General features: G+C 38.7%; 2 protein-coding genes across 10 annotated transcripts; both read right to left on the reverse strand.

The window, feature by feature from the left end:
* Positions 1 to 19,154: 19,154 nt before the first annotated feature.
* Positions 19,155 to 212,258, reverse strand: mrtfb.L (myocardin related transcription factor B L homeolog). 8 transcript variants are annotated; one of them, XM_018236310.2, is made up of 18 exons: positions 212,001 to 212,258; positions 160,406 to 160,475; positions 135,931 to 135,991; positions 120,321 to 120,524; positions 55,621 to 55,686; positions 53,805 to 53,860; positions 53,482 to 53,557; positions 51,932 to 52,093; positions 49,428 to 49,600; positions 43,297 to 43,413; positions 39,521 to 39,792; positions 39,091 to 39,235; positions 36,952 to 37,950; positions 34,766 to 34,921; positions 33,937 to 34,095; positions 31,747 to 31,893; positions 30,879 to 30,939; positions 19,155 to 20,765 (listed from the first exon to the last, which is right to left on the reverse strand). In XM_018236310.2, the coding sequence occupies exons 4-18, from the start codon at positions 120,472 to 120,474 to the stop codon at positions 20,245 to 20,247; spliced, it is 3,264 nt and encodes a 1,087-aa protein (XP_018091799.1). In that variant the 5' UTR covers positions 120,475 to 120,524; positions 135,931 to 135,991; positions 160,406 to 160,475; positions 212,001 to 212,258; the 3' UTR covers positions 19,155 to 20,244. The 8 variants fall into 8 exon arrangements, with proteins under 8 accessions (XP_018091799.1, XP_018091801.1, XP_041432583.1 ...); XM_018236312.2 differs by having other exon boundaries at positions 39,548 to 39,792; positions 212,001 to 212,256; XM_041576649.1 differs by lacking the exon at positions 212,001 to 212,258 and adding an exon at positions 207,771 to 207,790.
* Positions 212,259 to 216,526: 4,268 nt separating this feature from the next.
* On the reverse strand, positions 216,527 to 241,244 carry ercc4.L (excision repair cross-complementation group 4 L homeolog). 2 transcript variants are annotated; one of them, NM_001093107.1, is given in 12 exon segments: positions 216,527 to 219,100; positions 221,330 to 221,442; positions 222,952 to 223,044; positions 223,318 to 223,903; positions 225,138 to 225,245; positions 225,549 to 225,668; positions 228,028 to 228,208; positions 228,331 to 228,538; positions 235,455 to 235,650; positions 236,853 to 237,033; positions 238,742 to 238,935; positions 241,194 to 241,244. In NM_001093107.1, coding segments are annotated over 11 exon segments (2,694 nt in total). In that variant the 5' UTR covers positions 238,916 to 238,935; positions 241,194 to 241,244; the 3' UTR covers positions 216,527 to 218,366.
* Between the last annotated feature and the right edge of the window lie 47,114 nt (positions 241,245 to 288,358).

Consider the following 288,358-nt stretch of genomic DNA (forward strand, 5'->3'; position numbering starts at 1 on the left):
TTGTATGGGGCCCCAAAGTTTCTGTTGTAGGCCCCGTTCACAACATTTCAAGCACCACTGTACATGTCATGGGAGTGGCGTAACGACCCAGGCCACCACCTTCCCTCCCTTTGTTAAAATTTTTGGAAAGGGCCTGGCCCGGACTGCAGCATTTTATTCCAACAATGCATCTGTGACCACACAATACTTGCAGTTCATCAATTTATGATCGCAAGAGAATTGACTTCATTTGCCACAGGGCTGTACAATAAAGGTGCAAAAAGAGTATTAAAATGTCATAGCAGCACTTGCCATTTGCCCCACTTCTGTGTTAACACTGTTGATACTGTGTATGCTGCCAGGAATATTTATCTTGTTGAGTTCGATCCATAGCGACTACAGAATGACACCAAATGATTTACTTTCTGCTGAAATACAATGGAGTTAATGTGTGCACGGATATAGCTTAGCAACCATATGTACCGAGCACTTAAACTGCCAGACTAAAGGACACAAGAAATATAAAACTGAATATTAAACTGAATAAACCTTGTCCGTGGATCAGTTTGTCTCACAGGAGCCAAATTTCCGAGGAACATGAGATTTTGTTTTCCCTGACTAAGAGATTTGAGGCGCAGAGCAGAGATGAAAGGTGAAACATGTGCCAGGTTATCTTTATGATCTATACATGTGACTAAGGAAATAATCACATCAACTAAAGAGTTTCTTAAATTACACACAGCTATGCGGTCATAAGCATGTCCAATGAAGATGATTGATATACAAGGACAAGGTACACTTCTCTCGCAACATTCAGGCTATAAATGTTTATATAGCAAGTCCTCTTTTTGTAATGGATCCCACAGCCTGGCAAAGACATCTTTTATTCGACCAGATATGAACTACCAGTGTTTTATGTACAGGAAATGGGCTAAGACTAAGAGCATCACTGATAATAATTTGGTTAGAATTGTTTAGAGAAATATTAATGCAACTGCTACAGGGTGTAACCCAGGGAATACCACTGTATATTTAATATTACAGTATATATTTAGTATTACAGTGGCACTAGCGGGTCCTCTTAGAGAGCAGCTTACTTCTTTGAAAAGCTTTAATTCGAGTACCTAATAGATTGCATCTCATTGATCTATCCCTTTATCCCTTAGAATTATGGTCCCATCACCCGCAGTCATTTTTGTTTTGTCAGATTCTGTATGTCAGATTCTGTATGTCAGATTCTCCTTGCCTTTAGAACAGGGGAGGTAAAGCAGTATATCTGTATTTTCCAACTTTATTAACAATGGACTCTGTTGTCCTGGTTGTTTCATACCTTCTCCAAGCTTCTAGGGAGAAGTCCATAAATGCTGGTGAAGCACAGTTGTTTTTCTGCCTCCCTTTATTGTTCCTAAGTTGCAGTAAAAGATTTCCCATAGGGCCACCTTTTTGTTGGGCTTTTCTGTAGCTAGCTGCCACTGACCAGTCTTAACTGTAACGTACACACAGGCTGATAAAAAGCTGCCGATTTGCCCCAAGTATCGGACCTTTGGAAGAGCCTGTCTGACCAATGTCTGACCAAAAACATCCAGGTATCTATTGGGCAGGCTCATTGATGTAATCCTCACCCAATGGGCTTTTGTAGGCCCTAAAGTATGATATAGCTCCATTATTGCATGCTCTGTCCTTCAATTTCTGTCTTCATTTTGGGGGTATGGTTTTCCTTTAAGGCCTGAGGTTCATACCCATAACCCCTCATTTTATTGTCAAGTAGGGATTCATGGGGAAGTTTCCAATAACTATATTAATGTGGTTATACCCCACAAATCCAGTTATACCCCACAAATCCATATGTCACAAATCCATTTGGACCTTCCCCTGCACAACTTTATTCCCCACTAGCAGTTGAGGCTCATGTTGAATCTCTTAGAGGTCACAGGTTCCCCAGCCCCATGCACAGAGTAGGGGTAAGAAGGAGGATGACATTTTGGTAAGGTTATTACTACCAACTGCTAGCAGCTGCAAGAGAGAATCTTATCATACACTGACTCATATGTACAACTCGTGATACAGGTATAGGACCTGCTTTGCAGAATGCTTGGGACCTGGTGTTTTCCAGATAAAGGATATTTATGTAATTTGGATCTTCATACCTTAAAGGGATCCTGTCATCGTAAAACATGTTTTTTTTCAAAACGCATCAGTTAATAGTGCTACTCCAGCAGAATTCTGCACTGAAATCCATTTATCAAAAGAGCAAACAGATTTTTATATATTCAATTTTGAAATCTGACATGGGGCTAGACATTTTTCAATTTCCCAGCTGCCCCTGGTCATGTGACTTGTGCCTGCACTTTAGGAGAGAAATGCTTTCTGGCAGGCTACTGTTTTTCCTTCTCAATGTAACTGAATGTGTCTCAGTGGGACATGGGATTTTACTATTGAGTGTTGTTCTTAGATCTACCAGACAGTGGAAAAAAAACAGCCCTGTTATCTTGTGTTAGGGAGCTGTTATCTGGTTACCATACCATTGTTCTTTTGTTTAGCTGCTGGGGGGGAAAAGGGAGGGGGTGATATCACTCCAACTTGCAGTACAGCAGTAAAGAATGATTAAAGTTTATCAGAGCACAAGTCACATGACTTGGGGCAGCTGGGAAATTGACAATATGTCTAGCCCCATGTCAGATTTCAAAACTGAATATAAAAAAATCTGTTTGCTCTTTTGAGAAATGGATTTCAGTGCATAATTCTGCTGGAGCAGCACTATTAACTGATTCATTTTGAAAAAAAATGTTTTTCCATGACAGTATCCCTTTAAGTCTACTAGAAAATCATGTCAACATTACATTAACCCAATAGGTTGGGTTTGCTTCCATATGGTTTAATAATATCTTCGTTTTGGATCAAGTACAAGGTACTGTTTTATTATTACAGAGAAAAAGCAAATAATTTTTAAAAAAAATTAGATTATTTGTATAAAATGGAGTCTATTAGAGATGGCCTTTCTGTCATTCGGAATTTGGACTGGATAATGGGTTTTCGGATAACAGATTCCATACCTGTATTTCTTTTTAACTTTCATTATTATCTGCCTGTAAAAGCAAAACAAATGGAGTTAAGAAGTAACCAATACAAGCAAATACCCTGACATTCCCAATTTCTAAACCAAGGGGTTTTTTTTATAAGAAAATATAATATAACATTACTTTTTATTAGATCTAATAAACATCAACTACTACTACTACTAGAGAAAGGTGGAGTGATCCCAGCCCAAAAATTGTGGATGTAATCATGGCACCTCATTAAATGTTTATTTGCCCATTCTTTTACAATTTCTCAGCATGGTTTATATTATGTTATAAAAATGCATGTGGCATAGAGGATGTTGCCTAAAATGAAGGGCTTTGGCCCTGTGGAGAATGATTCAGCCAATAGTTATAGCAATATCAATCAGCATCAGCAATATGGCAACTGCCATTTACATGCGTAAATACCAAAATTGTGGAAACATATTCTGTCATTTTCCACTTGAATAAAGGGATTCTGATCCAAACAGCATTGCAGGGGTTAACAGTTGAGGTTTTAGAAACTGGGAAAGAAGTAAAAGGATTACCAGAAGCAAAGTGGGTAATTGACTGGGATAATCTAAACCAGAAGTGAGGAAGAGACCCAGCAGGATAAAATGAAAAAGCGTGAGACTGTGTCCATTGTTCTATCTATGCTGAGTTCATACCTAGGATGTGGTTAGAGCTCTATTTTATTAGGGTTAGTAAATAGTAGCTTTTGTCATCACAAATCCCATGAACAATTGTCTCTCTTCTGATGCTATTAATCCCTTCTTCTATCCAAGACACTTCATCTTATTTGCTTTATCTCTGTCAGGAAGAAGCCTGTAAAAGTCTGCTTAGTAAATCTAGAACCCTCTTGAGGTCAACCTTGTTGTATGCCAAAAAATCTACAGCTGTCAAATGGATAAGCCCCCTGGCCCCAACATTCCCACAATGAACTAGTTTTATTTGTGGGAAACTCTCAATGACCAAACTGACCGATCTTGCAAGCGGATGCCCCCTAAAATGTGATCAGACCTGGAGGACATGGCTGGACACCTGAGGCACTCTCTTCTGAGTCCTTATCTACTGTTTCCTTGCATTTATAACCTACAGTAATTCTGTACTTTGAATATAGTTTTTATTTTTTTACACAAACACATATATGGAATAGGCAGGCTTTGGGAACTAAATAAAATAAAAGGCTTGTTATAGCATAGGCAAACCTTGGTTTCTAATTATCACATAGCAGTCTAGCTATCAGGCAAGGTCTGGGAACCAGATAATCACTGTGCCAGCTTTTCACACTGTTCAGGAGTAATTTTGGATCATTTCCCTGGTGAACTAGGTAATTGTAATGGTAGAGGCAGGGGGCAGACAATGGCAAGTTAGTTAAATAGATACTGACATAAGAAAATAACCTTTTTTATTTTCTATTATAACATTATCTCTTGAATGCTACTTATAATTTTGCCATAAAAGCGTTTGCCTGATGCTTTTACATTACCTTTTTTACCCCCAGGTTCCTCTATGAGGGGGCTGCCATATTTGTGCAGCAGTAGTCCGGTAGCATTAGAAACTCTGACTGACAGGTTAAGAAGGGACAGTCAGGCTAAGAAAACAGTCAGGCTTAGGAACTTCAAGTGACAATTACTTACAAAAGCAGAACTATCAGAGGAAATATAGGTAATATAGGTAAATATAGGTAACTTTTAATGTAGACTCATATTTTGAAAATAAAAAGTGTCAGTGTGCAAACAATGGAAGGCAAGAGGTCAGGGAACAATCTGTTAGACAGGGTATGCAGCAGACAATTGACAATCTGTTTAACAGGCAAGAGGTAAGGGCATGCAGCAGACAAATTGAAAATCTGTTAAGCAGGCAAGAGGTAAGGGCATGCGCCAGGGTAAGAATGCATACAGACACAACTTGGAGCCTGTCTCTTAGATTAATCCGTTGCACAGTGTTGGAAGGAGAAAAGCACCCCCTATTGTTCACTGATACAGCAACCTTGCACACGGATGCAGTTCAACACTGGGAAAACCCCTGTGATTTATTGTGTCAGACAGATACACAAAAACAACGTTTCAAGGGCATGCCTCTTCATCAAACCCTCATAGATATACACCCAATATGTATAATTAGAGCAATGCATGTTATTAACATTCAACCTGCTGTAGTTCAGCTACATCACAGCTATAATTTACTCAAAAATCCAAGAGGGACATTTGATCCCAGTCTTTTCCAGCGTCAAGAAACTCCAATAATTCATAGTCCATTGCACTCCAACGCATATCAAATAATTTATAACAGATACCATAAGAAGTAATTCACTGCCCACTCCCCACCCATTCCCTCCCAGTGCCGGAGCAGCCTGCATCCCCCTTTCCCAACCAAAGGTAAGATAATGGCTGGGGAGGGGGGTGTTCCATTTAACTGTAGACGAAGCAGACATCACAGTCTGGGCCCACCTGCGACCGTGGTGTCTGCTTCCTCTATAGTTACGCCACTAAAAATGACCCTACAAAGATTTAGGAAGGTAGTAAATTGTTTTCCCACTGCAGTATAAGGACCTGGAATTATTATTATTTCCAATAAAGCAACCTTCTTTTTTGTTGATTTTATTAATATTGTACAAGAAGTATGCCATGTTCATATACTAATAGGGATTTATGTATCAGGGCTGATTTATTTATTTTAGTGAATCTGATGGCTGTGTCAGCCCTATAAGCTCTACATTTAAATCACAGTGAACATGGAGAAAAGAACAAAATAAAAACAGAGAACTTTCTAAGTAGATGAGGCAGGATATTGTGTGGCCCTGACTGTCTTAAGGCTACAAGTCCATCGCCAGAGACCAAAATGCCTTCTAATAATGATCGTGCCATTCCCTGCCTCTCTTAAATGCTCATATGGCAGAGCATGCTTTTTTACCTGACATTATACCAGGGAATTGCTCATCTCTAAATTCATAATGCAGTACTATATGAATTATACACATTAGGTATTAATTACTGTTAAAGGGGAAGTAAAACCTCCTTGAAAATGTTTAATTTTAGCAATAATGCATCAGTTACACTTGCTTCAACTTAACTGTGGCCCCTAGCGCATACAGAACTGCAGAACCACACCACTATGTGTGATTGGGATTTCCATTCCCGACATGGATCTCAAATAGGAACATGCACGGTAGTCCAAGATCACAGTTTTGCTTACAGTTTGTTGATCAGCTTGATGGACATTGAGAGCAGAAGTGACACAGTTGGGGGCATATTTATCAAGGGTCGAATTTCGAATTGAAAAAACGTCGAAATTTGAATTTTTAAAGAGACAGTATGTATTAAATTTCGATATTCTAATTTTGGAATTTTTTTCAAATTCAAATTTGAATCGAATTTGAACTATTCCCTAGTCGAAGTGCACAAAAAATAGCTTGAAATTCGAATATTTTTCATTCGAAAAATTACCCTCGACCTTTGATAAATCTGCACCTTAAAGTTGGTGGCCAACACTGCTAAGCAGCTCTGTAGTTCTGGACATGCCATTGGGGCACAGATTAGTTGGTCAATGATGCAATTGGGGAGAGGATAGGGGACCTGTGCATTGATGCATAAACTAAATATTTGGCAGGGAAGCATTACCTCCCCTATAATTAAAGATTTCTAAACACATATATTTCCTGTCGGTGGCCTACCTACTGGTGTTCAGGAGGTGTATTCGGTTAGACAGAAACTGGTATCCTAACAACAGGCTCCTAATCCTCATTCATTTTCCAATAAACATACCTCCCAAGTGCACAGTCCCAAGTGCACAGCTTTCAGCTGCCTGCCCACAGTCCTGGATTACCTTCCCACAGTCCACGGTAAAAAGGTGAGGGCTATTAAGCAGAGTAGATGCAAAAAGAGGCGTAGCTGTGGCAACATAAGGGTTAGACAGGGTTAGAGAGTAGTTGGGGTTTAGAAGGAGAGTGGGGAGAATTTGTTTTGGAGGGAATAGGGGTAGGCAAAGGGCGTAACCCCGGGGACCCCTGTAGGGTTGCCACCTATTCTGGAAAAAAATACCGGCCTTCCTATATTCTTGCCGTTTTTTCCTATTAATAACATTGGCATCAAGCATCATTTTTACTGGCCAGGCCAGTAAAATACCAGCCAGGTGGCAAACCTAGACCCCAGTCCTGGCTGATATTTTACCGGCTAGACTGTGTAATACTGGCCAGGTGGCAACCCTAGCTCTACCTTTATTTATTTACTGAACAGGACATATTAATTTTTTAAAAAAGAGCTAATGAGATTTTTTTCAGGGTTACACAGAAACAAGGGCTTGTACCCTAACAACAGGCTCCTAATGCTCATTAATTTGCCAATAAACATACCTCCCAAGCTCTTTCAGCTGCCTGCCCACAGTCCTGGATTACCTGCCCACAGTCCATGGTAACGATCTTGTGAGAGATGACATCTCTCTAAGGGGCAAATTTACTTACCTTCGAAGTTGCGCCAGCGTTGGCTTTGCCGCACCTCGCCAGGCGTAGATTCGCCAGGGCTGAGAAAATTCACGAAGATCCGAAGTTGCGCAAAAGTTACCAATCGTTTGCGAAGTTGCGCTAGCGATGGCAAATTTGCACACGGCGTGCAGCTAAAGTACAATGGCCGTATATTCAGCAGCAAACACATTACACTACACAAGGCCAGGGAACCTTAATAAATGTATTCTAATGCCCTACACATGTGCCCACAGTATAGTTTAGGTGCCATATGTTATCAAATGTAGGGGGGAAGGAGGGTACCCAAAAAAAAATTCGATCTTTTTCAGCCTATCACCCTGTGAAAAGTAAAAGACGCCAGCGTTTTTTTTTTTGGACTTAGAAAAAAATTTAAACTTTTTTGGACCATCCCTATCTACTCTATTGCACTTCGCCTGGTCTGAGGTGGCGAAGTAAAGTCTGGCGCAAGAGGTAACGTTCACGAAAATTCGCAACTTAGTTACGTCCTTTCACCAGAGCCCAACTTTGCCTGGCGTAAGGGTGCGAAGTAGCGCTAGAGTAGGTCCACTTCACTAGCGAATTTACGCCAGCACCCGTTAGTAAATCAGCGAAGTGGCAAAATGACGTCACTCTGGCATATTTTCGCTAGCGTTAGCCACTTCGCCCTTTAGTAAATTTGCCCCTAAGTTTCTAAGTGCTTCTGCATTGGAGATTCTGTGTACGTCATCAAATATGTTTTCATAAATGGGTGTGATAACTGAGGGGGCGTGGGGGCTTGTTTTTTGGTACAACATGGATATCCAACTTTCTTTCACCAAAAATAAAAACTGGATACCGAGTTGACGTTTTGGCAGATATCTATATGTAAACATGGAAAATGAATTTACACCAGTTTAACACCACTTTTATTCCCAAAAAACGTGTGCACCCTATATTGTACCTCCACGCAGAGCACTAATATGTGGTCCGCACTATTTTGGGTAAAAACACGGTGTAAGCACCACCAGTTTTGAGGAAAGGATATATATATATATATATAGGATGCATTGATATGCTGTACTACATGTGCACATTCTATAAGATTAGAAAACACTCAAAAGATTGTTCTTGTTCTTTAATGGCAAAAATGAAAGTGTGGCTCCCCGAGTGAATATTAAACTATAATTTAAACATGAGATCCTACTGTTCATAATTTAAGATGTCAGAGAAGCATCTTGTTCAAATTACCAATTTCTTGGTTTCTGTATCAGCCAAGGAATATATCCCTCTGTGCGTGCTCTTATGTACTGTTAGCAGTTTCATGTTATGTACTGAAAGAATGTACAACATTTCTTTTATTTTAAAAAGTCTGCATTTCTAAATGGTAGGGCCGATGGCCATAGAGAAAAGGAGAATGCAAACCAGTCACATGCTCTCTACTGCCTGAATGATATTTTTTAAAGGCATATTGTCAATAAATAACAGCTCTGATGTAATGTAGAGCAGCAGCTCATTGTTTGATGGTCAAGCTAATATGGCAGCTGCTATCCTAAACTAACCGAGAGAGCTTCTAGAGCTGTTTACTCAGGTATGGTAAAGCAGTCTACAGAATAAATATAGTGTTCTAGCTTGTACTTTTGTGGCTAATCTGTTGGCAATAAAATGCCTCGGTAGCTTGCCTTCTCCTTTAAAGAGGTTGTTAACCATCAAATTAACTTTTAATATGATGTAGAGAGTGATATTCTGAGACAATTTTGCAATTGATTTTTATTTGTTATTATTTGTGGTTTTTGAATTATTTTGCTTTTGAATTTAGCAGCTCAGTAATCTGGTTGTTAGGGTCCAAATTATCCTAGCAACCATGCACTGAATTTAATAAGTGACTGGAATTTGAATAGGAGAGGCCCTGAATGGAAAGATGAGTAATTAAAAGTAGGAATAACAATACATTAGTGGCCTTTCAGAGCATTTTCATATAGGGTCAGTAACCCCCATTTGAAAGCTGGGAAGAGTTAGAAGAAAAAAGGCAAATAATTCAAAAACTCTACAAAATAAAAAATGAAGACCAACTGAAAAGTTGCGTGGCCATTGTTTAAGGTGAACCAATCCTTTAAAGGGATACTGTCATGGAAAAACATGTTTTTTCCATTTCTCAAAAGAGCAAACAGATTTTTTTATATTCAATTTTGAAATCTGACATGAGGCTAGACATTTTGTCAATTTCCCAGCTGCCCCAGTCATGTGACCTGTGCCTGCACTTTAGGATGGAACTACTTCTGGCAGGCTGTTATTTCTCCTACTTAATGTAACTGAATCAGTCTCAGTGGGACTTGGTTTTTACTATTGAGTGCTGTTCTTAGATCTACCAGGGTGCTGTTATCTTGTGCTAAGGAGCTGTTATCTGGTTACCTTCCCATTGTTCTGTTGTTAGGCTAAGGCCACACTAGGCGATAGCGCCGCGATTTGACTCGCGGCGACTTTTCGCCACGACTTTTAAGCCGCAATCGTTGGGGAAACTTTTGCGCTGGCGTCTATGGGGAATCGCGAAAAATCGCCAGCGTAAAAACACACGCAGCGATCTTTTCTCTACTGTCGCTCGAAATTGCCTCGCTAGGCGATTTCGAGCGACAATAGAAAAAAGATCGCCGCGTGTGTTTTTACGCTGGCGATTTTTCGCGATTCCCCATAGACGCCAGCGCAAAAGTTTCCCCAGCGATTGCGGCTTAAAAGTCGCGGCGAAAAGTCGCCGCGAGTCAAATCGCGGCGCTATCGCCTAGTGTGGCCTTAGCCTTAGGCTGCTGGGGGGGGGGAGGAAGGGGGTGATACCACTCCAACTTGCAGTACAGCAGTAAAGAGTGATTGAAGTTTATCAGAGCACAAGTCACATGACTGGAGGCAGCTGGGAAATTTACAATATGTCTAGCCCCATGTCAGATTTCAAAATTGAATATAACAAAATCAGTTTGCTCTTTCGAAAAATGGATTTCAGTGCAGAATTCTGCTGGAGCAGCACTATTAACTGATGTGTTTTGAAAAAAACATGTTTTCCCATGACAGTATCCCTGGCCTTTAACCACTTTCCCTCTATGTCTGGCCATGTCACATTTTTCCAGATAAAGGGCCAGACTATCTCCTTATTAATTTCTGAATGTCCCGACAGACTTCATTGGAGCTTTCATTTGATCAGACTAAATGTGGCCCAGTGGGCAGCACAGATCAAAGAGGGGAGCAGAAAGTAGAATCTACGGGACTGCAGCACCATACAATATACAATCTATAGCAGTCAGCTGATTAAAGGTGCAGTATATCTCACATAGTACAGCCTGCAGCATAGCAACACACTTTTCTACCGTGGGAAAGAATAAGAAATGGTGTGCTATGTGGCACCATGCTGAGCTGATGACCACTGATAGTGTTATATAACTTCTACATCTGCCCCAATCACTTTCATTCTGTCATTCTGAAGTCTTTGGAAGTTATAACTTTTCCCCTTTCAGAACCGGCTGCGAGTTCTATTTAAACAAATAATATTCATTACCAGGGAAATGAGAAGATGGCTTTCAAAGCTCCGAGGAAATGCTCGCTGCAAGCTCTAGCTCATATGCCATATTAAATCACACACTCCATTATGCCAAGTCGCCTTCCTACAGGACACACTGAAAGAAATGACTCCTAAATCTACTCAAACAAAAACACACTGTGCTATTTCCAGCAAAATCTGTTTTCTTCTCGCTTAAGCCAAAGAAAGGGCAATTTCATGACTCGTGAAAGAGGCCATCAATTTATTCTCAGTTCATAAGGAACGGCTGCCTCTTGGAACGGCAAAACCGCTAAAAGTGAGGCGTAACCAAAAAAAACGCTGGACCCCAAGGCCAAATGTGCAAATGAGCAGCTCCCTTCCCAGTAAGCCCCTGTTTGATTCCACCCCAGCCAATATAATCTGCCACGTTCCCACAGAATAAATAAAAACATTTCAACATTGTGACATGAAACATTCCACTTCCACAATTCTAGGAAACATTGAGAGGGTTACAGTGTTGCATTTCACTGCTTTATTCACTTTCAAGTGACTGACCAACCTACTGATGTCAAAATGCAGAAATATATATATTCTAATATTCATTAACAGTTATCCCCATGACCATGGCAAATGAGCCAACACCATCAACGTTCTCCCAGTTTATCAAGAACAGGAGACCCTCATTTAAAGGGAAAATATATGCCTCTTTTGACATAAGCGCAGTCAACTAGGACAGTCCTGATACCATTGATTGAAAGTAGGGATGCACTGAATCCACTATTTTGGATTTGGCAGAACCCCCGAATCCTTCGCGAAAGATTTGGCGAATCCTTCTGCCCGGCCGAACCAAATCCGAATTCTAATTTGGATATGCAAATTAGGAGTGGGAAGGGGAAAACATTTTTTACTTTCTTGTTTTGTGACAAAAAGTCAAACGATTCCCCTCCCAGCCCCTAATTTGCATATGCAAAGTAGGATTTGGATTCGGTTCGGCCGGGCAGAAGGATTCAGCCGAATCCAAATCCTGCTGAAAAAGGCTGAATCCTGGACCAAATCCTGGATACGGTGCATCCCTAATTGAAAGTTAACCAGTCTAGGGTTACCAGATACCTTGACAAATTAGGGGCATGTCTAGAAAGTCCAACTAGGAGGGCTGAACTGATTGCAGTTAAATTTAAATATATTTATTAGACATGTCCCTGAATTTCTAAGAGGTTTGTTAACTTTCCCATCTATTTAACCTCTTTGTTCTCATAGAAATAGGGAATGACCATGAAATAGGCCAAAAGTTTAGCAGCACAAGGGTCCACTGACACCTGGGCCCACCGGGAGTTTTCCTGGTATCCCGGTGGGCCAGTCCGACACTGTTTGCAAGGACCAGTGCCCCATCCCTTTGAGGCTCACAGTATAATGCAGATATGCCCAACCAGTGGCTCGTGATCAACATGTTGCCCACCAACTCCTTGTCTGTTGCTCCCAGTGGCCTCAAAGCAGGTGCTTATTTTTGAATTCCTAGTTTGGAGGCAAGTTTGGTTGCATAAAAAACTGCCAAACAGAGACTCCTGTAGGCTGCCAGTCCACATAGGGGCTACTAAATAGCAAACCACAGCACAATTTGGAACATTTTTCATGCTTGTGTTGTGTATGTGGCTCATCTGTTGGGGACCTCTAGTATAATGCAAGCCATCCCACACCTTGTTCCAATATGCAGTTCAAGACAGAGACTACGAAAGAATATCAGCAGGGGATTTGGTGAAACAAAAGGAATGAAGAGAAGAGATTGGAAGATGGGGTTACCCTCCACTTTAGAGGTTTAGAGTTGTGCTCCAGGTCTATGAAGCCACTTGTACATAAGAACAGTTCAGCCGCTTGGATGACCAGGCGAAATTTTTCTCAGTTAGTCCAGTTGTTTATCTGGATATCTCTCTACTAGATACTCTGCTTATCTATACTAGATGCTAGTGTATAGCATGACCTGGATGTATGTAAAACTTCACAGACTTGTACAGAATTAGATACTCCATCAATCACTGGGCCACTTGCTTGGAAAACCAACCTTCCTACATTACATGAAATATGTAGAGAAGGATAAAGACACCCAAAAGCTTAAAGGAGACATATATAATAAGTGAACCCCTTTCCCTCCCAACATTATTGGCAATGTTTAATAATATATGGTGCTGGTTTTACTTTGGGCTAAAAATTACTATCAGGTCCTATCAGGTCAGCTTAGCTGCTGATTGGTTCGTATCCTTCAGTGCAGTGAGCTTATTGCCGCCGGCTCCCCTGAACAGCCTGGGAAGGAGGCAGCAGGAAGTGGAAGTGATGGGCGGGACTATTAGGCTTATTGCTAAAATTTCCAATAAATCAGCCTGAAGCACTACTTTTTTAAGCACAACCCTTCTATATTTTAAAGAATATAATCCAATGCTACATTTTTATTTTTAAATGCATAACGTCTCCTTTAATGTTCTTAATGTAGCATGCAGCTTTCTCAGCACAAGCATTGAGATCTATTACCCACAATGCTTGGATCTTACTATAATATGGAGCACTATGCCTTTAAGGAGACGTAAAGAACTGTTGCCATGTAACTGATGCCATTGGCTAGAGTGGAACACATTCAGTTGCAAGTAGTTTGGGTATTCTTGCAGATGTAGAGGGCAGACCTTCTTACAGCAGGCATACCAAAAACAAATGGTCTGGTAGAGAAATACATATACCTTGTTTAGTTCCTGAATACAATTCCTAGTAAATGACACGCAAAATGACTCTAGTAATTACAATTTTCCTAACTCGAAGAAACAATTGAAAAAGGACTAATTCAAAATTAAATTGGTAATTTTTTTTATTCTGGAACACAAAAAAAAAAATGCAGAGAAAATGTATGCTTCTATTCAACAATTTATCAGTAGCTACAACATTGCCACTATGTACAAAATATCCAATGATAAATGTGCTACACATAAAAATACAGTATGCATTACATATATACAATGTGCAAAATATATGGCATTCCAACATCATGATATGGAATTGATTGCTGGGGTGCAAACTGTAAATACAAAGGCATCATACATGTCATAAACAAGGCAATACACCAATGGGCTCGCATCTTGCCCATTTTGCTCTCGTCCTCCTCAAACCACGGCGATAGGTTGCATGGCAATCCCATACATCCACGGAGGAGGAAACTAGTGCTCGATTGTTTAAAAGAAAACAAAAAAACACACACACACATATATATATATATATACGCGCCGCTGAACTTTAATAACTTTATAAAACGAGATGATAAAAGCACTAAACCGAGATATTTATATATATAACATGAAAGAACCACTGACATAGTCTCTTCTGCAAGCAATGAACAGGACTGGTGTACTGCTTTTGTCTCAAAGGCACTCGGTGTGCCACTTAGAATATAGGAAAATTATCAGCACTTTAAATAAACTTTTGTGGCGTCAAAACCCACCTCTTTGGAACTGGTTGAGAATAAATAAGCCTTTAAAAGGGCAATAAAACTAGCAACCTCTATCTCTGTTTACCTTATTGAGGTCTATCCTGCCTGCTGCGAACACATCCTACACATTTCACATTGATTGTCGTGTTACAGATGAGTAATAACCTTATCCATTTCTAGTTTCTTCTCCAAGTGCTGTGGCTGAAGTGGCACTGCCGAATACTGGGGATGTTCTGCTTCCAGATACAGCCTCAGCGCTTTCAATATGCTGCTAAATAGCGGACGTGCCTAGAATGATCAACAGAAACAGCACAACTAATGTGGAGCTTTAACACCCTGACACAAGCAAGAAAGCGATGAATCGTTACATCACAAGTCAATTCAAAGCTGCACACATTTACTTTTAGAAGCGGATAACAGAGCACCTTAATTGCAGAGACACACAGTCAAATTCGGAGTCTAAAGTAACGGGATAACCCGTGGTTGTTGTCTAGACGTCTTATCTCCCCGAAATGCCTTCGCACTGGCTAGAATGTAAATCGCCAGGGGCGGCACTCGCAGCACTTCATTTTCCGAAGTCACCCGAAGTTTTCTCTTTGGAAAACGAAGTGCTCAGAGTGCCATCCCACTGGTGATTTACATTATAGCCGGCGGGAAGGCAGTTTCGGGGAGATTAGTCGCCCAAAGAAGAGGAGATTTGTCGCCGAGCGACTATTCTCCTTGAATCTGACCATGTCTCTGTCCTAAGACTCTGTGACTATAATATATTAAAGTTTAACAACAGATAAACAGTCATATATTGTAACTGGCCATTAATCCGGTGCCAGGGAAATACAACCACATGATCTACAATTTACTGAAAGAGATTAGACGTCTAGACAACAACCGCAGGTCATCCTGTTACTTTAGACTCAACTTCAGAAATTGAAATAATAACACATATATGGGGGGATTATTCAACGTATCCTGACATATAATAAAGAGATTGATACAAAATGGGCTATAAATAACCTAGCAAATTCATCACAATTGAGGACAGTGTCATCAGAACACAATTTTTTATTTTTTTTTCTATTGTGACATTTTTTCCCCTTTAAAATAAATAAAGATTATATAATAAAAGCTGAGCACCTTTCCATTCCTTCTTTTAAAATGCAAAGTAGAACAACCTGAATATATGCAATAGTTATATTCTACAGGAGTGGGGCTCAATCATCGGGCTTCCTTGGGCCAGTGTTATTGACTTAGAATGCATTAAACGGGTATAGGATCCGTTATCTGGAAACCCATTATCCAGAAAGCTCAGAATTCCGAGAAGCCCGTCTCCCATAGACTCTATTTTATCCAAAATTGTTAAAAATTATTTCTTTTTTCTCTGTAATAATAAAACAGTACCTTGTACTTGATCCAAACTAAGATATAATTAATCCTTATTGGAGGCAATAGCCTATTAGATTTATTTATGTTTAAATGATTTTTTTTGGTAGATTTAAGGTATCAAATTATGGAAAGATTCATTATCTGGAAAACCCCAGGTCCCGAGCATTCTGGATAAGTCCCATACCCGTATGAAGACAAAATAAGCAGAACCTGCCATATTGACTATGGCATTCTATTTACATAATCTCTAGCTGTCATTTAAGAAAAATGTATTGTCAGCACACTTGTTATAACATATTGAAATCACGTCTCATTTAGTTAGACACTATGATTCAATATGTTGTAATGAGTATATAGTAGTGACAATGACGCCTTAACCCAAAAAAGTCATCAGAAAAGTGGAGTTTCATAAGCTGGGAATGGAGGAAAGTATGTTGGCAGACCTCAGCATGACAAAGCAATGGAAGTTTGGCCACTGAACAGAGGTCTATGGAGAATACCATTAAACAATGAGACTGCTCCTGCTCACGTATAGTTTTCTGTAAGGGGTGATGAACTAGAAGTCAACATTCAAACTAGCAGCTACCCTTTACTGGTCACAATTTGGAAAGCAAATGGTTGCTATGGACTACTAGACCCGATTTGTGACATTATATTACACCACAAGTTTCCGATGTGTTCAACAAGTAGCAGCTCCTAAATTTACAATGAACTGTCTCCCAACAACCTTATCAGGTGATATTTTCCTCCCTCTATTACAGAGTAGGTGAGGCTCCTTGATAAGAGAAGATTGCAGCACACAACACTATGGCTGCTCATGGAAATGAATGCCTGGGGGTGTTGAAGGACACACCTTAAGGGTAAGGCCACACGAGGAGATTCGGGGAGATTAGTCGCCTGGCGACTAATCGCCTCGTCTTTTGCGCGACTATCTCCCCGAACTGCCTCTGCGTTTTTCCCCATAGGCTGCAACGCAAAGTCGCCTGCGCTAATGCACACACGGCGATGCGTTTTCTATAATCGCCCGAAGTTGCCTCACTGAGGCAACTTTGGGCGACTTTTGAAAACGCATCGCCGCGTGTGCATTAGCACAGGCGACTTTGCGTTGCAGCCTATGGGGAAAAACGCAGAGGCAGTTCGGGGAGATAGTCGCGCAAAAGACGAGGCGATTAGTTGCCAGGCGACAAAATCTCCCCGAATCTCCTCGTGTGGACTAGCCCTAACTATGCAGCAAGGGCACTACTATTGATTTAATGTAGATCTTTTGCACAGGGCCTTCCTCACCTTTTGTAACTGTATTGGTTGTGATGTATGTACAGTAACTTCATATGTTCTATGTATGTATTTCATGTGATTTAGCTGTGTAAACACATTTACTTTGCAGCGCTGAGAAACATGTTGGCACTCTATAAATACATGTTTATAATAATAATCTAATATGGGATCTTGTTAAGCTCTGCGCCTTAACACTTAAGAGTGGAGAACGTAGTGGGCTGACTTTAGAAATGCTGCATCCAGGCACTCAATATGGGTATGAAAGGAGAATAAAAAAAAAGTTTCATGGGCATTAAAGTGAGGGGACTTCAATATTTATGCATTTGCTGCAATGCAAGTGGAACTAGGGACATCTGTAAATACAATGTATGGGTTCTGTAGAACTAAAAATATTTGTACCTGAAAAGGTACAATGAAGAAAGGATAAAAAGAGATCTATCAGTGCGTCCAGCTGTCTGAATGAGTTTGTTCCTCTCTGTGCCCCAACTGCTAACTCCATTGCTGCTGTATGTGGGGCCAGTCACTTCCCTCCATGAAGCAGTTTCTTCTTCTTCTTCTGTGGGATTTGATACATGCCTCGCGTTACACTGACAGATAAAGTCTATATATAAAATGCGGGTATGGGGGAACCATGTTAAAATAGTATATATCTAGGAATGCAGAGAGAAGGAACGTGTATAACATAGAAATAAATGAGAGGATTTCCCCCCTGTAAGAAATCCCAAATATTTACACAAAAGCTGCAGTTCTTGCCAAAGCAATAAAGGATTTCCCCATATACTTGCAGATTTGGATCGGAAGCCGTTTGCTTTGACTTTCTATGCTCAACAATTTCAACAACTACATTTAGTTATGATCACTAGGGGCGCTGTTGCAGTTGCTGTTTATCAAGCTATTCTGTAGGTTTCCAAGCAAAAGCTTCAATGACTCGGGCAGTACATGTACATTTACAAACATTCTCTACTGTTTAACATCAAATGAATGGAAATTAGTCACCATATACAAGTATAATGAATGTGCAGTTTGCTTTTAGATTTGAGACTGACTACGGAACAATGGCATGTATATAAAATAAGGTTTTCTATATTTAGAGAAGCAAAACATGGTTCCTAGGAAACATTTATTTAGTGCAGTGTTCACTATGAAGACATTACCAATCATGGTTACAGGCTAAATGCATTTAGTAAATTAGCACCACCCAGTTGTGTTCTTTACAATGCAAAGTCTCATGCAGGTGGAACACTGGGGGATCCTGATTGTAAATATTAGAAATCATGTCTTCATTTGTATAAAGGGTTATATTTATAAATAAAAGCATCTGATTCCAGGCCTATAAGTAGCTACTGTATCCAATGCCCAGTTGTAATGACCTAGGGGGGACGCCAATCTTAAGGTCTCATTGGCTCCTTGGTTCCAAACGGATTAATGACAACTTTATTGTTTCTCAACATAACTTTGATATATAAAAATCACTTGTGAACCAATCCTGCTGCAAAACACTTGGCCAGTCCGATGAACTGACTTGGCCAGACTAAGAAGGGCCAAGAAGAATAAAAGAAGCCTTACCATCCATGGCATTAGGATTTCAGAAAGAGAGACCCTCTTCTAATGTTATCTACATAAACTGACTAATTACATATTTTAGAGCAGCTTATTGCCTATAAGCTTCCCCTGTCAACCCACATAAGTCAGTTCATGTTCTGTCATTCAACGCTTGCAAAAATAAAAGGCTCATAGGACTTTATACTTTTATATAAGAAACTATGCCTCTCTATAATACATGCACGGGTATATGACTTGTATATTTACATTATTATTAGGATCTGTACATTTCTTTGATTCAGCTCCTTAAAGAGACAGTAGTGTTGAAGATGGGACAATATGGTTAAACACCCTTAGAAAACCAATTCTAAAAAACTAGCAGTAGAACAGACTTGTCTAACACCGTCTCCCTGCGCCGCATTCTCTTTCAGCTCTGAGCAAATAAAATAATAATAATAATAATGGCGGCTTGTAAAATGGTAAATACTACACATATTGGTGTTTTAAACAATTTTACTTGAAAAATGTTCCAACAAACATTAGCGCTATTTTGCGCTGAGATCATGACAAGTTTATCTACACGAGAGAGGAGACATAACAGAGGTGCATGCTTTTCATTCCATTTATCCTAAGGAATTATACAAATTTATCTCAGTATATAGTGATTCAGTATAAAATATATTCCTTGTGTGTGTCTTCATGACAAAGCTATGAGGATTATACATCGTATTTACAGCCTACATTAACCTCTCCTCATTTCTTTGAAACCACGGCTCGTTTAGAAGAAGTGGCTAATAAGAGCTTCCTCGTGTTTCCTCTGTAATACGCAGAAAAACAAAGACATTCATAAACTCTGTACAATTCAGTTTCCAATTTTACAGACTCCAGCTTCCTAGAGGAATAAAATAAAAATATATTTGTGCAACCAATATCTCCCCCCCCCAATTTTCCATTATAAACATGTTACAGAGAGAGAGAGAAGCCTGTTGTATTCAATAATATAACAGCTCAGTCTTCCACTGGATCTTACAGCTGTTGGTTAAACAAAGCAAAGCATCATCCTTTGATACGAGGGATCTAGAAATGGCCATACAGGTTAAAACACACACACACACACATATATATATATATATAGATATATATATATATACTAGTCAGAGTTCGATCCCAAGTGAAGTTGCACTGAACCAGCCAGTGGTCTCTGTCTCAGAATGAATGTACATTGGCTCAGCCTGCTCACAGTAACAGTCAAGTGCAGTTTTGTCAATAGAAACAAAATTTGACATTTTTTTTTCTTTTCTACACATTAAATGCAATTTTTATGCAATATATTTGTACTTGAGAGTACACGTCCCTTTGCCGTTTTTGTGTTTCATTCAATTTCCTACTTTTGTACAGATATGACCTACCATCAAGAACGAACGTCTTGCCTACAATGGTGACCTGTAGTGGTTTGATAAGGACAGGAGATCTGAGAGTAAACTCCAGCGGCTGCAGACTGCAGATCTCTCGGCTGTTTGGTGCAGACTATGCACACAAGCCTTTTACCAAAATGAAATGAAAGAGGCAACCCTCATGTGAAGCCCTATTCCCAATGCAAGTGTAAGTCACTGGAATCCAGGAAGTCAGTGGAAAACATACTCGGGAGAGTAGAGCTTAGAGGGTTTAGTGAAGATGCAGAATTGGGCATGGTAAGGTCCAGCCACTCCATGTTGTCAGTGAGATCAAGAGATAAGCAGCTGTTTGCTGTGAACGGAGTATCGGTGGTCTCCATGGGAGTAGATTCATGATCCAGCATGGCAGAGTTTTGGAGAAGATCATTGTTGAGGTCGTCTATGAGTGAAAACGTTTCTCTGTCATCACTGTTGCTTTCGAGGTGCGGAATGTTATTTCCTGAAGGTAAAGTTCCATCCAAGAAGGCTTCTAATTGGCTCTCTAAGCTAACCGACAAGCTGTTGGTTGACTCTAGAGACAGAGGTGGGGCTACATGGATTTGCGGAGGCGGTCTTGATACTACAGTGTTCACTGGCATAGTGGTCACATTGGCAGTAACAGGTCTCATCTTTGATATGGGCGACGGCTCTTCCTTAATTAGAGGGGAAATCTCTGCACAGGGGAGAGCAAGATACAAATATTTAGCCAATTGTAGGATAATAATTAAAGCACATGAATACAACTGACAATTATTATACTTGATTTACATAACATATCCTACAGCTTGTTACAGTAATTACACAGCATTCACATTGGTGTCTACCCAGTAGAGGATACAATCTATGGTGAATCTTTTCTGGAGCCAATTAACCTGCCTGTGTGTGGGAGGAAACCAGGGAAAACCCACAGGGAGAACAAGCAATCTCCTTGCATATAGTGCCCTGCATGGAATCAAAACTGTAAGGGCAAAGACACATGTGGAGATTCGGTAAGATTAGTCAACCGGCAACAAATCGCCTCTTCTTCGGGCAACTAATCTCCCCGAACTGCCTTCCCGCCGGCTAGACTCTAAATCGCCTCATTTTCCGAAGTCGTCTGAAGCAGCCTCAACTCCGAGTGTCACCCCGCCGAAGATTTAGATTCTAGTTAGGCAAGATTAGTCTCCCAAAGAAGAGGCGGTCTGTCACCTGGCAAATAAATCTCCCCGAATCTCCACGTGTGTCTCTGCCCTAAAACCAGCTTCATTTAATGGAAAGTTTTAGCCAAAATGCAAGGGAAAATTAAATAAAGATAATGTGAAAAAATGGAGCAGAAGTCTGTGAAACACTTTTTTCAGTTGTTATTTTCAGATAGTTCACCAAAAATAAAGACTTTTTCCAATTAATTTCTATTTTCTATGTGTGGCCGTTTTTCTAAAATTGAAACTTAAACCTTCATTTATCACCTTCTAGTGTCAGGAACATTGAAATTTTGAACTTCAATTTTGTAAAAATGGTCAAAAATAAAACATGGAAAGCAATTAGGGAAAACAGTCTTTATTTGTGCAGAACAATCTGAAAACAACTGAACGGAAAAAACTGTTGAAAGGCCAACAACCCCTTCAAAAAAATAAGGTGCAAACAAATGTACGAACATTTGCTCACTTTTTTGAGCAGTCACATTTTTTTGATAAATTTCCTGCATCTACCAAAATTCCAACTAGTAATATGTGGCAGATGGTCGGGGTTACCTGACCCACAGCGCACTTAATCTACCTTTGCATTCAATTGTGGGCTCTACATGGGCTGCGCGTGTTAAACCTACATAACTGCTGCACAGACACAGTGGGAGGCACGCCACATTATCGTTATGTTTCATGAACCGCAGAGTACCATTGAATGTGATGATTAAACAACGGTCTGTCATAGGGGATGCTGAGAAGCCCACCAACAGCGATAGTGAAGTGATATGCCAATTTATAAGCAAAGTACCTGATCCTATCACACCTTGTATGGCCAGCTTTAGTTTAGATGGTGCATTTAATAGGCACAACATATATGAACAAAAAATCTCACTAAAGTGCTAAAAAACTGGGACGCTCCTTAAAGGAATTGTTCAGTATAAAAATAAAAACTGGGTAAATAGATAGGCTGTGCAAAATAAAAAAATATTTTTAATATAGTTAGTTATGTCTTATGTGGCCCCCCCTTCAAGTTTCTGACTAACTCAGAGTTAGAGAGCTGAAAAGCAGTTGTATTCTGTTAGACATCCAGTCACTCCAGCCTTTATACATTACATTTATGGCTATAACTAACTATATTAGAAACACAGCCTATTTACCCAGTTTTTATGTTTACACTGAACTGTTCCTTTAACTGTGGAGTTTATATCATTATACACATACACACAACTATCAATTATACCACCAAGGAGAGCACAGTGTATAAGAGAGGGCAATGCTGGGCAACTCGGTCACACACACCAACTGCATATATGAGGTTTATCATGCCAAGCGTATGCCCTGCTTAAAATGAGAAGTTAATGACTAGCAAGTAGCGGCAATGATAATGCCCTTATGCTTTGTGCAGAACAGTAAACAGTAAGCCTTGGTAAACCTAAAATGGCTAAAGCAAAATAACTGCTGAGGAACAAAAGAGGAAACTTTTCTGTCTCGTGAATGTATTTTTGGTTTAGTTAACTTTTAGTAGGTTATAGAATGGCTAATTCTAAACAACTTTTCATGTGGACTTTATTTTTTCTTATATATAGTTTTTGAATGCTTTGCCTTCTTCTGACTCTTTCCAGCTTTTAAATGGGGGTCAGTGACCCCCATCTAAAAAAAACATTGCTCTGTAAAGCTACAAATATATTGTTATTGCTACGTCTTATTCTTATTTAAATCAGTGCAGGGTTGCTAGGGTGATTTTGACCCTAGCATCCAGATTGGTGAAACTCCAAACTGGAGAGCTGCTGAACAAAAAACTAAATAACTCAAAAACCGCACATAGTAAAAAATTAAAACCAATTGCAAATTGTCTCCTAATAGCAACCCCTTGATCTCTTTCTAATTCTCTAAGAAAACATTTATAATTCCCTCTACGGCTCATTTACTAGACTGCATGTGATAAACAAGACAATTGCACTTGATGAGGCCAAATGTGACGCAGAACTAGAAAGGCGAATGTCAGGCATCGGTTCCAGCGCTTCCGGAGATGTGCCAGTAATTTCTACACAGCTCACAGCTTGTTTGCTTTTCCTAAACAATTCCGATAGCATTCAGTTAAATCTTTAATAAGGTTCTAATGTGTTTAATTTGATCTGCTGCAAATGATAAACAAACACGTGTCTGGTTACGGTCGCTGGATGACACTGCTGGATTAGATGGAAATGTCTGGCTCAGATCCATTTATCTTCTCTGGATTCAGTTTTTTTTCCCCATAGTTTTACTTTAGAAGGCAGAAATGCACAGAACTTCGGATGTGGTTGAAACTCAAGCTAACTGCTAGCTATCAGATGTTTAAATCTCAGCACTCTCATTAACATCAGGATTCTTTGACAGCAAGATGAAACAGAGCTCTGGAATTGACCGCTTGCCATAAAAATAATCAGCCTACGCGCTCCCTGCTGAGACTTGTAATGGATTCTCAAGCTGCACTCCTTGCTCTGTCTCCCTTAGGTGCTAAATAAAAAGGGAAATTGCATCACTAGGCTTTTCTAACTCGTTCGGCGCTGAAAGGACTTGCCATGTCAGACGCTGCGAAGACAAAAGAGAGGCAACATTATACTTTGCTTCTGGGAAATCGCCCATATGTATCTTCAGTAGCCTTCACTTTAGGAAAAGAGAAAAGCATGACAGCGAAGCTTACTGTGCGCACAGAGCATTCCTTTGCTGTGAAATTTGTATTTATCCATAGATGTGGGATCAGCCATATGGAGCTGCACATAATGATATTGCTACTGAGTGCTGGTGTTTTATACATCATAAAAATGTAAGATAATGCATATAGCACTTTTTTTTTAAATTCAACAAAAAGTCCTTTGTAGTGAAGGTTATCAGCCAAATCCTCTTAACCCACAGACCAATAACTCAAACATTTCAAATTTATCATTGTCAAAAATGGCAGTTCCCTCTCAAATGAGTAAATGAAATGAAGCAGTAACACTCCAAAGTAAGGCCTTCTTTTATGTCACTAGCTCTCAAAGTAAAATAGAATACAGGCATGGGATCTGTTATCCGTAAGCCTGTTATCCAGAAAGTTCCGGATTACAGGAAGGCAGTAGACTTCATTTCAATGAAATAATTCAAATTTTTAAAAATGATTTTCCTTTTCTCTGTAATAATAAAACGGTACCTTCTACTTGATCCCAACTAAGATTTAATTAATCCCTATTGGAGGTAAAACAATCTACAAGGTTTAATTAAATTATGTTTTAGCAGACTTAAAGTATGGAGATCCAAATTACGACCAGGGGTCCCCAACTTTTTTTTTTTTTTTTTACCAGTGAGCAACATTCAAGCAAGCAAGCATAAAAAAATGTTCCTGGGTGGCACAATAAGTGCTGTGATCAGCATGTGGACCAGTTCTTTTTACACTTGGTTTTTATGCAACCAAAGCTTGCCTCCAAGCCAGGAATTCAAAAATGACCACCAAGGGATTGGTGAATAATATGTTGCTCACAAGCCACTGGTTGCAGATCACTGTTATAGAGCTAGTGGTGCAGTCAATAACTGTGACTTTCCAATGATGAGGGCTTAATTCATCTGTCCTTTCCAATTAGCCTGTGATCACCTCCATAGATTAAATAGTTGTAGCTAGATATATACAAATGGCTTGGGTTAATGGTCAGACAGACACATGAGTAGACATGGTGGCAAACTCACCAATATAGCCCCCGAGATGGTGTTTTGGATGCTGACCAGGCACTGGATCAGGCAGGAGATAGTTAATTGGACTGTGATCAGGAATCTAACTACCGTTGGTCAAGCGGGTGCACCGAGGCCTGGCTACTCTAGTGGAACTCCAGGAATTGGAACAAGACACAAAATAAAACTAATGGTCTCAAAGCAAGGAAGTCCAACTGCAGGTCAGCAGAAATTTCCCAGGACAGTTTCACATCTCACAACCTATTCAAGAGCTCCGCTTTCTTTAGGATAGTTCACTTATAACCTATCCCAAAAAAAGAAAATAATAATCGAGTTATATTGGGAACACTGTCCCAACTACCTAGATGTGCATTACAACAAAACAAACTTTGTGGTATGCAGAATATGTAGATGGTTAAATGTGACCATACACAGGGCAATCCTGTACTGTTTGGCCTCACAGCCTTCTGTGGCTCCACTTCCTCGTTTGCTCCATGAACTGCCCCCGACAAGGCACAACAGCACATGGAATTTTCAAGCCTGACAATTATGTATGGTACATATATATTGGGGATTCAACGTGGAACAGCACCATGTATTTTCTTTAGAATTAAAAATGCCTTTACATCACCAATTTAGATTATTACAGCAACGTTTCAGGCCTGACATGGCCCATTATGAAAATAACATGGTACATAGATATTGACCGGGATCATCTGTCCAGCATACATGCACTAAACATGAAACATATCGTACATGTATGGACAGCTTCAGGCTGTAGGGAGCTTGTGTTCAAATGGACAGGGAAGGCTGTTAAATATTAGAAACTGGCATGCTAGCTGAAACCAAAGTAGACTGCAAAGAGCATCGCATGTCATTCTGAGGAAGAAGCCATTTATAAGTGACCACATATATTGTGTGCTGCTTCCTACTAGCTTATGGGAATAAGTGCTTGTTCCTCCCTTTCTGAGAACTTTCCTGGAAGATGTCTGCTTCAGCACAGATGGAGATGTATCCAAAAATGAACAAGAGCAATGCTAAATAACTTTTCACAGCTTTTAAAAGACACAGCATATTCCAAATATTTTGGGACCTGTCAGTGGAAACATTTACTTGAATATAAAGCCATTCTGTGTATTACCGGAATACACGGCATGTCTGACAATGAGGAGGTCTGTAACATTTGGACTCTGACACACAGGGGAGCCGGATTGTCATAAACTTGGCCAAGTCCCTATGTCACCCTCTGCACAAGACACCAGTAATCAGACTGCAGTTCCAGGAACAAGAACAGCTTAAGTGTCATCCATAAATACACATTACAATGTACAGTATTATGTTTATAGGTGTAGTTTACAACTGCAGATTTATTTTTACTTCTTTCAACTAATTAGAAAATAGAACATAAAGTGCAAAAAAATTCAGTTTGGCAGTCTGTAATCCATCATCCAGAGAATGGTGTGCAGCCCTTATACGCTATTTTCTAGGGATAGACAGAGCTAGCAATGTCTAAAAAACAATGTTATCTAGATGTACATATGATTTCCATGCAAAATGTGAATATGATTTTTGGTCTGGAGAAAAATCAGACCAATGCAAAAAACTTACTTCCAACCCATCTGATGTCAGTTACATGAATGGGGCAGGAAGTGTGAAATGGAAATAAGGGCTGTGTTCTGCAAGTTCCCATTCTTTCAATATAATTATTTATATTTGCTTCAAATTACTATGGCTTTAACCGGTACTTTTCCATATTTGACATAAGCGTCACTGTCCAAAATCAACTGTCAACTGGGGAATCAAGTGTATCTAGTCTGATGGTGCAGAATATTGAAACTAGGTGAGAATATGGCCATGCAATGCAGCTGTAACCGCAGAACCTGCAATGGTACAGTTCCTGCAGTTAGAACCAGACTGCAAACCTGGAAGATGTATCTGACTGCAATACAGCTTAACAGGTCATAAACGGGTAGTCAAGCCTTGTTTTTCATACAACTGCATCGACTGCTCTCCAACTCAAATCTCTTGTGAGCCGAGTCCTTTAATTTAACTGTCAGGAGTTAACGTCCTGCAAGTCCTGGGAAGAAGCCAGTTCTGTATGATATATGCATTCCGCCTTTTCTGTTCTGAGGGAAAATATGTAGAAATACAAGCCCCATTATGCTATTTCTATATTAATTGTCTTACATTTTTGGCACAAGATGAATAATGTTTGGGGGTGGGGTAGGGGAAAGGCTGCAGCACGCCTTGTTTGCCCTCGAGGGTTAGCAGCTAAAATAAATATAGTAGTATGTTTTATCCTTAAATATTGTTCTTGTATCCTTTGGCTTTAACATGGCATTGGACTGGGGCATTGGGGGTCCACCCACCACCAGGGCCATCCCTCCTTCCAACATCACCCCCCGTATGTGCGCTCATGCATGCTACATCGCAAACTTTGAGAAGGCGGCAGTCAGGGGAGCGGACCTGGGCCTGTGAGGTTTTCTCCCAGTGTTCCACCAGCCCAGTCTGACCCTTCTTTAACATTCACTATTAGGGGTGTGTTTTGGAGAATTTAGGAAGCTGTGGGGCCGTACATTATCTTCCCTGCACAGTGGAATCAAATTTACTGGCAAAATGATGCTCTTTGCAATTAGTAAAGGCAACACTCTCGGGGGAATTCACAAAAATATTGCGACTTATTCACAGTCATTTCCCCTCAATTTTACAACTCTACCAATAATCTTTTAAAAAAGTTGTTAAAAAGTGGGCGTGATTATTTTTGTGTCATATGTATGACCTTTTTTTTTTCCAAAATGTCTCCGCCATAGGAAAATGTTGGGGAATCGTTTTTAGGACTTTTTTACAATTTGGCAATAGACACTTTAAGAACTGTGTACTTACTGACACTTTTGTGAATTCCCCCTATGACTCAGAGGAAACCTTTACAGATATCCGTGTGCATAAATTGTGCATGAGAAGAGTTAAGATGACCAATAGGATGACCGGGTTCGCACAAAAAAAAAAAAAAAGTGATGAGTTGCCTACTCAGTTCATGGTTTAATTTTCCTTCAGCTGTTGCTTATTTAAGTTTGGCTTCAGTTTTACTGTCAGAGGCCAAAATGCCTGTAACATTAGTCTGTCATCCTCCTATCAACAGTGTTTCTCCATGAGGATGATTGGTAAGAACGGAAGGTTAGTCTCCAGGCTTTCAATGTATATTTACTTCACCTCGCAGCAAGACAGGATCACAGCTCTGGAAAACTGGGATACGTTAGCTTTGAACTCTGGAAAATTCCACTATCGGCTCGTTTTAAACCTGAATTGGCCCCAAGGCAAGATCGAAATTGAAAACTAATGGTTATAAGACAGAACAAGGGAGAAATTAGGGTATTGGTTCTGTGGCTTCAGTGTCACTGATTCTAGAAAGTCTGCATGCAATGTTGCGTGTGATCTCTCAGTTCCATGCAGGAAGAAATAAATCATGCTTGCTAAAACATCACTGGTGAAAGAAACCTAAAAATCTGTCCTGACCAGAAACATTGCAGTGTTATATCTGGATGAGCAAAGGTTGTCACAGAAGAATCATAAGGATTAAAATAGGACCTTTAGTTTATGTTAAAATACCAGTAGTGTTATGGAGTCTCTATTTGCATATGATAAAGCTACAAAAAAAAACCAAAAAAACACTGGTTGCTGGGGGGTGTCACTGACTCCCATCAGCAAAACAAATATTGCTCTTTGAGGCTATTTTCCAGTCTTCCATTCAAACCACTTCCTGGTAGCTGCTGAAATACCAAACTGGAGAGCTGCTGAACAAAAAGCTAAATAATTCAAAAAAGGCAAAGATAAGACCATACTAGTATGCCTACATCATATTAAAATGTAATCTATAGGTAAACTGCCCCTTTAAAGGTTAGTTCTGACAGCTGCATTATTCCATCATGGAGTTTTACACTGAGATCACTCGGACCAAAGGTCTGTCCGTAATACGTGGAAAGGCAGGCTCTGCAAACATTTACTAATGTAACGTTAATGTATTAACATGAATTTTTGCTGCGAATAAAATGCACAAATAAACGTTTTAAGTAAGAAGCTGTGCATGTTTCTAATTCAAATGTGTCACATTATAGCTGAGTGAATGAAGGAAAAACACACTGGGAGGGGAACATATTGTAACCCATTCCCCGATGTGTGCTGTTGGAATGTATTACCTTTCTTACAAAATAATATACAGCTCTCTACTGCCTCTGTCTCCTAGTGTATAGCCAATGGTCCTTTCTATGACAAGTGTTGCAGCAAAGTGCCATGACCTGAAACTCTGCAGATGCTATGGCAGACCATACTCCATCTTTATGTCATGCCCATGTCTCCATTTCAGATGTTGATTTTTGGAATCTCCATGCTAGCATTGACAGTGGTGTGCTACATTTATCTGAAATGGTTACTCTAGACTAGTGCCAAGCATGCATCTCATGGACATCAACACAGCAATGAAATGGCTGCCACCTGCTTAGTAGCACAGCCATAGGTGTAAACATTTTGGTCTTAAAATACACCCCCTGTAGAAAGGGAATTAGTTAAGTCTCACGCGAGGTACATCTATCCTACAAATATAGCTTGATACAGGAGACGAATGGATTCTCACCGATGCCACCTATGTTTTGTTATTACTGAATGACTCAGCTGGGAATATGTATAGTCAGGGAGAAAGGCATAATGACTGGAGTATGGTTTAAGAGGTTAGAATAGTCTTGCCTTGGTAGGTGCATTTTCCATAACTAGGAATAACACAATCGATTTAAGACTCCTAAAGGAGTCAGTGTTGAGGACAATGGGAAAAGCTTGAATAGAAGAAAGCAAGCTCTCTCTCTCTCTCTCTCTCTCTCTCTCTCCTACAAACACAGACTCAGACTATTATGAATGCCTAATACACATGGCACAAACTAATATAGGGGAAATAAAGATTTACCTAGTTTACAAAATCAAAATATTATCTATTTAAGTGACTAGAAAGAAAAGAGGCTCTTTTATGACTTCAAGTGCTGGGCTCAATTAAGGGAACAAATCGCCAAATGTTTCACCCATAATGTGTATGGCCACCTTTAGTTGTGGTGACACACTGGAAATAACACAGGGTTTGCAACACAACATTTTGGGCCCAACAATTTTTGCTTGTGTCTATACCCCCACAGAACAGTTTCAAAACTGTAAAATTCATCTACATTCCCACATCAGCAAAAAATCCTTATTTGAATTCTACATTCCCACATCATATACAAAATGTACCCTATACTGTTTAGAATCTGGGGCACACAGAGATGCTAGAGGTGGATCAGGTTGCAATATGCCAGTTAAAGAGATACATTTAGATTACCCTTTTGGGCGGTGTTATTGATTGATGGTACTGATTGCTATTCTATAGTAGTTTTTGACCATATCTAGGGCTATTGCTTGAGACACTCCTATGTAAATCATCCAGATTGCCAGTCCAGGCCTGGTAGGTTGTCAAAGGCAGTAGGTTCAGTGTTCTGACATATAATGGACAATTTATTAATGTTTTTACCCAATGCATTGAGGGATGCAACTTTGCTGATTCATTAGTTGTCCCATAAAGGGGAATCAGGGAGTAAACCAATTGTTTTGCTATTTCACACTGCAATGGACTTAATACCTGGAGGTTTGTGTTCTGCCATTGAATGACCACGGCTGGTTTTCTTTTGAGAAATTTATGCGTATAGATAATCAGTCAGCCTTCGAACCAAAACGAGTCAAAGAATGGATTAAAAAGGCCCATTGTATTATAGCTTATAAACAAACAAATTTGACCTGCCCTTATTCATATTTATAACTTATATTCTACAAGTTTAGTCCTGCTTATAAAAGTCTAATAAACATAAGTATTCATTTAAACACTTTGCAATCACCTGGTACCGAATGGCAATAACCCCAATTTCACTTACCTCCGCTTTTAATGAGAATGTCAAACAGGTCATCCATCTGCTGGCTGTGTGCATTAGATACCTGCGAACAGACACTGCTTGATGAATATAAAGCAACCCATATAGCTCCATGCACCTGCTCTCCCTTTTCAAGGGGAACTTCAGAAATGCACTGTTTTTGGAAAACAATCACTGGAAAATCTTTAATACTATCCAACAAAGTATACTATAGAAAGCATAACATTTTTAAAAATAAATTAAGAAATTGCTCTCCGGTCTAACGTTTCTTTAAAAAGACATTCCATATAAAAAATAGTTTAACAGAAATAGCTATCTATCAAGCTGTCCAGGCAAAAGACATGATGCCACGCCCCTCACCTCCACCACGCAGAGTTGTAAAAGAAGGGGTAATAGTCTCTGGTCCAAGCTAATACTCAAGGTAGAGGTGTCTACTATTAACATAGCACAACGTAACACTGGGAAAACTACTCACAATAAAGTTTTAGTTTTGGTCAATGTGGAGTTCTAACTATATACGGCAGGGAAAATAAGTGTTGAACACATCAATGTTTTTCTCAGTAAATATATTTCTAATGGGGCTATTGGCATGAAATTTACACAGGCGTCTTGAAGCGGTCATTACCAACAACGGCTTTTTTTTTTATTTCTTTGTATTTGTGGATTACTTGGGCTGTTACTGACAACTGGTGTAAATTTCATGTCAATAGCCCCATTAGAAATATATTTACGGAGAAAAACGTAGTAGTGGCTTTGCAACAGTTTAAAATTGATATGGATTATGTGAAAGGGTCCTCAACCCTCCCTAATACTATAAAAAATAATGTTCAGTGATTGTATACCCATTGTATTCCCTTTAGCAAGAACCCACCTCTGGCTGTGATGCTGGATTGTTGCGAGCTTGCTTTATGGCTTCTTCATAGCGGGGAGGGTCCTTGGATTTAGTGGTGGTAGGACTGCTGAACATGGGATGCTGCTGCACAATGAACTGCTGGGGCTGGGGTGGGGTAGACGACTGCTGTAAAAAAGAATATATCTGTATATCAGTAATAGAAAAATAAATATCAATAGGCTAAATGCTGTAGGGTTTCTTTTATAGAAGCAATGTAGAAAAGAGAGCTTCTGTTTGGCTGCTTTGGAATAACCTACTTAATTGAACATGGGATTTATTTTTTTATTTCTTTTAATACCATTCATGTAAAAGACCTTCCGATGATGCAAATATTATGTGTTTCCTAACTTTCCTTATAAATCAAGTCAAGTCAAGTCTGCTGTTATACCAGAACAACCGATCAAAACACGCACTACTACAATGCTAGAAATGATAGTTGATAATGACAGTTGTTATATGTGACCATGCTTGCTTGCAGTGACTTCCATATTGGCTCCCTACCCTAGCCTCAATACTACTCCAAAGGCCTTTGCCTACTCTCTATATTTCCGAACACGAAGAGCTTTCTACACTAACCTTCTATGGGGTATTTAGCATGGATAACATTATTTAGTAATAAAATAGGAAAACAAAAACATTGCACAAATTAAACTGCCAATGACTTCATCCACAATAAGGGTGGTGGCACACTGGGAGATTAGTCGCTAAGCGTTAAATCTTCTCTACTGCGGGCGACTAATCTCCCCAAATGCCTTCCTGCCAGCAAGAATACGAATCGCCGGCGGGATGGCATACGCATCGCTTCATTATCCGAAGTCGACTGAAGTTTCCTAGTGAAGCAATTTTGGGCAAACCTTGGAAGACCAAAGCAATACCTATGCCATCCCGCTGCGATTCACATTCTTGCTGGAGGGAAGGCATTTGGGGAGATTAGTCGCCCGCACTAGAGAAAATATGTCGCCTAGCGACTAATCTCCCTGTGTGCAACCCTCAAGCACCTAAAACAAATATAAACAGTGCTGTAGCAGAAGGCACGACCTACAATGAGAAATGCCATTCTAAATCCAAAAACAGATCATGTAGCACAGAATGAATATGGGCACCCTGCTGATGTGATAGGAAAAGGAGTGCAGTAATATGCCTGGCAGCCAAATTCTCAAGAAGGTCAGTTTTTCCAGAGTAAAAATGCTAAGCCTAAAGATAAAAAAAAGTCCATGTTTTAACTGGACCACAAATGTCCATTCCCCATGGGCATTTTGTAATGTGTCTGTGGCAGGGGGTATTAGAAAGGAAAGCACAGCAAAAGCAGATTACATGTCCTTTAATACCTCTCTAATTACAGAGTACCTAGCAGCTAAATAACAGCATAGACTGCAAGTGCCTTGGACCATTAGGCTTCAGATACAACAAAAGCACGGTGGAGATAAACTTGATTATTTCAGAAACAATGCAGAATTTTTAATTGATTATATTTAGAAAGTTTCTTATTTCAGTATGATGAAGCTTATATTATATTTTAATTTTTGCGATAGTTCCCCTTTAAACCTTATCATGGGTTGTTATGTTCTGTTTTTGCAGGACAAATGCAAGAGGTCCTCTGCACTCAACCCATTATCAATATATTTAAGACTTCCTTCCTTGTTTTTGCAGGTATCACAAAATATGTAGCTTGTGTTCGATGCTAGCATGTTCCTTAAAGGGATACTGTCATGGGAAAAATGGGTGATATCACTCCAACTTGCAGTACAGCAGTAAAGAGTGATTGAAGTTTATCAGAGCACAAGTCACATGACCTGGGGCAGCTGGGAAATTGACAAAATGTCTAGCCCCATGTCAAAATTGAATATAAAAAAATCTGTTTGCTCTTTTGAGAAACGGATTTCAGTGCAGAATTCTGCTGGAGTAGCACTATTAACTGATGCGTTTCGAAAAAAACATGTTTTCCGATGACAGGATCCCTATAAGTACAAGGAATGCCACATAGAAGATTGTCTTTTAGGGCAGTGTCACATATGTTAGCTACAGGTTATTTCCCCTTGACATCAATGTATGTTGCTGCAGGAAATTCCTGAATGTGAACTGCCGTGAGCTTCCAAGTGACATTGAATATCAGGAGTAAACCATAATAACGGCACTCTGCTCATCATCACACAGATAGTATGCGCTAACCTCATGAAGAGATGTGGGACCATTCTGCACAGCAGTAACCTGGGCAGCTCTTTGTGGCTGGGCACTGGTTGATATGCTAGCACTGAAGGATTGTGGAACTGCAGTAACAAGATTCTGTGGGTAGGAAAACACGTTGCCTGATGTTGCAGTCGGACAAAGCTGTAATACATAAAGTCAGGATATTACTTGAAAAATAACACACAACGAATACTGCATTAATTGCAGACAAGGCCCCCTATGAGTGTAACTAATGCTGTATCTATGTTTTAAACCCTTTAGTAAAGCAAATAAAAATTCAATACATTATCGCCCTCTACTGGATACATGCTAATAACACTAAGAGTGATGCAGTGCATGTTAGCAACATTAAAGTGAAAGGCAAACGTGATTCTTAGACAGCTGTATTATTTTCTTTGGTTAAATCACTGTCAAATGTCATGAATTTCTGGATCTCTAAGAGGCGGTGTCTCACCCGAAAATGCAGATCTGGGAAACCATGCAAGTCAGCAGTTTCATTAGATTCCCATTCAAACAGGAATCATATTTGTTGATTTGGCACCACATCCGAGGGAGAAAATGTTAGGACATGGCAGTGATAGCACTGCATATGTGCAACTTTTTACATGCAGTGGGAAAATTATTTGTAATATTGCATGTTCACAGGCGGTTTTACATAAAAATGATGATGAGGGAAAAAATGGAGCAGACACAGGGCTACAATTAGGCACAAGAATAACAGGACAACGTTTGTACTGAACACATAGTGTAACCCCCATAACCTTAATAATCGTGTATAATTTCCCTCAATCATATTCTTGTTAAGACTAACCTTTCTGATTTGCTGGTTCTGATTCAGCAAGTGCGGTGTGAATTTGTCTTGTGCCAGAGGTGGTGGCTGTTGTGGTAGGGCTGGAACCAGAGTTGTAGTGGCAGCTGCTGTAGTGGAGAGCTGTGCTGGAGCTGGATTTACAGTATGCGGCTGTGCCTGATAATAAAGGGGAGAAATCATTTAACCATCCACCGCTGTGCAGTTGCAGAGACACAAGCAACATATGTCCCCTTGCATGCAGACTTGTAATTGTGATTATATACAACCTCGAAGGACCTCATATTTTGCAACAGGAGGTACTTTATTTATAATACACACATTTCAGTGAGTCATAATATCACTAAACTCAGATTATAACCGATGACATCACTAAGCACCGTTTATAAGGATATTATTTACAGCATATACATGGCTCTGGTGTATTCTATCCTTCTATATGATGCTTTGTGATTTCATCAGTTTTCATTTGTGTTCAGTGATGTACTTTGTGTCTCATGACTTAAGGAAACTTGTGTATTATAACAAATAATGTACCCCTTGTCATAAAATATAAGATATTAAAAGTCAGCTTGAGTTTCCTGATCTAAACTCGTCAAAGACTTATAATATATTTTTAAATTACAACAACAGGGGATACCAGAGAAACAACATTGACAGTGGCGTAGATTTCCCTGTGTCAATAGCCCAGAACACCATCAGTGAGTATTGGTTACTTAACAGGGATAATTGTTCCCCTCTAAAGTGATAAACCCCAAAGTGCCCACTGCTGATGAATGACCTGATGTAATTGCTAGAGGCAGAGCAGGGAGTTGCACACTTGGATCATTACTACCCCCTACCCTAGGCCATGCACAAAACAGATGTGATTTCCACTGCACTGCATTCTCCATCCTGCCACTCATTATTATTATACTCTTTAGTTTCTCACTTCACCTCCCCATTCCCAGAATAAATGCTGTATTAGTAATTACACAGTACAGTATCTATTTATAAACACATACATGAGTTGCTTACTTTTTAGCATGTGAATGCATTACATTCATTAATGATAATCAACAAGCTTCTTTATTTCAACAAATAACATGCAAGTACTGCAGTCTCGGACACTGTTTATGATGTGACGGAAATTGTTGCCCAATTAAATTGTGCGTGTCATACTATGAAATGGCCCTACACAGAGATCTTTTTTTTCCTCAGTCTTCAAAATAAATTTCAGGTGATCAAGGAAAGTGACAAATATATTGGTACTATTTGGATATACCAGTTATGTCCGTACATATGATGCTTTGTTATGCCGTCAGATATAATTTGTGCTCAGTGATGTACTTTGTGTGTATTACAACAAATAACACACCAACCAAAGGAAAGACGGCATTCCATGACCTGATCTCCTCAATGACTTATAATATCCTTTTATAATAATCTGCCCCATGAGCAGATAGCGAATAAGTGCCTATACTTGTACATTACAGCAATTTAATATTTGTTTATGGGAAACAATAGGAACTACAAGAAATAACAAAAAGCACCATGAATGATGCACCTGCCCACAGTGCATTGGTAGACAACATTTTCAAACTGGACAGGTTTTCTGACATCCAACTATCTGGATTGGAGGATGATCTGTCTAAACTGTCTCAGACCTCCCATACGTACCCTGGCCAGGCATTAAAGTCAGCCAAATATTATCCATTACCTCCAGTTGAACAGTGGCCTTCAAAAGCTAAATAGTTTTCAATGAAGCACCCTTCAGACTTGGAAGTACAGCAAGGTCCAGATAACAGATCCCATTCATGTGCAATTGTTACCATCAACAAAATTAAGCAAATACACATTTTTTGTCTTCAGTCTTCCATGATTAGTATAATCAGTAAAAAGATCAGTTCCATTTACTGAAATTACTAGGGAGCATTTGGAATTAGGCTGAATAAGGGAATGATTCAGTCAGACACTAGGATTTGGACAAATCTGAATCCTGCTAAAAAAGGTCTGGGATTTGGTGCATCCCTAGTAATGTCAATACATGTCACAGATATGGGTTTGAGTTTCAAACACAAGTTAAGACGCACAATAGGAAACCAAGAACCAGAGAAGCTCCATACATATATGAGCAGAGTTTCCAAATCACTGTAGAAAAGGGGTTTTCTGTCACATGCGCAGGCTTTTTCCTTATTTTAGTTACATACCTGAACCATAGACAACTGTACTCCATTGGCGGCTTTGATGGAGACTGGAAGTAGAAGCTGGGCTGTTTGTGTGGCTAGCAATGCCTGGGGCTGTGCCATCACTGCAGTCTGAGGAGGCCTCTGAGAAGTTACATAAAATTGTTGGATAACATTCTGATGCTCAGGTTTGGCTAAAGGTACCTCATGCTTAATAACAACCGCATTGTTGGCAATAATATTCTGGGAAATGGTAGCAGCAGCAGCTTGCCCTATTATTTGCCCACCTGACATAACAGGTTGCCTCAAGTTTTGACAGTCAGGTTCTGCAGTCTCTTCTTTTATCTGCAGGTTGAAATGCTTTGGTTCCATTTTTAGCAGGACATTAGAACATGGCTGCTGCTGTTGGCCACGTTTCTCAAACTCCAACTGCTTCTTCAGTACTTCCACCAACTTCTGCTCTTGCTCCAGCTTACGCTTTAGCTCCTCGATTTGCTGCTCTTTTTCCTGAAGTTTTCGGTCTTTCTCTACAGCATCCAATTCTATGACTGGGGAGTTTCCATTGGTTGCTCCCATGCTGTCCTCATTTACATTGACTTTCAAAGGCGACGTATTCATGAACTGGGATGGTGACATCATTGTCATAATTTCAGCAAAAGTGTCAGTTATGTTAGTGTCTTCTGAACTGAAATTGGACTGTTCTGAGGGTGCAGGAGACATGGGCAGTGGTGAATTAATGCCATCTACTGCCATTTGGTTGTTGCCAATTGAAACAACAGAAATGTCTGTAGAAACACTAGGTGTTGGGCTACTGGAGTTCATGAATGCGGATGTGGAAAAGGCGAGCGTAGGATCTTCTGTTGTACTGCAGGCAGCAGTAGTGATAGTCACCGTGTTGGCACTGCTTGGGGCAACACCATTGCTGTTAAACTCCTGGAATGGCTTCAATCGTTCAATGAGATCCATTTTTGTGCCAGACACAGGCAGGCCTCTTAACTTCAACTCCATTTTCAGTTCAGCAACCTAAAGAGCCAAAACACACACAGAGGTGAAAATTGAGCATAAAATGTAAGACAAGAGCCTTGAGATCATGTTATGGCTGTGCATTTAATTCAGGGAGATGCCCTCTTTATCACAGTAAATCAAATCACAGCCTGTCTAAATTTCTGCTTGAGAAAGCTTTAGTCGAGGGTCGATATGGCTCTTGGCACATACTAGCACCAGATGCTGCGTGCACAGCAACGGTCTCATGTTTTGTGCAAGGCACGTCACTGTACAACGTGACAAAGTGATGAGTACAGCAGGCTGGAGCAATTAACAGACAGTTTCTTTTGGCTGTGGGTCAAGACAAAAACAGTTTTGTGTTGGCCAACAAATCAATACGACTATGCAATGCAGTCCCACAACAGGCCTCACTCATATATCAACATTTATATTTGAAAATACTTAATAAAAATTCTTAATAATAGTTGAGAAACAGCAAAGACTGAAATACAATATCCACTATTAACTCATTGAGTTGTAAAGCAAATAAGTGCCAAAAGCAGATCCTAAAATAAAGTACATGTCCCTGAATGTAGACCTTAGATAAGTCTGCTTAGAGTATTGGACAAGTCTTTGGTTGTGGTAAGCCTAGGACAAAATGAAATAGGTGAGGGGACCTTTATAAAGTAAGACTGTCCAACTTAAGGCTCTCCAGCTTAAGAATACTGCACATTATGAACCTAATGGTATTTGCTCTACTGGACCTGCAGTCCACCATTCCTTGCTATTATCCCCAATGATACTTTATTATCAGTACATAGTCAGGGTAAATATGTAGCACATTTCTGAGCATCTTGAGCTTCAAATCACCCTGCCATAGACAATACGGAAACACATATGTAATAAAAGGCACTAATTTTGCCCAGGAGCAGTAACCTATAGCAACCAATATGATGTTTGCTTTTAAACAGATGACCAGTAAATTCTACCTGTTAATTGGTTGCTATGGGTTAATGCAACCAATCAGCAGGTAGCATTTACTGGTCATCTGTTTAAAAGCAAACATCTTATTGGTTGCTATAGGTTAATGCTCCTGGGCAAAATTAGTGCCCTAAAACAACGGGTCGCACTTTCCTGGAGATGGGTGGCTGCAGACAGCAGATAATGGAGCTCCCTTACCTTCATATCATCCAGGTTGGAAGGCAGTGGCCCTGTTTTTTTAGAAGGAATATTATTCTGTCTGTTGACACTGCACTGGACAGAAGGAGTGCTGGTACTCCCATTGCTGGTGGTCGTGTTTACGCTGTTTTGTTTTTTCAGGGACCTTTGTAAAAGAAGAAGGCAAGTATTGCTGTAATTCACGTATTGCTGTAATTCACTTGGAAGCATGTATACATTCAGAACATACACAGACAATAGCCCTGCATAAGGGAACTCCAACTGTTGTGGTGTTCTATGTTATGCACTTATCCCATGCTGGATGTGCCTTACAATTAGTGTAGATCTAAACAAAGGATCTTCAGTTTGAGGCTTTAAAACTACTCCTATATCAAAAGTTATATTTCAACATATAATATTCCTTAAAGCTTCCACCAACTGGAATACCCACATTCTTCCACTAGATGGCGCTACATACTTTAGTGGTGCTGGTAGGATTTTCTGGAAGTTGTAGTGTTGATGCTGTTGGCTCAGTATTTGCAGTTGAAGGAACAGCTGCTGTTGCTGCAGGAGACGGGCATAGTTGGAGTCCATCTCTTCTTCAATCTTCTCGCCCTTCTGGTCGGGTGGTATATACTGGTGGTATTTCAGCTTCTTTACCCGTGGCTTAGGATCCTTTGACTTCTTACTGCGGGGTTTCTCAGTGTGCTTGGGCTGGGTTTGCTGTTTGGAAGAGAAAATGTAATCAAGGGATATACAGTGTTAGAAATGATGATTCACACAAACATTTATTATAAACTTTCACTTGGCAGAGCACTAAAAAGTTCTACTCAACTAAAAGTCACTTTTTACATTTAATAGAAGCACTCACAATAGAATTTCACTCACAAGATATGCCACAACTTTTGTTTTTGTTTGGCTTTTGTTGCCAATTCTGTTAAGAAATGGCTATTGTGCTGTTATTATATGCCAAGGGGCACAGGAACCAGTCCGAGGATTCTCATAGAATGTCTCTATCGCCTTTGTTTATAATGATACAGGTATGGGAACCCTTATCCAGAAACCTCCAAATTACAGGAAGGCCATCTCCCATAGCCTGCATTATACCCATATAATTCTAATTAGTAAAAATAATTTCCTTTTTCTCAGTAATAATAAAACAGTACCTTGTACTTGATTCATACTAAGCTGCATAATTACATATTGAGTATAGTTATTGTCAAAAATTATTCTAAACTTAAAGGAAGGTTATATGGAAACCTATTATGGAAATATCCCTTATCCAGAAGCCCCAGGTCACAAGTATTAAGGATAATAGATCCAATGATTGATTTTTAACCCTTCAGTCCCCTGTGTGGCTATCTGTATTGTGAAACATTATTCTGTAGGTGGGATTAGATGCTTTTTCACACCACGTGTGAGCGCTGCATATGTTTTACCACCAGCGATTCACTTTAACACATGGGGGGGGGGGAAAGCATCCGGAGGAGATTAGTCGTCTCTGCAAAAGTGGATACTTGTTGCGGGCCTGGCATGTGGCAATGACAGTGACAATCGTCACCTGCGATTTGTTGCAGCAACAGAATGACAGAAAATACTCTTTCATAGACAATACTGAGAAATGTCTGCTGATACAGTCACATAGCAAATGTCTTTGCATATATATTTGTGCAATAATGCTATTTGAGTGTATTTGTCCATGGAAGGGTATTTTGTGCCATTTTGTAGCAGTGACCAATCACACATGACAAACAGCACTGTCTGTCATTGCCCTAACAGTGTTGAAAATAATAAAATTAGAACAAAGCTTCAATTGCTTTTGAGAAATGCTTTTGCAATGTGCTTCCTAACCAACCCGTTTAAGACAAATGGAGACAAACAAACTCCTGGCTCTGTGGCTATAAATGTATTAAAGCAGACAGAATTAGGGGCCTGCCAATTCCAGCTCGATACTGGCTCCACAGATTCCTGCTCCAGTTCAGCTCCACATTGCAAGTATTTTAACCAGCAGAAATAAGAAATGCTGAAGAACTCAAGTATAGCTCTGGAGTTCTGCCCAATTCTGATTTCAGCTCTGGTGCTATAGAACATAAAGAATAACAATAATACTCTAACTCTATAATAATACAACTACCACTACTCTCTAGGATGGCAACTCCAGCTTCAGAGGAAAGAACCCCCCCCCCCAAAAAAAAAAAAATCCTGATTATCTCCTGTCTGGTTCAAGGTCCAGGAAAGATTCTACATTTTGAACGAATCAACGTCTACTTGTACAAATACAAAAGTAATTCTGAGAGTGCATATTTCCTTTGACAAAGCTACTGTAACAATCTGCCATTCAATAAAATTAGGAATAAGAAAAGTAACTTCCTGTTCTTGTGGATTTCTGGCAGCTTCATTTCACAGATCGATTTAAAAATTTGCAGGAAAGGAGCTAACTATTCCTGTTCTTAGGACCAATGACATGAAATCTGTTCCTTTACTCATGGCGAATGCCAGTTCACTTCCCTGTGTGCTACAGAAGCTGTCTGGACTATATCTGGTATAAATACAGGGCCCCCATGCACTTCAGTCACATTGAGAGGTGCAAGGAGTGCACTGACATTTCTTGGTTGTTAGAGCCAGTGATCCCTGTCACACCAGTGATCAGACACACATGATACTCAAGGTTGTGTTTGTACAAAGCGTTTCTCTTGAATTTCATTCGAGCACCCTGTGGTTAAACCACTATCAGAATTACTATCATAGTGACTGCTGTAGAGCAGCTGCGTGGGATGTACTAAACGCATCTAAAACCTGCCAGTAGATTTTTCTCTACAAAATGACAAACATTTGCTGTTTATCTTCTCGGCACTATCCTGCCACATTCATTCTGCTGTGCACAAGCAGATTTTACAGAGAGTTCCATAGTTTCCTTATTGATTCAGAAACAAACAGTGACTTAGAAGCTACATTTTATATATCCAGCTAAAACAGGGCAGCCTCTTTAACGGAATAATGTCCCAAATCTGCCCTTTCTATTAGATTACCGTCGTTTTCTGCCATCTACAAAGGTTAAACTGAGCCACACTTGTGCAGTGCTGATTTCCTTTATATTAAGGTGGCCATACACGGGCCGATAAAAGCTGCCGACAGACCGTGTCGGCAGCTTATTGGCCCGTGTATGGGGCCCCCCGACGGGCTTCACCGATCGAGATCTGGCCGATCTCGATCGGATGGGATAGAAAATCCCATCGGATCGCGGCCGCATCTATTCGTTGATGCGGTCCCGCGATCCGACCGCCCGTTAAGGCATCCTTAGGATCCGATCGTTGGGCCCTAGGCCCCACGATCGGATCAGCCCGATATTGCCCACCTCAAGGTGACAAGGCGACATTGCCAAACGAGCGGATCTCTCAGTGTATGGGCACCTTTAGTTAGAATGCCTTTAATAAAAAGCCTTAGAAAAGTGAGAACACTATTGGGGGAATGTAATAAAAGTTGCAAAGAGCAAAACAATTTGCACAAACTATAGAATTCACAAACGGTCTTCCACTGTCGGAAGTGGCGCTAAACAGTTTCCGGGTTCGCAAAAGCTATATAAAATTCACGCAAAGCTAAATTTGTTCGCGCAAAGGCATAAATTCGTTTTGTCCTTTACTGACTTTTATTACATTCCCCCGTATAAGTCAAATAGTGCAGAAGAAAAACATATATTCTATAAGATCCCATGAAACAGAAACCTTATATATTCCCCTGTGCTGAGCTCAATCCTGCAGGACAAATTAAAATTGTAGGCCTAAGCCAAAGCAAACCTGAACTGCATGACTTTCCCATTACAGTAGAGATGCACCAAATCCAGGATTCGGTCTTTTTCAGCAGAATTCGGCCGAATCCTTGTGCCTGGACGAACGATTCCAAATCCTTAAAATCATGTGACTTTTCTACACAAAACAAGGAAGTAAAAGAAATTTCCTTCTATCCCCCCTTACTGATTTGCATATGCAAATTAGGGTTTCCAATTTGGTTTGGTAGTTGGACAAATCTTTCACAAAGGATTCGTCTGGTTCGGCCGAATCCAAAATAGTGGATATGGTGCATTAAGTTAAGTATATAGGATGAAATAAATGCAGTTCATGGCGTTAGGCTTGGCCTATGCAAGACTAGACAACTAAAACAGAATATGATGAACAGTGGAACAATACATATTCATCCATATACATATGAATAGAACATAATAATATTTACCTTAATGAGAGCTGGGCCAGGCTTGGAGACAATGCAGGACAGAGGGGATCGGGTAGTGAGGTCAGCAGTAGGCACAGGTTTAAAGAAATCCGGAAGAGGTGAACTTACAGTTTGGCACTAATAGGAAGAGATTGAATTACATGTATTTAAAGGCTAAATTTCATCTGCATCAGCTAAGGTCATGCAAGAATAATAATAGTAATAAGCATCTCACAATCACCAACTAATTGAAAGAAACAAAGATTTTTTTCTTATCGACCGCGAAAAAGGAATTAAGTTAAGATACATTTGATACTGGTTAGGCAATAGGGATTGCGCCATATGAAGACTATTAATGGTCAAACACAAGAAAGCAATTGCCCTTCAGGAGTCCAAGTAATTTATTTTTGCAGCATAGTAAATGTGGAAATAGCTGCAAGGGAGTTCATATTTGCCATCCTCCCCATCCAGAGAAATTAGATCTGGCAGAGTTTAAGTTTGATGGGCTACTTTACCCCCTCATGAACTATAAATCCCAGATGCTTAGATGCTCTGCTATTACCACTGCTCCGTTAAAGGAAAGGAATGTATATGCTGAAACATGTAATAAAGTTTACATTTTAGCATTTGCTGCACCTCTCAAAAACTGCTGCGTGTGTGTCACTTCAGTCCCCTTGGATTGTCTCAATCTGATGTAAACAGTGAGAAGCAGTTAAGATCTTGGGAGAGAGAAGCGTTGGGGATCCCAGTATCCAGGCCAGTTAATGTGAGATTTGAGGGCAATGCAGATTTGCTCTTCTTTGCTTTGATGCCCCAGATAATCTTGAAGCTATGGCCGAATTGTTGATAAAGCAATGTGTTCATACACCTATACTATTGCTATGTAGTTAAGGAGGGCCTTGACCAGCTACATGACAGTTTGAAAAGCTGGCAATGAGGCAATAACTGGCATGATATCAATGCTGAAATGCTGGGGAAATTGTACCTATGGGTGCACAGCATAGTAGGTCAGGGTATCGGTTATGTAGTCTTATCAGTTGCACTGGCTAGTACATACAATGCTAACATGGAGTTCAGCATCACCTAAGGGACTGACTACTGTTGCTATGGACTGATGCTGTGACATCACTCATCAGATACACTGTGTAGTCATTTTCATACTTTATCAGAACATTTAGACACCATCTCAATACTATCCATCCTTATGCTCTACACTTGTCATGGTGGTTGTTTGTCACACATGGAAAGATGTTGTTTTGTCAATGTGGCAGTTTACTGACCTGTGTAAGGGGCCAAAATGGAGACCTACTTGACTCCTATCTTGTCAGGGCTTTGCCAACTATCAGGCAGAGTTAAATACTTTGTATGTAGATGCATATACACAAAGTGACACACCAGTTGTCCTATTGTAATGAGTGCTCTAGGTGTGCAAAGTTGTATTAGACACTCCTTCACTGATGTATGTGCAGTGCTCAGTTTTGATCCAAATGCTGCCTCATCTGTGCAATATATGCATAAGTATCAATGAAAATCCATGAAAATGAGCCCAAGCATTGATGGGGTGATCCAAATAAAAAAACTATTGCTATTGCTCTAGCCAGGTACTCAGGTTACATTGTCCAAGTGTTTTACCTAAAAGAGCCAAGAGGGTTGTTCACCTTTACCTTTACTTTTAGTATGATATACAGATTGATATTCTAAAGCAATTTGTTTTAACTTTTTGGTTTTATTGTTTTTTTTAGTTATATACTTTTTATTTAGCAGCTCTCTAGTTTAAAATTTTATCATTCTGGTTGTTGGGTCCAAATGACCCTAGTAACCAGGCACTGACTCGAATAAGAGACTGGAGTATGAATAGGAGAGTCTTGAATAAAAAGATATTCAAAAAAAAAAAAAATACATTCGTAGCCTTACAGAGCATTTGTTTATTAGATGGGGTCAGTGATCCCCATTTGAAAGCTGGAAAGAGTCAGAAAAGAAGGCAAATAAATTAAGGCCAATTGAAAAGTTGCTTAGAAATAGCAAATCCAAAACATACCAAAAGTTCACTTAAAGGTGAAACACCCCTTTAATAAGTGCCCATGATCCTTCTGTACGGACAGCTATACATTGCAAGCAAGTGGCTTTTCAAGAAGATTTTTTTTTAAATTGCAAACACTTTTTTCAAGTTTTTTCAGTTGTTTTCAGATTGTTCCCCAGAAATAAAGACTTTTTTTCATTTACTTTCCATTATTTATTTTTTACTGTTTTTGCAAAATCTTAAAAGTCGAATGTTCGTGTCTCTGATGTTTGAGTCTGGCAGCTCAGTAATTCAGCTGCAGATTCTGAACTGTTACAGTTTTGCAGCATTTAGTTGATACATTTCTTTCTGGAGTATTAGCAACTATTGTATCAATTCTAACAGCTGCCTGTAATGAAACTCAGAGATTCTGCTCAGCAGAGACAAAGATAACAAAATGTATCAACTAAATGTATCAATTTAGAACAGTTTAAAGGGTCGGCGACCCCCCCTTCCAGAGCCGCTTTAGAAGGTGAAAAATTACACTTTACACCTCAATATTAAAAAAACGGTGACACATAGAAAATAGAATAAAATTGGAAAAAGTCGTTATTTTTGTTGTTGTATCTGAGAACAACTAGTTGTTTGAAGGTAAACAACCCCTTTAAGAGTAACCTCAACAAGTTAATCAATAGGGCAGCTCCTGCAACTATGGATATATGCAATGATGAAGAACAAATTGAGGGCACAGAGTAGGATATGTTTCATGTAATAAATTATATATACACATCTCTCTCTCATACACTTTTCATTTACATAAAGCAGCACATATTTACAACTGTTTTTTGTATTTTTCCCAGTTACTAATCCTTGCACGTCTCACTCCAGCACAGTGACTCATATAGTAGAATGCAGTTTTGCATGCTGATCTGATGTCGACACACACACATAGTGCAACACTTCAAACCATGAGGGGGCGAAGCACTGTCACAAATACAGGTAATTTGGCTCTCACTGAAAATGACATCTTTCATAACAGAGAAGTGTAGAAAGTCTCTCCTCAACAATCATTTAAAGGCACAGGCTGCTTTTAATTAGCATCTCACTGTGTGTACGTCCCGGCACCAATACCCACAGGAGTACATCGGCATCTGGTATCAAGCTGTCAGCGCAGTGTCTCGAGAAAGAAATTCTTTGGAAGCACCAGGGGGCACAACATTCTCCTGGCGAAATGGCTCCGGGCCACTTTTTCTCTTGCAGAAGGAAAGTAATATGTGCCAGAACTTCACAGCGCCAAGAGGAGGCATGCCAGGCACGTGTGCTGCGGTGAACAAAACTCTTAGGCTGCCCTTTTTAACAAATCACAGGGACAAAACCTGGCAGATTTTTTTTCTGCAGGCTATTTTGAGTCAGACAAAGCTGCTTAGAGCTGTCTGCTTGCCCTTCCCTCATATTAAATATCTGAAATATATTATCGTCCGTCAGCATACCAAAACATATTTATAGAGAAATCTGACAAACCTTTTCATTCACGTCTCTGGCTAACAGAAATCCATACTTGCTAAGGAAACCAAGTCCCCGCTGAGAGAAGCAGGGTGTGTGCTACAAAGCCACACAAAGATCTGACAAATCCATACAAACCCATGCCATGCCAAATATCAGGAGCATGCAGGCCTCTTAGGAATACTATGGGGCAGATCTATTAAGGGTCAAATTGAAAATTCGATTTTATTTTTATGGTCCAAACTGTCAATATCAACTAGGGAATTATCCAAACTCAATTCGAGTTTTTTTAAAAAGAATTCAAATTTTGAGATTTATCAAATTCTGGCCCTTTTTCAAGTACGGGTATACCGGTGTGTCTGCAGAGTTGTAGGTCGCGGTTCGGGTTGCGGGTCTCATCTAAAATTCTTATCTTATGTAATATTGTCTATATTTTAATCCTTTTAAAGTTTTACAAAACTTGTTTCTGTCCCACCCACTTTTGATGATGCCATTTCCGGTTTGCAGCACTATCACTTCTGTTTGATGGTGGTCGGCGGGTTGCGGATGAGGCAGTTGCGGTTCCGGGAGCCGATCAAAGTGAGTAAATATGCGGGTTGCGGTTCGGGGTTTTAGAAATTGGTTCCGCGCAGGACTCTAGGTCCAGTGACCAATTTGCAGCCTTCCTGACATTTGAGTTTTTTTCGGAGAAAAAACTCTAATCGAGTTTGGTCGAATATGATTGTCCATGGAGACACCTATGACTAACCGCCGGAGGGTGCGAAACGCGTAAGGTGGGCCATGTGGGGTCAGTATGTATCATAATACTTTTTAATAATGTGAATAATAAATATTTATTTTTACTGAAGATGAGCCTTGGGACATATATCTTTTGATATACATTTTTGTGAATTTTAAAACACCCACATGAATTCAAAAATCGACCTTTGATAAATGTGCCTCCCCGTGCCATTAGGGTAATGCCCTTAATTGCATCTAAAATTCTTATCTTATGTAATATTGTCTATATTTTAATCCTTTTAAAGTTTTACAAAACTTGTTTCTGTCCCACCCACTTTTGATGATGCCATTTCCGGTTTGCAGCACTATCACTTCTGTTTGATGGTGGTCGGCGGGTTGCGGATGAGGCAGTTGCGGTTCCGGGAGCCGATCAAAGTGAGTAAATATGCGGGTTGCGGTTCGGGGTTTTAGAAATTGGTTCCGCGCAGGACTCTAGGTCCAGTGACCAATTTGCAGCCTTCCTGACATTTGAGTTTTTTTCGGAGAAAAAACTCTAATCGAGTTTGGTCGAATATGATTGTCCATGGAGACACCTATGACTAACCGCCGGAGGGTGCGAAACGCGTAAGGTGGGCCATGTGGGGTCAGTATGTATCATAATACTTTTTAATAATGTGAATAATAAATATTTATTTTTACTGAAGATGAGCCTTGGGACATATATCTTTTGATATACATTTTTGTGAATTTTAAAACACCCACATGAATTCAAAAATCGACCTTTGATAAATGTGCCTCCCCGTGCCATTAGGGTAATGCCCTTAATTGCAGTTTTATAAGTAATAAAGAGTAGCAATAACACACAGCCTTTATCTGTGGGGTAAAAGAACCGTCAGGGAAAGCACTGGAATAAATGCAGCTATCCTACTGTGCATATGATGGTAATATAACACAATTAACAGCACTAAAAAAAAATGTTATATTAAAATTTTTTTTTATACAGACCAACAATGTGATGAATTAGTAAATTCTGTTACACTGATAAGTCAGTGTTAAAGATAAACATACTTCTATTTAATGTCATGTGCCCCTGGGACAGCTCTTAATTAGGCAGGCAGCACAGTTTATTCCATAGAATATTATCTCCTATGGATACACCAGGGGAAGGGAAGCTGGTAAAAAAACCAATGGCCTGATGAAGAACAGGCACTATGGCTGAAAAGTGGCACAAATGATGTCTTGATTGTGTAAACATAAAAAGAAGGTCAGTATTTCCAAAAGAAAAACCAGGTGAAACTGTTTATAAAGTTATGAATGGTAAGCGTCCTCCTTCAATCAATGCTGCTTGCAGGAACTCTTAGTGTATCCTTATAAGTATTGGTATTTGGATTTGTATACTTATTAATGCATCTGGAGATCTTCTGTCCCCTCTCTGCAATATCATAGACCTAAGCTACGCTGCTCTGGTACTTCATTTCTAGGAAAGGGAAACTGCAAATTAATGGTGTCCTTCAGATGGATTTAAAAAATATGAAGGAATAGTTAAGTGTTTGAAATGTAGAAGTGCGTCGGCAAACACTATTTGGTACTGAAATGCATCATAATGAAATCCAACTGTTGATCAATCCACTGCACTGTAGAGATGAAGTCTATAAGTAAGGGCTATCCATCATGAGGCCTGTGGGATTCTTTACAGGGATATTTATGACACAAATGCTTTATGCACACTTTTGTACAACTCAACACATTGTATTTTGAACAACTGGCTACATGGAAAATGTTGCACAGAAGAACTGTGATATATAATAGAAGATAGTGATCAGAGTTAGGGTTCCAAAGCACCTTAAGGACCAGAGACTGGTCACACCTATTATAATATATACTGAAATATATTGCAACTTATTTCTGATTCCGGGCGATGCAGGTTTACCTGGATAGTAGTGTTGGAGACAGGAGAAGAGGAGTCACTTGTTTTCATCTCACCAGGAGAAGCCGCTGACCCCTGAGACTCCTGACTGGCCGGCTGCTCAGGAGACAAAGCATCACTGCTATCCTCATCGAATGAGAGGGTGTCCAGGTTTTCAGGTAAGTTCGTTTGGCTGACTGCAGTAAAAGATAAAAGTAATGCAATTCATGAATACATACCAAGAAAAGTTTTTCTGAGAATATCCTTACTTTTCCCAACATTCCTCCCGGTATGTACGTGTAGGGGACTGGCAAATTAGTTCCCCAATTTTATTTAGCAGGCAGTCCCCTAGTGTTATAGATGCCTAACTGGGTCCTAAGATACAGTTAGGAGGGGGGACCTGTTCCTATTCCTGCTTAAAGCTATGCCCCTTGGTGTTCACAATAGTGACCAGTAGATGAAACTGTGCTAAAGTATACAACCATTGGTATCCATATGCTCAGGGTCCATCATGTGCTGGCTCTGGCCTGAGCAGGGAGGCAGAGCTTGAGTGGAACCTAGACAGGTCAGGTCTAGTAAGGATAGGTTACTAACCTTAAGAGGTCACTCTAGGAGTGACAGATAGACAGGCTGAGCAGTTTGAGGCTTCTCCCAGGATTGTAAAAGGGATTATAATCCAGAAGTAGGGACTAAATTTACAGATTTAGGGATGTGAGTTTCCCTCAGGTTTCACTTAGGGAAAAGGCTGAAAGCTGGGTGTACCCTGAGCTGCTGTTGTGTACATGTTCCCCTCCCTGTGGGGGACAGCTACTGACCAAAGGTGCTGTGAGTATATGCCTATCCACTGTCGATGTATGATCCTGCTTGCTCTGTATGTACACTCCATTGAGGATTGTTATTGCTCAATAAATATTTTCATTGGTTAAGTTATAAGAACCACTTGCGCCCAATTATTGCACCCTGAATCAAGTTACACTACACTCTGCCTCCACACCGTTTGCGAGGGCTTACTTCCTAAGATTTAAGGTCTCATCCAGAGCACAGTATTAGGAGTGGAGCTTATAGTTAGAGAACAATGCACTCAATTTACTATAGTACTACACACGAATACCCAATAATACCGTGTGTTATATTTTAACAGGACCTGTACACTCTCTGCTTCCTACTCCACTTTCTGGCAGATACATCAGAAAAAGCACTGTACAAAGTGTACTAACCTGTAACACTTGCACAACTGTAAATTGTCAAAGTTTTGTTCAGAAAAAAATTAATATTTGGTTGGTTCTGAATCTTGAAATAATGTAGCAGAAGCATCCGACTCCAGCAGATTTGCGCAATGCCATGCATGTTTTGTTTTTTTGTTCACATCTAGCAATCAGCTGACTTTTGCTAACTCCTTTCAATCAAAAAGGCCAAGAAAATACTGCATTTAATAGCAATTAAAAAGCTGTATCTTCTGATGATTCATGCACAAGTATGTCTATTTGCAACGAGGAAACCTAAAGCTACTGCCACATTCTGCAGTGGGTTGAACCAGAAGGTGCACCAGACTTGTGGCAAAAAAAAATCTTATAATATATAACAGCGATGGCACATGCAAGATAATACGTATCCTTGCTCTGAAAAGATTGCACCAGGTTTGCAAAAAACATGCATGTGCAATTGTGTTAGTTTTGGTGAACTGGGTGTCATTGTTGTGTACACTTCCCAGGGTGTCATTGCTCTCTACACAACTGCCCAACTGACTGCAATTACACAAAAAGTCCTGGGGGGAAAACACTGCAATGTGGAAACAAATATGGCAGTTTGCATCCAACAATTGCACTTGGTAAGTAAATGTCCCTTTTCAAAATAACTATGAAGATTCTCATTTATCCAGGTCATGGTATATCTAGTATAAGTAATTCTAAAGCAACTGGACTTGCTGAGTAATCATTGAACACGTTTCACTATTCATCTGAGCAGCTTCGATGTGTAGCGAAACGTCTTCAATGATTACTCAGCAAGTCCAGTTGCTCTAGAGCAGGGGTCCAGGGGCCTTTTTTTAACCGTGAGAAAATGTAAAAAGAGTTGGGGAGCAACACAAGCATGAAAAAATCCCTTGTGGTACCAAATAAGGACTGTAATTGGTTATTTGGTAGCCCCTATGTGAACATGCAGCTCTACTGGGCACTACACTTCATTTTTATGCAATTAAAACTTGCCTCCAATCCTGGAATTCAAAAATAAGAACCTGCTTTGAGGACACTGTGAGCAACACCCAAGGGGTTGGAGAGCAACATGGTGCTCACGAGCTTTACAAACCTGCAGCAAACTACACACATTCTGCTTCCAACATAACATCCTATATTCTCTATAATAGAAATGTCATAAAACAACTTGTCAAAGATGCTCTTTAAGCAAAGTATTTAGTGCATTGTGCATACACATGATGCAAACATTTTGTATGGGCAAAAGTTAGTAGATATAACTGTGCACAATGATGGCAATCAGTTGTACGATCTGCTTGGTCACACATTAGTACTTGCCTGTAATTGCCTCCTTAACACTCAGATCTACCGGCAAGATGTTCTTTTCCACCAGCTCTAACGGCCCAGGTCTCTGAGCAATTTTCTCGTTGAGATCATCAGCAAGTCTGGCCCTTTTCAGCTTCAGCTGAGTGGCCTGCAAAGAGGGCTCTGCCAGGGTTTCTACAGAAAAGACAGACTGGGCTCAGAACATACTTATGTACATTTAAAAAGCAATACATTTTACTGAGCTACACATTTTCATTCTAGGGGATTTGCAGTAGCATTGCGAGCAGCAGCAGCTCTCCAGTTTGCATCTTCATCAGCTATCTGGTTGCTAGGGTCCAATTTAACTTAGCAACTAGGCCACTGTATTTATGAGAGATGAATGAATAGAACAGGGCCTGAATGGAAAGGTAAGTAATAAAAAGGAGCAATATATTGTGTCCAAGAATAAATCCTGCACCCTGAGAATGTGTTTTGGTTGCATAAATGCACCACTTTAGCTGTTTGGCTTTCTTTTCTTGCCCCTTTTAATCACCAGTCTGAGCGCAAGCCCCATATCCCCATGCCTCCCATATATTTAGTCTGCAGTTACCATATCATGTAAGAAATTGTAGAAAGTCCAACTAGAAGAACTGCACATGTCCATGAAATGTAAAAGCAACCACTCTGCAAATTAGTGCAACCCTGCTAAGTGCATTCATAAGAACTGTCCCTGATTTGTCAAGTGACCTGGTAACCTTAAAGGGGTTGTTCGCCTTTAAATTGACTATTAGTATGATGAAGAGAGTGATATTCTGAGACAATTTGCAATTGGGTTTCATTTTTTATTATTTGTTATTATTCAGCATTTAGTAAAAAAAAAAAAATGTAATATATAAAGGCTGGAGTGAACAGATATCTAATAAAACAGCCAGACTCCAACTTGCTGCTTTTCAGCTCTATAACTCTGAGTTAGTCAGCGACTTGAAGGGGGGCCACGTGGTACATTTCTGTTCAGTGACTTTGTAATTGACCCTCAGCATTCAGCTCAGATTCAAAAGCAACAGATATGACCCATGTGGCCCCCCATCAAGTCTCTGATTGGTTATTGCCTGGTAGCCAGGGTAACCAGTCGGTGTAAACCAAGAGAGCTGAAAAGCAGGAAGTAGAGTTCTGACTGACATGTTATACAACAAATCACTCCAGCCTTTATACATTACATTTTTGGCTAACTAACTATATTAGAAACACTTTTTATTTTGCACAGCCTATCTATTTACCCAGTTTTTATTTTTACACTGAACAATTCCTTTAAAGGTGAAACACCCCTTTAATCTGGCCCAATGAAAAGTACTGAATTAGAAAACTCAGCTGACAAACACATAGCCAGTGTCATTCCATTAATAGCGCTGCATACTCGGTTCCATTTCTTCCCTTAGCCCCAGATGCTCTTGTCGCATTTCTGATGGCCTACAACTCCCATCATTATGGTGGCAGAGGATTATGGTACAGGCAGTTCAACAACAGATCTTGAGAGCTGCGAGGTTCTCATCTCTACTAGAAGATCTACAGATAATAAAACCCACCTTCTAAAATGTGCATCCTCACGAGCTCCGATCGGTTAGGACGGCTGCGAATCTTGTGTTTCAAGAAGTTTTCAGTCTGCATAGGACACAAAGGAATCCATGAAGCTTGTAATAGAGTATAAGAGAAAGCACGCTCAGTGCTGTGTATCTTTGCATTTAGCACACACAGATGCAGCACTGTCCACAAAAACCTTATTTCGTGACCACAGAAGATGTCTGGGGACATTTATTGGTTGTTACTGAGCAGCATTTCTAAGAAGTTATACATATTTTTAAGTTGTGAATAATATAATGCAGATATTGAATTAAAGTCCGTCTCATACCCTGGCACGTTCCAAGCTTTTAATCTGCTCATGAAATGCAGCCGGACTCTTTAATGCTGAAAGAAAGGAAAAAGAGAGTTAAATTTGACAGGAAACGGAAAAAAAAAAATCTTTAGCTTTCTGACAACAGTCTTATTCTTCTTTTTCTTATTCTAAACTTAGAAGGTTAAAATCAAGTTCCAAATATAGTACAGCTTCAGATACAGGTACTTCATATATTGGAGATGCTTTATAACAATATCCTGCATCAGAATAGGAACATCTTCACTTAGGAACACCAAAGCTTTATATTAACAAACACACGAAGGCCACAGAAATGACTGTGTATTTTTAATGTGTCTTTTGTCTTTCTTCCTTTTGGCCCCACTGACCTACTTTCTTTTTCCCCCACTTCCCCTTCTTGCTAAAACCGCTTTCCTTTCCTTGAAACGTTACAGCTCATCAATAAACTGCCTGGCCACCTGCAGGATTCCCACATCATCATGCCTAATCCCAGCTTCGTTTATATGGTGGCTCCTATACTTGCGAGTCCCACCATTACCAAAGGCTAAACAGACAGTTTGTAGCTGTGTCAATCGCAGGATTCAGCCTTAAAGGAAAACTATACCTATAACTATACTTTTTTAGTAGTATTTACCATTGGGTAATCATAAATAGAAAATTGCAATTTTAAGAAATAAGGGCCGCCCCCTGGGATCCTAGGAATCACAGTGCACATAAACAAACCACAAACCATACATGTTGTTAGGTCACATGAGCCAATTAACAGACAGGGTTTTTTGGGACTTTTTTTTTCAACTACTCTATTGCACTTCGCCTGGACTGAGGTGGCGAAGGCAAAGGCAAGTCTGACAATAGAGGTAACGGTCAGTAAAATCAAAAGCTTAGTGAATTTGCGTAGTAACGCACTTTCACCAGACCAAAAATTTGCATGGTGTTAAAGTGTGAAGTTGCGCCAGAGTCTATCTCCTTGGCGATATGACGCCAGCGAATTTACGCCAGCTACCGTTAGTAAATCGGCAAAGTGCCGAAATGATGTCACACTGGCGATTTTTTGCCAGCGTTAGCCACTTCACCCTTTAGTAAATTTCCCCCCTTGTTTCCTAAAGCCATAACTGGTCAGTATAATTTCTCTTTAATGAAATGCAGAGTAAAACAGCTTGACTAAAAGATAACCTGGCCTCTTCCATTTAGGAAGTATTCTAGAATGTATAGGGCAATGAATTTGTACAGATCAGTGCACATCTGCACTTCTCAGTGTTTGTCTTTTTTTTCTCATTTTTAAAGAAAGGCAATTTGGTTAAGCCAGCGGCACAAGAAAGTCACATTTTCCACATGGAACAATCATAATGCTCACCACCAATAACATTCTCAGGAGTTGTCTAGTCATAGAAGGTACAGTGAACTGTCTAGACATTTCAGAACAAAGGGCCTGTATTTAATTCATATGGACAAAGTTAATCCTTCTCAGTCAAGTGCAAAAACAACATCCCAATGGAATGTCCTGCTTTCTTATCTCTGCTAAAGAAATCAATTTCAATTGAAAATAACCAGTAAAGGTGCTCTTATCCTGAATGATTGTATATTTAATTAACTGTTCCCAATCCAACATATAATAAAAACTGAAAAAATACACATCTCATTAGCAAAGAATTCCTAATGTACAGGACACTGCTAATGGCTGGTCGGCATCTTTGGTCCAAGAGTATTTTTAATGTTTAAACTTTGAAATCAAATGTAACTATAGCATACAAAGTCAAAAGATGTGATGTGAATACCCAGATATATTGAGCGGCAGTAGAAAAGAAAGTCTTACGTGGCATGATGCCTTGATCTACAAGTTGCTCTCTTGTCCGCCTTTGCTGAAGACGCAGCTGGAGAACTGTAAGAAAGAAAAAGCCTTTGTCATTCCATGTGGTACCATTCAGGTCTGTAATTCAGTCTAACATTGTCAGGTCACCCAACAGGATGTTCTATGATCATGCTAACAGGGGGACATCCAAAACTCTTGTTCAATTCCTTTCTGAAATATCCACCAATTTCACCAAGAGCAATAAAGGCTAAAATGAGGGTATGGAGAAGACTACAAGAAACCATCTTTCACCAAGTGGGGGAGTATAAGGGAACGCAGAACTAAACAGCAGTGGGTTCTGGGTAGCCATCTGTGGTTAGCGCAAAATAAATAGTGGTCATCTGTATCTACTCTTGCAAGGCATTGTACTTATCTTTATATGTAGACAACAGAGATATGCTCCACAGCCAGTTACTAGAATCCTGCAGACAGTGTTATCTGGACTGTTGACTGGCAAGATCATATATGGATCATGCTTATAATGCTACAGGCCAATCAAATGTCTTGGATCCAACATTGTTAGAGGATACCTGCCTATCCAGACTTGTCTGCCTACTAGCAACAGGCAAGTGCTGTTGAGTAGTTACAGACAGATGGAATCAAAAGTGAGCATCTAAACTCACAGTCATTCTACCCACATAGCAAATTTGACCTCATTTGCTCTCCCTCCTGAGTCTGCAATCCAACCCTATACTAGTCTGAAACATTCAGTTGTCTTTGTATTACACAGAGATGTTGGTCAGAGAACAAAGTCAAGCAAATCCAGAGAATTATATTTTCTATAGCTGCAAAAAAAGGTCCAGCTTAAAGGAACAGTTCGGGCAGAGACACACCTGGAGATTTGGGGAGATTTAGTCACCCTGCGACAAATCGCCTCTTCTTCGGGTGACTAATCTCCCCGAACTGCCTTCCCGTCGGCTAGAATCTAAATCGCCAGCAGGATAGGACTCGGAATGCTTCGTTTTCCGAATTTGCCCCATGAGGAAACTTCAGGTGCCTTTGGAAAACGAAGCAGGGATTAGTCCCCCGAAGAAGAGGCGATTTGTTGCCGGGCGACTAAATCTCCCCGAATCTCCACGTGTGTCTCAGTGGGGATCGGTGGTTGATATATTATCTACAAATATTCTTATATTGTATGTAACAACCCTTCACTGAACAACCATATATTTCAAACTTCTTCAAAATGTGCTTATTTTATTGTTCATTAATGCTGTGAGTTTCTCTATCTCCATTCTCTACCAGAGTTTGTTCCGTATCTCCTGCATTGTTGGTGGGGTTCCTTTCCATTTTCTGGCACAGACAATGTGTGGTTAGACATATTTGTCTACATAGTTTATGTTCATTTGCTGTGGTTTGGTTTGTGTAATAAAAGTTGTTTTTCATATTTATGCGACTCGGGAACTGCCAAGAGCTTGTGTAAATGAAAACCCCCCATTTGTACACACACACTTCAGACAATAAATCTGAAAATTACAGGTTAGATGTTTGACAGATTAGATAATTGTTGATGTCATATTGATTTGCTATTAATATGTAAACAAGTGGCACCAGGAAGTGTTGAGTGCCAGGTAGTTTTGGTGAGGCAACAAAACGCAACTTGTGTTAAGTACATGTGAGTATATAGCCATCTGTTCTTGGCATGGTGCATGTGTTCTCCCACTCATGAACAGTTTCTCTTCATAAGCTTTCTGTAGTCTGTTCATTAGTCCAGTACTAGTATTAGCAACCAATACTTTTGCCCAAGAAAAAAATTAATTGCCTCCCAAGGGAATACAGTATACCCTGGTGTGAGAATACACGTGACAACTTTTCACATGGATATTTATTATAATACTGGATGTTACCCTGGGTTATGATGCTTTATGCCACCTCACAGCAAGCACCAAACTTGATTGAAATATGCGCTTTAGTGTGGGAACATGCAAGAAACACTCAAAAAACACATAAAAAAATGAAAACCATTTCCAAATTAGAGTATCACACTACATCAGTGACGGACTGGCCCACCGGGATACCAGGAAAACTCCCGGTGGGCCCAGGTGTCAGTGGGCCTCTTGCTGCTAAACATTTGGACAATTTCATGGTCATTCCCTATTTCTTTATGGGAACAAAGAGGCTAAATAATGGAAGAATAGAGTATAGTATGTAGAGAAAAGACACTAGGAGAATAAAGAGGTTGAGTGAGGAGAGGAGGAAGTTTGGAAAGTGGGCCCTCAGCCCAAGGTTTTCTGGTGAGCCCCTGGCATCCCAGTCCAACACTGCACTACATCAGGGGTTCCCAACCTTTTTCATCCGTGAGCAACATTCAGATGTACAAAGAGTTGGGGAGCAACACAAGCATGAAACAAGTTCCTGGGTGGTGCCAAATAAGGGCTGTGATTGGCTATTGATGGCCCCCTATGTGGACTGGCAGCCTACAGGAGGCTCTGTTTTGCAGTACATCTGTTTTTTTTGCAATCAAATCTTGCCTCCAAGCCAGGAATTTAAAAATAAGCACCTGATTTGAGGCCACTGAGAGCATGATTAGGGATCACTGCTCTACATCATACTAAAAGTTAACTCAGAGGTGAACAACCCTTTTAATGGGACACCGGAAGTTAGTTGTACACAAGTTTATGGAAACATTGACGTTGAGGAATTAAAAAATAATCAGTGCTATAGAGCTATAAACAGAGTCTATCTGAAAAGAAAATATACAGGCAAGAATCTACAATAGAGAAGAAATGTAAACATAGTAACTAAACAAAAATTGCCATTTAATAGATGACAGGCTGAAAGGTGTACTTGTTGCACTGGATGTCGCAGGAGTCACACAGATTGAGCACTCAGGCATTTGGGAATTAGGATTCACTAAAGCCTTTGTTTTTGGATGTGGCTAAACACCATAAATTATACAGGTATAGGACCTATTATCCAGAATGCTTGGAATCTGGGTTTTTATTCGGATAACAGATGTTTCTGAAATTTGTATATTTGTATATTCAAACAATTGTTTAAAAGCATATTTGCAGTTACAAGAGCGTTAAAGTTACATTACTTTTTAAATCTTGCAAAATGTGCAGTTATGTTATGGAATACAGTATGTACTATTTTGTGTCTAAGTACTACCAGACTTAGACACAGAGGGTACAGAGAAAGGCAACTAAGATGGTGAAAGGTATGGAAAATCTTAGCTATGAGGAAAGACTGGCCAAATTGGGGATGTTCACGCTGGAGAAGAGGGGGTTAAGTGGTGATATGATAACTATGTATAAATATATAGGGGGATCATATAATAATCTCTCTAATGCTTTATGTACCAGTAGGTCTTTCCAGCTGACACAAGGTCACCCATTCCGATTAGAAGAAAAGAGGTTCCGCCTAAATATTCGGTAGGGGTTTTTTAGAGTGAGAGCTGTGAAGATGTGGAATTCTATCCCTGAATCAGTTGTACAGGCTGATACATTAGATAGCTTTAAGAAGGGGTTGGATGGCTTTTTAGCAAGTGAAGGAATACAGGGCTATGGAAGCTCATAGTTGATCTAGGGACTGGTCTGATTGTCATTTTGGAGTCAGGAAGGAATTTTTCCCCCTCTGAGGCAAATTGGAGAGGCTTCAAATTGGGTTGTTTTTGTTTTTTTCCTGGATCAACTAGCAGTTAGGCAGGTTAAAAGTTAAAAGGTTGAACTTGATGGACGTGTGTCTTTTTTCAACCTAACTTACTATGTTACTATGTTAAGACTTCATAAGGCACAGTTTATTCTGGATACTTCCAGAAATTCCCTGGAACAACAGCCCGCTGCCTCCCACTGCTCTCTAGGGGAACACTGTGGACACCCCCATGTTTCCCACTGACAGTAAAAGGAACTGGCTGCCACTCCAAACATCCCTACGCATTCCCCTGAGAAAATCACACGGTGGGGGGGAAAACATAGATTTTCTTTTTTTGCAAACAACTAGTGAGACCAAATGAATAATGTGAACCCAGTCAGGCCAAATTGATTGTAAGTCTATAACAAGAATGAGACAGAAATCTGTATTTGAATTGTGGGTTTCAGCCATAAATGTATGTTGTTGGGCAGGCTTAGTGGTGCTCTCTCATACTGTCAATAAAAGACACTGAAGGAAATACATACTCATTTTAAAGGGGTGGTTCACCTTTGAGTTAACTGTTAGTATATTATATGTTATAGAATGATCAATTCTAGCCAACTTGCCAATTGATCTTTATTGTTTATTTTATATAGTTTTTGAATTATTTGCCTTCTTGTTTTGACTCTTTTCAGCTTTCAAATGGGGGTCACTGACCCCATCTAAAAACAAATGCTCTGTAATTCTACAAATGTATTATTATTGCTACTACTGTATTACTCATCTTTCTATTCAGTTCCTCTCCTATTCATATTCCAGTCTCTTATTCCAATCAATGCATGGTTGCTAGGGTAAATTGGGACCTAGCAAATAAGACTGCTGAAATACCAAACTGCAGAGCTGCTGAATAAAAAGCTAAATAACTAAAAAAACAGAAATAATTAGGTGAACAATACCTTTAATTAGACACTTTATACAGTTGTTAACCTCTACAGCAGAGAACGCTAATGAGACAAAACATTCTATTGAGCAAAACCAAAATATAACTGTGCTTAAAGGAAAGGTATAGATATGTACCTATGTGCATATGCAGTATCAACACACCTGAAAATGTAATTGCTACTAAAAACAGAATTTGTCTGACTGTTTTTATTTGCACTACTGCTTCTGACTCCTGAAACATTTATCATGAGCCAGCTGAAACTGGAGAACTAACTTCTGTTACATCATTTCAAGAGTGAGAACCAGAAAGGCATAAACAAATACTGATTTCATCTGTAATCACACTTACAAAGTTCTCTGACAACTTTTGGCTGGACATCCCTCTATGAAGCTACCCTTTCATCAATATATACCAAGGACATACTGGGTTATAAAGTAATGTACAATTCTGTTTAGACAGAGTAGAGAATATCCTTGAAAGACAGTTGATTCTATAAAGTAGAACACACCGCTGTCCTTTGCATGCATCGTGTTCAGAATTATAGTTATGTAGAGAGCAGAGAATGAATCACAGGGACACAGCGAGTTCAATGCTTCTCTGTCTGAATGACTCATGGTTGGTATTGTTTACACCACAGGAGCATGAAAAAGATCTAACAAAGTAGAGGAAAGAAGAAGAAAGACAGGAAAAGGCAGAACAGACAGTTCTCAATACTCAATAGAAGCATGTATGGTATTGGTTTATGAATATGCAACTAACTGTACGGCGTGATGTAACACAAAGTCACAACTGGAAATGGACTAATTAAAATGGAAACTTGATCAGTCTGTGATGTAATAATGTGACTATTAAACAGAACCCCTATAAATTCAGTCATGTATGCCAGGAACTGCACTCCTTGGGTCACATTGGCGACTTTTAACCAAATGGAACACAGGTGGCGACATATTGACATACTAGGGGTCATCAACACTGGGAAAATTTGCCCATGGGCAGTAACCCATGGCAACCAATCAGATTGCTGCATTCATTGTTCTACTAGCAGCTGGCTTTAGAAAGCTAATCACTGATTGGTTGCTATAGGTAACTGCCCATGGGCAAATGCCCAGTGTTAACAAATGAGCCCCACTGTATGTAACTCTCAATTATAGTACTTGATAGGCCAAGAAATGTATATCTTCTAAATGAATGTTAAGACCTAATCATTATAATTACTGCTAACCTCAGAGAAAATCAAGCCATTCGGTTTGTGCTATTTATTCGGGCACATGTCAAACCAACCATGCAGGCTGTTAAACCAACAAGCCAGAGTTTTCCGATCAAAATCCACACGTGGACCAAAGCCAAACTCGGTAGAAAAAAAAAGATCTGGATACTAGCGATGAGAGTATTTATTTCACCTGGCATGGTTTTGTGGCAAATTTCCGAATTTCCCCCCATGGTATGGCATCCGTTATCTGGAAACATGTTGTCCAGAAACTCCAAATTATGGAAAGGCCGTCTCCCATAGACTCCATTTTATCTAAATAATCCAAATTCTGAAAAATGATTTCCTTTTTCTCAGTAATAATAAAACAGTACCTTGTACCTGATCCAAACTAAGATATAATTTATCCTTATTGGAAGCAAAATCAGCGTTACTAGATATTAGGTATGAAGATCCAAATTACAGAGAGATCTGTTATCCAGAAAACCCCAGCATTCTGGATAACAGGTCCCATACCTGTTGTAGAAATCACTGCTAAAAAAACAGAAAAGCCTGTGATTGTGCAAGTTATCGGTACAAATGGCCAGGTTTTCCTCTGTGCCGTCAGTATTCCTTTTTTCTTGTTGACACGTTTTTATTGGTTCTCAGGCCTCATACCAGCTCAATTTATTAAATGCCTTACAGACGGTAACTCCAGAGATCTTGCGTCAACAGAAATAATTGAATTCTGTTATACAACCGTTTGTAAACCCTGGGCTATACAGGTGTTTATACCTCTTTATCCCACAGCTTGTTCATTTAGCGACAAGTGTAAATATCCCTGTAAAAGGCAGTGCTGGAGGTCTGGAATTAGTTGCAATGGATTTACATTACTGGCAAATGTTAGCAGGGCAGAGTTAAAGGACAACTAAACCCTAAAAACGAACATGGCTAAAAATGCCATATTTCACATACTAAACTTATTGCACCAGCCTAAAGTTTCAGCTTGTCAATAGCAGCAATGATCCAGGACTTCAAACTTGTCACAAGGGATCACCATCTTGGAAAGTGTCTGTAACACTCACATGCTCAGTGGGCTCTGAGCAGTTGTTGAGAAGCTAAGCTTAGGGGTCGTCACAAATTATCAAGCAGAAAATGAGGTTTGTCTGTAATATAAGCTGATGCTAAAGGGCTAATTATTAAATTATAATGCTAATTGCACTGGTTTCTGTGCTGCCATGTAGTAATTATCTGTATTAATTACTAATCAGCCTTATATTGTGGCATTTATATTCTATTTGTACTGTATATTGTGAGTAGGGTTGTACCTGTGAAAAATGTTACCGGCCGGTGGGGGGGGGCAGGAACAAAAGGGGGTGGTCTGTGATCAAATGGGGGTGGAGTCACGTAATGTGCCACAAAAGGGGTGGGGCAACACGTGCAATGGCCAGAAGGCTAAAAAAAAAAGGTAAGTCTGAGCAAATTGGGGGTAGCCCAAAGGCTTTTTTTAAGGTTATTACAAATTCCCGGCAATTTATAAATTTGTAATACCGGCCCCTCACTTGGCAGGTGTTTTAGCGGCTAGGTCTGTTTCATACCGGCCAGGTGGCAACCCTAATTGTGAATGGGTCCCTAAGCTCAGTAAGTGATAGCAGTACAGAGCATGTGCAGTAAATCAGCAAAAAAGAAAATGAGGAGCTACTGGGGCATCTTTGGAGGCACAGATATTTACTGCTAAAGGGCTGTGGTTGCCTTGGGCTGGTACAGAAGCACAAAACATAATATACATTTCTAGCTACTTCTTTAGTTAAGCTTTAGTTCTCCTTTAAAGTCAGCTTCAATAAATGGCATTTGTCATAGAAGTTAATGCTCAAGGATGGCAATCAATGTTATTGCAATGCAACTGTGATATTGAAAATCTAAATGACTGCAATTAATATATTGTATATATGTTGTACATTGCGAGTCAGCTCCTGAGTTCAGGTAACTGAAAGCAACCCCAAGCAAGTGCTGGGAATCGGTAAAATCGTAATTGGGGACATCTTGTATAATTATTCCATTTCCTTCATTGAGTTACCATATGTTCCAAAAACTGGTTTTGCGGCTGATACTACGCCACTGGAATGGCCGTGGTGCATACCTCTTATAAAAAATCAGTCCTGAAATAAAGTCATGGGAATAGCTATATACTGTATGTCGGCTAGATTTGTTTTTTTCCTTCTATTGATCCTGTTTTCTGTATCTACTAATGGCTTCCTTGAAGTGAGTCACAGAGAACTGACATCCTGATTAGCACAGACGCTGCCCCGGCCCCTTCCCTAATGAGATGAAAGCAAAGGTTGAAGAATGCTCCAAAGGGGAGGTAGGAAGGAAAAGTCCAGCCAGTACACGGAATACCTAGGACCCCTGCGCTCACTGTTTTTCCTTGCTGTCCTGGATTCCGTTCCTGGCAAAAGGGATTCAGTTATTATTATAGGAAGAGGAAATCAGAGTTTCTAAATAATCTGTGCCCCCAGATTGCTCTCTTTTTAGAATTTAACTTCCTGCAACCTCAGCCACGAGGATTTGGAAACAACAGGACAGCCACAGGTATCACACCCCTGCATTAAAAGACAGCTGTGAAACATTCAAGCAGGACAGATTGTCTGCAATCAACAGGATGGCCTGTTAAAATGACCCCCAAGCAAGCATACATTCCCAGTCTGAACCAAATCAGAGCATATATGGCAAACTTCAAACAGGGATCTTTCCTATTGTCTAGAGCAGGGGTCCCCAACCTTTCTCATCCGTGAGCAATATTAAGATGTAAAAAGAGTTGGGGAGCAACACAAGCATGAAACAAGTTCCTGGGTGGTGCCAAATAAGGGCTGTGATTGGCTATTGATGTCCCCTATGTGGGCTGGAAGCCTACAGGAGACTTTGTTTGACAGTACACGTGGTTTTTATGCAACCAAAACTTGCCTCTCAGCCAAGCATTTAAAAATAAGCACCTGATTTGAGGCCACTAAGAGAAACATCCAAGGGGTTGGGGAGCAACATGTTGCTCACAAGCTACTGATTGGGGATCACTGGACTAGAGTTTTAGTTTGTTAGCATGGCCTTCTCTCTGACAGAAGCATTTACAATATGTACCCAGATGTGACAAGAGTAAAGTTCACCATACACGGAACAATTACGATCTTTCCTGCGACCATCGGTCAATAGAACAATAGAATTCTACCTCTATCGGACGATTCAGCAGTCAATTTCCGGTCCCTTCAAAGGTGCCCGATCAAAATTTTCCATCTCGGCCGATAGATGAACCAACCGATATTCAAGTCTTTTGCGGATATCGGTCGGCTCATCTCTCAACATACATACACCAAATATCGCACCAATATCTGTGTGTGTATGGCCACTGTAAAGCTAGCCATAGACATGCAGATTTTCTTTGTTCAATGAAAGATTGTTCGTTTCATTGTAACGATCTACATGAAACCATTCAGATTAAATGAATTAGTAAAAATAACAAGTCAGATGATGCTCTGGCCGCTAAAAGGGTTGTTCACCTTTCATTTATTCTGAGACAATCTGCATTTGGGTTTCATTTTTTACTATTGTGGTTTTTGAGTTATTTAGCTTTTAATTCAGCAGTTTGCAATTTCAGTCCAATGGTCTAATCTATGGCGCAAATTACCCTAGCAACCATGCACTGATTTGAATAAGAGACTGGAATATGAATAAAAGGCCTGAATAGAAAGATGAGCAAATAGCAATAACAAAACATTTGCAGCCTTACAAAGCATATGTTTATCAGATGGGGTCATTGACCCCAATTTGAAAACTGGAAAGAGTCAGAAGAAGGCAAATCAATCAAAAACTATAAAAAAAAAATGAATATTGAAGGCCAATTGAAAAGTTGCTTAGAATTAGCCATTCTATAACATACTAAAAGTTAGCTGAAAGATGAAATACCCCTTTAATCGGCAGACAGCAATCATATGAAAATTATGTCTGACAATTATTAGTGACAGTCACCCATGAATATTGTCAGATATTCAGGGTAATACATGCAAAGATATCATATCTGACAGAAACTTTGTAACCTGTCCGAACAACTTAACAACCGTTCGCCATGGTACAAAAAATTTCAGGGCGATTTTTCTTACTCTATACACACAGTCCAGAATTCATACAAACCTTTGCTTGGTATGACTATATCTTTGCGTCTATGACCGGATTCAGTCTCAATAAAAACCATGGTGACCAATTTTGACACCCTCTTTGTTATAAACCTCAGCCAGCATTATCCATTAGGGTACAGGTATGGGATCCCACAAAGGCAAAGTAGTGCTACACAAACACTCTCACCCCTTTTTGTAGCATCAGGTGCCGTCTGTGACTCTGTCTGCCCAGGTCTAATCCATATGCAAGAAAATATTTCAGCAGCACTCTGATTTTGGTGAAAAAAGTGTACTTTTATTCGTGCCTCAAGCTAAGCGACGTTTCGAGCTTATCCAGCCCTTTATGCAGAAAGCTAAGGATTACGGAAAGGCTGTCTCCCATAGGCTATATTTTATCTAAATGTTTCAAATTTTTCAAAATGATTTCATTTTTCTCAGTAATAATAAAACAGTAGCTTGTACTTGATCCAAACTAAAGGTGGCCATAGACGCACAGATAATATCGTACGAAACGAATTTTCGTCCGATATTCGTTGCCTGTATGGTGGAAAAAGAGCCGACCGATAACGGCAGAAGACTTGGATATCGGTCGGCTCGTCGATCAGGCTGGATGGAAAATTTTGATCGGGTGCCTTTGAAGGGACCCAAACATCGGCCATTGTTAGTGCTGAATCGTCAGATACAGGTAGAATTCTATTGTTTTTCCCCATATATCTACCTGTATATCTGACGATTCAGCTCTACACGTGTGTATTGAAACGAACGATCTTTCTTGGAAAGATCTTTTCCAAGAAAGATCGTAATTGTTACGTCTATGGCCACCTTAAGATACAGTATAATTAATCCTTATTGGAAGCAGAACCAGCCTATTAGGTTTATTTAATGTTTACATGATTTTCAACTAGACTTAAGGTATGAAGATCCAAATTACAGAAAGATCCATTATCCGGAATACCCCAGATCCCGAGCATTCTGCATAACAGGTCCCATACTTGTACAATCAAACTGTATATTAAGTTGCTTTTAAACAGTAAACATTCCATGTATACGAAATAAACACAAGACAATACAAAGACAGATGATTTTGTGATTATACTTTCAGTTCACTTACAATTTCAGCAGTGATTTATCAGCAATCAACTTGGTATCTGCATAAAATGAACAACATCCCCAGCACTAACATTAAAAATAAATACTTGCATGGAAAACAGTTGCTAGGAAATGCCGGCAGGGCTGCATAATGCTAACAATAAGTATATGCATAAGGAAAGCATATGGTACCTCGATATGTGGGTGACAATACATAGCAGATTGGTTGCAGTGGCTCAGAAACATGATATATGCTTCAAAGTAGCCACATGTTGTTCTGTGTCAGTGTCACAGTCAGGAACAATGCTATCTAAACCCATTGGAGATACCTCAAATTCAACATTATGTTCAACATGACTTCCTGCTTGGAATGGAACCCCAGCCAGGCAAATGGTTTGTTGTGATTAAAGTACTCGTATCGCACATCCACCAACAATGACGGTATCCCAAAAACAGGATGTCAACATGAAGTCCTAATTGCATTCACTGAACAACAGCAGGGGTAGATTACATAGCAAAGAATAAAAATGGTACACTAAAAGATTGGAACAGGGATATTGAACTACAAGTCCCAGCATGCTCCACCAACCTAAAGGGTCAGGGGTCTTTGATTTTGCTTTGCCTCATGTACACGGCTGGGCATACGTAATGAACGTAATGAAACAGACGGTCTTACTTTGGCTTCTTTTCTGGTAACCCATAGACTTAGATGATGATCGTGCAGGGCTCACTTCTTGTGCCGACCCCCTGCACGTCGTATGGAATAGGTTACTGTGCAGAGAGAGACGGTTTTGTCTATGCATGATTTTCCTATTCATCTCCAGCTCTCAATGGCAAACTGCTCCCTGGGAAATAATTTAATGAACTCTATGGGAACTGGCCTTCCAATAATTTGGAGCTTTCTGGATAACTAGTTTGCTGATAAGGAATCCAATACCTGTGCAACATGAAATTCTACATTAACACATTTTTAATTCTGAAGATCAGGAGAGACTCCAGCAATTTCCCTACGGTGCCATTAGTGATCAATGACTAGCTTTGGCTGTCTTTAAAATTAAAGAAGATACTGCGGACAACATGGCATCCACAAACTTTGTAGAGTATGTCCCAAAACTGTGCAGCTGCCCCAAAGGGAATAAAGTAATTGAGATTTAAGCCTATTTACTATTAAATGGCTATTTACGATTTATATATTTAAGGCACCGAGTCTGAGTGACATCTTAAATATTACGAAGATTAAAGAAACGTTTTCAAGTCAATAATCTGTAAACTTTTGTAAAATGGCCCTGACTAAATTTTTTCAATTTAAATTAATTAAAAAAAAAAGTCTGAAGACCAGTGCTAGACCTTACAGCTAAGTATCATTAAACTATTGTGTTTCTGCAATTAGTATATTTCAGTGGGGAAATACCTGGGAAGGAACGACCTTTCAAACAGAAATCAGTATGAGGCAAAGAATAAAGAATAAAAAAAATTTGCTTACAGACGTCAGATGGAAACGTAAAAAATGTTTGCAGGGAGTGCCGCAATCCAATTACTTATTAATTTGGCTTGAAAGACCATATTTTTCGACGAGTTTCAGAGTGTCCATAATCCTTTTCTTAGTGCAGCGAATAACGTCTTCATTCATTATATTAATGGGTACAGCCAGGCTCCGTCTATTTATCTATGACGTGTCTTATACAAAACCAACGAGATTCAATATTAATGTTTTTTTACTTTAAAATCTGAATTTTTTTGTGGAAAAAAAAAAAACCTCGAATTTTTCAGCATTTATTATATCCCGAGGATGGAAAAAGTCGGAATCCGAAAATCCGACATCTCAGACCTGCTGAGGTTGCAAATAAGTCAATGGGAGCCATCCTGAAGATATCTTGATCTGCGCTGAGTTTGGTGCAATAATCCGAAGATTTTGTGGTTTTCCGGCAAAAATCCAAAAAAGTCTGAGTTTTTTTGTGGGAAATCCGAAAAATTAGTATGATGCGAGTTTTTCAATAATTTTTTGGGTTTTTTCCAGCACAAGAAATTTTCGGGAAAATATAATGATAAATAAGGGGGAAAAACCAGTGCGGATTTGGTCAGAGTAATTTTCAGAAAATAATGAGATAAATTGGAATGTTGATAAATGGGCATCCCCAACTAAAGGATCAAAGGTGTTTTCCACTGCCATTATTCATGCCCTGTGTGTAAGGGGATTCCTGTTCTTGCAACAGATTTTGGATCATCGTTGCCACAAGAAGGGCAGCAAATGCGCAAACACCCATCGGCAAGCACAGATATTTCAATGAATAATACAGTCACTGACTGAATGAATGAATGTGCAACCCCACTAAATCCAATCATTCAAATGACTGCTAAATGACTAGATCATGGCCAGTAATTTACAATCTAGCTTCCAGCACATGCAGCTGAACAGGGCAACAATCTGATGTTTGGCTGTTCGGTGTTAAACTGCCCATAGACACAGATATAGTCGTACGAATGGAAGTTTCGTACAATTTTTAGTACCATGGAGATCGGTCCTTTAGTCAAACAGGACAGGTAAAAAAATTTCTGTCAACTAATGATAATATCTCTTCATGTATTGAATATCTGACGATAGCAATGGGAGATTGTCAGTGCTATTTGTCGGACATAACTTTCGTACGATTGTGGTCACGGGTAAAACATTGTCTGATTTGTTCTTTTACTACTTCATTTAATCTGAATGGTTAGTAGTAGGTCAGGAGTGTCCGATCGTTCCTCGGTTAGAAAGGTAAAATCTGCATGTCTAAATTTAAATTAAATTCCTGAACCAATAAGTTTATTTTTTTTAGTTGTGATATTGGTGTGTTGGCAGCCATCTCCAGCCATTTTGCCTGGTCGTGTGCTTTCAGAAAGAGCCAACACTTTAGGATGGAACTGCTTTCTGGCAGGCTGTTATTTCTCCTACTCAATGTAACAATGTGTTGCAGTGGGACCTGGATTTTACTATTGAGTGCTGTACTTCTACCAGGCAGCTGTTATCTTGTGTTAGGGAGCTGCTATCTGGTTACCTTCCCATTGTTGTTAGACTGCTAGGGGTGGTAGAGGGGGTGATATCACTCCAACTTGCAGTGCAGCAGTAAAGAGTGACTGAAGTTTATCAGAGCGCAAGTCACATGACTGGGGGCTGCTGGGAAACTGACAATGTGTCTAGCCCCATGTTAGATTTCAACATTAAATATAAAAAAAATCTGTTTGCTCTTTTTAAAAAACGGATTTCAGTGCAGAAGTCTTCTGGAGCAGAACTATTAACTGATGCGTTTTGAAAAAGGCATGTTTTTCCATGACAATACCCCTTTTGCTTGTCATAATTAGTCACAAGCATCGGCACCCAAACTATCCTATACACATAGGAACTAGCAGAAGCCTGAACAGATTCTCTTTTTTTCAGGTCTTTGGAAAACTTCTATCATAAGGCTAGAGAAAAAAAATGTTTATTATAAGTCAAGAACTATGAGATTCATAACAATTAGATGAATGACTGTAGGATGGTCAAAGGTCTACAGCAGGTATTGCCCTACATGTCATAGCCCAGCCATAACAACCCAATAAACGTTTCCAGGAAAAAAATTGTTATTGCTAAAATATTTCCCATGGCAGAAATGTCTATGCAGGTGAGTAGACACGTCTATAGCAGAACTATTTCAAACTGCACAAAGAAGCCAAAGTTCCTGATGGTTGGAAAATGAGACTCATTTCAGGCTTCAGTCAGTTGCTATGTGGCTGCAACGAGTATAGAGTAGTGTGGCTACCAATGCTTGTGACTAATTGTGTTAGTCGAATAGTAGCAGTGACATCTATGCCTGCGGTTAATGTCTCTACAAGGCTCGCTTTTCTTAAAGGCCAGTGCAGACCAAATCTCACAAAGGGCCAAATGATAAAATGAACCAACTTTTTGTACACAAATAACTCCACCTTAACATATAGTATTGGCCTTACACATCCCTGTCCCCTTGTGTGTCTTGGAACTACAAATATTTCTTTACATCATTTCAATAGGATACGGCCCTGGCAATGTGGATAATTAGCCGGTTGTCTTAGGGTGGCTCACCTTTAAGTTAACTTTTAGTATGTTATAGAATGACCAATTCTAAACAACCTTTCAATTGGCCTTAATTGTTTCAGTTTTATAGCTTTTTCATTTTTTGCCTTCTTCGGACTCCTTCTAGCTTTCAAATGGGGGTTACTGACCTCATCTAAGAAAAATAAAAACAATGCTCTATAGTGCAAATAGTGACTATCTCAACTCAGGAGGGGGAAGGACTGTTTAAAGGGCATACCATTTACAACTGGTCTACATTTTTTATTGTCAAAGTTTTTTTTAATTAATTCATTTTTTTGTTCAGTTAGTAATCTCATTAGCTATCTGTTTGCTAGGGTCCAATTCGACCTAGCAACCAGGCAGTCATTTGAAAGAGAGATAGGAATATAAATGGAGGAGGGCCTAAATAGAAACATAAGTAATACAAAGTAACAATCACAATAAAACTGTCTAAAGCAACAGAGCAATTTTTTGGCTGTTGGAGTCAGTGCCCCCCATTTGGAAGCTGTAAAGAGTCAGAAGATGAAGGCAAATCATAAACTAGCTACAAGTGATGGGTAAATTTGTCCAGTTTCGCTTCACCACGAATTTCCGCAAAATTCACGAAATGGGCGAAAAATTCCCAAAACGCAGATTTGACGCCAGCGTCAAAATGGATGCCAGCATCAAAATGGATGCTGGTGCCCATTAAAGTCAATAGGCGTCCGTTGATCGCCGCCAGCGTCTGAATTGTGGCCGCCGTTGATTCAGTCACCGGCGTCGGAAAAACCTTGACGAATTTATTCGCCAGCGGCCAAACACGGAAATTCACCGCAAATTTGCGCCTGCCAAATAAATTCGCTCATCACTAGTGTAAGACCATTTGAAAAGTTGCTAAGAAGAGGCCATTCTATAACATACTAAATGTTAACCTGAAGGTGAACCACACTTTCAATAATAAAATTGAACGTACATTGAACAGGATGGCACCAGTACAAAAAAAAAAAAAGCAATGAAAATGTCCACTAAAATGCACTTTAATTGGGTTCTGACCCTTTTTTGTATCTTTATAAAGAAGCAAATGAAATTTCGCAGCACATCAGAGCATCTGCTGAGTGCAGAAATCATGCAGAGGAGTTAATTCTCTGTTTCTCTGTACAAAGTGCAGGTAATGATTTACTGGGAGACCTTGTGCACTGGATGAGCTCATTCATTTCCGTCAGCACAAGACTGAAGTGCCGATGATGTCACTGACGGCCATTGTTTATTCTCAAGGTTGGGAAATCATGCCATCTCGGCTCCTAGTGTGCATGTCTCCTGCATAGGATTATACCGCCTATAAATCACTGCAGTTGGCTCAAATAGCTGAGGCCAGTGGTACCTGTAAAATCATGAGTTTGCATATCAACCCTGATACATGAATTTGAAATAAGTAGCAAGAAATAGAGGAAGGAGCTATAGGAAGGAGGTGATGTTATATACTGTGTGCTCGCTGATTGGCTCTCACAGTATAGCCCCTTCTTGCAGCTATTCATTTGGAGTGATCTGTAGGCTGGCGCTACATCAGGAACACAATTTGGGTTTCCCTTAGATCAGCGTTCTGCAGACATCATGAGTTCTGCTTACTGTGTCTATAATCTGACCCCGCTCAGACCTGGGTGCCAAAGGATTCATGAACTTCACAGAAACAAAAGAGGAGCCTGAAAGTAACTGAATATCTAATTGCCATACAGGAAGTGCAAGTCACTGGAATGCTCTGGTGTATCCGAGAGATGCCGACTTGCCCACAGTCACATCTGCACCCACTGCTGTAACTTTCTATATCCATTAGGGATCATTATAGGAAATCTATAAAGGGTTCCGCTCAGTAACAGGGGGCATCTGGGTGTCTAACCCCTATCCACCCCTAGAACAGACAATATGGCGGTCTCCAATAAAATATGTGCAAGCACCATGCGCTAGCACTTCAGAAATACGTGATAATAATAATAATAATAATAAGGATGCAATCCTAAAGCAACAATGCTGTTCCTAGAGCAGCACCCTGGCAGTCTGCAAAGCTTCTCATTAGTCCCTAGAGGTCCAGATATCTCCAACAGTTCCACTAGGTATCAGCCTCCTGTAGATTGTCAGCTCTTGGGATCAGGTTTTCATTCACTGGGATTTCTTTGTAACTAGCTATGTAGGCACTACCGCATGGGGTGAGACAGTAATAATAATAATAATTGGGCTGCATTAAGCCTCCCTTCCCCGGGGGTGTCTCTGGAGTTAAAGCAGCAGAAGGGGGTGCTATAGGGCTGAACACACTGCAGAGTCGCGTGTGCCTTAGTCGCATGTCGGCATTACTGACCTTCCTTGAGACTTTTCTGGCTGCCGGGATCGAGGCATTCCTTCTCTTTCAATGAATCCAAATCTCCGGCAGTGGCAGGTAGAATGACCACAAAGCCCTGCTGCTGCTGCTGCTTGCTGCTATCAATCATGCTGAGAGACTCCTGGCAGTAGAATCCAGCAGGGAATGGAGATATGGTTGTTAGCCGGAGAGCGGGCATTTACAGTCGCGAGCAGCCGCACAGCGACATAATCCTGCTTTCTGCAAATCTGACTCGCTCCCGCATTCTCACACACAGCCAGCTCTGGAGACAGACGAGTAGGAAGCCACTCCCCCTTCTGTAGCACAACTCCGCCCCTCGGCAGTTTCCCTCAGCCGCTTTGCTACCGGCCTCAGAGTGAAAGGCTCAGTGAGGGACACTGCAGTAAACGTCAAGCTGCCCAGATCTGTTGTGGTTTTTTCTTAAGGGTCACATCCATGTGTTTGCAGGAATGTAGTTACTTTACCCTTATGAGATTCAATTGTAACCAGCCAAAACTATTTACTACCTGAAATTTGTTACCAGGTTCATTTTCAGGATAATGTCAGATAGCTAAAAGTGCTCTCAGTTGGATACAAACAAAATGGAATACTCACTCCCATGTGGCACATGCAAGTATAGGAGGCTAAAGGGCTTTTAATGGGCACAAAGGTCTCCTGAATTCATTCAAATAAATACCACAGGGACCTGATCCAAACCAGTGACTGTCTGCTATTTCATCTAACATAATGGTGAGAGAGAAGCGCAGAAATAAATGAGGCATTTCTTCAGTCACTTTATACCTTGGGTTCATGGCATTTCGTTTGGCTCACCTACTGCTTCTTTCATGCTCTCAAATTTCCAGCAGTTACCCCCTAGTATAAAATATAAGGATATTATAAGTTATCAAGGAGTTGCACGGTGACCATATAAAAATACAAGCAATTTATATAGTGAATAAAGTACCCCCTAGTGTAAAATATAAGGATATTATAAGTTATCAAGGAGTTACATGATAACAATATAAAAATACAAACAATTTATATAGTTAATAAAGTACCCCCTAGTGTAAAATATAAGGATATTATAAGTTATCGAGTAACCATATAAAAGCACGAGCAATTTATATAGTGAATAAAGTACCCCCTAGCATAAAATTTAAGGATATTATACGTTATCGAGGAGTTACATGATGACCATATAAAAATACAAATAATTTATATAGTGAATAAAGTACCCCTAGTATAAAATATAAGAATAGTATAAGTTATCCAGGAGGATAACATGATAACCATATAAAAACACGAGTGATGGGCGAATCTCTCCAGTTTCGTTTCGCAGAAAAATTAGCGAATTTCCCGCAAAATTCACAAATCAGCAAAAAACTCGCAAAATACCACAAAATCTGAAAGTTCATGAAGAATTTGTGAAATTCAAACGATTTCACAAAAAATTTGTGAAATTTGAAAGTTTTCACAAAAAAATAGAGCAATTTGAACGGTTTCAATCAAAAATCAAGCAATTGGAACGTTTTCACAAAACAATCGAGCAATTCAAACCATTTCACGAAAAAAATCGAGCATTTCGAGCGTTTTCACCAAAAAATCGTGAAAATCAGTTCAGAAGAATAAAAAAAAAAAATGAAACCCAATAATCCCAAAGTAAGATATTTTATTTCCCTTTTAACTAATATTTTTTTTTTTATTTAAAAAAGACTTATTAATAAAAAAGGCAATAATATATCTTACTTTGGGATTATTGGGCTTCATTTTATTTTTATTTTTTGTTGTTGACCCCATAGACACCAAAGGGGATTTGTGGCCCTTTAATTCCTGAAGTAACTAATACCCATAAGGTGTCACAACTTTTCTATGACTAGTTCACAGAAGAAGGAGGGATTTTAGTACTTAAAATGGCAGTGTTTTATTTTGGGACACTTTAATGGCTCAAACTATTGGAAGAAATATATTTTTTCATAAAAACTCCTGTAACTATAAGACAATATCTTAAGTATGGGTTGATATATAGTTATAGAAACATGCAGTGCTCAGGCATACACTTTCCCTTTAAAAAGGTAGGTGATATAAGTTAAATAAAGACATATGATTTATTTTAAGACAAATTGTGGGCCGTAAGCAGGCCAGACTGGCAATCTGTGGATTCTGGAAAATGCTAGAGGGGCTTCTATAAGATGCCATAGACATGGCATAGTCCTCTGGTTGGGGTCTGTTTGAGTCTCTGTGTACTTTGAATCCCAGTCTGAGCATGGCTATAAGTTTTCATTATACTTTCTGCTATATAGGCAGAATTTCTAGGGATATCCTTAACTCATTAGCAAAACTGCATGGTCCACCCCCAAGAAAAACAAACACAAGCAAGCCCTGCAAAAAACCTACTCTCTCCATAATGTATTTCTATGGGGTGGGGGTTACTGCATAAATCAGCAGAGTCACAGGGCAGTGCAACTGAGCAGCAGTTTTGCCCAGCAGATTGAAACGTTCAGCACTGGGGAGATGAATCATTTTACTATTAGCCTTAATTATTATTGGCTGAAAGACATTTCTACCTTTCTACCACTTCAGATAATACATAAAAATAATACAAGATTTCTCTTCTGTTCTGCTCAAATGGTCTGTGTCTGCGACTAAATTATACATCCCCCTACTCATTTCAAAATGCTGTATATTTATTGAGTTCTGATGTCTTCAGTTATAAACGGTGAGTTCTGAATTTCTGTCACATGACTCACTGAAATTTGTGTATTATAATGAATAAAGTACCCCCGTTGCAAAATATGAGGATATTAAAACTTATAATATCCTTATAATGTACAAGAGGGGGTACTTTATTCACTATATAATAGCATAGGCATGCATTGCGTTTGTTTTTATGTTGCACACCTATACAAAGGCATAATCCAACATAATATTCTATGCAGCACTGCAGTATGGATTTTAACAAGAACCCATTATTGAAGGGGTCGTTCACCTTAAAGCTAGCTTTTAGTTATAGATTGGCAAATTCTAAGCAATTTTCCAACTTGCCTTCATTTTTAATTATTTTATAGTTTTTGAATTATTTGCCTTTTTCCGATCTTTCCAGTTTTCAAATCTGGTCACCAATCCCAAAATGCTCTTTAATGCTACAAATGTTTTGTTATTGCTACAATTTATTACTCATCTTTCTATTCAGGCCTCTCCTATTCATTTTCCAGTCTCTTATTCAGATCAATGCATGGTTGCTAGGGTAATTTGGACCCTAGCAACCAAACTGCTGAAATTGCAAACTGGAGAGCTGCTGAACAAAAAGCTAAATAACATAAAAAAACACAAATAATAAAAAATGAAAACCAAGTGCAAAATGTCTCAGAATGTACATGTACCTTTAGGTGTGATCCTTTAATCTTTACATGTGCCACAGGCTGTGTGGTTAAGTAGAAAACTATTTATCAATGAGCAAAGGCATAACAACAGAATATAATCTTTACTGAATCCTTCACTGGACAAATAATATGTATTTGTGCACATCCACAGTTCTTAAAGGGATACTGTCATGGGAAAACATGTTTTTTTTCCAAAACACATCAGTAAATAGTGCTACTCCAGCAAACTTCTGCACTGAAATCCAATTCTCAAAAGAGCAAACTGATTTTTATTATATTCAATTTTGAAATCTGACACGGGGCTAGACATATTGTCAGTTTCCCAGCTGCCCCAGTCATGTGACTTGTGCCTACACTTTCTGGCAGGCTGTTATTTCTCCTACTTGTATGATGGAACTACTGATTCAATGTCACTGAATCAGTCTCAGTGGGACTTGGCTTTTACCAGGGAGCTGTTATCTTGCGTTAGGGAGCTGCTATCTGTTTACCTTCCCATTGTTCTTTTGTTTGGCTGCTGGGGGGGGGGGAAGGGAGGGGCGATATCACTCCAACTTGCAGTACAGCAGTACAGAGTGACTAAAGTTTATCAGAGCACAAGTCACATGACTGGAGGCAGCTGGGAAACTGACAATATGTCAGATATCAAAATTAAAATATAAAAAAAATCAGTTTGTTTGGATTTCAGTGCAGAATTCTGCTGGAGCAGCACTATTAACTGATGTGTTTTGAAAAAAAAAAACATGTTTTCCCATGACAGTATCCCTTTAAGCTACTGATTTCTATTTATGAATGTATGGGGGTATATGTATTCACATTGATTATACTCTCGTCCCATACTAATCGCAGGTGCAGCACAGTAACTCTTCTAATACAATTAGGAGATATTGTTACACTGTTTCTAGCCCTTAAACAGTTATATACGATACATACTGCACTATATAATTATGATTGCACAATGTAACATCATGGGATACAGTTAATCCATTTCTACTTATCTAATAAAATAACAGGAACACTATGTATGCTTTTTAGTCCTACAATACTGCTAAGCCACAGACACAATGATTTTTTAAGCTTTCCAATGTTTTGCCCCCCCCCCCCAGGCTGGATATTGTGCAACTAGAACACAGTCGTGGAAGCCGATCTGCAATCAACATTGTTACTGTGTATGGCCAGATATCCAGCAGTATTTACACTCAGGTTATACATTTAGAGCTGCAGTATTTGTGCTTATACAGTACCATTGAAGTTGCACAGTTTATGCTTTAGTAATACAGTGAAGGCCAATGGCTCACAAGTCTTTTTTTGCCATTCTGGAGAACCAAAGTGATTGAAATGCACCCAATCAAGGGAAACATTCTGCCTATGGGCCCCCATGCCTGCTGCTGTATAGTAGTTATACCACTTTAGCATTGGGATCATGCAATAAATGGGAAATTAATATATTATTATGATATTAAAATTAGGCTATTTACAGCCATGCAAAATTAAGGTTGCACTGTTGTTCACCTTTGAGTTCACCTTTGAGTTAACTTTTAGTATGATGTAGAGAGTGATATTCGGAGACATTTTGCAATTGTCTTTTTTTTTTTTTGGTTTTTGAGTTGTTTAGCTTTTTATTCAGCAGCATTCCAGTTTGCAGTTTCAGCAGTTTAGTTGCTAGGATCCAAATTACCCTAGCAACCATGCATTGATTTGAATAAGAGACTGCGTATGAATAGGAGAGGGCCTGAATAAAAAGAGGAGTAATACAAAGTAGCAATAGTAATACATTTGTAGCCTTACAGAGTATTTGTTTTTAGATCGGGGGTCAGTGACCCTCATTTGAAAGCTGGAAAGAGTTAGAAGAAAAAGGCAAATAATTAAAATTAGCCATTCTATAACATATTAAAAGTTAACTTAAAGCTGAACCAACCCTTTAATGCTCTAATAATCCTGTTACAGATACTAATGGAATATTTACAGTCACGGGACAGTCATGCAAAGGGATACCTAGTCAAATTAACTATGTAACTAGTACAGTTGCACTTTTATGCTAATATAATATTTATGCTCACGCAATACCGTAACAGCTCAGATATTTACACTCCTCTACTACAGTTAGTGACCTGGTTTTATAAATGAAGTTTATTGGGACATGGATCTCCTTTCTGTGGCTTCCCGAGTCCTTGTTGTACTACAACTCCCATAATACCTTTTAGCATCAGAGGAAGTAGTTTGCCTTAAAGGATGAGAGGAGTAGAGCTAATTTCCCATTGTTCTCCGAGACCCTAAAAAGCTATAAGTTGCTAGTCAAAGAGTAAAATCAGACGGTACTCACCATGCCCGGCAAGAGGAAAAAGAAGCAGATGCTAAGACCACATCTGAGGGTTTGTTTTGGCAGCACGAGCTTTTAAACTAGATATGGGAAGTCCATTACATCACATGGCTCGCCAAATTGGACAGACAGCCCCTATAAAGAATGTGTGTATTTATGCGTCTCAAATTGTGCTTAAAAACATTCATTTGAAATCCCATTTGGCTCCTTATTTAACTATTTCAGCACTGGATGCCATGACAAACCAATGCTTTATCTCTCTCTGGTATTTAAAGGGACAGACTCTGCGTGATTAAATGTAGCCACCCATGTCTACATGTGTCAGATCTAACAATAAAGTTCGGTTCTGTTCTTTTTAACTTCTACAAGACTTCTTGCATACTTTCTGCTTAACAGAGGCTGTTCCCAATAATCGTAAGAACAGCTTCAAATACCGATGTCTTCATTTTTTAAATGCTAATGTTGCAATATACTTTCTCATATAACTGCATAATTTAACTATATAGTTTCCTTCTAAGGCTGGAAACCTAAGCTCTGTGTTTTATCTGCTGTCCAACTATGGGGTATATTTATCAAAGAGTGAAGTTACAGATCACCACAGTCCGCTAGAGTGATATTCTGCCATTCTCCATTCATTTCTATGGGATTTTGAAAGGCGTATTTATCAAAGGATGAACTTTCCCTTTCTCCCATAGATAAATACTCTAAAATACTTTAAAAATCCCATAGAAATGAATGGAGAGTGGCAGAATTTCACTCTAGAGGGCTGTGGGGATCTCTAACTTCACTCTTTGATAAATATACCCCTATGTCTCCCAGCACCACAAAACAGTGGAGACTGCATATAATCAGCGATTGGAGACTCAGTGGCTGCTTCTGTGCCTTAATGGTAGAAACTTGTTTGCGTGATCACACCAAACAAATGTAATTTGGTGGGTTTAAGTGGCATATAGCCATCCCAGATCATGAATTAAGTCACATGCAATACTAATAGCCTAGTTCTGAAGGTAAAGACCTGCACTAGAGGACCTCACATATGTTATACGAAGAAGCTAAATTAAAAAGAGCAACATTCTCTACCTATTAATTGCCCAATACCTGATTTGCACTATGAGTACATGATCTGTTGCAGGAATCTACCAAGAGGCACAAAAAGCACAAAGAAGCCCTGTAATAAATGAAACCCAATACTGCAATTTACAAATCAGATGATGTAAGGATGTAAATTAAGGTCAGGCAGAATATATATGACTTCATATACCTGGTATGTACCTGGGTCACGATACCCACAGGCTTATTTTTAGCAGCACATGGGATGAGAGCAAAAGTGTAGGAATGTTTCATGCTCCTTAGGATATAAGAAAAGAGTTTCTGTTTTATCCATCCCTAGTCCAACTCACCCCCATGCTTTACATATTGAGGTGATTAAGTCCTTCCGGAGGATGCAGATTGTGCCCAGTGTTTAGATGTTGCTCTCATTGGAAACAGTTGAGCAGAAGCAGATGGGCATAGGAGCCCAGTATAACTGCACTAACTGGGCACAGCTGGAGACCTGTGGAATGAGCAGGCACCAACACTAACTCATTTACAGAACTGCAATTCCTTTTCAGCACAGATTACAATCTCCTGTTTGCCACCAGCAGAAGGTTTGTTTTCTAATCAAACTTTACGCCCTCTTACGCCCACGCTTTTTCCTTCTCTGGGAAAATCTTTTTTTTTTTTTAAGAAATAGGCATAGAGGAGGAAATCCACAAGACTAGATTTCACGTGCAATACAGCAAATAAGTGATATTATTAAGGTATCATATTCCCCTACGGTCCATGAGATCAAAGCAGCCATGTTTAACACAGGATTAACCAATGGCAATCTACCTGCAAACATTTGAATGACATGCAGGCAGTATTCCAGGAGATAGCCACATGCTGCCCCCTACCGCCATCAGTGCCCCTTTAAGAGTGAGCTTTTTTCCCCCATGATTTGTACTATGCATGTTGGTTCATATTTCATAAATAAGGCTGTAGTCCAAAGGATTCCAAATAATAGATTCTATACAGCATCAGACTGGAGGGTCCGAGGCCACTGGGCTTCCAACAAAAAGAGTCCCAAGGCCCCTCGCCCCAGCAGCAACGCACTCTGACAGCAGACCACCAATGCGTATCTGTTCTCTTGCTGTGGCCCTGATCGTGCTAGGGGAGGTCAATGGGCAGAGAGGGGTCTCAGGCAGGAGCAGGATTGGGTTGGTGGGGCCCAGGACGGCCAGTGTCCACTGGGATTTTTCAGGTGTCTCACTGGCCCAGTCCAACCATGATCGTATACTAGTGCTATTAATCAACATTATTACAGATAGTTCTCTGAGGGTTACACTGTTTGCTCATATATCAACAGTTTAGATTTTAGGGTCAAATCACATTTAAAATACAGAGAATACCTCTTCAGTCACCGTAATCCAAAGATATAAATTAGGGGAAACCTCTCTTTGCCACTTGTGGCACTACTCCCACCAAAACCAAGCTGCCAACATCATAATAGTAGAAACCAGTACAAGGAACATTTCTCTTGAGCATAAACATGAAATTGAACTGCTGTCTATGCCATCCGTATGCTGAGCTACATTACAAGGACAACTTCTCTGCAGATTCTGTTGTACAGTGTAGAAGGAAAAAACATTCACTGTACAGCAATGTACATTTACATCTTCGCATACGTCATGGTTCCTGTAAATCAAACTCTACTGTACAATATATTTCTCGACAACAGAGTTGAGCAACTTTTTCCATACAGAGGGCCAATTACAAATTAGCTACATAGTAGCCGATATGGAATAAAAAGGCACACATCACTTATGTTCACTTTTCTACCTAAACTCCTAGATTATAGAGAAGAAGGCAAACTATAACTTGGCCTAAGCATTCGGTCCAAATCCTACTGTGTAAGATTAGATTGGGCACCAATGCACTACTTTGCCCCACTTAGCACCCCAGCTTGTGAATGATTTTAAAATGATGGGCAAAGCCCTGATCAATATGATAATGTAACAAAAAATTGTATAATAGTGTATAATAATAATAAAATATACAGGCTATGTTATTACACATAATCACATTTCTGCATGTCATTAGTATCATAAGAAAGTATGCAGGCACTATACTATGTTAGCATTTTTTTCATATGCTAACAAATGACAAGCAAATAGTGAAACTGCATTTTTCCAGATGCTGCTAAACTGCAGCTCCCCAACAGCCTCAGCAAGAAGGATGTTGGTGTTGTGCAACAACAGCTGGAGAGTGCCAGAGAGTGGATCTGTAAAGCACAGCACTACCCTGATGCAAGTTTGTGCAGCTATGGTATGCAAAGCATGTGGTCTTATCAAAGCTGTCAGCAGGAGTTCCACTGCAGCTACAAAAGAACACACAGTCAATATAAACCAATACGAACACTTTGTGCACACTGTATATACACAACTTTTTTACAAAGGGTTGGAAACAACCTCATAAAACTAATATAGTGCAGTGTCCTCTGATAAATAGCCAGGCAAATGCCCTGCGCTTTATACTCTATATCAGCACACTGAATTTAACTATACAAAAAACAGAATTTTACAGTTGTAAACACAAACTAATATTACGTTTTTGGCATGCTGCGGGGCACAAGGGATTCTACCTCCACAAATAAATTCAGAGTATGAGCATTATTGGACCCTATGAAGTCATTAACAGTAGTGAGAGTGACAGTAGGAGGCAGTGGCAACAACATATCCGCATAGAAATCACAATGAGACTACACAGTCACTGGGATTACAAGCATTTTCTTGCGGTCAGAAGGAATATAAACAGAGAATCTTGCAGTGAAAGTCCCTTTTAATCAAAGATACCAATGTGCTAATATGAGCAAGAAACCAGCAGGGTATAAATTAAATTTATGCTGTCTCCAACTCCACCATTGTATAACACATTAATTACACTCAGTATTAACAGGCTTGCAAAGGAACCATTGCACTGTACAAGTACAGGAATGAGAGAAAGTATATTTTTCTTTAACAAGTCCTATGATTTCTTTATTATGCTACAGTTCAGAATGACATCAAAGTAGCACTGCTTGGATGTACGGTACCTAAGCCAGAATTAGCAGAACAAATTCCTCATTAGTATCTACAATCTCTACGTAAGATACAAGACATATATTTCACAAATCACTTTCTAAATATAAAAAAACATAAACTAGATCCTTACTGTATATATTCCAGATTTCCTATAGAGCAAAGCAATCTTCATTCCTCAACCACTCACTATTATTCACGGGGAAAAAACACCACTGTCTCCGAAATTACAAAAACTCCCTCATTCTGCCTGAGGGGGTGGAACGGTAAACAAAAAAAAACCAAGACCCACCCATTGCATGGTACATGTATGCCTCTGGGTATTGATTTTTAAACTTTTAAACCTTAAACTATAAGGAAGTTAAGGGGTAACTGGGAAACCATAGCAAAGCAGCAAAATAGAAGCACAAAACACAGATTTAAAATGTAATTTCAGTCACGTGAAAGAGGACCATATGGAGCATTTTGAGCATGGGATAATTAGCAAGCAAAATTACATTTAAAAATGTTATAAAACTGATATGGCCAAGGGTGCCCATCCAGTGGTAAACCTCTCTCCTCCATGTCCTAAAATCAGCACTGGGTGCCTTATATCAGGGTGACCAAACGTCCTTTTTGTCCCATCTACAGACTCATATGTGTTTGATGTGTGAATACAAATCTCTTCATGTGTCCAGGCTCAGTGTCAGATTCCATACAAACAACAACTGCCCAATGGACAATGAAAACTCTTAGTTGCTCAATAAATGAAAGAGAAATGAAGTTCCAAAAGCAGTGTTCTATTTGCAGGGAATTTGTTCCAAATCAAACTATAATCCAAGAAACTTCAGCAAAGCACTGCAACAAATCCAAAATTGAGGAAAATCTAATTTTCACATGACATATTTATTGCAGGGAACCAAGCCATAATATATTTTATTTCAAGCGTTTAGATGTTCTTCATATTTCCCGCTGGGATACTCAAAGGGACATTATATAGAGTGAATATGCTGGTTAATATTCTTCAGTAGACCCAAAGGCTGCTGGAAGAAGTATGAATTCCTGGTGCAGTAAAGGAACAGACAGGGCGGCCCATTTATTAAAGGTCTAAATTTTGTGCTATTATTAGCTATTATTTCTGAAACCACGATTAAAACCACGAATGCCATGAAAGTTATTAAAAGGTATTAAAAGATATTGTCAAAAAATATCAATGGAGAAAAGTGCATTTGAAAAATATATAATTACCAAAACCTCTAAAAGTATGAATGGCTAAAAGAATGTCCAATAGGACCAGCTGTCTATGGGACCTCGACTGCTTTAACTAGAAGTTTTTGTGGTGATATCTCAAATTTTTTTTTAGAAAACATTTTTTAAAAAAACTACTTCTAAGAGAACAAAGTACGATTTGTAGAAAAAAAAGGTAATATGAATGTTACGTGTCAATGTAGATATGTAGGCTCCTTCACAAAGTATGGCGAATGAGAAAGCCCTTAACATTTTTGATAATATTTATAAAGATACAAAGGGAATGTCCAGCCTCATAATTAGGGAGGCACCGAATCCAGGATTCGGCCTTTTTCAGCAGGATTCGGATTCGGCCGAATCCTTCTGCCCGGCCAAACCGAATCCTAATTTGCATATGCAAATTAGGGGCGGGGAGGGAAATCGAGTGACATTTTGTCACTAAACAAGGAAGTAAAAAATGTTTTCACCTTCCCACCCCTAATTTGCATATGCAAATTAGGGTTCGGATTCGGTTCGGTATTCGGCCGAATCTTTCACGAAGGATTCGGGTGTTCGGCCGAATCCAAAATAGTGGATTCGGTGCATCACTAATCATAATACATTCAATTGTAAAATTAGTTGGGGACTACCGGATCTGTACCTCTATTACCTAGCCAGTCAACTTCACTATGTTCAATGGTGGTTTGACCCAGACCCGTACAACCCAAACACGAATCTCCAAGCGCTGGCTGTGGGATCACTAGAAGGCCTCAGGCATCTTCCGTATAGAGCACCAGCAGATTATGAGAACCTACCAGCGGTTATGGCTACTCCAAGAAAGGCTTGGAATCTGGCACTCAAGCTTTATCCCCAACACTCTCCCGTTCTAACCCCAAACACACCCCTATGGGCGAATTCCCGCCTTACCCACTTCCAGAAGTTCCCTGATTTTCTATACTGGCCTCAAAAAAGAATTAGACGATTGCAAGATGTACTAGATGGAACTACATTTGGATCATATGAATTTTTCAAAGAGAAACTAGCTGAACCCAATTTATCTCAGTTTCGATATTTCCAACTTAGGCATGTATTCCAGGCACAATTTGGTAGTCTTGATATACAAATTTCCCAATCCCAATTTGAAACACTACTATGGTCTACAACACTAACTAAACCAACGTCCACATTGTATAAAACCCTGATACAAACAATCCCCTCACCTTTCAAAAAAGCATACTGTAAATGGCAAGCTTGCATCCCGAACATCACTGAGGAGGATTGGGATGAGGCAACAGACAAAAGCTACTATTACTTATACTCTGTACGAGACAGGTTAATTCAATTTAAATGGTTACACCAGGTCTACCTCACCCCCACACGACTCAGATCCATGGGGCGTAATCCGGAGGCAAAATGTCATAGATGCGGGACAGAGGGTGCAGACTTCCTACATATGGCCTGGAGCTGTCCCCCAGTGGCAGAATTCTGGTCTGAGGTTCTCAAACTCCTAGATGACAAACTCGATTTCCCAAGGATACTTACACCACAGGTGTGTATATTGGGAATTATAGATGACATCATACCTACCACTCATGCCAGAACTAGATATAGAACCCTTTTATATTATGCCAGGAAAATAATTTCAACGACGTGGATGGGCCCTAAACCCCCTACAGTGCAAACCTGGATCACACTGATAAATCAAAATCTGCCACTCATTAAGCTTACCTTGCTAGCTAGAGGCTCACAAAAGAAGTTTGATAAAATATGGAGTCCGTGGTGGGAGGCGGGGCTGGGAGGTTGTGGTTCTCTTACATAACTTACAGTTGGTGGGAAATATAACATACGTACTCAAGAAAACCGATTTCAATAACAATTTAACCCTAATTGTGAGTGGCTCGTTGAGTATATGCTTCTGATTTAGAGACATTAAAGTATTCAGCCAAAGTACTGAAATATAACATCAATACTATGTTAAATACTTGAATATCTGTCATGGAAATTATATCTAAATACTACTGCATTGATATGGCATGTTCTGTTTATGTTTGTTTTATGTTGTGAAAAACAATAAAAGTTTTATCTTTAAAAAAAAAAATTAGTTGGGGAGCCACACAAGCATAAAAATGTCCCTTGGGGTGCCAAATAAGGGTTGTGAATGGCTATTTTGTAGCCCTTTGTGGACTGGCAGCCTACAGGAGGCTCTACCAAGTGCTGACATGTTGCTAACACTATTAGTAGTATATTCACTTTGACATTACGAGCCTTCCATTCCCATGCAGTTATTGCGAATCAGAGGGACATGATAGTTTGATTTTTTTTTTATCATAAATGAATAAGCATATGCTTACAATATGACATGTGGGACAGAATTCTAGTTAACTGGGCCTTCACAAACTAAGAGTTGATAAAATAAATAGTTCACATTCATCTGGCAGCATTAAAGGACATTTACGTTTTATTAAGCCTTTTTAAGCGTATGCAAGGAGTAATGAGATTGAGTACACCATTATTAAGACATAGCATTTTCCACTGGAAAATAGGGATCAGAATATACAAAAGCAATAAAGAAGGATGCTTATATATGAGCAAGGGACTGGATTTTTCAGAGTTCTGAGATTAGTCAGAGTTCGAATTCCCACTTTCATCACACAATGTCACACACTGCACTCTCAATAACTTATATACAAGAAGAGAAATACACACCTGCCAAAGGAAGCAGCTAAAACAAGACTGTAACTAATGCACCACAATCTTCCAAAGCATCGTCAACTTTGCAGAAAGCCCAGACAACTTTCAGACATAGAAATCGATTCAGAAAGGGAATACACACAATATATTAACAGCATATTCATGAAAACAAACAAATACATTCTGTATCAAGAATGCCCACCTATGGCACAATAGTTGGCATCAAACAGCTGTGGTAACAAGATACCCGGTATCTAGTTCACACAAGCATCTTGCCAGACACACCCAGTATATGAATTCTTCTATATATTCTATTCCTTTGTTGGGGCATGAAGGTAGTGTGAAGAATTATAGAGACCTAAGAGGTAAGAGTATCAGGTATTGCACAAAAGATCCAAGTCAAGTAAGAGCCAAGTGAAAGAAAAATTAGAACAGTGAGATTCAGAAGAGATGTAAAGCTGCATAGTACACATCCTTCAAAAGCAAAACATTTATATGAGAAATGTGTATGAGCAAATAGTGGTATCCAATTAGATGTGTATATCATTAGTATTTTTGTAAGTGCCCTGAGAAGACCAAATGCCCTAATGGTTATCTAAAGAATCAAGCAGCCATTGTACATACATTTCATATAAATGATTCAGCTTCAATTGAGGGCTATTACGCATCAAGCAACAGCGAACATTTGAGATAACTGAGGCTTCTGTTGGTGAGATTGATCTTCACTTCAGCAATAGTGAAAAATAATTTCGACTGGCCATGTACAAGTAGAGGAGAATTCAAACAACTGCAAGAACATCCTAGAAAGTTCAGCTCTACACCAGAATGCAAGATGCTGAAAAAAAGTCCATAAGAACCCCAGAATTTCATCACCAGACCTACAGGTAGCTCTCACCACTACTAATGTCAAAGTGCAAAGTGTGCAAAGTGTCCACACATTAGAAAGAGGCTGCAGAAATTGCTGCCCCAAAAGAACATCAGGGCAAGATGAAAGGTGGCTCATGAGCAATTAACAAAAGACCAAGACTTCTGGAACAATGTGTTCTGGACAGACATGGCAAAATTATTTGGCCACAATATCATAATTTTTGGTAAAAAACCTAAGACAGCCTTTAACCACAAGAACATGTAATACATATTGGTGGGAATGCTATGGGTTGGGCGGCTTTGCTGCATCAGGGTCTAGAATCCACTATGATTCTACTAGAGGATAATGTAAGACCATCTGTAAAACAATACCACATATTGGAACCAAAGGTGTGCTCATATTTCCAGAGAAGGAAATATCTGTTTATTTATTTATTTATTTTTTGAAAATTATTGCAAGTCAATTTTCCCTTGTTTTTGTGTTATATTTAAGGCAAGCCTCCATACTGCCTGTGTTAATTGCAAATTATGTGTGTGTGTGGGAGGATGACTTTTCATTAAAAACATCTACATTGAAGTCATCACAATTATTTTCAATCTTTCAAGGGTCATTTATACTGAGTAATGGCCAGAGCTTGCAATTCAAACTCACAAGCAGGGTAACAACATTTATGGATACTTTAGCTAAACATGTTCCTGGCATTGCATTTTCTTCCAATATAAATCCATTTTTACTGGCAAACGCTCTTTTCTTCAAGTAACAGTATTTCTAATTCTGTCAGTCAATCAATATCTATATCCATAATTTGGTAACTGGCTACGTTCCTTTCCCCTGCAGCAGCAAAAAATAGGATTTCGATTCGACAGCAGAGGGATTACGAAATAGAATAAGTGGTGAAAACTAAACATCTATTTAAGAAAGCTTTTTTCATGCTACAGCATGCAACTTAATGAATTTCAGCATAAGGGCTCTGTTAAAAAGGAAAAAGAACAAAACGGCTATTCAGAAAAGCTATAAAGGAGGCAACGCGATGAATAGAGAAGATCAAATCTCTAATAAAACCAGAGGAAAAGAAAATAAGGTTCATAATGAGTTATTGAGCAAAGTTAAATTTAGTCAGAAATATGAGGCGGCCATTTAAATCAAAACAATCCTAAACTAACACTGGCATATCCTCAAGAATGATGTGGAAAATGTATGCTATGTTACAAGACAGCCCCCCAAAATGTTTTCAAGCATTTGAAGTAGCAAATGAAATCAATTCTAATTCCTAGCCTCAGGGGCCTTCACAGGCTAGCTAACAGGATTACCCTCAAGGACTGGTTAGTGGTTCAGTCCCTGGGGAGGGCCACAGAGGGTGACTTAATAGAAGCGCAGGTATGAGGGACTAAAGGGCAGGGTTAAGGCTGGAACAATGAATAGAATTTGATGCAGTGGGATTAAGTTATGGTTAGTGAAATGGAGTTCTCCTATCAACATCCTGCAGAGACTATTTTGTTTCCCAAGAGATACTGAGAAAATCCAGTTGAAAATGGTGAACTTTAATAGGTCAAACCAGGCTATGTTTAAATACTGGAGGGGATTAGTGAACACTTTAAAAAAGCTAAAACAAGTGATTTGGTTACTTTCCTATCCTATTTCCAGAAGCTTGAAGGGGCAGTATAACCCCTTGTTCAACAAGAGTTCAATAAAAAGGGCTTAACATATTTTTTTGCCTATTGTTTTAATCCTGGAAAGTCTATGTTTTTGTTATTTCTTGGGCAAAAAGAGTGCCACTGAAGCTACTCCATGTCTGGTCCTTGCAATGCAAAAAAATAGTTTTGTTAAAGAGAGAATTGCTTCAAAATCCTTGATGCAATAAGCAAACCAATCATCTTCCAGACCCAAAGTCGAAAAACACAAATGATCCTCCACTGGGAAATGGGTATAATGAATACTGAACATTGTGACATGGCATTGCAAAGACCCAATGATTATTATTGTTATCTAGATGCAGCAATAGAGAACCACAATATTTTTGCAGATGTGATAATCTGGTGATTGACATCTCTGTTTTTAAACAAATTCTACTTGACGCTCATCCTGAAGTTTAAAATTAGACTGGTGCCGTTCACCCAAACATTCGCATCAAAATAAGTCCTTTGTTGATATCCTCAAGAAAAAACGAGTCGGGAGCAAAATCTGGTCAAAGTGGATGACTTCATATGAAAGTTATGCTTCGTCTTCTTTTTGCGGCTTATTTGAGGAACTGAAAATAAACTGTTTAAACAGCAAGCAAAAGCCCAGGCAACTACTAAGGAACATCAGCAGATGCCTTGACATTTAGTAAGGAGATATTACAGAAGGGCTTAGAAGAAAATTGGCTGCGTTTTTAATCATTTATATTTAATGAAGCATAGCTTTTCATGTATTAAATACCAAACTAGCATTTGTAAGAAACTCGTAGAGGGGAATTTTCTGTGAGATACTAATGTCATAAATGCAGCAGAAGGTTTGTTGTGATTGTTTACAATTTCACTTGCAAAAAATCCTTTTTCTTCTGCTCTGATGTTTTTAGTTGTAAATCTAGTAACAGAAAGAAGAACAAACTCACACATTGACAATACACTGTGCCACAATGAAAATAGCCATGTAAGTGACATATAGCCGACAGGTTAATTGTTCCCTTAGGCTAATGGCAGATGAGGAGATTTCTTATTTGTGTTTAAATCTGCGCTACTGCGGACATCAAATCTCCCCGAAATGCTTTCCCACCGGCAATAAAGTAAATCACTGGTGGAAACCATATGCGACACTTACAAAGTCACCCGAAGTTTCCATGTGAGACACAAATCTATGCCATGGCCCTTAAAGGGACAGTTCACCTTTAAGTTAACTATGAGGACGTTATAGAATGGCCTATTCCGAGCAACTTTCAAATTGGTTTTCATTATTTATTGTTTATAGTTTCTGAATAATTTGCCTTCCTCTCCTGCCTCATCGCTGTAAAAATGGGGGGTCACTTATTTGTGGTTTTTGAGTTATTTAGCTTTTTATTCAGCAGCTCTCCTGTTTGCAATTTCAGCAATCTGGTTTCTAGGGTCCAAATTTTTCTAACAACCATGCATTGATTCGAACAAGAGACTGGAATATGAATAGGAGAGAGCCTGCATAGAAATATGAGTAATAAAAAGTAGCAATATAAATACATTTGTTACACCTTGCACGTCCTTCCGATCCGACGCGATGAGAGGAAGCGCAGGTGTCACGTCGGATGCACCAAATCTAATGTAAGTACAGGTATAGGATCCCTTATCCGGAAACCCGATATCCAGAAAGCTCCGAATTACGGAATGGCTGTCTCCCATAGACTTCATTTTATTCAAATAATCCAAATTTTTAAAAACAATTTCTTTTTTCTGTGTAATAATAAAACAGTAGCTTGCACTTGATCCCAACTAAGATATAATTAATCCTTACTGGAAGCAAAACCAGCCTATTGGGTTTATTTAATGTTTAAATGAATTTCTAGTAGATTTAAGGCATGAAGACCCAAATTACGGAAAGATCCATTCTCCGGAAAATCCCAGGTCCCGAGTAGTGATGGGCGGATTTGCGCCGTTTCGCCGCGAATTCGTGCCTGGCGAATAAATTCGCCCATCACTAGTCCCGAGCATTCTTGATAACAGGTCCCATACCTGTAATACAAATGTCGCTTCTACAAACGGATTGCATCCGACACCACTGTCGGATGCGAACAATGCACGTTGCGTCTTCATCCGACAGTCATGTTGGATGTAATCAGTTTGTAGATGCGACATTTGTATTACTTACATTAGATTCGGCACATCCAACGTGACGCCTGCGCTTCCTCTCATTGCATCGGTTTGGAAGGACATGCACCGTCTAGTTCCAGCCTTATAAAACATATGTTTTTTAGATGGGGTCAGTGACCCCCATTTGAAAGCCGGAAAGAGTCAGAAGTAGAAGGCAAATAATTTAAAATCTATAAAAAAGAAAAAAAAATGAAGGCCAATTGAAGTTGCTTAGAATAAGCCATTCTATAATATACTAAACGTGAACCACCCCTTTAAATGCCCCAATATTTTTAAACAGGAATTCTAGAATGGGCGTTGCCTAGTCAAAGTATGGTGTAAAAGTAGAGGGAATCTCTTGTGCATGAAGTTTTTGTCCATTCACTGCCCCAGTACAGTAGTAAAATGCCAGAGATGATCTGCTTTTAGTTAACAAGTCTTTACTGGTTTTTATTTTTAGCTCGTTTGAATGTATGTTCTATTTATATGGCAGTGACTCAGAAGCAGACTGCGCATCACTGCCAAACAAAGTCAGGCAAAACCACCAAATAAAATTTCATTTTCTGGAAGTGATCTCAAATGAAGTTATGGTCTGGGAAAGAAAAACTATGGCCACATGTATTTAAACATTTTACAAGTCCATCTCTTTCCAATAGACCAGTGTGTCTATTCTTTGAATACTGATACAAGCTTTTTCATTTCAAAGGGAAATCATTATGCCATTAAACTCTTATAAACATTTCAAGAATGTGCTACTACATATCTTGTATTTTTTTCCTTAATTAAAATAAGAACACATTTTCTAAAAGAAATTGAGACTGATTTGCACCAGCAGCTGTATGACAAATTAACAAAGGTTGAACTCAATGAATCTCATTTACCAACAGAAGGGAAAAACCAAAGGAGAGAAAAAGTTGCGGACCACCAAAAAAATAAACATATTAGTAACAACAACAGAAATCAATTATATAAACACAGGCCATGATATGATTTCCCCAAGATCATAAGTAGCAATTCCAGGTTTCCCTGTTACATGTATTAAGGGACAGTTGTGAATGATGAACAAAATTTGCTAAGCTCTACAAAACATGTTAGCTCTGTATAAACAAATAATAATAGCAATAATAAGTACTGCAAACGATTTACATGATTAATGGAAGAGCAACGTTTTCCACAACAGAATTCAAAGTCCACGTCCAAAAACAGATTTGTAGATAAAACATTATGGATTTGTGCCCAAATGTCAGTATCACTTTAACTTCGGACTTCATTTGAAATTACAGATGACACAATTATATACGTATATAGACACTACAAAGAATTTGTTCTTCTCTTTTTTAGTGGTTTGGCAGTCAAAATGAGACTGTAATTTTGAAAGCTCAACAATATGTTCCATTTGCTGAAATATGTCCTTTATTCAGTTTTTCTCATTTCTGCTTTGTAGCTGGGCCTGTGTGGGAGTATGGCAGCTCATGGCCACTAATACAAGTACTAATGGAGGTGTCACGTTGTGAAAGGCAGCACACATATGTGTCTGTGACGACTCTTGTAAGTAAATGGAATGCAGCCGTCTAACTAGTCATATTGAGGGGGCAGTAAGAACTTCATAACTGAAATTTTTAACCTTGGCATTTTTGCTGCAACACAATTTTGTTCGGGGGGGGGGGGAAAAAATAAATCACATTTTCATATGTGCTCTTAATTGTTCCAGACCTAAAGTCAAGTATAAGTAGCCAGGAAGCAAATCAACATTAATCACTAGCAGTTCACAGAACTTACAATCATTAACCTCTCAAAATAAATTGTGTACAACAGGAAGTCCCCCAAAAAAATTTAAAGGGATCCTGTCATCGCAAAACATGTTTTTATCAAAACAGTTAATAGTGCTACCCCAGCAGAATTCTGCACTCAAATCCATTTCTCAAAAGAGCAAACAGATTTTTTTATATTCAATTTTGAAATCTGACATGGGGATAGACATTTTGTCAATTTCCCAGCTGCCCCCAGTCATGTGACTTGTGCCTGCACTTTAGGAGAGAAATGCTTTCTGGTATGCTGCTGTTTTTCCTTCTCAATGTAACTGAATGTGTCTCAGTGAGACATGGGGTTTTACTATTGAGTGTTGTTCTTAGATCTACCAGGCAGCTGTTATCTTGTGTTAGGGAGCTGCTATCTGGTTACCTTCCCATTGTTCTTTTGTTTGGCTGCTGGGGGGGAGGGGGATGATATCACTCTAACTTGCAGTACAGCAGTAAAGAGTGATTGAAAGATTTACTTACATATCCAGTTGAGTCTTTAATATTCAACTTAATTTGATTTAAACTACCTGTTGCTCAAGTATTCATTTTGAGGGTATAGTTTTCCTTTAAACTCATCCATTTGTCAAAAGGCCTGAAGTTTGCCTGCAGTTCAGCAAAAATTTCTGCCACTATAACTCAGGACCCTCTGAAAGCAGCAGATGTTTCCTCCCACAAGCTCTCACAATAAACTTGTCTGGGAACAATCAGTTTTAAGGACTTAACACAGGCAAGCCATCAAGTGATGGGAATCCTCTCCCTAGCATGACCCTGCCTTGTGTTCCCAAGATGAAGTCAGGGCTGGAAGATTTTCCCAGCCAGCATGTTCCCTTTGCAAAACACAACAAGAAGAGAACATGGATCTGTAACTGTCCCAACAAAACTGACCTTAGTCGGTTAAGTAATTCATTACACAAGCTGATTTATTGAATGAAGCAGCATAAACATAATTATTGCTCTTAATTGTAGAATAAGGATGGCCAATGTGTTGCCTTACACTGGTTTTTAAACTCCATCTTCAATATCATCTAAATATAAAGCAATTTATATAACTAAATGTTTTTTTATGTAGACACTTAGGAGAAAGTGCTGCAAATTCATGTATTAGTTGTAACATTTATGGGGTTATTTATCAAAGGTCGAATGTTAAGAGTTTTTATACCTCGATTGAATTCACAACTCGAATGGTATCTAATTTAAGAAAAAATTCAATTCTGCGCGTTCGAGTTGCGAAACCCGAAAACTCAAATAAACTGAGATTTCGGCAAAAAGAAAACTCGAAATCTCTGGAATTGATCGAGTTTTCGGGCAAAACCCACTGAAAAAAACTTGAACATCATTGAAGGTTATTAACATCTTCAAATGATTAAAGGGACCTCTGCTACTGACTCCTACGTGACCTCGACAGGTTTTAGATGGTGTATTTTTGGATTCAAGCTATTTCCAGGGTTGGGGTATAATAAATCTCAAAAAATTCTATTTTTTTTAACAAAAAAAATTAAAATTTTAGATTTTTTTAAACCAAAAAATTGGGAGTTAATAAAACACAACTTGAACCTTAATAAATAACCTTGAAAAATTAATAACCTTAATAAATACCAGTTATGAGTACAAAGGTATAAAATAAGAATTTATGGCCCTTCTCATTAAACCATTAAACACAAATTGTGTTAAATAACACACTATCAACTCTTCAGTCTTCTGTCTGTGCTCTCCACCGATGCGGAATATCATATGAATGTAGAAATGTATTAAAATGCCCTTCTTCCACTTTGCCAATGGGTAAGTAGCAAGACTAGGCAACCTTTGGTTGAGGATTCAAGGACATAACCTACACTACTACATTTAGAAAATTCACTTCTTCTTTTCCTCTGAACTAAAACACTTTAGAGGGCTCTAGAGCACTAACTGTAGCTAATGCTTTTCCAAGAATTTATAGCCCAGTTTTGGGGGAGAACAATAAGCTGGAAATTATTCAAAGAAGAGCTGCCAGAGATGTGTATAGTCTAAAATGTTAATGAATCCTACATTTATACATATGCAGTATATCCTTACACTCACATGTACAGTATATCCTTACACACACATATATATATATATATATATATATATATATATATATATATATATATATATATATATATATATATATATATATATATATAAAAATCCCGTTTTAAGGGCACTAAGCTTGCCTGGGATATGTTGATTTTAAATACACATATTTTTGCATGATTTGAGTGCTGCTTCTATTTTTTTGTTTTGTTTGTACTGAGTGGAGACAAAATGGCATCTCCTACAGAGAGGTGCACCAGGACTGTATATTGTTGTGCTGATAAGCGTGCTGGGGCATTTCCAATATTTTATAGCTGTATATGTATATTTTTTTACAAAAAAACATAAGTGAAAAAAAATGACAGGAAAATATAGCAGAGAGGCTGGAATGTAATTATAAAGCTAGAATAGAGGAAATGTAACAAAACGGGCCTTAGAATATGTTTAACAACAGGTATTTGAATTGAATATTCTAGCACTACTACCGTATATGAAATCAAACCACATAATATTAGAAACCCTATTTGTGCATAATATGGTGGGTCGTCCTGTGCTGAATATCAAAGTATCAGTTCCACAACTGCTGCTTATCTTATATTTTGCTGTAGTACAAGCCTGAGCTTTTCAGCATATGCATTTTTGGCATAGATAGAAGCCATGTGTTATTTAAACATGAATGTAAGAGTTCTTACCTTGAAGGCACAAGAACATCATTAAAACCTCAACTTATTTTAGACATATTTTGCCATGTATCAAAATCCAGTTTAAATCCTACAGCATCTGGATTTCTTTTCCCTAAAATTGTTTGGTATGTAAATAGTAATAAAATGAAGGCATTGCAACACCATTGCACAAGCTGGAAGTATTAGGAAATCCAGAGTACTCTAAAAATAAAGGGCACTCGGGAACTCCTATAAATATTTCTATACCAATATAATATTTATTTATTTTTTTTTGGAAAGAAAAAGAAGTAGCAGCCTGGCATGCAGGTAACGTTTTAAACAAAAAGGTGCACATTTTACTGCTTTTATGACTTTCTGTTAAGAACATGTGAGGCACCATCACCCAAGGAAGTATAATATTTTGGAGTCCAAAGTCTTGGTGTGACAATACATATTGAAATATGCAGGCAGAGAAAAACCATAGTGTGCAACTTACTTAGAATGGATTAATAAGAGACTACATAAGTAAATCTCTCAAACTCCTCCTGCAGGCAAATTGTGGAGGGTCTTTAAAATAAGCATAAGGCTCCCAATTTGTCAGAAATCCAGGAGGATATGTTGCATGTATCGAATGTTACAGTTGTAACTGCTGGACCCCTATAATCAAAGGTCCCAACAATACATCACCCATCGAAGGGTAGAGAAATACATCTGGAAGCATATGACACATGTAAGTAATTATGGGGTCTGCAAATTAAAATGCCCCTCTGGAACAATATACATGTTAGTAAAACTATCCTGTGCTGTTTGCTGTTAACAAAAAAGGAAAAAGAAAGTACACTGAGGAATGTGGAGTCCATTATGAGACTGATACCCTAGTCTTAAAATGCTTCTTTGAACCCAAACATCCTTGAGCTATGAAAAGTGTTGGAAGTGAATAATAGATCCTCTGGGGGATGGGAGAATGGGATAAACTGTAACCCCAAAGAGAGCATAGGCAATACGGACTGAGAAAACTATCACTTTAAGAGTTGATTTAAAATATATATCTGCACTCAACCCATTATCAATACATTTAAGACATTGACCAGCTCCATGTTGTAGCTCCCACCCTTTCCAGCTATGGTCAGGTGATCCCACTGGTGTCTAATAAAAGGGCAGCCAAGTTTGGGAGTTTTACTTTGAAAGCAGCAAGTAAGTTGCAGGTAAAACTTAGTCGCTTTGTAAAATGTATAATGAAGCAATAGAATTCTTAATGAATCAGATGAAAATTAAGCATAGGACTGGCCAGATATGTGATGACTTTGACGTAGTTGGCCAGCTTAAATATATTGCAATATATGGACAAACAATCCCTGTTTTGTTTAAAGGGTAAGGCATTCTTTAGTAACTGTATGGACAAAATGTCTCTGTCTTAAATATATTGATAATGTATATATATATATATAAATGGATAGGCACCTTAGTACTCTGGAGCATCCCTTGAGTGCCTGTATATATTTAAAAATTTTTTAATAAGATTTAAATACCCCCACACGCCAACTGAGGAGAGTGGGGTGGGGGCGGTTACCCTTTATCAAATATTGGCACATGCACAGTCTGTACTGTGCATGTGCCGATTGTCATCGAGGTGGCAGTTCCGTGCCAGTGCCTGTTGCTAATGAAATACAACTTGCACTTTCACAGCTTAATTAAATATACAATGCATTTATTAACACTCTATTGCACAACTTGATTACTTTTTCCATTTTTTTTATATTGTGGCAAAAGGCGACACCTTTAGCAGGATATTAATGTATTGAAAGCAAGTAAGGTGCCTGGTGAATTACATGCTTGATGTTTTTCCCTGCCAAATAAAAGCTTTATAGTAAATTATTTTTTCTAAATGAGATATACTGGTATTCTGCCCAAACCCTGGCCATACTGCATGTTATGAATTTCATCTTTTTCTTTCATTTATAAACTGCATTGATTTTACAATGTGTTCTAATAAGAGTTTGTAGCATCTGGATATCATGAATTAGCTAATCGCTGTGAGCAAGATCATTTCCACATAAACTATAATCAAGGTTTGACAAAGCATGAGGCCTATGAGTCACAACAGTTAGTAAATTTCCTAGGAATGTACAATTAAGAAATGTTAGTGCCAGTGTTCGTTGTGCACACACAGACACACACAAAATAAATCCAATGCCCACAGCCCAAAGTATTTGATATTTACTTAGGTTTAATTGGACCAGTGCACAGTACTCGCTGTATAGACAGCAGTTACCCCATAATTGATTTTTGTTTTTCTATTTTGTGTTTGCATCACAAATTAAAAACAGATGCCTAGAATGATGTTCCTCCATGTTCTGTCATGCCTATAGAATGGAAAACCATTAAGGCCACTTATAAAACACGCCTACTAAAACTTAACTCAGTGCCCATAGGCCAAAATGCGTACTTTAATCTATCACCACAAAATAGAATCAGATGGGAAGATCTATGAGAGGCTGGGACTTTTTTCCACTGACAGTGTTTAATGTGGGTGGCTTGCTCTCAAGGCATAAATATGAGTCAAATGAGCGCTCCATTGAGATCTGACCTTAGACCCTTAGACCTATGTAAATGTTTATAGCACATTATAGCATGAAGAAAAGGTTCCATTTTTAGTACATTGCTAGCCACTTATATTTTTGGAAAGGCAAACACCCATAGTATAGGTTGCCCATGCCCCTGCAGACAAAGCAAACATTGAGGCATTTCCTTCCAACAAAATGCATAATTATCGATAATATGGCCCAGAAATTTAAGGGAGCCCAGTGGGCCTGAGGAGCGCTATTATGTACAGGTATGGAACCTATTATGCAAATACTCAGGACATCAGGATTTTCTAGATAAGAAATCTTTTTGTAGTTTGGTCTCAATAACTTAAAAAACTAAAAAAACAAAAAAAAATAAAAAATAAATACCCATTAGCACGTTTTGCCTCCAGGATTAATTCTATTTTGGTTGGGATTAAGTACAAGTTACTGTTTTATTAATACAAAGAAAAAGGAAAACATTTAAAACCTTTTGAATTCTTTTGATTAAAATGGATTCTGATGGAGATGGCCTTCCCGTAAATTTGTTGCTTTCTGTATAACGGGTTTCAGGATAGCAGATCCCATACCTGTATTGTGTTGTATAAATAAAGCTGGATTTTATGATGCTTTTCTTTCCTCCCACTGGATTTAAAGAAATCAAGGCAGCCATGCCAGGATACCAGCAGCTGAAGTGACTTGTCCAGGGTCAAAAGGAATCAAACAAGAAACGGAGAGCCAATACCTTTATGATGCAGCAAAGAGGATGATCCCAATTTTATTACATAGTGCACTAGACACTAGAATCAAAACACTACCTCTACCATGAGATCCTGCATCACAAGTCTTTCTCATGGACAGGGGAAGTAAAGGGACCTACAATATTATCTTGGTTCCTCAATATTTTCTTTCCTTCCTACTCAATAGAATTTGCAGGCTGCCCAATCTGCATATTCTACAGAAAACTTTAAGACTTAATCACAGTACAGTCACAGCTTGGTCTATCTGTAAAGTGTTACACTGATTTTTCTCACAGTGAAACAATCTTCCCAGGGGCGTAACTACAGAGGGAGCAGACCCTGCAGCTGCAGGGGGGCCCAAGAGGTATAGGGGCCCCATGAGTCCTTCATTTATATACAATTTCAATAAATATTGGTAAAACAGGACATTTTGGGGGCCTAAAAAATAATTTGCTATGGGGCCCAGTGATATGTAGTTACTCCACTGAATCTTCCCTATTTGCCAACTACTCATCTTTAAAAGTATAACACTGTTAACCTTAAGGTGGCCATAGACGCACAGATAATATTGTACGAAATGAATTTTCATTTGATATTTGGTGCTAGTATGGTGGGAAAAGAGTCGACCGATATCGGCAGAAGGCCGGTTGGCTCGTCAATTGAGCTGGATGGAAAATTTTGATCGGGTGCCTTTGAAGTCACCAGAACATCGGCCATTGTTAGTGCTGAATCGTCAGATACAGGTAGAATTCTATTGTTTCTTACCTGTATATCTGACGATTCAGCTCTACAAGTGTGTAATGAAACAAACGATCTTTCTTGGAAAGAGCCTTTCCAAAAAAGATCATAATTGTTATCTATGGCCAGTGTAAATTAAAGTTAACATTTCCACGATTCCATTAGTTTAGGCCACTTCTGCTCACAAACGCCCTCTTGCTGTCACTGGCTATGGAGGGGTGCTTTCAGCAAAAGTTGTTGAGCCAGAATTTTTAAGTGCTTGGAATAAAGGCCAAAAGTCAAACATTACAAGCACAAAGCACAAAACAAAGGCCAACAATGTGAATGCTATATATAGTACATACAACAGATTGTGCTGTGTGTGTAGCAGGTTATTGATGAACTAACCTAAGATTGGCAACTGAGAACTGCATGGGAGCCAGAAGGAAGTCTAAAATGTTTATTTACTGATGATATGGCCTACTATTATCCCAATTATATTGTTTTCTCTAATGCTTCATTGACTTCAGCCTACCATTTGGACTTCCCATGATGCCAGAGCCAATGTTTCTCTGCTCTATTAGCACAGAGATGACATGTACAACCCAATTTATTTCAATAAGGGTTCATAGATTTAAAAAAAAAATGGAAAAATGACCACTGAACAAGGCATGATATTAATATGAGTTTTACTTTGATGTTGCTTTCCTCATCACCTTGCAAGTCTTCTTTTCAGTGTTTATCTGTTTATACCAGGTCTGTCCAACCGTTTCCATATTATGGCCCAGTTATTTACTAAATTACATGATCGGGCTCGATTACAAAATGATCCTCTGAAGATGAAAGAGCTCAGCGGAACTCTTTAATAATAATTGCTTTATAAAATCTCTTGGAGGGCTACGTCCAGGCCAAGAACTGGATTGTTCACCTTTGAGTTAACTTTTACTATGATATAAAGAACAATATTCTGAGACAATTTGCTATTGGTTTTCATGTTTTATTATTTGTAGTTTTGAGTTTAGCTTTTTATTCAGTGGTTTTCCGATTTGTGGCCAGCAATTTGATTGCTACGGTCCAAATTACCCCAGTAACCATGCATTGATTTGAATAAGAGATTGACTAGGGGAGGTCCTGAATAGAAAAATAAATAATACAAAGAAGCAATAACAATAAAGGTGTAGCCTTACAGAGCATTTGTTTTAGATGGGGTCAGTGACCCCCATTTGAAAGCTGGAAAGAATCAGAAAAAAAGGGCAAATAGTTAAAAAACTATAAAAAATAATTAATGAAGATAAAATTAAAACTTGCTTAGAATTGGTTATTTTACAAGATACTAAAAGTTAACTTGAAGGTGAACAAACCCTTTAATGTGGATTTAGGTAAAGAATAAAGTATATACTGTAGCAGGGTATGAACATGCTAGCAGTAATATTGCTAAAACCCAAAATGTGGTCCTACTTTTCCCATTAAGTGTTTTTTTTTTTTCTCCCATACTCCGATATCATACAGGCAGGCTAATGGCGTCCGATGGATCAGACTACAGTGCATGTGCGTATTTTATGGATTGTAGACTGTAAGCTCTTCTGTAAATAAACTATATTTATAAATAATAACATTTGAGGACAAAATTGTAAAATTATGTCTTTAAATGCTATGATACATCTCTGTGCCTGGTCTAGTAACACCATTACGGACATTTACATTACCCAATTATTCAGACACAAATGATAGCAATAGTACGAGCTCTCCAAATGTTTAGTCTGTTATTTCCTCTTCCCAGTGCTGCAGGAGTTCTGAGGATGATTGTTGAAAGCGGTAACTAAGGTTTATGTTAGAAGGGAAATTCTGTGTCATAAAGACAAACAGGATTTTCATGACAATAAATTTACTGTTACATGAAAAACGGTATAAGCTCTGGTAACTGTATCCTTACGACACCACGTAAGGGTAACTTTGGTTGCTAAGATAAGTAAATCAGCAATGGGGTTCTTGTGTAGTTTCTGTCCCATGCGCAGAAAAAAACTATTTATTATAAACAGCACACTGCTCTCGTTTGACACTTTTTCTAATCATTTACCTTCAGCAAAATGATGCCCCACCCCAGCCAGCCAATCATATAATACAGAAACCCACTAATATACTGATGGATTCCTCTCTGCTAGTTTATTAGCTAGGTCTGAGGACTCGAGTGATTAGATCATATGCAGTTAGGCCACACATGGATGGACGAATTGCACTAATGAACTGTAGGGACCATACCTCCCAACTGGCCCGTTTTTTCACGGGACAGTCCTGATTTTGACAACTCAACCCGCACTCCAGGATTGTTACTGAAATGTCCCAACTTTATCTTTTATCTCCTGCACTGAACAGCCAGAAAAAGATACAAAGTTTCTATTGGCTTTTCAAAAGTTCGAGAAGGTTTGGGACCCCTGGCTAGAAGTCAATCCAGGGATAGCTCCCTAAGAATAGAAAGAAATTAATTTCACATAACATTAACTCCCATCAAAGTTCCTCCCATTGACTACTGGTGTATGTCCTGCTCTTTATTCCTGCTGTGTATAACTTACTAATGCCCGGCAAACATGTAAGCTTATTTATATGGTCATAGCAAAGCAAGTTTATGTGTATATGTTGTTGTGTTAAGAAAATGTTAAATAAAACCCTTTTTTTAAAAAAAAATGAACATGGTAATTAGGGGGTGTGGCCACAAAATGGGTGTGGTCAAATCTTTCTGTCTCTCTTTCTATTTCCAAAATGTTTGGGAGGTATGGTAGGGACCCATAGGGTTAATGTATCCCTATGGCTTTAAATCCCTGCACTTTATTATTCCCCAGTTGCTGGGCAGACGCCCATGTATCTAGTTTTGCTTATCAGATCAATATCATTGGCCCTTAGACTTATGATCGCTTCCTGCCACACTTTAATGGCGAGGCCCATTTATTAAAGGTCAAATTTCAGTAATATTAGAGCTTTTAAACTATATTTCTATAAAACCACAAATGTCATGAAAGTTATTAAAATATCCACTTAAAAACATGAATTGAAACAATATGCTTAACAATCCAAAAAAAATAAACAGCTTGAGTTTTTTGGGCAATTTCAAGCAAAAAAATCCGAAAAACTCAATGATTAAAAAAAAAAAAAAAGTCCCATAAGATCTGCGCAGCTCCCATTGACTTCTCGGGGACCTCAATTGCTTTCACTTGTAGAAATTTTGTATTTTTTTTGTGGTTTTTACACTTAATAAATCTTGAATTTTTAGAGTTTTAGAGACTAAAAAAAAAGAAAACATTTTTAGAGACATTCGTGGGGAAAAAAAGTAACCAGAATGTTAGTAAATAGTCCTCCTAGTGTTTGGTTAGGAGTGGTTCTTTCTCTTTGGCCTTTGATTGCTGACCCAGCTGGATGTGTTTCAGGGAGCCTGGTGTCAACAAGGCCCAAAAAAATGTTCAGCCCTAAACAGACAACCCCTTTAGTGAAGTCAGGGGCTCTTTGAACGAGTCTTTAGTCTGTTACAGGTTATTTCATGTAATAGCTCTTTCTCAAAAAGTGGGATAGATAGGGATAGCTAGAAAGAGCAGCATGTGCTCCAACAAAGATTAATAGCAGGGAGTAGCTCTCCCCTAGACTCTGCTTGCCTAAGTGAAGGGTCAGCAGTACTGATTAGGGAATCAGGCTTAGTGCATCTCCCTGATCCATTTCTGCTATTTTTGTTCAGGACCACATGATGCATTGATTACCTAGAGGGTAAACCTTAAACTTCCCTAAGTGGTCACATTGTACTGTCTGATCCTTCAACTATACTGAGATTGATCATTATGTGCTGCACTGCCTCATTGGATCCATGAGTATATTAACCTTGTGGATTTTGGACAATAAATCTCGTGATTGAGTTTTGCAAGGAACCATCTAGCATCCAATTATTTTATTTAAGACACAACAGCCTAAGTGAGTTGTAGCTCAACTTCCTCTCCCCTTCATACCTTCCACTTAGCAAAGGCCCGTTCTGGGCATTAGAGTCCAATAAAACTGATGCTCTATCCATTCTTAGCTAGCAAAGGCTTAACCTAGACAAGTTAGGGTTACAGAATATTTAGTGGTAACTTATTTTATGCCACCTTCCTCATTTTTACTCATAAATATACTCTTTGCAAAGCAAACATTTATGGGTTTCTAAAATTAGATTCCGGTTGTTGTGGTGGAACTGTACAGTAAATGGCAAGGCTAAAGCACACTATGCATTTATTGCTATGAGTATGCTGTGTTCTAGGTCCATACTGTTCACTACCAAATGTATTTCATACCTTCTTATCACTTAACCAAGACTATGGGTGATGTATTATCCATAGTGATGGGGGAATTTAATTCTTGAAATCGCAGAGAAAATTCGCAGGCAAATTTTCACCAGCGCCGGAGTTTCTTGATGCCGGCGACAATTTTGACGCAGTCGTCAATTTTAATGTTGGCGACAATTTGCGCGCATCAAATTGTCGCCAGTGTCAAAACTCGTGGTTTGCAAAATTTTCCCCGTTTTGGGAATTTCGCTGGAAATTCGCAAATTTGACGGCGAAGTGAAAAGGGACAAATTCGCCCATCCCTAATTATCCACTATTACTTTATATATTCTGGGATACCATACTCACAGCTCAGGTAGATGAACTAAACAGGGGAAGCAATAACGTTTAGCACACCTACCCAAGACTGAGGGTGATGTTCTACCCACTATATAGGTCATTTATACACAGCAAAGGCGAAAAAGTTCCAAAAAAGTTTTATACAAGGAATTGAATTGCTTCTGTTTGTCTATATTTTTCTCTGTTGCTATGTTATACTTCCATTGCCACAAGTTTTTGTATAATTCATCTTGGTTCTATTGCAGAGCACAGGGTTTTGCCCTCGACCCACAGGCTTGAAAATGTCCTTGGAAAGAATACAAAGTCCATATTATTTATTTAGGTAATAACTGTTAGATTCTTTTATTGTTTACATCAGAGATTTTAAAACCTGCAGACCTCCAGCTGCTGGCATTATTAATTTGGCTGCCAAGAGACTAGTATGATTAATATTGATGATTTCCACTGATTTTATTTTTATATAAGGGGGCACAACCTTCTTACATGGCCCTGGGGACCCTTTCCTCTAACTCCAGCCCTCCAAATCAGCCTCTCATATAGAGAAATTTGCCATGCCTAACAGAGTTTGAGAATGTAATGATATATCCATTTGTTTGCTGGTGTAAGTGCACTAATGGATAACTGGTACTTGATATGATTATCACAACATTTTTTTTAAACTGTCATTGGCTGATCTCTGTAGACTGATGGATACCACTAAAAGTCTAATGAGTCTCTCAGTCTACCCGGGGTCTGTTTTACCAAACCATATGATTATAGCAGTTTATTATGCTGACTTACTCGATCATATCACATATGCTCCCATAATTAAACAAAACCCTGCATTGTAACCTGAATAATCTGGAGGAAAGGGTTGTATTAATGAACAATTTACTTCAGCTGCAATGCAGAAATCATCCATTCCCAGAGGCTATTATCTCTACTGCTAGTGCTACTACAAGCACCATCTCTCCCTACTATCCCACAGCCACAGTTCCTTCCCAGAGAATATTATCCCACTGCGACTATAAGCACCATCACTCCCTACTATATCTGCTATGCCACAGTCACAGTCCTTTCCCAAAAACTATTATACCCACTGCAACTATAGGCACCATCTCTCCCTACTATACCTGCTATTCCACAGCCACAGTCCCTTCCCAGAGACTATTATCCCCACTGCTACTATAGGCAGCATCTCTCCCTACTATACCTGCTATCTCACAGTCACACTCCCTTCCCAGAAACTATTATCCCACTGCTACTATAGGCACCATCTCTCCCTACTATACCTTCTATCTCACAGTCACAGTCCTTTCCCAAAAACTGTTATACCCACTGCTACTATAGGCACCATCTCTCCCTACTATACCTGCTATCTCACAGTCCTTTCCGAAAAACTGTTATACCCACAGCTACTATAGGCACCATCTCTCCCTACTATACCGGCTATCCCACAGCCACAGTCCCTTCCCAGAGACTATTATCCCCACTGCTACTATAGGCACCATCTGTCCCTACTATACCTGCTATCTCACAGCCACAGTCCCTTCCCAGAAACTATTATCCAACTGCTACTATAGGCATCATCTCTCCCTACTATACCTGCTATTCCACAGCCACAGTCCCTTCCCAGAAACTATTATCCCATTTATACTAATAGGCACCATCTCTCCCTATTATACCGGTTATCTCACAGCCTCTGTCCCTTCCCAGTGGCTATTATCCCATCCCCACTGCCTATATTAGCAGTGGGAGTTATCGCCTCTGCTAATATAGGTAATGGGGATGACTCCCTACTATATCAGCTATCTTACAGACCTTTCTAGAGGTTATTATCACCACTGCCACAGAAGGCGCTTCATTGTTTACACAGTTGAATACATGTGATACATTATGCAGTGTTCCCCCCACTATTCAAAGCTACAATATGTATCTTGGAGCAGTCACACCTCTCTTGTAGTTCCCTAAATACAGTTCTGTATCCAGTTCTGTATCCACCCACAAGTATCTCAATTACTAGAGTACCACAGGTTTGAAACCCCTAAAATTAAAAAATATCTTAACAATTACTAACAGAATAATATGTAATTTGCATGTTTAGTGAAGACATATCTTTCTAAACTGCCGACTCAGAAGATGGGGCAAAAGGCTAATTTAAAATAATCTTATAACTGGCCTTATTAACCCCTGATGGAGGATGTCTCAAGCAATGCCAGCTAGTGATTGCCTACAAGGGCTTAATAATAATAATAATAATAATAATAGTTTATGCAATGGAAATCTTTTTTGTAATGTCCCCAAATAGCAATCACTGTATGGGGAGCCATAAAGGTTGCAGTCCCTGGAGAGAGCCGAGTCCTGGCTTCAGTGCATTTTCACATGCTTTCCTACAGCAAAAAATGTTTCTTCTCTACTCTGACTGATGCACAGAGAATGCAAAGACTGTGGGAACTGGCAGTACCAACCCCAAGTCATACATCATGGGAAATTATGACCACTTGATTCATTTTAGATAACAGGAAGATATGTGCTGAGGCTGTATGAATTCAACAGGCATTTTATTTTCTTTGCAGCATTGTTTATTTACAACAGTCCAAATAGCAGCTCACTCAGCTCAGTCCTGCTGTGTGATGATGCGGCCAGATACGAGAGCTCACAGTTGCTCTGAAATAAATATATACCCCAGCATGCTATGCACATATGTTCCACAAAGACTTACACTTTCTATATGTGAAGGGAACACAGTGATAAAACGACTGAAAAGTAGGGATGCACTGAATCCAAGATTCGTTTCGGGATTGAACCAGGATTTGGCCTTTTCAGCAGGATTTCAATTTGGCCAAATCCGTGTGCCTGGCTGAAATGAATCAGAATACTAATTTGCATATGCAAATTATGGCAGGAAGGGAAACCAGGCAACTTTCTGTCACAAAACAAGAAAGTAAAAAATATTTGTTCCACTTTTTTCCCTTCCCGACCCTAATTTGCATATACAAATTCTACATTTGAATTCTACAATTCTACAAATTCTATTTGTATACAAAATATACAAATAGGATTCAGATTCGGTTCAGTATTCAGTCAAAACTTTCAAGAAGCATTCAGCCAAATCCCAAATAGTTAGTGATGGGCAAATTTGTCCCAGCAAAATTCGCAAAATGGGCGCCTGCGTCAAAAAAAAACCCTTAAATTCGGCAAAACCTGGAAATTCACAGCGAATTTGCGCCTGGCGAATAATTTCGCCCATCACTACAAATAGTGGATTTGGTGCATCCCTACTGAAAAGTAACTTGCCTTTTGGTTATAGACCTATGGGTAAAGGAGAAATCTGGGCTGCCCACTGGAGACAATGCTGAAATATACCTTGGCTTTGGTGTCAGTGTGAATTGCCAGTGGTAAAACATATTACGTTTTGAAATGCTGTATTTTGCCTACTAAATATAAACATGAAGTTACTGCACCAGAAGTTCAATTAAACAAATGATTCATGATTTCAAAGTTGGCTGCAGGGGGCTGTCATCTTTAACATTGTTAAACAAAGCAAGACCAAGACTACGAACATGCTCAGTGGGGTCTGGGCTTCAGTTGGGAGGTTAAGCTTAGGGATTGCCATAAATTATCAAAACAGCACAAGTCTATCTGCCATAGAAGCAGATACAACAAGACTGATTAATAATCAGAATATACAGACTGCACTGGCTCTGCAGATACAAATCTGTACACAGTCGCTGGCTGTTCTACAGGGATACCAGGAAAGCTGCTCAAGTTCTGGGAAGTAAGGTGGGGGGGCTCCCCCTTGCTGTTTGATAGTTTCCCTGCAGAGCAGTAAGGGACCATCTGAAGTTTCCTATCTGCAGCAGTCAGAGCAAGTAAATGAAGGGAGAATGTCACTGCATACAGTCAGGTTTCTTATAAAAACAGTAATTTTTTTAATTAAAGTATATAGATTTCTTTTTCATTTAAAAAAGTAAAAATGGGATTTTATTTTTTTGCCTTTACATCCCTTTTAATTGCCTAATTGACAGAAAATGCAGTAGAAAGCAATGTTTGGCAATTACACAATATGTGAGTTTTAGCACCGGCGATTCACACTGACAGCACTAGGGATGTTCTGATAATGTATAGTTACAAATCAGAGATATCACATTCATGTATATTTTCAGTTCTGACACTGAATAGTCGGACAAGTACAGCAGTAGTATATCTACAGACAGGCAAAGTGTGGATATGGGTGCTGACAGATCCAATAGCTAGTGTTTTGACTTGCACAGACTGTTCTTTGGCAGCCTCCTCTCTCCCACTGGTCTCCACTTTAGTGCAAACAAACCCTTAACTATTACTCTCTTATTTGCCTTCAGCTATGTACAAATCACACATTTAGTAACCCATATTTTTCCAAATCAAAACCAATTAAATCAAAACATTTAAAAGATTTTAAAAAAAAATCACATGATAAAAAGAGTTGTTCACCTTTAAGTTTGTCTAGTATGTAATAGAATGGCCTATTCTAAACAACTTTTTATACTTTTGAAATGATGTGCCTTCTTCGGTCTCTTTTAAGCTTTCAAATGGGGGGGGGGGAGGGGTCACAGCCAATGGTAGCTAAACATCAATTGCTCTGTGAGGCTGCAATTTTATTGTTACTTTTTATTATTATTATTATTATTATTATTATTATTATTCTCTTTTTATCCAGGCCCTCTCCTTTTCAGATACCAGTCTCTCATTCAAACCACTACCTGGTTGCTAAGTTAAAATGGACTCTTATTATGTTTAATTACAAATAATAATTATTCTGCTAAAAATTCTCATGATCTGTATTAGCTTGCTGTAGCTATGGGAGGCAAACCAAAGATACAATTAATAGCAAAAGGTGCTATTGCCCTTTACCTTTACAGGTATAGGACCTGTTATCCAGAATGCATGGGACCTTGGGTTTTCTGGATAATGAGTCTTTCTGTAATTTGGATCAACTAAATCATTTAAACATCAAATAAACCCAATAAGATTGTTTTGCCTCCTGTAAGGATTAACTTACTTGGGATCAAGTACAAGGCACTGTTTTATTATTACAAAAAAAAAGGAAACAATCTTTAAAGATGTGAATTATTTGATTAAAATGGAGTCTATAAGTGATGGACTTCCTGTAATTCGGAACTTTCTGGATAAGTTTCAGAATAACGGAACCTATACCTGTACAACATTAAAGGGGTGGTTCACCTTTAGTATGTTATAGAATGGCCAATTTTAAGCAACTTTTAAATTGACCTTCAGTCTTTCTTGAACTATTTGCCTTCTTCTGCTGAGTATTTCCAGCTTTCAAATAGGGGGGTCACTGACCCCATCAAAAAAAAACAAATGCTCTGTAAGGCTACAAAATGTATTGCTATTGGTACTTTGTATTACTCATCTTTCTATTTATGCCCTCTCCTATTCATATTATAGTCTCTTATCAGTGCATGAACAACCCCTTAAAACAATAAAGATAGAAGAGGAAACCTAAGCTAGTGGCACATGGAGCAAATTCTTTGCTGACGCATATTAGCTTATGAAGAAATGATCAGATCCATCCCTACTGTCTTCCATTCACTTAAAGGAACAGTAACACCAAAAAAATTGTGTTTTAAAGGAATGCCAATATTATGTACTGGCACCCTGCACTAGTAAAACTGGTGTGTTTGATTTAAAAAAACAACTATAGTTTATATAAACAAGCTGCTGTGTAACCATGGGGGCAGCCATTCAAGCACAGGATACACAGATAACAGACACTTTCTGAGGAATCCCATTGTATACTTTAGAGCTTATCTGTTATCTGCTGTGTATCCTGTGCCTTTTCTGCTTTTTAAACTTTGAATGGCTGCCCCCATGGCTACACAGCAGCTTGTTTATATAAATTATAGTTGCGTTTCTAAAACAAACATCAGTTATTCCAGCACAACAGTACATTCTATTTTCATTACTTTAGGACACTTTCATTTTTTGGTGTTACTATTCCTTTATAATTGGAAATGCCAGGCAGCCCCATGTGCCTTCAGGCTAACGTGCATCTCATTCAAGTAAATGACAGGCTGCACATCCATGTGTGGGAACTCATAATTACCTTGAGAAAATCAATCAATGTATAATAATTTGGGCAAATGGTAATAGTAAGGTATTTGGGAGTAACCAGCAGTATTTTGGTAAAACTAATATGTTACAGTGCAACCCTTTTAAAATAAAAAAATAACAAAAGTGGTATAAAGGTGATACCTTTATTGGCTTACTAATATAATCATAGCAAGCTTTTAGAAGATTTTAGTTTCTTTTTCAATCTGATTACAATGAAGCTGTGGTGTTCTCTGGTATATATAACATTCAGCTCATAGGTCAAATGACCAACAAAAGGGAATATCAATCTATGTGTGAGGTGTCAAAGTCATTTACAAGGGGATCTGCAGACAATGTGGGTCAAAGAGACGGAGTATAAATTAGGGCTAAATTATTGGAGTGTAGAATCAAAAGAATTCCATATGATCTATTCCATATCCAGACATGCTGGTATTTCTGACCTGGTGCAGTCCTTTCTTAGTCCACATAATTAGCCATAATTAGTTAAACTAATAGAAACTCCCATATTGGGACTGTTGGCAGGCAGGTATACATATCATTACTGCATAGAAACCAGCAAGAGAAAGTAGTGCAGAACGGAGGAATTGCTTCTGTTAGTAAGCTGAGTAACAGAGTAGTATATTTGTATATAACGTGAATCCAGAATTAAGTTGAAAATTAAATGCATGTTTAGTAATTTAATAGTCTTATTTACGGTGTGAATTTTCAGACACGCTCAATGGCATTTTTATTAGCGCAAATAGAATTAGGTTCTCCGTTAGAAGTAATACTGCATACACATGGTCAGGCTACAGAATTTACAATCTTTTGCTCAATACATTTGCAGGTTTGTAAAACCCTGTATTAAATGTGCCCAAAAGATTTGCAATAATTTGCCCAAATTAACATTGTTTGTATTGCACTTTTTTCCCCTTACATTAAGGACTTTTATTATATCCCACTATCAATCTCAGGTGCCATCCATATGTTCTCCTCGGTGACATTTAAAGCAACTGCTTGTAATTAGCATGTTTATGAAAGTGATCATCCTGCTTATCTGATGGAAAACAACTCTAATTAGTACAAACAAACATTCTAAGGTTTATGGCACACGGGATGTATTCTCTGCCTTTGTTTTTCAGCCGTCAGAGAAGGAACAATCACTGGCAACATTGGCAGAGCCAGATATCCCTGCTACTTACTGCCGCATCATGTGAGCAATAGAGAATCAATAAGATTGAACAAAATATGGAAAAAGATGGGGAGGAGGGAAGGGGAAAGATGTGAGAAAAGAGAAAGCTTTCCCAGATTTATATATGATATAAATGACATTTTTCTCTGTTCCCTTCTGACCAACGGGTGTTTATTTCAAGATACCTAAAAGAAAGTTGGCTTTTGAGCAAAACATAAAATTTTATGGAAATGGCAACCATCTATGTTAAATGGAAACTAGATCAATCTTTCCTGCATTGGCTGGGATCTGGCTGCAGCTGCACGTGTGCAGAGTCAAGGAAGATTCCCTATCCCTGTGACATTCAATACAAATCTTGTACAACTATCTGAAGGCATCAACAAGTGTTAGAGAAGTGACCTGTCTCAAGCAAATCATTATTTGGAAATGAAGTAAAATATGTATAAAAAATTACATGAAACAAGTGCTATTCTGTAACGGGTGGTGTGTGTGGTCTTTACATAAAACATGCTAAGAGAAAACAGCAGTTCCATTTATAGACCCACACCGACCCGCCCTGCCGATGATGTCACTAAAGGGGCTTGCCATGTGCATGCCTATGAAACCTGAAGTTGGAAGTCTAAGGATGCGACCCGCAAACACTGGAGCGAGGATGGCCCAAACCCACGGGTATCGAGCAGGATCACACACCACTTGTACACAAGCGTTTAGCACAGGAACAAAATATAAATACTGGGTTAGATTTGTACAACATCTGATTTTATTCACCTTAAAGCTATAAATCCAAAAAACATTTTCAGTTTGTTTAATCAGAGAGGCATACACTTAAGCTGGCAAGGTTGCAGATCTTTCCCTCGTAGTATATACAATATCCCAATGTTACCTAACAGAATCCCCCTTGACAAAGGCTAGTGTGCCGAAATGTTGGGGTATTCTCATCCTTTGCCAAAGTGTATCCGTTCCTTTTGGTTTGTTTTTCTCCTTTTAGCTTTGAAACTGGTGGTATGTATATTCCTGTCAGCACTGCTATGTATAAATTGTTTGCTTTAAGATACCTGATGATACCTGATGTACATTTTATATCTATATAAAAAGAAATTAACTTTATACCACCTCCTGTCTGTATATTATTCAGAGTGTGCGAACCCACTGTATGTGACTCTACATCTCATTAGCAAATGTTTAGACTGTGAAACTTAAGACATTTGATTGTCGCTACAAGTAGCAGTGATCAAATGGATGGCTACAGACAACGTCTCATTGGCAGCAAAGGAAGTGCTATAAGTAGTAGGCCAAGATCTGCAGATATTGTGTAAAAGGTGCATAAGCAAATAATCTAACAATAATCACATATACAGGGCAGTCCTGCTGTCAGTTGGAAGCAAAGAGATCCAAAGGGGTTCTGATTGTGGATTCTCACATCAGAACAACTAGTGCACCATAGCCCTTATAAGTATTTATAGCAGCACCTGGACAATCTGTCAGCACTGAAGAACAATCAGCCAGCAGATACAGTAAGTCTCTGTTTTGTTATTACTTACCAAGATAAAAAACCGGCAGAAATGGCAGCACTGTCACGTTATGGTACACGATGTGCTAGAATGAAGGATTCATTCAGTGTGCCCAGAACATGAACCACTATTTTTAGATGCTGACTGATTTTGGTATTATTATAAAAAGTACACTTCATGAATATCATAAAAATAATTTTTTCTTGGACTTTAATAAGCACTGGAATGCTTCTTACTGAAAGGGCGACAAAGCTCAGAGAGACCAGAATTTGTTTCACCTTTAAATTAACTTTTAGTATGGTGTAGAGAGTGATATTCTGAGACAATTTGCAATTGGTTTTAATTTGTTGTTATTTGAAGATTTTGACTAATTTAGCTTTTTATTCTGCAGCTATCCAATTTGCAATTTTGGCCATCTGGTTGCTAGGGTCCTTGTTACCCTAGTAACCATGCATTAATTTGAATAAGAGACTGGGTTATAAAAAGGAGAGGCCTGAATAGAAAGATGAGTAATAAAAAGCAGCAATAAGAATACATTTGTTGTCTTACGGGGCATTTGTTTTTAAATGGAGTCAGTGACCTCCATTTGAAAGCTGGAAAGAATCAGAAGAAAAATAGCGAATAATGCAAAAACTAAAAAATTGAAAAGCTGCTTAGAATTAGCCATTCTATAACATACTAGAGAGTTAACCATCTCTTTAACATGTTCACTTCTGCTCTAATGTTCCCCTTTGTCGTCGTCTTCTTCTGTTTTCCTTTATTGTTTGCCTACCTTTCTAATTTTCTCTTTCGTGCCCACTGTCCTCCTTCTGGTTTCTATTACTTTGCTCTTTCATTATGTATTATTTCTATTTCTTATTTTGACCAGAGGTTTTTGACCTGAGGATTTTTTCTGTAATTTGTATCACCATACCTTATATCTACTAGAAATTGTAAACGTGAAATAAACCCAATAGGATTGTTTTGCCACCAATATGGATCCATGAAGCTTAGTACAATGCAGTACAAGCTACTGTTTTATTATTACAGAGAGAAAAAAAGAAAACAAGTGAAAAGGTAGAAATTTTTTCTACTCACCGTAATTTCTATTTCCAAGTCACTTTCATGGCAGCATTCACCAACATGGTTATCCCCTCCCCTTTTGGTCATTGGACAGGAACAGAAAACCTCCTCTACAAAGCCTCCTCTCTCCCCCTCACCACTCTTCGTAACCAGCGTCTGAAGGGTGGGCAGTTGGTGAATGCTGCCATAAAAGTGACTTGGAAATAGAAATTACGGTGAGTAGAAAAAATGTCTACCTTTTCCAAGTCACCATGGCAGCAATTCACCAACATGGGATCTACCAAGCAAAAAAGAAGGGAGGGACACATTGTCTGCTGCATAATTCCACTTTTTTAATTGATTAATGAACAACAGAATGAAGGATTTTCCTCCCAAATCTAGCTTCTTGGGACTGTAATACGTCCAACTTATAATGCTGAACAAAGGTTGAGGCTGATGTCCATCTAGCCGCTTTACAGATCACCTCTGGCGGGGCCCTGGCTTCTGCCGCCCAGGATGTAGCAACAGCCCTGGTTGAATGAGCTTTCAGGTCTCTGGGAACCTCCCTGCTAGTCAACTGGTAAGCTGTCACGATGCAATTAATTATCCATCGACTAATCGTAGATTTAGACGGAGCCTGACCCTTCCTTGGGCCTCTTGGAATCAAAAAGAGTCCGTCTGACTTGCGCCAATTCTTTGTTCGCTCCAAATAGTGAGAGATTGCTCGCACTAAATCTAGTGTATGCCATTGTTCTTCACGTTCTGTCTTTGGCTTGGGACAAAATGAGGGTAAAACCACCTCCGGATCCATGTGGAATTGAGAGATTATTTTCGGAAGAATCACCACTTTGTCTTGAAAGATTACTGTGTCCGGCTCCTTTGCTGAAACGGCATGGATCTCCTTTACCCTACATGCTGAGGTGACTGCCACCAGGAACAGTACTTTTAAGGTTGCATGCCAATCTGAAGCTTTCTCTATTGGCTCGAATGGTGAACCCATCAAAACCTTCAGCACCACTGGCAACTCCCAAGGAGGGACACGCAGCTTAACATATGGACGAATCCTCTTCAATGCCGCAAAAAACCTTACAACCAAAGAGTCTTCAGGTTTTACCACTCAAAGCTGACAAGGCTGAAATCTGGCCTCTTAACATACTATTACTCAAGCCTTTCTCGTATCCAGAGAAAAGGAAATCCACGATGTGGCAGGACTCTGGATCTTTAGGCTCAAACCCTTTGGACTGAGCAAACTGCACGAATCGATCCCAAACTCGATAATATTGTGATGAGGTAGAAGTCTTTCTGGACTTTAAAAGAAGGGTCACTAGGTCTCCTCTGACCCCCTTCTCATACAACCTCTGCCTGTCAATTTCCACACCGTCAAGGACAGATGTGCCACCTCTTCGCAGAACACAGGACCCTGTGACAACAGGTCCCGTCTGACTGGCAGTCTCCATGGTTTCTCTATCGCCAACTGTCGCAACAACGGGAACCAAGGCCTTCTGGGCCAATGAGGGATTACCGCTATCCCTACGGCACCCTCCTGATCTATCTTTTTCAGAACTCTCCAGATCATAGGAAATGGAGGAAAGACATAGGAGAACATCTTGCTCCAATCCTGCAACAGGGCATCCACCACTGCGGCTGGCGGGCAGGTTCTTCTGGAAAAGAATTTTTGACATTTCCAGTTCACATTTGTCGCCATCAAATCGACCTCTGGTATTCCAAATCTCTGAGTTATTTGGTGAAAAACCGCAGAGTTGAGACTCCACTCCCCAGGAGCGAAAACATTGCGGCTTAGATAATCTGCCTGCAAATTCTGAACCCCAGGCACATGAAAGGCTACTAGTCCTGTTAGATTTTGTTCTGCCCAGAACATTATTGGAGTCAACTCTTTTATTAAGCTGGGACTTCTGGTTCCCCCTTGCTTGTGAATGTAAGCCACTGCTGTGGCATTGTCGGAACGTATCTTCACCCACTTGTGAGATATTTCTTCCGATAAGGCTCTTAGAGCTTGACCTATGGCTCTCAACTCCAGAATATTGGAAGAGACGGCACGCAGATCCCAGCTTCCCTGCACTGATCTGTCAGGCATGACTGCTCCCCAACCTGACTCCGATGCGTCTGTTGTAATTGTAACCCACTGGGGTTCGGACAGAGGCATGCCCCTGGTGAGATTCTGTCTTTCCATCCACCATCTTAAACTTGCTCGAACTTCCTCTGGCAAGTAAAGATCTCTCTTTAGATTTAGAGGGTTCAGCGAACCTGACTTGATCAGAAACTGTTGCAAAGGCCTGAAATGCCATCTCGCCCACTTCACCATCTGAATGGTTGATGTCATCACTCCTAGAAGTGACATAAAGTCCTTCACTGTGACCTTTGCTTGTGCCGCAAATAAAGACATCCTCTCTTGAATCTGTTCTACCTTTTCCTGAGGAAGACTTACTCGGTCTCTGCCGGTCTCTATTTGAGCCCCCAAGAATACCAAGTCCTGAGTTGGCACAAGACAACTTTTCTGCCAATTTATGACCCGTCCGAAAGCTTGCAATGCCTGTATCGTATTGTCTCTGTTTCTTGCGGCCTCTTCCTCTGACTCGGCCACCAACAGAATGTCGTCTAGATAATGGTATGCCGAAATTCCGACCTCTCTTAAGGCTGCTATATTGGTTATTAGCACCTTCGAAAACGTTTTAGGCGACGTTGACAGCCCGAAGGGAAGACAGGTGAACTGAACATGTTGGCCTCCCGTCATAAATCGAAGGAACTTCCTGTGCGGCTTGTAAATTGGTATATGGAAATAGGCGTCTTTTAGGTCTAACTTTATTAACCAAGACCCTGGACGAATCGTCATAATGATTGAGGCTAATAACTCCATCTTGAACTTTCGACATAAAATGAACCGATTGAGGGGCCTCAAATCCAGAACTGGCCTGAAGGCCCCCGATGCTTTCCTCACCAAGAACAGCTTCGAATAGAATCCCAAGCGCTGCTGGGAGACCGGCACCATCTCCACCGCGCCAGACATCTTGAGCTGTTGAACATAATCTTGAAAAATAGCTTCCGCCCCTAAAACTTTCGGGGCCGTTGAACAACAAAAAATTTTGTGTCTCTGCATCTTGGAAAACTCCAGTCGATACCCCTCCTGGATTATCTTCAAGACCCAGACATCTTGGATTTTTGAGACCCAGATCTGTTGAAAAAGGGCTAACCTCGCCCCCACCGCCACAGCCTGGGTCCGCCATATCTCATTGTGACTTACTGGAACCTGCGAGGAATGTTCGAAGTCTTCTTATTGGACTGCCGTCCGTCTCCGCGAGAGTTTCTCCAATTCTGCTGTTTGCCATAGCTTCTACCTGGTCTGGAATATCTTCGGTCACGAAAAGTATTCCCAGTTGGGGACGATTGTCTAGACCTCTTAAACCTTCTTTCTTGGGGAAGAAATACACTCTTCCCTCCAGATGCCTTTTTAATAATTGAATCTAATTTTTCACCAAACAGCATCTCTCCTTCGAAGGCCAACTGACACAGATTTGATTTAGATGCTGAATCTGCCAACCATGGCTTCAGCCATAAGGCACGCCTTGAAGCCACCGACAGTGCCATGGACCTCGCCGAAAGTTTTACCAAATCCAAAGAGGCATCTGCCATAAATTCCACAGCGAGCCTTAACTCCGAGAGCATTTCTTTTAAATTCGCCCTTCTTACATTAGATGAAATGGCCTCATCCAGGTTATCCAGCCACACCTTCATTGCCCTCGAGGTAGAAGTTTTTGCCACTGCTGGCCTACAAGCTGCTCCAGCTGAAACATAAGATTTTTTAATCTAATCTTTTCTCCATAGGATCCTTGAATGCAGCCGCATCATCGACTGGCAACGTAGTCTTCTTTGCCAACCTAACCACTGCTGCATCAACCTTGGGTGGATTATCCCACAGCTTCGAGAAAGCATTTTCAATTGGATATCTCTTCGAGAATCTCCCCTGTATAACCACTTTCTTCTCTGTATTCTTCCACTCCGAGTGAATTAAATCTTTAATCGACTCATATACCGGAAATGTCTGTGCTTTCTTCTTGAGAGATGGAAAGAATCTATCTGCTGATGAGGAACCTTTTCGGAGCCTCTTCTGTTAATGTCAGTTCTTTTCTTACAGCCTTAATCAAACTGTCAACAGCTGCGACATCTAGAGTAGTTTCTTCCTCTGAAACAAATTCTCCTTCCTCAGTTAAACTTTCCTCTGGATCATACAATTCCTGTTCTGAAACTTCAGATAACGAGTCATAGAGTGATTCCCTAACTCTCCTAGACCTCCTGCCAGCTACAGGTACAGACGTCGATGCTGAGGCTTCCTGCACTCCCTGTACCACAGCCTGCTTGATTAGCGATACTAAAGCATCCAGCTCAGGCATCACTTCGGCTTGTTGTTGTTGTCCCGCAAGAGACTGTCCCTCTGTTGACTTCTTGGATCCAGAAGCATCTTTCTGAGTGTCACTGGAGGCAGGGAGACTAAAAGGCAAGATATAAAACATCAGCCATATACTCCATATCTCTCTCTCTCTTTTTTTTTTTTTTTCCAATCTTTGTTTCGCTTACCCAGAGCCTTTAGATTGCGCTCCTTTCCCAGAGCTAACCATTTCCATCTTGAAACACGTTTCCAGCGATGGCGACCGTCGCAGGCGAAAACACGCCGGCGTTCCCTTAAAGGCGCCTGAAAGTGACGCAATTAGGCTCGCGTAACTACGGCACGCCCGCGTAAACACGCCGTGCGTTCTGCGTCCAAACACGCTTCCGGATGTGTGCGTCATTTCCGGTCCTTGGAACGCATAGGCGCCATTTTGGACTGCACACGCTCCGGAAAGTATGCTAGGCCCATTTCCCTGCATATTATACTGTTAGCTTCCAGCACCCACCCTGCTTCAAAGGGTACGGACTCTTGGACCCACATCGTCCTCTGGAAGCTCCTCTCCCATGGCGACCTCCGCAGAGAGCACAAGGGAGGCATCGAAGAGGGGGGAAAAGAGAGAGAAAACCCCCCCTCTTACGGAATACATTCTGGGTAAGCACTCCAACAATCCATATGACCGAAGGACAGGAAAAAAAGACAGTGGTGAGGGGGAGGGAGGAGGCTTTGTAGAGGAGGTTTTCTGTTCCTGTCCAATGACCAAAAGGGGAGGGGATAACCATGTTGTTGAATTGCTGCCATGGTGACTTGGGAAAAAATGAATTATTTGCTTAAAATGGACTTCCTATAATTTGGAGCATCTTGGATGCCTGGTTTTTGATACATCCCCAGAAAAGAGTGACCCATAGTTTGGGAAACATTGCCATAAAATGGTAAGAAATTGCCTCCATTATTAGAAAAAAAGGTTACATTTTACAAATTACCAGTTTCTAGAGAAAATTATAGCATGTTTTTTCTAGGTCAATGTTTCTTAAGAATTCAGGAAATAGCACATTGTTTTATTGACTGGAAGAACATTTTTCTTTGGAACCTACATGTCCAGTACGATAGAAAATAACATCAATTAAAGAAGGGGTGTTTCCAATATCTGATTACATTGCCTTTCTGTGTTTATCATCCTGTAATTGCTAGACTATACTCTTCCAGCTGTTTTTCAAAAACCATCCCACACAAGAACACAAACACAGGAAATACAGGTCGCTAAATGGAAATATATATAAAGAGCAAACCATAAAGACCAAATCGTGACGGATAAGGAACCCCATTTTTGAAAACTAATTATGCTGTTAATCCCCTTTATCTTCTCCCACGAGAGCAAAACAAAGGCCAAAAAAGGTTTTCCAAATTACAGAGAGAGATGGTACAGTGGGTAAAGAAGGAGGTCAATTATGATCATCTAAAGCTGGTTGTACAAACTCTGATTTTAGCTGCCAACTCAGCCCTTCCAGATTGAGCCAGCATCTTATAGGACAAAAGGAGGGATTTCTGAGAAATTTAGAATAGAAGCTATTACACTCACCATTTTTCCGCTCCTTGAGAGGAGGTAATGGCGGCACAGATTGCAGTGACAATTCCTGGAAGTCATGAGCAACAGCTTCACTTTGTGGACTAGGAACCAAGCCCAATAATGATCCAAGCTCCTCCTTCATATCTTGTGCCATATAATGGTTCATCTTGGTTCAGGGAAAGAAAAGCCCAGGGTCCTTTATTGTACCTGAAATTACTAAAGAAAGAGGAAATGTTAAAAATTAAATATTTAAATGAACACTTCTTGCCTTATTTGTCTACCTTATTGCATATATTGTATCTAGCAAGAGCGGTGGAAAGATGCAAGTTGGAATCCAATTGGTTTGGCAATCGCCCATAAAACTGAATCACGCTGATTTCAAGTTTTACTGACATTCAAAATGTTGTTTCTAGGGAAGCTAAATAGATAGGCTGGTGGTCTATGTTTGTAGAAAAGGTGGCAACCTGACCAATAGAACTTTATGACACCCAACCTGTGGTCAGGTATTCAAACAAAAGGGTTATTGTTGTTTATGAATTGCACCTAGGCAAACACTTACCGGTATAAAGAATCTGATATTCATTTTAGCAGTGACATAAAGAAGGCATATTGTATGGCTTCTCTGCACCAAGACAATGCAGGAGACAGTATTTGTGAAGGGTATGAAACATAAGAAATGTGTGTGCAATAATTGCCCAAAGCATTATTTCTCTGCATATTTAAATGAATCCAAACAAGTCCTATAGGTGTTCGGACTCTCTGGTTGACTCAGCAGAGTGAGGCCTGACTCGTACTGATAACTTTCAACAGCAGCAGCAAGTGCTTTCCATATGGCACTGTATTACTTATAATTTATTAAAAGCAAATATTTTTCACAGAGCTGTAAAATATCTTGGGGAAGATGAAAAAAAAAACTCTGCAACAAACAAGACAAAAGGTCAGAGGGTCCTGTTTGTGAGATATAATCTCAACAATATGAGCACAATGCTGCTCAGAGCTTATTCATTTTCTTCATTTGTATGATAATGAGAGTTTAGTATACTCAACCAACATGTAATGGATATCCTAATAATCCACCTTCTACAAAATCTTTTGCAGTTGGCACGGATATATATATATATATATATATATATATATATATATATATATATATATATATATATATATATATATATATATATATATATATATATATATATATAATCCACTTGACCGGTGCACTCGTAACAAACCACAACTGCCTGGGTGCTGGTCACCACAATAGTATATAACAACCAAACAAACCACACTCCAAGGACTTCATTTTTCAAATTAAAGGTCAGGTTTTATTCCCTACGTTTCGGCTCCCTAACTGGGGCCGTCTTTAGGAGAATGAATTCTACACAACAGTGAAGCAAATTTAAAAGTGCTGCTGTACTGCAAGTTAAGCTCCCCATAGACGCGACAATTCTTCTTGCCGAACGACCGATTTTAGGGAAGCCCGACCAATCCTTCGAAATTATCGTGCGGTTAGTGGGATATTGGTCTCTTTAGTTGATGGTAAATTCGTACGATCGTACGATTGTTCTGATCACTCAATAGTAAAAACCCGTGCCCCACTGCGACACATTCAGTTACATTGAGAAGGAAAAACAGCAGCCTACCAGAAAGCATTTCTCTCCTAAAGTGCAGGCACAAGTCACATGACTGGGGGCAACTGGGAAATTGACAAAATGTCTAGCCCCATGTCAGATTTCAAAATTGAATTTAAAAAAATCTGTTTGCTCTTTTGAGAAATGGATTTCAGTGCAGAATTCTGCTGGAGTAGCACTATTAACTGATGCATTTTGGAAAAAAAAATGTTTTCCGATGACAAGATCCCTTTAAACATATATATTTCCTTGTAGTTTAATTGAGCCATTCCTTTCACCAGTTTAATAGTACATCTCTTTACAGTTAATTAAATCCCTCCTATGGAATGGTGCCCAAATATAATTGCATAATCAAGGTGAGGTCTTAACTGGGGGGAGTTAAATATATATACAGTACTAAATGAAGGCTGAAATTTTATTGCAAAAACATGCCATGATTATGACAAACAAACATGATTATGACAAACAATGTGGTCAGTCACTTATTAAACCAGTATCATTTTTAAGTATTAGTTAGAATGAGTGATAATCTTATTTCATTTCTGGATTTTTCATGGGAAGGGGGAGCTTCTTCAAAAATTTCTTACATAATTCTCTGGAAGAAAGATTGTCCTTGGTATAAGAAACACAATAGATACTATTATTTTAGGTATTTACATTAGGGATGTTAAATCCTGCACTTTTTGGATGATGGGTTTTCGGGTAATGGATCCTATACCTGTACACTTAAAGAAACTGGCAGCACTGGTATACGTCTTTGCCTGGCACTTAGCTGCAGAGAACAGAGGTAATGTCAATTTATATTTATCTGCACGGTAAAATCCTTCTAGAATAGATCTCCAACGCTTGGATCTAAAGAAGTACAACATTCAGCACCAATAAAACAAAAACAGCAGAACTCATTTGGAAGGTAGAAGTGCTCGACCTTTTGGATTTCTCTTACCAGTGTTGTCCTGAGAAAACACAGCCCAGAGTGGGAGATCTATTCTAGAAGGATTATGTTGTGCAAGTGCATATAAAAGTACATTACCTCCGTTCTCTGCAGCCAAGTGCAAAGGCAAAGAAGTACACCAGTGCTGCCAGTGTCTTTCAATGTATAGGTATGGAAACCTGTAATCCAGAAAAACTCCAAATTCCAGAAAGGCCATCTCCCACAGACTATTTTAATCAATTATATTTTTAAAAAACAACATTTTCTCTGTCATAATGAAACAGTATCTTGTACTAATACTTTAGCCAACATATAATTAATCCTTTTTTGTGGCAAAGTGATCCTATTTGGTCTACTTAAAGTTTAAATCATTTTCAAGATGACAAAGTATGGTCATCCAGTTTTCAGAAAGACCCCTTATCCGCAAAACCTCAGGCTCTGAGCATTCTGTATAACAAATCTCATGCCTGTATTATGTCATATATCTGCATGCAAGATTCTTCTGAAATGATGCCATAACCAACAAGTTTCTAAATTTTTGAACCAGACTCACATATCTCCCAAATTCTTAAATATGTCCTTTTTTCTTATAAGGATCTTGCATTATAGGACTTGAGTAAAGGCTGTCCTACTAAATATGGGATGTACAGCGTGGGAAATTGGACTGCTTGTGGTCCCTGGCTGAACAACCACAAGGTACATTTAGTACTCAACACTGGACATGACAATAATATAATACACACCATTTTTCTTTTTAAGTTTATCGACTCTCAGTACATAAGTGGCACACTGTAGTTTTCCAAAAAAAATAAATGGAACAGTAACACACTTTGGATCTGCAAAGGAATCAAGCAGAAAACTGCCAATATAAATGAGTGTAGATTATATTGCTCATGGGCACTTATGTGTCCTGTTCTGAAAGGAAATTTGAGTAAATGGACTGGTGTGCCAGAATAAAGATATAATATAGTAGGAACCTGGAAAAACAATTGTCTTTGCATTACAAAGTATGGTTGCAGATTCATTTCCCCAGAAATGTACAATTCAATTCAAATCTAATAGATGATGCGTGTGCAACCGCTAGAGAGTCTGGCTTCTAATAAACTGCAAGTGCTCATATCCTGAGAGTAAAGCGGAGCCTGTTCAACAACATCCAGAGGCTCAGAGTGGAAAATAAGCTATCAAATAGCTCAATTATCACAGCGGTACCTAAAAGATACACTGAAACTGAAGATTAGGAATGCAGTGTGTTCTGTATTGAAATGATTCCATCAGTCATCAACTAGTCAGTACAGTCTTCAGAATTCCACTGCACAGAGATGGCAGGTGCCAGCAATGAACTCAACCCATCTGGCTAGATCTTATAAAAGTTTCCCCAATTTTTCACAAAAGACTACAAGCATCATGACTCCAAAAAGAAAGTATGGTTAATATAAAGAAAGCTTAGTGACTGGCCAAAGTGATAGCAGTCTAAAAAAATCCTCGCCAAAGAGGGCACTTAAAGCAGAATGGATATGAGGTCAAAAATCTATTTTGTTCAGGGAGGTTATTCCTATAATAATGCAGCTCCTACATTTGTTTTGCCCCTGCCCACTTCTGATGATGTCACTCAAGGTTTCGGTAACAGCACTTCCTGCTTCATGGTGGCCTGTGGGTTAGGCGGTGGGTCCAAGCCGGTAAAAATGCGAGGTCTGCATTTCAAAAATTTGACCCACAAAGGAATCAGGATTTTTAGCTGCAGGCCACAAGGAAGCAGAATAAGAAGGCTAATATTCAGAGGGTTTCCGGGAACAACATTAGAAAAGTTTTAAATAAATACTTTTTTTTCTCTCCTTAGAAAGGCATCCAACCCATTTCTGAACCACAATAACTAATCATTCATTGCCAGCTCTCTTGCGAGGGGATTCCATTACCTAAATAACTACACAATAAATAAACTGCTTCTATGCTGATTTTCACCATTCACAATGAGGAAAGCATAACAGTGTGCACAGCGCATATCTCCTATGCATATATATACATTTAAACAAGTGCGGGAGTTGCTTCATTTAAAGTATTTTCTGCCTAATCTACTGATCTGAATTTCTAAAAATAGAAAATAGCAGCAGCTCTTTAAGATAGTAAGGGGAACGTCTGCTATTTTTACAGTTCTGGACACAATAAGCTATAGCCTTAAACTTCAGCTGCAGCTTAGCTACAGTCATACCTCCCAACTGTCCCTTTTTCGGAGGGACAGTCCCTCTTTTGACAGCTCAACCCGCAGTCCCTCATTTGTACTAGAAAGTCCCTCTTTTCTCTGCACTGAACAGCCAGAAAAAGAAACAAAGTTTCTCACTTAATTGGCTTTTAGCAGAGAGCACAGAACAGCTAACAGGTGCAAATAAGATACTTTGTAACAATTTTGAGACACAAAAACACAGTTTAGATAAGGAGAAATATTTTCAAACTTTCATAAACTGCCAAATTTTGTAAAACAAACATGGTAATTAGGGGGTGTGGCCACAGAAAGGGGTGTGGTCAAAAAAATTGCTGCGCTACGTGCGGGAAAAAATTTTTTGTCCTTTTTACTTCCAAAATGTTGGGAGGTATGCTACAGTTCCCTGCAAGATCCAAAATAAAAATAACAAAAAATTCTGGATGTTGTAGGCCACCAATGCTGCCTTCGGTGCTGATATTAGCATCAATGACCACATAAGAGTCCTGCGGGGGGTCCATTTTTTGGAACCCATACCCGACCCGTACCTGCAATCCGCAACCTGGACTCGCAACCCGCATTCTTACCTGCTTGAACTCGCTACCCAACCTGCAAGTACCTAATCTGCAACCTGGACCCGCAAGTACTTAATCCGCAACCCGGACTGCGACCCGCTGACCATCAAGAATCAGGAAGTGCTGTCATTGTTAACCCAGAAGTGACATCATCGATCATCAATAATATGATTTTGGAGAAATGGGTTGATGGTGTCCTGCTCTATAAAAAGGCACATAAAATTTGCTTACTGATAGGTCTGCTTTTCTTAATAAAAAGCAGTTCAAGTGAACCATGCCCAAAACTTCAGAGGACCTTAGGAGAAAAAAACCCGGCATTGTCCATCAATTCACAATCAGACAGACTGTCTACAGATTGAGGAACTTCAGACCACCTAGATGTTCCAAAGTGCTCCTGGAAAAATCCTGACAGATGAGAAAAAAGCTGAGCTCTCTTGTAAAAACATCCTATGCTATGAAACAAAAATGCCTGTGCACCTACACAAATATCTCAACCCTACCAGGAAGCATGGAGTGAGCATCACCGTTTTGGCTGCTATGGTGGCTAAGGACCAGCACAACTTGCATCAAAAAGGATACAGTTAATTCAAAATTGTAGCAAATAATTTTACAGTATATCAGGGTAGTTACAGCAACTGCGGCCTATTCATCAACATCAGAGAAATACTTTTGACCATATTGTGTATCGGTTTACTGTAACAGTCTTGCAAGAAGCAATTTTGTAAGTCTAAACAAGAGCAACAGGAAATGTTTGGTTGAGGTCATTGTTCCTTACGGAAGTTCTGCCACTTCATAAATACAAGGGTTCACATTCTTTTTCCAACATGGACTGTGAATTTTTAAGATTTTGTATTGAAAAAAAGTACAACTGTTTGTGTATTATTCATTTAAGCAGATTTTGTGTGTCGATAGAACATAATTATGTATGAATTAATGCAGAAATCAAGGTAATACCAAAGTGTTCACAAATATTTTCTTGCAAATATGCATAGATTTAAGGCTGTGCATAAGCAAAATTCAGTTAAAGAAGATATATAGGATAAATTTAAAAAAAACAAATTTTGTAGGCAATAATGTATACTATATGGTGCGGTTTTACTTTTGGCTGTAAATTAACATTGTCTTTAAAATTAGCTCCTTTATTTGAGCTCCCTATAGATGTTCTCTGGTTCCTGTCCCTGTTTCAAACGAAGGGTGGGTCCGTTCCAACGGTCCCTGCCAAAAGCACAGTAGGAGGGGGACAGCCAATCACAGCCCTATCAGGTCAGCCTAGATGCTGATTGGTTCCTATCCTTCAGTTCAGTGTGATGAGTGCCTCCGGCTAGAGACCTGCGCGGGTCCATTTTTTGGAACCCTTACTCGACCGGTACCCGCAACATGCAATCCGCAACCCGGACCCTCAACCCCGCATTCTTACACGCTTGGACTCGCTACCCGACCTGCAAGTACCTTATCTCCAAACCGGACCTGCGACCTGCTGACCATCAAGAATCAGGAAGTGATGTCATTGTAAACCAGAAGTCACATCATCGGAAGTAGGCGTGATCAGAAAAAAGGAGTAAAAATCTATATTGGGAAGACCCGCGACCCGACACGCAAACCCGCAGAACTGTCGACCTGCGTCTATACCTCCACCCGCAACTTCTACCCGCAACCCGCATGGTACCGTAGGTTTTTGCGGGTACCCGACCTGCTGCAGAACTCTACCTCCAGCTCTCCTGCACAGCCTGAGAAAGGAGGCAGCAGGAAGTAGAACAGACAAGGGGGGGAGACGACTAGTAGGGTTATTAAAGAAATTTCCAATAAAGTAACCAGAAACACAACTTTTTAAAGCACATTCCTTCTTTAGAAGAGTTCAATGCACTGGTACATTCTTGTTGTTTTTTTTTACATAACATGTCTCCTTTAAGGCTGGCTGGGTGACATATGACATATATCAACCGGTGTTTTGCTTTTCTCATATTTAATTTTTTTCCTTTAATCAACGCAAATCTGTAAACCTGATACAGGAACAGCCTATTCTGGAAAATTAGGCATTATTGGTGTAGTGTTGGAAATGCAAATAACTAAGAAACTGAGTACAAAATAATAATAGGAATGAAATATTTTGCCAGTAAGACTGGAATGCAGACCCTAATGAAATGCATATTTGGTTCTACCATTAAAATAAAATTTCCTACATGAATGTAGCAATCTGGATTTATTATGTAACCAGTTTTGTTTTTACACAATGAAAACACTTAAAGTATAACAGATGCCAGCACATCAGTGGTGAAATCACAAGGATACAACTGGGCTAGGGACTGTGAAGTCTTGAAAACAATCAGACTTTATTTGGTTTGCAAAATGTGCAGAAATGTACCAATGCTTTCAATGTCCACTTCTTTATCAAGCTCAGAAGACTCTTCCACAATAATTTAAACCCACATGCATGAAATATCTTTTTTTTCTAAGAATTCAAGGTACATTTAATAGGAATAATTTGTCTTCATGGCAAAGTTTCCCCTAAAATTGAAATACAGCTGATTACTAGTTTGAGCACATTGAGAAGCACTGATCAGGTTAGGTGCTACACTGGGACACAATAATCTTGAATTCAAAAGCAGCACAAGAACAAGGAATTTCAGAGCAGCCAATATACTCTACTAAGTTCTTCTTTCTGGAGCTTCTTCACCCATTGAATACTTTATATTCTAACGTCTGGTCACCTGGAGCTTCCAAGGCAAAAGGCTGGCACTCAAGGCAAAGTGGCACGTGTTGCTGCTCATTGCTTAACATGAACAGTTGGTGACTTTCATACTTTTGTCATTTTTGCAAGAAAAGGACACATACATGCATACAAAAAGGTTATCAGTGAAATGTATAGGGGACATAATGTAAACTGTATACATTACTGTTTTGGCAGGCATATGTACTGTTTTGTGAAATACCTCTTCGGAGGTTAACAACAGAACAGATCCCACTTATGTATTATTATTATTATTATTATTAACCTGTATTTATATAGCGCCAAAATATTGCGTAGCACTGTAAATATAAATATTTAAGTGAGGGCTGGAATTAAACTACTACTTTAAAATATAGTAAACCTTCCCTTAAAACACTGCAAGTATTTTTATACTTCTTAAGCTTCATTAACCCGTCTGCTATAGGAATGAATATAGGCCATAGTATGGGTAAATGTTCCCTTAACTATCTTCTGTTAAATGAGAATAAGAATGATTTTGCAGAGAGGGGAGATGAACATGACTGGCCCTGACCTCAACCCAACTGAACACTTGTGGATGAATTGGAACCCAACTGTGAACTGATAGTCATGACCAGTGCCTATGCTCTGATGTATAAACAGAAGCAAATCCCACTAGAAATGTTAAAGTATCCAGTGGAACACCTTGAAAGAAGACTAGAGGGTAAAAGCAGGATTCGGTTCGGGATTCAGACAGGATACGGCCTTTTTCAGCAGGATTCGGATTCGACCGAATCCTTGTGTCTGGCCAAACCAAACTTGAATCCTAATTTGCATATGTAAATTAGGTGCAGGTAGTGTAATCACAAGACTTTTTGTCACAAAATAAGATTTTTTCCCACTTTTTCCGTTTCTGCCCCTAATTTGCATATGCATATTAGGATTCGGATTCAGTTCGGTATTCGGCCGAATCTTTCACCAAGGATTCAGGGATTCGTCCAAATCCCAAATAGTGGATTTGGTGCATCCCTAATAGGAATACCAAGAAATGAATACCCTTGGTTTTGGGAATAAGATGTGAGGCATGTGACTACATACTTTTGCCCATATAGCATAGCTGTATCCCAAACCACTACAATCCTGTTAAAGCTTCCTGAGCAGGGCCCAAAATAGGGGTGGCTAGAAGACGTACCTGCCAAGGGTGCAATGATAGGGGGTGCGCTGTAAAGGGTTTTCTGCCTACCCCTAGTCTGTCTTTGCTCTCCCCTCCACCGCTCACCCATGTCCCCACCCCATGTGACATAATGGCACACACATGGGGGTGGGGGAGCAAGGTGGCCAGTCAGGTTGCCTAGGATGCTTGGTTGGCTTGGCCAAGCCCTATTCCTGAGATCCTTACCCCTGAGCCCATTTATCACAGAGCACATTTTACATCCCAATATATAGTACTGTTAAAGGGGTGGTTCACCTTTAAATTAACATTTAGGGGCAAATTTACTAAAGGGCAAAGTGGCTAACGCTAGTGAAAATTCGTCAGCGTGACGTCATTTTGGTACTTCACCGATTTACTAACGGGCGCTGGCGTAACTTTGCTAGCGAAGGAGACAGACTCTAGCGCTACTTCACACTCTTACGTCGGGTGAAGTTTCGCTCTGGCGAAAGAGCGTTACTTCGCAAATTCACTAAGATGCGCATTTTACTGAACGTTACCTGTTCCGCCAGGCTTGCCTTTGCCACCTCAGACCAGGCGAATTGCAATAGAGTAGATAGGACTTGCTCAAAAAATTGTTGAAATTTGTTCTAAGACCCAAAAAAACTTTGGCTTCTTTTACTTTTACAGGGTGATAGTCTGCAAAAGATGGTCTTTTTTTTTTTTGGGGTAGCCTCCGTCCCCCCTACATTTCCTAACATATGGCACATAAACTATACAGTGGGCACATGTGTAGGGCAATATAACACCTCTAGTTTATTTTTTTAAGGTTCCCTGGGCTTGTGTAGTGTGATGTATTGGCTGCAACATATACGTCCATTCAACTTTAACTTCCCACCGTATGCAAATTAGCCAACGCTAGCGCAACTTCGCAAGCGTTCATCGCCCTGGACGCAACTTCAGATTTTTGTGAATTAGCGTTGTCCAGGCGAATCTACGCATGTCAGCGAAGCCGTTGCTGGAGGTAAGAAAATTTGCCCCTTAGTATACCATAAAATGGATAATTCGAAACAACTTTTTAAGTGGCCTTCATTTTTTCCTTTTTGTAGTTTTTGAATTATTTGCCTTCTTCTTCCACTTTCCAGCTTTCTAAATGGGGGTCACTGACCCCATCTAAAAAAAATGCTCTAAGGCTATAAATGTATTGTTATTGCTACTTTATATTCCTCTTCTTTTTATTAAAGCCCTCGCCTTCAGCACTGTGTACTAGAAATATAACACAATAGGTGTTTTTCTCTCATCAGTACTACAGATACATATTGCTTTATAATCAGGCTGAATACTGACAACAACTCTTAAATAGGCTCCCATCCCACGCAGTGCTCCAAATGCTGTCCTAAGGTTACCATAACTACGCAGTTCTACTTATGAGAAAGACTCTTGGGATTGGCTGTTAAATGGCACTAAAATCACACTGGCATAGTTTGCTGCAATGCATGCAAATGGTAAGCACAAAATAATCTTTTAAAGGTATTTTTTCTAAGGAATTCATGAAGCTGGGTTTACTTCCTAGATAAGTGAAACAAAGAACAATGTGTTGTGTCACCAAATACAGCACATATCCAGTGTGACTAGTTTTTAAAGAATACAGTTTTTAAGTCTGCATAAATTAGAGCCAGACAAGATTGTTTCTCACCCTGTGTATAAGCACAGGCTGAGTAACTGCCCCTCCACTCCTATGTTTAGTCTTCTGTATCTGCACCTGGAGCCGTTGTGCCGGCCTGAGAGCAAACTTTAGCACCAAAATGCATACCACATGTTTTGGCACCAAAAACGGCTCCCTATATTGCACCAGGGCCAATGCAGTGGCTCCAGGTGCAGATACAGAATACTAAATATAGGAGTGGGGGGGCTGTTTCTCAGCCTGCGTTTTTGCACAGTTAAACAGCCCCTTCTGACACTAACCTTAGATGAAAACTGTATTATATGCGCATGCCCTACCCTCCCACATGCATGCAGGATCAAGATAAAGAAGGGTAAGGGCAAATTGATCGCTCTACTTCCTCAGGCAGAAAATCATCTGAGGTGCCCCTTTGTTTTACAGGTACAGGACCTGTTATCCAGAATGTTCAGGACCTAGGGTTTTACAGATAACTGATCTTTCTGTAATTTGAATCTTCATACCTTAATGTAAACATTAAATAAACCCAATAGACAGGTTCTCTCTTCAATAAGGATTAATTATATCTTAGTTTGGATCCTGTACAAGGTACTGTTTTATTACTATAGAGAAAAAGGAAATAGTTTTAACATTTTGAATAATAAAATGGATTCTATGGGAGATGGCCTTACCTTAATTCAGAGCTTTCTGGATAAAAGGTTTCCGGATAACGCATCCCATACCCACCTATTTTGCCTGACTTACTCAGATTAGCGATACATACAATCCAAGAACCAGAAACCAAAGATAATGTGACAGTATTGAACAAGACAATTTCTGTTTACAATTTATTTTATTTTTCTCAAATGATTCTATGCAAATTATTCAGATGTGTGTCAGTATTCAGCTGAATCTTTAATGGAGGGTCTGGAATTTCAGCAAACCAAAAAATTATGGGCTTTGTGCATTCATAATTTGTATATAATACAGGTGATAGGATCTATTATCCAAAATGCTTGCGACCTGGGATTTTCTGGATAAGAGATCTCTATGTAATTTTAAACAACATACCTTAATAGGATTGTTTGCCACCGATATGAATGTATGCAGTATTGTTTGGATTAAGAACTTGGTACTCCCTTATTACATAGAAAAAGGAAAAAACAGCCAAAAGATACTCATCAAAAGTCCTATTTATATTGTTCCTTAACAAAAACATCTATATAGCTGTATACTGCCACCTTTAAGCAGATACTTTGATTAGTACATGAGGTCTGGTCGATCTTTCACCAAGGTACTAAACTACACTATATATTCTATTTTATACTCCTAACATTTTGGAAATAAAAAGAGGGACAATAAAGTTGCCGCTCGTAGCGTGACCAAGCCCAGGTTTGTGGCCACACCCCTTAATTACCATGTTCATTTTGCAAAATCTGGCAAGTTATAAAAGTTTGAACATATTTCTGTTAGTTCTTACAGTTTTGGTAATGAAGGTGAATTGCCCTTTTAGCTGTGAGTCAAACTTCTCCCAAGGGACCTGTTATCTTATATTGTTACAATTACTTATTTGCTTATCTCGAAATTGTTACAAAAGTATCTTTTCTGCAACTGTGGCTGTTTTGGGCTGTCTGCCAAAAGCCAATTAAGTTAGAAACTTTGTTTCTTTCCAGTACAAATGAGGGACTGCGGGTTGATCTGTCAAAAGAGGGACTGTCCCTGAAAACTGGACAGTTGGGAGATATGCTATTTGAGCATGGGACTACTCAGCTACCTAGCCCTGTCTACCTAGTGTCACCATAACACCTCAGCTTGGGACTCAACCACTCAAGATGGATATTTCCATTTCTACCTAACACTACATTGTCTTGGGCTTGTCTGGTACCTATCCTATTCCAGGCTTATTGCTTCACTACCACCACCACCATGGTAGCCAAAATAACCATATTGCATTCAAATTTAGCAATTAGGGTTGACACCTGTGCGGTTTTCACCTGGACAGCCTAGCCACAGTCCGGGCGAAAAGTGCCTGTCCAGATTTCCAAACTAGGAAATCCGGACAGGTCTTTTAAATGAATGGTCGTCGTGTATTAACACCTCCCCGATGTCACATGTATGCGCCTGTTTCGGCAACTGCCCTGCCCCCGTCATCACCAGGCCCGTCCCCTGTCCGGTCTCGCTGCTAGCAAAAGGTGGCAACCCTAATAGCAATGTCTCCTGGGTAAAACATTCCAGGGGAGAGTAATTGCTGGCTCATTATCTGTATTAGGCATAACATAGGTATAATAATGTATTCATGTCTATGATAATTGAGATTGCTGAACCCAAACCCATAATCTTCTGGGAGTTCCTAATAGTCCTCCTGTCTAGCAGAGAAACACTGCAGATAAAACCAAAAATATAAAACAATGTAAAATTACGCATGATGCTTTTGGGAGAAACCTCCGCAATGAAAACAGCAGTTAAACACTGATTTGGAAGTCAGAGGGAGGGTATATATATAATTTTACACTCTACATATGAATGATACAGAGTCAACCCAAAATGTGTTTCCTTTTAGTTTAGGTGGCCACTCTGCCCTGTGACATGCCATTAAGCCCAGCATTGCATTCATTTCCTGAAGAGACAAGAATGTGTTCAAATCCATAAGTCAAGCATTATGAAACAAAGCAATAGGAACAAAAAGAAAAATGCCTAAACCAAGTATACATTTGTGCCAATACAGAATACACTGGAAAATAAAAAGGGCTGCTAACTGCTTTAAAATTCACATTCTCCTAAAATACTGTGCAGGGTCCAATAAGGTCTATAGCTAGACAAGCAAGTCTTTACTCTGGGTAATGCTGTTACAGTCTGTATTCCTCTAGTAGCACTCTCCAAACAGCAACACTATGGGGGTTATTTACTAAATTCCTGAATGCAAAAATCACGAAAAATTTGTGATTTTTTTAGATATAAAATCGGACTAATTTTTTGGAATTTATTAAACCCTGAGGATGGAAAAGTCCGAATCTGAAAATCCGGCATCTCAGACCTGTTGAGGTTGCATACAAGTCAATGAGAGAAGTCCCAATGTTTTTTTGATGTGCGCTGGGTTTAGTGCAATACCCCGAAAAAATTCCAGAAAAATCGTGAAATTCATAAAAATCTGATGAAAAAAATAAAAAAAAAAGGTGAAAATCTGATTTTGTCACGCAAAGCAAATTTTCTGGAAAATGAAATAATAAATAAGCCTAAAAAAACCTGAGCGATTTGATTGGAGTTTGTAGCAGAAAATACCGAGATAAATTCGGACTTTGATAAATAACCCCCTACGACTGGCCAGAGAAAATAGTCAAATTATAGTTGACAAGACAATTTTTGAAAGAATTCAGTAATACCTAAATCAGGGGTGCCCAAACTTTTTGCAACGAGGGCCAGATTTGGTGAGGTGAAAATGTGTGGGGGCCGACCATTCAGCCTGACATTCTTTGAACCATTAAAATTAAATTACAGGAATCGAGTAATCGTAGCAGTAATATTTGGGCACATTAGTGAAATAATCTGCCACTTGGTCTATACTGCTGCCTGTGTGCTGAAGGTGTTAGCAATAGACACATACTGGAACGTAGTGACGCCATACTTCTTTAGTTCACTCTACTGGCACGTCAGTACGTCTATTGACACCTTCAGCCCTAAAGACGTATGCGAAAACAGCGCTTCTCTACGTGCCAGTATGTGTCTATTGCTAACACCTTCAGCACACAGGCAGCAGTATAGACCAAGTGGAAGATCATTTCACTAATGTGCCTTAATATTACTGCTATGGAATTCCTGATCGCACTGTGCTGGGGGCCTCATTATTATTAATTTCATGATGGAGGCTGAGGGCCGGTGTAAATTTGAAAAAGGGCCGCAATTGGCCCCCGGGCCACACTTTGGACATGCTTGACCTAAGCGTTTAAATGCTAGACTGTTACTCAACTCAAAATTGATCAGCGCTGCTCTGTTTTGGCCTTTATTAATGGATATCTTGATAAGAATGGCTACCGTAATTCTAAGCAACTTTTCAATTGGCCTTCATTTTCTCCTTTTTCGAATTATTTGCCTTCTTCCTCTGACTTTCCAGCGATTTAAATGGGGGTCACTGACACCAACTATAAAAAAAAAGTAGCAATAACAATAAGGGGCAGATTTATCAAGGGTCGAATTTTGAGGGTTAATAAACCCTCGAATTCGACCCTCGAATTTAAATCCTTCGAATTTGAATATTGAATTCGAAGGATTTAGCGCAAATCCTTCGATCGATCTAAGTAAAAATCGAACAGTAAAATCCTTCGAATCTGACAATTCAAACGATTTTAAGCAATCGATCGAAGGATTTTTCTTCGACCACAAAAAATTTGAAAAGTGCTGGGGAAGTTCCCCATAGGCTAACATTGAACCTCAAGGTACAAATAATGATTCCACTGGAGAGCTGGTTACAATGCAGTGTTGTGTTTTATTGAAGATGCATAAGCACTACATGTTTCGGACCTCAAGGGTCCTTCCTCTGGTGCAGTTGAAGAAATTAAAGCAGCCCTTTTAAAGGCCTTCACCCCCCCCCCCACACTCCATCATGTGATCAATTAAAGGTGACCAATTAAAAGTGTGTAACAATTGCAGAAAACAATATTGGGTACACCAGCTCCATCTACTGGCCAGGTGTATGTATATACATTTGAGAAACTACCAATGGTCTATCAGAAAACCAACACACATGGTAACAAATAGTGTTCAACATTTCAATACATAACAATATTGTATTTGATCCTACCATCTGTTAGTATTCAGTCCATAGTAAATGTCCTTATAGGATAATTCAGATGGTGGATCTCCTGTGAAAAGAGTTTTTTACTTTAGTAATAATAAACATATTATAAAAAGCATTTTAGGCTCCATGCCTCATTCATCCCTTTTGGTTCAATAGTTTGTAACTTTTCTATCCATTTTGCCTCCAGTCTTAGAAGCAATGTTTTTCTGTCTCCCCCTCTGCTTGGTAACTCAATATGTTGCAAGACCATCCAACGTAGGCTTGCCGCATTGTGTTTTTCATTAAAAAAGTGCCTGCCAACCGGTGTATGTGTTTTTGTTTTAGTGGGGTCAAAATTTGTAATAGATCTTTTATGTTCCCCAATTCTAGTTTTCACTGTGCGTGATGTTTGTCCTATGTATAGTTTTCCACACGGACATTTGAGGGCATAGATTACATATTCTGTATTGCATGTATAGTAATCTTTAATGGGGATCTTATATCCTTTATGTGGATGAGTAATATTATCACCCTTTATGATCGAGTTACAATTTCCACAGTTAAGGCATGGGAAGGTGCCATTTTTTGGTTTGGCCAAAAATCTAGTTTTTTTGTTAGTATTCCCACTTTTTGTTAATTCTGCCCTTACCACAACATTTGCTATGTTTTTCCCTCGTTTATATGAAAACAGGGGGGTCTCTTTGAAGGCTTTTCCATATGTAAAATCTTGTCCCAATAGAGACCAGTGTTTTTTAACTATCTGTTCCACTTTCTTATTTAGTGGTCCATGTTCCATAACAAATGGAATTTTTTCACACACATTATCTCTCTTTTTGGCATTTAGTAGGGTATTACGTGGTATCTTAAGGACCTCATCTCTTGTTAGGTGTAATTGACGGCTGTCATATCCCCTTTCAGAGAATTTTTTAATTAAAGTATCAGAGGCATCCATATATTTTTCATCATCACCTGAAATCCTTCTGATACGCAGAAATTGTCCTTTCGGTATCCCTCTAATTGTGCCTGGTGTGTGAAAACTATCATATCGTAGTGTGTTGTTCCTTTCAAGGGGTTTAGTATACAATTCCGTAGTTAGTAGTCCTTTTTGATTATTTATTTGTACATCAAGGTAATGTATTTTATATTCACTGTATTCTGCAGTAAATTTTATGGTTGGATGTAGTGTATTAAGGGTGGCCACAAACTGTTCTAGCTCTGCCTCCGTGGATTCCCATATTAAAAAGATATCATCCACAAAGCGATAGTAGCATGCTATCTTTGCTTTGTATATGGGATTATCAAGAATTAATTTATGCTCAATGGCATCCATAAAAATATTGGCATAGCTAGGGGCCAAATTACTTCCCATAGCCGTCCCTTGCGTTTGTATATAGTGGTCTTGGTTAAACCTAAAGTAATTTTGTTTCAATACAAGTGCAATAAGGTCTAATAGGAAGTAGATTTTGGCATGTGGTATGCTTTCAAGTAGCAATTTGTCTTCAACATATTTCATCCCTTCATCATGTGGTTTATGTGGACCTGGCGAACCCCACCACTGTGCGATTGAGCAATTGACACTATTACACCAAGGAGATATCCAATTTGTGTTTGAATCTAACATTGAACCTCAGTAGGTTTAAAGTGGTGAAGTATGTAGTCGAAGTGTTTTTTAAAGAGACAGTACTTCGACTATCGAATGGTCGAATAGTCGAACGATTTTTACTTCGAATCATTCGAATTCGATCAAATTTGACCAATTCGATGGTCGAAGTACCCAAAAAAATACTTCAAATTTTTTATCATTCGAATCCTTAACTCGAGCTTAGTAAATGTGTCCCTTAATGTGTTGCCTTACAGAGCATTTCATTACCCATCTTTCTATTCAGTCTCTCTCCTATTCCAGTCTCTTGTTCAAATCAATGCATGGTTGCTAAGGTAAATTACTGACATTGCAAACTCGAGAGCTGCTAAATAAAAAGCTAAAGCCAAAATCACAAATAATAAAAAATCAAAACCAATGGCATATTGCCTCAGAAAATCACTTTACATCATACAAAAAGTTAATTCTAAGGAGAACAACCCCTTTAACTATGCTCTGCCTGGAAACTTGGCATTTTCTGACAAATACAGAAGCAGACCGGTTGCATGAAGAATAATTTTGCTTTAAGACTGTTGAAATGCCCAATGTAATCTTACAGCCATGCACCCCTCTGTAGATAAATTAATACATACTCATCTGATCCAATCCAATCTGTACCCCCTAGGAACATGCCTACTTAATTTATAATCTAAAACTTATTTTGTTCTTTATTTTGTCTTAAATAGGAAGCCATCAGACATCTCCCCTTTATTTGGAGATGAAATGTAACTTGCCAAACTTGTTTAAAAGGGCTTAATTATAATAAGCCATTGGTCACCATCCTCTACACATAATGTATAAAATAAGATTTTGGAAGATTTAGGAAAATAGGTATAGGTATGGGACCTGTTATACAGAATGCTAAGGACCTGGGGTCTTCCAGATAATGGATCTTTCCATAATATGGATCATCATACCATCATTTGGAGCTTTTTGGATACCAGGTTCCCAGATAATTGATCCCATACCTGTACAAATATTCAAATAGGATGCACTTCTCTTACAGTCCTTGAGTCATTAGCCCTGACCTTGTGCAACTCCAATAGAGAGTTTTGGGGGTGACAAAGTTGTTTCCAATCTTAAGTAAACAGCATGCTGCAACTGTGAGCCAAGGAGTCTGGGATGATTCAATAGATTAATCTCCAAGACAGTGTTTGGCAGCTCTGCAAGGCAGCTGGTTTTGATTGCTTCGGCCTCATGTTTACATGGGATGGGATGACTGGGGATGTACAAATACTGGATAATGCAATTATCTGAAGACATTAAAGAAGATCACAGTGTTACAACAAATGTTTCGAGAGTCTGAATGTTATTTGTTACTGCAAAATTAGCTGACTTTTTATCTAACATTATGGGATACATGTAAATCACAAACTTTACATCCAGTTAACAAAGCGGCTCATGGCGTTCCCTTATTAAAATTTAAAATACACAACTAGATCACATCTCACATTTTATAGGAACAATAAAACGACATTTTGCAATCGGCAATAAATGTAAGAAATGTTCAGTGGGGTAAGCCACACAATATGATCAACTTTTCAAAAATGTCTTTTTTTTCTATTATGCAAATAGCGTGTACAACCCTTTGCTCTGCCATTATCTGAAAATTTTATTCTGTATTATCTAAAGATGTCATACTAAAGCATGAATATGGGGACCTGAGCCCATTTTTTTTTCTATAATGCATTATTATGTGCGCAACCATTTGCTCTGCCTTTATCTGAAATAAAATAATTCTGTACTATTTTTAAGGGGATGTCAAACTAAAGCATGAAAATGGGGACTAAAATGTAAGGGCACCTTTAAAAGACAACAAATATCTGCAACACACCCCTTTGTAACTTACCAATGACATTGCGCCCCTGTATTATTCTGCATCACTTCCATGACATGCAATGTGGCCCCCTGTGCTCTTCTTGATTTAATTGTTTAGGGATGTGAAAATTTAGACACCCTTACACATTATTGACAGGCACATCCCTAGTAATATGGACGCCTAAGTGGGTCCTTATGGGGACCTTGTGCTTATGTAACCCCTGTAGTTCTTACAGTGTAAACTAGATTAGTATAAAGGTCTTGGGAACCATGAGGTCTGGGTCCATTACTTTAGACCAACCAAGCAGGTTGTGAGGGAATGGGTAGTGTGATCCTAGGACCAGTGGCCCTAGTAAAGAGATTAGCAGTACTCTGTCATAGATCACTCTAGGAGTGATAGATAGCTTAGGTAGCTGAGCAGCTCAAAGCTCCAACGAGGAGACATTAGAGGGATTAAGATCCCCGGTACTAATAGCCCAGAAGTAGGGACAAAGTGTTGAGACTAGGGATGATAGGAATTCCCCTAGCTGCAACTTAAAGAGATCCTTCTAGTTGTACCTCCTACATTACTGCTACCTACGCTGACATGAACCCTTGCCTGTAGGGATCCAGCCCCTATTGCTTGGTGCTGTGAGTATTTGCTTCCTTTATGCGATCTGTGTTCTAAGCTCCATTGTGGATATGTGATATGTTAAATAAATATATGGTTCTGGTTAAGCATTAAAGAACTACTGGCGCCCATTTATTGTTCGATTGCACCTGGTTACAGTTGCACTCCACCCTGCCTCCAACCCGTTGCGAGGTCTTACACTATTGAAAGTAGCTTAACTGACCACAGTAAAGTCAGATTATTATAGCGCTAAAATTGTATTCTTTGACTTTGCTTGGCTGCCTCAGTATACAAATGACGGATACCACTGTACATGTCCAAGCAGAAATCAGGATTCTAAGTGACTGTAGAATGTTCTGGAGGCATGGTTTCCCTTCTTTTTGGGATAAAACTTGCAAGAAACTGTATACATAAATAAATGAATATCATGTCTACTGGATTCTTGTTACCTGCTGAATCCCACTAACCTTTAAACACAGGGTATGAAAGACTTTCTTTTAACCAGCTCCACTTTATTGAGCGACTTCTGAAATACAAGAACACTAATCTATTTCTGTAGAACCCAAAAAACACAATAAAAAAAAATCAACCAATTGCAAATTTTCTATGAATATTGATCTCTATCAGACTAAAATTTATTTTAAAAGTGAACAACCCCTTGTTGCTCTGACTTCAGGCAACTTTGCAATAATGAAACACCGAATATGTTTTACCCCACAATTTACATTATTATTACCATGTATTTTTCGACCGCCAACATATTGTGCAGCGCTGTGCCATCTGGAGGAGATTAGTCGCCCGCAGAGGAGGAGACTAATTATCACAGATGACTACTCGTGTGCCAGTGCTCTTAGGTTTCAGCAAGGTAATTAAATATTTATGTATAAATCTGTAAATGGTTTAATACCTAAGCCCATGGAAAAAATAACTTTTCATTAGCTATGCCTATTGTTTAATGTACTTTTCAAGTAAAGAGATACTGTATTTAACACTAGTAACTACTGCGGTAATATTTCACAAGGTTTTTGAAGGAGATTCGAGTTCGGGAGAACTGAAGTAATTTTTAGAACCAAACGTAACTTAATCAATGGCTGGTACTGCACTCTGTTTTAATAATCTATTCAATCAACAACATTTTTTCCATCCATTTTCCCAAGCCCCTTAGGTTGTGTATCTTGGCAGCACAATTGCACATACAAAGTTGTGTTAAGAAGATTCAAATCCATCAAATTTTAGCCCATCGGATGTTGGTTTTTAAAGGTCTTGTGTGGTCAAAGACATCTAATTGACTGCTTTGGGCACAACTGGGTTCAGGGGAAAATGAAAAGTCACTGTACAAAATATGTTACAGGTATGGAATCGGTTATCCAGAAACCTGTTATACAGAAGGCTCTGAATTATGGGATGGCCATTTCCCATAGACTCTATTTTAATCAAATAATTGTTTAAAAAATTATTCCCTTTTTCCCTTTAATGATAAAACAGTAACTTGTATTTGATTCCAACTATGATGTAATTAATCCTTATTGGAAGCAAAACAATTCTATTGGATTTAATTAATGTTTACATGATTTTCTAGTAGACTTAGGGCAGAGACACACATGAAGAGTTGACGAGATTTAGTCTCCCGGGGACTAATCGCCTCTTCTTCTCCCCGAAAAGCCTTCCTGGCGGCTAGAATCCAAATCGCCAGCAGGATGGCACTCGGAGCGCTCCGTTTTCCCAAGTCGCCCGAAGTTTCCTCGTGAGGCAACTTCGGGCGACTTCACAAATCGATCCGAGTGCCAACCCGACTAGAATTTAGATTCTAGCCGTCAGGGAGGCATTTTGGGGAGAAGCGATTTGTCACTGGGCAACTAATCTCCCCCAGTAGCTTAGTGTGCCCCTGCCCTTATCCGGAGAACCCCAGGTCCTAAGCATTCTGGATACAGGACCCATACCTGTACAAATATTATTTGTATACATCAGTATACTTTCTTTATAAAAGTGCAAAAACATTTTATGCAGGCGGAGCCAGGAGCCATTTAACATATCTGCATGGTTATCGAGTGTGGGAGGGAACCATACAAGTCGTAAAAGTGAACTCTGCAGGTAAAGCCATCCTTGCAACCTATTGACACTGAACTCAAAACAATGAGTATCAAGAATGGTTCCATTTAGAACTGTAGTTATTCGACTTGAATGTTCAGCTGAAGAATTGTAGCTTTGCATGTACATTTACTGGCTGCTTGTGGGCAATGTAGTTTAACAACCGCTTTCTCAAATCTGCTAAACATTTGAATTATATCACAGAATCATTACACTTGCAGCACATTATTTTATCTCAGCCTCAGTCCCTGTTTCTTTATATGGTATACAAGTTGTTAAAATGAAGCTCCAACATGATATATGAAGGTAAGAAAATTGATCTTTCTAGGGCTCACAATAACCAATCAGATATTTGCTTTAAAGCTATAGCTATGGGTTTTTTAGACTGGTGAACACTTTACACATTATATTGCATTACTCTCTTCAGTGTGAGATCCTGAAGAGCATGAGTTTTAAATGGGTCCCTCAATGTATTCCATTTTATCTGTTGATTCACTTGCATTTTAAATATCCACTGTTTCTGAACCACCAGGAAAATGTAAATAATACTCTGGCTTTTAAGTCTGTAAAATGTTACTTTTAACACAGATATCAATCTAGCAATTATGTACAAACCCTACACAATTCTCAGAAATTATTTGGCCAATGAGATGGATAACTGCAACTCAATCCATAGACACCAACAGGGATCTTATATATACAGTACTAAAAAGCATAAAGGGAATCACAGGGACTAATGTTCATGATGTAGAGGTTAAAAGTATGAAGAACACTTACTATTGCTATGGCAACGTTAGCCAAAGAAAGTATTTTCATAGCATCCGTTGCCAGGACAGCTGATATCATAGCAACTACTCACAAGGAGACTGTCGCCATGGCAACAATGGGTAGAGAGAGAGATGATGTTGCCATGTCACCACTGTCAAGTTGATGGAATCCATCACTATGTCAACTGTATTTCTATGAACAATAGCATACTATTATGGCTATCCTTGCCATGGCAACTTATGTCATGGAAATAATCTACATGGCAACCATTGCTGTGGAAATCATCTTCAAGCAACCACTGAGTTGGCAATTACCACAGAAACGAGTACCACAGTAAATGCTGCCCTGGAAACTTACCACAGCTACAACTTCCCTATTACCTGGGCAACTGTTACCATGGAGAATGCAGATGATTACGAAGGTGCTGCCATGACACGGACTGTGATGAAAACTACTGCCATGGATCTACTAGCATGGTGGCAACAGTGGAAACTAAACCAATGGAAACTAGAACTACCATGAAAAAGATATCGTTGCCACAGAGACAAGACTATTGTAATAATTCCCATGACAACAATTTTCCTGGCTGCCAATATCACGTACAACATACTTATGAGGCGTTAACACATTACTATCATCATCATGGCAATCGCTGTTATGTTATGATGCTCTGAAATAAATTTCCATGACAACAGTTTAGACAGGGACCGCAGCACGGTAAAATTAAGATAGTGACGGGAATTGGTACCATAGCAACCGTCATGCCAACAGTCGAGATAGAGATCAGTACCATGGTGTCACTATCACTATGGACAAAATATAGCAACCACTGCAAAGGTAGCAACCTTACCTTTATCACTGCAACAAGTACAGGTATGGGATCCGTTCTCTGGAAACCCGTTATCCAGAAAGCTCCAAATTACATCTCCTATAGACTCAATTTTAGCCAAATAATCCAAATTTTAAAATGATTTCTTTTTTCTCTGTAATAATAAAACAGAACCAATATATAAAGAATCCTTATTGGAAGCAAAACCAGCCTATTTGGTTTATTTCCTGTTTAAATGATTTTCTAGTAGACAAATTAGAAAAAGATCTGTTATCCGGAAAACCCCAGGTCCTGAACATTCTGGATAAAAGGTTCCATACCTGTATCATGGAGACTGTTGCCACAGCAATCAATTTTATTGAGACATGAGGCCATTACTATAGAAGCTGCATCCCTACTGACAGTTAGGGGCACATTTACTGAGCTCGAGTGAAGGATTCGAAGTAAAAAACGTTGAATTTCGAAGTTTTTTTTGGGGTACTTCGACAATCGAATTGGCTACTTCGACCTTCGACTATGACTTCGATTCGAACTAAAAATCGTTTTACTATTCGACCATTCGAAAGTCGAAGTACTGTCTCTTTAAAAAAAACTTTGACTAACTACTTCGCCACCTAAAACCTACTGAGCACCAATGTTAGCCTATGGGGACATTCCCCATAAGCTTTCTAAGCAATTTCTGATCAAAGGAAAATCCTTCGATCGATGGATTAAAATCCTTTGATTCGAAGGATTTAATTGTTCGATCAAACGATTTTTCCTTCGATCAAAGTAAATGTGGTAAATCCTTCGACTTCTTTTACTTCGATGGTCGAATATCGAGGGTTAATTAACCCTCGATATTCGACCCTTCATAAATGTGCCCCTACATGTGAATTACACAATTTGCTGGAAACAGTAGCTCTGTTGAAATATTCTATCAAGAATCGTGTTACTGAAGAATATTCCCACAGAAGCTATTACTATAGAATCCATTGCAATGCAGACCATGGTCACTGAAAAAGTTATCATGCCAACTAATTTAATATAATCTACTGACATGACGATTCCTGGTATAGTATTCCCAAGGAGACCACTATTATGGCAACTATTTCCAGTAAGATCACAGTCTTAAAATCAAGTATGTTTGTATGAATAGTTTTATTTATATAGTGCAACTTGCATATGTAATGCTGTATATTTTTTTTAAATAAGCAGTACAGGTTAAAGGGGTTGTTCACCTTTGAATTAACTTTTAGTATGATACATAGTCATATTCACAGAAAATTGTAATTTTTTTAATTGTGTTTTTGAGTTATTTAGCAATCTGGCTTCTAGTGTCAACGTTACCTTAGCAACCATGCATTGTTTTGGATAAGACACTGGAATATAAAATGGAAAGGGCCTCAATAGAAAGATCAGTAATGACAGTTATAGAAAGTAGCAATAACAATAAATTTGTAGCCTTACAGAGCATTTGTTTTTGTTTTGCAATGATCCCTATTTCAAAGCTGGAAAGAGACAGAAGAAGAAGACAAATAATTTAAGAACTATAACATTTTTAAAAGAATTAACTGAAAAGTTGCTTAGCATTATCCATCAACTTCTGTAAAAGCACTTCTACTTTCAGCCTGAGCAGTGTAGGAGCGGTTGTTATTATTATATATTTTTTTTCTGCTGACCGTTCCTTCTCCCCCAGCCATTTTTTTCTTTTGCTGGGGAGAACACAGAGTCGTCACAGAACCACAGTAATCTTTGATATGGAACATAGTAATACGGTGACATTTGTCATGGAATCCATTGGTCTAGGAATTAACATCACAGCAATCAAGAAAAAAGATTGGCAACTTGGAATCATGATCATGTGGACTGTCACCATGGGAACTGCTGCCAAGCAAACCATAACTGTCCCCATGGAAATCAATACTATTTGAAATACATGTATCAGCATATTGGGATGGTTCAGGATGGTCCATTGTATATCAGCATATAAATGAACGTTTTTAAAACCTGCCTTAATAGAAAATGCCAGACTCATAACGAATACTTTCTCTGCTTCCCATATACTGAATGTTGTCTTAAAAATAAAACAAAAGCGATGCAACAATTTACAAGCGCAGGTGTCCACCTGGGGCCAAAGAAAAGAATGGAAATTACAGTCAGAATCACTCTTTTAATCTATTCAGTATTACATTTGTTGGAAGAGCATTTGCGGATTAAAGCAAAAAAAAAAAGAACAAGAACAATTTAAGCTTTGCTTCTGTTTGTTTAAATAGAATACAGGTGCAGCAGTGTTTGTGTTTCAAGTAAAATACTTTAGTGAGGAAAAGCTGAAAAGATCTAGTTAAGGAAGGAACTAAATAGCCGCTTCCTGTAATGGGTCGGCTGCTTTCCAACCTTCTAATTCACAGAAAGGTGATATTGTATCTCGGGGGAATTATTGTGGCAGAGCAACCAAGACAAAGGAACTGACTTTTTACAATTCATAAGAATATTTAATGCAGTCATTGAGGCATCCATTGGAATTGTCCATAAATCATTACCCATTACTACTAAAAAAAAATGAAGTGCCAAAATAACCAATGTTTATTAAGGTGTGATGCCCTTATTTGTCTTGCAATTGATGGCATTAGTTACATTAAAAAAAAAATCAACAACCAGAGCCACCATGAGGAATCTTGGGGCCCTGTACAAGTTATTATTTTGTGGGGCCCCCATGAACACAAGCACATAGTACCAGCATCTTTGACTACATCCCTTGTATAAGCTACACGAAACATAATTAGAATTAAGCTGGGTTATACTAGGACAAAAGGTTGAACTTGATGAATATGAAGGTGCTTCTATGATACAAACTCACAAATCATTTTACTGAAAAACAGGGTTTACACTATAGAGGAAACAGACCCTTAAGTTCCTCAGGGGCCCTATGATGTTGCTTTGGGGCCCAATTACTCCAGTGCAATTGGTTTTAATTGTTTTAATATTTGAGATTTGAGTTATTTAGCTTTTAATTCAGCAGCTCTCCAGTTAGCAATCTCAGCAATCTGGCTGCAAGGGTATGAATTACCCTAGCAACCATGCATTGATTTGATTAAGCGATTGGAATATGAATAGGAGGGGCCTCAATGGAAAGATACGCAAATAAAAGTAGCAATACATTTGTAGCCTTACAGAGCCTTGGGGGCAAATTCACTAAGCGCCGAACGCTAGTGTGAATTCGCTAGCGTTGGGCATTTTCGTTACTTCGCAACGGACGCTGGCTTAACTTCGCTAGTGTAACTTCGCACCCTTACGCCTGGCGAACTTGCGCAAAGGACGTAACTATGCAAATTCACTAACGCGCGCATTGTTCTGAACGCTACCTTTTACGCCAGACTTCCTTCGCCACCTCAGACCAGGCGAAGCGCAATAGAGTAGATATTGCTTCAAAAAAAGTTAAAATTTTTTCTAAGTCCCAAAAAACGCTGGCGTTTTTTCTTTATTATGGGTGATAGGCTGAAAAAGATCGAAAACATTTTTGGGGCTCCCCTCCTTCCCCCCTACATTTCCTAACTCATGGCAACTTAACTATACAGTGGGCACATGTGTAGGGCAAAATAAAAATTTTATTTGATGTTTTGAAGGTTTCCCAGGCATTTGTAGTGCTGCTACGAATACTTCCATTGAAATTTGAATTTGGCGCCGTATGCAAATTAACCGTCGCTAGCGTAACATAGTAACATAGTAACATAGTAACATAGTAAGTAAGGTTGAAAAAAGACACATGTCCATCGAGTTCAACCTTTTTTTTTTTTTTTATTAACTACCTATCTGCCAGTTGATCCAGAGGAAGGCAAAAAACCCCATCTGAAGCCTCTCCAATTTGCCTCAGAGGGGGAAAAATTCCTTCCTGACTCCAAAATGGCAATCGGACTAGTCCCTGGATCAACTTGGACTATGAGCTATTTCCCATAACCCTGTATTCCCTTACTTGCTAAAAAGCCATCCAACCCCTTCTTAAAGCTATCTAATGTATCAGCCTGTACAACTGATTCAGGGAGAGAATTCCACATCTTCACAGCTCTCACTGTAAAAAACCCCTTCCGAATATTTAGGCGGAACCTCTTTTCTTCTAATCGGAATGGGTGACCTCGTGTCAGCTGGAAAGACCTACTGGTAAATAAAGCATTAGAGAGATTATTATATTATCCCCTTATATATTTATACATAGTCATCATATCACCCCTTAAGCGCCTCTTCTCCAGTGTGAACATCTCCAATTTGGCCAGTCTTTCCTCATAGCTAAGATTTTCAATACCTTTTACCAGCTTAGTTGCCCTTCTCTGTACCCTCTCTAATAAAATAATGTCCTGTTTGAGTGATGGAGACCAAGACTGTACAGCATATTCTAGATGGGGCCTTACAAGTGCTCTATACAGTGGAAGAATGACCCCCTCCTCCCGTGACTCTATGCCCCTTTTAATACAGCTCAAGATCTTATTTGCCCTTGATGCTGCCGACTGGCATTGCTTGCTACAGCCAAGTTTATCATCTACAAGGACTCCAAGGTCCTTTTCCATAATGTAACTTCGCTTTGCTTGGCGAATTAACGCTAGCGCAACTTTGAAACCCTACGCTACCCCTGAGCGCAACTACGATTTTTAGTGAATGTCCCACTTTGTTTTTAGATGGGGTCAGTGAACCCAAATTGAAAGTTGGAAAGAGTCAGAACAAAAAGGTAAATAATTAAAAAAACTATAAAAAAAATTAAGACCAATTGAAAACTGCTTAGAATTGGCCCTTCTATAACATAATAAAAGTTATCTTAAAGGTGAACCACCCCTTTAAGTTACGCAATTTGTTTAATTTTGCACGATTGGGGGCCCCTCTTGTCAAAATTGGGACAACAGTCCCCCCCTCTCCTACCGTGACAATTACTAACATCAAATCAGGACCAATGCTCCCTTTAAATTGTGGGTATGCACACACACATTTTAAGACCAGAGCACACAGTAAATTTGTGGTGAGCACAAAGACCTTAGGGTGAAAATAGCCACCACTCTGCACACATCCTGATCACTGATGTGCACATGATTTTGAAAGTAAATAATTATTATTGCTCTACCAGCCAAAAAATAAAAAGTTGTTGGTTATCAGGCAGGATCGCCAAACTGGGCAAAGATCGATAATTTAATCTAGTATATCACCAGCTTTAGCCTACTGAATACACTGCAATAACATCCATATCTAACATTGATTTTGTCTTTTCTGTGCCGCTGGTTCTGACTTTTGAAACAATGTAAGGGAAGCCATCCATCCTCCAGGTACTGTAAGTGTCCAATTCCCATAATGCTTTGCAATCAGCTGGCTTCTGCTGAACAGTAGCGTAACTAGGGGGGCGGGCCCTGGTGCGTGACGCGCAGCCGGGCCCCTCTACCCTCCGTATGGCTGCATTTTCAGTGGCGCACAGGCTGCCGGGGGGGCCCTGAGGGGGTGCGGGCCCTGGCCCGCTCGCACCCCCTGCTCCCCTGGTAGTTCCGCCACTGCTGCTGAATTGTTTTATGAAATCAAAACTAGAAGTACAGAGAATAGAAAGGGAGATAAAATTAATACATTTAATAGAATGACCTTGAAACCAATAAAAATGTTTAGTTAATGTATATTGGCAAGTTGCTTAGAATTTTCTGTCATTATACAAAGTAATCTAAAATTGGTCACGTTTCCTTTTAGGAATGTTTCTTTAGATCATCAAAATTAAATATCTTTTGTGCTAGCAAGCAATGTGTTTAGCATCCAAGCAGCACGAAGAACAGATGGCTGATTAAATGAATTTTCATATATTTAATTTTTATTGCATCCTGCTAATGTCACCAGAACAGTGCTGTGGGATACAAGGGCCATTAGATGCTAGTGATAAAACAGCACTGATGGGAAGTGGCCAAAGCTAGACTAACACTAACTTGTTAATAAAACACGTCAAATTACTAATTAGTAACAATGCATTCAATCCCATATTGTAGCTGCACAATTACTTAAGCAACAGTTGCCATGGGGACTGTTTAATATATAGCACTCTGCATTGTTACTGGTAAAAGGTAAAAGTTATGTTTTTCAGAGCGGCATAATGTAAAAATGGTTTATAAAATTTGCAGGTATATACGGAAATGTCCACCTTATTGCTGAGGTTTCCAAGCAGCTTTCCAAACCCTATTTGGCAACACCTGCACTGGGCCAAACATTTAAGCAGGTTATTAGGAAAATCATATAGATGAGAACAGTTCAGTGTAAAAATAAAAACTCGGTCAATAAATAGACTGTGCAAAATAAAAAAATGTTTCTGATATAGTCAGTTAGCCACAAATGTAATGTATAAAGGCTGGAGTGAGTGGATGTCTAACATAACAGAATAATACATCCTGCTTTTCAGCTCTCTAACTCTGAGTTAGTCAGCGAATTTAAGGGGGGCCACATGGGACATAACTGTTCAGTGAGTTTGCAATTGATCCTCAGCATTCAGCTCAAATTCAAAAGCAAACAGTTGACCCATGTGCCCCCTCCCTAAGCCACTGATTGGTTATTGCCTCGTAACTAATCAATGGAAATCAAAGGGGAAGATTAACTCAAGGGCGTAGTTGCTACCACTAGTGTAAATTCGCTAACATTACCGCCCGCAGGGACATCGTCAATTTAATAACGGTCGTATGCGTCACTTTGCTAGCGAAACAGATAGCTGTAGCGGTCATTCGCACTCTATAGCCAGGCGACAATTCACTCTAGCGAATGGACTTTACTCTGCAAATTGAATGAAATGCGAATTTTACTGAACGTTACCTCTTTCGCCAGCTCACACCAGGTGAAGTGCACTGGAGTACATAGATCTTCCTCAATCCTGTTACTAAATCATATTTTTTAGTGGAAAAAGCTTCTAAGTCCAAAAAACGCTGGCATCTCTTCCTTTTTTCAGAGTGATATCCTGCAAAAACCCTTAAAATTTTTGGTTGGGTAACCGACTTCCCCCATACATTTTCTAACATATGGCACATATACTATACAGTGGGCTCATGTGTAGGGCAATATAACAACTCTATTTTCTCTATTAAGGTTCCCTGGACTTTTGTAGTGTAGTGTATTTGCTGCAACATATACATCCATTCAACTTTAAACTTCCTGCCGTATGCAAAGTAACCTCCTGAGCGCAAGACATCTAGCGAATTTGCGCTAGGCAGAAATGAATGCTAGCGCATCTTCGCTTTCAATTGCTCGCATTGCTGAAGTAGCACTATAGAAACTTCGCCAGCTTTCGGGGCCCACGATGAAACTCCGCATTCCAGTGAATTAGCACTGTCTAACCGAATTTTCGCCTGATGAAGTGTAGCGATGGGTGTGAATCGGTCGCTAGCAAATTTTCACCCTCGAGTAAATCTGCCCCCAAGAGAGCTGCAACAGAGGAAGTAGTGTAACTGGCTGTTATGACATCCAGTTACTCCAGCCTTTATACATTATATATTGAAAACATTTTTATTTTGCCTATATATTTACCCAGTTTTTATACTGAACAATTCCTTTAACGGGCTAGATCGTCTGTATCTGCCAGTGTGCGGACAGCTTACGGCTATTGAAATGTTTTGGGAAAGTGGGAAGAAACCAGATTATTGGTATAAGATCAGCGTGCATATTTCAGTGGGCTGATCTCGACCCAGTGTGGCCTTAGCTTAAGACCCCCAAGCTGCAAGGTCAAAATGTTAACCTCAGCAAAGAGAAATATACATTTGCAACGTGCATGTTATAAAATCATATAATTATAAAAGACTTGAAATCAGAACTCTAGAGTTAAAATAAGAGTGAAAAATAATGAAAAACAATACACTTAAAGGACAGCCCTGACTGGGCAGACAGTATTAGGTTCCTCAGCCTGGCACTCTCCCAGCCATCACATACATGTAAATATGATTGTTTCGACAGTGCTATGTTAGTCATTCAACCAGAGTGGTCTGAGACCTCAACTATGACAAGTATTTAGATGGCCAATTTTTTACACTCATTTCTAGGAGGGGGAAACATTTCCTCCAGAAATGAAATGCTGCATGAAATGACTAGCACCTGCTGCACACGCATTCCATAGATTTCAATTAAGCTTCTACCAGCACTTCAAAATATACCACCTCCTCCTACAACAAAGTGTTCAGAGCTATTATTAAACTGTCTTCCCAGTACAAGAGCAGATGCAGAAGAGGTGTGGCGCAACTTCTATCAGCTGCCAGGATAGAACAGTGATGACAGAATGAGATGGGGCACAAATGGACACAGATATGCATCTTGTTTCTAAATTAAGTTGTTTCGGTGATATTTCAAACAATTACACTATGGAAGAAATTTATATCTTGGTACCTATCTAGAATTGTTACTTGTAGAAGAATACACCGCTAATAAAGTCACTGAGACCATATAAAATTTTTTTAGAGTACTCCATACCTAAAACTTCCACATTTCTTCCGTTTCTCTTCTAACACCTGTGAGTAGGACCGTACCTTTAACGGGTTCTGTAATAGGAATGGATGGTGCCCTGTTAGCGGTTTCTATTATATTTCCAACAATTACACTATAGGAGAAATTTATGTCTGAGTCCCCATCTAGAACAGTTACTTGGTGAAGAAGGTTTCAAGCAAATTCAAGTCATACACATAATAAAGTTACTGAACATATATCAAATATTTTATTTTATAGAGAACTCTAAAATATCCCTAAAACTTCCACATTTCTTCTGATCTCTTGTAACACCTGTGACTAGGACCTTACTGCCTGCACTTCAGGAGAGAAATGCTTTCTGGCAGGCTGCTGTTTTGTCTTCTCAATGTAACTGAATGTGTCTCAGTGGGACATGGGTTTTTACTATTGAGTGTTGTTCCTAGATCTGCCAGGCAGCTTTTATCTTGTGTTAGGGAGCTGCTATCTGGTTACCTTCCCATTGTTCTTTTATTTGGCTACTGGGGGGGGAAAGGGAGCGGGTGATATCACTCCAACTTGCAGTACAGCAGTAAAGAATGATTGAAGTTTATCAGAGCACAAGTCACATGACGTGGGGCAGCTCGGAAATTGACAATATGTCTCGCCCCATGTCAGATTTCAAAATTGAATATAAAAAAATCTGTTCTGTTCTGTGCTCTTTTGAGAAATGTTTCAGTGCAGAATTCTACTGTATCAGCATTATTAACTGATTAATTTTGAAAAAATCTTTTCCCCATGACAGTATCCCTTTAAACTGGGTTCTGTAATAGGAATGTATGGTGCCCTGGTAGCCGTTTCTATTATATTTCCAACAACTACACTATGGAGTCCCCATCTATTACTTGGGAAGAAGGTTTCAAAGTAAATTCAAGTCATACACAATGCTAATAAAGTTACTGAGCCCATATCAAATTGTTTATAGAGAACTCCATCCCTAAAACTTCCAGATTTCTTCTACTTCTCTTGTAACACCTGTGACTAGGACTTTACTTTAAGCAAGGTTCTGTAATAAGGACGTACAGTGACCTGTTACTGTGTAATAATGACTTGCACCCTACATGTGTGCTTTAGTGTGCAAAGAGTAATTCAAGTGAACTTTAGAAAACAAATGGCAAGGAGAAGAAAGCAACCCATAGACCCAAAGCTTGCTGAAAACCCTCTATAGATCCAATCACTCAGGATCTGTAGGCCACCATACATTCACAGATAAATCATACAAAACAAATGGAATTGCTATGAGAGAGTAGCGAGCATGGAACCCCACACAGAAGTGTTGCTGATCCTTTGCATTGGGATGGACTGAAAATAGATTCTTCTCCTCCTTCTCCAATCTGTTCTGCGCTTGTGACATTTCTTTGTATCTTGTCATTGTTGGAGAAAATGTTCATAAGGCTACCATGGGAGATAATCCATATACAGTGCAACAAATGAATAAAATTCAGCAGTGAAAAATGATTAGTCAATTTTAGCGAACTACCATGTTGCCTTCGAGGGTCTTTGTATAATGTTCTGAGATGTTAAATTCATATCAATAACAAATTTCCTTTGAGGAAATAAAAAAAAAAAAGAAACCCATATTGTTCTTTTCCATAGAGTAACAAAGTAGCTTAAAATTATTTTTTTTTTTTTCCCTCCTATTTTTCTTTTTCAATTGCAATTATAGCGGGCAGGAACGGCTTCAGAAATAAAAAGCCAGCACAATGTTGGAAGCTTTTGTATGCAGATGCCAATTAAACGGCAGTTACATGCTTAAAAATGCGAGCACTCCTAAAATATGAAATGAAAAATGATATTTCCAAGTCTTTCTTTGTACTCATTAATTTCAGAGCCATTCCAAATGCGATTATAGAAGGCTGAATGCTTTATTCAAAACACATTATCTTTGTAAGCAAGCTGAAGCTTTCAAGTAAAAGGCAATTAGACCTGGCACTATTTAAAAGCACTAGTAATGCATGCTGAATACCTATGCAAATCGTGATTTCCTACACAAGGACACGTGCATTTAAGCTGAATTCGTTTTAAAATGCTTAATTCTATCCAAACATAAAGAGTTATGTCTTCTACTGGAACAGTAAATCGATCTCTCACACGGATAAAAGTCAAGGATTCTCTTTAGTCACTTGGCAAGGTCTAAAAGCTATTTCCAAAGAAGAATCATTTTTTATTAAAACTCAGTTTGTGTAAGATAAACAGAGAAAATAAGCAGAAACAGTTTAGCCTAATATAAAATGTGTATTTTCTTCAAAACATGTGATATAGTTTCATGGTATTCACAGGCCAGGATTTGTGGCGAGTCGCATGTGCCGAGTCGCATTCGAAGAGGCGCTAATCTCCAGTGTTTCAGAACAAGCACGCACGTTTCTGCAGGGGCTTGCACGCAAAATTGATGGGCGCTAGGACCCTGTGGCGCGAAGAAGCCTCGGGGTATCGAAGACATAAATCCAGCCCTGGGTATTCATAAATTTTTACAGAGCAGAAAAATTATAGGCTTCATTCAACATACCATTGGCCCTAGCTGGAGCCAACGTGCAAAACTACTTATTGGCTGTACCTCCATAACTTAATGCCCACTCAAACTTGAGGAAGTGGAAGACTGCACACCCAAAATTCTTTCACAGGGGAGATGTTTGGGTCCACTTGAATTATCCTCACACTGTCTTGGATGCCATCCTACACTCAGTCAGATAAAGGAATTCATTCCATGTTCTTCCACAACTGCCCAATCATTTCAACTTTTGTAACTTTCTCTCTAAAGTTTTCTCGAAAACTCTACAAATGTAAGATTTAGGGGCCGATTCACTAACTTCGAGTGAAGGATTCGAAGGTAAAAAACTTTGAATTTCAAAGTTTTTTTTTGGGCTACTTCGACCATCGAATGGGCTACTTCGACCTTCGACTACGACTTCGAATCGAAGGATTCGAAGTAAAAATCGTTTGATTATTCGACCATTCGATAGTCGAAGTACTGTCTCTTTAAAAAAAGCTTCGACCCCCTAGTTCGCCATCTAAAAGCTACCGAAGTCAATGTTAGCCTATGGGGAAGGTCCTCATAGGCTTGGCTAAGTTTTTTTGATCGAAGGATATTCCTTCGATCGTTGGATTAAAATCCTTCGGATCGTTCGATTCGAATTATCCTTCGATCGTTCGATCGAAGGAATTATCCTTCGATTGTCCGATCTAACTATCTGCGCTAAATCCTTCGACTTCGATATTCGAAGTCGAAGGATTTTAATTCCTAGTCGAATATCGAGGGTTAATTAACCCTCGATATTCGACCCTTAGTGAATCGGCCCCTTAGTATTAAGTTAAATCAACTGGACTTGCTGTATTATTGAAGACGTTTCGCTAGTCATCCGACTAGAATGGAGAATTGAGAAAGCTAGTCGGATGACTAGCGAAAGGTCTGCAGTCCAGTCGATTTGACTTACTACTATAACTATACCATGAGCTGGATGAATGAGAATCTTCACAGGTAGATCGATATAGTGTAAAAACCATGAAAAACTTGAATACAAAACTTCTGCAAGTAAAAGCAGTCGAGGTCCCATAGAAATCAATGGGAGCTGCACTGATCCTATAGGACTTTAAGATTTTCTGAATTATTTTCTAATGTTTGTCAGAAAACCTAGAATTTTTAGAAGTTTTTGAGCTTCGTATTTTTTTCAGCACTTTTTCTGTTCTTACTTTTTGGATCTTTTAATAACATGGCATTTGTGATTTTACAGAAATAGAGTTTAATTGTGGTTTCAAAAGTTCTAATATCACTAAAAGATTAGGGAAGTACATTCCTCATCTTGTCCTGAAGATTCTCTATCTTAGAACCAGAGGCACACACAGAAGTAGCATTTGGAGCTGGAATATACTATTAATGGGAGGGTGCAGGCTTTACAATGGCAACAGTTTGCAGGTTAGGGTTTGGTGCGTGTTGAAATTTTTCAGACCCGCACATAAATATTTCAGACTAAGCCCAGTGGCACACGTCATGTGGTCAGGGCAAAGATGTCCTAAGGAAGTTAACTTAGCAGTAGATGTAAATCAGAAGTATTATGGATGAGACGTTTAGATTTATATGCCCTTTGGTAATTACCACATCCGGACACACGGTTAATGAAGATGAGGTTTATTGGCAGGGTGCACCAAACTGCAGATTAGCAATACAGCAATCAGACAGGTCCAGACAAAGAGTCTGACTTTCTCCTTGTGACATATATTGTTTTTACCTTGATCAAAACATCATTAGCATTTTTGATTACGTATCGCACTCTTTCATAAATTAATTACATGAACATATGCTGATTACATTTCATTGGATGTTAATACACACGATCATCTGTTAAAAGGCAGATGTCAAACATCTATTGTCCAGCAAAGCAACTTCTTCTTTTCTTGTAAATATATACTGTATTTAGATGTTTATCATATAAAATTTCCTATGTTTTTTTATATTTGTTTAATATTTGTAACATCAAGTATTAGCTTAACCTATAAGCTGGTGCAGATAAATTGACCTGACTTAGAGACCTCCTAAATTACTCTTGAACTTCACAAGGGTAATTTTAAAGGAAAACAGAGCCCAATGTGCTTGCATGCATTTAATTTCTGAATAAGGATTTCATTTAGGACTTGCTGACAAAGGCCAGTTTGTGTGATTGAATGATGTCCATATTGTGACTTTGAAAGTTCTGCCAGTTGTATTACAGGTATAGCATCTGTTATCCAATAATATGTTGTCCAGAAAGCTCCAAAGTATGGAATCCCATAGACTGGATTTTATCAATTTTTTAAAAAATAATTTCCTTTTCTCTGTAATAATAAAACAGTTGCTTGTACTTGATCCAAACTAATATATAATTAATCCTTATTGGAAGCATTATTTAATGCTTGACATGATTTTCCAGTAGATTTAAGTGTGAAGATCCAAGCTATGGAAAGATCTGTTATCCAGAAAACTACAGGTCCCAAGCATTCTGGATAACAGGTCCCATACCTGTGCCACTAATTCTTTGTTAACTCTGACATGCAGAGCTAAAAAAAAAAAAAAGGAGCAGATGCAACAGAAGACATTATGTAACATGGTACTTTGCACATTTATTTTGCAGATAGGACTGCCATTTGTAGGCTGTTAAATGAGTCCCATTGGGTTTATGTGGCCATACTGAAACTCACAGGCACTGAACTTTTTTGCACTTTGAATAGTTCACGTTCCACTAATACACCTGCACAGCAATGATGAAACCATCCAGATATCTGAATTGCCAATTTGCCTCCATGTATCATTATGATGGATGAGATTCAGAGCACCACATTAAGCTCTTGCAATGTTAGGAAACAGCTAAGCTCCATTTTTGGAATTCTTTTGCTTTGCACTTACTGCCCAATTAATAACTTTAGTTGATTTGAATAATGTATTCGTATAATATTACACTGGTTTACTGCAGGAGCAGGTAATTAAAGGATCATTTCCAAGCAAGAGAATCATTTACGATTGCTATTGCCAACACTAATAAAACAGAATGTCAACATTAAAAGGCTGGGCAGGCTATTTGGCACTGGTTCATATATACCTTTCTATAAGCTCATTAAAAACAGCTCTGCAAAGGCCCAAATATCTACTGAATCAAATACTTTTTAGATAAAATCTTTTTTTATCCAGATCTTTTAGAAAAAATATAAACATTCATGGATTAATTAAATCATAAAATACATAAAGGCTCAAAAATCTGACTGCTACCTTGCATGCATTAAATAATACAGGTATGGGACCTGTTATTTCGAATGCTTGGGACCCGGGGTTTCCCAGATAACAGATCTTTCTGTAATTTGGATTTTCCTACCTGCAGTCCACTAGAAAATCATGTAAACTTTAAATAAACCCAATTAGATGGTTTTTTGTCCAGTAAGGATTAATTCTATCTTAGTTTGGATCAAGTACAAGGTACTGTTTTATTATTAGAGAAAAAGGAAATATTTTTAAAAAATTTGGATTATTTGGATAAAGTGGAGTCAATGGGAGATTTTTTGCTTAATTCAAAGCTTTCGGGATGTGTTTATGGATATATCCTATATATGTTCTAAAAAAAATTACTTGCCGTGATCCTTACACCTTGAGTGTAGCACCAATGCACTGGTTCAGCCTGCTCTGATGAACTGCATAAAAGGTACAAAGTGCAGGGCTAAGGTTCTCTTATGGGCTTATTTATCAAAATCTAAGATTATGTAATGTTAGTGGGGGTTTTTTTGTTTTTGTTTTTTTAATTTACTTTCATTATTTAAAAAGAAATGGAATGTTTGCCTATTTCTTAAAAAATCTGAACATTAAAAATTTGATAGAAAAAATTGTGGAATTTCTACTTGATCATTTTCAATGGGTCCAAAACTTGCTTTGAAAAAACTGCATTAAAATCATCATAGACGGCTCCTATCCTCTGCATGAACTCCGCAGCTTGTAGGTGGCAACGTTATATATTAGATCAATCATTCGACAAAATTTTTGTGCTTATAAATATCGTACATACAAGTTGTTCTAAGCATATTGGTATTAGTGCAAAAATAATTGATTCATTGAAAAAATTCCAAATTTGATTATGGCTAAATCTTCCCCCTAGTGTGTTGCTCGTTTTACACACAAAACGGACTTGCGCCTAGTAAGTCACACACACACTAATACTATTACACCACTGGTGCGTCGGAAGTGATGCCATTCGCAAACGCTTGCAAATGGCAAGGAACTGGTAACGCTGCAACAACCTGGTAATGTTGTTCACTGGGTTAAGGCTCCCTATGCTGGCCTGGTGTGAGATTTCAACATTCCCAAGTTCAAAACAGGAAATGAGAGTCTAACTGGAGAAACATACCAATCAGGAGGTGAAATGCTTCACTCAGGCAATCAGGACACATTCTACCAGTAGCTGGTGTGGAATGTGAAGCAGATTTAGTTACACGAGGTCAATCAGTAAAGTACCCACTAGCTAAGCTTTATGCTATGCTAATATTTTCTAGTAGATGCCGTAGTCAGAATAAAGATCTCCAGCTGAATAGTAAAACATGGGAGCATGACAGAAAAAACATACAATATAAAAAGCATGGTGATTGAAGGATTGATGATTAAAAGCTTGGGCCAACAAACTCATGTGTGCCTAAATATAGATATTTTAAACTTTAATAAAATAGGTTTAGTACAAGCAGTATCGGACTGGAAGGGTGTTGGCCCACCGAGGCTGCCACATCAGGGGCCTGCAACCCCTCCAAGGGCCCATCTCTGCTACCCCCAGGGGCCCCCTGCCCTGAAGCAAATTCCCCTTTGCGTACCTTCTTCTCGCACAGATTTTGCGATTATTATTTGTCATACAGTTCCATTATTACCAGCAACACACAATGATATAATAACAAAATGCAGGTGTAGCTAATGTTACACCTTAGGGGGTTTATTTATCAATGGTCGAGTTGATTTTTTCCAAAAGTTTCTGAGGGTATTTTCTAATCACAACTTTAATTTTCTGATAAAAAAAAAAACCTTGTATTTTTAAAGATTTATTATACCCCAAACCTGGATATAGGTCGAATGCTTAAACCGGCTGAGGTCATGTAGAAGTCAATGGCAGAGGTCCCTTGAATTATTTGAAGATGTTCATGATATTCAGGTTTTTTTTGGTGGGTTTCGCTCAGAAACTTGATTAATTTGAGCGATTCAAGTTTTTTTGTTTTTTTTTTTGCCAAAAACTCATTAATTTGAGTTTTCCTGTTTTTCCCCCCGAATTCACTGATTCCAATTTTTTCCATTCGAGTTTTTTCATAAATTAGAAAACATTTGTCTTGTGAGTTCATTTGAGGTATAACAAAACCTCACAAACCTGTAAGGGTGGTGGTACATGGGGAGAATAGTTGCCTAGCGACAAATCTTCACTAATGAGGGCGACCTCATCCCCAAAATGCCTTCCTGCTGGCAAGAATACAAATTGCCTGTGGGATGGCATACATATCGCTTCATTTTCTGAAGTCACCCGAAGTTTCCTTCTGAGGCAATTTCAGGAAAACCAAAGCTATAAATATGCCATTCCGCTGGTGATTTGCATTGTTGCCGGAGGGAACGCATTCCGGGGAGATTAGTCACCCGTAATAGCGAAGATTTGTCTCTTGGTGACTTATCTCCCCGTGTGCCACCACCCTAAAACTCGACCTTTGATAACTAAACTAATTAGTGTATACAATATCTACATTACTTTCAAAAATCAGCACTGTGAGGTAATACATTGCAACAATGATAATATATTTAAAAACAAACCTTTTTTTAATTATCCAGAAGGCCTGAGTTTGTTTCTTACATTCTTATCAGCTACTGCATTTCCTAAAACCTGCAATAACAAAACAAAGAAAAGGCATAATTGGCAAAAGTAAATGGTTATATGCAAGATTGTTATGAGGACAGGGCAACCATCAACAGGACCAAACATCCCCTGGGGAGAGAAGATCAACCAAAGAATGTTCATCTTGTATTTTTTATAGTACACGTCCATCAATGCAATTTGTTTGTCATGCAGTTGCAATATTATCCAATATCAAATCAGCCCAGCTGTCTGTAGTGAAATCAATTTGTACTGGATTTGCAAGGGAATCCATAGATACCGATGTTGATGAGATTCTAGATTTGACTGGTTGGATCATTTTTGAACACTCAAGGTAGAACCGCAATAGTGTGTCTGAGTGGATTCTACAGAGACAGTGCTAGGCCAGGAGACAATTAGATGGAAGAGCTGACTAACTTACTAGTCAGACAAGGACTGTGACAGCAACTGTATTTTAAAGATTAAAGACTATGGGGCGAAGTGAGTAATGCTACCTTTTTCAGGCACTTTGTGATTTACTAACGGGCGCAGGTGTAACTTCGCTATCAAAAGAGACAGACACTAGCGGTCGTTCTCACTCTATCACCAGGCGAATTTTCGCTCTGGCGAATGGATGTTACTCCGCAAATTCATTAAGATGCGGATTTTACTGAAGGTTACCACTTCTGCCAGAGTTGCCTTCGCCAGCTCAGACCAGGCAAAGTGCATTGGAGTGCATAGGACTTCCTCAATCTTCTGTTACTTACATCATATTTTTATTGGAAAAAGTTTGTAAGTCCCAAAAAACTCTGGCGTCTTTTCCTTTTTTCAGAGTGATATGCTGCAAAAGTCCTTGAATTTTTTTTGGGGTAACCGCGTTCCCCCATACATTTCCTAACATATGGAACATTAACTATACACTGGGCTCATGTGTAGGGCATTATAACAACTCTATTTTCTTTATTAAGGTTCCCTGGACTTGTGTAATGTGATGTATATACGTCCATTCAACTTTATCATTTCCCGCCGTATGCAAAAATAGCCTGAGCGATGACCTCTAACGAAGTTGTGCTAGGCATAATTGAACGCTAGCGCATCTTCGCTTTCATTGCCGAAGTAACGCTAGTGGATATTCGCCCTGGACGCAACTAGTAAATTAGCATGGTCTGAGGGAATTTTCGCCGCGTAGCGATGGGTGCGAAGCCGTCGCTGGCGAATTTTAAATTTACCCCATTGGCTTTCAGAATCCTTATGCCAGAGTGCAGGGATATGTGCACAGAAAAGATCAAACCAAACTATTGTGTTCAAAGTGAGAACGGGCCCAGATAATGCCATGTGCAGCAGACCAATGAAATGATTGTGCAGTTGCTCAGTGCTTTAAGGGGGACTCCCCTCAAATAATACAAAAATTTAATTTGCCCGATAAAATAAAATTAGAATTCTATGCAACTTTTCTATATATACTTAATTTGACCTGTTTCCATAATTTATACAAATTTGTAAATGTTTTTAGTATTGAAAGAAGTATTTGTCCCTGTGTTCTCTGCAAGGCTTTTCTGAACTGTTAAATCAATGTAGCAAAATCCAGCTCTCTTTTATGTATATAGGAATGTTACTTAGAATTTCTTTCATGAGTTAGGTGCAGTTTCTATTTAAACCCTAAGACAAACATTTGAGTTTAGGTTGGCATAGTGACATCACTGGAGGTGAGGGTTTGGTGGAAATCCATTACGGGCAGGTCTTTGCTTTAAAGGAACAGAAAAAAACAAAAAACTTCCTGCTGTCACATTCTTGGTTTCCACTGATTGGTTACCAGGCAGTAACCAATCAGTGACTTAAGGGGGGGGGGCGCACATGGGTCATACAGTGCTACGCAATATGTTGGCGCTATATAAATACATGTTAATAATAACGGTTTGCCTTTGAATCCGAACTGCATACTAAGGATCAATTGCAAACTCACTGAACAGTTTTGTCCCATGTGGCCCCCCTCGTAGTCGCTGACTAACTCAGAGTTAGAGAGATGAAAAGCAGTTGTGTTTTGTTCCGTTATGTTAGACATCCAGTCACTCCAGCCTTTATACATTACAACAATATAACTATATTAGAAACTATTTTTATTTTGCACAGTCTATTTATCCAGTTTTTATTTTACACTGAACTGTTCCTTTAAGTGTCTCCCACTAGTGAATTGCGGGTCGGAATTTCCCCGACCCGCACCTGACCCTAACCCGTCCTCCCTTAGCCCAGACGCATCCGACTTCCGGATTGCTTTTATAGACCAGTGCCACCCCACAGATAATTACATAAAAGGGGCGTGGTGAGCAGAAGCAGGGCCTATAAAAGAAGAACCTCGGAAGTCAGAAGCCGGCATTTGACGTCACCCGCAAAGAAGAGTGCGAAGTCGGCCTGATCCTCCGAGCAGCGGGTATCAGGCAGCCCGCACGTCACTATCACCCACTACAAACCCAAACATGTGCCTGGGGCTGTCACTTGCCTCCAACCTGAGCTGGATGGGTTGGCCTCAAACAGGTCTGGACTATGAATCAAAATAGGCTCCGGTATTTGACATATTCTGCAATGCTGCTTTGGCTGCTGGCTGCTGCCCATACTCCAGCCACAATGTAAATACGCTAGTGCAGTTTTCCATGAAGGATAGTAGATACATCAGGCATGAGCTGGCAATGCCAAAATGTGTAACATATGTAGCTCAAGTGACCAGTCAATAACGGGTAGAGGAGTGGTTCAAGTTCTTGCTGCAATATATTCCTATAATGTTCCTCTTATAAGCAACGTGGGTTTCTGAAATGCAAAAAGGCTGTAATAATCATCACTCACACATTAAGGGGCAGATTCATTAAGGGTCGAATTTCGAAGTTAAAAATACTTCGAAATTCGACCCTCGAATTGAAATCCTTCGACTTCGAATATCGAAGTCGAAGGATTTAGCGCTAGCGCTAAATCCGAACGATTCGAAGGATTTTAATCCAACGATCGAAGGAAAATCCTTCGATCAAAAAATCACAGGCAAGCCTATGGGGACCTTCCCCATAGGCTAACAATGACTTCGGTAGGTTTTACCTGCCGAAGTAAAGGGTCGAAGTTTTTTTTAAAGGGGAAGTACTTCGACTATCGAATGGTCGAATAGTCGAACGATTTTTCGTTCGATTCGTTCGATTTCGTTCGAATTCGAACGAATTTAACCAATTCGATGGTCGAAGTACCAAAAAAATACTTCGAAATTCGAATTTTTTTCATTCGAATCCTTCACTCGAGCTTCATGAATCGGCCCCTAAGTCATTAGCCATTAAATAGATTGTGAGAGCTATTGCTGGGAAAGTGCAAACAATTACATTGCTTGTATATTTCTCTCTCTCTGATGAGAATGTTTGCAGAACTGACTAGTAGTAAACAATTCTGTCTGGAATTCCCCTGCCACAACCCTTTAGAAAGATTTGGATTTTGTTGTGTAAAACAAGTCAGTTACTTGTCGTTACACAAGTCAGAAGAGGAGGAGAAAGCAAAGATGTACTGAATTTTATTTCATTTTATATTTGTTATATAATAAAAATATAACAAACAATAACAAATATAACAGATATATATATTTTATTATATTTGTTTTGTTTATAATATAAAATTATATTTAGGAACATTTTTTCAATGCACTGCATCTCCATTTTACTGAAAACATTATCAGTCCAACAGTACTAACTGTCTCAAACTGCCAAATACTACAAAGTCTCTGAAGGTAACCCATCATTAATATTGCTTGTACAGATATGTGCACATTCAAAGCAACTCCCAAAATAAAGATGCATGAAAACATTGGGGACCTATTCATCATACACAACAAATCTGGGATACAAAAGGTTTTGCATCTGCCAATACTCAATTCCTATTCATTTGCTGAGACCATGTGAAAATAGCCAAATCTTTTTAATATGTTAAAATTTTGATATCATGGTTTGGTCTATTTGTATTTTCTTCTCATTTGCTCCATAGAGCTCCAGAGCCTGGTATTAATGCCACCAAAGTCAAGGGCAGGATGGTAAATGGTGACTATGGGGCACATTTACTATTGGTCAAATATCGAGGGTTAATTAACCCTCGATATTCAACCCTCAAAGTTAAATCCTTCGACTTCGAATATCGAAGTCGAAGGATTTAGCGCAATTCGTTCGATCGAACAATTCGAAGGATTTTAATCCATTTATGGAACGATTTTCCTTCAATCCCAAATTGGCTAGAAAGCCTATGGGGACCTTCCCCATAGGCTAACATTGATTTTCGGTAGGTTTTAGGTGGCGAAGTAGGTGGTCAAAGTTTTTGTTAAAGAGACAGTACTTCGACTATCGAATGGTCGAACGATTTTTAGTTCAAATTGTTCGATTCGTAGTCGAAGGTCGAAGTAGCTAATTCGATGGTTGAAGTAGCCAAAAAAATACTTTGAAATTTGAAGTATTTTTTATTCTAATCCTTCACTCGAGCTAAGTAAATGTGCCTCTAAGTGTGGATAGGAAAACTCATTTGCTGAGACCATGTGAAAATAGCCAAATCTTTTTAATATCTTAAAATTCTGATATCATGGTTTGTTCTATTTGTATTTTCTTCTCATTTGCTCCATAGAGCTCCAGAGCCTGGTATTAATGCCACCAAGGCCGTCAAGGGCAGGATGGTAAACTTTGCATGTCACCAATAACAGTGGAAATTTAAAGGGGAAATACACCTCAAAAAATAAAAAAAAATAAAACTGGACACTGGGTGTTGGTGTGATATTGAAACATATTGCGCTATTTTTTTCTGTTTCTTTCTCTGTTGCCGTAGGGTAGGCGCTGATCTGCATATACATTGCAGGATGGTAAATGGTTACTAAGTGTGGATAGGAAAACTGGCAATTAGATTACATGAAAACTGAACAAGGTAAGTGGGGTAGGAGGATAATTACTTCTGAAGTAATGAAAACACTCAACTCCTTCTGCATGCAATATATACATATAACAATCTAATTTCAAAACCAGTGGTATGGATGTAATGTTGGCCCTCCCTTTGAGACTATACCATCATTTATTCCTCTGGAAAGGCTTTGTAGTAGATGTTGGACTATTGTTGGCAGGATTTTCTTTCATTCAGCTACATGAGTATTAGTTAGTTCTTCCCCAGGAACGTTTTGCATACCTGTGTTGCTCCTCAACTCTTATTTTTTAATGCGGCTCATGAATAAAAATGGTTGGGGACCCCTGCTCTATAGCCTATGAAGTATTAACTATTTCTGCTCCTAAATGTTTCTGCTCCAAGAAAACAGAAATCTCACAAACTGACTTCATGTTAATTGTGTCTGAGCTCTTCAATACTGCCCATTTTACTGACAATTTTTGCTGCTGGAGATTACATGGAAACTTACATGGAGTTATATCCACTAATTATAACACATCTCCCTGTATTTGCAGCATATCAAATATTCCGGTTGTGCTTTCCACAGAGGATGAACAGTTTATGGGGGGGGGGGGTTCATTATTAAGGCAAAGAAACCTTAGTCCTTCATCTAAGTCTTAGGTGGCTGGAAACATTGTTGGGAGAAGCAGTTAACGCTCAAATAATTGGTTGCTGTTCTGCTTTAAAGGCAATGTTCACCTTTTTTAGCAGTTTTGGAAAATAAACAGATTTTGTCAGTTGAACAATGTTTTTATTTTGGTTTAATTAAAAAGAAACTTGAGCATTTTTAATATACCTACCTGAAAAGGCATACAGTAGAGGCTTTTCTGTTTGCCAGCCAGGGGGCCTCCTACTCACGCTGCTTAGTAAGCTTACATAGTGTTACTGCAGGGAGGCACAGACAGCACTCGCTAGTGCACACGCCCCTTCTTTTGCTAGTCAATAATCTCATTGGATGAATTGCATCAGCCATTATTTAGAGTTATTTAGCTTTTTATTCAGCAGCTCTCCAGTTTACAATTTCAGCAATCTGGTTTCTAGGGTCCAAATTATCCTAGTAGAAAAGTATTTGAGTCAGCACACACGTTCAGCACAGTGCATGTTCCAATAGTGGCCACAATCCACCTGGTACAGCAAAATTTCGATAATGGACAGCACCGTTTTTATGAATAAAAAGCCTTTATTTTTGCTTGGATACGACCAAAAGATACAGTTACGTTTTAAGCCACATCCTGGCTCTTTATCAAACTGTCAAATTATCCTAGCAACCGTACACTGATTTTAATGAGAGACTGGAATATGAATAGGAGAGGACCTTAATAGAAAGATGAGTAATAAAAAGTAGCAATAACAATACATTTGTAGCCTAAAGGTGGCCATACATGGGCAGATAAGGCTGCCGATATTGGTCCTTTAGACCAGGGTTCCCAACATTAGACCAATTCGGTTATTTATCTGCCCGTGTATGGGGACTTCCGACAGGTCTTCCCGATTGATATCTGGGCACGATATTGAGGAAGGTTTCGTTTTTTCCGCCGACCCATCAGAGTCCATTGCTCTTCATTATAATCCAATCGTTCGGCCCTAGGGCCAAATGTTTGGATTACCCCAATATAACCCTGCCGTTAGTGGCCATATCGGTGAAAGTTACGCTCGTTTGGCGATGTCGCCAGATGAGCGGATCTCTTCATGTATGGCCAGCTTTACAAGCATTCGTTTTTATTAGAAGTTGCCTGTGACCACTATTTGAAAGTTGAAGAGTCAGAAGTAGAAGGCAAATTATTAAAAAAACAGTAAAAAAAGAAATAATGACAACCATTAGAAAAATTGTTTAGAACTGGCCATTCTATAGCATACTAAAAGTTAACCTAAAGGAAAACCACCCCTTTAATACCTGCGCTTCCTGTTGGTGTCACTACCTTTCCAGGTAGATATTGTTTAAAACATTTGTTTTTTTAAAAATGAAACCAAACTGCGAATATTGTCACAAGTGACATGATCTATTTATTTCCCAACACTGTTAAAAATAGTGAACGTACAGAAGTTATTAATTTAATATTAGCTTGTTTTGTTTTGGAACACATCACACCGACAAAGAGTAAACTTCACAAAGTGCTTCAGTCCAACAGCAATTTCATGTCATTGGCAATCGTGTTCTCGCATGTTGCCCCAACCAAGATGCTTTCAATTCTAAACAAACAAGACAGCAAGCCTCTCGGTGGAACTATGGCAATATGCAGCATAACAATTTAATTAAGAATGCTTTTCTTTGAGCTGTGAGAACCTTATGCACTTTCAGTCATTATTGTTTCATACTTGGAGGATGTCAGACACATACAAAAAAAAAACGGAGAAAGTAAAACTAATAGTCTAATGTGTAATGTTCTCAAACAAAATTACAGGATAAAGTCAAGCCCTTGTTATAGTGCTGATATGATGGCAACTCCTTTCCTGTGCCTTGGCTTACCGGGTTTCCTATTAAATAATGGGCAATTCAGCTTCTCAATACCAGCTCCAAAAAAAATAGTAATAATAAACTTTATAATGCTGAACTGGACAAAAATAAAGTTGATTCATGAAAATGGTAACCCTTTAAGTGCCATAGATCTGCAGTGTGAACCTCTGTCTTATTTTTCTCTCTCCCAAAGACAAACATAGGGATCAGGTTTAGTGATAGAGTAAATGTATATGTATTCCCTAGGGAATATATATAAGGAGATCAGCGCCTGTGGCAACAGAAATTAGAAACAAGCATAGCGCAATACGTTCAATTAAAAGGAATATCATCCTCTGAGGAAGCTGACTACAACCACAGCGAAACGCGTTAGGTACGTTTGGGGTACGCTTTGGACCCAGGAGAGGCACCACAAGGGAGTCTGAAAAAACCGGCAGGACTGCCCCGTGGGACCACGCACAAACTTTTTGGGACTGAATGCGTATTACCCAAAGAGGGTAAATGTGAGTGTATTTTTACTTGATTTTAATTATATTTTAATAAAAACGGTATCACACTATCCTCGGTTCCTATTTCTAATCCGGAGTCTGGCAGGAGCGGTAATCTGGAGGAGGGACCAGAAAGGATTTTCTCTTGATATGCATAACGCCACAGCAGTGGTTTGTAAGTAGGCAATTTACACAGAGTGTGGAGGCACTTTACTATCGGATTGCACCTTTGCTGTATAGGAAGAACATCTCTTCTCCTTATATTCACCTGGATTTGTCTTTCTTTTGCAAATTAATAGCTGCCCAAGGAAAAAGGGGAGCACATTTATAAAAATGTTAAAAAAAAAAAAATTTTTTCACACACACAGGGTGATATTTCCTTTAATTGAACGTATTACGCTATGCTTGTTTCTAATTTCTGTTGCCACAGGCGCTGATCTCCTTATATATATTCCCTAGGGCAGTGATCCCCAACCAGTAGCTCGTGAGCAACATGTTGCTCTCCAACCCCTTGGATGTTGCTCCCAGTGGCCTCAAAGCAGGAGCTTATTTTTGAATTTCAGGCTTGGAGGCAAGTTTTAATTGTATAAAAACCAGGTGCACTGCCAAATAGAGCCTCAATGTAGATTGACAATCCACATAGGGGCTACCAAATGGCCAATCACAGCACTTATTTGGCACCCCAAGAACATTTTTCATGCTAGTGTTGCTCCCCAACTCCTTTTACTTCTGAATGTTGCTCACGGGTTCAAAAGGTTGGGGATCCCTGCCCTAGGGAATACATATACATTTACTCTGGACTTTTATTTACAGCATATGCAAATTAGGGAGGGAAATCATGTGACTTTATGTCAGAAAACAAGGAAGTAATAAATTCCCCTTCCCGCCCCTAATTTGCATATGCAAATTAGTGTTCAGATTCGGTTCGGCCAAAATAGCGGATTCGGTGCATCCCTAGAACCAACTAAACCCAGCACTGAGACAATCTATCCCCTTGTACCTCAACTAAAGCTTTACATTTACTAAAGCAAATATAAATGATGTGAGTGAACATGTTAAAGAGAGTAAAAGTCTTAATTTCCTGCATGTAAACTGAAATACTGTACCACAAAGGCCCCTTTGTCTCAATGACAATGAAAACTAGAGCCCATGGCTGGTTTTAAAAAGTAATATCCTTTCGCATTGTCTTTTAAACATGGAATTTTTGCTTATGAGCTTAGGAAATAGAGTTGGAACTTATTGAATGACAATTTAGCTGAATCGACTTTAAAGCAGAGCAGCCAAGTGGCTAGCCCTCCACCTGCCAGTAACAGTGAAGCCCACAGAAGGCTGCTTGGAATTGCACTTAACAGCTGAAGGACTATGACATTGACATCCTTGTTCTACACGGTGTAGCTTTTTGGAGCCAACCTGTCTCTCTCACAAGGGCTGACGGCCTTTTTCAAATATTAATGACAAAATGTGAAAGTGAATGCTTCTCAAGTGCACTGTGATATGCAGTACTTAACATTTAATACATATATAAACTTCTTTCGATGACAGTGTTTAGCTTTGGCTCCTGACATTTCGTCCTTGAGTCTGCTTTGATTTGTGTCTGCAATAGGTTCCTTAGCAAAGGCTGCTGTTGTATTACTTTTCCTAAAACTGACAGTTCACTTTAAGCAGCCACATTGCTGTGTCATACCTAGCCGATATAGCATTGTTTTTATTCTCCCCTCTGACTCATCATTACCTGATATAATACGGTAACAACAGCTACTACTTGTTAATTCATGACTGACCCTTCTACATCAGCAAAGAAAATCATTTTCTGAATTGTCGCATACGCAATGCGTCAGGGAATAAGGAGTACTGAGCACTAATACCATACCTCCCAACATTTTGGAAATAGAAAGAGGTACAAAAAATTTGGTGCACGTAGTGCGGCAAGTTTTTGACCACGCCCATTTTGTGGCCACGCCCCTAATTACCATGTTAATTTTACAAAATTTGGCAGGTTATGAAAGTTTGAACACATTTCTGTGTTTTTTTTTTCATTTATTACAGTTTTGCTAATGAAGGTGAATTGGCCTTTAAGCGGTGAGTCTAACTTTTGCCAAGTGAACGGTTATCTTATATTGTTACAATTACTTATTTGCTTATCTAGAAATTGTTACAAAAGTATCTTATAAGCAGCTGTGGCTGTTCTGAGCTCTGCCAAAAGTGAATTAAGGTAGAAACATTGTTGCTTTTCTGGCCTCTAAAAACGGGACAGTTGGGAAGTATGTTAATACCCCTGTAAATGTGTCTGCTTAATCAAAGAAGCGAACGCATTCTGACTAAATACAACTTTAACTGCTTTGATTAATCGTTATATTTCCATCCCTATTTATGTCAATGAGAAGTGTCAGGCTGTCTGTACAATGACTGGGTGCCATAACCTCTGATGAGAACTCTGTGTGCTTGTGTGTCCTAAACAAATCAAGAACAAAAGGCAGGGTATCAAGACAGAAATAAACATATATGAATCCTGCACACCAAAAAATGAACAAACAAGCCGGTGGTAATGCAATTATCCCAACATTCCGGCTAAACGCCTTTGACACAACCTTTGAGGCTTATTTTGCTGTATTGGTGCTATGTATGCACAAATTATTATGTAATTTATTGAATGTAATGTGATTTATGTCTAAGTCTTGATTAAAGCTTTTTTAATTGCATTGTTTGTTGATTTTTTGGTGTGCAGGATCAATATATGTGTTTTTGCTGTAACTGTAAATATTTGATCTTAGCACCCATAATAATCATTGATAAATATATTTTTTTAACCTTTTCTTAGACTTGAGTGCCCTCCACCACCACCTCTGATCAGGGTACCAAGACAGACACTGCAATACTGGATAACCTTCCAGTTTGCCTCTGTAGAATAGAAATGAAACCTAACAACTAAGAGTTCTATTTGTGGATGCTATAAAAAAAAAAAATCTGTTAACCTTACCTCTCGCCTTCAGTTATGAAATATATTTAAAAAGCTGTTTGTCACGAATTACGGTACTTCCAGCTGCACGTGACATTAGGGGGCAGATTCACTAAGGGTCGAATTTCGAAGTAAAAAATACTTCGAAATTCGACCCTCGAATTGAAATCCTTCGACTTCGAATATCGAAGTCGACGGATTTAGCGCTAAACGTTCGTTCGATCGATCGAAGGATTTTTCGTTCGATCGAACGATTAAATCCTTCGAATCGAACGATTCGAAGGATTTTAATCCAACGATCGAAGGAAAATCCTTCGATCAAAAAAAGGTTAGCAAACCTATGGGGACCTTCCCCATAGGCTAACATTGACTTCGGTAGGTTTTATCTGCCGAAGTAGGGGGTCGAAGTTTTTTTTAAAGGGAAAGTACTTCGACTATCGAATGGTCGAATAGTCGAACGATTTTTCGTTCGAAACGTTCGAATCGAAGTCGAAGGTCGTAGTCGAAGGTCGAAGTACCCAAAAAATACTTCGCAATTCGAAGTATTTTTCATTCGAATCCTTCACTCGAGCTTAGTGAATGGGCCCCTAGGTGTGGATATCAGGGGTCACTAACACACCTTGCACACAGGTTAGACTAGCAGAACAGCACTCCAAACACCAACCAACACCCACAAAATTCATACAAAGAACTTGCAGCCACCAATCTCAGGACTTGAGATATACCTTCATTTGTTATACAACAAACACAGCCACTAAAGGGTTAACTTGCATACAAACAAACTAGCATTTCCATTCAGCATGCAGAGGGCTAATGCTCAAAGGTATACACTTTCAGGCTAGAGTCGTTTAGAGCATTAAAGACAAACGTATTACATTTTCTATTTATTATTATAAAAGGTATAAAAAGCGAACTTTACAAAAAGTCATACAATCAAAATTACAAACAATTTATAAAATAAAAGGAAAAAAACATGGAAAACCTATACTTAGCTTCAAATATAGAATTTCTGGGTCCTGGAGGCAAGGGGAAACAAATGGAATAACCCCCATGGAAATGGGTCCTCCTAAGTAAATCCAAAGCTCAACCAGAAGAGCTGACTATCTATAGGTGATTTCATGGGCATCAGGTAACTGGACACTCCACCCCCCTGAGGAATGCAAGGGGGCGTGGCCTAGCTGGACACCGTTTAAGTTTTTATGACCTCCTGTCAGTAGGGACAGGACCAAGGATATAATAACCATAACTCCTAACAAGCAAATAGTGGAGAAATTAGATCATATTAACTGGTTATAGCTCTTCCCTTTGATTCCTTAAAGGAGAAGCAAACCCTAAAGTTAAAAAACCTCTACCCCCTAACCTACAAAGACCCCCTGTCCCTCCTCCCCCCAGCCTAAGTGTTACCCTGGGCAAATGGCCCTAAGACTTTACTTACCCCTCCATGCAGATTCCGTCCAGCGGGTTCACGGGCACCATCTTCTTCTCTTCGGTAATCTTCGGAATGAGACCGTCGTAGCGGCGCAGCTGGAGCAGTTTTCTGTTTCGCTACAACTGCGCATGCGCCGAAACTTGCTAAAATTGGCAGAATCGCTGGTCTCATTCCGAAGATTAGCGAAGCATCTGAAGATGTTGCCCATGAACTCCAATGCCTGAATCTGTACCGAGGGGTGAGTAAAAAGTTAGAAGCATTTGCCTGGGGTAACACTTAGGCTGGGGGGGGAGGGAGGGGGAGTCTATGTAGGATAGGGTTTTTTTTTAACTCTTGGGGTTGCTTCTCCTTTAAATACTAAATATCAATAATGTGTGACCTGCCCCTGCCCAGATAGCCCCATCTGATAAACCAAGGACCAACCTGGTCATGTTTAACCCATAACCAGTTTGTATTGCATTGGTATAAAAGGTATGGTTTCTGTTAAGATAAATGTGTTTGAGTATTTGTTATAGTGTGTCCTCTACATCACCTATGAGGGGGTCTTGCTGTGAACTCTAAATCTGGCAATAGAAGCAAAGATAACGTCGAACAAATCTTCTCTTAATACGATTTTCAGTCTTTAGTTGATCAAACAAGTTAGAAGATCTGTCCGCCATTGATAATATCTCTGCATGTAATTCCTACCTGACGATATCAATGGGAGACTTTGGCATGATGGTGGTCTTTGAATTAATGGCCATAACATCGTCCGATTTGTTCTTTTTACTAGTTTATTTAATCTGAATGGTTTAGTGGTAGGTCGGGAGATACATAAGGATATATCTGCACGTCTATGGTCAGCTTTAGGGCAGTGTCCAACGGCGAGATTTGTCCTCCTATGATCATTTATGGGTGACTGCGGGCGACAAATCTCCCGAAAATGCGCCCAAAGTCTCCTCCAAAAGGCAACTTCAGGCGACTTCGCGATATGTTGGTCTTACTGCTAACGATTTTAGTTATTTCCAATGGAGACGCATTTTTGGGAGATTTCAATAATAGATTTACACTCATTAGCCGCACTTTTGGTATAGCTAGACGTTGTGTTTCCCTGGAAGCTCCGTCCCTGGCCTCCTCTTATAAATCACAGTTTTGTCGAAGTATGGGAATCACATGCTGTAGGCAGAATAACTGAATTTAAGATTTATTAAATTTCCACACAACATGTTTCGGGCACCAAGGCCCTTTATCAAGTGTGATAAAGGGCCTTGGTGCCCGAAACATGTGTGGAAATTTAATAAATCTTAAATGCAGTTATTCTGCCTACAGCGTGTGATTCCCATACTTCGACAAAACTGTGATTTTTGGGAGATTTGTTGCTCGCAGTCGCGCATAAATAATCGCAGGCAACAAATCTCCCTGTCGGCCACTTCTCCAAGTCATGGGTTCTTCACTTCAGTTCCCCACATGGAATCGCTCTTATCAGTCAGTTATAAGCCAGGGATTAGAGCAGGGCATCACAGTTTGTGATCCATTTCCACATGGCTGATTCCAGACCTTACTGGGGCCTGTAAACAATTGGTTTCTGGTACAGATAGTTTTTTTTTTTCATGATACCTTGGACTGCTTTATTAACTCTTATAGGCCTGTATCATGTCCCTTTTAAACAGAGAACGCTAAAGTCCTCTCTAGAACTGGAAAGTGCAAACAAGGAACATATCCATAAGCAGCTCCAAATCAGCATTTACTTGTGGGTGGTTGGTCGCAGCCATAGTCACTTCATTAAGGGCTTCGGGAGTAAATGGCAAATGTTATGTAATCAGCCGATATCATTGTTCTCATTGTGATCATTACTAACGTCACAGTCTGTTTTGTCTTCCGTTGCACAGCAGTGGAATCAGGAGGCACAATACCACTCTCTGAGAAAGACATTGTAATGTGTCTGGGTCTATTTGTTCTCCTCTGTGTGCTCTCATGATAACCTACATATTACCTGCAGCCAGCGCATTGAAGTTCAAAAAACCCTAACATTACATATCTCTTCCTAATTTTTTCTATGAGTGGTTACCATGCCAACCTTAATTAGAACCCGCATGGATGTACTATATAAGCATATACACCTCTGCACAAGCACAATATTTATAGCCTATATATAGCAGTTCTTAAAACTAAAAACCCGTTTTGCCTCCACAAATAGATAATGACAGCAGATTATCTCACAGACTAAATTGAAGAACACAATTATTTTTAGAGTTTTCCCTTTCTTCCCCCCCCCCATATATCGCAGAATTTTGAACTAAATGTTCCCTACTATGGTATTGGCTCATAACAATTTTAAGGACACAGTTATATATTGTTATTTTACAATGAGAAAGTTAAGAACATACACCAACATATATTTAGTATGTCTATTGAAACCCATGGAGCTTTTGTTGCTGTATTAAAAGGGTCTTAGAATCACGGGAGGAGGGGGTTATTCTTCCATTTTACAGAGCACTGATCAGGACCCATCTACAATATGGTGTACATGTTTGTTCTCCAGAGCTCAAACAGGACATTATTGAATAAGAGAGGGCGCGGAAAGGGGCAAATAATCTGGTAAAATGTATGGAAAATCTCAGCTACGAGGACAGACTGGCCAAGTTGGGGTTGCTTACACTGGAGAAGACGTGCTTAAAGGGGTTGTTCATCTTTAAGGTAACTTTTAGCATGTTATAGAATGGCAAATTGTAAGAAACTTTCCAACTGGTTTTTATTATTGTAAATGATCTCAGAATATCACTCTCTACATTGACTACATCAACTGTGAACAACCCTTTAAGAGGTGATATGATATGATTTGCCCACTTTGAGGCAATAGGAGAGGCTTAGAAGATTTTTTTTTGCCTTCCTGTGAATCTGCAGTTTGGCAGGTTATACATAGGTATACAGTCATATCAAAAGTATGGGAACCCCTCTTAGCCTGCATAATAATTTACTCCACTTTCAACAAAAAAAGATAACAGTGGTATGTTTTTCATTTCCCAGAAACATCTGAGTTCTGAGGAGTTTTCTGAACAAAGATGTTTAGTGAAGCAGTATTCAGTATTTGTATGAAATTAAATCAAATGTGAAAAACTTGGGTACCCTTGTAATTTTGCTAATTTGAATGCATGTAACTGCTCAATACTGATTACTGGCAAACACCAAATTGGTTGGATTAGCTTGTTAAATCTTGAACTTCATAGGCAGGTTTGTCCAATCATAAGAAAAGGTATTTTAGGTGGCCAATTGCAAGTTGTGCTTCTGTTTGACTCTCCTCTGAAGAGTGACAGCATGGGAACATCTTGCTGCAGATGGTGTATCTGTACATCATTCTACAATTCAGCGCAATTTGCACAAAGAACATCTGTATGGCAGGGTGATGAGAAAGAAGCTCTCTTCAGGATAATGTTCAAGCATCAGTCACAAAGTTGAAGTTATGCAGGGGTTGGATATTCCAACAATGACCTTAAACACACTTGGAAATCTACAAAGGCATTTATGCAGAGGGAGAAGTACAATATTCTGGAATGGCCGCCACAGTCCCCCGACTTGAATATCATCGAAAATCTATGGGATGATTTGAAGCAGGCTGTCCATGCTTGGCAGCCATCAAATTTAACTGAACTGGAGAGATTTTGTATGGACGAATTGTCAGAAATACCGCCATCCAGAATCATCAAAGGCTATAGGAGGCATCTAGAGGCTGTTACATTTGCAAAAGGAGGCTCAACTAAGTATTAATGTAATATCTCTGTTGGGTGCCCAAATTAATGCAGCCGTCTAATTTTGTTATTATGCATATTGCATATTTTCTGTTAATCCAAAAAAACTATTACACTGTTGAAATACTACAGTTTTCATAAGGCATGTTATATATTAAAAGGAAGTTGCTACTTTGAATGCTCAGCCAATGATTAACAAAAAAAGAATTAAGGGGTTCCCAAATTTTTCATATGACTGTAAAGGTTGACGTTACTATGCATTACTTACTGTATCTACTGAGCTGCACAGTTTCATACATTTGCCCAGCAGACCAAGTGACTGGCTCGAACTGGAGTAGAGGTTGCCTAAGGAGTGGATCTCTGCCCGATATGGCCACCTAGTGCTGGCCAATATCTGGCTGATTGATTTTTTGGACCAATGGATCAGATCATAAAAGGATCCAATGCAGGTCATTGGGAGAGGACCACATCAACAAGCCAATGCTGTCCTCAACCCAACAGGATTTTTAAACTTGACCGATAGATATCTGGCCAATTTTCAGCCAGTTATGTCGCAAATAGACCATCTGACAAAGGGCAACTACGTGGTCAGCTCATTCTGAAAGGGCCGAATCAGCAGTTAAAAGTTTCACATGTATGGCCTGCTTAGCATTTTGTTATTCTTTAGTTCTAGAGATTCATATTTTAGGCCACTCATCAATCATCCATGAAGTTGGGTGTTTGCACATTTCCTGCATTCCTTGAAATCTTTACAGACTGCTCTATGTACTGTATATCAAAAACCTAAAATTGCACATTGAGAGATTGAGAAATAAATTGCTTAGTGAGAAACCAATCACAAACAAGCACACAGGACAGAGCTAACAGCAGCTCATCTCACAACTTGCAAACATATTCTGAAGAGTCAACCGTCCATGATGTGCCAGAAAGCAATTACCCTCCTATTAATGAACATACCATAATTTTGGAATCACTGAAAAAAATCCCAGCATGCCTTTTATTACGTTGCAGTAACTTTCTTTCAGATATGTTACTAAATAGAATCCAGTGTAATCAATCTTACTACATTGAGTTATCAATCTGAAATACAGTATGATTTCCTTCCTGTTTAAGGAATAAATGCTTGTTGTTTGTCTTTGAACTGGAGCCAATATAATAATTTCACAAATTAAACTGTAAACAGAGATAAAACTAATTATGTGGTTGAACATTTATGACAGACCTAACAGTGCAAGAACAAAAGCCCTTGAGCTTGCACAGCTGACATATGTTGTGCTCAAACATTCTGACATTTTCCTTCCTGGTGAACTACATGAATTAAACAGAAATACTAAATAGCCAGATTAAGTCTTCACCACAAGATGAAGGGCTTGGGTCCTGCAAGTCTGACAGCCCTCCAGCTGTTAAGTTCTACAGCTCACCAACTCTCCCAACATTAAAAGAACTTCAGACACTTTGGCCTGGTTTCTAAACTGAAGGCTGACGCATGGTCTTTTGGAACTATTTTAACTAGATTTTAAGGACTTATGACGTAGTGGCTTTATGCAGAAGCACATTTATATTAGAGAATTATTCAGAAAAGAATATACCGTATGTACCGTAAGAATATATTCCAGGTCGTTTTATCATTAGGGAACAACAAAAGATTTGATTAATTTTGGCTGACATGAAGTTTTATTATTATATTAACAAATATTTAACTATTTGAGCCAGAAAAATCCCAATTGTCCATATTTATATTTTAGTGAAAAAAAAACCCAAAAGATTTGCCCTGTCAGTCAGACTAGGGGCAAAAAGCCACACAAGCATCTCTCACTAGAGATGGTACCCTTAGTAATCTCACTATGCAATAATTTTACTTTTGGTCTAAAGTAATTTGAAGTGTACTGCATTCTGCATAGTTCTTGTTTGCTTGTTTTTGCCTCTAAAAAAATGCTTGTATTATTTTAATGTGATGGTCTCTACTGGCCACTTAGTATTTAATAAGATTAACACATGTCAAACTGTTCAGAAGACCCCTGGAATTAATATTTATTTTGCTTCATCTTTGTACCCTAGCCCATGTGGGAGATAAGACGCTGTAAATTGCATGCTTTGATGTAAATTTGAAGCAAACTTTATAAAAATGGCTAAATTCATTTTAGGTTTACTGCTTGGTAATTTGGAGAAGAAATACATATTTAGCCATCTTTTTTTTTAAAAAAAAGTACCAATTCTGATTAAAGATATGTTTTTTTGTTGCAGTCAAAACACTTGAAGGAGTTGTTCAACTTTGAGATAACTTTTAGTATGATGTAGAGAGTGATATTCTGATGTGCAATCGGTCTTCCTTTATTATTATTTATGGTTTTGAGTTACTTAGCTTTTTATTCAGCAGCTCTCTAGTTTGTACTTTCAGCAGTCTAGTTGCTGGGGTCCTAATTACTCTAGCAACCATGCAATGATTTGAATAAGAAACTGGAATATAAATAGGAGAATAAAAAGTAGCAATTACAATACATTTGTAGCCTTACAGAGCATTTGTTTTTTAGATGGGGTCATTTGAAAGCTGAAAAGAGTCAGAAGAAGAAGGCAAATCATTTAAAAACTATAAAAAAAAAACTAATAAAGACCAGTTGAATAGTTGCTTAGAAATGTCCATTCAATAACATACTGAAAGGTAACTTTAAGGAGAACAGCCCTTTTAAGAGTTAATTATTCACCAGAAATGTATTTTTGGAAAGTGTAGGGTTTTAAAGCATTTTTCAGGAATTTAATAAAAACCATCAACTTTTCCAAAGATTTGCAGTTTGGAAAGATACATTTTAAATGAAGGTGTACTTTTTAAAAAAATATATATGGTTTTATGGGTTTTATCTTATGATACATAAAGCTCAGACGAAATACTTGTTTTTGAGCAACCAAAGTGTTAGTCATGAATAATCCTAAATACTGTTCAAAAGACTCTTGCCATTCATATACAGTATATGATGTTTTATGCTAGTGTCTTATGACATGTTGTACAATGCACCCACTAAGGCAAACGAAAAATATGACATTTCAGTTTTTTAGATATATACAGGGAATGTAATAAAAGTCGGTAACGGAAAAACTATTCGCAATGCGAAAAGTTATGCCTTTCAGTCAACAAATTTTGCGCAAATTTAATATAGCTTTTGTGACCCCCGGAAACTGTTTAGCACCACTTCCGACAGTGGAAGACTGAATTTTATGGTTTGCGCCAGGGTGCAGTAAATGTAATAAAACTTCTTACTGAAAAAGTCGTTATATTTGCTCCAAAAGATTACGACACCTTCAAGCACTTCTTAAAAGTGCGCAATTAACATTCGCAAAGCGCAATTAAAATTTGCAATGCAATAACCGTTTAAGGAACAATATTGCATAGCGAGATTTGGATTTTTATTCTTATTGGTGCAAATTATTTTGCTCTTTGCGACTTATTATATTCCCCCGATAGAGTCGTATGTCTTGTTATACAAGTATAATTACACAAAATACTGCTCCTGTTTTGGAAGTTGTTTTTCAATACATTTACAATTTTTGTTTACATGATGCAGTTAGATATAAGATAGGAGATCATTTGATAAGGAAACAATTTAAGTCTAAATGGTCTATTTATTTAGAAACCTTTAGAAAGGTCAAAAAATATATTTATCTACAACTTTATGGGTTAAGATTTTGAGAGCCGATGAGATACTGGTATCTGTCAGGTTTGAATTTGAATTGTCCCAGTCACATAAACACAATATTTTTTCTCTTTTATCAAACAGAGTGATGTTATTTTACTCTTTGGCCACATGGTAGTTTCCAGTTACCACTTTTTTCTTCTTTTCACTGGTTTTAACTATTATTGGTTAATATACCTCTATTAATTTATCAATTATTTAATTTATTTAATTTGCTTTGAAATTGTCATGTCAATTTATTAAATTAAATTGTTTATTGATGTATTATTATTATACAATTAAAAAAAAGAAATTTAAAAGAAAGAATTACACAAAAATATCAGGAAGATTTAGAAAGTATAGGTTCCTAGGTAAACTAAAAGATGCAACCAAAAAATTGCTCCTACAGTGAAAAAGTACAACATTTGCACAAATTGTGCTTTGTAATTTAATAAATATCACTTTCTCTTGGAGGGTTCACAGTATCTGAATTTATTTGAATTAATTACATCACAATTAAAACAAAAAGGAAAACAAATGCACAGAGCAACGGTGATATTCAAGAAAGGCAAAAAGCGGCATCACACGCAATTACGAATTACTACTACAGGTATGGGACCTGTTATCCAGACTGCTCGGGACCTGGGGTTTTCCGGATAATGGATCTTTCCGTAATTTGGGTCTTCATGCCTTAAGTCCACTAGAAATTAATTTAAACATGAAATACACCCAATAGGCTGGTTTTTCCTTCAATAAGGATTAATTATATCTTAGTTGGGATCAAGTACAAGCTACTGTTTTATTATTACAGAGAAAAAGGAAATCATTTTTAAAAATTTGGATTATTTGGATAAAATGGAGTCTATGGGAGGCAGCTATTCCGTAATTCGGAGCTTTCTGGATATCGGGTTTCCGGATAAGGGATCCTATACCTGTACAATAAGTTCCAGAACAAAAAGCTTTATTTCACAAGGCTGTTTACAGTCAAAATGCATTGGTATATTAAAAGTATAGGCAGATAATAAATATAAATATAATAATAATAAATTACAGCAACCATTACCCTATATTTTCTGTAAAGCAGGACTAGTTAAAATAGGGAGAATGTTAAAATAAAGGGGAACTTTTGCTAGAGTAAAAACCCACGTAATTATCCCGATGTTCAATAAATTTTAAAATTGGTTTAATTTCTCTTTTATCCTTTTTGTAATATATTAGTGTGCTTCCTCAACTCTACATTTTCCCTGCAAACAACCGAATTATGTTATATGTCAATAGTTCATTCCAAACTGATGACTCATGTTGGAATCAATCAGTTAGAGGAGGAGAAATCATTGACTCACCCCCATCAGTGTTTTAGTTGGAGCCAGGAAACAAAAATGTTGGGTTAAGGAACTCACAAATAAACAACAATATATAAACAACTGTAAGAAAAAGCATATTCACAACTATTTGTGAAAAAATACAGTTTAGTGGATGTTTAGAACAGTGACAGTTTGCCTTTAAAAAAGGCCACAATTAAAGATCAATCAACACCAATCACTTAGCCATGCAGATAGCAATACATATGACAGCATAAATACCATTGGAAAACCACTTTTCTATAAAAATAGGCAATCGTAGGAGCTGGACAAGGATACAACTCCTGTACAAAAACAACAATTTCAACCATCTTGTCTGATGTGTTTGTTCTCAAGTAACATAGAGCATCCTATATAGTCATTCAGAGTCACTGGAGTGAATAATCCATTACCAGGAAACCCATTATTCAGAAAGCTCAAAATTATGGGAAGGCCTTCTCCCATAGACTCCATGCTAATTAAATAATTCCCATTTTAAAAAATGATTTTCTTTTTCTCTGTCAAAAGAAAACAGTTCTGTGTACTTGATCCCAAATAGCATACAGGTATAGGATCAGTTATCAGCAAACCTGTTATCCAGAAAGCTCTGAATTACGGAAAGGCGGTTTTCCATAGACTCCTTTTTATACAAATAAGCCAAATTTTTTAAAATTATTTTATTTTTCCCCTGTAATAATAAAATAATAGCTTGTACTTGGTCCATACTAAGATATAATTAATCCTTATTGGGGCAAAACCAGCCTATTGGGTTTATTTTATGTTTAAAATATTTTCTAGTAGACTCAAGGTATAAAGATACAAATTATGGAAAGATTCATTATCTGGAAAACCCCAAGTATTCTGGATAACAGGTTCCATACTTGTATAATCAATTCTTATTGGAGGCAAAACAGCTACTGGGTTTATTTAACGTCTAATTTTGTAGTAGTCGTAATGTATGGTGATCCAAATTACGGAAAGATCCCATATCTGGAAAATCCCAGGTCCCAAGCATTCCGGATAACTGGTCCCTTACCTGTACAAAGATCTCATATACACAACACATTTAGCTGGCCATACTTGTTTTCATGCAGCTTAGCAAATTTCCTACTGAATATTATTATATCATTGGCTTCCATATCAAGCAATTACAGTCAAACCCTGACTTATATTTTTACCAGGGGACTGTGAAAAAAGTAAAATCTGAGAAAAAGTACAAATTGTATATAAAATTGTGAATTTTCTGTAAAAATGGTGTAAACTACAAAAAAACTAACTTAAAATGTTGTAAAGGTAACATTCAGAGACGATAAATGGGGGGGTTCTAAGGAAATGGGGCAAAATTATAATGTAAAATGTGAGAAAAGACACTCTGGGAAATGCTCAGACTGAAATACATTAGAACACGAAGGGACTATAACAATTAAAAAAAAAAAAGTAAAATCTGGGAGTGCATAAAAATTGGGAGTTTGACTGTAGTTGATCAAACTGTGATATATACCGGTATGGGATTCGTTATATGGAAACCTGTTATCTAGAAAGCTCCGAAATTATGGACAGGTCGTCCTCATAGACTCCATTTTATCCAAATAATCCAATTTTTAAAAAAGTATTTCCTTTTTCTCGGCAATGATAAAACAGTATTATCCAAACTAAGATATAATTCATCAATATTGGTGGGAAAACAATCCTATTGGGCTTATTTAATGTTTACATGATTTTCTAGTAGACTTAAGGCATGAAGATCCAAATTACGGAAAGATCCCTTATCTGGAAAACCCCCGATCCCAATCATTCTGTATAATAGGTCCCATACATTTTTGGCAGTTTACATAGTGTTTATGCACCACCTGAATGATCGTATAACATGGTACCCCTTTGTAAAATAATTTTTATTGGGCAGTTCTCTTGTATCTGTAATTACCTGTAAGTCATTAATTCTGTTGCCATCTGTAATTCATTTTTGGCCAGCTGGATTCTCATTGGTGAGTTTTATTGCATCTGTAATTGAATTGCACCCTTCACAGGTCAATTAGGTCAATTATTTCCCACACTGGAGGTGTAAGCTAACGAAGCCCGCTCACTAGTTGGGGGGAAATATTTATGGAGGACCAGCACTCGACTAAGTGAGCTCCCAGTGAAGGTGGCCGTGCGGAGGCCCTCACTTGCGCATAATGTGCTTAATTCCCAAAAATAAAGAAAAGTAGCATCCAGGAAACAACAAAACTGCAATGCAGAGCTTCAAAAACAGCTTTCTAGGCGAACCAAAGTCCATTGCCTCTCAAACATAAATTTCAAAATAAACAGTAAGAACTAGTCTCGTAACTCTGAAATGTGCGCGAAGCAAAAAAGACATCTGAGATATAAACTACCGGTACCTACAAAAGCTAACAAATATTCTCATAAATGTTTTTTGGCACGGAAGACATCTGCTCACATTAAAAGGCCATCAATCAAGAAGCAGGAGTGAAATAACGATGTGTAATTTAGCCAATATTCTTGGACTGATGACATTAACAACCATCTGACACGGCCAAGGCCAGCACAACAGGCAACGTATAATCACATATTTGGATGAAATTAATTTAGCATAAAGATATATTTATTTGTGTCCGACGTATTTACAGAGAGAGTTTAATCGCAAATGCAGCATTTGTCAGTTAAACTAAAAACTCTCATTTCAATGCAGGTCCAGTAATCTATTCTAGAAATGCTGATTTTATATTGGCAACGTGAGTTATATAACAAGATGAAAATGCAGCTCTTCGAAATCAATAGTTTATAGGTACTTGGGCTTCCTAAATAAATAATACAAATTAGAAGAAAACGTATGAATAACTGGAAGAAGCCTAAGCAGTCCAATTACAGGTAAGGGATCCGTTCTCTAGAAACCCATTATCCAGAAAGCACATCTTCCATGTTAATCAAATAATTCACATTTTAAAAAATGATTTCCTTTTTCTCTGTGATAAAGAAAACCATAGCTTGTAAGTGATCCCAACTGAGATATTAATCCTTATCGGAGGCAAAGCAATCCTCTTGGGTTTATTTAATGTGTAGAATATTTCTTATCAGACTTAAAGGACCAGTAAAAACACATTTTTTAAAAGACTGTGAAGATTTTTCTTCAAGTACAAGAACCGTTTTTATATACAGAAACATGGCTGTACAATGGGTTCTCCAGTCTCTTCCATTGTAGTAAACTTGTACATGGAGGAAGTGGAAGGGAGGGCCTTACTTACTTTCCAGGGAACTACACAGAGTCACTGGTTCAATATGTGGATGAAACTTGAGTTAAAATCAGATCCAATGAAGTGGCGGCCTTTATAGAACACATTAACTCAGTGGACAATAACATCAAGTTCACAAGGGAAGATGTCTACGAGAACAAACTTGCCTTTTTGGACTGTTTGATATGTATCCAAGAGGGGGGTAACTTGAAGACGGAAGTATACAGGAAACCCACTCATACGGATCAATATCTGTTGTTTGATTCCCACCATCCGCTGGAACACAAACTGGGTGTCATTAGAACTCTGCACCACAGGGCGGAATGTGTGGCAACTGATACAGAATGTGTGGCAACTGATACAGAGTCCAAAATTTGCCCCTATAAGAGATGGTTGTCCCATAATGCAGAGTTTTCTAGATATTAGGCTTCTTGATTAGAGATTCCATACCCATAGTTAAATTTGGTTTAAACACAAATTCAGTACTGTCCCACATTACATCTGTTTCCAGGAATATTCAGTAATGTTACACAACACCCATTGTCCTACTCTGAAACCAATGTGAAAGGAAGATGCTGCTAAAATGCTTTCATGAAGGAGCTACCTGAATTAATTACAGTGTAAAACTAAATAAATAAAAAGCCTAAGTGACAGATGCCTTTAGAAACACTAAGGCTTCACTGACACTGCTGTAGGGTTTCAGTTACAGCACCAGATTATTGGCTAGATCAGGTATCTTCACCTTAAAATTTCAGTTTTTGATTTTCCACTCTATAAGCATTTTTGACTTCTGATATTTTAGAAGAGGACCCTTGAAACATTTGAAGAGGTTTGTATCCTTCATGATGTTTTTTTTTGGTGTGTTTCACTCGAAAACTTGATCAATTCGAGTTTTTTTGCGCCAAAAACGCAATCAATTTGAGTTTTTCACACGGACTACAATGATTCGACTTTTTTACATTCAAGTTCTTTCTTAAATGTGAAAAATGTGAGTTCATTCGAGCTAACAAAGCTCTAAAATTTGACCTTAGATAAATGACCCAATGAGTCTACTAAAGAATCATTAAAACATTAATTAAACCCAATAAGATTGTTTTGCCTCCTATAAGGATCAATCATAACTTGGCTTGGATCAAGTACAAGGTACTGTTTTATTATTACAGAGAAAAAGGAAATTTGCTTAAAAATGGTGAATTATTTGATTAAAGTGCAGTCTATAGGTGGCCATGGTGATGTCGCCAAACAAGCGGATCTCTCCCCCGATATGCCCACCTTGAGGTGGGCAATATCGGGCTGATCCGATCGTGGGCCCACGAATAGTAATGGGCGGTTGGATCACGGGATTTTTCGTCCCATCCGATCGAGATCTGGCCGACTTTCAGCCAGATCTCGATCGGTGAAGCCCCATACACAGGCCAATAAGCTGCCGACACGGTCTGTTGGCAGCTTTTATTGGCCTGTGTATGGCCACCTTAAGGGAGATGATCTTCCCATTATTTGGGGCTTTCTTGATAACGGGTTTCTGGATAACGGATCCAATACCTGTGTTAGAATATTCCAGGGATTTATGTCCATGTGTATTTCAAGGTGAAGGAAAGTCGTCTTACACTTGGGGTGCCAAATGTTAGGCACACCCCAAGTGATTGTACTTACTTACCTGAAACCCCGGGCCGGTGCTCCTATCCGCAGAAAACTGCACCGGCCTGGGGTTATTCCAGTGAGTACCACGGATCGATCCTCTTCCGGCTTCTTCTTTCTTCAAATTTCCCAGGGCAAACGATTGCGCAGTATAACAAAATAGCCGACTTTTTAGTTAAAGTTTGACCTTTCCTTCTACTGCGCATGTGCAACCGCATGAAAAAAAGAGTTAGATGGAAGAGTATCGCTCCGTGGTGCTCACTGGTATAACCCCGGGCCAGTGTAGTTTTCTGCTGATAGGAGCACCAGCCCGGAGTTTCAGTTAAGTCAATACAATCACTTGGGGGTGCCTAACATTTGGCACCCCCAAGTGCAAGACAACTTTCCTTCTCCTTTAAGTAGATAAAATAAAACTTTTGAACTCATGACAAGCTTCAGACTTTCATAAACATAAGCCAGCCCACCACATTTTTCACTTACATAATGCTCGCACTACAGATAATTGAGCTTCCCATCCATGGAGCAAAGAAACAGAGGTAATGTGGAGTCTTCCAGTTCATGTAACACATAATGCCTAGCCACAGGCACACTACTTTTATTCTTATTTAGTATTACATCCGTGTATGAGAAATATATGCTGTAGAGTTGATAAAAAATGGAGTTGTAATTTGTTCATTATAAATCTTCAGATACCACCACTTGGGCAGTATTTTGTTGAAGCAGTTGTCAAAACGAAACCCAACTTGACGATCAATTTGGTGTCTAAATAACATTCAAACAGTACTATTTATTAATGAAGGTACCATGTTCTAATAAAAAAAGTTCCCCCGAATGCTGAATAGTGCACCAAATTGGCACATTGTGTTGTTCAGTAGCAAGGCAAATTAGACCATGTCCTTGCATCACAAGTATAATGAAGTGTTAGTAAATTATCCCTTCCAGGCTACTTGGTTTGTGGTTTCTTGTGAAGGAAAGAGAAATCCTAATGATAGATGCAAAGCTAATTACTGCCATAATTACTGGAACTAAATTTCTCTGACAGATGATGACATGTAATTGCAATCTTGCCATAGACTATAGAAGTAAATACTGACTGATACGTTGCCATACACATGATAGGGATAAAGGAGTATTCAAGTATTAAAATTCAAATGATAAAACACATGTTTCATAGAGCCATGTCTACTACTACTGACCAAATGTTTTTTACTGTACCCACATGTTTGTATGAGATGCACCATATACTGAATTATACTTTACAGGGATATATTGCTTCTTGTGACATTTAAAAAAAATCTCTCATGCTGATCAAAACAAGCAGCCTACTGTTTTGGGAAGATGCTTCTTTCAACAATTGAAATTTTTTCACTTGCAGTACCACATACCACCTGTTTTGCTGTGAAGCCAACTTTTCCGTGGTCTTTATGGGGGGTGGTTCACCTTTAAGTTAACTTATAGTATGTTATAGAATGGCCAATTCTAAGCAACTTTTAAATTGATCTTAAATCTTTTCTTTTTTTATTGTTTTTGAATTATTTGCATTCTTCTTCTATTTCCAGCTTTCAAATGGGGGTCACTGACCCCATCTAAAACAAAAGCTCTGTAAGGCTACACATTTATTGTTATTGCTTTTTATTACCATCTTTCTGTTCCGGCCCGCTCCAATTCACATTACAAATCATTTCATGGTTCCTAGGGTAATTTGGACCCTAGCAACCAGATGACTGAAATTGCAAACTGAAGAGCTGCTGAATAAAGAGCTAAATAACTCAAAAACCACAAAAAATAAAAACATTAAAACCAATTGAATATGTCTCAGAATATCACACTCTACATCATACTAAAAGTTGAACAACCCCTTTAAAAGAATGACAACATTCTGTAGAAAAAGAAGGAAGGACAATCTGTGTGGCACATATACCATGCTAAGAGAGGATAATAATGTCCTGGATGTGGAGACAATAACACTTTAAAAGGAATATGAAGCACTCAAATCCATTAGTAAGTAGAACACTGCAGAGTCCCCCAATACACAGAAATAGTATTTTTTATTTTATTTGAAGCCTGATGTGCTTCTTCGCCAAGTGCAAAAAAGTGCAAGTGCAAAAAAGTTCAAAGGGTGCAATGACTAAGTGTTAAAAAAGACACAAAGTCCGATTAAAATTCCCGGGTCCCGGCCAAAAGGCGCAAAAGATCCAGAGTCTTCAGACTCCCCTTTGCCGAAGCTAGAGGGAAACCCTTTATCCCCGACCCACCCGGCCAAAAGGCACTGACAGGGGGCAAGGGTCTTCAGATCCCCTTCGCAGCAAGGCTAGGGGGATTCTTTTCCCAATCCCCAGCAGGAGAGGGTACCAATAGACCTCCAAAGAGGTCCCACCATGGAATACGCCCTCATAGGGCCAGGGTTCAGGGAGGAAGGAACCGAATGGCCACACATTCTCCCCCTTAGATTCGTGCTTGACCCAGGAGGCCAGGTGCACAAAATCCTAAAAGTGCAAAAAAGTGCTTAAAAAAGAAATAGGGGGCGGGGAGTAAAATTCATAAAAGTGCGGCTGTATGCAGCCCCAGCCTATCGGCGGATTTTAAAAATTATTCGCCTCTAGTCAAAATGCCTGGGGCATAAGAGCATGTTCAAAAGAAAGTGAGTGCCGTAAAGTGCCTGCGCCATTGGTGTACCTCTCCACCAGTGGTTTCTGGCAACCCAGGTTTGCAAAGGCCTGGGACGCAACTCAGGCTCAATCAAATGCTAGCTCTTTAGCCAGGGGATCAAGTGCCTCTCTACCTCAACCAGTGAAGGGACCTTCCAGGCATCCCTTAGCTAGAATGCCTCCCGCCACTGATCTCAGAACAGAAATAGTAATGTATGTTTTAAAGCTCGCTGCCTCTGTTCACATATACATGATTCAGCATTATAACCCCTACCAGTAACCTACCCCTTAAACACAGATGAACTTGGAAGTCAGTTAGGGTGAACACACCAGCTAATATTTTCTTTGGCAATAAATATGCAAAATATGACTTAGCTGCTATTCAATGACCAGCAATAGATAGGTGCCTCAGGGACAGACGCGGAACCTAGAAGTCAATAATATGCAGCTGGAAGCCTTCTAAATGTTGTTTCAACATCATCATACCAATGTTAACCAGTTGGAAAATATCTAGTCTCTGGTTGTCCATTGCTTCTCAATCTCTATGTGCTCTAAAAAACACATCTGTTCCTGTGGCCAAAAAGGCGACTGATGCCTTGAGAAAAAAAGCAGGGTTAGTTGGTTAGACTTGGATTGCGGTCTTTATCATTCAAACCATGACAAATAAAATGCGTAGTAATGAATTACATTGCTTGGGCAAAAGGGCATGTACTGATATTACCTTCTGCCATTATCAACCAGCAATGATATTTTTGATAGAATTTAGCACAAAAAGCTCCCTCTCCTGTCTGCTTTTGCTACATGCTCCACCTGGTGGTAGATTGGACCACAATACAGTATTTATAAACTATGATTTTGGACAAAGGCCATAATGCCTTAAATTCAGGTTTTTTAACAGATAGGCATCACTAATTTGAGTATAAAAAACAAATTGAAAAATATTTTCTCTCTGGTTAATAGCATTCAGTCTTATTTATACATGGCAAAGTAACAACATTCTACAATGCAGGTGCAGTGTTATAATTAGACCATATATTGGGCATTAATGTTCATTCTACTTTCTTCTTGCTTATTTCTCAAAATAAGTATTTTTTTTTTGGTATAAGCTTTTAAAACCCCTGGTCACAGGTCGAAATAAGTAAAATGATGTGTTTTTACCCAAAATTATTGTACCTCTAAATGCAGAGCTACTGGGGCATCTTTGGAGACACAGATCTTTACTGCTAAAGGGCTGTGGTGCCTTGGGCTGGTGCAGAAGCCCAAAACATAATGTACAACATTTCTAGCTACTTCTTTAGTTTAACTTTACTGGTTTTCAAACGTCATGAACCCCCTCCTGCCAAATATATGAGCATGGGGGAGGAGAGACGGGAGGCAGCAGGGCCACCTCAGGGCAACCATGGACATGCCGTCATTCAAGGTTGGAGTAAGTTGGGGAGGAAGGCAAAGATGCCTGCAAACCACAAATTAATCATTTTTGTGGGCAGTTTTCTGTGCCATTGCAGATAATGGATTGGTTACCTAAATTTTTTTTAAACCTTTGTGCAAGGGCACAGTGGCAGGTTGGGACCACTAATATTCAGATTCTGGTAGTGGTGCAAGTGAGAGGGTTTCTCCGTCATAACTTTCAGTTTTGGGACTATAAAACTCCTTGTTATATGGTGGAGAGCACACAGTGATGCATATTTACATATAATAAATGCAAGTAAATAGCTGAAGAATTTAGGAAAGGTATTCACACATGGGATTTGAATGTGGCAGCAATTACAAATTATATACAATAGCATATAAATACTGTTTTTTATTCCTGCAATTTAGACAGCAAGCCATAAAAAATACCCCAGACAATGTGTCACTGCTGAAGTAGACTAAAATATATTCCATTTAAAAGCAATCAACCAGATGTTTTATAAATACACATAATAATGTTGTACTTGAAGTGCTTTCTCTGAATCTCCCTGGCACAATTGGATTCCCACTGTGGCAAATTCACTGGTCGAGATGCCTTTGAAATACAGCTGCCCTTCATCTTGCGTCTGAAGTGAATCGGCTCTCTAAACAACACTAAACAGTAACAGGTATGTTTATAAACCTTCAATAAAATGTCTTGCACGCTGGTATAATTGGCCAACGTATTCTAGTCATTTTTCTTTCACTAAATCCTGGCTCAGGGAAAGCAGCCAGAACACCATGCTTTGCTCTTGCCGACAGTTTATATCACAAAACACAAACTAAAATAGTGCAATGACTGATGATAACTGTGGTCTGTCTCATTATTGCCAGTACTTGAATATTTCATAGAAATATTGGATGGCATTATACCTAATGGAAAAAGACATAGGGCTAACATTGTATAAAAAACATTACGAATACTCCCACTGAATTTTTTTAGAAAAACGAATCCGATGTAAGTTGTGGATTTCGCTCAAATGGCAGAAGATGGAATAAGGAGACGCAACACTCAACAGCCGGTTTGTCTCCACAACATGGGACAGTTTTCAACAGCATCTAACATCTACAACAAATTAAAGCTCCTTCTTCCTACATCAGGACAGGCCGTGGGCAGAGTCGCTATATCAGTAACTTGCTTGGGACAAACAGAACTAAGTGAACATTTACTCACAAGATTTCTTCAGCTTTTTACCTGCACAAGCACACTCTCCACACTTAGAGGGTTATTTATCAAAGTCTGAATTTATCTCAATATTTTCTGCTACAAACTATGATCAAATCCACTCGGGTTTTTTACGCTTACTTACGTATTTTTCGGATTTTTTTTTTTTGCTCATTAATTAAAGTACCTGGGCCTGAAGCAGGAACCTAAGTATCCCCAAAAGCTTGCATTTACAAACTACGTAGCCAATTAAAGGTATCACCTACTCTATATTTTCTGGATTCAATTTTAGAACCAAGTTCAAGCTTTAAATTCAACACCACATTAAAAAAAAGATTCACTGGCTTCTGATCATATTATCTGTTGAAGCCTCGGTTTGTAGCCTCATTTGCAACTAACAGCAGCCCCATATGAAACAAAATATAATTCTTTTGTACTACACACTGCAAATGAACGAAAGCTCTTAGGTGGCACAGAAATAACTCTGAATAGGTGCCACACTGCCAACCTCCCACCTACTGTGAGTGCCTAGGCCCTGCCAGATCCTGCACAAACACCAGCAGCGCTAAGGATACTGCTATAACAAAAGCTGTGCCTGTCACAACATTCTGCTAAATATATCCCATGAAGTAAAGCATTCCAATGAGATTAACCCAGTGCACACACACTTACATATAGCAAAGCAATGGCTACAGCATTCATTGTTTACTTTTGCTCACGTGATTATGCCAAAATTATATGGGTAATGGCATATGGGAATAGCATGAAGAAAAGAAAACCAGTGGAATAACCATGCACACATATAAAGCTAAGCTAGATTAGTCATCATTCCAATAGAAATGCAGTACTAGTGAACACAAGATACTTAAAATTACTTAAATATTGATTAATTAGAACATGTATATTGCTGTATTTAACAAACAACTATTTCTTATGTTACCTTAACTTAAATAGCTGAATGAAAAGCATGAAACATGAGGGTGATTTAGACAAGCTGTTTGTTGACAGTGTCTTGAGATCTACTGATCACCAGCTAAAGGTCTACTGGTAGATCCCGATCTACCTCTTGGGCACCCCTGCATTAAAACAAGGTACAATACTATATTTTTCAGCATCTTCCCAGTTCTGCATTTAAATGGGTTCCTAGCAAAGCCCCTTCCACAGGCAGAGGTCTGAAAGATGGGTGGGAAAGAACAGGAAGAGCAACTGAACGCTAATAAAGTAACTGAATATTTTACATAATCTAGGCTTACTCTAATAAAAGAAAATTATTCAACCCACTCAACAAGAAAATGTATAATACATATTTTAAAGTTAATCAAGCATCATACTATTCATGTAGCTAATACACAGAAGGGCTACCGGTAATTCACTGATCTCGGAGGCACAAGTGCAAGAGCTCTAAGGGGCAAAAGAGTGCAGTCCGTATTGCTCATCTATAAAGCATTTGTACCTCTGGGTCCGTAGTCTTTGCAGTGATCTTAAGGCAGATTTTGGCCTTTTTTGCACTTTAAATACTGCATATTGTATTGTAAATGAGCCTAAAAATCTTTTGATATTAGTAGTTGTATTCTGTCAGAGCTTTAAGCCTAGCATGGCATTGCCCCATCGTCTCATATTAGTCAAATAAACACTGTGAGGACATGAGGTCCTAGGGCTTAAGTTCAGCAAGGAGGGTTTCTTACATGGCAGATGAACGGATGTCTCAGTATTTAAGTGTGAGAAACTTCTGGCTTGGTATTGTCTCCACAATCTCACAATGGTTCACACTACATTTTTATCTACAAGACAAACAACGGGCAAGTGATATTATGCCTATAGGCACTCCAGGGAGAACACTGAAGCGAACAAGCTATTAATAAATACATGTGTTGGCTTCCCTACTGAGCAGTTATTTTTACCATACTCGCACATGCACACAGAACTCATAAGTGGAAAGAGTTGGTTTGTATGTTAAAACTGTGTCAGCTTATGCATTAAGCCAAGCTGGAACACAACCAAGGGCCCCCAACTGTGGGACCCTTTCAAGCAGGCAACCTCCTCCTCTGTAATTAATTCACAAGAATAGTGCAATATAATTAACCAATTGTTATTTCTGAAGGTGAATCTCCTGCACCAAAAAGAGGGAAGGTGAACCCTTTTACAACAGAAGTACATGCACACAGGGGCACGTGATACTTAAAGGAGACATATTGTGTAAAAAATAAGAGCGTAACAGTGCATTATTCTCATTTAGATATAGAAGAATTGTGCTTAAAAAATGAGTGTTTCGGGCTGATTTATTGAATATTTCTGCAAAAACCCTAATAATCCCTCCCTTCTCTTCCACTTCCTGCTCCCTGAATTCCCAGGCTGTGAAGGGGAGCCGGCAGCACTCAGCTCACTGCACTGTAGGACAGGAACCAATCAGCAGCTAGCAGGACCTGATAGGGAACTGAAGCCTGTCTGTGCTTGTGTGACTGCAGGGCTGTGATTGGCTGTCCCCCTCCTACTGTGCTTCTGGCAGGAACCATTAGGACATGCCCACCAATCATTTGAAACACAGAAAGGGACCAGAGAACATCTATAGGGAGCTCCACTATATGCGTGCAACTACAAACAACATATATTTGATATAGCATACTACTAAAAACAGCAAATAAGTTGTTGTTGCAAAATATCCCATTTATTAATGGAACTTTTCACTTCTGTATAGTTGTGCTTGGTGCTACTCACTCCTTTCTGCCTCCTTTTCCAAACTGAAAGCCATTGCGCCTATTGATGCAAGTAACCCCTGGGTCAACTGCCACCTCCAAGCCAGGTGGTGCCTGGTCTTGATTAAGGTTCCAGGAGGCCCTAAAAGTTGTATATGCATTACAGGAGCTCTAGGCAGCCCGGCCAAAAACTGAACTCCACCTCTGCATGTGCGAACTCATTATGACGGCAGGGGTGGGGGCAGAGAGTTTGGGGAGCAGAAGAGAGTGGGCAGGACTGGGGGACTCAAGTGCCAGGACTAGAGGTATGCAGGCCAGAGGTATGTGCCCAGCTCCCCTTTGAGCGTTGTGCCCTAGGCACGTGCCTTTTCTGCCTAGCCCTAATTCCAGCCCTGATGCAATCAAGCTGTAATGAGAACAATGGAGAGATCCTCCATTTGTTTGAACCAGTTCTAACTACATATTTGCATAGCATTACAAACTAAAGGTGGCCATACACGGGCCGATAAATGCAGCCGACAGACAGAGTCGGCAGCTTATTGGCCAGTGTATGGGGCCCCCCGACTGGCTTCCCCGATCAAGCCGAAAGTCGGCCAGATCTCGATCGGATGGGACTAAAAATCCCGTCGGATCGCGGCCGCATCTGTTCATTGATGCGGCCCCGCGATCCGACCACCCATTCCCATTCGTTAGGATCCGATCATTGGGCCCTAGGGCCCACGATCGGATCAGCCCGATATTGCCCACCTCAAGGTGGGCATATCAGAGAGAGATCCGCTCGTTTGGCGACATCGTCAAACGAGCGGATCTCTCCATGTATGACCACCTTTAAACACCATTGAATGGCTTGAACTACACCTTATCAGAAACAACTGCAAGGAACATACAAAAAAGCTTCGACTATAAAAAGCTGCACTGCCAAGCAAATCAGGAGTCATTTCAGAATCAAGCAAATGAGAAAAGAGAAACGGATCACTTCGAAAACTTTAATAATGGTGGCAATTCCGTTGAATACATTATCTCCTTTTTTAGCTGTGCAGTTGCTGCTGTATGTTCCTGCTTGCTGCAAGCCTCCTGCCCTCATTCCTTAAATAAGTACATTATTCATGACCCACATTTCTTTATGAAGGCGCTGCATCAGACACTAAGCTTTTTGAGATACATAGCTGCTCCCTCACTTGGGCAGAGAGGATTTTTTTTTTTAGTTTTAGCATAACAGCTTTTTTTCAGGTTCCCCGCAAAAATACAGATTCAGATTCAGGGGATGATAACTTTGATAAAAGAACTGCAATATACTAAAAAGCTATGCACCTAAAGCAACATCTGCTTCTAGCTTTCCAATAGCATCATGGGAGTGCCTGAATCAAGCACTCGCTCATGTGCGCACCACTGCTAGGTCCACCTAGATCTTCTCTAGACAGTCAAAGTCACCCCAGCAAAGCAAGTAAAAGGATCATGAAAAGGAATAACTTCACCTACAGTGCTGTGGTACATGGAGATTCATACAACAGTTCTATGGAATGGAATGAGCACAGAGACTTTTAGGGGCCTATTGATTTTGCAGTGTAAAAATACTGTGATCACTGCCAAATCCACTACACATCACCAGGCATCACAGCATAAAAAGTGGCGTATTTATCAAGTTATGTATTGATTTTCAGAAACGTTGTAAAAATTCTGCTAAAGTATGAATCCGCTTGAATATTCTCTGTGAAAATATGGTGTTCATCCGTGGTGGATTTTAACATATCTTTTTTCCATAGTAACTCCCGCTGGAACTTCCTCTATGCTTTCAATTCCCCATTGATTTGAATGGATTTCGCAAGGTCTGAAGTGGTGTAATATATTGGCATACTTTACTAATGTAATGTATGGCACAAACACCTTGATAAGTTAGCCATTTATTTTAGACAGTTTATCACACATTATTCTGCATTATTATTATTAATATTCTGCATCCAGTTTTTTTACACAGTATGATAAATGTACTTTTAAAATGTCACTTTAAAGGAGAAGTAAAGCCTAACTAAAGTAGCTAAAAATGTTGTACATTATGTTTTCAGCGTCTGTACCAGTCCAAGGCAACCACAGTAGTGATGGGCGAATTTTGTTCCCATTTTGCTGGACATTCAGCAGCACAGAAACCAGTGCAATTAGCATCAGAATATAATAATCAGACTTGTAACATCATCTTATATAACAGACAAACCTCATTTTCTGCTGGATAATTTACGAAAACCCCTAAGCTTAGCTTCTCAACAGCTGCTCAGAGCCCACTGAGCATATGAGTGTCACAGACACTTTCCAAGATGGTGACCCCCTGTGACAAGTTTGAAGTCCTGGATCATTGCCGATATTGACAAGCTGAAACTTTAGGCTGGTGCAATAAATTCAATATATAAAATATGGCATTTTCAGCCACATTTATTTTTAGGGTTTAGTTCTCCTTTAAGAGCAGGGTCGGACTGAGCCAGCGGGATATGCTCCCCGATGTCCTCCCTCCCCCGATTGTGGCAAAAGTAAGTATAAGGTGCGTATGGGGGAGCGAGAGGCTGAGGTCGCAAAGGAAGTGTGGGGCCCCTGGGGTAGCAGCCATGGAGGGCCTCGCACACCCCAGTCTGACCCTTAATTATAGAAACTCATCTCGTCAATCAAGAAAAATATGCTTCCCCCATTTAGTTCTCTGTGCACCTAACCCCCAAGTATGGAAAGCACCCTATTTTTAAGGTATGGAATGTTTTTCTAGTCTGCATGATGGAAGGAAATGTAGGCAGTCAATTTCTGAGGTTTTGAGGTCTGCGCCCTAAGAAAAGAAAGTTCATAAAAGGGCGTGTGTATAAATGCCATTCATTTCACCTTTCACACTGGATGAAACTGGGTCAGTGATAAAAATGTGACTTGTCATTCTGCAGTACAGAATGCCAACCAGCCAGGCACCATGTAGGCTCTCAAATAATCAGATCTGTAAAAGTGCAATCCCCAAAACAGTGAAAATCATAACTGATATGTTGTTATGAAACTTTTATAAATGCAAATGCAATGCTAAATTTAACTTTTAAAGGGCATGTAAAGGCAAAAAAAATAAAATCCCATTTTTACTTTACTTTAATGAAAAAGAAACCTATCTTCAATATACTTCAATTAAAAAATGTGCACCGTTTTTATAAGAAACCTGACTGTATGCAGTTATGCAGCCCAGACCACACTGAGCATGTGCACAGTCTTAGTCAAAGATGTTTAACAAAGTTACAAGATGGTGACCCCCTGTAGCCAACTTTGAAAGCATAAACTATTTGTTTGATTAGGCTTGTGGTGCAGTAAGTTCATGTTTATATTTAGTATACAAAATACAGCATTTCTAGCCTTTTTCTATTTTAGACTTTACATGCCCTTTAACAATTCCCATGGCTCATGCCATTTCTCAGCAGAGATGGGAAATCCCTCCTTGGACATGCTCAAGTTCCTCAACTCTGCTATGGTTTATAACCCTCCAGCAGTATTTTCTTTAAATTTTGTATCCATTCCAACGGGGTAAGTTAATCAGCAGCTACACAAAGATTGCGATAAAATTAGTCGCCACCTGTCTGCTTCTGGTTTGTGCCAGAGAACCAAAAATACATTCATTGACCTCTTACTTAGACACACTTGGCAGACAATTGCTCTGTAGGGCTGTAAAATGTTAAAATAGGCACTTGAATATGGACTGCAAAGAAATGTAAATGGAAAAAAGGAATAAAATGCACGTATTAATATGGATTTATGATGGTTTAGGACTTCACAAATTGCGTTGTTTCATATAACTTAAGGACCCATTTATTTCAATTATTCTTCCCTCTATTCATTGGAAAGCTTAGTACAGGTATGGGATCTGTTATCCAGAAAGCTCTAAATTACGGAAATGCTGTCTCCCAGAGACTCCATTTTACCCAAATAATCCAATTTTTTTTTTAAACGATTTCCTTTTCCGCTGTAATAATATAACAGTACCTTGAACTTGATCCAAACTAAGATATAATTAATCTTTGTTAGAAGCAAAACCAGCCTATTGGTTTTATTTAATGTTTACATTATTTTCTAATAGACATAAAGTATGACAATCCCAATTATGGAAAGACCCCATATCTAGAAAACCCCAGGTCCCAAGAATTCTGGATAACAGGTCCCATAACTGTAACTGTAGTTGGGCCAGATACAGGCTTGCAAAGTTACCCCTAAATTTACATACTTCCGTTTTCAAAATGGCAATGTATTTTAGAGAGAGAGAGAGTTTGCCTAACAGTTTTTTATATTTCTAACAGATCCTTCTGAACAAGACTAAAAAAGACTCCAATGTGTGGTTCTCAGAATTTTCAATAAGAGCCAAAATGATAAATTTGGGTTTCATTCCATACTTTAAAGTGTAATATACTTCAGGCAGGCTTACAAATTCTTTAGTAATTGGTGATGCCTCATGGTCTATAGGCATTAGCTCAGCTCAGCAGATCAGTGATTATCAGTAGATACATAGTCCTAAAAATGCTTGACCACTGTGTTATGTGGTCACAAAGCATTAGTGTATTACGGTGTCCTTGATTTACCTTTTTTCACACAAGGATTTTCCATTAGAAAGAAGATCATAAATAATCACACAGCATCTCTGCCTGTCATAGGTTATGTTAGAAGAGTTGGCAGCGGAGCCAAGAGCATTTCTTCTGCCTTCAGCTTAGATTTTCAATAACAGGATGACAGGGTTGGGCCAGAGAAGCAGAGTTTGTTTAAGCACTTTCAGGAGATTCTGATGCAATGGATTGTGATTTCAGGTGTTTTGGCGAGTTGTTTGTGGACAAATTAGAGGAGTGGTTCACTTTTAAGTTAACTTTTAGTATTTTATAGAATGGCTAATTTTAAGCAAATTCTTCTCCAAAAAATTTCTTTGAAATTCGAAGTATTTTTCATTCTAATCCTTCACTCGAGCTAAGTAAATGTGCCCTTATGTGTTGTATTTCTACCCATTTATTCTTGCTTGAAATTTCAAATCTCAATCTTTCCAACTTAAAGGAGAACAATGATTATGGGTGCCATTTTCCAGCTCTTTGAATTTCTTTGGGACCTTAGAAGATGGCACCTATGAGCTCAGCTGCACTTACTCTGCACCTTTAGGCAAGTAAAGGATTAGGGGCACTTATAGATGATATCACCTATGGAAATGTAGGGTACTGGGTAGGGTTTTTTTTGTTTTTTTTTTATTAGTGGGGGGGTTGAGTTCTCCTTTAAGTTGGAATGATTTGTTGAAGAATTTTAAGCAAAAATAAATGGGTTGTTTATACATGGTTCTACATTTCCTTCTCTTTTAACTATTACACTTCTTTCTGCTGCAGATCGTAGCAATCCAACAGCCCTGGGTGTCAATCCTATAGATTGCGGGCCTGTTACAGAGATATCTAGAATTCCAGCAATGGAGCAAGTCTGAGGTAATATTTTATTATTAGGGAGGAAATTGGGCCATTTAACAAAGTTCAAGCAAACAAAGAAATTATTTTTTTTAAATAAATGTAAATAACCTTTCCTTAACACAATGTGTTTTCAGATTTGAAATGATACTATCTATTTTGCATTGTGCTTCGCACCAAAACCTGAAGACATACAATGATGTACCTTTAAGTACAAAGAGCAACAGGGTGTGTATTAAGTGAAAAATTGCAGAGATTTCAGAACCACATACACTCATAAAGGGAGACTATACATATGATCCAACTAAAGTCTGCACCCATTAAAATATTTTTGTGGTTGATTGCTGGTCTGTGAAATACTAGCTTAGTAGGCTGAATTTAATATAGAAAATTAAAAGAGACATCAGTGAAATTTGTTTTTCTACAGAAAATATAAAGTGACCTGTTTTTTTTTTTTTAATCTTGAGTCCATAAAGAATGTAGCCATTTTATAATTTGTGAACTGAATTAAAGAGGAAAACAAAGAGACACCACACAAAATATACAACACAACAAATTTAAAAAAGGAAACGGTGCATAAAAAATGGTAAAGTGTGAGCAGAAATGTTAGAACATAGAAGACTATTCCAAACAAAACAGTCAGATTTCTGAGAAATAATCTTGAGTCACCAAATAACAAGTGTGTTCTTGAGGGGGGAGGGGATCAGACATATTTATGACCGTTAGCCAGGGGTCTCTTCAAATTTGTCTGGGCATAGATACACAAGATAAACTGCTTTTTAGAAAGGCAAGAAATTATCCAACACTAAATCGGTTTTCTTTAAGGAGAGCTATGGAGGAGCATTCTATTGACCACTGGGACAGTGCAGTATAAGTAATTGCTATTAAAGGAGAAGGAAATGTTAAAACTATGTAAGCCTTATCAGAAAGGTCCATTTAAATATACCAGTAAACCCCCAAAGTAATGTTGCTCTGAGTCCCCTGTCAAAAGAAACACTGCATTTCTTTCCTTCTATTGTGTACACATGGGCTTCTGTATCAGACTTCCTGCCTTCAGCTTAAACCTCATTGCCCTGGGCAAGAGCATGCTCAGTTTGCTCCTCTCCCCCCTCCCCTCCCTTCTCTACTGTAATCTGAGCCCAGAGCAGGGAGAGACTCAGGCAGGAAGTGATATCACACCACATTAATACTACAGCTCCTATTCTAAACAAACAGAGAGTTTCTAGAGCTTTTTACTCAGGTATGGTAAAACATTCTACAGAATAAATATAGCATTCTAGCTTGCACTATTGCAGCTAATCTATTGGCAATAAAATGCCTCCGTAGCTTTCCTTCTCCTTTAAAGGAAAACGATACCCCCAAAATGAACATTTAAGCAACAGATAGTTTACATCATATTAAGTGGCATATTAAAGAATCTTACCATACTGGTTTATATATTTAAGTACATTTTGCCCTTTTACATCTCTTGCCTTGAGCCACCATTTTGTGATGGTCTGTGTGCTGTCTCAGAGATCACCTGACCAGAAATACTACAACGCTAACTGTAACAGGAACAAGTGTGGAAGCAAAAGACAGAACTCTGTCTGTTAATTTGCTCATGTGACCTAACATGTATTGTTTGTTGGTTTGTTTGTGTGCACAGTGAATTGTACGATCCCAGGGGGCGGCCCTTGTTTTTTTAAAATAGAAATTTTCTATTTATGATTACCCAATGGTACATACTACTGGAAAAGTATAATATTATGAAAATGGTTTATTTACATGAAACAGGATTTGACATATGAGCTGTTTTATGCAGTATCTTTTTATAGAGACCTACATTGTTTTGGGGGTATAGTTTTCCTTTAATAATAACAATAATGGTGGATGTGGTGGCTTTTGTAGCCACTGCTAAATAAAGTCTTGAGGGCACTTTCTCGTGACTCTTTGGAATCCCCTGCTCTCAAATTCCAACACTCTCCTACTCTTCGATTGCAACAATCCAAGGTCAACAATCTTTTCACATCTCCTCCTGAGTTTAATTGGTGGTGTTTCGGCTTTTAAAGCAACTTGTGGCCAGACATCAGGCAGACCTACAGTGGTATCTTGCTATCTTGGAAACAAGAGCTGCTTTGGAGCCCTGTGAAGTTGCACGAGGAAATAAGAGGCCTGCCATTGCGAGTCTCTTTCATCATGCTGCAGGTTCTACCAGATCAGTATACAAGCTATACCCAACCCCCCCCCCTTTTTTTTGTTAAGACTTTTGTCACAACTTCACTTTGTGAAGAATACCGCCACTTCTCAAGCATGCATATTTTCTGCATAGGCGGCATTGTTATGTTTCATGAAAACCTACCAAACTATAAGACACTACTGGGATTTTCAAATCTCTTCCTTGCCTTTCCCATTTAATAAGATAAATTACAGAAAATCACAGTAGCTGCCACTTCAGATCAGTAACTCAGAGTACATCTGCCTCTATATGGCTGGTGAGATACATGTAGCTCACCAACCCTTGGTTTGGTTGCATAAAAAGCAGGTGTACTGCCAAAGAGAGCCTCCTGTAGGCTGCTAGTGCTCATAGGGTGACCAAATAGCCAATCACAACCCTTATTTGGTACCCAAGGAAGGTTTTGGATATGTTTCTCCCCAACTCTTTTTACATTTGAATGTGGATTGTGGGTAAAAAAAAAAAGGTTGGGGACCCCTGCTCTATATAAACCATTTCCTTTCCTCTGACCTTTGCTTGAGAATTGGCGAAAGCACTTTGGGGCGACCCTAGCTCTTGCTCTTCAGGATCTCATTTCTGTCTACTGTATCATGATCCAAAGACCTGAACTTGTGTATCTGAGCTGAACCTGTATATTTGAGTTTTGCCTGTGTTGGATCTGCTTGTACTCAATCTACCTTGACCACAGTTTGAATTCTAATTGTCTCCAGTCCTGTCCAGCATGCCACCTGCTTTGTCTGTGTTCACCCCTGTAATAAACTCAACTCATGCATTTACACTATTCCAGTGCAGTCGTGTATTTTGTCTGCTCCATTCTGTTCATGTTCAGTCCTGTACTTTACTTGATTTGCCTTTCACAGCCTGCTCCCTAAGAGAACAGTAGGCACAACTTCACAGAACTATTGGGCAACCAACAGGAGATGCACTGAAAATTAATCAATGCACCTATAAAATGAATATACACACAAAAAGTACACAAAATAAACACTTATGCAGTGAATGTTACTTAAATTGTAGTTTAAACTAGTTACCACAAGAAATATATTGGGGTTCTTTATTAAAACTAAAGAAAGTTGCCCGAGCTCAGTACCCCAGAGCAATCAGACAGCAAGTTCCTTTAACCAGTCTACTGCAGGTGGAAAAAGCAAAGCAGCACATTAGTTATTGTGTCAGTTATCTGTACAACAATATACAGCAAAATGGCCTCTGGAATTCATGGTTCATAAAGTGTGAATAGTGTCAGGTTATATGCTGTAATATGTTATGTCTGGAGAACTTTCTTAGAAATATCCAATTCTCAGTTTGCCTAGAAAACTGCTACATTATAAAAAAACAATTTTTTTTTTTAAAGTGCTTTGAGGTAGGATTTACACTGCTGAGATATGAATTAAAGCTGCACACAAAACCACACCTTAGACTGCTGAATCCTGCAGTGTCCAGTAACGGTCTTTCTTTGTGTAGCCTTCTTTATCCACTCTCAAAACAAATATATATATATATATATATATATATTATAGTGATATATTACTACTAATATTTTATTAGCAAGGAATGATAACCTCCAAAGAAAATTCTATATTTTTGAAAGTATTGAAAGTCCTGTCTGTTCTGTGGAGTGTGTGTGTGCACAAAGATGTGGTTCTATAAAGCATCAATCTACATAGTGTCTCCAGCCTATCAGCTATTTGCCCTTTCCCAAATCTGATATTACAGCTTTAGCAGACTTGAACGAAGGCAGTGTTGGAGTCTTGCACAGATAAATAGGGTCTAGTAAAAGTGGTTAAGAATTTATTGGAAACAAATTATAAAAAAGGATTTAAACAAACCAACATATTCCTGTAAAGATCTGGAACCTTTAGCACCACTTTAACAAAGATGCAACTTTATATTTTAAGCTTAAAAAAATACATACTTGACTAAAGCACCAATTAAAACATGAAGTTATACAATACAAGTACGGTTTCCAAAAGCCCTTGTATCAATCAGTTTTTGCATGTTAGTTTGTTTTCACCCTTCTACTATACAGTGCTGCAGGATATGTTGGCGCTTTATAAATACAAGTAAATAGTAAAAGCGTAACTATAAAGCATTTACACACCCGCTAAAAAGATCTAAAATCCATAAACATGACCAGTACTAACAGTGATGTCATCACTGTCATTAGTCCAGGGTGACATCATCCGCCTTGTAAAAATCGGAGATGTCATCCATCTCATTAGCCACGTGTCTGACCTAGTCATTAGCCTGTGATGTTGCCTCCTCGGCTGTTTTCCAGAAGGTGAGATCACCGGTATTAAAATGTGCAGAGTAAATATGATTTATTAAAGGGATTGTTCACCTTCCAACATTTTTTTCAATTCAGTTTTCAGATCGTTTACCAGAAATTACTTTCTATGTTCTATTTGTGACTGTTTTTCTAATATTGAAGTTTAAAGCTTAATTTTTCAACTTCTTGTGTCTTTCTGAATCAGCTCTGGGAGAGGCCGAACCTGTAAGTGTTCTAAACGAATACATTTTGATACATTTCTTACCCTGAGTTTCATTTAAGACAACTGATACAATAGTTGCTAATATTTCACACATGGTGCTGAGATATGTATCAACTAATGGAGCAAATTGTAACAGTTCGGAATCTGCACCTGAATTAAGCTGGCCATAGATGTAAGATTTTTAAAAGATCAGATCCTCATCGTGAGACCACAATTTTCTCGGAACGATCGTACGATCGTACGAATTTACCATCAACTAAAAAGACCAATTTGCCAGGAAAACAAAGGGGAGCTGCCTGCTTGGCCCTGCAAACATAGATAGATTGCACTGGGACCGACAAAGATTTTTTGACCTGGCCGATCAATTTCCTGACAGATGTCGGCCGAAAAAACGTGAGATGTACGATTGTTCGAATCCCACTAACCCCACGATAATTTCAAAGGATTGGTCGGACTTCCCTAAAATCGGTCGTTCGGCAAGAAGAATCGTCGCGTCTATGGCGAGCTTTACCGAGCGGCCAGACCGAACTGCCAGAGACAGGAACATTAAACATAAAACATGGAAAGCAATTTTAAAAAGTAATTTTTTCAGTGAACAGTCTGAGAACAACTTTTTGTAAGGTTTGTAAGGTGAACATCCCCCTTTAAAGCTCCTACATCCTATGCCATGTTGGATTTATACAGTGAATCTATTTGCACTTATTGCCACTGTATCCAAACTTTCCAAAAGTAACAACAATGGTTGCTACAATAATGATGTTTAAGGGCAGGGGCACACGGGCAGATTCGGGGAGATTTAGTCGCCTGGCCTCTTCTTCAGGGCTATAATCTCCCCGAGCTGCCTTCCCCCTGCTATAATGAGATAACTCCAGCGCAATGGCACTCGTGGCGCTTCGATTTTTGAAGTCGCTCGATGTTGCCTTACAAGGAAACTTCGGGCGACTTCGGAAATCTAAGAGCCGCCTGTATTTCATTTAACAGGCAGAAGGCAGTTCAAGGAGATTGTCACCCCGAAAAAGAGGCGATGAGTCGCCAGGCGACTAAATCTAACCGAATCTACATGTATGCCCCTGCCCTAACTAAAAGGACAAGAAAGGATAGATCCGTTCCTTCTCAGGAAAGTGCAGCCACACTTCTGGTATCCCAGAATCCTTAGCATGTGCAATACAAAAATCTTCAATTTTGTAACACACATTGGCTCACCCAGAATGGCACAGAGGATACTCCCCCCTACCCATCCAGTTATTCTACATTTCTTTGTCACTTAAATAAATACAGTCAGATTCTGGCACAGGTGCTAAGAACGTAGAAAGAGAAAAGACCATTTGCAAAAGCTGGCCACAGACGTGCAGATTTTATTATTTGTACGACAAAAGATCGTTTGTTTCAATGTAACAATCTACAATTAACCATTAAATAAAGTAGTTAAAACATCGAATCGGACAGACAGCAATCGTATGAAAGTTATATCCGACAACAGATTTTATCATTATCCGACAGAAATCTTCCAACCTGTCTCTTCAACTAATGACCGATCAAAGTCCGGACGATCCACAATCAACGATGAGGCAACTTCGGAAAATGGAGCGCCACGTGTGAATTGCCGCAGGCTCGTGTGGCCTGACCCTAAAAAGGGTTATGTAGAACAACAGACACATATGGACTCACAACAGCCAGACAATACAAACATAACATTAATGGGTAGATATGAACTCACAACAGCCAAACAATGCAAACACAATACCATGCATGAAAAGATTCATACCAACATTATCACTGGCAGTGCTTTAAATCCCACACAATGCATGCGCTATTATTTGATGTGAGGAGGGATTGCTATTAGAAAGAATGTAGTACAGGGCTGCAGAGATTTTGAATTGCCGATTGGTTGCTCTAAGCAATATCACCGGTAATGCTTCACCCCACTATTTGCACAGCATGATAAATAGGCCCCTTAGTGATGTAATGTGATTGTATAAGGGTCTGCCATTTAATCTACATTACACTAAGAGAAAATAGATAATGTTGTACTGATATTAATACCACCCATTTATGGACCATTAGCCTATTGCAGGAAGATTATTTAAGATATAATTAATAATTTGCTAGTATTTTACATTTCACTTAAAGGAACACTAACATCACAAAATAAAAGCTTATTAAAGTAATAACAATATAATGTACTGCTGCCCTGCATTAGTAAAACCGCTGTGTTTGCTTCAAAAACACTACTATTGTTTATATAAATAAGCTGCTGTGTAGCAATGGGAGCAGCCACACAAAGGAGTAAATGCCCAGGTTATACAGCAGATAAACTCTGTAGAACATAATGGTGTTATTTGTTATCCACTATTTAACCTGTGCCATATAGACTTTTTTCAATTTCCACCATTGCTACACAGCAGGTTGTTTATATGAACTATAGTAGTGTTTCTGAAGCAAACAGATCAGTTTTACCAGTGCAGTGCAGCAGTACATGATTCATTACTTTAAAACAATTTCAATATTTGGTGTTACTGTTCCTTTAATTTCGTAAAAGAATAGACTATTCCTAGCACTTTTCAATTGGTTTTCATTATTTATTTTATCGTTTTTGAAATATTTGCCTTTCTCTTCTGACCTTTTCCAGCTTTCATATGGGGGGTCACTGACCCCAGCAGCCAAAAACAATTGCTCTGTGAGGCTACAATGCTAACCGTATTGTTACTTTATTCTACTCATCTTTCTATGCAGGCCCTCTCCTATTCATATTCCCGTCTCTTGTTCAAACCATTGACTGGCTGCTAGTGTAAATAAAACCCTAGCAACCAGATAACTACTGAAATACCATACTGGAGAGCTGATAAACAAAAAAATCAAAACAAAATGTTTAAGAATATCAATATCTACATCATACTATAAGTTAATTTTAAGGTGAACAATCCCATTAAATATATCAGTTTCACTACTTTGACACACAATGCAAAATAAGGAAAACTGGATCAGGCAAATCTTTAAATCTTTTTTTTTTTTTTTTTTTTTTTACAGTTTTTAATCTCACATTTTGTAGCAGTGGGCTCAAAGTATACCTTATTGTCTGAATTTGGCACAACAGCTAACACAGAAATAAAATAAAGTGAAAGGGTTAGAATTATACAGGTATTATATTCCAGCTACACTTATCATGATTATTCTCTCGAGTATAAATCCTGTTAAGTAGGTGTGTGTGAGGAGGGGAATAGCAATTGCACCTAAATAATGGAAAGTGAATTGGATTGTCAGTGCTGCGGTTCATTTTTTTTTCAGCTTGAAGAGCTATTTTAGATAACCATGTGCCTTGTGTGTCCTTCCACCAGATGAGAGAACTACAGTACAAGTCATATTTTACAGCACAGCTTACCCAAGGAGGCCCACAGGGAATTACTGTCAGGGGCGATATACTCCACAGCTGTTTAACCCTTTACCTGCAAGGGAATGTAGAATTCAACATGCATCACACGCCAGCACTTAAAGGCTTACAAAGCATGTGAACTGATACAAACTCTTTATATTTAGCAACAGAAAACAACACATATAATCAGGGCCATATTTTCTACATATTATAAATAAAGATATGTCTCCTCTAGTCACTGCCAGACACTTTTGGCTAAATCCTGTGGTGGATCTTAGCTGGGTTACCTCTCTGTTCCATGATCAGTGACTTCACCAATCAATGAGGAAAGGAGCCAGAGGTCTGGTGTCTAGTGGCATTTGACCCAAGAGCTGCACTCAGCACTGCATATAATATATAAACACTGCATATACCATTTAATTGAATTAAACAAAGGTAAATTAGTGCATTATTATACCTCTTTTACCCTTTATGTGTAAAGTCCACAGCTCACGGTACAGATTGCCAGCACATTTGTTTCCAGGACCATTATTCAAAACTAAATAGTGAGTTGCTGGGCAACTCAAAACATTTTTAAACCTCCTTTTTTTTTTTTTTGCAAAGCCATTCTGCTTTTAACAGGGCATTCAGAGTACAGTAGTCCAGACATTATCTAAAAGCCCATGGTTTAGGTCTCTAAAGGGTTTTGATTAATTGCTAGGAATTCACCTAATCCAGCCAAATCTTTAGCACCGAATCCAAACCAACCCCTAAAGTTCTGGACAACTGAATGCAACAAACAGTTGAAAATAGAACCAAGTTTTAGATTTTTCTCCTATTTTAATATGCAACTTAGGTTTTAGATTCAGTTTGGTTCATCCCTATACATTACAATAGCAAAGCAAAGGGAACAACTAGTTTAAGAACATAAAGCTATATCAGAACAAGATACACAGAGAACTGTCCAGCACTAGCTAGAATTAAATACAAACATTAAATAGTATTGTAGTTATTTTGCCTTTTTTTTACTCCTTTATATATTTAGTTGTCAAAAAATGAGCACACAGAATAGTGATAAGCTTATACCTTACACCGTATTTATCTTAAATCAGATGAAAAAAAAGAAAGACACAATGTAGCACTAGAGGAAACTGGGCCAGCCAGAAGTTGTGCTACAATGCTTTTGGATTGCCATGAACCCTCAATCAGGTTCAATTACCTCTGCCTATCCCACGTATGAATGTTAACTCTACAACCCAAAGTATCAAGTTCTGTTCTGCATGGGTTAAAGGACAATTAATCATTGGACTATGAAAACAGACTCACAAAACTGGATGCTTTTATGGACTACGATCGGTCGGTTGCTTTAGGGTTAATATTATAGTGAAAGAACAAGGAGGTGCGGTTTATGTTGATACAACTTCATGGTATTTAGATTTGTTTGGACTATTTCGCTCACACCTGATAAAGGGTTTGTTGGTAACCCGAAACATGTCATGTGACTAAAGCGCTGTTGCAGACTGGTCCAGTTTCCACTTGTTCTACATTGTGTTTGTAAGTATTTGACGGGACACTAGAGGAAAACCATGGACTGCTTGGTTGTTTGCTTGTGGGATTCTACTAGATTGTTACTTATGTTTATCTAATCTGTTTAATGACTGGAGATTCTATTCTCAATGCTCAAAACAACATGTAGAGCCTGACCAATTGTGTGTATATTACATGTTTAAAGTGTTGCTGCCACTTTTAAGGATGCAGTTCCAAATACAACTGGGTACCTAGCCAAATGCATGAATTCTGCCCATGAATTAACAGCTGCCAAGTAACTTTGGCATTCACTAATCTCAAATCAGGATGCTTTACAGCAGCAGGGAGATCAATACAGGTATAGGATCTATTATCGTGAAAACTTTAGACCTGGGGTATGCTGGATAAGGGATCTTTCCATGATTTGGATCTCCACGTGTTAAAGGGATACTGTCATGGAAAACATGTTTTTTTTCAATATGCCTTAGTTAGTAGCAGACAAATCATTTTTTTTTGAAAAGAGCAAACTGATTTTTTTTATATTTAAATTTGAAAGTTGACATGGGGCTAGACATATTTTCAGTTTCCCAGGTGCCCCCAGTCATGTGACTTGTGCTCTGATAAACTTCAGTCACTCTCTACTGCTGCACTACAAGTTGATATCACCCTCCTCCCTCCCCCCCCCCCCCCCAGCAATCCATCATCAGAACAATGGGAAGGTAACAACTCCCTGGAAGATATAAGAACAGCACTCAATAGTAAAAACCCATGTCCCACTGGGATCCCATTCAGGTACACTGAGTAGGAGAAACAATAGCCTGCCAAAAAGCAGTTCCATAGTGCAGCACTGGCTCTTTCTGAAAGCACATGACCAGGCAAAATGACCTGAGATGACTGCCTACACACCAATATTACAACTAAAAAAAATACACTTGTTGGATTAGGAATTACATTTTACATGGTAGAGTGAATTATTTGCAGGGTCAACAGTGTAATTTAGGAATAAAAACACCACCATAAAAATCATGACAGAATCCCTTTACATCTGCTAAAAATCATTTAAACATAAACTAAACCCAATAGGTTTGTTATGTCACCAATAAGGATCCATGCAGCTTAAGCTGGCCATACACAGGCCAAGTCTGCAGCTTATTGGGCAGTGTATGGAACTCTCCGACCGGGCTTCCCCGATTGATATCTGGCCAAATATCTGGCAGATGTCAATCAGCCTGGTTTAAAAATCCTGGATACGTTTGGCAACCTCTCCAAATGAGTGGACCACTGGGTGTATGGCCACCTTTAGTTTGGATGAAGTATATGGTACAGTTTAATTTTTACAGAGAAAAAGCAAATCACTAAATAATTATTAAAATTAGAATTTTTTGCCTAAAATGGGAGATGGCCTTCCTGTAATTCTGACCTTTCTGGATAACAGATCCTATAACAGTCTTCTGAATATTGCTGTAAATGCACCCACAAAAAACAAAACAAAAACGCCACTGCGCGGTTAATGGGGGACAGGATTGGAAACCTCTGCTCTTAGAATGTGTGTGAAACCCCTGAGCCTTTCAGCTGCTCTCAAGCACAACACCCAGACAATGTGCTCTCTGAGCTATGCACACACCCAGTTATAAAAGCACTGAAAACTTGGTGGCAAAACACACAATTTAAAACTGGTCTGAACACAAAGTTTTAAAGAAAGATAGAGGGGAAAGTGTATCACAGAATCCCCCTGACATGTGAATTTCCTCACAACTGCATAGCCACAAGTTTGGCCCTTGCAACATGGGTCTGTTCACACAACTAACAATCACAAGTGCAGCTCATTTAATGACCTGGATGCTGAACAGCACCAGTGCAGTTACCCTAGCAACCATTCAGCAGTTAGCTTTGAGCACACAAGTTAAAAAAATGAAAGCAATAATCTGATTGGTTGCTGTGGGTAGCAATTTAGCATCTTTATTAGAAAATCGGGGAGCTTTATGCAACAACGCTTATAGCTGCAACCACTCCACCTTCTTCTTGTATTAGATTGTAAGTTTTAATGAGCCATACCCATATTTGTATGTAATTTCATGTAAACACAGTAGTACAGTACAGCACTGCAGATAAACGTTATACATACATGTTAATAATAACTTATAAAACCTCTCCCTACAGCCTCCACTATAAAGTCTGCATTTCCCAATAGACATTCTTGCAGAGGATGCTGGGAGTCGTAGTCAGCACTTTGAGGGCCACAGAGAAGTATAGAAACAGCTGCAGAATAATAATTATAATTCAAATGAATGTAATAAACAATGGGCAATGTGATAAGGCAGCAAAACAAAACGTGCTACAGTGTAACCACTCCAGCCTGGGGAGACCCTGCACTAAACACTAGTCCTGAGCTGGGGGGGGGGGGTTACTGAGTGGGAACACAGACACAGGGAGAATTATTTACATTCCACCTTCACTGACCTACTGCTCCCCGAGCAGATATAGTATCAGCCTGTAAGTCTGAGTCATTCAGCAACTCCATGCACTGAGCGAGCCTCTTCTGCTACATGAACTGCCAGTGATCCCCCTGAAACTTACAGTGTACTGTTCCGAATGTCCAGCTAATAGCTTCAGCTCTCTCCCACATAAACTGGCCAGTGTTAGTGCTGGGGGAAGGCACATCAGGTGCAATAATTGGGTGAAACAAGGAGATTGGCAACAGTCCCCCTAGGCTGGCATGTTAACAATCAGTACCTGAGTTTGAGTAGTCTCAGCCTCTCTTCCTCCTTCCTCCTGGGCATGGACACAGCTTGCCATGCGCACCAGCCCCGCCTCCTCCTTCTTCCCTCTGGCTCCCAGCACTGGCAGGAGGCGGAGCCTGCACGAGCTCTAACAAAAAGCTGTAAAATAGTCAGTTACAGTCACTTTCCTGGCAGCTTTACCTTCCAGGCAGACAAGGAACCAGTCACACTCTGCTCCTAGGCTAAACACACCTCCCCCAGCTGATTGGTCAGTACACTCCAGCATTGTTTTCAATGAAGCTGCCAGATATGGAGTGTGTGATGTCATCAGCTCCTCCCTTATGATGATGTGTGTGTGTGACATCACCAGCTCTTTCCTGATCATGGCTGCTGAAGTCTGGAGGGAAAGTGATCTGATCTGCAGAGGAGCAGAATCTCAGTGAGAAGTTTCACACAGCAGACTGCACAGATACACAGATACAGACACAAATACAGAGCTGTGCAGGCTGTGTGTTATAGTGAATGACACTGACATCTTTAAAAGGTTGTTCCCCTTCCAAACACTTTTTTTAGTTCAATTGTTTTCAGATTGTTACCCAGAAATAGACTTTTTTTACAATTACCTTCTATTTTTTTTACAGTTTTTTCAAAATATAAGGTAACGTTTAATGTCTCTGGTGCTTAGGGTTGCCGCCTGGCCCCCGTTAGCATTAGAAACTTTAACTGACAGGCTGAGAAGGGACAGTCAGGTTGGCAATACAGTGAGAGTCCTGCTGCGGGTCGGGTATCCGTGGGTTACCCGCAAAAACCTGCGGGTTGCGTTTAGAAGTTCCAGGTGCGGGTATACCCGCGGTTCTGCGGGTTGAGGGTCGGGCCACGGGTCATCTCAATATCGATATTCACTCCTTTCTTCTGGCCACGTCTACTTCCGATGACGTCACTTCCGGTTTACGACAGCACTTCCTGTTTTACTCCTTTTTTTCTGATCACGTCTACTTCTGATGACGTCACTTCCAGTTTACAATGGCAGCACTTCGTACTGGTCGGGTTCCAGTCCCAAAAAATGGACCCGCGCAGGACTCTACAGTCAGGTTTAGGAACTTCAAAAAGTAGTTTTTTTCATGTCAGTATCACTTAATGCTAAAATAGTAAATTGTAACTATTCCTCACTGCCTCCCAGGATGATCTCATTTATGTGCAGCCTGTTAGGATGGTGTTGCCACTATCAGCTGCCTGGTGGGGTGATGTTACTCCTTAAACTGCGCAATCTTCTGACCTGCAACTAACCATTCAGATTAAATACAGTAGTAAAATAACAAATCAGACGATGTTCTGTCCAACAAATGGTAGTATCAGTCACCCATTGTCAGATAGGCAATACATGCAGAGATATTATTGTTAGCTGATATAAATCTTCTAACCTGTCCGATCGACTAAATGGCTGTGAAAAATGTCGGGACTAATCACACATGGTCCAAAAATTGGACAAAACAAAAAGACGCAACGTGCTGCGTTCACATCAGACAGTTGTGTCGCGTCAGATGCACGCAGCGACAAGGTTCGACATTTCTATTACCTTATTTTCGTTGCATCCGTCTCGTCGCATCGGTTTCCTTTCATCGGATCAGTTCAAGCTGCGCCGTGTGTTTCAACTGTAAGCGTGGTGTGCAAAGGACAATTTTGAGCACAAGCTTCTATAATGCCGGCATCACTGCATCTTTGAGGGAGTGAGTATCAGTATCTAGCTTTAAAAATCGTGTCCCCCATCAGAGGTGCATATTAGGAGAGGATTGCGAAAAAATACTTGTGTATAATGAGCAATAAACACTTATGTGCAATATGCATAATGAGCAAGCTGTGGTACTCACAAGGGTGATTTTCTTAAACAAATACAATTGTTTCCCCCATCCAGAGTGTGGGCTCTATATGTAATAGGTGCCCTTTAAGTGATAAAATGAGGAATTATTGTGAGCATGTCACAACTCCAAAAGAACTGCAAAGTGGAAATCCCATCATAGGAGATGGTGAGTGTTGGGATTCCTGACATATTTTAATAAGCAAGGTGAGTGTGACTATAATCATTATGTTTATTAAAATTATAATTTGCATCTGTTGACTCTCTCCTGTTTTTCTCTTTTTTTCCAGCACCTTAGGACAGGTTTGGACATGAAGGGCCCTCTTGGTAGTCACCAGGGGCCGCCTCCTGACCCTCCCATGTGTGATCGCTGCTGCACCCCAAGATCCTTTTTTAGGGGGCAGCCGATCGGGGGAGCAGGTCTGGGCTGACCCAGTCCGACCCTGCCTTAGGATGATGGTGGTACACTAGACTGCTTAATCACCTGCACAGAAACACAGGCTGAGAAAAAGCTGATCCATGCAGATAGACTGCTCACTGTAACTAAAGTGCAGGCTGTTGGCCTGTGCACACTTGTGCTTCTACACTGAAATCTGCTCCATGTGTGTCAATACACACTGATCCAGTACAATTACAGCAAGAGGCGGATGGGTGTAGATCTTGTATCAACTTTTTCTTCACATGCGGTTCTATGCACAATAAAATAAAAATTAATTCAGACACTATGGCAGGCATTAAAGGGGTAGTAATGGCTAATTCTAGGTGACTTTTCAATTGGTCTAAATTATTTTTTTTTTTTTTTTTTTATCGTTTTTGAATTATTTGCCTTCTGCCTTATTTCCAGATTTCAAATTGGGGTCAATGACCCCATCTTAAATAAGATGATCTGGAAGGCTACACATTTATTGCCATTGCTAACTCTTGTTACTAGTCTTTCTATTCAGGCCCTGTCCTATTTATATTCCGGTTTCTCATACAAATCAGTGCATGGTTGCTAGGGTTATTTGGACCCTAGCAACATGATTGCAGAGAGTGTAAACTGGAGAGCGGCTGAATAAAAAGCTAAATAACTCAAAAACCACAAATAAGTAAAACAAAAACCAATAGCAAATTGACTCAGAATATAACTCTGTAGCTCATACTAAAAATTCATATAAGGTGAACAACAACTTTAATGACAGCGCTGGCCTTCACCCGCTGCTGAACCCTAATTATTTTGTATTTATTCTGACCCACTGATTTCTGTACACAAAGTTTTAAAGTATGCACACAGTTTTAAGATGTGCTCACACAAGATCATTTCTATACAGACAGCCCAAATAAATGAGAGGGAACATTGGTTAATAGTGTACTCATTTTGTGGCACTAGAAAACTAAATATGAAAATGAATACATTCGTGTGCTTAAAATTATGAAGCAATATAGAGAAGACTGACCTGTTATATTCCCATATAGCTTTGAACATGGAATAGTAGAACTGGATATGATAACACATTTTCCATATTTCTTTAGGTGCAGCAGGCTGGACTTGGAAGGAGGTGTGTGCGGATTGTAGTATGATGTTGGTATTGAAACTCATCCTGGTTGGCTGCAGGCCAGATTATAAAGCTCCGCTCCAAAGTCAGTTCAGTTTAAGGGCTATAGATATAGAGTATATAAATAACAATGGCAATACATGCTGGCTATAAGATGTTGGGTTAGGACAGGGAGGATCAAGAAGTGGTTGAACTGGCAGCAACTGGAAATACTCCTTCCTCCATTGTTCCTTGGTGCTCTCTGTTCCCTGGATGATTGGCTCTCCATTATAATTGTATAAAGATAGAAACAACACTCAAATATATTGATTAATCTTCTTGCCCTTTAATTTGTTTAAAGACATACATAACAATATTATCAGTTAACCCTCCCTCCGAGAAATTGTTCACATGATTTGCCACCTTCTCCTTTTTTTTTAAAACCAGGTGGTGATTTAAAAGGAAGTGGGGTGATTATGTCAGGGCTGGAGCTATAACATTGTGATGACATCAGCGGCAGGGTTATGATGTAAAAATCTTACTTCAGAAACTAGGGATGCACTGAATTCTGGATTTGGTTCGGGATTCGGCCTTTTTCAGCAGGATTCGGATTCGGCTGAATCCTTATGCCCGGCCGAACCAAATTTGCAAATTAGGGTTGGGATGGAAATTTCGTGACTTTTTGTCACAAAACAAGGACGTAAAAATGTTTTCCCCTAACCACCCCTAATTTGCATATGCAAATTAGGATTCGGGGGTTCGGCCAAATCCAAAATAGTGGATTCAGTGCATCCCTATCAGAAACCAATTAACTCAGGGTAAAACATTATCCAACAACTACATTCAATTAATGTTTATTCATTGCATCTTTAAAAACTTCCTTCAAGTGCCTGTATAGAAATTGTTTTCTTCCACCACTGGATACTTGCAGTGAAAGCTAAGGGGGGCACTAAATTCTTCCCCAGTGTGGAATGTGCATCACAGTTGGGGTCATTTATAAACACTGGGCAAATTTGCACCTGGGCAGTAACCCATAGCAACCAATTTAGTGTACCATGTCCTGTGCAAGTGTGTGATCTGGAAAGTGCCTGTAAAAATAAAACAGCTCTTATTAAAAAAAAACAGCAGTTATTTAAAACAGAAGCAGAGGCAAAAATTACAGCCAGCAGATAACTATAAGTATATTTTATTCTGGTGCTATACATAAAGGATATTACCAAGGTAACTTTGCTCCTTTATTCAGACAAGACCATAAATATAGTTGTAGCACCACAGGCAAAATGTGCATCGTGACTGTGGCAAATACTCGTATGTTTTTTCAAAAAAAGACATTTATACAAATTATAGTCATACGTTATATTTTATATTTTTAGCTATTCGGCCTGACTGTTATATAAATCTGAAATCCCGGCATAGCCGATAGAAATCACACATTGCCAGGCCGTCTCACTTTCTTGGAGTGACAAATATGTATTATGAGTGTAATGCTACATATGAACCTAGTAATAATTAAAACATAACTTTTATTCCCCCAAGCTAAAAGCTCACAATTTACATAAAAGCATGCATTATTGTTTGCTACTATAAAATAAACAATTTTATTATTATTTTGTTTTTAAGTTAGTTTTTTTCTTGCAGCACAGTTTGTTGTGCTGTTTAATCACTCACAAATGTAAATATATATAGAAAAGTAAGACACAACTGAACTTCACTGCAGTTTTATAATAAGGATGGTAACCTGCAAGTGAGGGAAGAAGCAGGTTTATTTAAAAAAAAATAATGAACATATATTGCATAGTGGTTTGTCCTGATCTACAGTAGCTGGACCAGGAAACTTTTTTCCAACTAAAGATACCCTTTAAAGAAACTCACTGGGGAAATTTAGCCGCTGTTAGCTTCCTTGCTTGTTTATAGATGTACAGGTCAGAATATGTGGCTTTAAAGGCACCTGTTACAGTAAAATAGTTTTTCCCCCCAAAGGTGTTGGCTAATAGAGCCTGCACTCTGGTTGGGGTAAACAGAAGCTTTTTTTTTTTATTTAAAAAAAAAAAAAAAAAGCACTAGGACACCCGTTACGGAAGGGAGCTCCCTATGCATGTGGCCATAATGAGCATCTGGGGTAGGGACCTCATGTTCTGACGTCACACACATGATGAGCGAGTTGAGGCACTTGCTCATTATGCACATGAGTGAGCCCCAACATGGCAGCTCGCACAGGAAGCTCCCAGGGGCAATTAAAACACCAAAAAAAACACCAAATAAAAAATTACTGTTTCCCCCAACTGGAGTGTCGGCTCTAGTAGCCCGCACCTTTGATGGGGAAAACGATTTTAGGGTAACTGTGGCTTCCTCATAGATTGAAATGAAAGAACCTTCTGCATTAGTCTTATAAATCTGCATATCATCAGATAGCATACAAGCAAATGTATAATGAGCATTCAGCAAAATCAACAAAGAATGGAAATGTATAATAATATAATTCTCTGCTACAGTTCTATTTTCCTTTTGTGCAAAATTCAGAACAAGCAAAACTATAAAACACAACCATTGGGGAGTGGCTAAGAATTAGGCATGTGCCGAAATCCTGGATTCAGCTTGGGATTCTGCTTCTTTATGACAGGCTTCGGATTCGTCCAAACAAAAGTGCCTGGTGTTCAGGATTCAAACAAATCCTTCATGGAAGATTTGGGATTCAGCATGGAAAAAATGGATTTGGTGCAACTGTACTGGAAGTGAGGATATTCAGTGGTTTCTTGGAATCATATAGATACAACTCAAGGAATGAAAAGGATTTAACTAAAATACGTATTCATTTTCATCTTCTCTAAATTACTATTTTAGCCATAACTTAAAATAATTCTGTTATGGCCAAAATATAAAAACAAGCAGGAGTAGATAGATATATATACACATATACACACTCTCTGGCTAAAATACATAAATATTCAAATCCATGCAGGAGGTAGGTACTTAATACATTTAAAACAAGTTTCTCCTGATTGAATACCGGTCACCTTTTTGCTTTTCCCTGAGAAACAGCCTCTGTATAGGAGGTGTGCATGAATTCATGGAGTTGCTTAGCAAAGGTAGAATTTCCTAGAATTTCTGTCAGTTTTTCCAGAGACAGCGTTGTCAGTTCTGCAATATTTGTAACATGGTTCATGATGGCCCTGCAATTTTTGGCATTTACGCCTGGCATTTTTAGGAGAACGTCCTGAGGGCCGGGATTGTACTTCTCAGACTCTGGTATGCTTTCTGAGTTGGCAGTAATGGCCATTGCCGTCGCAGAATCGGGCTGTGGACGGTTCTGCTTTAGCTCCTCAAATAGCTCTGCTGTTGAGTGGGGAGATGGGCACCAAAGGATACGCAGTCGTGGAAAATGAAGAGTGAGTAAAGAGATTTTGGATGTGATATCATTGACTGAGATCTCTTGGTGAATAGAGTTCCTTGATACTAGAGAAAAAGGCTTGTTGGGATCAAACTCGATAAGAAGAATGGGCTTCTTGTAATACCGGCACATAGAAACACATTGGGTGTATAATCTTCCGTTGTTTAGAGAGCCAATCAGATCACTTACACTTTTTCTCTCAACGCATATATCAGGTGTTAGAATATAATCTCCCACTTCCAGAGTAACTGGTTCAATATCTATTCCGCGGCGATGAATTAAAGATGGAAGCTCGCTACGGAACTCCCGCATATCAACAATAATAGTTTGTTGCACATTATTCTGCACCTGTCCTCCTACAGAAAAAAAAACAAAAGTAAAGAACATTATCAATTTAAGATGGAAAAAGCAAACACTTCAAAATGCTCCTTATAAAATAATCATTTGCAACCATAAGTGAAAAGACATGACCAGTTACACTAAAATCTAAAAGGGCTCTATTTAAAGTGTGGAAGAATATACAGTTACCTTGAACTCATTACTGTATATTTGCCTCAGAAGCACTACTACAGTTTAGGGATGCAACAAATCCACTATTTTTGGATTTGGCTGCATACTAAATCTGTTATGATTTGGCAGAATCCTGAACTGAACCCTAAGGAAGGGTAAGATGAAAGCAGCAAGAAAAAAACTGCCATTCCCTTGTTTGTGTGATGGGCACTTGAATATGGATGGTCCTGCTAAAAAGGCTTAAAAAGTTTTTCACCTTTGTCTTGATGTAGAGAGACAATTTGCAATTGGTATTAATTTTTTATTATTGTGGTCTTGAGTTATTTATTCAGCAGCTCTCAAATTTGCAATTCCAGCAATCTGGTTGCCAGGGTCTAAATTTCCCTAGCATCCATGAATTAATTTCAATAGGAGACTGGAATATGAATAGGACAGGGCCTGAATAAAAAGATGAATAATACAAAGTAGCAATTATAATAAATGTGTTCCCTTACTAAAAATTTGTTTTTAGAAGAAATAAGAGGAAATAATTAAAAACTATTAATAATGGAGACCAATTGAAAAGTTACTTAGAAGTGGCCATTCTATAACATACCAAGAGTTACCATAAAGGTGAACCACCCCTTTAATCCTGACTGAATCCTAAATTGAATCCTGGATTCGAGGGAATCCCTACTACAGTTTACAGATAGCCATGGAGGGAGCCATTTAAGGTGATATTAGGACTTAGACCTCTGGCACACAGGGTGTTTTGTCTGGTGACACCCTCAGGTTGAAAGCAGAGGCACACAAAATGCCCCCAATACTCCTTATAGATTGTCTTTTTGATGATTGACAAGCTGGTTAAAGTAACAGTTCAGTGAAAAAAAACTGGGTAAATAGGCTGTGCAAAATACATGAGGCTCATTTATCAATACTGGGCAGATTTGCCAATGGGCAGTTACCCATAGCAACCAATCAGTGATTAGCTGTTTAAAGCCAGCTGCAAGTAGAACAATGAATGCAACAATCTGATTGGTTGGCATGGGTTATTGCCCATGGGCAAATTTGCCCAGTGTTGATAAATGACCACCAAAATGTTTTCAATATAGTAAGTTAGCCAAAAATGTAATATATAAAGGTTGGAGGGATCAGCACATGGGCTGGAAGGATCACAAGTAGAGCCTAAACCATCTAGCAAATATTGACCTTAATAAACTCTGGCATGCATTTTTGTGTATGGTCTAATGCTGCTGCACAAAGATGTGAAACACAGAGTGCATTAGCTGCAATTGCTTCTCTTGAAAAAGGCCTAGACTAAAGAGCTAGTTCCTCAACCTTTGGCTTAATTCACTAAATAAGAAATAAATGAAACAGTTGGAGTTGCACACATTAATATTACTCTGTTATGTCATATCCACAATATATTTCGGAAAGGGAGGGGTTACTTCAGTCTGTGTGTGTGGATAGCTGCATAGTGTGTAAGGTTCTACGTAAAGCTGACCCATATAGCAGGCATGCATAGTAGGGATGCACTGAATCCAGGATTCGGTTCGGGATTCAGCCTTTTTCAGCAGGATTAGGATTCGGCCGAATCCTTCTGCCCGACCGAACCATAATTTGATGCAAATTAGGCATGGGGAGGAAAATCACTTAACTTTTTGGCACAAAACAAGGAAGTAAAAAATGTTTTCCTCTTCCCACCCCTATTTGCATATGCAAATTAGGATACAGATTCAGTTCGGAGTTCGGTTCACGAGAAATTGATACGAAATTAATTTATTTATTATCCAATTGTTTTTAACATGGTCACTAATACATGAATTACATTTTAAAGTATTGTGTTTTCCACTGATATTAATTCTTTATGAATGAACTATGACTGAAAATTGAGTGGGTGTTTTGTATAATAAATGGTGGCCTCACCCACCACCACTTATTTATATGCTATGCGAGATTTTTGACATAGTAGGCATGCTCCCCTAGGATATCTTTGTAAATCCCAGTAACTCTTTTTGTCTAAAAAGTGCAGCTACTAATTAATACAAAGCAAACCCCATGTGTCAACTGTTGGACAGTGGAGCCTCTGTATTTACCAGCTTTTCTTGTGTCAGCAGAGTCAGAAGTTGAAGTTACATCTCTCTGAAGGTCTAGGTTGGTCTCATCTCTCCCATCTCTCTCCTCAGGAATCACCATGCTTGCTTTCTCTCTGTGAACAAAACAAGGCATGTAAGTTATTATTAAACAGGTGCTAATATAAAACCTGGAAAGCTATAAACTTGTGTTTGATTGCTACAAAATTATGAACAAACCTATGTAGCAAATGATCAACAGCATTCCAGAATAACACTGACAATAAAAGGGTTATTTACTAAATCTCAGTTTTTTCTGGTTAAGGTTTTTTGGGAAAAAAAACTCACATTTTTAGAGGGGGAAAAAACTCAAATTTTTGAGATTTACAGTATTATATCCTGATGATGCAAAAAGACCAAATCTGAAAACCCGGCATCTCAAACTTGTCGAAGCCATGTTTAAGTCAATGGAAGATATCCCTATCACAATTTGAAGATATTATGGTCTGCACTGGGGTTAGACCAATAATCTAAAAAATTTGACGTTTTCAGCGGATTACCCGAAAAAAATCGAGTGATTCAAGAGTATGATTCAATTCAGGGTTTCACTGGATTTTATCGAATTTTTTCCTGACTCCACTTTAGTTATTTTATTGATAAAAAACATAAATTCGTAGTGGTAGTTTGGTTGAATTTGGTTTAATTAAAATATGATATAACTTTGAGTTTTAGTAAATAACCTTCTAAATGTCTCTCTACAACACACAGAGGAAAACACCCAATTTGTTCATCTTCCAGCAAATTATTTATTTGCAGATCATCCCTTAAAGTGATACGGACAAATTCCTAATAAAATAGGAACGTTTTGGTATCCGTGAAAAGAAGCTGCCTTCAAATCTAAACAGCTAAAAGCTCAACAAAGCCTTCCCCAGCCCGGAGAACCTTAATAACGGCAACCCTCCGACACCATTAAATCATCTTCCTGAGTTGTTTCAGTCAGGCTGGGCTAGGGGTGGCGCTATCCCTCCATAGATTGGAGTCCTGTTTTCATTTGTAATTAGCCTATGGAGGGATCACACCGCCCCCAGCCCAGCGTCACTGAGGAAGATGATTTAATAGTGTCGGAGGGTTGCCCTTACTAAGGTTCGCCGGGCTGGGGGCGGCTTTGGGGAGCTTTTAGCTGTTTAGATTTCGTGTGCAGCTTAGTTTCACTGATACCAACACGTTCCTATTTTTATGTTTTTTGAGTTATTTAGCTTTTTATTCCGCAGTTCTCCAGTATGCAATTTTAGCAATCTGGTTGCTACGGTCCCAATTACCCTGGCAACCATGCAATGATTTGAATAGTAGACTGGAATATGAAAAGACCTGAACAGAAAGATAGGCAATAAGAAATAGCAATAACAATAAATTTGCAGCTTTACAGAGCATTTGTTTTTTTTTAGATGGGGTCAGTGACCCCCATTTGAAAGCTGGGCAGAGTCACAAGAAGGCAAATAAGTCAAAACTATGAAACCAGAGAAAAGGCCAATTGAAATGTTGCTTAGAATAGGCTATTTTATAATATACTAAAAGCTAACTTATAGACAACCCACACCTTTAAAACAGGTAGGATGCAAATAAGAGTAAAATGTATATGTTTATACCGAATAAGCTTCTCAAACGCCTCCTTTTCCTTCCTCAAAGAAGTCAGGTAACGCTGCTCTTCTGTGGAACCTCCATAGATTAGGAAATATACCCTTTAAAAAAGGGAGGAGTATAAGGAATAAAAGCATAATAAACATACTATTGCACAGAGTTACTATAGCATAAGCGTTTTTATACTATATATAATATATTGTTGCACTATACCACCAAATGCTAAACAGAAGCTAAAAACCATGCAGATGAATTTAGCTAACCAGTTCTTATTGATTACACTACTGGGGTTTTCAATTTAGTAAAGTTTACTTTATGGAAGAAATTGTCATCTTATGCAGTTAAGAATGTTACTGTGTGGCCTGGTTATGTACCTTAAAGGTTTCTGCTTGCTTGCTCTGTAAATTTCAAGCTGGCGAACAAAGCTAACCTCGGAATCATAAAGAACTACATATCTTGGCTCGATTTCATGCAGTACCCTTGTCAGTCCATAGGGGTCGCTACAACCTTGCAAAGGGTGAATAACAGTGAGTGGCTCTTTTAAAATGCCATAATAGGAATCTGAAGGCAAGTTCAGCTGGAGGTCTTCATACTTTGGTTCCTCAATGCTGCTCTCTTGGCTCATACTTTCCTCTCCATACGTTTCTTCTTCCCCATCCTTCCCCATTTCATCTTCCTCTCCTTTGCCTATCATTTGCGTTAAGGTCAGTTCTGTCTTTTTATTGTTTTTCTTCTGTTTAGCTTTGCCTTCTGTCTTCTTATGAATGGATGTTTTCATGCTTTTGTTGTTGCCTTTAGCCTTCATGGCTTTTCTGCTTTTTATCCAAACCTCTGCTGCTTTTTCATCCCTCCCAAAGGTTTTATTGTAAAGTCTCATTAAAAGTGCTTCTGCCCCAACAGCTACATATTCCCTAAGTTGTGAGCAAGTTCGGTCATCACTGGCACAAATCAGCACTCGACCTGATAAATATAAAGACATTAAATATCAGGAAAGCAATATCTTTTTTGTCGTGAACAGCCCAATAGCCCTACCCCTATAAGGAACCCTAAAATGCATTTATGTATGGTATGACTCTAGAGCAACAAATTGAAAGACACTTTTATGGCTCCTGCCTGCCTGTGACATTTATACAAAAGAAAACATGACAGACATAGCCCTTTCAGTTGTTGTTATACCATGGTTATACCACAGAATCAAACAACAGAGGCTTTCCTTAGTATTGAATAAATCTGGAGAATAACAATGAAGGAATTCAGGTTCTGTATCCATTACAGCCTGTTAAATTGTTAATTAAATTAATTGTTTGGTATAAATAAAAACTGGGTGAATAGATAGGCTGTTTCAAAATGTTTTCAATATAGTTAGTTAGCCAAAAATGTAATGTATAAAGACTGGAGTGAGTGGATGTCTAACATAATAGCCAGAACTCTACTTCCTGCTTTTCAGCTCTCTTGGTTTCCACTGATTGGTTACTGATCAGTGTCTAGAGGGGGACAAATGGATCATAACTGTTGCTTTTGAATCTGAGCTGAATGCTAAGGATCAATTGCAAACTCACTGAACAGTTATGTCCCATGTGGCCCCCCTTAAATTCGCTGACTAACTCAGAGTTAGAGAGATGAAAAGCAGGAAGTAGTGTTCTGGCTATTATGTTACACATCCAGTCATTCCAGCCTTTATACATTACATTTTTGCCTAACTAACTTTATTAGAAACATTTTTTATTTTGCACAGCCTATCGATTTACCCAGTTTTTACTTTTACACTGAACGGTTCCTTTAAGGTCCAATAAGACACATTTCAAGCTTTTTCCTGTAATTGTGGAATCTGTTACAGAGTGTTCTTTAAGCTAAAGATATTTATAATGCATTGAGGCAACCAATTGCTATTTGAGGCAAGAGTTACGAGCTGATAAACACAACTATGATTTAAAGGAAAGTACGCTGTGTGATCATCAAAAGCACAGTAAAAAGAAATAACGATTTGAGAATGAATTCTCACAGTTTCAAAGGCAAAATATATTTCAGAAGACGCATGTGTGACCAGAGAACGATATGTCAGGGTAAGAACACAGAAAGGACAAATCAGTAAAATATTTTGTGCATAGTTGGATAAATTACTAGAAATGGACTGTATAAAAAAAAAAAAAATATAAGTAGAAACAACAATTTCTCCACCCCACCACAGGCTCACCTGGCCCTCCCAAAGCCTCGCTGTTCTTGTTTTCTTGTTCAATCTCCTTTAGAACTTCACTTAATGCTTCCCACTTAGGGTTGCTCTCTAACACCAGCTTCTTGCCATCTGAAAAAACACATTACGAGCCGTATCATCAGAATTGTGCAATCAACAGAGTTTTTGTAAGGTGTAAGTTGACAGTACTGAATGTTATTCTGTTATTGAAGTAATTAGTATTGCAGTAATGGGATTAAAATAGCAATGAATATTATTTTGCTACTTTTATTTATTAAAGGCAGCATATTCAAAATTCAGAATGTTGAAAACACTGACACAGAAGCATGTGCCGTGCTTGGAACGGATAAAAGTTTCTACACAGCAAAAAAATCCTCAGGTCCAACAAACATCTGTGGAATGCAAATTACTTACCTTGCTTTTCTTTTGGATCCGATTGTTTTGACTTCTTAATTGCTTTGGAGTCAGGAACATGGAAGACTCGGGCTCGAGCGTGCACAAACATGGAAGTGCTTGAGTCAAGAAACAGCCAACCTTACAAATAATAATAAAGAAAATGTATTTTAAAAGAAAATCAATTACAGTTTAGGTACTGTTTAATTATTTTATTAAGCCTTTAAAAGGATATCAGAGCATATGTTGGAGGCAGAATAGTTCCTTAGTGTATCTGATTTTATATGGCAGGGGCATACTGATTGTATCATGTTGATAAGGTCTCAAATGAAGACTGCTGTCTGGTAAAAGAGACACTGAGGTTTCCATTCTATTCTTGGAAAGACCTATACATTCTATGTATTTTGATAAAACTGCCATACAGAGTCCTGTAGGGCCATCAAGACAATTTACGTCATGCCCTCGATCAGCCAGACTTTTACACACGGACATGCACCTGTTCTGTCTGTGACCACTCCTACTGTCTGCAAACTCCCATCTGTTTTAGTTGTTCAAAATTTGTGATCATCCCCAAAAAACGAGAACACCTAGGAGACATATGTATACCCCTTTAGCTAATGGTATGGAAAACTGGAGATAGCAAAGCAAGCATGATTTAGTACAAAAGTAAAATTAAAGATAAAAGAAGTTGGAGCCACATATACACACACACACATACTTTGTACGTAATTAATTTAAATACTTAATGCCCATGTTCTTTTAATCGATTAACTATATATATATCTATATATCTATATCTATATAAATATATATACATACATATATACATATATATATATATATATATATATATATATATATATATATATATATATATATATAGATATAGATATATATTAAAGTTTTTTATTTATTGGTTACATCTTCAACATACAGAAATAAAGATACTTTTACAATAATGATCAAAGCGTACATTGATTATTCATATGGGTTTCATCAAAATTATAGTCATCTCTAAATCAATGGTTTCCACAATTGAAGAAAACTTTTTGTTTTAAAACACAAACCAGGGTACGGAGGGGGTTGTTAATTGGGGCATGTGTGTCTGTGTTCTCATATATGTAGGTAGTTTTGTTAGAGTCCTAGGGTGTGCTCGTATCAATCACATCAACCCATGCACCCCAGACTTTCTCAAATTTATCTGGGCAGCCTCTACTAATGTAAGTTAGCTTGTAAAAGGGAAGTGCTTCGTTTATTATATATTTCCATCTCTTTAGGGTAGGTGGGGTAGGTAACTTCCAGGTTAGGATAATTTTCCTGGCATAGTAGTAGAGGAATCTCAGAAGGGTGCACCGATATTTGTCCTGGACTGTGTTCTCCACTAAACCATGCAGACATGCTTCTGGGGACCGCACGTTTGGCATGTCTAGTGTTTTCTCTGTAAATGCAGTGGACCCTGCTGCTTCTGCTGACATGGGAAAGGTGGCATTTTCAGCCGAGGGAGAGAACCACCAGGCTACATACACTAGCTGAACAGCTAGGTAATATAGAAAAAAGTGTGGCAATGCCAAACCGCCGTTCTTTTTGGGGGCTGTTAAGAGTTTGAAGGCACTGACCCACACTCCCAGATATTTAAACACTTCAACACACTTTAACTCTGTTGGGTGTGTTAGGATGGAGGGCGCAGATTGTTTTAGCCGCATATAGGTGGACTTTTGCCAGTTAACTTGGAGCCCTGAGACTTCCCCAAAGTGGTCAACTAGCCTCAACAGCACTGTGCAGGGGATGCTAACATGTTTAGTTCCCCCATTAATAACAGAGGAGCAAGGTCCCAATTGTTAATTTTGGTCATAATCTCTGAAAAGATGTCTAGGTGCACTGGAGGGGGTATATAGATGTTGGCTATGACATAAGGTTTATTTTCCCATAGGCATGTTAAAAACACCTTGGGGGTCAGTACAGATATGGTGAATGTGCAGGTTGGTGGATTTTCCAATGAGGATGGCCACCCCACAGGAGTATGTGGAGAATGATGCTTGGAGTACCAGGTGGGTCACCTGTAAAAGTACAAGGTCTGGAGTGTATTTTTCGAGGAACTGGAACACCAGCCCATGCTTAATTTTTGCGTTAAGGCCTCTGGTATTCCAGGAAATCAATTTAAGACGTCATATTAGCATTACAGTGTGTTGCGGATTAGCACTGTCTCCATGGACCACCTTACATATTAAAGAAATTGATTGTTTTAACATAGGATCTTTTAACTCCTGGTGCCTCTGGAGAGAGGACCACCAGAAGGTCCCACAAGCAGCTATTGGGGGGGGGGGAATAGGTGAAGCAACGGAAGTAACTGGGGGAGGAAAAAAACTAAATTCAGGTTGCAGTTGCATTGTATTATAACATAAACTTTTCATTGTATGATTAACTATATATTTAAAAGTATACAGTGCCTCTCTGCCACCTACTGGATGAAAGATCATTTAATATGGAAAACACAAATTACCTGAATTCTGCCCAAATGCCTTTTCACTTGCTTTCATTGATTCCAGAAGGTTCAGGAAAGTCACACAGTCATACTGTGATAGATACTGTAACATGGTACGAAGGATCTTCAGGTCCTGGACCAAGGACTTGGTCTTTGCTCCAAGTTGATGCCACAGTGGATCTAAGTAGTGACGAATAGTCTATGGGAAACCAAAATAGGTTACAAAATATAACCAGTGCACAATACTGCTAATTGTTTAGTCAGACATCTGCCATCTGTTGATCACCCCCAAGCTGTAAATAAGAGATCTGTAAATACCACCTTGTCAAAAGCTTTTCCAATCGCATTTTCCAAGGACAAATCCTCTACTTCTAGTGCTGGATTGAAGCGCTTGAGTTCTTTTAAGCAAGCATTCATTATATCTAATATGGAAGACTGGATGGCTAGCATGGAAGGGGTCATGGAGACGTGCAGCTCAACGACTTCTGGCTTATGTTTGTCCAAAAATGAATTTACAGATACATGGAACCTAGAGTGAGAGAAAGGATAAAAAAAGAAAATAGAATTAGGCTAAAATATGGCTTGCTACGAATAACAGTAATAAATGTAAAATAATGGGACACAGTTGGAAAAGTTGTGCAAGCAATGCGTAAAGTTGAACATACACAATGAAGCAGATTCAATTTGTACCAGTACAGTTCGTAGCAGCAACAACTCAGAAACCGGCATTGGTTAGTCTAGCAACTTGGAATGAAAGAAAAGATTTGATTGGACGTTTCTGGTAACTGTACAGTGTAATGTGGCACCTATGTCAGTAAATGAACCCCATTATATTCAAAGAAGGAGCAGAAAAACATTGAATGTGCATTTAAAAGGATCTAATCATGCAGCACCGGATTATGATTCGCAAAACACTCATTCCATGTCTGATGAAGTAAGTAAGTAATTATGTAGGTATATATTAACCCTTTGTGATATTCCCCATCATAAAATGCCCACTTTGTAACTTACCCAACTGTTAATAAAAATAAATGAGCTCAGTTGAAGGGGAGTTGGCATTTCTGCATTAAGTGATAGAATGAAAACTATTGCTTTGGTGTTGTAATACTGTGATATATAATCCTGCCAGTTGACTAAAATATGCAAGAAAAACATTCTAAGCATGCTATGGTTAATGTTGTGCCTACTGGAGATGCCAGTGATGCCTTGCAGACAGAATCCTTTCTCCTTGCTTTAATGTGGCTTTAATGTTTTTCCCTGAATAAAACCACATTACAGACCTGGGTTAGTCATTTTCAAGTATTTATATATATCTCAAAACTAACAGTAGTGTAATGTTCCACCAGTTCTATACATATTTATATACACATGGCACTTGCCTTATACAAACACTCTTATATAGGCCCGTGGGGCTTTCTGTGCTCAGCTGCTGAACGACTCTTTCCATATACATTTTATTCACGTCAATATTGCCACATCTGGCCAGTTTAACTAATTAGAAGTGTAACAATTACAAACGGAAATTAGAAAAAACATAAAAATAAAATTAGAAAATGGAATTTATAATGTTATATTGTCACGATCGCCGCCCGGAGCAGGACCAGGAGCTCCGGGCGGCGCAGCTATTCCTTCCGATGCCGCTCCCAAAATGGCGGCGCCCATGGCCGCCACGTGGGTAGCGGCGCCGGCGCAGAGACGCCTGCGCGCAAGTGCGCAGGCGCGAAAACGTCACAACGGCGCGACGGACGCAGGCGCAGCGCGTCGGTCGCAGACGTGCTGACGCCGACGCAAGGGCGCCAAAAAACCCCTTTAAAAGGACGCCTGAGGCTCCAAGATGGCGCCCGAAAATAGGATCTTGTTCCTGATTAGATTCCTGGGTTCCCTGTTGCTGTTATCCCTGAGTATTCTATTGATTGATCTCTTGTTGTTGACCCCCTGCCTGGACTTTGGACTCTGTTTATATTCTGCCTGCCTTTTGACCTGTTGCCTGAACTTTATTACCCCTTCTGCTGAATCCCTGGATACCACGATCCTGATCCCTCCTGAGGGGCTTCCTCCTATATCCGGACAACTCCCCAGAGGGAACTCCCGGTTCCCTGACATATATTCAGCAAAACTGAACAATTAATATTTCTATATTTTGTTAGAAATGAATTAAAAATATTTCAATCCATTGTATTACAAGATAGATGACCCCCCCCCAAATCAGGTTTCACTTATTATGAACAAGAAGCCTTTACTTAATACGTACAGCTTAGCATCTACCGCACAGACACTCAAGTACAAGATTGCCAGTACTATATACTGTGTGCTTCCAGGTTCTTATTTGTTCTACAGGAATATTGTTTACTTCCACTTGTGGCAGGCACTGAAAGGGTTAACATGCTTACACATGTTTATGAGAAAATGACCATGTGGCTTCTTCTGTCAAAGTAAAATGACATATCTATAAACTCCAGTTTAAGGAATAATCCCGAATATATAAATATGAAAATTTAATACGAGCGTCATCTGATGGAAATAAGAACATTTCCAAATATAATCAATTAAAAATCCTGTACCATTTCTTAAATAATCAAATTAATCTTCTGTATCCCACTTTCAGCAACCTGTCTCTCTACATGCAGGAGTTGGAAGCCAGATTTTGATTGACAGGTCAAAGGCATTGGGGGGTGTTTGTGTCCTTTACCTAAACATGTAGAAGAGCTACCGTTTTTAAAATAACTGACCCCCGACACAAAGCAGCATGTTGAGATTGCTCAGGGGAATAGTACGGAGTAACTTCATTATTCCAGAAAAAATAGAAAATCATAGTTGCCCTTTAAACTAGCTACTTGTCTAAGTAACTACCTAGCAGGTAGTATAATTGTGAAGAAAGGGACTTCACCTCCAATTATTTAGTCCACCAATACAATAATGATAAATTACAACTTAACTCTGTAGACAAAGCCACGCTCGGTGGCGAAAGGCTGTCGAGGTACAGCGTTGCGAAATTGAGGATCTACCTCTCAGTAGCAACTGGGGGATCCGGGAGTGCATCTGTCTAAGGACCCGTATTGGTTGTACCAAACAGGAAGGAAGGACTCCGGGAGCCAGAGGGGAGACTAACACGGTCGGTAGAATTTTACACCATTCTGGGGCTGGAAATGGTGATATCTGGGGCTTTCATTGAAACACGACACTAGTTCCCATTGGGGCCATAGCAACTGCTGAGTTGGAAATACGGCCATTGAACTACAAACTGCAACTACGGGATTATCTATGCGATTGAACGCCCAGGCAGCATCATACCAATCTATATGCTATCTCTAAATATTACAGCCCCATATCGACCAGGTCACACAATTAAGGCTGTTGGGCCGACATCTCATTAGAGACAATATCCCCCTCACCACCGATTAGTGGAAATACAATTACTCCGGATAATCCCTTAAAACCTTCTAAGAACTGGTACAATACCATCCTTACTATTTGTATTTTCCACCAGGCGTGTCCACTCTTAGACTGTAAATAGAGACATCCACAGTGGCCTAAATTAGTTAATCTTCTTTAGTTTGCTCATCTTTGACTTTCATTATACTATTGCATGCATCTCTCATGTGTGATTCTTTTGAATCGCTGAATGAGCATACTTATAGTGGAGAGGGATCCCTCATTTCCAATGCAGAGCTGTTTGTTTTAAATGTTTTTAACTAGTTCAGTGCATGGTGGTAAATAAATATTGCCTTTTATCTTCATCTACAGAGTTAAGTTGTAATTTATCATTATTGTGTTGGTGGACTAAATAATTGGAGGTGAAGTCCCTTTCTTCACAATTATACTCTCAATATAGATGTGGACACTCCATTGGCTTAGTTCACCAATTATCTAGCCTGAATATATCCTGCTAAAACCATTTGAAAATGTATACCTAGCAGGTAGCATTAACTTTCAAAACAAACATCTGATCACTCACCGTCTTGAGTCTTGTTTAAATATTTTTTTAAAAAAATGGTTTTCTGTAAAGACTGAATTCTGGCAACTTGCATATTATATATGCATTATCTTTTCTGCCAAGCTCTTACAAATGATTGTTTTGCCAGCTCCTTCTTCCCTCAACTTCAAAGTGAAGAATCCAGTGTATTCTGTACAAGAGCCAAGTTGTCTCCTGCCTGCTATGATTTATTTCTGGTTACTTAAACCGTTCTGACTAAAGCAGAGAGAAGAGAAGCGTGCCATTTCTAATAAGAAACAAACACTGAGATCTGGCGAAGCTTCTCTACCTTCCTGACCAATATGTTCTGCAAGTTCACATACAGGAACATCAAGCAAACAAGATGATCAGAACAGACCAAATAATTACACTGATATTATCTAACAGTTAATTATTTGAGTCTTGTTTAAATATTAAAATAACAATTGGTTTTCTTTCAAGACTATACAGCATATACCCAATCACTTTTCTGCAGGTTATCAGCTGACCAACCTCAGAATGCCCATGACCTACATCTTTGCTTAGGTGCTACTTCACTCTGGTTACCTTGTGGTTGCAGCAAAACATTATTTTTAGGTATGTATAAGGTTTGTACGTGGGCAGGTTCTATCAGCCCGTGCAGGGACAACAAACTGGCATCATATTAAATCTTAAAATGGGTGTAGAATCTGAGATGTTAAGTTACAAATTTCTAGCCAGATATAGGTCAGCCAAGCCCTCCCAAGGGCTACATATATGGGCCATTAAGCTGCCAAGCCTGTCTAAGGCAAACGTAACATACAGACATTATATTTATTGGTTGCCTGAGAGATAGTTGTAGTGCAATGTAAAAAGCATAAAGCTATGCAAACAAGAGTCTCTTGTTCTCCTCTGAAAAAAACTAGAACATCATAAAGGCTATTAACATTTTTTTTTAACCTAATAAAAAAAAATTTTTTACTCAAAAATAACCTCGAAATTTCAAAATTTTCACTGAGAACACAACTCAAACCTTAATAAAAGGTGCCAGCATTAATAAAGTGCCCAGTTTTAAACAGATTTTCTAGCAACCCAAACAAATAGTATAAAAAAATCTTTATAAACCATCACTGTTTAACTACATCACTTGTGAGTCAAATTGTAACAGTCAGGCTGTAAAAGACTTTAGTGAAGTCAGTTATCAAGGCTATGGGACAAAGATCTGGAGGGCACCAATCATCAAATAGAGGTGCTCGTCGCTAATTACCAAATGTGTGTTACGTCACATATGTGCATAATGACTGAGAGCTGTGACACTTTGCCAAGTGCCACAAAATGACCACATGCACCGGTGCCACATTCCTGGTGCAGGTGGCTTAGTGTTCAAGGTCACCCAAAAACCCCAAAAAATTATTCAAAATCCTATTTTATCACATTAGTCAAGGAAAATGAACTTTAATTAGACTATATAAATTATTTGAATATTGTTTCCTTCCGTCTGGGAATTCATAATTATATAGCAAGCAGGCAGGAGCCATTTTGTGGACACTGTTATTAAGGCAAGCCTTGCGTCATCTCAGAATCATGTCTGTGCACCAGAATGGGGGAACCTGATGTCCATCCCCATGCCCTGGCTACACAATTAAACGGTGAAGAGAACGAGGGAATGTGGACAGAGCAGTGACATCTAGGAAGTGCTGAATCGAAAGTAATTGTCTGCCCCGCCTCTATGCCTAAGGCATAGAGGAGGGGCAGACCATATTTGATTGACAACAGATTTTTAAATGTGCTTACAACAGCTATGAATGCTTTAATAAAAAAATAGAAATTGGTTTCATGTTTAATTTGAAAAGGACTTTTATTATACAGCTTTTTGTGTCTGGGTGACAGGTCCACTTTCAGGAGGGTTGGAGTGTGTGCTCTATTAGCCTGCACCTCTGGTTAAGAAAGAAAATTTTGATGATAGGTGCCCTTTAAGCAAATTTAAACGGGTAAATATTAAGGATCCCCAGCAGCTCATATGTTATTCATTTGTATTCCCCTATAAATAAATGGATATGACTATTTAGCAGCAAAAGGATTAAAGCATGGATCAGCTCCCTCCCCAAAACATCTATTACACTGAAAAGTGTCCCTATGTGTGAACCTGCCATAAACATAAAGAGTTGCGCAGCAGAGTTCACAAGCACAATCTTCTTTTAGTAAGGATCCTCATCTATCTGTTCAGCAACACTAAGGGGCCGATTCATGAAGCTCGAGTGAAGGATTCGAATTAAAAAAACTTCGAATTTCGAAGTATTTTTTGGGTACTTCGACCATCGAATTGGTTAAATTCGATCGAATTCGAACGATTCGAACGATTCGAAGTAAAAATCGTTCGACTATTCGACCATTCGATAATCGAAGTACTGTCTCTTTAAAAAATACTTCGACCACCTACTTCGGTAGATAAAAACCTACCGAAGTCAATGTTAGCCTATGGGGAAGGTCCCCATAGGCTTGCCTGTGATTTTTTGATCGAAGGATTTTCCTTCGATCGTTGGATTAAAATCCTTCGAATCGTTCGATTCGAAGGATTTAATCGTTCGATCGAACGAAAAATCCTTCGATCGATCGATCGCAGGATTTGCGCAAAATCGTTCGACTTCGATATTCGAAGTCGAACGATTTTAGTTCCCAGTCGAATATCGAGGGTTAATTAACCCTCGATATTCGACTCTTGATGAATCGGCCCCTAAGCCTACAGAAGCATGTGCAGTTGAAGTCTAGCCAGGATTCCCTTCAGCTGTGCTTGCTTCTGCAAGTTCTGTATCGGCAAAGTGACATAAGAGGATCTGAAGTGGAAGAAAATGGCACCTGTGAGCTCCACTGCATGTTTATGGCATCTTCACTTATAACAGTGATCCCCAACCAGTGGCTCATGAGCAACATGTTGCTACCCTACCCCTAGGATGTTGCTCCCAGTGGCCCCAAATCAGGTGCTTATTTTTGAATTCCAGGCTTGGAGGCAAGTTTTGGTTGCATAAAAAAACTGTACTGCCAAACAGAGCCTCCTGTAGGGTGCCTGTCCACATAGGGGCTACGAAATCACAGCCCTTATTTTGGCACCCCCAGGAAAACATGTCATTTGTCAAACTCTTTTTACATCAGAATGTTGCTCATGGGTAATAAAGGTTGGGGACCCCTTACTTATACAGGCACTTTTCAGTGTAACAGACTTTGTGAGGAGGAATCTTAGGGGCGTGTTAAAGGTCAATGGAGGGGTTCTGAGGTTTGTAGAGTATTTATTTCTTCTTTAATGAAAGTCAGATACAGTTTTTGAGCAGTCAGAATCTGTGTTCATATCTGAACCATCCTTACCACTTGGTAAAAAAAAGCTAGTGAGCAATAATAAGCCCATATATATATTCAACTTACAGTATCTGCATACAATAGACTTACTACAGTGCCCTCTGGTCCTGCTCAGTGAATTACATCATAAATTAAGAGTTTATTCTGAAAATGACAGACTTACCTTGGCCATAGATACAGCTTTTTAACAAACAGGTTTCTCATTACTCGTTCCACTTGGCAGAATCCAGCGTGAAATGCAACTGGATTGTCTGTGAAGGCTTTAATAAAGCCCTGCTTATTCTTCTGTCGATACAAGCGCAGTATAAAAGCTTCTTGGCAGGATTCTATGATCTTGTGTGCATTATACACAAGGATTCCTAAAAAATTATGATAAAAAATATAGTTTATTAAACTTAAAGACTTAACATATTTTCTTATGTCAGAATATTTGCATTGATGCAGAATGTGGCATACCAAATTATATTGCAATGCCAATTTAAAGGTAGAAGGAAATCTAAAATCACTGGGCCAAGGACGGAGTTATTAGGCACCCAAACACATTAATTCAGTGGTGCCGTTCATCTTCAAAAGCCCACTGGCTAACCTCCCAGGAATCCCCTGTGCCGATTCAAAAAGAGCATATGCACAATACATAAATATGAAAACATTCTGTATTTTCCATGTTCTCACCAAAGCAGGCAAGAGGAAACCAGGGAGGTTGGAAAAGGACGGTGCAGCACTCAGCATAACGTACCCAGGGTAGGAGTAGAATGGCTAGAATGACTTTAGATTTCCTTGCGATTAATAGTAAGCACGATGCTGAGCTTGGACAGTTCTGGACCAGCAGAAATTTGGTGAAACAACCATTCATTTACTAGACCATACAACAGGAGTGTCAATACTTTAATAATGCGAGGTCTACTTTTAGTCATGATTTCCCATTTTGATCTACATCCATTAAAGCATTGTTAGCATTCTGTTCCATGGAAAATATTACTTAAATATTGATTTATGAGAAAATGTATATTGCTATATTTGACAAAAAAGATTTCTTATGTTACCATAACATAATAAATATCTGAATGAAAAGCATGAAACAGGAGGGTGATTTCGACAAGCTGTTTGTTGACAGTGTTTTGAGATCTACTGATCACCATCTAAAGGTCTACTTGGTAGATCACGATCTACCTTTTGGGCACTCCTGCCCTACAAGATCTTTGCATTTATGCAACATCTGGAACTACTAACAACGGCACTGTGCTCACAGGTAAAGTACGAGTGGCCCGTGCATTTTTAAGCTAGAGGAGCACTGGCCAAGAGCAGGAGTAAAACTTGTTAGGTAGACATCTAGTGGCAGATGCACAGCTTTGCACTAGTTAAAATGTAAGCTGTTTATACTCTAAATTGTATTTGTAGCAAGTTGATATATTTCCACAGATTTACATTATTTTAAATATATAACATTTCCCCATTACTTTCCATTATTCTTTTTGTGCAGGTCAGTCTCATTTCTCTAGTATGGGAGAAGTACATAAATAAACAAGTGACCATAATTAACTTACCATACAAGTCTACTCACCAGTAATCAGGTTTGAAGGAATCCGATCAGTGAGAAAATCCACCACAAGAATTCGACTTGTGACAAACAGGACACCCCCTTGTGTGTAGACATCATATCTCTCCCCAGTGGCAACCTCATTATTGATAATGCGGGGTAACTGTGTAATGCCTTCAGATCTCAGCTGTTCTATAAGGTACTCCTGCAAACATAAAGATTCTATACTGTAAAAACTAAACATACTAAGGGAGGTTGGAAACTTTATAAAATAAATACAATCAACAAACAGTCAACAAAATGTCTTTGTGTTAATCTAGGAATGTCCAGTCAGCAGACCCCAGCAGTAGTTTAATCTTAGCTAACCTTGGTATGTTAGGGAAAGCAATATTCTAGAGTGCTAGTAATAGAAGTAAGTGTGCTTACCTTCAATTAGCTGCGTAGGCATAGGGGTTTGCTTCCTTTAAACTGCCCACCCTATTCACTGCTCCTGGCTAGATGAATTTATGTTATTTTATGTGCTCTTTTAATGATTCTTACTGTGCATCTGTAGCTAAGATCCTTTATTTTGCTAGGGAAGAAAGGGGGATTTTAATAAAGCTCATTAAAAGTTAATTTTTTTTTTATACATGCTATCTTGGTGGGGAGGTACAATCAATCAACCAGTCTCTGCTAGGGAGTAATATGCTTGTTTTTCAATCAGTAGGCACACAATTAATCTAGCTATGGAACGGCTAATTCAACCAGCCTTCATTTTTGTTTATTCGTTTTTTAACTATTCTAACTATTTTTACTTCTTGTGACTCTTTCCAGCTTTCAAATAGGGGTCACTGACCCCCATCTAAAAAAACAAATGCTCTGTAAGACTACAAATGTATTGTTGTTGCTACCTTTTATTACTCATCTTTCTGTTCAGGCCCTCCCCTATACACATTCTAGTCTTTTATTCAAATCAATGCATGGTTGCAAGGTAATTTGGACTTTAGCAACCAGAGAGCTGAGGTTACAAACTAGAGAGCTGCTCAAATAATTCAAAAACCACAAATAATATAAAATGAAAACCAATTGCATATTGTCTTGGAATATTGCGTTCTACATCATACTATTGTTCCCAATCTAAAACTGTTCATTTTAATTTTGCTTTCAAATTTGGCCATAGGGAAGGTGTGCCTTTAATAGCACCACATTTTAAATATTTTTTATGTTACTATTCTAGCATTCTTACATTCTGATATCTATTATTCTAATTTTGTACTACTAAAATGGAAGGGATGGACTGCAGCTGGAAACATGTCTAAAATCAAAACAAACTTGTATAAGAAGAGCCATGATTAGCATGAACAAAATACATTTTACCTGCATGTGCATCACTCGCACTGAATAGTTCAGTCATTGGGGCAGTATTATTGACACATCACTAGTAATCATTGGAGAATCACCCAGCGCTATTTTAGCTGCACACAAAAGCTGTCTTTTGCATAATCCAATTCTTAGCAACTTTTAATTCTGCATTAATTACATATTGTAATTGTTAAAGTTATTTGAAAACTCCTACCGAAAGCAGTGCCTGTCTGCCTGACTGTTGGCATTTTCTGCATTTCTGGTTGACTCCTGAAACTATGTAGCTAAATCCATCTGTAAACAGACCTGGTTAGAGAACGAACTTCTGCTACTTAGTTTCAAGAGTCAGAACCTAAATGCAGAAACTGATAACTGCTATGTTCAATAGGAGGTCATTTTACAAAGAACTTGAAAACTGTGCAATATGTGTAATTCATGGAAAGTTGCTTTAATTATGCAAACAAGTTATTTAGCTTTTGGGTGTAGATCCCCTATTAGCATTCACCAGATGAGATCTCTAGCCTTTTGCTTTATATATGGTCACTTATTCACAAGGTAGCCCAGCTACTCACCTCCTCTGCTGTGTTTGTGTTCAGCACCAAAACCAGATTCCCCGGATCGCAATAAAGCTTCAGAAAATTCTGCAGGATTCTGTCAATGCCTAGGCCTCGGGCTGTGATGACAAGACCATCCTCGTGGAAGAGATCCAAGAATATCTGATTCTCATGTTCCAAGAGTGGAGCCATTAGCAATAATACGCTATTTCCTGTCAAGGGGAAGCATAAACAGTAACATCACATGATTGGAAATGGCATTCGATTTAGACAGGAAGTGGGGCACTTGGGTGTTGCAATACTTTCCATCTCCTCTCATTCTTGTGTTGTAAATGCACAGTGCCGCTTTTCCTAACACTGCCCGCAGTCCCAGATAGTTGTTTACACGTTGCACAAATCTATAAACTTCCTTTGCGTGTCTTTTAAAATTCTCAACGCCGTGAGACTGGCGTCACAACTTGACCTATGTATAGTTACATATCATTAAGCTGCCTTGTGGGAGCGACAAATAGAGACAATGTAACTCAACGAGAGGTGCAAAGTACTCGGCAGTCAGTCCCCCCACAATTTGTGTTCGTAAAAAAAAAAAAGACTTTTCTTTCGTCTTAGTTGCCCACTATGCGCTCCACCACCTTAGCTCCCACTATTTCCTAATTTATGATTTCTACTAAAAACTCCAAATCGTGACAGGGAACTGAAAAAAAGACATTTTTGTGGTTGCCAACAGTCTCTTCTCCCAGTTTGACCAAAAAAGCTAATTATGGCCAGTTGAAATTAAGTAATCTTCCTGTCTTTTGTGGGTCCTAGATTTTTGTGCAAACAAGGGTCAGATCAAGGGCAAATTTAGGAGAAGACATGTGGTGGCTGTTGCCAGACATTTATCCCAAACAGTACCTGCCACCATACCTCCCAACATTTTGGAAGTAAAAAGAGGGACAAAAATTTTTTTTCCGCATGTAGCGCAGCAATTTTTTGGCCACACCCCTTTCTGTGGCCACACCCCCTAATTACCATGTTTGTTTTACAAAATTTGGCAGGTTATGAAAGTTTGAAAACTATTCCTCCTTATCTAAACTGTGTTTTTGTGTCTCAAAATTGTTACAAAGTATTTGCACCTGTTAGGTGTTCTGGGCTCTCTGCTAAAAGCCAATTAAGTGAGAAACTTTGTCTCTTTTTCTGGCTGTTCAGTGCAGAGAAAAGAGGGACAAATCCAGTACAAATGAGGGACTGCGGGTTGAGCTGTCAAAAGAGGGACTGTCCCTCCGAAAAAGGGACAGTTGGGAGGTATGCCTGCCACCATCAGAGTCTCTTCTCCCACTTGGTGAAAAAGTGCACAATTTAGAACTGGTCTGGATCCATATTTCTGTTTTATTTATGTTGTAAAATAAAAAATATTTTAAAGCTTTAATGAAAGGTAGAGGGAAAGTTGCTCCCAGAATGCCCCTGAAATGTGAATATATTCACAACTGCAGAGCCACAAGTTTGGCCCTTGCAACAAGGGTCTGTTCATACTACTAAATGTCACAAGTGTGGCCCTTTTAATAACCTGGATGCTGAACAACACCAGTGCAATTACCCTAGCAACCATTCAGCAGTTAGCTTTGAGCGCACAAGTTAAAAAATCTGATTGGTTGCTATGGGTAACTGTGATTGAACTACTTAGCACCTCTATTCGAAAAACAGGGATCTTTATGCAACAGTGCTTATAGTTGCAACCATCCTCATGACATAGGATACAGGTTCCCAACTTTTGTTTAATAAGTGATAGATTTTGATTTAACTATGTAACCTTGAAATACAACTCCACCTTCTTCTTGTATTAGATTGTAAGTTCTAATGAGCCAGACCCATATTTGTATGTAATTTCATGTAAACACAGTAGTACAGCACTTCAGATACAAGTTTTACATACATAACATATCAATTCAAATTAAACACTGGCAGAGGATGCTGGGAGTCGTAGTCAGCATTTTGAGGGCCACATAGAAGTACAGAAACAGCTGCAGAATAATAATTATCATTCAAATGAATGTAATAAACAATGGGCAATGTGATAAGGCAGCAAAACAAAACGTGCTACAGTGTAACCACTCCAGCCTGGGGAGACCCTGCACTCACACTAGTCCTGAGCTGGGGGGGGGGTTACTGAGTGGGAACACAGACACAGGGAGAATTATTTACATTCCACCTTCACTGACCTACTGCTCCCCGAGCAGATATAGTATCAGCCTGTAAGTCTGAGTCATTCAGCAACTCCATGCACTGAGCGAGCCTCTTCTCCTACATGAACTGCCAGTGATCCCCCTGAAACTTACAGTGTACTGTTCCGAATGTCCAGCTAATAGCTTCAGCTCTCTCCCACATAAACTGGCCAGTGTTAGTGCTGGGGGAAGGCACATCAGGAGCAATAATTGGGTGAAACAAGGAGATCGGCAGTAGTCCCACTGAGCTGCATGTTAACAATCAGTACCTGAGATTGAGTAGTCTCAGCCTCTCTTCCGCCTTCCTCATGAACATGGACACAGCTTGCCATGCGCACCAGCCCCGCCTCCTCCTCCTCCTCCTCCTCTCCCTCTGGCTCCCAGCACTGGCAGGAGGCGGAGCCTGCACGAGCTCTAACAAAAAGCTGTAAAATAGTCAGTTGTTACAGTCACTTTCCAGGCAGACAAGGAACCAGCCACACTCTGCTCCTAGGCTAAACACACCTCCCCCAGCTGATTGGTCAGTACACTCCAGCATTGTTTTCAATGAAGCTGCCAGATATGGAGTGTGTGATGTCATCAGCTCCTCCCTTATGATGATGTGTGTGTGACATCACCAGCTCCTTCCTGATCATGGCTGCTGAAGTCTGGAGGGAAAGTGATCTGATCTGCAGAGAAGCAGAATCTCAGTGAGAAGTTTTTACACAGCAGACTGCACAGATACACAGATACACAGATACAGACACAAATACAGAGCTGTGCAGGCTGTGTGTTATAGTGAATGACACTGAATGTAACATGCAGATCTATCGACTTTTGAGCAACACTGTACTGTTCTGGGTTTGTGACATCAGCACCTCCCCTGAAGCCACACAATCCACTCCTCTGATGTCACTGCAAGTCTAGTCTGCAAATGAGCAAACTAGGGACACTGTGTTGCCTGTGTTAGCTCCAAGCGTCCTGTGTTCAATTGTCCTAGAGGGTTTGAGTGTAAAGCTGGCCATAGACTCAAAGATCTGATCCCATGAATCGTCCGGCGGAGATCGGTCGTTTGGTCAATCGGACAGGTTAAAAGATTTCTGTCGGCTGCAGGTAATTTCTCTGCATGTATTGCCGATCGTACGATTTTCAGTGGGAGACTGTCAGCTTTGATCAGACATAACTTTCGTACGATTGCTGTCAGGGTCACAACATCGGCTGATCTGTTCTTTTGTACTTTATTTCATCGGAATGGTTAGTGGCAGGTCGGGAAATGGGGAAGTCCAATCATATGTTGATTCGTGTTCAAAGGGCATTTTTGAGGACAAGCTTCCATAATTCCAGCATCACTGGAGCTTTGAGGGCAGGGCCAGATTTTGGGAGGCGGCGCCCCAAGGCCGAAGTGCTGTGCACCCGCTAGGGTTGCCACCTGGCCGTTATTTTACCGGCCTTGCCGGTAAAAGTGGGGGCTGATCCCAATGTTATTAATTGGGAAAAAAGATAAATATATGGGAAGGCCGGTATTTTTTGTCAGAAAAGGTGGCAACCCTAGCGCCCACCCACCACCGCCGAATGGTCCTAGCACCGCATGGTCCTAGCGCCGGCACTGCCCGGACCCTCCCCGTGATTGCGCTCTCAAGCATCCGAGCACCGGGGGGGTTTGGGTCCCTAGTGCGCCTTAGGGAAGCGGCTGGGTGGCATGCCACCCCTAAAGTTTTTCCACCCTAGGCCCGGGCCTTTGTGGCCTCGCCACAAATTCCGGGCCTGTTTGGGGGGGAACTACTATTTGCAGTATCTGAAATTACAGAACTGATAGTTCAAATGGGATGTCTTCATTTCAGGGCCCCTATATGCCAGATTGGTAGGTAAACCTATGCACATTGGGCATCAAACTGTTCAGTGGACCTGTGGCCTTCATAGTTAGGATGGCCTTCATATTTATTTTATTTTGGTACCTAATGCGATGTGGAAGATAAGATGCTGCAAAACGAAAGCTTTGAGGTGATTTTTGGAAATATCCCCAAAATTGTGCAGCTTGGTACTTTGGAGCAGAAAGGCACGTATAACCAATTTGGATTTGAGGGAATGTGTACTTTCCAAAAACATATGGCTTTCTGGGGTGAACATACTTTTTTGTTCCTTTGCTGTAAATGTGTTGATTTTGCAGCATCTGGAGTTACAGAACTGATGGCTCATATGGGGCGTCGTCTGTATATGCCACTTACTTAGGAAAACCAATACACATTGGGCCTGAAACTGTTCAGTGGACTCTTGGCGTTTAGGGTGTTTTACCTTGGTACCTAATGATATGTGAGAGATAAGATGCTGCAAAATGAAAGCTTTGAGGTGATTTTTGGAAATATCCCCAAAATCGTCAAATTTAGGAAAGTTTTGCGGCTTGAAAATTAACATTAGTGTGCTTAAAATTATCATTTGTTTGCTTAAAATTATGAAACAATATAGAGAAGACTGACTTGTTATATTCCCATATAGCTTTGACAGGGCTGGAACTAGGGGCAGGCAGAGTAGGCACGTGCCTAGGGCGCAAAGCTGGGAGGGCGCCAGGCACGTACCTCCTCTGCCGCCTACCCCAAGTCCGGTTCCCTTCTGTTGCCGACTCTATGCGTTTTCCGTGCTTCTGCGCAAATTCGCGCATGCGCACGCGAGCGCAAATTCGCACATGCACACGCAAGAGCAAATTCGCGCAGGCGCACACTAAACAGGCGCCGCGGCTGCCGGGCCTGCCTAGGGCGCCTGCCCAGCGTGGCCCGGCACTGAGCTTTGAACATGGAATAGTAGAACTGGATATGATAACACATTTTCCATATTTCTTTAGGTGCAGCAGGCTGGACTTGGAAGGCGATGTGTGCGGATTGTAGTATGATGTTGGTATTGAAACTCATCCTGGTTGGCTGCAGGCCAGATTGTAAAGCTCCGCTCCAAAGGCAGTTCAGTTTAAGGGCTATAGATTTAGAGTATATAAATAACAATGGCAATACATGCTGCCTACAAGATGTTGGGTTAGGACAGGGAGGATCAAGAAGTGGTTGAACTGGCAGCATCTGGCAATACTCCTTCCTCCATTCTTCCTTGGTGCTCTCTGTTCCCTGGATGTTTGGCTCAACATCACCGTCCATTATAATTGAAAAAAGATTGGAAAGGCACTCAAATATAGCATTAAACCTACTTGCCCTTCAATTAAAGCCACAGTTTTACTTACTTAGAGAATTCAATGTTTTGGGGACGGTTAACCCTCCCTGACGAGAGATTGTTCACATGGCTCGCATAGGTTTGCCTCCTTTTCTTACCCAGCGTGGAATGTGCATCACATTTGGGGTAGTTTATAAACACTGGGCAAATTTGTACCTGGGCATTAAACCATAGCAACCAATTTAGTGTACCATGTCCTGTGCAAGTGTGATCTGTATATGTTCCCAGAAAGAGCAGCTACAGTGCACAGCCTGAATATATACAGTACATAGACTTATTTGTGTACCTGTAACAGCTCTGTAAAGCTCAGCAGTTATTTAAAAGAGAAGCAGAGGCAAAAATTAGAGCCAGCAGATAATTGTATAGTATAGTATAGTATTGTATAGTATAGTTTATTCTGGTGCTATACACAAAAGATATTACTGAGGTAACTTTGCTCCTTTATTCAGCAAGCTTGTTGGGCAACACTGTAAGTATAGGAGTAGCACCACAGGCAAAATGTGCACCTTGACTGTGACAAATACTCCCATGTTTTTTTCAAAACATGACATTTATACAAATTATAGTCATAAGTGATATTTTATATTTTTAACTATTCGGCCTGACTGTTATATAAATCTGAAATCCGGGGATAGCCGATAGAAAGCACAAATTGCCAAGCTGTCTCACTTTCTTGGAGTGATAAATATGTATTAGCAGTGTAACGGTACATATGAACCCAGTTATAATGAAAACATAATTTTTATTCTCCCAATCTAAAACCATTTACATAAAAGAAGACAGTTACTCCACATGCATTATTGTTTGCTACTATAAAAATTTGTTTTTTTCCACAATTTGATGTGCTGTTTAATCACTCACAAATATAAATATATTTATATATATATAGAAAACTAAGACAAAACTAAAGTTTGCTGCATTTTTATAATACGGATGGTCCCCCTTTAACCTGCAAGTGAGGGAAGAAGCAGGTTTATTTAAAAAAAAAAAAATAAAAAAAAATAATGAACATATAGTGCATAGTGGTTTGTCTTGTTCTACATTAGCTGGACCAGGAAACTTTTTCTGACTATAGATACTCATTGGGGCAATTTAGCCACTATTAGCCTCCTTGGTTGGTTTTAAAAATGTTCAGGTCAGAATTTGTTCTATTAAAGGGCACCTACAAGTTTCCCTTATCAAAAGGTGTGGGCTAATAGAGCCTGCACTCTGGTTGGGGAAACAGAAGCTTTTTTTTAAAAAAAAATTGCCCCAGCCAGCACTAGGACACCCGCACCAGAGGGAGCTCCCTGTGCAAGCGCCTATGTTATGCAGCATGCATGTGCATGAACCTCTGGGCTATGGAACCTCATGCTCCGTGCTGGCACGCACATGGGGAGGAGAGTATGCAGGCGACCACTAAATCCGGCATTGTATATTTCTGAGGCTTCCCCATAGATAGAAACAAAAGAACCTTCTGCCTTAAGATGGCCATAGACTCAAAGATCTCATCCTCGATTCGTACGATTTTCGGAACGTGTGTGGAGAGTCCCGTCAATTTTCATCCGGCGGAGATCGGTCATTTGGTCGTTGGGACAGGTTAGAAAATTTCTGTCGGCTGTGGGTAATATCTCTGTGTGTATTGCCGATAGTACGATTTTCAGTGGGAGACTGTCACTAGCTTTGTCTATCGTACGATTGCTGTCAGGGGCAGAACATCGGCTGATCTGTCCTTTAACTACTTTATATGGTCGGAATAGTAAGACTTTGATCTGAATGGTTAGTGGCAGGTCGGGAGATGTGAAAGTCCGATCGTACATTGATTCGTATGGTCCGATCTTTGCGTCTGTGGCCAATTTTTTTTTTTATTTTTAAACTTCTTTTTATTGAATTTTACAACAGAGTATCCACAAGGAGAGATACTTATCACAAGAGAAGAGAGAAAAGGAAAGGAAAAGTAGAAGAAAAGATAGTGAGGCGGAGGGAGGGGCCGAACCTACAGAGTAATCATATACAATAATACAATGCATATAAGCTAGACCTTAGAAAACATGCGGACTGTTGGTTTCAGGGTTGAGCACCCAAATCATCCAAATTGCGATGAACTTGTCCACGCAGCCCCTAGCGAGGTAGGCGGATGTGGCCAACTTTAGTCTTAGTAAATCAGCATGTCATCAGAGGGCATGAAAGCAAAAATAAACAATAGGAATGGAAATGTATAAGAATATAATTTTCTGCTAAAGTTCTATTTTCCTTTTGTGTAAAATTCAGAACGAGCAAAACCATAAATCCCACAACCATGGGGGTGTGTCTAAGAATTAGGGATGAACAAAATCATGGATTCAGCTTGGTATTGGGCTTAACCCCAGGCCCAGGATTCGTCTGAAGAAAAGTGCCAGGCTGAACGAAATTGAACCCTTTAATTGCCAGTACATATACAAATTACGACTCAGATTCAGTTCAGGATATGGACAAATCCTTCATGGAAGATTTGGGATTTGGCATGGAAGAAGTGGATTTGGTGTAACCCTACTGGTAATGAGGGTATTCGGTAGCTACCTTGGAAGCATAAAGATACAACTCAAGGAATCAAAAGGATTCAAACTGAAATGTATGGCCACCTTCACAGGATGAAAAATCTGACTACTGTAGTTGTTACTGGTAACTGTATAGTGCAGCGTGGCACCTATGTCAGTAAAGAAACCACATTATATTCAAAGAAGAGGCAGAAAAACATTGTATGTGCATTTAAAAGGGTCCAATCCATGCAGCACAGGATTATGATCCACAAAACCCTCCTTATGTGTCTGATGTACAAAGTAAGTAATTATGTAGGTATATATTAACCCTTTGTCAGTTACCCAATCATACAATGCCCACTTTGTAACTTACCCGTGTGATAATGAACATAAATGAGCTTAGTTGAAGGGGAGTTGGCATATTTGCATGAAGTGATAGAATGAAAACTATTGCTTTGGTGTTGTAATTCTGTGATATATAATCCTGCTAGTTGAATAAAATATGCAAGAAAAACATTCTAAGTATGCTTTGGTTAATGTTGTGCCTACTGGAGATGCCAGCGATGTCTTGCAGACAAAATCGTTTCTTCTTGCTTTAATGTGGCTTTAATGTTTTTCCCTGAATGAAAATTAGAGACCTGGGTTAGTCATTTTCAAGTATTTATATATATCTCAAAACAGTAGAATAATGTTCCACCAGTTCTATACATATTTATATACACATGGAACTTGCCTTATACAAACACTCTTAGTTCCACCAGTGGGGCCTTCATGTGCTCAGCTGCTGAATGACTCTTTCCATATACATTTTATTCACGTCAATATTGCACTTAGCCACAGCTGGCCAGTTTAATTAATTAGAAATGTAACAATTAGAAATGGAAATTAGAAAATAGTTAAAAATACAATTAGAAAATGTAATTTTAATGTTATATTTAGAATTATATATTTTTATATTTTGTTAGAAATGAATTACAAATATTTAAAGAATTTTTACATCCACTTATGGCAGACACTGAAAGGGTTAACATTTTTACACGTGTTTATGAGAAAATGACGATGCCGTTTCTTCTGTCAAGGTAAATGACATAATTATAAACTCCAGTGGCCAAAGTTTTATGAAAAAATATGAAAAAGTAATACGAGCTTCATCGCATGGAAATAAGAACATTTCTCAATATAATCAGTTAAAAATCCTATACCATTTATTAAATAATCAATTTACTCTTCAGTATCTCTACATGCAGCAGCTGGAAGCCAGATTTTGATTGACAAGTCGAAAGCATTGGGGGGTGTTGGTTCCTTTTCCTAAACAATGTATAAGAGCTAACACTTTCAAAATAACTGACCCCCAACACAAAGCAGCATGTTGAGAGGCAGATTGGTCAGGGGAAAAGTAACTTGATTATTCCAGAAACAATACAAAATCATAGTTTCCCTTAGTAACCCATAGCACAGGGGTGTCCAAAAGGTAGATCGGGATCTACCAGTAGACCTAGATGGTGATCAGTAGATCTCAAGACTCTGTCACAAACAGCTTGTCTAAATCACCCTCCTATCACCCTCAGATATTGATTACGTTAAGGTTACATAAGAAATAATTGTTTGTTAAATATAGCAATATACATTTTCCCATAAATCAATATTTATGTAATATATTTCATGGAACAGAATGTTAATAATGTTTTATGGATGTAGATCATAATGGGAAATCATTAAATCATTAAAAAGTAGACCTTGCATTAGTAAAGTATGGGCACTCCTGCAGCAGGTAACATTTACTTTTAAAACAAACATCTGATCACTCACCGTTGGTTGATTTGGGAAAATGTAAGAATATTTATTACATTACCCTTTAAGGGTATTTGGAGAAATGCCTGAATTCTACCAAACAGCCTGCCATTATTTTCCAATAGATACCGGTTTATATGTTCACTTTCTTGACAAAATCCCCCTGTCACAGCTAGTGACAAACAGTTTACATTGACATTAATGACAGACTTCTTCCCTGGTTTTAGGTGTTTTTCAGGCACATACTCAATAGGTATTTTTAGCCTGTGAAAAATACACTATGTGCCACAATCCTACACCTATACAGCACCTGTATCTCCCCCAACTACAGTCCTTTGTCCCACTCTGCTTGGCAAGTACCCCTATTGCCAGTGGCGTAACTAGATATTACTGGGCCTCACAGCAAATTATTTTTCAGGCCCCCAAAATTTTTAGCAGTTGACTTGTTTTACCAATATTTATTGAAACTGTATATGAATTAGAGCCTCGTGGGGCCCCTATACCTCCTGGGCCCCCCTGCAGGCGCAGGGTCTGCTTCCTCTATAGTTACGCCCCTGCCTATTGCCCACTAAACGGTTGATGGTTTGCCTTTAAATTGCCATCATCTTCACTTGGGACTTACCCATGGACTACGTTAGAATGTTGTGTGGGACCATGCAATAGATAGTATGAAGACTCTTGGCTACTGGAAGAGGCTAATACTGCCACTTGTCACTTACACATTCTGACATCTTGGGATGAATTCCATCTGTACCAGTGATTATAGGCAGATTTCTGTTATAGGCAACGTTTGAAGCACTACAGCCAATAATGCCTTCAGTATGTGCAGAAACTAATCAGGCAGCAACTGTGCGCGGCATCCCTGGAGGACTGAACAATCCGATCTTTGCTCTGGGGCTCATCACACTATTTGGCTTGACATAAGAGCATAATCTCTTTTGTTTATTAGGTAATAATATATAATGCTACTTAAAGAATAAAGTTATAAGACATCATATATATATATATGTATATATATATATATATATATATACATATATATATATATATATATATATATATATACACACACGCAATTTACCTTTTCTGCCAAGCTCGTTCAAATGATTGTTTTGCCAACTCTTTCTTCTCTCAACTTCAAAGTGTAGAATCCAGTGTATCCTGTACAAGAGCCAAGTTGTGTCCTGCTTGCAATGATTTATTTCTGGTTACTTAAACCGATCTGACTAAAACAGAGAGGAGAGAAGCGTGCCATTTCCAATAAGAAACAAACACTGAGATCTGGAGCAGCTTCTCCATCTTCCTGACCAATATGTTCTGCAAGTACACATACAGGAACACCAAGCAAACAAGATGATTAGAACAGACCAAATAATAACACTGATATTATCTAACAGCAAATTATTTGAGTCTTTTCTAAATACAGTATTACAAAAATAATTGGTTTTCTTTCAAGACTCATTTCTGGCAACTTGCATCTTTTTGCAGATGAAATATGTAGCCTACAGTGCTGAACAGCATATACCCAATCAATTTGCTACAGGTTATTTATTGATCACTAAGGGCAAACATCAGAATAAACATCAATTGCCGATGCAGTAATGGCGGAGTTGTCTGTCCTCCTGCTCGATCGCAGCTCTCACGATACACCGGTCACTCCTTACCGGTTAATGCACCAATCTTCCAAATCGCTGCGGAGCGCTGATCAAGGGTTACTCAGGAGTCTGGCACTGACTCCGATGAAGTGCCCAGTCCTAGGGCACGAAACGCGTTACAATTGTACACCCACCGATTTAATCTTCAAACATCAGAATACCTATGACCTACAAGTTAGCTTAGGCGCTACTTCACTCTGGTTATTGTAGTTGCAGCAAAAGATTATTTTTAGGGATGTATAAGGTATGTACACTGGCAACTTTTATCAGTATTTACAGTATATATAAACACATAATAGATAGATAGATAGATAGATAGATAGACATAGTCTTCCACAATCTTTGTTTTAAAAACAGTACCAATAAACTGAGTAATGGTGAGAAAACAAATCCTAGGTAGACATCTAGTGGCAGATACACAGCTTTGCACTAATTAAAATGAAAATGTAACCTGTTTATACACTAAATTGTTTTTGCAGCAAGTGGATACCTTTCCACAGATTTCCATCATTTTAAATATATAATATTTCCCCACTACTTTCCATTTTTTTTTTGTGCAGGTCAGTTTCCTTTCTCTAATATTTGAAGACTACGGGAAATACATAAATATATAAGTGGCCATAATTAACTTGCCAATAATCAGGTTTGCAGTGAGAAAATCGACCACAAGAATTTGACTCGTGACAAACAGGACACCCCTCCCCCCTTGTGTGTAGACATCATATCTCTCCCCAGTGGCAACCTCATTATTAATAATGTGGGGTAGCTGTGTAATGCCTTCAGATCTCAGCTGGTCTATAAGGTACTCCTGCAAATATAAAGATTCTATACTATAAAAACAAAACATAGTAAGGGAGGTTGAAAACTATTTAAAAGAAATAAAATCACTGAAGTTCATCCTTTGCTAAAAATGTATTTGTGTTAATCTAGGAATGTCCCGTCTGCAGAACCCAGCAAGTTTAACCTTAACTAGCCTCATATTTAATGGAAAGCAATATACTAAAGTGGCAGTAATAGTAGAAAGTATGCTTACCTTCAAAAAGCTACGCAGGCATAGGGGTTTGCTACCTTTATGTGTTATTTTAATGATTCTTACTGTGCATCTTTAGCTAGGATCCTTTATTTTGCTAAGGAAGAAATGTGGATTTTTCATTAGAAGTTATCGTTTAAAAGGTCCTTGCTGGGGAGTAGCATGCTTGTTTTCTTTCAGTAGCTAAACAATTAAAGTGGACATGTCACCCAGACACAACAATCTGTATAATAAAAGTCCTTTTCAAATTAAACATGAAATACAATTTCAATTTTTTATTAAAGCATTCATAGCTATTGTAAGCTCATTTAAAAATCTTGGCTGTCAATCAAATATTGTCTGCCCCTCCTCTATGCCAATGGCATAGAGGCGGGGCAGACAATTACTTTCACTTTCCATTCAGCACCTAGATGTCACAGCTCTCCACACATTCCCCTGTACTTTTTACCGGGTTAATTGTGGAGCCAGGGCATGGAAATGGACATCGGGTCCCCCATTCTGGTGCACAAACAAGATTCTGAGATGATACAAGGCTTGTCTTAATAACAGTGTCCATAAAATGGCTCCTGCCTGCTTGCTATAATTATGAATTCCCAGACTGAAGGAAACAAGATTCAAATAATTTATATAGTGTAATTAAAGTTCATTTTGCTTGACTAATGTGATAAAATAGGATTTTGAATAATTTTTTTGGGTGACAGGTCCCCTTTAACCTATTTTTGGTTGCAGGGGTGGGAAATTATTTCAATATTCTTGTGAAAGAATACAGGCAGAAAAAATAGGCAAAGTACAAAAAATGCCAGTTGTATTAAATATTACGGTCTGCAGCCTCATACCAAAGGTACTGGCACAGAGGGAGATCTGTCGTCTGCATTTAAATCTGTGATCCCCAGGGGACAAGTCTCCCTGAAGTGCTTTCTCACTGGCAATAAAGTAAATTGGTGACGGTAATGACTCCTGAAACAATGTAGCAAAATCCAGCTGCAAACTGGCCTGAATAGAGAACAAACTTCTGCTACATTGTTTCAAGAGTCCGAACCAAAAGACAGAAATTGATAAGTAACTACGTTCAATAGCAATTACTTTTACAAAGCACTTGAAAACCCCTCCAAATGTTCAATACATGTATACTGGAAAGTTGCTTTAATTATACACAAATCCATTAAGTTTTTGGGTGTAAATCCTCTATTAGCATTCACCAGATGAGATCTCTGGCTTTTTGTGCACTTTACTCTTTTTGCTTTAGATATGGTCACTTATTTAGAAGGAAGCTGCTCACCTCCTCTGCTGTGTTAGTGTTCATCACCAAGACCAGATTCTCTGGATCGCATTAGAGTTTCAGAAAGTTCTGCAGGATTCTGTCAATACCTAGGCCCCAAGCTGTGATCACAAGACCATCCTTGTGGAAGAGATCCAAGAATATCTGATTCTCATCATAAAACAAAAAATCCTATCATACTTACTGTAATTTTTATTTCATGGACTGGAACATGGCAGTGGTCAGTAAAGGAGAAACAAACCCTTAATAAAAAATAACCTACCCCCTACCCTACATAGACCCCCTTCCTCCTCCCCCCCAGCCTAGCTGCCCTCCTGGGCAAATGCCCCTAACTCTTTACTTACCCCTTCATGCATATTCTGTCCAGCGGAGTTCACAGGGCCATCTTCAGCCGATTCGGTAATCTTCTGATTGAGACCTGCGATTCGGAAAGTTTTCATGCGTTTTGGCGCATGCACAGTTGTCGCGAAACAGAAAATTTCTCCAACTGCGCATGCACCGATTCGCTGGTCTCATTCTGAAGATTACCAAAGAGAAGAAGATGGCTGCACTGGACGCCACTGTACAGAATCTGCACGGAAGGGTAAGTAAAGAGTTAGGGTCATTTGCCCGTGGGGGGGCAGCTAGGCTGGGGGGGAGGACGGAGGGGAGGTCTATGTAGGATAGGGGGGTAGATTTTTTTATTAAGGGTTTGTTTCTCCTTTAAAGGGTTAATCCCTCTCCCGAAGGAAGGCACAAGAAATTATTTCTATAAAAGTACTCCCCTGCGCCCATCTCAGTTGACTGGAGAAAATACCTCCTTAATAGGGAGGGAGTCTCTGCCCACTGCCATGTTTCATTCCAGGAAACAAAAATCACAGTAAGCATGGAAGGATTTATTTTTCCCTGTACTTCCACGTGGCAGTGGGCACTAAAGAGATTTAGCAAGCAAATCACAATTTTTAATTTATTGTAGCTGCAGATAGGATACTTCATCCAAATCTGGTTGTCATTGGACAAAACATCAAAGCTGTAGTGTTTTGATAAGGTGTGGAAGGATTTCCAAGTGGCTGCTTTGCAGATGTCTTCCACTGACACTTGGAAGCCCCCATGCCCCGTTTAGGACCTGCATAGAAAATAAGGAATTTGTTTGACTTTCTAAAGCTTACCTCTTTTTCCAGGTTTTTAGACATCTTACTACATCCAGAAGATGGAGTCTATTTACTTTCTTGTCTTTAGGATTGTTGAAGAAGGTGGGCAGGATAATATATTTTGACTGGGGAAACTTACTTGCAACTTTCGGAATGACATTGTCACGTGTTCTGTGGATCACCCTGTCATGGAGGAACTGGATTTTTGATTCGTTGGAAGAGATGAAGTTCACTTACTCTTTTGGCCATGGAGATGGCTAAGAGAAAAACAGTTTTTAGTGTGAGTATTCCTGGCATAATAATGTCCAAGGGTTCAAACAGTGTTTCCATTAGTGCATTTAGGACTAAGGAGAGGTCCCAAGGAGGGATTATTGTCCTGTTTCTTTAGCAAATCCGAAAGAGAGACTGGAAAAATCTTTTTAACAAGGGATACGTGGCCCATTGTACTTATTTGTATGCTGATATTGATGATACCCGGTCTTTGAGATTCTCGGTACTAAGGTTTTGTCTCTAATCCTGATTGTAGGAATTCTACTATGACCACCTCAGATATGTAAATGAGGATCTGTACTTGTTAGAGCCCCATTTAGAGATTTTAGAGGAATAAAGCTTATAGCAAGCTTATGATAATTGTGTTTTGTATCTGAATCAGTGACTAAATAATTAGACTTCAGATTGTGTGGCATTATAGATAAACATTAAGATAAGCTTTACAATGAATACAAGGAAAGTGACCTTGGAAAATAGAAGTTGCGATGTGAATGCGCCCCTGCTAATGTTAGCAGCAAAATATATGCCTGAGCTTTTTTTTTTTAAAAGAGCACCCAATAAAACAATTTAAATAGAGCTGTTAACCCATTATGGCATTGGTATACCAGTTACTTTAACTGTTGATCTGTTTTTATTTCTGTAAAATATTTTCTGTCTATTATAAGGGCAAATTAAATTTATTAGCTAGTATTAAAAATAGAAAGCCGAAATTCACATTGGAACAAGATTTATTTTGAGCAGCAACCATACATAGGGACTGTATATTAACATAGAGATGCTAAATTGCAGTAATCCAAAACAACCAATCAACAAATACTCATGAGGTATGGAAAATATTAGCTATGAAGAAAGACTGGCCAAATTGGGGACGTTCATGCTGGAGAAGAGGCATTTAAGGGGTGATATGATAACTATGTATAAATATATAAGGGGATCATATAATAATCTCTAATGCTTTATTTACCAGTAGGTCTTTCCAGCTGACACAAGGTCACCCATTCCGATTAGAAGAAAAGAGGTTCCGCCTAAATATTCGGAAGGGGTTTTTTACAGTGAGAGCTGTGAAGATGTGGAATTCTCTCCCTGAATCAGTGGTACAGGCTGATACATTAGATAGCTTTAAGAAGGGGTTGGATGGCTTTTTAGCAAGTGAGGGAATACAGGGCTATGGGAGATAGCTCATAGTACAAGTTGATCCAGGGACTAGTCTGATTGCCATTTTGGAGTCAGGAAGGACATTTTTACCCCCTCTGAGGCAAATTGGAGAGGCTTCAGATGGGGATTTTTGCCCTCCTCTGAACAACTAGACTATATTATATCATTAATCATATAATTCAAATGTTTTTAAAGTGATTTCCTTTTTCTCTGTAATAATAAAACAGTACCTTGTACTTGGTCCCAACTAAGATAAAATTCATCCCTGTTGGAGACATAACAATGCTATTGGGTTTAATTAATATTTGAATGATTAATTCTTAGTAGACTTAAGGTATGGAGATCTAAATTACAGAAACAAGTCCCATACCTGTACTTTAAGAATCAAATTAGGAGCAGAATCAGTAAATATTACTGGTAAGCATGCCGGAGACCTCTAGTGACCAAACAGAGGTAAAACCATAAACTCAATAATTTCTCCAAGGCATGCTAGTAGGTAAAAAAATATATTTTATTCACATCAATAGTTAAAAGACATGGAAAATACGCCTAACGCGTTTCATGCTTACCCAGCACGGATTCTGCCTATGACTAAGTGCTGGGTAAGCATGAAACGTGTTAGGCGTTAGAGGGGATACTTTCCATGTCTTTTAACTATTGATGTGAATAAAATATATTTTTTTACCTACTAGCATGCCTTGGAGAAATTATTGAGTCCATACCTGTACTTAACCTATCAAACAACCCTGTCATAAGTCAAGCAATATTTCAGTTTCTCGCAAGAGCTGGAATAATTCCAGTCGCTGCTGAGTGATATTAATATATGCTTTCTTTATTCTGCCCAATTCCAACATAAACTGGCACATAAATAGCAGTGATTTTGCTTCTTTTAAGAGTGTCTCTTTAGTCACTGTTCTTTGCATGTGTATTGAATATAAAACAGAGAATGGCCATCAGCTGTAGAAATGAAATAGGAATCTCATTGTATCCATGTCAGTGTTCTCTCCTCTGCAGAACAGAGGCAGGTGCAATCAGTACGGTACAGCACGCAGAGCCAGTGGATATATAGACAGCACTGTCATCAGCTTCACAAAGGGGCTATTGCACAGCTCTTCCCTTGAAAGTATAATCATTTACACTATTCCCTTTAAAAAAGGTGGCAAAAGGCATATGCCATTTACAAAATGCAGCACATGACAAGCACATTTGAGAACATTCTCTTATCCAGTGGGGAAACGTCCATGGGCTAGACTCCGTGGAGTGCTAACAAAAAGGTTAATTGTGTAAAATATAAGATACCATATCCATTTTCAAGAATATCATGTTGTCATTATAGAGATAAGAACACAAGAGGCATTATGTTCCTCAGTTTGCATATAAATCCTTTATTCTACAGCGGATGATTAATAAAATGTCACAAAGCAAAAAAAATTAAAAAGAAAGTAATTAGAACTTATAAAAAACCCACTTTTTGCTCTATTGTTATAAGTATAATTCGGGTTGCCTTTACTAGAGGTAATCGGTAACCTCTGATATGAAATATCTTTTAATGAAGTTCCTTTTATTAAAAGGTGGTAGATAATTTAGGATAATTAAGGGTCTGACAGAAATTTTAGTAAAATTAAGTCAATTATCTTAAATCTTAATTTATCTTAAATTATCTTATATACTATTTTGTAAGTAGAGTTTAAGTTACTATATGTGTATTTTCCAGAAAGTGTATAGTAAAACATATCGTCATAAAGGTGGCCATACACGGAGAGATCCGCTCGTTTGGCGATATCGCCAAACGAGTGGATCTCTCCCCATATGCCCAACTTGAGGTGGGCAATATCGGATCCTAACGGTGGCTTTATGGGCGGTCGGATCGCAGGACCGCATTATCGAACAGATGCGGCCACGATCCGACAGGCTTTTTAGTCCCATCCGATCGAGAAAAAGTATTTATTGCAAGCACATGCAGGGATCAAACGGCCCTACGCGTTTCGGGATACAATCCCTTAATCATGCCTATGATTAAGGGATTTTATCCCGAAACGCGTAGGGCCGTTTGATCCCTGCATGTGCTTGCAATAAATACTTTTTCCCTATTCAAGTGGAGTGCCGTCCATTCCTTTGGCACAGTTCGAGTAAAGCGGTGGGGACGCTGCGGACAGAGCACCCCTGAGGAGGGGTTGGAGCTGCCATAGGAGGGGGAGGCTGAGCGGTCTCCTAGGAGTGACAGAACTGTTATACTGTTAACAACATTAATTTTCTTGTGATGGCATTAAAATCTAACCAGAGCTAGCTACACCATATAGTATCATGCTAGTTGTGTTACTTGCCCATGTGAACTTAGCCCATATAAGGTAACTTGTACTCTTCTTTGAAGCCAGTAATTTCTGGTGAACATCTCTTTGGTAAGTTTAAGTGGGTTCTTGTCACATATGGCGAACCCAAACCCCATGGCGAGTCACTGGATTCACTAGGAGTGATCTTCTGCCTTTAACAGCCTTGGCCTTGGGCCTAGCCCTCAGATACTTGGGTGGCACCAGGTCTTACCTCACACGAATCCAGCAACACTCAAGCAAGGGTGCCAAATATACAGCAGCAGGGAAGGAGCCAGTAGAGACTGAATAATCTTAGTCAGGCAAAAAAAGTCAGGGAAAAGTCTTGAGAGAATCGTGATAATTTGAATACTATGATTTTTTTAATTTGATGTTTGAATTGTACAACTTTTTCGATTTGTCGCCCAAAAAGCTTGACTTTTTCAGATTATCGTATGAAAACCAGCACAAATCACGATGTCAAGGAACATCTTCAAATTGGTAAAGGGACAGCTGCCATTGACTTCTACAGGTCTTTGCTGGAGTATTTTCAGATTCCTGATTTTTACCATCTTCAGGGTATAATAAATCTCTAAAAATCCGAGGTTTTTTACCTCTAAAAATTTGAGTTTTGCCCCAAAAAGCCCAACCAGAAAAATTTTAGGTTTGATAAATAGTCCCCTTAAAGTATAAGAAAAAAAAATAAATAAAAAATCATAAATAAGCCACTTAGTGTTCGGTGTTGCTACAGACCTGCTTTAACATCCCACTGCTCATGCAGACTTTCGGATTTCCCACTTTAATAAATCTTTATATACTTCTGCAAAGCAAAAAAAGAGTTACTTCATTTTATATTTTTAATCTCACCATTAGTTTTTTTCTTTTTTGATCATCTCTTGAACATAAATGATCTGCATGAAAAAAAAAACCCTATTTGCTTTCCTTTTCATTTAAGCTTTTGTTAATAGGCTGCCTCTTGAGCTTTTCCCACTGGATAAGAAAATTGTATTCAGATGTGCTTTGGTATTTTATGTAAATGCCATTGACACACGGTACCTTTTATATCTTTTCTTTTACCTCTTTAAAGGGAATAATGAAGAGCTATGCAAAAGCCCCTTTGTAAAACCGATGACTGTGCTACTATATGTCCCCTGTCTTTACTTTGCTGATTGCACCTTTCTCTATTCTAAAGTGACATGATCATTGACTTGGATACAATAGGATTTTTATTTCAGTTCCACGGTTGACAGAAAATGGGCACTTGATCTGGGTTAGTCAAACCCTATGGTTTAAGTTTTAATCATTTTGTTTTATATCCAGTTCCTTGCAAAGAACCATGACTAAAGAACCAGTGATTTAATAAATATATATATATATATCTTTGTAAAGGAATTGAAAGATGAAAGTACAGTATGTGTTAAGGTTATAAGGCTGTAAGGGAACTCAGCAAAGGAGTTTTTCCTTAAAATCCTGTTCTCTACCTGTACTTTAGTAATACCAGCGGTAGGATAGTGACCAACAGTTTTACGGAGTGCTACATCTGTTTGGTAATGTTGGGGTATGAGGCTGCCTGGTGTGTGTATGAGTTCAGTCTAAAATGCCAAAAAACAGCCGTCTGCACATAGACTTGGAAAAAAGGTCTTTAGCATAACCAAATTCTATTGGCTACGGTAGATTGCAGTCCTATTTAGATTCCTGTAGCCTAGGGAGGGCTTTAGCTTCTAAGACACGATTGAATAGTATTTAAATAAAGTAGTGGGTATTTACAAACAAGTGCAGTTGGCAATAGCAGCCAATTAGCACTTAGATTTGAACATATATTATATTAGAAAATCAAAGCAGAGATCTGATTGGTTGTTAATAGCGATTGCACGGTAATGGCAATAGCACAGTGTTTATAAACTAGACCTGTTTGGTTTTCTAGATTCTCAAGATACCCAGAGGAATTTTGAGAACTCCTGATCTATAGATGTGATTGACTACATTTCAGTATTTCAGCTTCTACAAAACTATCCTATTCTATGAAAAAGTCACTCAGCTGTGTTAAAAAAAAAAACTTCCACTTCTAGGGTTTTGGTATTAAAATATTCTATTTATGTCTACTGCATTACATTAGTTTCCTAATGTAATTGCTCTTCCTTTCTCTTCTGCATGCAGTTTAAGTTGCTGAAGCATCAAATCTGACAAGTACAACACGTTATATAAAGCATTAGTGCAAGTTAGTTTTCCTTTCCTTCGTTATCTGTATATATTTTAAGTGGTATAGAACTGACTAAGATATGTTTGCATTATTTGATGTGGGCCCTCTTTACCTTTCTCTCATATTTTGCATGTAATCTATATATTCAGGGGCCCCGTTTATTAAACCTAGATTTTTTCTGGTAGAGGTTTTTAGAATGGGGAAAAAAACGTTGAATTTTTAAAGATTTATCATTCCTCAAAGCTGCAAAATATCCAATTCTGAAAATATGCCATCTCAAACCTGTCGAGGTCATGTGGAAGTCAATGGCAGATGTTCCTGAAGTTATTTCTTGACATTGTGATAATTCTAAAAATTCAGGGTTTTTAGTCTGATAATCCGAAAAAGTTTAAGCAGCGAAAACTCTCAAAAATCACGTTTTTGGAGCGTCAATTGCATAATATGAATTGATGCTCGATTTTGTTGTGATATTTTGTCGTTTTGGTTTTTTCAAGAAAAGTTATTGAAAAAAATAGTTAAAATCATGGAAGGGAATTTGGTGGGATTTGTTTTCATAAAAAATGAATTTGAGTTTTAGTAAATGTGCCCCTAAACTGACACATTTATTATCTTTGTCCCTACTGAGCAGAGTTTCATTAAGGATGGCTGTTATAATTAATACAATAGTTGCAAATATACCACAGCAGCTGAGAAATGTATCAGTGATGGGTGAATTTTTCGGCAAAGCGAAATGGCCCAAATTCGCCCATCATTTAATTCAATTAAATGTTGCAACTTGTAGCAATTGTTACAATTCAATGTAACAGTTCATAATTTGCACATGGATCACTGAGCTGCCAGACTAAAACACCATAGACATGTCACAAATATTACATTTTAGCCTGCCTGCTGTTATTAATCAATCAGTAAATCAATGGGAAACTCATGGGTGGTATAGCCTGTCTCCAATGCTTAAATTAGCACATGGTTGATCCCCCAAAATCTGTCTAGAAAATTCAAACCAAATTTTGTGTCTGAATTTATGGTAACCACAGACAACTATTAGAAAAGTACTGTCCACTGAAGTCTCATCTGAATATTTAGAAATGTGTAGCTGCCAAAATGAGGCTCACTGAATGTGATATCCTAGATCACTAGGTCTCCCATAATTAACATGACAATATCACATTTAAATGTGGTTCACTGTAAAACTAATGCTCATGTAGCATCTGATATTTTCCAAAGTCAGTTCCTTTGTTTTTCATTGTATTGCAGCCTTTTAATCTATTATGCCTTACAGTGTGATGAGTAATAATTTAAAATTTGATTTAATTACAATCGCGAAAACTCTCAAAAATCACGTTTTTGGAGCGTCAATTGCATGATATGAATTGATGCTCGATTTTGTTGTGATATTTTGTCGTTTTGGTTTTTTCAAGAAAAGTTATTGAAAAAAATAGTTAAAATCATGGAAGGGAATTTGGTGGGATTTGTTTTCATAAAAAATGAATTTGAGTTTTAGTAAATGTGCCCCTAAACTGACACATTTATTATCTTTGTCCCTACTGAGCAGAGTTTCATTAAGGATGGCTGTTATAATTCGCCCATCATTTAATTCAATTAAATGTTGCAACTTGTAGCAATTGTTACAATTCAATGTAACAGTTCATAATTTGCACATGGATCACTGAGCTGCCAGACTAAAACACCATAGACATGTCACAAACATTACATTTTAGCCGGCCTGCTGTTATTAATCAATCAGTAAATCAATGGGAAACTCATGGGTGGTATAGCCTGTCTCCAATGCTCATTAAATTAGCACATGGTTGATCCCCCAAAATCTGTCTAGAAAATTCAAACCAAATTTTGTGTCTGAATTTATGGTAACCACAGACAACTATTAGAAAAGTACTGTCCACTGAAGTCTCATCTGAATATTTAGAAATGTGTAGCTGCCCAAATGAGGCTCACTGAATGTGATATCCTAGATCACTAGGTCTCCCATAATTAACATGACAATATCACATTTAAATGTGGTTCACTGTAAAACTAATGCTCATGTAGCATCTGATATTTTCCAACGTCAGTTCCTTTGTTTTTCATTGTATTGCAGCCTTTTAATCTATTATGCCTTACAGTGTGATGAGTAATAATTTAAAATTTGATTTAATTACAATCGCATAATTGAAGCCGGCAAGACCCTTTTTTTCCCTCTTCCACATTTGATTATTGAAAAATCTGCAGCTTATCCCTGGCTTCCCCAGCGGCTTTGTTTAGCAAATGTCAGAAGCAAAGAAAACTGTCATCTTGAAATGAGGAATAATTGTTACTTTCAGCTTTTATTCTAAATACACACTTAAAAGGGCAATGAATAAGGTTTAAAAAAAAATGCAATAATCTCATAGCAATGGAAAATATAAATTTGGGGACTATGCAGCAAACACTGGATGGAACTAGATATAATGTGTGCGCATAAACTCTGTTAATGTATGTGCAGCTGCTAGAGTTTAGAGTTAGTGCCATCAAATTATATATCAGAGAAAATGCCTAATCCTTCACAATAGTCACTACTATGTGCAGGAAGAACATACTAAATCCACATACATTGTGCCCTGCTCAGAACTGAACCCAACACCAAAGTGTAGGGCAAAAGGAAAAGTCAGCTCAAGGAATGTCCATAGCCCTCCATCATGTGTTATTTGTGATTTATCTTTTGGTGAAATTAGACTTTTGTGATCTTTGGTCCTATTGTCCATATAGGCGATGATCAAATGATAATAATCATTTCTCAAAAGGATCCACCAACATGTCTGGTATGAATCTGCATCATTTTGAGCAAATTCAGAATTTGGGTCTTTGGTCCAGTATAGGAAGATGTCCATTTTTACCGAAAATTTTAAATATTTTCAGTCCACTAGTGACTGAACTGTACATCATTGTGCTTATTATTTAAAATGCAGATTTATTCTAACTGTCTGCAATAAGGCTCATTCATTTATTGTAATTTGCACATTTGATGGCGTGGCTTTAGACACAGTGAAGAATGCCTTTGAAACTGATTGTATGGGAAAATATTTACCTACCACTACACTGAAGCATCAGGCATCGCTTGTCTCTCTGATTAAGAATGAACTTAAAATAGATGTCACTAATAGACATGTATATCCAAATATGCCAGCAATAAAATGTGGCTCATCAAATTGCATGTAATTCAAAACAGATTTCATTCATTTACATGAAATGCCAAATATAGGTGACTAGATTCTTCAGCTTGAGTCAATGTCAACAAACTGTCATCAATCATTGGATAAAAGTCCTAGTTACAGCTCTATTAATATTTACTGATTTGTATGTGGTTGCAGCAGTCAGTTACTTTTATCTCTTGCAAAGTAATACATGTTAATTCTGTAATTGATCTCTCTCTCTCTCTTCTCTCTCTCTCTCTCTCTCTCGGAAAAAGGCGAGCACTCACAGGTCTTAAGATGCAAGAAAATCGGTGAAATTTATTGAAAATAAAGTTATTTATTTTCAATAAATTTCAGCAATTTTCTTGCATCGTAAGACCTGTGAGTGCTTGCCTTTTTCCAGGATATGTTACTCACTTTGCTGATAGCACCCAGGCACCAAACACTTTACTACGAGTAGTGCCGGCCCAACATGGACGCTATATATATATATATATATATATATATATATATATATATATATATATATATATATATATATATATATATATTTGGGGAATACCGGCACTCGCGAAAATTCAGGTCAATCAATGCCTCGGTGCAATCCCCACAAGTCTGCGTGTCAATATAGTCCAAACAAACACAGGTCTTAGGAAAAAAGCAAAAAAGTCTTTAATGTGGGTACAAAAACTGGTCGGCTGGAACACAAGCCTTTCTCAAAGTGAAACAGCAATGCAAAATGCAAGTTAATATACAGAAAGTGACGGGAGTGGGCGTGACGTGCAGGGATTGTGTGATGTGTAAATTTTCCATAGGTAGGGTAGTGTAAATGTAAATCTTGATCAAGTGATAAGGAAAAACATCAAAGGGATGTCCCCGGAATCCAATGTTCCATGCAGCGTAACAATATACCTGTGTTATTAAAGCCATAAAACACCTCTGTGTATATATATTGTGCGTGTTTATCTGATCAGGGAAAAAAAACAATGTTACTAAAAAACAATGTTACTAAAATAGAACACTGTTGCCAACCCAATTATTGTAATAATTTAATCTAATGTCACTAATTTGTATCCAAACGTCAGTTTTTGTGCCCACATCAAAGACTTTTTGCTTTTTTCCTAAGACCTGTGAGAGCATCTTGTTTGGACTATATATATATATACCGTATATATACCCTGCCTTTTGAATGCAGTTGCATTGGAGTGAGGATTTTATTATTATTAATATCAACATGTATTTCTATATCGCCTACATATTGCGCAGCACTGTGAGCTGTGTGGACTATGTACATATATATATGTATATACAGTATAACGGTATGGGATGTAATATGAATATCCGTAGAACCTCTTAAAAATTTAATTTTTGGACAACTACTAGCAAAAAAAGAATTGAAAACCTCTAAAAGTGTGAATGGTTAAAAAAAGGTCCAATAGGACCAGCGCAACTCCCATTGACTCCTATGGGACCTGGACTGCTTTTACTTTGGGAAGTTTTGAGAAGGTTTTTAGACTTAATAAATCTCACATTTTTGGAGTTTTATAGAAATGTTAAAAAAAAAATTATTTTTACAGAAAAAATATGATTTGTGAAAGAAAATCCGAATGTTAGTAAATCGTTTCCTAGCACTTTTGTTCTCAGCAGCAGCAATATTTTTTTTAGGATACCGGCTCAGGCACTTTGATAGATTCTAACTGCATTAGGATCATTGCGTCATTTTGAGTGTGTTACAAAGTTAATATGAAAGTAAAATTGAAGTAAATGGAAGAAAAGTTTAATATTCCCATAACTCTCTTGCAAAGGACTCCCATGGGTAGACTAGATGACAATTCATACTTACAACGAAAATTTTAGCCTAACGCTGATCCCCAAGTAGCTCTTTATTGTTCATGATCCCTTTTTGCTAATAAAAAAATGTTTCTTTAATTATGAATTATGTTTTAATCGTTTTTCTTAAGGTTTATATGAAATATGGAAAGCATGATTTGGCCTTGTGGAGTAAGGCTTCACTGCCAAGGCATTGCCGTCAATTTTAACATATCTTAGAAATATATGTTTGCCACAGCATAAAGCAAATTCATTCACAGTAGGCTGTAGGAAGGAGCCACAAAGAAATGGTAACTGTGTTCAAGCCAAATGGATGAATGTGAGCATTGCTGTCCTGTGTGTAGTGTGAAATACTGTGTGTGCTGCCAGTCCTCTATGTGCAGTAGAGTTCCAAATTAGTTTTTATTATATCTCTACATTTTTATGGTTGAAACCTATCACACATTGCGAGGTCCTTCTACCAGATTGCTTTTCAAGGGGGACTGGTTATAAATGCTTGCTATCCAATCAATTCAACCAATTAAATAGTTGCCAAAAATCTGTCTTTCTCTGGCAGAGCTTCACATACTGTATACTTTGGAAGCTACTGCTTCTTGTGCACAACCAAACTTAATGCAATAAAATAATTCCGCTCTATAAAGTATTTCTCCTGTTTATTAATGCAATATGCGCAGCATTTTTATGGTCAGCAAAAATTGCACCCCCCCCCCCCGAATTCACAAAATTCATGGAAAAATTCTAAAAATGCCATTAGTGTTTTTTTTCCCTGTGTGATGAAACAAAACATAGTGAATTGTTAATGTGGATTAAAGAAAATAGTCCAAAAAAAAATGGTAATTTTGTCCTGAAGCTGTACCAGATGAAAAAGTTTACTCATCCATACCCAATTCAGTACATAGGAGATTCATACTCACTATGAAAAATAATAAGGGTTACAGGTACTCTTGAAAACAAAATAATTTTTTAATAAAAATAAAGTTATTCAGACATGTTTGCAGGCAAAATAAGTCCAAGTACAGGCAATAATCTGGGCAGGCAGCAGGCAAACAGAAGCCCAGCACAAGCTCAGGTAGGTCGGCAAACAAGCAGATATCCAAATAATAGGCATGGGGTCAAAAACCAGGGAGTCAGAATATGAGGGAACAAGGATACAAACAGGCTCATGGATCTCAAGTTATTTGGACAGGATCTCAAGAACTGAACCTTTCATATGAAGCAGTATAGGTGGTTCTTCACAGGAAGCACAGTGAGGTTGTGGAATGCACTGCCGGGTGATGCTGCGATGGCTGATTCTGTTAAAGGACCAGTAACTTCCAAAAAAAATTTTAGATTTTTTTTTTTGTATATAACGAAAAAAAACACAAGGCAAATTTAACTTTAAAATCGCAAAGTCTTTATTAGATAGACCACCGGAACCACCACAGATTATAGTGTGGGTATCAACTATACCCCATTCTCTCTTATCACCTAAAATAAGCGACACGTTTGAGGTTTTTTTTTTTTTACTCACCACAGTAAAAGACAATCTCTGGGGTGCACTAATCTAGGTAAAAACTCTTGTTTGGTGGAAAATGAATTAAGAATACTACACTATATTACTTTTCTGTTTTCCTCCCCCCTCAATAATTTAGCTGCATTAAGTAAATGGGGCTCTACTGTGTTCAAAAAAGTAGAAAGACTTTTTTTCACCTATAATTTGGTATCAATATAATGAGACACTGAGGGGCAGATTTATCAAGGGTCGAAATGAAAATTCTAATTAAAAAAATTCTAATTTCGAGCTATTTTTGTGTACATCGAATAGGGAATAGTCTAAATTCAATTGGAATTTGAAAAAAAAATAGAGAATTCAAATATCTAAATTTATCATGTACTTTCTCTTTAAAAATTCGACTTCGACCATTCGCCAACTGAAACCTGCCAAATTGCTGTTTTAGCCTATGGGTCACCTCCTAGAACCTAATTGGATTCAATTGGTGGCCTTAGTGGACCTTGCTTAAGTTTTGTTATAAGATTTTTCAAATTGATAGAAGCCCACGCGGTTTTAATACACTTGAATAAGCTGGAGATGCAGAAACGTTTGTGATAAACAAATGAAAGATTATAATGCTAAACCAAAGCACAGGAAAGTAATGAAAGGAAGAAACTTTGCATATTTTACTTTGTGAGATGATGCTTTTTATTCAGGTCTTATATCTTTATGGCACTTTTGTAGTAAGAATGGGATGAGGTGGGGATGCTGAGCAGATGGAAGCGATTGTCATGGCAACTCAGGGAAGACTCTCGAGTTCAGTCCTCTGACTGTTTCATGCGATTTTCTAATTTAGCAGCTGGATGGTACAAGTGGTAAATGTAACCGCTAAATACAAATTGGATTTATTGAAGTAGATATCAGGAGAGTAACTACTGAATATAGCCCTGCCAACTGTCACTCTAGCAAGCATACTTTTCAATAACCATTATATTCTGTATTTTTTTGTTTTGTTTAACATTTCCTGCTGTAAAGTAATTATGATTTGTATTTTTTTTTTCTAACGAATGAACCAAAGAAGGAAGGATAATGAGCAGAAGGCCTAAAAGAAATGAATATAATGATAATTAACCTATCAGCTTTTTACATTTTTTACATACTTTTGCAGGTGGTAGTTAGAACTTGCGCCTCTGGTTGCCATTTTTTTCACCAATTGTATTTTTTCTCTATAAATATGTGTTTTTGAAAGTGTAAAAACCACGTAAAACTCTAATACAAAACTGGGCCAAGTAAAAGGTGTTGAGGTCCCATAGAATTCAGTGGGAACTGTGCTGATCCGATTAGACCATTTTTAATCAATTCAGACTTTTCGAGGCTTTCACATTTTTTTTGCTAGTAATTGTCCTGAAAAACTAAACTTTTAGAGGTTTTAGAGATATTCATATTTTTTACCGCAAACTTTTTTTTCGTTGGTACTTTTTATATTCAGATCTTTTACTAACTTTCAAAAGCCACTAAAATTCAATGTCACTTCCGTTATCCCAAGCCCAGAACAAAGGCCAATGTTCCAGTCATTGCTTAAACTTCTGCCTATAACAGCTGCCTTTCACTTCAGGAGGAGCCCTTCGCTACTTGGATGCCGCCAGGTCTTATAGAGACAGAACCAAGGCGAGGGTTCTGGGCAGGCAAGCGAACGGAATGTGTGTCAGCAAGGACGGGGAAAGAGTAAGCCTAGTTGTGAAACAGGCTGGGTTCAAAACCAATCAGAAGGTTCAGTATGGAATCAGGAACCAGAAGTGTAGTTATGGACACAGGCTGGTCAAGCCAATCAGTAAACATTGTATAAAGTCAGGATCCAGAAGAATAGTCCGTAACAGGCTTATGTCAGTATAGGCAGTAAATCAGCAGAGGTCAGGGGCAGGCAAGGGTCAAGAACAGAAAACTAGACAATAAGCACACCCAGGAACCCCCTCTCACAATAGACCTACGTTTGACAATTAAAAACGGACAAGGCACCTTTAAATATTTGAATTTTGCACCAAGCCCAATGATGTCAGATGCTGTATGCCAAATAATTAGGGTTGCCACCTGACCAGTATTTTACTGGCCTGGCCGGTAAAAATTATGATCCCAATGTTATTGATAGGGAAAAATTATAAATATATAGGAAGGCTGGTATTTTTTTCTGGAAAAGGTGGCAACCCTACAAATAATAGGACAAACACGAATACGACTAAACAGAACTGTCCCCACCGCCCCACTAGACCACCAGGTATCGTTACATTCGACCTTTAATAAATAGGCCTCTAAATTTGAAAACACATACCTGGAAAAGGCAAGTAATATGGCGGCGCTGCGTTGATTTTTTTCTCTAGGACAGTGTTTTTTAGTTTTTTAAAAAGGGAGCAACTGGCCAGGAAATAAAACTTAGTAATTACATACACTGGTGGTGCCTAACATATTGCCACCTTACCCCCAAATGATTTGGACCTTGCTCCTAAAAAACAAAACGAACCCCACAAAAATAGTAATATGCTACAAAAGAAGCATCATTTTGTGTAATGTAACAAAAATTCATACACTGTAACAAGAGTGAATCCTAAAACCGCAACTCAAACATTGATAAATGTCCATTGCTTTGCCTGTGAGACAGCAATTTTAAATGATAATAAGCAATGCTTCTTAGGGAGACAATGATTTATGTATTTAAACTTTGCAGGGGGATGAGCCTGCTACTATGTGACTGGTAGTTAGTAAATGAGAACCTGTGTCGGGCCCCATAAATCAAAACACTTCTCAGTACATACATGGTAGACACAGTTTATTATGGTCACTAATAAATATAAAGTATAGCTTTCTGGAAACAGTCTTCCTGATATTTTGCAGCTATACTTTGTGAGAGAGTCAATGCATTAAAGATGACAGGGCTTGTAATCTATACCCGTATCAATGTCTACTCTTTTTATAACCATTGTGTCTCTTTATGCCCTGCAGGGATTTGGTTCAAAACGATTAGTTGCGCTGAAAATGTAGACGATTGATAACCTAGCTGATACAACGTGATAGATAAGTGAACATCAAAGTCATTTTTGTCCAGTTCTATTTTGCCAGGCGCCTTCAAATTCTCTTTTGCTAGTGCACACATTAGAGAGTTAAGATGTGTAGAAATGTTTTGCAGGAAGCCATGGCAGTCAAGGTCATTTTTTCAGTGACAGTACTGGTATATGCTGGAGGCTTATTCAGGGTTATTGCAAAGGCAAGATGAAAACAGTACATGACCAAGTTATTGTGTATTATGCTCACTCTAAGAGACAAAATGATAGCATAGCGTATGAAGCCATAAGTAACACCGTAATATAGTGTGCTAAATGCACTTATTCAGAGCTATACATCAGATGTCTGCTAATACTTTGTGGGATTCGTCATGAACTTCTTGACTTGCATTGCCTATTAGCAGTTACAGAGAGTTTTACATGCGCTGCACTTATCATTCCTACTTCAGGAGCTGACAAACCAGATATAGGGACGGAGTCAGAGCCCAGCTTCTTAATCACTAAACTTCTAAATATTATCCGTTATCCAGAAATGGTCCAAATTACAGAAAAGTCATTTCCATTTGAATAAAATAGTTCTAACTTTTGAAAAGAATTTCCTTTTTTCCTGTAATCATAAAACTGTAAAGGTATGGGATCCCTTATCCGGAAACCGGAATGACAGAAAGGCCATCTCCCATAGACTCCATTATAAGCAAATAATTAAAAATTTTAAAAATGATTTCCTCTTTCTCTGTAATAATAAAACAGTACCTTGTACTTCACCCCGACTAACATATAATGAATCCTTATTGGAGGCAAAATAATCCTATTGGGTTTATTTAATTTTTAGATAATTTTTAGCAGACTTAAAGTATGGAGATCCAAATTATGGAAAGATCCCTTATCCAGAAACCCCCAGGTCCTGAGCATTCTGGCATTATGGATAACAGGTCCCATACCTGTCCCTTGTACTTGATCCCAGCTAAGATATATCCTTATTGGAGGCAAAACAATCCTTTGGGGTTTATTTAATGTTTAAATATTTTTTAGTAGACTTACAATATGGATATCCAAATTACGGCAAGATCTCTTATCCAGAAGACCCCAGGCCCAGGTCCCATACCTGTATAATTAAAATGCAAACATAACTTCTATTTCTGTTCCGCTCTGCAACAATGAACCATTCAATATATCAGTGGAAACTCCACTGATGGTAGCACATTTTGAGAATTTTCCCACAATTGTTAGGCGGGAAATGCACTGGTAAATTTTCACAGAGAATTTACCCCAAGAAAAAATTCACCACATTTCTCTTGCAATAACGTACTTTAAATTTTTAGTAAAGATGAGATGAGATGAACTTTAGGTGATGTTAGACAAGCAGAAAATGCACACTAGTAAGTATGCAAAATGGACTGAGTAACATTTTTAGATACTGTAAATTGTTCTGGTCTTGAGATTTGTTCAGTTTATCAAGATCACAATAATTGTAAATAGCTAGTTGCTGTAGGTTATTAGCTTGACTCTTCAGCAGTTTATAAACATGTAGGGAAAAGGATCCCCTTAACATTTTTATATTGTACTATAGAATTAGGGAATTTTACAGTGAGTTTTTCTATAAGCATTTCTTGTACAGGTATGGGACCTGTTATCCAGAATGCTTGGGACCTGGGGTTTTCCGGATAACGGATCTTTCCATAATTTGGGTCTTCATGCCTTAAGTCTACTAGAAATTCATTTAAACATTAAATAAACCCAATAGGCTGGTTTTGCTTCCAATACGTTTAAATTATATCTTAGTTGGGATCAAGTACAAGGTACTGTTTTATTATTACAGAGAAAAAGGAAATCATTTTTAAAAATTTGGATTATTTGGATAAAATGGAGTCTATGGGAGACAGCCATTCCGTAAATCGGAGCTTTCTGGATATCGGGTTTCCGGATAAGGGATCCTATACCTGTACCATTGGGTAAGGTTCTAGATAAATATGTGGCCTAATTAATTCTTTTAGTAGCAATTTTTACATGCCTTCCCATGGTGTCTGCATTGCTATCGCCTCCAAAACCCCATAGTCCTTAGACACATCATGCAAACAGTGTCCTAGATCTACAGAAGCCCAATTAGAAAATCAATGACATTTAAACCACCAAGATCTTCTATGTCTCTTGAATATTATAAACTTTTATTTCGTTATGGACTCATTTATGTCAACAGGACTGAAGGGTTATGGAACACATCGATAACATCTTGAAGAGGTCTGTGTTTGGAAACTTTAGACATAGATGGACTGAACAAGGTTATTGAACTGTGGGGTTTGAAATGATGTACTCTTGTTTGTCCGGAATATTTTTTATTTAAGTACATCATTTTTATGTGAACTAAGGATGTTAAGAATTTATGATTGACTGGTACAGTGTGTAAGAGGTTACTGACAGGCGAGAGAGCTGCAATGTAATGAATCAGCTGCACTACAATTCTACCTTGGGTTAGTGATTCTAGGAAGAGCTGCAACTCCACCGGGAATCTTGGGAAGATGCTGCCTAAAAATGAAGATTATAATCTCAAGGGCGATCTACAGCAGAGAGATTTCTCAGGATCATATTGTTTAGAGGACTCATAACCAGGACGCAATAATGAGACACACAGGTGAAAGCAGATATGATTTTATTTACTGTACTGCACTAGATCTGATCTGTTTTATCTATATGTATAGCTATTAAGTACTGACGCACTCCCGTGCCAACTGTAACTGTAGGGTCTCCCCAGCCATTGAACACCAATGCACAAGTTGCTGTATTGCCCTATAAAGTTACCATGAAATATTTCCAACCAATTAAATAAGCTATGACCCTTAAAGGGGTTGTACACCTTCCAAACACTTTTTTCCAGTTCAGCTGTTTTCAGATTGTTCCCCAGAAATAAAGAGTTTTTTCAATTACATTCCAATATTTTTTTTTCAGTTTTTTCAAAATCTAAGTTTAGATTTGAATGTTCCTGTTTCTGGTGTTTGAGTCTGGCAGCTCAGTAATTCAGGTGCAGGCTTTAAACTGTTACCATTTTGCAACATGTAGTTGGTAATTTCTCAGCAGCATCTCTGGAGTATTAGCAACTATTGTATCAATTATAACAGTGGCCTTTAATGAAACACAGGGATTCTGCTGAGCAGGGACTAAGATAAGAAATATATCAACTAAATGTATCAATTTAGAACAGTTTACTGGGTCGGTGACCCCCCCCTCCCAGAGCTGCTTTAGAAGGTGAGAAATGACACTTTACACTTCAATATTAGCAAAACAGCCACACATAGAAAATAGAAAGTAATTGGAAAAAGTCATTATTTATATTGAACAATCTGAAAATAACTAGATGTCTGAAGGTGAACAACACCTCTGTTTTTGCCAAAATAAGACATTTCCATGATTTGTATCTCGAACGCCATCATTAACAAATGACCACTAGATGGTGCTCGCTGACTACTGCAGCTGTTCTTACTGACAACATGTTACCGTTCTGTTTTATCTATATCACCATTATTTTAGCATATAAAAGTTGTCTTTGTACTTTGCAATAAACACAAGTGCAATTTTGACTTATATAAGCTTTTTCATGATCTCACCATTCATGATTCTCTTTTGTTACATTACATTGATTTCTTTCCTTTCATTAGTTGTCTGATAGCCATGTAATTGAATTTTTTTTCCTGCCAGATGTGATTTTCCCAATATCAACTTCCCCCGAGTTTCAGAAACAGGAATATCACAATGTATTATATCATGTGATTTTATTAGCATTTGTTACTAGCAGTGAGTAAAATTGTGAGCATTAGCTTTAGGAATCATAGTTGTTTTTTCGTATAAAAGTCTGGGGAAAGAGCTGTTTACAGACATAAAACAGCTAGCTAAACTTACACTTAAATGTTTGTATGTGTTTGGGGGGTATTTATGTACATATCTACAATGATAGTCTATAGTACATGTGAACACATTTTAGGTTTTCTTTTATATGCCTATAACCCCTTCTATTGCTTTGCTACTGCATACATTTATTTTATTTACAGTATTTTTGGACATTTTTGGCACACTACCACCATCATTCTGCACAGCTTTTTTACATAACCTAGACGTATGTGGCAGTAAGTTTTATCTATTACATGTGTGGTTAGATCAACCAGTGCAAACTTATTCTTTCCAAGGATAAAAGCCAGCTTTCCAAAAATGGCATTGTTTTGGTACAATGAACAGAACAAGGCCCATTGAAATGTTAACTGTCGTAAAGATGTATCGTAATTAAGTGTCGTAACTAAGTGCTTTGGTGCCCTCGGCAAGCCTGACCTATATACATACATACTGTACATACATACATACATACATACACAAAGCACTTTTATGATATATCTTAGTATGATCTTATCTTTTAACACTTCCATCTCTATTTACTAAGAAGGCAAATAGTTCACTAAGAAGGCAAATAGTTCACAAACTATAAAAAAAAGAAAAAATGAAGGCCAATTAAAATGTTACTTAGAATGTCATTCTACAACATACTAAAAGTTAACTTAAAGGTGAACCACCCATTCAATTCTGGTATTTTTATTCTCCCCTCTCTCTCTTCATCTTTTTAATTAAGCCAATAACTAAATAACATTTTTTTCTTCCTTCTGCTCCTCTTTCTTCCTCATGTGATAGTCTCTCCGCTACGCTATCCACGTACTCTTCTCCCTCCTACACAAATATCTCAATCTCTCCAACTTTACCTTACTTTTCATGTGCTGTTTGCTCCCCAGTTCTCCCTGTCTCCATAAGCAATTCTCCTGCCATATGCTCTTGCTTCCCCTTTGTATCTTATGCCTTTCTCTCTGTAGGTCAAACCCAAAGCCAATGTCCACACAAAGGCCACTGACTCGTTGTTTTCCAAGTGCAAATCCCTAATCATCTCATAGGCCAATTTACCCTTTTATAGGAAATGGGACTGTTCTTACCTGCAGAAAACATCACACTCCTGCCCAACACAGATAAGTCACAACTACCACACTTTTTTTCTTTTACTGACTGTAAGAAACTGGGCATCCAGTAAGAGAAGGAACACTTGCATTTGTGACTGATCAGTGCAGCTACTGTGTATACATGCTCCGGCAATTACATGGTCACACATGTGTCAGCTCTGAGTTATTGGTGCATCTGTAGTTGAACCTTATGCACACATTATCATCTGTTGTGCTAATCCTTCCTATCTCTGTACCTGGCTAAAAAATGCAGAATATCACATGAGGGTTGTTAGGAGCCATCTTGCACCATGTAACGTTATATTCTTTGTTGGGGCTGGCTTTAGCTGTGCATGCTCACGTGGCAAGCATGCAGAGAAGAGGATTGAAGCAGTGCAAGATGGCATCTGCCATACCCACTGGGCAATGTGGTGTCTGCCAAATCCGCCGTGCATTTTTTTAGCTAGGCACAGATATAGGTACAATTGTGAGACTCCCTTGTTGTGCAGTTAATGAGGGGGGCCTTAGGTGGGTGCCTGGGGTTGTCAGTAGGCTTTCCTTCTCTTTTAAAGAAAGCTCTGTCTCCATTTGGAATGGTTGGAAAACTGTTCTGCGTTGGCACATACCACCACCAACATATAAATAGACTATTTTCATTTTTCAGTAGTTACAACAATACATTAACTTAGAGCTTTGAAGTGGCTTAGAATTATTACATTTGCTTTTATTAAAATGTAAAACTTAAAAGAAATCCCTTGAAGTGCACATTCATGAGTATGCTGAGCACCTGATGAAGGATCTTTGGATGTGAAACATGTTGTGCACTATGTTACACATACTTGAAGACAAAGTTTTTGAAATCAAAGAGAAGCTACCGTAGGTTTAAACCATTAACAACGCAAGACAATAAGTGAAACAAACACTGAGCTGCTTAATAGCTTATCTTCCTGATATATCTCGACACACAGCAACTGCACCTCACTGCAAATAGCAGACGTTCCTATATTCAGTCTACCAACACTGCCTACTTAATGTGACAGGGGACTAGAAAGTGTTGGCTTTCCGATAGCCCTGAGTATGTTTCTCCCGTAGCAAACATTTTTTAGTCCATTTCACCACCTGATGCCCAGCAGGCCATTCATTGAAGCAATGCAAGAACTGGGGCCCACTAGAATTATCCTCATCCTGCCATACACTCTTACATATAATATGTAGCTCCCAAATCAATTTATGCTTAATTTTATGCAAAATATTATATGCAAAATCATTTCACACTCTCACATTTAAAGGAGAAGGAAAGCTTCTAAAGCAGTTTATCGGCAATAGATTAGCCACAATAGTATAAGCTATAACACTATATTTGTTCTGTAGACTGCCTTACCATACCTGAGTAAACAACTCTCTGTGTGTTTAGGATAGCAGCTGCCATTTTAGCTTGGTGTGGCATCACTTCCTGCCTGAGTTTCTCCCTGCTCACTCAGCTCTTGGCTCAGATTACAGCAGGGAGGGGAGGAGGGAGGGGGAAAAGGGAGGGGGAGAGGGAAAGAGGAGCAAACTGAGCATGCTCAAGCCCTAGCCCTGGAGGTTTAAGCTGAAGGCAGGAAGTCTGATATAGAAGCCCATGTGTACACAATGGAAGGAAAGAAAAGCTGTGTTTCTTTTGACAGAGGACTCAGAGCAGCACTACTTTGAAGATTTACTGGTGTATTTATAGAGACCTTTCTGATAAAGCTTACTTAGTTTTAGCCTTTCCTTCTCCTTTAAAGAAAAAGTCCATGAGAGGAATACTGAACAAGACAGCCAATCTAGGGGCCGCTAAAATGTAATGGAAGATAAAAGTGATCTTGAAATAATGCCACGTCCACTGAAAAGTTTATGTTTGAGTTAATACTTTGTGAGTACTTCGTTGTCTTTGCCATTTTACAATCTTTGATCTACCTCCACACTATCTCTACTCTTGTTCTTTACAGTGTTTCTTCTCTTGTCCCTTTGGTTTCTTTTATAATTACCTTTATATCTTGCTGCCTGCCAACATTTTCCTTATCTGTTTTCCGACTTTTCTCTCATTGCCCAGCTGCTGTAACATTATTACTCACAGCTTGCTAATGGGAGAGAACACTTCTCCAATCATCAGCCCCAGAAACATAACAGTAGTTACTTGCTTGTGATTAACTGAATGAAGGGGACCTCTTTTGTGTAGTTCATCTTATAATCATGGGTGTCATCTAACACTATAATTATTTTTGCATAATTTTCTCTTGTTTTTGTAATATTTTATTGGCAAATCCTCTTGAAATAGTCTAAAATAATGTTCAGTTTACTCACAGGTGTGGCATTGTAACACATTCACCTCTTCCTTGCCTGTAGTTTTTAGGGCTCATAGAATTGACTGAATATTCATTCTGCAGCAGTGATTTCTAGCAAGGGGAATATGCTCTGTAGCAACAATTAACTTGCCTGTGTCAGGGCCCCTCCTTTGCATATCATTTTCCCCATTCAAAATTATGAAAATGTGCACATACCTGTAATACTTTTGCATCACTAGGAAAGGGAACATACATTAGCTGGCCCACCAGTCCAACCCTATACAATAGCCAGTAGCCAGTAATAGTTCTGTTTTTGTATGAAACCTAGCTTGTAGCCTGTTTTTAATATACTTAAGAACCTTGTATCAACTGAAAGAGACCTTATTACAATTAACTTTTAGTATTATTTAGACAGCAGTATTCTCATATAATATAATATAATTAATTTGTTTTTTTTATTTGTTTTTTTTTTATTTTAAGAATGTCTCAAGCTTGTAATTGCAGCTTCTATCCAGTTGCTAAGGCTTATTTAACCTAGCATCCAGGCAGCATTCAGAATGGATTTTAGGGGAAGACCTGAAAAGAATAACAACAATTAAAAATAGAATTGATTCTTTACAGTTTATATCTATTGTGTTTCTGTTGTCAGTGACCCCCCAACAAACAGACATCATTATCAGTTGCAAACTAGAAATAGGCAGAAAAATGACAGTAATAAATCAATTGAAAAGTTGAGGTCAAACTATAACAAGCTAGATGCTAATACAGTATAAAGACACTTAGAGCAGTGCTGTTCATACTGTTGGCTGCTTATTCCCTATTTTACATGTATGGGTACTGGTTATAATAACATTTTGATGACATCCAAAGAGACAGGTCACTTGTATATTTGCTATCCTATATACTTTTGCAACTATGGCTAAATAGCTGCTATCCATTTCTGTAGCAGGTTTCAATGTCCGATTGTTCTGCAGAATCCCATAAAAGCAGGATTGTGGCAACTAGGGAAAGAGTAGTTAGTGATTATGGTGGGTTTGGGAGATATGTGGAAGCAAGATTGTTTTTCATTTGGGGTAGATAGGTAGTTAGAATAATTGTGTCTGAGCTTGGGCCTGGATTAAAGGACATGCTTGTGACTGAAGTGAGATAGGGAAGGAGAGAGCAGGACTGATGAAAAAAAGACAGAAAGTCCCAGAGAATATGAGTTTCTTGGTTTTCAGCTTAAAAGGTGGTTCACCTTCAATTTAACTTTTAGTATAATATAGTATGGCTAATTCTAAGCAACTTTTCACTTAGCCTTTATTTGGTTTATTTTTTTATAGTGTTTTAATTATTTGCCTTCTTCTTTCCAGCTTTCAAATGGGGGTCACTGGACCCATCAAAAAAAACAAATGTCCTGTAAGGCTACCAATTAATTGTTATTGCTACTTTTTATTACTCTTCTTTCTATTGAGGCCCCCCTCATATTCAAAGTCCAGTCTCTTATTCAAATCAATGCATGGTTTCCAGGGTAATTTGGACCACAGCAACCAGATTGCTGAAATTAAAAACTGGAGAGCTGCTGAATAAAAAAAGTTAAAAACCATAAATAATTATGAAAACCAATTGAAAGTTTTCTGAGAATGCCACTCTCTACATCATACTAAATATTATATGGGGAGCAACCCTTTTAAGAGCATTAACTGTAATAAGCATGTGTGCATAGCTCAACATGTGATTTAGGAGGCAGGAGCAGTGGAATATGCAAGGCACTTGGGAGCCCTATATATAGTATATCACTTGCTTATGGCAGCCAGGCATAAAGTACAGAACTTCCATTACTCTTGTCAGAACTTTAGGGCCACATTATCAATCAGACATTAGCATCACCAGCCCTGGGCAGGGGTAAATTTACTTAATTACATACGAAGGGAAATTTAAAGTTGAATGGACGTATATAAGTATATTGAGTTGTTATAATGCCCTACACATGAGCCCACTGTATAGTTTATGTTCCATATGTTAGAAAATATAGGGGGGGAACCCGGTTACCCAAAAATATTTTTCAGGACTTTTGCAGCCTATCACTCTGAAAAAAAGAAAAAAACGGCAGCATTTTTTGGACTTAGAAACTTTTTCGACTAAAAAATATGATGTAAGTAACAAGGAAGATCTATGCACTCCATTGCACTTCGCCTGGTCTGAACTGGCGAAGGCAAGTCTGGCAAAAGAGGTAGCGTTCAGTAAAATTCGCATCTTAGTTAATTTGCGGAGTAACGTCCATTCGTCAGATCGAAAATTCGCCTGGCGATAGAGTGCGAATCACCACTAGCGTCTATCTCCTTCGCTAGCAAAGTGATGTCTGCGCCCGTTAATAAGTCCCTGAAAACGGTAACGCTGGCGAATCTTCGCCAGCATTAGACTCTTCGCCCTGTAATAATAAAACTGTACCTTGTACTTGTTCACAAGGAATATATAATTAAATCTTATTGAAGGCAAAACAATACTATGGGGTTGAATTCATGTTTAAATTATTTTTAGCAAATTTAAGATATGGAGATCCAAATTATGGATAGACCCCTTATCTGGAAAACCCTAAGTCTCGAGCATTCTGGATAGCAGGTCCCATACCTGTATTGAGTAACGTATTTAACTTGGTCAGTCAGTGTTGCCAACATTTCAAATATCCAAATTGGAAAAATTAAGCAAAATTGTATTTGATGCAAGAAAGAATCCCACGCATGCTTTTCAGACATTTTTCTCTCTAAACGCCGAAGATATTACATTTGTATTAACAATGCATAATTTGGCATTTCAATATGACATGGGATTGACTTGTTCTGCATACATTTCCAAATAAGTCTCTTAATATTTATCTCTGAGATTTCTTTCATATTTTGCTGAAATTCATTGTAGCATTGGCTAATCTTATATTGTGGTTTATACCTCATGTATTTCAATTTCATCTATTGGATGAATGATTCCGTTGCACAGGGAGTAATCATGTATAATACAATGCTTTTGTACAGTTTTTTTCCTACTCTAGACCATTACCCTGTGATTTTTCCTTTATACTGCATTTAAATATAGAAGTAAATGCTACATTTTGCCTGCATATTAGGTACAGCATATTATGTATTTTAAATGAACTCACACCTTCTGCCCAAAGGGTACCTGATAACTAGGGTTGCCACCCGGCCGGTATTTTACTGGCCTAGCCAGTAAAACACCTGCCAAGGCCGGGCCAGTATTACAAATTTACTGGAAATGGAGCTGCTGGTTAATTTATAATACCCCTAACAAAAGCCCTTGGCCCACCCCATATCCTCTCAAATTTATGTTTTCTCCACCCCCTTTTACGTCACATCCCGCCCCTTTTTATATCATGTTCCACCCCTTTTGTTCCCCCACCATTGGCCGTTGGAAATTTTATGAAAAGGTGGCAACCCTACTGATAACATTGCACTTCAAGATTAAAGCGTTATAGCTTTGCATCATTTTTTTGTTGATAAAGAATCTTTTTGTGTTTTAGATCTCCATGCATTCCTGAGGAAGTGTGGTGTTATACCATGCAAAACGCGTTGAGCTACCTATTATATATGTTGCTCATTGATGGATGTTTGTGAGTAGCTTATTTTTTGGCAGTTCCTTTAAGTTTTAATAAAATATACTACACTAAATTTGGCCATCTGCATTTTATATATAGCAATATGAGGAAACTGTGAACATTCCCTTATGCAAAGAACGGGAGCTGGAGTGGAGTTGAACACTGGGTTTCATTAAGATCTCATTTTGGTTTTGGTGAGTAGATTGGCTCACTGTCCTGGTTTATGAAGGAAGAGGATCCTGTTGTTGTTGTTGAATCTTCACAGAGCGTGTCACACACTGATTAGTTGTAATACACACATCTCACCTTTGTATATCCTTTAAGTTTAGAACTATTGCACTATAAATGCTTTTTTTGCGCTTCCTTGTAGCTTGACTACATTTGTGTTGTCCTCACTGTTCATCATCTGTGTTGAATGTCGCATTACATAACTGAAGCAGTCTGCCTTCACCTGCCCTATCTTTAGTTGCCCTCAGAACATACAATGCATACTTAGGATAGATGCAGGAGGGCATTTAAATGCCCCTGGGTCCCCCAGCAAAATGTTTTCAGTATTATCTGCCACATGTGCACATTCATAAACAAGACTTGTATTCCCACAATCCATCCCATTGCCTCTCCTTAATGAGCCCCCTGTGATACCAAGCCCCCCTCCCCCACAGTCACAGGGTTTGCTCTGCCTACTGGGACACCATGTGACAGATGCCATTTGAAATGTATTTTATCACAGCTGGCAAAGCAGAGAGTCCCCGTCTTCCCCGTGGGACAATATTCAGCTTCCCTTCACCTATCGCATAGAGAAGTGTCCAGTGTTTGTTAGAATTCGTCCAGTGTTTGTTAGAAATAACTCGGCAAGTAAAAGCTGTTTAGTTTCCATAGAAATCAATGGGGATTGTCTCTAAAAATGTCAAGCAATATTTTATTCCCAAATGTATTAAAATAGTCAAGATTTAAATTTTTTTTACTGCAGGTGCAGCTGCTCTTCTCTGATTACTCTCATAGTCAAAGTAGGGTTGCCATCTGTCCGGTTTTGACCCAGACAACCTAGTAATTCGAAGGGCTGCCTGGGTCAAAACATTCTCTAAGATTGCCGTGATATAGCCCTGCCCCCAACATCACGGTCCGCTGACTCCGCACCCTGGCCCTGCCCCCTCCATATCACAGCCCGGCCCGGTCTTCACCGTAAGGGAAGGGGAGGAGCTTCAGGCTAGACCAGGAAGTAAGCAAAATGACCTGGAGATTTCAACTGATTATGCAGAACTACCACAGCAGGCTGAATGCTGGGACTAAGGTAGTTTATTCTAGGGGACTATTTAAACAAAATGTAAATATGATAGTAAAAAAAAAGTGTACTTCTTCTTTAAGATTAAAAATCAAAACCAGAGAAAGAAAAAGTGTTCAGAAAGAACCGCACAGTGTCAAAGATACCAATAATTGATATCATAAAAGTCTTCTTATGGCCATACAGATTGGGAAAAAAATACATTTTCAGGCAGCTTTAAAATCCACAATGATATGTTCTGCTTCACTGAAGTTCAGTACAAAAAGGATGTTCAGAATGTTAAAACTATTTGTTAGAAAGCACAAAGGGGAAATTATACTTTAGAAATGGTTATGGAGAATCCCTTGGCATCCTGAGATGATACAGACTTCTTTTTCCTAAGATAAAGGCATGAGACCTGAGTGAGTAGCACTGCAGTTAGTGAATCCCAGCAATATTACTCAGAGATATCCTGCAAACTCTTTGATATGAGTCAGTTTTTCTGGGACAGAGCTTAGTATTTCTGGTACAGTATAGGGGTTATTTATTGAAATCCGAATAATTTGAGTCTTTTTCATTTGAAAATTTGAATTTTTAGAGAAAAAAAACCTAAATTTTTTAAAGATTTATTATACCCCAATGCTGCAAAAAGCCCGAATATGAAAATCCACCATCTCATACCTGTCTAGGTCCTGTAATAGTCAATGGGAGAGGCACCTATCTTAATTTGAAGTTTTTGTTTTTTTGGGGTTTTCAAGCAAAAACGTGAAAAAAGCCCAAAGTAATTCAGGAAAAATTCAGAAAAATTTGAGCGATTCAGGGTTTTGCTCGATTTTATCGAGTTTTTACACAATCCGAGTTTTTTTTATTAATAAATAAGCTAAAATTGGACACGGGAGTTTGATTGTGGTTTTTTTTTTTTAATAAACCATGAGTAAATTTAGAGTTTAGTAAATAACCCACTATATGTCCAGGTGCATTTTTAATCAAAAGTGTCCAGTCACATTCTCTAGAAGGCCATGTTCGGAGTTTTGACACTGGCTTACTATTTCAAAAAAACGAAAAAAAAAAATCAAGCTGAAGGGCCACTCACTGACTATCCTTACCTGACATCACCAGGATCTGCCAAATTCAAAATAAAGCATTTAAAAGGGAAATAAGTAAAGACAGGGAAGGGTGATTTGACCACCCTGGGATTAACATACCTCATTCAAAGTGTTGGAAGTAGTATAGATTAAAAAAAAAAACTTGCCCTACTCTGGAAGAATTACTGATCAAAGGACTTCCAAAACACTCATTATGCCATGGTCCTCTAATATGTATACACAGTAATCATAGGAATCCATCATTGGCAGCCCCTTACTTGCTCTGCTGCTTTTGAGCTCCAGACATCTGACTCCAGTCGAGCTCCAAGGCCCTCACCGCCCATGTGGCTTCTCTTCATAGCATGGGGCCTCTGGCTGCACGAGCCCCAGCCAAAACAAATCACTCCATCCTGAAGGGAAATAACTGAGCCTGAGCACACGGTTACCCATTTTGGTCAAATCTGGAATCTGCTAGAGGACACCATTAGAGAAAAAGGAGTCACTCCCCCTCCCATACCCAATTTAGGCCAACACTTAGCTGGCCACAGCAGGGGATTTCTAACCATGTGGGGGAACCAAACCCTATGGGTTTCTACAATAGAAGACAAGATTGTATATTGAATCAAAGAGGAGAAGTTGGAGCAATTTCATGTCAGAAAAGAGAAGAGTCAAACAATATAGAATGAAATAAGGGGGATCAGAAGAAGTGAGGCTGTTAAACAAGCCATCAACATGCAACTGCAAGGATCCATGCATTTAAAAAAATGTTCACGTCATTTGTTTTGTCGGGAAGCCAGATGCAGGGTCTGTTCAGTTATTACATTGGTTTTACTAAAAGCAAAATAAAGTTGTTTGTATGCAAAACACAAGTACTTGTGCTTGTGTCTTCTTATGAGAAATGTGCAGAAAGAGAAGATGTCTTTCACACTTGCCGTAATGTTTGTTAAAGTCTTGTTGATGTTTGATCAGGCTGCCATTTATCAGTATTACCTGTCACGCTTCAGACAGTATAAACTAAAGGTTGCAGCAGATGTACATGAAAAACGGATAACCACAAACAGCAGATGGATGTTAGACAGGAGTGATAGTCATTCATCAGCATGAGGGAAATGTCAAATTCTGTATTGTAAAAAGAAATTAAAGGGGTGGAAACATAAACATATGGGTTTGTAGAACATTTTTTCCTGTAATTTTAATAAGCATCAAACTATAAGATATGTCTGCTGTCTTCTCCTTTGCACTTCAAATTTGCTGAAAAGTCTGGAATTTAGTCCCATTCCATTATGTAGGTCTTGTGTTCATCAACTATTGACAGTATTAAATGCAGATACTGTAACTGATTGCCCTAATTATCTCATACTTTTACCCCAAAGATTGAATTTACCTTCTGTCTTCTGCTGTTACATATTTATTCTGAAACAACTAAAGGACAAATAAGCAAACAAAACAACCTATTGCCACATGATAGTAGATATGCCTTATTAATAATATATTTAAAGAATACATTATGATTGTAACTTAATTTCAGAGCTATCTGTTAATCATACAAATAAACACATTACTTTTGAGCTCTGGGATAGGCCCTTGAGGACTTACTGGAGGAAGGGTGTTGCAGAACTACAACTCTCAGGTTGTGTAAATCAGGCACCAGTGGTTCTTAAAACAAACCATAACTCTTTATTCACAGGAACAACCTCAAGAAGGATAGTCACAGATAGACGCAGTACAATTATCCATCAGTTACTCACGCTTTAGCAGTTGCTCAAATCAGGTACCAATGTCAGACTGCAGATTTCTGTCATCCAAAAGTGTCCAAGCCCATGCACAGGCCCTCCAAGTATATATATATATATATATATATATATATATATATATATATATATATATATATATATATATATATATATATATATATATATATATATATATATATATATATATATATATATATATATATATACATCTAATTAACTACTATACAACCTAGAGGGGGTGCTTTTGCACTGGATATATCTATGTTTGGCTTCTTGCGCTTACTACAGGTATGGGATCTGTTATCCAGAAAGCTCTGAATTACAGGAAGACCATCTCCCATAGACTATATTTTAAGCATGTAATTCAAATTATTAAAAGTGACTTCCTTTTTCTTTGTAATAATAAAACAGTACCTTGTATTTGATCCCAACTAAGATATAATGAATCCCTATTGGAGGCAAAACAATCCTATTGGGTTTATTTAAATGATTTTTTATTAAACCAAATAGTTTATTTATCAAAGTTTGAGTTTGTGAGGTTTTTTCAGCCTCGAATAAACTCATAACTCGCAAAATGCTTGCGAAAAAAGCAAATACGTTATAGAACTGGTGTTCTCAGATTGTGAAATTAGCTATTATCACTTTACTAGGTATGACGGGGTGGTGCCACAAAGTGACACTTCTTAATGTATTTGTAGATAATTCAGGCTGAGTGCAGCTCCAAGCTGAAGTTCTAAAGATAAAATTCTTTATAGAAAAGAACCATAGAAATATTCATGATTGATAAGGTATGCGATTTAAGGTATGTGTCTATTCAATACAACCAAAAACACCTTTTTCTCTATAATAATAAAACAGTAGCTTGTACTTGATCCAAACAAAGATATAATGGATCCTTATTCGAGGCAAAACCAGCCTATTTGGTTTATTTAATGTTTCAATTATTTTTTAGTAGACAAGGGAGTTTTTAATCAAAGGCTGAGTTTGTGGGGTTTTTTTTACCTCGAATAAACTCACAACTCAAATGTTTGCAAAAATAAACTTGAATAGCTCTAATTTGAGTTTTCAAGGGCAAACCACCGAAAAAAACTAAGGCTAAAAACATCTTCAAATGGTTCAAGAGACCTCTGCCATTGACTTCTACATGGCCTCGATAGGGTTTATCTGGAGTTTTTTCAGGGCATAATGAAAAATAAAATTCTAGTTTTTACTGAAACTACCGTTGAAAACTCGAATTTTTCAGGAAAAACACAACTCGACCTTTTATAAATAATCCCCTTGATGAATGGAAATCACAATTACGATGGATTCCTTATCCGGAAAATCCCAGGTCCCGAGCATTCTGGATAACAGGTCCTGTACCTGTATTGCCAAGAACTATGCTCATGCAACAAAGTTTGCAACACCCACTATAGGTCCTTGATTTACTGCATACCAGGTACAATACACACAAGTGCATATCTATCAAAGCTTGATGATAAAGTTCACCACAACAATGCGAAATTCTGCCACTCTTCCCTTGTATGGGATACTCATTTAGCAAGTCAGAAAATGACACTCAATAACTAGTTATGCTGGCATTCTAATGGAAAATGCTGCATTGTGGGAACATTTTTTTCATATACTTTGCACATGGTAAATGAGATCCCAGGTCATGGAAGATATAATTATCATTTACAGGTATAACATTAAAAATAAAGCAGTAACTTTGCCCAGGAAGTTAACACATTGCCTAAAGGGCTTTCCAAACATTACATTTGCAATATGACAGTTTTAAAAATATATTCCATTGTGCTAGAAAGGTTGCACATCTCATTAGTTCTTATATACTCCATAAAAATTCTATTATTTAAAGTTTTACACACACACACACGCACATTTATTTATTTATAAAAATAAGAGGGAAAAAGTGTGGAAATGCCCATTAAATAGCGTTTTCGTTTCTTATTGGCAGAACAGTAAGCGAGTGAAAAGAGTGAAAAGAAACAACAAACCGCACAAGTGTTCAAACAGTTACCTAGCTCAGAACTTCTAAACTAATAATGCCTCCAGCACTGTCCTTTAGATTTATGTGTATAATCTGAGCATGTTGCATGCTATATAATTTTCCACTGTCTAGAGTCATAATGATTGATATGTGCAGACAACTGATGGCATGAGGCTGGCAAGCTATAAAGATGGATGTAAGTGCCTTGGATTTACAACTTTTCTCATGGAAATATGTTTTCTACTGCACCTGACAATCAATGTTTTATTTTATTTTTAACACACAATAAGAAAAATGCTTCCTTGGTGTTTTGAATAAAATGGATATTTTAAGAATGAATTTGATTAAAAAATAAAAATAATTTATAAAGATTAATAAATAAATAAGATTGGTGGGACTTATATGCTGTTAAATGTTGTTTTTCTCTAAGCAGATCCCCAGTGGTCATGAATTCAGTTTGAGACCCACCAGAATCTTAATATACCAGTCTATTGCTGGGGTTTCATTCCTGGTGAGGATTTTGAAGCTCAGCTATAAAACTTTACATTGTTAAGAAAAACTACAAAAGATCCAGTCAGTACAGAGTAGAAGACAAATGACACCTTTATAATTTCTATTTAAACTTATGCTTTAACATCTAATCAGATGCAAACATCCTCCTGCTGGCTCAGTAAATTGGTCTGTGCTATTTCAGGTGTGTAATTCCTGGTAGATGTTTGAATGGACTTATAAAATTGCATTGTTATCTAGTGGTTTTGTAGGATATGAGTTACTCCTAAAGATTATGAAGCCTAAATATATATATATATATATGTATATATATATATATATATATATATATATATATATATATATATATATATATATATATAAATACACTACTACTGTTTTATTATTACACAGTAGAAGGAAATCCTTTTTAAAAATGTGGATTATTTGGATAAAACAGAGTCTATGGGAGACAGCCTTTCCGTAATTTGGAGTTTCCGGATAATGGGCGGGCCCCCATCCATATATATATATATATATATATATATATATATATATATATATATATATATATATATATATATATATATATATATATATATATATATGGGACAGTAATTAACATACTTACAGATGGAGCAAAATTTACTGATGCATCTGGTGCACACTGTGCACACATTTATTTTCAGATGGGAAGAAAGTGGGACTGAGAGTTCAAAATACATTAAATAAAAAGGTTAGACAAATGGGACACGTAGCGTTTTGACTCCGCCTGTTAACACTTGTAATATTAATTGATGAAAAGAGCTTAAACTATAATATAGTTTTATTTTTTTCTTATACTTTCTTATCCTTTAAAGGGGTTGTTTATTAAACCTTGCATTTTTCTGGTTGGGCTTTTTGGGGCAAAACTTGAATTTTTTCAGTAAAAAAACCTAATTTGTTTCTAGATTTATTATACCCCGATATTGCAAAAAGCTTGATTCCAAAAATCTGCCATCTCAGACCTGCCAAGGTCCTGTATAAACCAATGGGTGAGGCACCTATACCAAATTTAAGTTATCGTGGTCATTGGTGGTTTTAGCCCTGAAAATCCCATTTTTTCAGGTTTTCGAGCATAAATCTCAATAAAATCAAGCTTTTTGGTATAAAAGCCTGAAAAAAATGTATGATTTGAGTTTGTGCTCTATTTTTTTTTTTAATAATTAAGGCAAACACAGGCATGGGAGCTTGGTCGAGCTTCTTTAATTGGGACAATGAGATAAATTTGAATTTTAGTAAATAACCCCCTAATGTTAGGCACCCCCAGTGATTTTAACAGCTTACCTGATATCCTGGGGTGGTGCTCCTCTAAACAGAAAACTGCAAAGTTTTTTGGCACAATCTTCCTCTTCTGCTTTTCTCTGGGCACCGGCTTGCAAATGCATACTAAGTGTAAAAGCCAGCTTTTTGTTTCTAAGTTGGGCTTTCAATCTACTGTGCATGCTCCTGTCCAATCCAGAACAAAAAAATATAGACAAATCAAAAGAAGATGGTGACAAGGATCTTCTGCAGAAATACCCAGTTCCGCAGCAGCATTTGGTGAACCACTGGCCCAGGGTATTAGGTAAGTGATTTTAATTACAGAGGGGTGCCTAATATTTAAGCTGTATTTCTTCTATAGAATTCTATAGAATTCTATATTAGTGTGCTTGTTTAACCTAGCTTTTTTTCATACTTCAAAACACTGATTCTTTTCTAACTGAGGATTGGATATTGTTGTCTAATGCTGAAAGCAGCCAATAAGATCAAGGGAACCTATCAGTGACTTACAACATGAATGTGCTGTTTGCAGCTGGAAACATTGGTAGATAAAGGAACTTACAATAAAATGATATCTACACAAATGTAAGACCACAATGATGAAGACCTGTGGTGAAAGATAATCATGTTTATGATCTTATTCGAATTTGAAATACAAATTCTTGAAAAATGAGTA

Source organism: Xenopus laevis, chromosome 9_10L, assembly GCF_017654675.1.
Source record: "Xenopus laevis strain J_2021 chromosome 9_10L, Xenopus_laevis_v10.1, whole genome shotgun sequence".
In the NCBI taxonomy this organism is placed as follows: domain Eukaryota; kingdom Metazoa; phylum Chordata; class Amphibia; order Anura; family Pipidae; genus Xenopus; species Xenopus laevis.

What these genes read in the sequence shown, in the direction of transcription:
- mrtfb.L (XM_018236307.2), bottom strand. Translation starts at nt 73,201, where the DNA reads ATGCCCGCTCTCCGGCTAACAACCATATCTCCATTCCCTGCTGGATTC. An exon ending in TGTTAAGGAGGCAATTACAG is followed by an intron (nt 49,601 to 51,931) that starts GCAAGTACTAAT and finishes CTTTTACTGCAG; the next exon opens with TCAGCCAAACGAACTTACCT. An exon ending in CATTCTCATTAAAAGCGGAG is followed by an intron (nt 20,766 to 30,878) that starts GTAAGTGAAATT and finishes TCCCCTGTGCAG; the next exon opens with AGATTTCCCCTCTAATTAAG.
- ercc4.L (XM_018234429.2), bottom strand. Translation starts at nt 238,915, where the DNA reads ATGGCTCCACTCTTGGAACATGAGAATCAGATATTCTTGGATCTCTTC. An exon ending in AAGCTGTATCTATGGCCAAG is followed by an intron (nt 228,539 to 235,454) that starts GTAAGTCTGTCA and finishes CTCTCACTCTAG; the next exon opens with GTTCCATGTATCTGTAAATT. An exon ending in CGAGGCTTTGGGAGGGCCAG is followed by an intron (nt 223,904 to 225,137) that starts GTGAGCCTGTGG and finishes TATATTTATCAG; the next exon opens with GTCGAGTGCTGATTTGTGCC.